The sequence below is a fragment of the Loxodonta africana genome, chromosome 3 (assembly GCF_030014295.1).
Source record: "Loxodonta africana isolate mLoxAfr1 chromosome 3, mLoxAfr1.hap2, whole genome shotgun sequence".
NCBI lineage: Eukaryota > Metazoa > Chordata > Mammalia > Proboscidea > Elephantidae > Loxodonta > Loxodonta africana.
In genome coordinates, this window is record NC_087344.1 from 103650739 (window position 1) to 103902113 (window position 251375).

A 251375-nucleotide genomic window follows, 5' to 3' on the forward strand; every position below is an offset into this window, starting at 1 on the left:
CTAGGACACAGTGAGCGAACATAAAATAAATTAACACAATAACTTCTAGATGGCTCGGAGACATTATTCGATATCAAATTGCGTAAAGAAGACCGTGATTACTTCAACAAACTCCCAAAACAAAGAATCAAGCACTCTTTTGGATGAAGATGTATTCCTGAAATTACCAGATATAGAATATAAAAGATTAATATACAGAACTCTTCAGGACATCAGGAAGATTAGGCAAAACACAGAACAAGCCAAGGAGCACACAGATAAAGCAGTCAGGGAAATTAAGAAGATTATTCAAAAACATAATGAAAAATTTAATAGGTTGCAAGATTCCATAGAGAGACAGCAATCAGAAATTCAAAAAGATTAACAATAAAATTTCAGAATTAGACAACTCAGTAGAAAGTCAACAGAGCAGAATTGAGGAAATGGAAGTCAGGATTAGCGAGCTTGAAGATAAAACACCTGGCAACAATATATTTGAAGAAAATCATATAAAATAATTTAAAAACATGAAGAAACTGTAAGAATCACAAGGGACTCTATCAAGAAGATCTGTTGGCAGAAAACATCCCTGACATTGTGAAAGATGAAAGGTATCTGTTCAAGATGTTCATTGAACCCCATACAAGGTAGATCTCAAAAGAAAGTTACCAAGACATATTATAATCAAACTTTCCAAAACCAAAGATGAAGAGAAAATTTTAAGAGCAGCCAGGGATAAGTGAAAAGTCACTTACAAAGGAGAATCAATAAGAATCAGCTTGGACTACTTGGCAGAAACTATGCAGGCAAGAAGGCTATGGGATGACATATACAAAGCATTGAAGGAGAAAAATTTCCAGTCAAGAATCATACATCCAGCAAAACTGTCTCTCAAATCTAAAGGCAAAATTAGGACCTTTCCAGATAAACAGAAGCTTAGGGAATTTGCAAAAACCAAACCAAAACTACAAGAAATACTAAAGGGAATTCTCTGGCTAGAAAATCAATAATATCAGATATGGAGGTGGAGCCAAGATGGCTGAATAGGCAGACACTTCCAGCGAGCCCTCTTTACCACAAAGACCAGAAAAAAACAAGTGAAACAAGTATATTTATGACAAATTGGGAGCCCCGAGCATCAAAGGCAAGCTTAGAAAACGAACTGAGGGGCAGGGAGACGAAGAGACGGTTCAGAAGTGGAGAGGAGTTACTGGACCTGAATTGCGGGGAGCCCTCAGGCTCCATTGCTGGGAGCGACGGCAGCGGGCTGGTACTAGCGTTCAGCCACAGATTCCTCAGGGTGAAGCAGTTAGCCACACAGCCTACTCACACCTCTGGAACCAGAGAAGAATGGTGCTCTCGGCAAAAGCTAAGTACTTGTGTATATTTTACCACACCCCCCCACCCCTAAGCTGGCTTCAGCACCTGTATTCCCTGGGCCTGAGATAGGCATGGTTAAATGCCTAGAGCCATCCTCCCGGCATTGGAGAAGGAAAAAATTTGCAATTGAGGGAAAAGAACATTTGCCAGCTCCACCAATGGGAGGAGCTCAGGACAGAAACGGCTCCTGTCCAGGCATAAACCATCTGTGGACTTTGAGCACCTTTCCCCTCTGCATAGACCTGTGCGGGCCTATTTCAGGAGAATAGGCCCTTGTTGGCAGACTCCAACTCTCAGCTGTGCAGTGGAGAGGTGGGTTTTTGAAGTTTGACATTGCTTTACCTATTAAACAGTGTCCTCACCTACCCACATCAGGGGCCTAAGGACTGGGAGCTCCACTCGGGTCACCCAGCCACCCACGACAGGGGTCCAAGGATAACTGGTACCTCCCAGTCCTTACAACCGAAAACATTGGGAGCCCATGGTCCGTCTACAGAAGCCACCCACCTGCATGCTCTAGGGAACAGGGACGTGCTTTCCTCAGAGACCCTAGGGGGTCGGTTCTCAGCCCCCTGCATTGTTCAGAGCGTGACCCCCTGCTGCAATCAGATACCAGTACATACACACCAATCGCCCCTGCCCCTCTAAGACTGTAGGAGAGAGCCTGTATCACACTCTTGATGATCAGCTACCTGGATAACAAACAAACAAAACCTGGATACCCGACCTGAATTCATACAAGGAAAGTGAATGGACTCCTAGACTGATATACCTGATAACAGCTCTAGCCACCTGGGGACAGGACGTCAGAGCACCAAAGGTGAAAATAATCAAGCTAGCTCACTCAGCAACCCATTCGAGCATATCAAAACAAAACAAAGCAAGAAGCTATGACACGGTAAGCAAGCATAAACTAATGCAATAACTTACAGATGGCTTGCAGACAACATTCGATATCAAGTCACATAAAGAAACAGACCATGATCACGTCAACAAGCTCTCAAAATAAAGAATCCAGGGATCTTCTAGATGAAAGTGCATTCCTGGAATTACCAGAGCCAGAATACAAAAGATTAATATACAGAACACTTCAAGACATCACGAAGGAAATGAGGCAATACGTGGAACAAGCCAAGGAACACAACTGAAGAAATTAGAAAGATTATTTAGGAACATGATGAAAAAATTTAATAAGCTGGAAAAATCCATAGACTGCAATCTGAAATTCAGAAGATTAACAATCAAATTACAGAAGTAGACAACTCAATAGAAAGTCAGAGGAGAAGAATTGAACAAGTAGAAGCCAGAATTTTTGAACTTGAAGATAAATCACTTGGCACTAATATATTTGAAGAAAAATCAGATAAACGAATTAAAAAAAAATGAAGAAACCTTAAGAATCATGTGGGACTCTATCAAGAGAAATAACCTACGAGTGATTGGAGTATCAGAACAGGGAGGGATAACAGAAAATACAGAGAGAATTATTGAAGATTTGTTGGCAGAAAACTTCCCTGATATCGTGGAAGATGAGAAGATACCTATCCGAGATGCTCATTGAACTCCACATAAGATAGATGTTAAAAGAAAGTCACCAAGACATATTATAATCAAACTTGCCAAAACCAAAGATAAAGAGAAAATTTTGAGAGCATCTAGGGTTAAATGAAAAGTCACCTACAAAGGACAGCCAATAAGAATAAGCTCACACTACTCGGCAGAAACCATGCACACAAGAAGGCAATGGGATGACTTCTTTAAAAAATTGCCTGCCAAGAATCATATATCCAGCAAAACTGTCTCTTAAATATGAAGGTGAAATTAGGACATTTTCAGATAAACAGAAGTTTAGGGAATTCGTAAAAACCAAACCAAAACTACACAAAATGCTAAAGGGAGTTCTTTGGTTAGAAAATCAATAATATCAGGTATCAACCCAAGACTAGAACACTGGGCAGAGCAATCAGAAGTCAACCCAGAAAGGGAAATAAAAAAACAAAGCGAGATTAAAAAAAAAGCTCCAAACAGTGACGTTTTTATATAAAAGAAGACAGCATTAAAACAATGAAGAGGGACCAAGAAATGTAATCACTGACCTTCCATATGGAGAGGGAGGCACGGCGATGTAAAGAAATAAAAGTTAGGTTTAAATTTAGAAAAATAGGGGTAAATAATAAGGTAACCACAAAGGAGACAAACTATCCTACACATCAAAATAAAATATGAGAAAAAAAATAGAGACTCAGCAGAAACAAAATCAACAACAACGAATATGAGGAAAGGACAATATATAAAGATAACCTACTCAGCACATAAAATCAAGTGGGAAAAAGAAACTGTCAAAAACACATAAAAAAACACATCAAAATGATAGCACTAAATTCATACCTATCCATTATTACACTGAATATAAGTGGACTAAACGCACCAATAAAGAGACCGAGAATGGCAGAATGCATTAAAAAACACGATCCATCTATATGCTGCCTAGACCTTAGACTTAGAGACACAAACAAACTAAAACTCAAAGGATGGAAAAAATACATCAATCAATCAACAATCAAAAAAGAGCAGGAGTGCAATATTAATTTCTGACAAAATGGACTTTAAAGTTAAGTCCATCATAAAGGATAAGGAAGGACACTATATAATGATAAAAAGGACAATATACTAAGGAGATATAACCATATTAAATATTTATGCACCCAATGACAGGGCTGCAAGATACATAAAACAAACTCTATCAGCATTGAAAAGTGAGATAGGCAGCTCCACAATAATTGTAGGAGACTTCAACACGCCACTTTCAGTGAAGGACAGGACATCCAGAGAGAAGGTCAACAAAGACACGGAAGATTTAAATTCCATAATCAATGAACTTGACCTCATAGACATATGCAGAATACTCCACCCAACAGCAACCAAGTATACTTTCTTTTCTAGTGCACATAGAGCATTCTCTAGAATAGACCACATATTAGGTCATAAAGCAAGCCTTAGCAGAATCTAAAACATCGAAATATTACAAAGCATCTTCTCTGACCATAAGGCCACAAAAGTGGAAATCAGTAACAGAAAAAGCAGGGAAAAGAAACCAAACACTTGGAAACTGAACAATACCCTGCTCAAAAAAGTCTGGGTTATAGAAGTCATTAAGGATGGAATAAAGAAATTCAGAGAACCCAAAGAGAATGAAAACACTTCCTATCAGAACCTTTGGGACACAGCAAAAGCAGTGCTCAGAGGTCAATTTATATCAATAAATTCACACATACAAAAAGAAGAAAGGGCCAAAATCAAAGAATTATCCCTACAACTTGAACAAATAGAAAGAGAGCAACAAAAGAAACCCTCAGGCACCAGAAGAAAACAAATCATAAAAATTAGAGAACTAAATGAAATAGAAACCAGAAAAACAATTGAAAGAATTAACAAGACCAAAAGCTGGTTCTTTGAAAAAATCAACAAAATTGCTAAACCATTGGCTAAACTGACAAAAGAAAAACAGGAGAGGAAACAAATCACTCAAATAAGAAATGAGACAGGCGATATTACAACAGATCCAACTGAAATTAAAAGAATCATATCAGATTAGTATGAAAAACTGTACTCTAACAAATTTGAAAACCTAGAAGAAATGGATGAATTCCTAGAAACACACGACCTACCTAAACTAACACAAACAGAAGTAGAACAACTAAATAGACCCATAACAAAACAAAAGATTGAAAAGGTAATCAAAAAACTCCCAAGAAAAAAAAGCCCTGGTCCTGATGGCTTCACTGCAGAATTCTACCAAACTTTCAGAAAAGAGTTAACACCACTACTACTAAAGGTATTTCAGAGTATAGAAAAGGACAGAATATTACCAAACTCATTCTGTGAAGCCACCATATCCCTGATACCAAAACCAGGTAAAGACACCTCAAAAAGAAAAGAAAATTACGGACCTATATCCCTTATGAACTTAGATGCAAAAATCCTCAACAAAATTCTAGCCAATAGAATTCAACAACATATCAAAAAAAAAAAAAAAATTCACTATGACCAAGTGGGATTCATACCAGGTATGCAAGCATGGTTCAACATTAGAAAAACAATTAATGTAATCCATCATATAAATAAAACAAAAGACAAGAATCACATGATTTTATCAATTGATGCAGAAAAGGCATTTCACAAAGTTCAACACCCATTCATGATAAAAACTCTCAGCAAAATAGGAATAGAAGGAAAATTCCTCAATACAATAAAGGGCATTTATACAAAGTCAATAGCCAACATCCTAAATGGAGAGAGCCTGAAAGCATTCCCCTTGAGATCGGGAACCAGACAAGGATGCCATTTATTACCCATCTTATTCAATATTGTGCTTGAGTTCCTAGCCAGAGCAATTAGTCTAGATAAAGAAGTAAAGGGCATCCAGATTGGCAAGGAAGAAGTAAAATTATTTCTATTTGCAGATGACATGATCTTATACACAGAAAACCCTAAGGAATCTTTAAGAAAACTACTGAAACTAATAGAAGAGTTCAGCAGAGTATCGGGATACAAGATAAACATACAAAAATCAACTGGATTCCTCTATACCAACAAAAAGAACATAGAAGAGGAAATCACCAAATCAATACCATTTACAGTAGCCCCCAAGAAGATACTTAGGAATAAATCCTACCAGAGATATAAATGACTTATACAAAGAAAACTACAAAACACTTCTGCAAGAAACCAGAAAAGACCAACATAAGCGGAAAAACATACCTTGCTCATGGATAGGAAGACTTAACATTGTAAAGATGTCTATTCTACCAAAAGAGGGGTATTCACTAATTAGGTAGTAGATAAGAACTACTTTATGTGATGGGAAAGACAGCATACAATACAGGAGAAGTCAGCACAACTTGACTAAACCAAAAGCAAAGCGGTTTCCTGAACAAACTGAATGCTTCGAAAACCAGCGTAGCAGGAGTGGGGGTTTGGGGACCATGGTTTCAGGGGACATCTAAGTCAATTGGCATAATAAAATCTATTAAGAAAACATTCTGCATCCCACTTTGGAGAGTGGCGTCTGGGGTCTTAAACGCTAGCAAGCAGCCATCTATGATGCATCATTGGTCTCAACCCACCAGGATCAAAGGAGAATGAAGAACACCAAGGTCACAAGGCAATTACAAGCCCAAGAGACAGAAAGGGCCACATAAACCAGAGACATCAGCCTGAGACCAGAAGAACTAGATCGTGCCCAGGTGCAACTGATGACTGCCCCTGACCGGGAACACAACAGAGAACCCCTGAGGGAGCAGGGCAGCAGTGGGACACAGACCCCAAATTCTCGTAAAAAGACCAGACTTAATGGTCTGACTGAGACTAGAAAGATGCCAGTGGTCATGGCCCCCAGACCTTCTCTTGGCCCAGGAAGGAACCATTCCCAAAGCCAACTCCTCAGAGATGGATTGGACTGGACACTGGGTTGGAGAGGGATGCTGGTGAGGAGTGAGCTTCTTGGATCAGGTGGATACTTGTGACTATGTTGGCATATCCTGCCTGGAGGGTAGATGAGAGGGTAGAGGGGGTTAGAAGCTAAAGAAATGGACATGAAAGAGACAGCTGGCTGTCTCATTAGGGAGAGAGCAATTAGGAGCATGTAGCAAGGTGTATTGGTTGTGTTTGTTGTAGCAAGGTGTATATAAGTTTTTGTGTGAGAGACTTGTATACTGTCACTTAAAGCACAACAGAATTAAAAAAAAAAAAATCAGATACCAACCCAACACTAGAACCAGGACAGAGCAACAAGATATCAACCCAGATAGGGAAATCACATACTGAGTTGGAATCAACTCGATGGCACTGGGTTTTGGGCTGGAGGGAAATCACAAAAATAAATGAAGTTAAAAAAAGATCAAAACAGGGAATCAGCGACGTCATTATATAAAAATGACAACATTAAATCAATAAAGAGGGACTAAATAAAATCAATAAAGGACTAAATAAAGTAGTCATAGACCTTCCGTATGGAGAGGAAATCAAGGCAATACAGGGTGATATAAGTCCAGTTTAAACTTAGAAAAATGGGGGTAAACATTAAGGTAACCACAAAGGAAACCAAGAATCCTACATATCAGAATAAAATCAAGAAAAACATAAAGACTCAGCAAAAACAAAATCAATAACAATAAAAAGAGGAATATACAATTTATAAAGAAAAACTACTCAGGACAAAAAAAAAAGTGGAAAAATCAAACTGTCAACAACACACAAAAAAAGACATCAAAATGACAGCACTAAACTCATACCTATCTATAATCATGCTGAATGTAAATAGAAATGCACCAATAAACAGACAGTTGCAGAATGGATAAAAGAACACAATCTGTCTATATGCTGTCTACAAGAGACACACATTCAGAGGTGAAAGACAGTGGAGGGAAAGAGCAGAAGTTATGTAGATGTAATGGTGGGGTATTTTCTCTATGAATTTGAGCCTTGCAAGTTCCTTCTAGTGTTTATTTATCCAAGGAACATCTTTGAGCACCAATTTTGTGCTTAATACTGTGCCAGAAGTTGTTGGGCTGGGAAGCAGGAGGGAGAGACTGATAGCAAATTTTAACATTTTCAGATGTATATTTTTTCACATATTAATATCTCTGAAATTACATATGTATTATAGTCATAACCACTTTAAATGGTAGCATTGCTTTATTTTTTGGTGGTACATATAATAATGGTGCGTCTTACAATTGATGGAGTCTTAGGTTCATTAACACATGACGAATACAAAATACGATTCTTGTTTGCAATACACTTAATTGTTTGCGATCTTCCATTATAGTAGCTTTCCCTCCCACCTTTTTAACAATGTAATGCCCTTCATCATCATCTTGCCACCTTCTTCTTGGCCTTAAATATGTGTTTACTCCAAGTATGGTCCTCTATTTTCCTTCATTCTTTAAGCAAATCAAAGACTTTTATATCTCTATCTTCAGCCTCAACTTCTTTCCTGGTCCCTGATTCATAACTGGTACCTGAATATTTCTACTTTGTTGGCCTAATGTCACCTCAAACACAATACAACTCACCCTCTCCCCCTCCAAGTCAGCTTCTCCTCTAGGCTTCCCAAGATCTATCAGATCTAGTAATTTAAACTTAAAACTTTGGGCGTCATCCTTGATACTTTCTTTTCCTTTGTTTCACTTCATTGGTACATTCTTCTTCTTACATGATTTCCTTTCCAGTTCTGTGGCTGCCATCTCAATCCAAGCCTTGTCTAATCACACATGGACTGCTATAATGATTTCTTCCTCTCCCTCCAATGCCTCTCATCCATGGTCACCACGTTAAATTTTCCCTAACATTGTACTGCACACTTGACTCCCTGCTAAAAGTAATTCAACAGCCCCTCACTGATCACTGAATAAATTCCAAACACCACAGCCTGGTATTCAAGGCTTTCCACAATTATTCCTTTCCAGCGACATCAGCCACCTTCTAAACTGGCGGAATATGTTCTACACTTCTCAGCCACCTCCAGTTTGGCTTAAATCATTTCCTTCGTCTAGATCACTACTGTCATCCTATTGACTTATCTAAGCCCAGACTTTCCTTCAAAGTTTAGCTTACTCCTCCAGGGAAAGCATTTCCTGAGAGATTTTAGTTTACAGTGAACCCCTTCTCTAACTCCTATATCACCTAGGGTATGTATCAACAGTCCTGACATTTCCCATGTGCTTTTCCCATGTATTGCTTTCTATCCTTCTATGCATGAAAATGTCTTTCCAATGAGAATTAAGAGCTTTGAGAGCAGAGACTTGGCCATACCTCTTCATATTTCCAGAACTGACAGTCTTTTAAATAGAATAAAATTTTAGACCAGCAGTTCACCTCGCCCTACAGATTCATTTCACAGATGAAGAAACGGAAGCTCAGAGAGAAGTTCTTAAGACCTTCTTAGTATAAAGCCATTGCCAAGTATCTGATATTTATAGATTACATATTAAGGGGTTGGCTTATACAGAATGGTAGAATTCAAAACGGGGAAATGAGGCCATTCTCTGCACAAAGGTCGGAATCCGTGATCCAAGCTTCCCTGCCGGGAACCTGTAGATAGGAGGAGCCCTGACAAGGGCAGGGCTGTTATTTTGCATATCTCGAAAATTACTGGACGCTCAATGATGGTTTTTTGCAAGAAGTGATCTCCCAATAAACTCTTCTCCGCATGTAGCTCAAAGACAGTGAAGTAGGTTCGCCTCCTGACTCCTGGAGGCCCAGTGGAAGAGCTACTGCCCGGTGATGACGACTAGCCAGGGGCTCTGCACTGTACGAAGTGAGCCAGGGCCCGCCCCTGAGAGGAATCTGTGGACTAAGCAGCCGCTCTGGCCTTGGCAAGGCTCCCGGGAAAGAAGAGTAAGGGGCTTTCCACCTGCCCCTAACCTAACCCGGCACTGGAAGCCTCTCAGATTCCAGCCATTCGCGCCCCGCCTCCTAAACCCGCGGACTCCTTTCCACGCCCAGTTCCCCGCCCGCCCCCTACGCTCTGCGGGCTCGCTCCCGCGCATGGCCTGGAGCGCGCGGAGGCAGAAGGCCGCGGGGTCGCTCTTCCGCGGGGACGAGCACGCGGCAGCCTTCTTGGAACCCGCTGCAGGCAGGAAGTCGAACGACCGGTGGGCGGCGGGGTAAGACGGCGGAAGCCTCGGGGTGCTGGCGCTCCTGGCCTGTATGGGGGAGAGACTAGGGTCTCCTGGAGCTTAGAGGCTGCTCGTCGCCGCGCCTCGAGCCGGCTAGGAGCTGGCGACCGGGCTCCCAGCTCCGCCGCACTCACGGGGACGCGTGGCGAGGCCTCCTCAGCGCAGTGTGCAGGGGTCGCTTGAGGGTCGGGTGAGAGGATTTGGTGATCGTGGGACCCCTTGGCTGGGGCGTCCTTGGCACTTTTGCTTCTGTGGTCCTGAGGATCTGGCCCTGTAGAGCCAGGGAGGAGAAATGTCAGGAGGAGTCTCTCTTGCCAGATGTGCAGGCTAGGATAGGTGCACTTCCCAGTTTTGTGTCCACTGTGGCCAGGGACACATTACCCCTTTAGCAAGGTTAGCACGTGCTTAGGGCATCAACGGAACAGGGGCACCAGTTGTCCAAAGCAAAGACCCATAGATGCCAGGCAGATAGGACACAAGGAAAAGTGAGCGCCACAGTGGAAGGGAACCAGTGGGGCACTAACTGAAACTGATACCAGCTCGAGTGCATGAGAATGTGCTGGCGGGAAATAAAGCTCATGCAAGGTCATGAGGGTGCCCACATGAAAGGTTGTTTAAGCTATGAGGCCCCTACCACTTCATCACCTTTGGTGAGATCTGCCTCCTGTGGTCCCCTCCTGTGTAATTGAAACTCCTTATCTTGGTGAGTATCTGGAGAGTATACTATTTCTTTCTAATAAAGGAGAGGTCGGGGTGGGCTGTTGAGTCTTTCTCTTCCTACATTCACCCATTGAAAATTTTATAATCCAGTTCATCTCACTCCACTAAAATGGTGTACTCTACTTATGCGTTCAATCTCTAATTTTTTAGTCACATTTAAAAAGAAGTTATATCATGGCTTGCTAAGACATACACGCACATTCACATAGACACATGTACGTATATATATAACTCACATATCCCGTTTGAATGTGTGAGTAAACAGAGGAGGAGGTACCACAGATTATCAGTGGTAGGGCCCTCACATGCCTTAATCTGGCCCTGACGGGGCGGAAAGACCTTCCAGACTGTAATGAACAAATTAGGCTACAAAAAGTGTATGGTAGACTTTGTTGTATTATATAGTGGTCTCATACAGTATTTGTCCTTTTCTGGTAGACTTAATTACGCTTAGCATAATACCCTCCAGATTCATCCATGTTGTAAGATGCTTCACAGATTCATCATTATTCTTTATCGTTGGGTAATACTCTACTGTGTGTGTGTACCATAATTTGTTTATCCGTTTATCCATTCATCTGTGTGGCCTAGGATGGGCATTTAGGTTGTTTCCATCTTTGTGCTGTTGCAAACAGTGCTGCAGTGAACATGGGTGTGAGCTGTGTATTTTTAAAAATAGTACTAATTATTATATTTGTTGTTGAGGATGTACGCAGCAAAACATACACCAGTTCAACAGTTTCTTATGTAAAATTCAGTGACATTGATTACATTCTTTGAATTATACATTCTTACTCTCCTTTTTTTGAGCTGTTCCTCCCCCATTAATGTAAACTCATTGCCCCCTAAGGTTCCTATCTAACCATTAGAGTTGCTGCTGATTTGTAATTTAATTTTTCTGGATATACTTAAAGTATACCCTGTGGTTAAAATGGCTGTTTTTCAGAGAGACAAAAATGTCACTTTGATTTTTACTTTCAAACCCCCAATATAAAGAAAAAAAAAAGAAATATATAACTGGTTAATTATGTTTTACTGCTTTTCTGTTTTCTCAAGATTTGAAGCTATTCTCGTTGATTTTTGCAAAGATTCTTTCTCTAAGGTGAAGGATTGGTGTGGTTAGTGCAAGCATATTTTGGAAGAAAAGAAGTTAAAACCCAAATTACAGAATGACTTTAAATCAAAAAACAAAAAACGACCAAATGCCTTGTCGTCGAGTCGATTCCAACTTACAGTGACCCTGTAGGACAGAGTAGAACTGCCCCATTGGTTTCCAAGGAGCAGCCGGTGGATTCAAATTGCCGACCTTTTGGTTAGCAGCCAAATGCTTAACCACTGTGCCACCAGGGCCGCAGAATGACTTTAGTGGAAGACTTTTCCCAAACTAAATACCGAGACACAAATGTTCTCTTTATGTTCCTACTGAAGGTAAAGTAAATCACCCCTTTGTCCACCTTTGTGGTGTAATTTTTACCTGTAGGTGAACTTGCTGTAGATAGACATGACTGTTCTGCTATCTATGGTATCTATTGTTTTTCTTTTCTTAGAAATATATCTTTCTGAGAGCAAATTCTTATTACTTCTTTAGACATATTGAGCACCATTTAACAGGGAGAGCTACTCTTTAGGTGTATTTCCCAAACTATCCCCTCTGTTTTGCATTCTTCCCTCTTTATCTCTATTTTTCTTTGGTTTAATGGGTTCACTATTACAGGAATTGTGCTCAATTAAATCTTGGTATCTTTTTTTTTTTTTTTCCCCAGGCTCCTACTTCATAGACTTAAACATCAGCTTTTAACTGTTTAAAAACGAGGAATCACTTAAAAGCCTCTCAAACTCCTAATTCCAAAGAAGTGATAATATTTCTCTAATCAAGGAAAGAAGACTTTGAATTAAAAGTATTCCGGCACTGATCCTGTTTTTTCCTTCTCTAAATCAGAAGAACAACAATGGAGAAATGGTACCTGATGCCTGTAGTGGTCTTAATAGGACTAACAGTACGGTGGACAGTTTCTCTTAATTCTTACTCAGGTAATATATTTTTACTGCTTAAAAGATAAGTAAATACTCCTTTGAATAAAGCTTTTTTTTTTTTTTTTGCAGGAGCGGTTTAAGCATTTACAGTATTTTGATTGGAACAGAGAAGAATTTTAGGCTTTATTTGTATGATCAAGTAAATACATGTAAATTTCTAATCCCAATAAAAAGACATGTGTAGGAGCTAAATAGAAGCATGAGCTTTGTGTTGTGAGAAAACAAAAATGTATTCTAGCTGAGAAAATGACAAATTGAGAAACAATTATGTATTAGGCAGTGAAGAGAGAGAAACGAGGTAGTACTTCAAGGGAGGAACAGAGTCAAAGGAGGCTTTTTTGCTTAGGGTAGAAAAGCAACCAAACCAAACCCGTCGTGGTCGAGTGGATTCCGACTCATAGTGACCCTATAGGACAGGGTAGAATTGCCCCATAGAATTTCCAAGGAGCGCCTGGTGGATTCGAACTACTGACCTTTTGGCTAGCAGATGTAGCTCTTAACCACTATGCCACCAGGGTTTCCTTGTTTAGGGTAGAGAAGGCATAGTACTAGATTAGACTGAAAGGAAGAGAGTATTAGCGAAGAAAAGATTAGGAATGTTATGAGAGAGAAAGGGGAAAATCAATGGTGTGTGGTTTAGGAGACTGTGGAGATGGGATTAAATTTAACACTGCAAGTATTTATTTAGTACTTTTTATATTCTAGGCTATAAGTTGGAATTGACTCCACAGCATCAGGTTTGGATTTTTGGTTTATATTCTAGGCAGGAGCTCTGGTGGTGCAGTGGTTAAAGCACTCAGCTGCTAATCAAAAGGTCGGTGGTTCAAACCCACCAGCTGTTCCTCTGGAGAAAGATGTTTCAGTCTGCTTCTGTAAAGATTTACAGCCTTGGAAGCCCTATGGGGCAGTTCTACTCCATCCTATAGGGTCGCTTGACGGCAACAGGTTTGTTCTTGTTTGTATATTCCAGGCACTGTGCTAGATGCTAGGTGAATACCCAATACTTAAGAAACCCACATTTTAGTGGGAAAGTGGTCATAATACAATGTAGAAGTATGTGTGAGGTACAAACATAACATAGAAAAGTGAATGATCTGGACACATTAGAGGAGGTTTTCCAGAGGAAGTAATGTTTGAGTTCATGTTTGAAGGATGGGTTGGAATTTGCAATGCAAATGAAATGGAGGAAGGTATTTTAGGCAGCAGGAATGTGCAGAGACAGTGGCATGAGAGGGCATGGTTATTATAAATATTCAGTATTGGGTTAGCATAAAAAGAACAAAAAGGGGGGAGGGAGTGGCTAGAGATTTGGCTTTACAGTTAGCTAGGTAGATAGTTTTGAGTTTTAGAAAAATGTGTGCTTTATGATAGTGAAAAAGAATTGTAGGGAAAAGAGGTTGGAAGTAAAGAAACCAAACAGGAGACAATAATAATAATAGACGTAATAGCTATTATTAGTGTTTATCATATCCTGGACACTAAGTATTTTTTTAAGTACTCACCACACAATTTAAGATAGGTAATATCTTTCATTTATAAATGAGAAATGAGACAGCCCATAAATGGCAACTGGGATTAAAATTTGACTTAAAAGTCAGTGCTCTTATGACTCTGCTCTGCTCTATGGCTTCTCAGAAAGAAGAAAACCTGAACTAAGGCAATTATAAGATGGAGAAATGAATTTGGAGAACGTTGAGGAAATGAAATCACTTGGAAGCAGCAGTAGACTTGGGTCAAATCTTAGTTTTTTCACCTGATCTTAGGGGAAGTTACTTAATCTCCCTGAGCCTCAGGTACCTTATCTACAAAGTTTAACAAATATTTTCACAGGGTAGTTGTGAGGATTAATTGAGATAATATGTATGAATTATGTTTTCTTCGTTTTTTTTTAATTTTATTGTGCTTTAAGTGAAAGTTTACAAATCAAGTCAGTCTCTCACATATAAACTTATGTACATCTTACTACATACTCCTGCTTACTCTCCCTCTAATGAGTCAGCCTGCTCCCTCCTTCCAGTCTCTCCTTTCATGACCATTTTGCCAGTTTCTAACCCTCTCTACCCTCCCATCTCCCCTCCAGACAGGAGATGCCAACATAGTCTCAAGTGTCCACCTGATACAAGTAGCTCACTCCTTGTCAGCATCTCTCTCCAACCCATTGTCCAGTCCAATTCATGTCTGATGAGTTGTCTTCTGGAATGGTTCCTGTCCTGGGCCAACAGAAGGTTTGGAGACCATGACCCCTGGGATTCTTCTAGTCTCAGTCAGACCATTAAGTCTGGTCTTTTTATGAGAATTTGGGGTCTGCATCCCACTGTTCTGCTCCCTCAGGGGTTCTCTGTTGTGTTCCCTGTCACGGCAGTCATTGGTTGTGGCCAGGTACCATCTAGTTCTTCTGGTCTCAGGATGATGTAAGTCTCTGGTTCATGTGGCCCTTTCTTATGTTTTCTTTTTAATAGTTTATGAATATAACCAGCATATTTATGGCTCGTAGCCATTATCTCATTTGATCCTCACATTAGATCATTTAATCTGAGTGTCTGAAGTATCATAGGCACTGGTTTTTAGGGTGACCAAGAATAATAAATGAGGCCTTCCCTAGAAAATTCACAGTCTGTTGGGTAGAGTGGACATATAATACTTACTACATACATACTGCATAAGTACATCAAACCCAAACCACTGCCGTCGAGTACATAAATACATACTACGTTAAAATACAGTGTGGTATGAACAAAGTAGGAACCCTAATACTGCGTGGTTAAGTGCTGAGCTACTAACCAAAAGGTTGGTGTCTTGAACCACCAGCTGCTCTGTGGGAGAAAGATGTGGCAGTTTGCTTCCATAAAGATTTACAGCCTTGGAAACCCTGTGGGGGCAGTTCTACTCTATCCTGTAGGGTCGCTAGGAGTCAGAATCAACTTGATGGCAATGGGCATGAACAAAGTAGACTGGGAACACAAGGGATGACTTCTAACTCAGATGGAGAAGACTTGGAGTATTACATTTCAGTTTGTTCTGAAAGGAAGAGAAGGATTTTACTAGGCAGAAAAGGGGAGTGAGGAGAGTATTCCAGTAAGAGGGAATCGTTGTTAGGTGCCGTCGAGTCAGTTCTGACTCACAGTGACCTTATGTACAACAGAACAACAGACTGCCCAGTCCTGTGCCATCCTCACAATCGCTGTTATGCTTAAGCCTGTTGTTGCAACCACTGTGTCAGTCCATCTCGTTGAGGCTCTTCTTCTTCGCTGACCGTCTGCCAAGCCTGATGTCCTTCAATGACTGATCCCTCCTGTAAGAGGGAAAAGCATGAACAAAGACCAAGAGCTGTTCTTTGTGGAAAAGTGAAGATTTAAGTGTGACTGGAATACAGAGCGCATGAAAAGATGCAGTGGTGGGAGATGACCAAAAAAAAAACCCTCTGCCTTTGAGTTGATTCCGACTCATAGCGATCCTATAGGACAGAGTAGAGCTGCCCCATAGGGTTTCCAAGGAGCAGTTGGTGGATTCGAATTGCTGATCTTTTGGTTAGCAGCCATAGCTCACTGTAGCTCTTAACCACTGCACTATCAGGGCTCTGGTGGGAAATGAGACAGTAAAAATAAATTGGGGCCACACTGTGAGCCAAACTAACGTGAGAGTTTTATCCTTCGGACAGTGGGGTTTTTTAAGGGGAGAGGTCACAGAGAGGCTTTATTTGTGTGATCAAGAAAATTTAAATTTCTAATCCCAAAAAAAGGACATGTATAAGAGCTAAATAGACATTTTTTAAGAAAGAGGACAGCTCTAGAGGCAGCATGACATTTAGAGAACTAGGAGAGTTTGATGGCTGGAAGACCACAGTGGCACATCTGTGTGCAGTGACTACTGTATTTTTATACGGATAACTCGTACCTTCTGCATTTGTGCTAATTTTTTTACAGCAGCATGTGGAGGAAGATTGGCATGGCGGTGCTTGTGAGGGTGCCTTGCAGGGGGTAGGGGAAGGAGGGGAGGACACGGCCAGCAAACAAGTGCAGAAGGTATGTGTTATTTTTATTAAAAAAAAAAAGGTATAGATAAATTTATAAATAAGGTTTATCTGAAGTGTTGTTAGCACATAGCTGATTGCAGCGGCCCTGGCAAGGGATATTGAAGGCTTGCACTAAGTGGCTAAATTTGAGAGCCATAATCGAGTTAAAATCAATGAGATGTAAGGGTGAATTGTATGTGAGGATAAATAAAAGGGAGGAGCTTGAGAATGATTCTCATTTCTAGTTCAGAGAGAACTAGAAGTAGAACAGAGTCACTGGGGAAGGTAATAAATTCCATTTTGGATGTGTTAAGATTTAGGCACATTTTAGTCATATAAAAAGGGGTAAGTTTGAAGAGATGGAGTTTGGTCAGGGAGGCACAGGAACACATAAATCCATCTTCAGCTATTCACAGAGAACACTTTACTGCTCGAGGCAGCCTCTGCCTTTATACTCCAGTGCAGCTGTCTGGTGACCTAGATTGGACCAACTGCAGAGCTCCTTTTTTGCATGTGAAATTAGCTCAGAGGCACCTAAAAACAACAGAACCCAAGGAGGCAGCCTCTACTTTGCCCAGTTCCCTTAATCTTACATCCAACCTCAGACAGAGTAAAGCAGGTGCAAGTGTTGAGCCCAAAAGTATTTCCTGCAATTCCTAGAGCAAACTGTATCTAGGTCACACCCATTTCAAGACTTTCTAGTGTTGCTGCATTTCCCAAGTGGGAGGGTTCTTGTGCGCCACATCCTTTGGGACATTTGGTAGTATTCAACAGGTCAGTTTTTGCCGGTCTGGAATGTGTGAAATGATACTTCATTGTGGTTTTCATTTGAATTTCCTTCATTATCGATAGGATCAAGTATATTTTCATATTTATTGGTCACTTGAATTTGCTTTTCTGTGAAATATTTACATCATTTATATATTTTCTATTGTTTTTTTCTTACGTATTCTCTATTTTGGATTTTTTTTCTTAGGTGTTCTGTATTCTGGAAACTAACCTATATCCAAGTTACACATATCTTTTGCCAGTTTGCGGCTTGTCCCTTTACACTCTAAGCTGTCTTGATGAACCGAAATTACTATTATAAAATAATCACCTTTGTCAATCTTTTTCCTTTATGATTTGTGCTTTCTCTATCTTTAAGAAACCCTTGCTCCATAGACACATCCAAACTCCCTGAGGGACCAAATTACTGGGCTGAGGTCTGTGGGAACCATGGTCTCGGGGAACATCTAGCTCAGTTGACAAATAAAGAAAATGTTCTACATTCTACTTTGGTGAGTAACATCTGTGGTACTAAAAGCTTTTGAGTGGACATCTAAGATACTCCACTGGTCTCACCCCATCTGGAGCAAGGGAGAATGAAGAAAATCAAAGACACAAGGGAAAGATTAGTCCAGAGGACTAATGGACCACAACTACCACAGCCTCCACCAGACTGAGTCCAGCACAACTAGACAGTGCCTGGCTACCACCACTGGCTGCTCTGACAGGGATCACAGTAGAGGGTCCTGGACAGAGCTGGAGAAAAATGTAGAACAAAACACTAACTCATGCACAAAAAGGAGACCAGACTTACTGGCCTGACAGAGACTGGAGAAACCCTGAGAGTATGGCCCTGGACACCCTTTCAGCTCAGTAGTGAAGTCACTCCTGAAGTTCATCCTTCAGCCAAAGATTAGATAAGCCCATAAAACAAAACAAGACTAAATGCGTGCACCAGCCCAAGGGCAAGGACAAGAAGGCAGGAGGAGATAGGAACGGTGGTAATGGGGAACCCAAGGTTGAGAAGGGGAGAGTGTTGACATATCATAGGGTTGGCAGCCAGTGTCACAAAGCAATATGTGTATTAATTGTTCAATGAGAAGTTGGTTTACTCTGTAAACCTTCATCTAACGTACAATAAAAAATATATATATATTAAAAAAAAAGAAAACCCTTTCCTACTCCTAGGTCACAAAGATTTTTCTAAACTTTTCTTTAAGTTTTAATGTTTGTTTTTCCTATTTAAGTTTTTATCTCCTTAGCATTGATTTTTGTGTATAGTGTGTGAGAGAGGGATCCATTTTAAGTTTTTTTCCATGTTGATAATCAGTTCCTTCAGTTCACTGATCTTTACTACATGCTGTCTATATCAGTTTTTCATATATATGTGGATTTTCTATTTTGATCTGTTTATCCAATACTGCTATATCTTATTAATACTGTAAGTTTACATTAAGGCAAGTTTTCCTACCTGATAGTTCTGCTTCAGGAGTGTCTTTGCTATCTTGGCTTTGCTGTTGCATATTATTTTAGGCATAATTTCTAAAATGCCCTCCCAAAGATGTCCCACCTTTGTCCTCTGATCCTGTGATTATGATGATATATCACACTCATGATTATGTTATATGACACAGTTGACTTTTAAATATAGGGAGATTGGGTTGGATTATCCAGATAAGCCCAGAGTAATCTGTGAGCCCTTAAAAGCAGAGAACTTTTCTCCAGCTGGTGGCAGAAGGGGAAACCTTTATGTTTTGAAGATGGAAGGGGCCACATGAGAAGAAATGCAGATGCCTTCTAGTTGTAGAGAAACCCTCGATTAGATGGATTGACACGATAGCCACAACAATGGACTCATATATACCAGTGATCATGAAGATGGTGCAAGACTGGGCAGTGTTTCGTTCTATTGTCGTAAGGTTGCCATGAGCCCAGCTGACAGCCAGCATGAAAATAAGAACCTCAGAATGATAGCTACAAGGAATCAAGTTCTTCCAGTAGCTTGAATGAACTTGGAAATAGATTCTTCCTCTGAGCCTCCAGATAAGAGTCCAGACTGGCTGACTTCTTGTTTTCGGCCTTGTGAGACACTGAGCAGAGAACTCAGTCAAGCCCACCTAGATTTCTGACTGACAACTGTGAGATAATAAATGGATGTTATCCTAACCTGCTAACCTGCTAAGTGTGTAGTAATTGTTATATAGCAATGGAAAAGAAAGGTAATCAAATGGCATGTGAAATTATTGAATAATATCATTAATATCACATGCTAGCAAAATTCTCTAAAGATAATTCAAAAATGACTGCAGCTGTACCTCAGCAGGAAACTGCCAGAAGTTCAAGCTGGATTCAGAGGAGAACTTGGAACGAGGGATGTCATTACTGTTGTCAGATGGATCTTGGCTGACAGAAGAGAATACCAGAAGATGTTTGCTTGTGTTTTATTGATTACATGAAGGCATTCGACCACGTGATCATAACAAATGTATAACATTGTGAAAGTGGGAATTTCAGAATACTTAATTATGCTTATGTGAAACTACATGGATCAGGAGCAGTCATTCAAACAGAACAAAGATCTGCTGGTTCAGTATTGGAACAGGCGTGTGGTGGGGTTGTATACTTTCACTGTACTTATTCAATCTGTACGCTGAACAGATCTGAGAAGTCAGACTATATGAAGAAGAAGATGGCATCAGGATTTAGAGAAGACTCATCAACAGCCTGTGATGTGCGGATGACACAACCTTGCCTGCCAAAAACAAAGATGACTTGAAGTACTTATTAAGTTAAAAGACAACCATATTTTTCGCAAATAACACGCACATTATAAATTTTTGCCAACTGCACAACACCTCTGCATGTTATTTTTGTAAGTATACTATGCCATTTTTTTTTGTTTACGATACTGACTTCAGTTGACACTAAGAAAACATAATTTAAACTATGAAATAAGCAGACCTCACATAACCTGATGGTTTCACTTAAGATGATATGATAAGGTTTTCACATTCAACTGTTGAGCTAGTATGCTATAATTATCAAATGAATAGAAACAAATGTACAGTTTAGATTGTTTATTTTCTGTTGACCAGGGGACAACCAGACTTGAACCGTGACTTCTTTAACATGGCTTATACCTTGACTCTACAATTATGATCAAAGGTAACATTTTGGACTATTTTTATACACGTAAGCAGGAGATTAAAGCAAATGAACAGAACAATATACTTCGCCTGTAATATGGGAAGATGAGTGAATGAGGCCGAAATTCACTTCTGAAAATGTTGGAAGACACGCGTGGTGTGTGCATGGGTGCACTGTGCCACAACTGTTTTACTTAATTTCATCTTTTCTGTGCATTGTATGTGAGGGTGCATTATTTACATGGGCACATTATTTGTGAAAAAATATGGTATAGCCTTCAGCATGAATTACACTAGAACGTGAAGAAAATGAAAATCCTCACAACTGGACCAGTAAACCACCTCATGATAAATGGAGAAAAATTGAAGTTGTCAACAATTTCATTCTACTTGGATCAACAATCAACACCCATGGAAGCAGCAGTCAAGAAATCAAATGACGTACTGCATTGAGCAAATCTGCGGCAATAGACTTCTTAAAAGTTTTAAAAAGCAAAGATGTCACTTTTATGACTAAGATGTGTCTGACCCAAGCCATGGCCTCTTCAGTTGTCTCATATGCATATGCAAGTTGGCTACTGAAAAAAGAAGACAGAAGAATTGATACACTTAAACTGTGGTGTTTGGCGAAGAATAATGAAAATACTATGGTCTGCAGAAGAATTAATGAATCAGGCTTAGAAGAAATACAGCTAGAATAATCCTTAGAAGCAATGATGGAGCAATTTCTTCTTACTTACTTTGGACACTTCTTCAAGAAAGACCAGTTGCTGGAAAAGGATATTATGTTTGGTAAAGTAGAGGACCAATGAAAATGAGAGAAACCCTCAGTGAGATGGATTGACACAATCGCACAACAGTGGACTCAAACATACCAGTAATCATGAAGATAGCACAAGACTGGGCAATGTTGTGTTATACATAAAGTTGCCCTGAGTTGGAGCTGACTTGACAGCAATTAACAACAGCAAATAGAAGAGCAATACATAAGTATGTATCTTTTTTGAAATGGATTCTCAAAGTCCATTGAAAAACCCTGTTGGGGTTTGATACTGTTGACCAATTTGGGGGAGAATTGGCAATCATTACCCTACTGGGGCTTCTAATTTATTATGATGTATTTCTCCATTTATTTAAGCCTTCCTTCATGCCTTTCAACAAAAGCTTATAATATTCTACCTAAGAGCCTTGTACGTCCTTTCTAAGATACATTCCTAGGTATCATGTATTTTTTTCTAATCAGTGTAAATGATAATCTTTTAAAAATTGTTTTTCTAGATGTTTGTTTTTGGGGTATACCAAGGTGGTTGGCTTTTTATTTTGTTTATTATATTTGGAAGTCTTTCTAATCTTATTATATTTTAATTTAAATTTTTTTTTGGTGCAAATATACACTGGAAAACACACCAATTCAACAATTTCTACATGTACAATTTAGTTACATTGATGGCATTCTTAAACCTTTCTGTCTTTTTCCAGATTATTCCACCACCACCAGTATACACTCACTGTCCCCTAAGTTTCTCATCTGACCTTTTGAGTTGCTGTTGTCAATTTGTTCTACAGAGATAGTTGTTTAAAAGAACTCTATGCTCAAGGCAGACATTCTTTAAGCTAATGAGTTTAATAATTTAACAGCTAAGCTAATTGTTTGGCTTAAAGATGACTTCAGAGGATAGTTTTGGTTTAAGGTTTAAAGATTATCTCTTAGGGGGTCATCCAGCCTCAGTTACTCCAGAAGTCTGGATTCCATGAGAATTGAAAACTGTGATCTATATTTCCCACTCCCACCTACCCCCCTTTCCCCCTGTTTTGATCAGGATTCTTCTGTAGAATCTTTGATTAAAACATTCTGTAATGGTAGCTGGGTACCATCCATTTCTTCTGGTCTAATGGCAAAGGACTTTCAAATCTTATTAATTTTAATAATTAAATATTGTTTAGGATTTTAGTTCCTTCATGATATTTGGCCCCATAAATTAGACATTAATGCTATTAGTTTATATAATTAATATTTATTTAGCTTACCCTCACATTAATCATTTTCTTTGCTCATTCTTCCTTCTTACATGTCACATCTTCTTTGGGATACTTTTCCTTCTTGCTGAAGTATATATATTAGAGTTTTTTTTGTTTTCTTTTGTTTTTTCAGTGAGGGTCGGTTGGTGCAAACAGTTTTTGTTTGTCTGAAAATGTCTTTATTTTACTTGCAGTCTTAAAGTTTTATTGGGTATAGAATTCTGTGTCGACAGTTATTTATTTATTTTTTTAATTAACTTTTATTGAGCTTCAAGTGAACGTTTACAAATGAAATCAGTCTGTCACATATAAGTTTACATACATCTTACTCCATACTCCCACTTGCTCTCCCCCTAATGAGTCAGCCCTTCCAGTCTCTCCTTTCGTGACAATTTTGCCAGCTTCCCACTTTCTCTATCCTCCCATCCCCTCTCCAGACAGGAGATGCCAACCCAATCTCAAGTGTCCACCTGATATAATTAGCTCACTCTTCATCAGCATCTCTCTCCCACCCACTGTCCAGTCCCTTTCATGTCTGATGAGTTGTCTTCGGGAATGGTTCCTGTCCTGTGCCAACAGAAGGTCTGGGGACCATGGCCGCCGGGATTCCTCTAGTCTCAGTCAGACCATTAATTATGGTCTTTTTATGCGAATTTGGGGTCTGCATCCCACTGATCTCCTGTTCCCTCAGGAGTTCTCTGTTGTGCTCCCTGTCAGGACAGTCATTGATTGTGGCCAGGCACCAACTAGTTCTTCTGGTCTCAGGATGATGTAGGTCTCTGGTTCATGTGGCCCTTTCTATCTCTTGGGCTCTTAGTTGTCGTGTGACCTTGGTGTTCTTCATTCTCCTTTGCTCCAGGTGGGTTGAGACCAATTGATGCATCTTAGATGGCTGCTTGTTAGTATTTAAGACCCCAGACGCCATATTTCAAAGTGGGATGTAGAATGTTTTCATAATAGAATTATTTTGCCAATTGACTTAGAAGTCCCCTTAAACCATGTTCCCCAAATCCCCGCCCTTGCTCCGCTGACCTTTGAAGCATTCATTTTATCCTGGAAACGTCTTTGCTTTTGGTCCAGTCCAACTGAGCTGACCTTCCATGTATGGAGTGTTGTCCTTTCCTACACCTAAAGCAGTTCTTATCTACTAATTAAATCAATAAAAAGCCCTCTCCCTTCCTCCCACCTTCCCCCCCTCGTAACCACAAAAGTATGTGTTCTTCTCAGTTTATACTATTTCTCAAGATCTTATAATAGTGGTCTTATACAATATTTGTCCTTTTGCCTCTGACTAATTTCGCTCAGCATAATGCCTTCCAGGTTCCTCATGTTATGAAATGTTTCGCAGATTCGTCACTGTTCTTTATCGATGCGTAGTATTCCACTGTGTGAATATACCACAATTTATTTACCCATTCATCCGTTGATGGGCACCTTGGTTGCTTCCAGCTTTTTGCTATTGTAAACAGAGCTGCAATAAACATGGGTGTGCATATATCTGTTTGTGTGAAGGCTCTTGTATCTCTAGGGTGTATTCCGAGGAGTGGGATTTCTGGGTTGTATGGTAGTTCTATTTCTAACTGTTTAAGATAACACCAGATAGATTTCCAAAGTGGTTGTACCATTTTACATTCCCACCAGCAGTGTATAAGAGTTGCAATCTCTCTGCAGCCTCTCCAACATTTATTATTTTGTGTTTTTTGGATTAATGCCAGCCTTGTTGGAGTGAGATGGAATCTCATCGTAGTTTTAATTTGCATTTCTCTAATGGCTAATGATCGAGAGCATTTTCTCATGTATCTGTTGGCTGCCTGAATATCTTCTTTAGTGAAATGTGTGTTCATATCCTTTGCCCACTTCTTGATTGGGTTGTTTGTCTTTTTGTGGTTGAGTTTTAACAGAATCATATAGATTTTAGAGATCAGGCGCTGGTCGGAGATGTCATAGCTGAAAATTCTTTCCCAGTCTGTAGGTGGTCTTTTTACTCTTTTGGTGAAGTCTTTAGATGAGCATAGGTGTTTGATTTTTAGGAGCTCCCAGTTATCTGGTTTCTCTTCGTCATTTTTGGTAATGTTTTGTATTCTGTTTATGCCTTGTATTAGGGCTCCTAGGGTTGTCCCTATTTTTTCTTCCATGATCTTTATCGTTTTAGTCTTTATGTTTAGGTCTTTGATCCACTTGGAGTTAGTTTTTGTGCATGGTGTGAGGTATGGGTCCTGTTTCATTTTTTTGCAAATGGATATCCAATTATGCCAGCACCATTTGTTAAAAAGACTATCTTTTCCCCAGTTAACTGACACTGGTCCTTTGTCAAATATCAGCTGCTCATACGTGGATGGATTTATATCTGGGTTCTCAATTCTGTTCCATTGGTCTATGTGCCTGTTGTTGTACCAGTACCAGGCTGTTTTGACTACTGTGGCTGTATAATAGCTTCTGAAATCAGGTAGAGTGAGGCCTCCCACTTTCTTCTTCTTTTTCAGTAATGCTTTGCTTATCCGAGGCTTCTTTCCCTTCCATATGAAATTGGTGATTTGTTTCTCTATCACCTTAAAAAATGACATTGGAATTTGGATCGGAAGTGCGTTATATGTATAGATGGCTTTTGGTAGAATAGACATTTTTACTATGTTAAGTCTTCCTATCCATGAGCAAGGTATGTTTTTCCACTTAAGTATGTCCTTTTGAATTTCTTGTAGTAGAGCTTTGTAGTTTTCTTTGTATAGGTCTTTTATATCCTTAGTAAGATTTATTCCTAAGTATTTTATCTTCTTGGGGGCTACTGTGAATGATATTGATTTGGTTATTTCCTCTTCGATGTTCTTTTTGTTGATGTAGAGGAATCTAAGTGATTTTTGTATGTTTATTTTATAACCTGAGACTCTGCCAAACTCTGCTATTAGTTTCAGTAGTTTTCTGGAGGATTCCTTAGGGTTTTCTGTGTATAAGATCATGTCATCTGCAAATAGAGATAATTTTACTTCCTCCTTGCAAATCTGGATGCCTTTTATTTCTTTGTCTAGCCTAATTGCCCTGGCTAGGACTTCTAGCACGATGTTGAATAAGAGCGGTGATAAAGGGCATCCTTGCCTGGTTCCCGTTCTCAAGGGAAATTCTTTCAGGTTCTCTCCATTTAGAGTGATATTGGCTGTTGGCTTTGCATAGATGCCCTTTATTATGTTGAGGAATTTTCCTTCAATTCCTATTTTGGTGAGAGTTTTTATCATAAATGGGTGTTGGACTTTGTCAAATGCCTTTTCTGCATCAATTGATAAGATCATGTGGTTTTTGTCTTTTGTTTTATTTATGTGGTGGATTACATTAATGGTTTTTCTGATATTAAACCAGCCTTGCATACCTGGTGTAAATCCCACTTGATCGTGGTGAATTATTTTTTTGATATGTTGTTGAATTCTATTGGCTAGAATTTTGTTGAGGGTTTTTGCATCTATGTTCATGAGGGATATAGGTCTGTAATTTTCTTTTTTTGTAATGTCTTTACCTGGTTTTGGTATCAGGGAGATGGTGGCTTCATAGAATGAGTTGGGTAGTATTCCGTCATTTTCTATGCTTTGAAATACCTTCAGTAGTAGTGGTGTTAACTCTTCTCTGAAAGTTTGGTAGAACTCTGCAGTGAAGCCGTCCGGGCCAGGGCTTTTTTTTGTTGGGAGTTTTTTGATTACCGTTTCAATCTCTTTTTTTTGTTATGGGTCTATTTAGTTGTTCTACTTCTGAATGTGTTAGTTTAGGTAGGTAGTGTTTTTCCAGGAATTCATCCATTTCTTCTAGGTTTGCAAATTTGTTAGAGTACAATTTTTCGTAATAATCTGATATGGTTCTTTTAATTTCAGTTGGTTCTGTTGTGATGTGGTCCTTCTCGTTTCTTATTCGGGTTATTTGTTTCCTTTCCTGTATTTCTTTAGTCAGTCTAGCCAATGGTTTATCAATTTAGTTAATTTTTTCAAAGAACCAGCTTTTGGCTTTGTTAATTCTTTCAATTTTTTTTCTGTTCTCTAATTCATTTAGTTCAGCTCTAATTTTTATTATTTGTTTTCTTCTGGTGCCTGATGGATTCTTTTGTTGCTCACTTTGTATTTGTTCAAGTTTTAGGGACAGCTCTCTGATTTTGGCTTTTTCTTCTTTTTGTATGTGTGCATTTATCGATATAAATTGGCCTCTGAGCACTCCTTTTGCTGTGTCCCAGAGGTTTTGATAGGAAGTATTTTCATTCTCGTTGCATTCTATGAATTTCTTTATTCCCTCCTTGATGTCTTCTATAGCCCAGTCTTTTTTCAGGAGGGTATTGTTCATTTTCCAAGTATTTGATTTCTTTTCCCTAGTTTTTCTGTTATTGATTTCTAGTTTCATTGCCTTGTGGTCTGAGAAGATGCTTTGTAATGTTTCGATGTTTTGGATTCTGCAAAGGTTTGTTTTATGACCTAATATGTGGTCTATTCTAGAGAATGTTCCATGTGCGCTAGAAAAAAAAGTATACTTTGCAGCAGTTGGGTGGAGAGTTCTGTATAAGTCAATGAGGTCAAGTTGGTTGATTGTTGTAATTAGGTCTTCCGTGTCTCTATTGAGCTTCTTACTGGATGTCCTGTCCTTCTCCGAAAGTGGTGTGTTGAAGTCTCCTACTATAATTGTGGAGGTGTCTATCTCACTTTTCAATTCTGTTAAAATTTGGTTTATGTATCTTGCAGCCCTGTCATTGGGTGCATAAATATTTAATATGGTTATGTCTTCCTGATCACTTGTCCCTTTTATCATTATATAGTGTCCTTCTTTATCCTTTGTGGTGGATTTAAGTCTAAAGTCTATTTTGTCAGAAATTAATATTGCTACTCCTCTTCTTTTTTGCTTATTGTTTGCTTGATATATTTTTTTCCATCCTTTGAGTTTTAGTTTGTTTGTGTCTCTAAGTCTAAGGTGTGTCTCTTGTAGGCAGCATACAGACGGATCGTGTTTCTTTATCCAGTCCGAGACTCTCTCTTTATTGGTGCATTTAGTCCATTTACATTCAGCGTAATTATAGATAAATAAGTGTTTATTGTTGTCATTTTGATGCCTTTTTATTTGTGTTGTTGACAATTTCATTTTTCCACATACTTTTTTGTGCTGAGACGTTTTTCTTAGTAGATTGTGAGATCCTCATTTTCGTAGTGTTTGACTTTATGTTTGTTGAGTCGTTACGTTTTTCTTGGCTTTTATCTTGAGTTATGGAGTTGTTATACCTCTTTGTGGTTACCTTATTATTTACCCCTATTTTTCTAAGTGAAAACCTAACTTGTATTGTTCTATATCGCCTTGTATCACTCTCCATATGGCAGTTCTATGCCTCCTGTATTTAGTCCCTCTTTTTGATTATTGTGATCTTTTACATATTGACTTCCGTGATTCCCTGTTATGTGTATTTTTTTTTTTAATTAATCTTAATTTGTTTTTGTGATTTCCCTATTTGAGTTGATATCAGGATGTTCTGTTTTGTGACCTTCTGTTGTGCTGGTATCTGATATTATTGGTTTTCTGACCAAACAATATCCTTTAGTATTTCTTGTAGCTTTGGTTTGGTTTTTGCAAATTCTCTAAACTTGTGTTCATCTGTAAATATCTTAATTTCGCCTTCATATTTCAGAGAGAGTTTTGCTGGATATATGATCCTTGGCTGGCAGTTTTTCTCCTTCAGTGCTCTGTATATGTCGTCCCATTCCCTTTTTGCCTGCATGGTTTCTGCTGAGTAGTCTGAACTTATTCTTATTGATTCTCCCTTGAAGGAAACCTTTCTTTTCTCCCTGGCTGCTTTTAAAATTTTCTGTTTATCTTTGGTTTTGGCGAGTTTGATGATAATATGTCTTGGTGTTTTTCTTTTTGGATCAATCTTAAATGGGGTTCGATGAGCATCTTGAATAGATATCCTTTCGTCTTTCATGATGTCAGGGAAGTTTTCTGTCAGGAGTTCTTCAACTACTTTCTCTGTGTTTTCTGTCCTCCCTCCCTGTTCTGGGACTCCAATCACCCGCAGGTTATCCTTCTTGATAGAGTCCCACATGATTCTTAGGGTCTCTTGATTTTTTTTAATTATTTTATCTGATTTTTTTTCAGCTATGGTGGTGTTAATTCCCTGGTCCTCCAGATGTCTCAGTCTGCATTCTAATTGCTCGAGTCTGCTCCTCTGACTTCCTATTGCTTTGTCTAATTCTGTAATTTTATTGTTAATCTTTTGGATTTCTACATGCTGTCTCTCTATGGATTCTTGCAACTTATTAATTTTTCCACTATGTTCTTGAATAATCTTTTTGAGTTCTTCAACAGTTTTATCAGTGTGTTCCTTGGCTTTTTCTGCAGTTTGCTTTATTTTGTTTCTGATGTCTTGAAGCATTCTGTAAATTAGTTTTTTATATTCTGTATCTGATAATTCCAGGATTGTATCTTCATCTGGGAAAGATTTTGATTCTTTTGTTTGGGGGGTTGGAGAAGCTGTCATGGTCTGCTTCTTCATGTGGTTCTATATGGACTGCTGTCTCCGAGCCATCACTGGGAAACTAGTTTTTCCAGAAAATCCGCTAAAAAAAAAATGCAGTCAGATCCCTATCAGAATTGCGTTTGGATTATAACCGCCACCTTGTTCCCTGTAAGGATGAAAGTCTGAGATTGGGATCATATGTGCTTGGCTGTAGCTGGTTCTGTGTTTTTAGTCTAATTAGGGGTGGATTTTTGGTCCCTGGGTTTTTTTTTTTGGTTCCTTCTCTCAGGCCGAAAGAGTGCGTTAGGAAAAGACGAAAAGAAAAAAAAAGAGGGGGGGGAAGCAAAGCTGCCGCGGAGCCAGAGCCGTTCTCCCTCTGGCTCAGGCAATTCCAATGTTAATGAAGCCGCCTGGGAAGGGTGGGGGAGGGATCAGAGAGATAGGAGAGTATCACCTCAGAATATAGCCAGAGTTGCTTGTCTTGCTTGGAATGACTATTTATATCTGAGATTCCCGCGGGCCGTGTCATCTATGTGTGCTGGCTGTGTGGAGATTGCTCCCGGGGGTCTGGCCCGCTGAAGCCATGGTCACATCCTCCGCTGCCAGTCCAAATCCTAGCGTCAAGGTTCCCCTGCTGGGACACTTTACTCCCGACTCCAAAATCAGTCGCTGCCTCCTGGGGACTTCGCGTCCCGCCAGCCACGTCACTGCGCCGCCTCCGCGAACTGGCTGGGCCCCCTCCCGGGGCTGGTTCAGGGGAGTGGAGCAGTTCCCTGTGCTTGTGCTGTGACAGCGCCTAGTCAAATGCCTGGTGGCACGATTCCCCGGCTGGTACACTGCTCTCCCAGCTCCAAGACCAGTCACTGCCTCCCGGGGACTTCTCCCACCAGCTGCGTTGCCACGCCGCCCGCGTGAACTGGCTGGGCCCCCTCCCAAACTGCTGGGCCCCCTCCCGGGGTGAGTTCAGGGGAGTAGGGCTGGGCCCCTTGTTTGCGCCGTCAGCTCCCCTGGGCCCTGCCCTAAATCAGGTGCCAAAGGTTACCTGACTGGGACGCTGGCTCCAGGCTCCGAAAACAATCGCTGCTTGCCCGTATTTGTTCGTTTTCTGTCTCTAAATCTGTGTTTTTTGTTCAGGGTTCGTAGATTATTATGTACGTGATCTATTCACTTGTTTTTCCGAGTCTTTGTTGCAAGAGGGATCCGAGGTAGCGCCTACCTAGTCCGCCATCTTGGCTCCGCCTCCTCTCAACAGTTATTTTTAATAATACTTTGACATTTTCATTTCATTGTCTTTTAGCTTCTATTGCTAAGGGTCAGACATCAGCTGCCATTTTAACTGTTATTCTTTTGTAGGTAATTTCGCTTTTTTGTCTGTCTGCATTTCAATGATGTATCTAGGTGTGAATTAAAAAAAAAATTATAATTTCCTTGGCTTTCTGACTCCCAGAAATGGTATCTTTCATCTGTTCTGGAAACCTCTCAGCAGCTGCTCTTTCTTCTCATTCTTTTTCTTCCTTGTAGAACTCAGGTTTGATATATGCTGGACCTTTTGTCATTTATTAATTGGATAGATGTGTATAGGGCTTACTATGTGCCAGGGACTGGTAATGTAGCAGAGAAAATGCAGATAAAAACCTTTGCCCTCATTGACTATGTAATTTTTTGTTGTTATTGCTTCAAATATTGCATCTACCATACTATTTCCATTCTTTCCTTGTGTAACTCTTCTTAGATGTATTTTGGGTCTTTTCATTCTATCCTCTATATTTCAAAATCTCTCGTATTTTCATGTCCTGGTTTCTTCTGCTTCTTCTCTTTGTAATCTTTAGGTTTGCCTTCCCATTCATTTTTTTTTTCCTCCATTTGTGTTTAGTCTGCTTTTTAATTGTCCTTTGAGTTTTTAAATTTCATTTATTGTATTTTTAATTTCCAGAAGTTCTGTTTGGTTCCTTTTCAGATCCTCTTGACTATTTTTGACAACCTCTTGTTCCTTCAGTGTACTTTCCATGTCTTCTTTAATAGCTTTAAATAAATTAACCATACTTATTTTATATTCCCTATCTGACAATTTTAATATCTGCAGTCTGATTTTATACTTTGTTGTTTCTGCTGATTTTAGCTCATGCTATTTTGTTTTCTCATGAGTTTACTGATTTTTTAAAAATCAGTAAACTCACGTTACTTGTAATTTTATCTGTGGGAATTCTTTGAGCCCTGAGTCTACTGTGCCTCCCTCTACATAGAGTTTGTATTGTCTTCTGCCAAGGACCTGGGACACTGTCCAAAAGTCAAATTAAATTCCTATCTTAACATTTTTGGGGGGCCATATACTTGGTGTGAATTCAGGCCCCAAACTGAGTACATGTAGGTTATGGTTAGGAATTTTTAGGGGAGGCTTTTTCTTTTTTCCTGTACTGCCAAGAACCAAGGCAGAGGTAAGTATTATATGCACCATCTCCCCAAAGACTTTTTTTTTTTTTTGATCTTAGTAGGGGGTTCTCTGACCTTGAACTTCTACCTGTTCAGTCCCCAGGCTTTTTTTTCTTACCCATTGCATAGGGCTTCTTAGTACCCAGGCTATAGGGGAAGTTGAAAATAACTAAAATCAGGGTATAGGGTAAAATAAGATAATTTAAAAAACATGTTATTTCAGTATTACCAGTGTATATAATCAAGTGTTTAATGGGAATTGAGTACGGGACAAGCATATATTACACTTTTTTATACATATTGTTTACATACATTACTTATTCTAATATCTGTGTCATAATGTTTGAGTTTACTCCGTTACTTCTCTCTTCTGGTAAACAGGACCCTTACTGCCTGTTTTAAACTTTGCTCTAAAATTACCCCATTAAGAAAGTCAACAAACTGAGACTATATTTGGAGTAGTACATTAGTATTGTTATCACACATCATTGTTATTAGGTACAGTTGAGTCAGTCCTGACTCTTAGTGACCCTATAGGACAGAGTACAACTTCCCCATAGGGTTTCCAAGGAGTGACTGGTGGATTTGAACTGCCGACCTTTTGGTTAGCAGCCATACTCTTAACCACTACGCCACCAGGGTAGAGTATTTATAGGTATTTTTTATGGATAGATATTATATTTTTGTCATTTTTCAGAGAGAAAAATAAAAATGCTAAACACTAACAAAAATGGTGATTCTATCAGAGTTCTTAACCCCATCATAAAGAATATAACATTTTTAGCATTTACACGTGAAGAACTTCTAGATTATGGAAATGCTGAAAGCATTAATGAATAAGCATAACATCTGTGATTCCTCTGAGAATTTTTTCCCCTTTATTAATTAAAATACTTTTTTTGTTATTTGTCTTTATCATGCTTATTTTAGTTTGTCTTTTTTAAGATTGTAATTAGGAAGCACTTAAGTGAGGAAGCTCAGGTTAGCTTGTTTGGTACTAATGTGTTATTTCTCCTTTAGAAATGCGTATGCAATATAGGCAAACTATGTTACTGTAACTTAAAATTTTCAAAAACTTTTACCCCTTCAATTTTTAGTGTTGCTCAGTAATTAACTTCTGTAGACCTAACAAATATTGGATAAATATTGCTCATTGCTTTTAAACAAGCCACGGGGAGGAGACAAACCTTGATTTTAGCTACTGGTTATTTATTGTCTCTTGTAGAGATTCATAATTCCTGTATGCTTGATCTAAAGTGTTACCAATGATTTTAGAGCGGATAGCAACATTTGAACTGAGGAAGGTTATTTTATTTTAATAATCTTTTTTTCTCTCCCCAAAGCTGTATTGATTGTGTAGGAGGAGAAAGTCATAGAGATTCAGTGTTTGTACTGTATTAAGCCTTTATGACTGTGTTCTATTAATTAGGTTAGTTTTTCTCTGTTAATTAGGTTAGTTTTTCTCATCTAACCAGTTGCTATTTGTAATGTTTCTTCTTACTTTCCAGGCACGTATAAAAGGGGGATGTTATTATGGAAAATTTTATCCAAATTCTCTCCTCATAGAATTTTTAAAATTTCAATATAAAGGCAATTAGTATGTATTGTTAAGAACGAAACTAGTTGTTTAAACTATACTATAATTCTGAATAGTTCAGCAATTAAAATAATAAGTAAAATTTTAAGTGGTGCTTAAGACCATCTCCCTGAAAATGAGACAGAATTGTGGCTCTGCATATATACATTAGCGTGTTTTCTTTGTGTAATTCTGAGTTTCATGTAAATGAATTTGTAGAATTAATCACTGTGGAAGGAATCCTTTTTGCCCTTCCCAAGTGAAGCTCCCATAGGTACAGTTGGGTTGTCCTTCTGGGTTGCTTTAAGGGCACTTTAGCAGTTTTAAAAAACTTAAGTACTAATTTCATAGCCAGTGTCAGCTGAATTTATTGAAGTAGGTCAGACTCTGGATAGAAACTTGTTTCTCAACCCTAAAGAGAGTCATTATCCATTCTTCTATTTGTTAGAGAATGGTAATAAATTCTTCCACAATGACCACAAGTCTAGGGCAATTGCAGAAAATCTAGATAGTTGGTTTTTTGGGTATAGGAAATTACTTAAGATCCTCTCTTTATCCTAAGTAGAACAAAAACAAACACCTAAAATCAAAACAAAATAATAACAACAACAAAATAATAAAAAGCAGTTCCTTTTTCTGCAAAAAAGAAACCATACAGTATGGTTGTATTCCTTAAAGTAGAAATACACACACACACACACACAGATCTCTAAACTACACATGTAAAAATAAAATTAATTCATTTTTCCATTATTTTCCTTTCCTTTTAAGAGGTTAGTTTCTCCTGTTCAGTTTAGTTAAGCATATTTTTAACGTAAGTATGTAGCATTTGCCTGGCAATATGTTTCCTTTTGTCGTAGTAGAAGCACCTGACTTAATACTCTTTAAAAGTGAAAGTTAGGAATTTTATTGAGGAATAGAGATATTCACGAATCAGAGACATTATTACACTCAGGCAGAGTACAATAATATTCTGAAGTGCGGAAGGGGAGTGAGGTTTTTTATAGGGTGGAGTAAACAAAGGCTATATGCTTGCAGGCACAAGGTGGGTGTAAGGCAAAAATCACAAAGAGGCAGTCAAAGCACAATCTTTCTTCACATTAGCAATTCTATTTGTTAACACCCTGGAACATTCTGAACAAATCATTCTTCCGAGAACAATTGCGAACAATTGAGTTAAACTTTCTATAACAACTGTATATCTGGTCCCTTCCTCTTAAGATAACAGGCTATGCTTCAACACTGTTACAAATAACCAAGAGCCATGTGAAAAGCAGGAGTGGAGCCAAGGTCTTAGTGAGTGAATCAAAATGGAGTCAGATTTAGGTCTGGGTCAGCTATTCTAGTTATGCCAGGTGCCTCAGGTTTTGGGGTCCACTAACACACTTTGAGCTATTGAAAATCAAATTCTTTGTCCATAGGAACTAAAATTCTTGTTGGGATTACAATTAGAGAATAGTAGTCATGTGACAAAATATATGATACTGAAAGTATAAGTATTATGAGAAGTTAATAATTAATGATGAAATATATTTATAATTTATATGGAGAATTTCATGGAAGATTTAGGATGGTTCTTGAAAGGTTGATATGAGCTGACAGAAGAGGTACGTGAATAGGGATCAAGCAGAGTTAGCAAAGGCTTAGGATTTCAGAGTAAGATAGTGACTTCAAGATGTTTTGGGGCAAGAACCTATTCATGGGCATTGTGTTAAAGCAGCCCTGGCATAAGTAGTTGATCTGTCATCACAACTTGCTTAATGTTGCACATCCAGTAAGTGGAAAATTAGGGGCTGACTCTTGAGTCTTTTGAACTAAAGTTTTTTGCTATATCACACTGATGATATCAGTATCCTTGCTATAGCAACATTAATTGAGAATCTACTAGGTGCCACTATATCCTGAGAATACAAAAATGAATAAGACATGGCACTTTCTGAGACAGAGGAGTGTGTGTTTGTTTGTATGCATACATGTGTGTAAGTACTGTGAGTAATTCCTTATGCCAGTCACTCCGTGAGTATCTGGAGATCGAATCTGATTTTCCCATGATTGTCTCATGGAATATTTGTATAATATAGTCACTAAATGCAAAAATCTACTTAATGTAGTATTCATTTGAAGAAATGATAGTTCTGAAATTGGAGAAAATCTGGGTTGGATTTAAGTGAGAGAGAATACTTGCCAATGTGGCACACCTTTCCGAGGGATTCATGAGTATATCTGTATCTGATTTTCACCTTACGTCCTGATTTTAAAACCTGTGGCTTCACTGTACCTCTTTGGGCCTTCTCACAATTTTGTAATGAATTGCTAACTAAATAGTAGGTGGTTACTATTTACTGAATGGAATTACGTTTATATAACTTTAAGTGAGTTAAGGTAATAGCCTATTTTACCAAGCTGTAAGGCAATACAAAATAGGATCTAAGAGCATGGATTATGGATCTAATCTCCCAGGGTTCAAATCCAGACTCTGCTACTTATTACCTAGGTAACCGTAGTACCTCTGGTTTTTCAATCTGTAAAGCGGGGATAATAACACCTGCTTCATAGAATTATAAAGTACATAGTACCTAGTTGGCTCTATGAAACATTAACTATTATAAGTGTTATCTCTTATTTGCAATTTTGAAATAAAAAAAACAGCTTTATAAACCAAACCTCCAACGTTTAGGTTAGCTGAACGTATTAACTATTTGCGCCAACCAGGGACTCCTAGAAATTGAAAGTTTTTTTATAACTAATTTGACAGCAAAGCCTCATCTAACTAGTGTCTTTGTAAAGTGTGCTAGTCTGTTTTTAGTTCTGTACTTGACCTTACATTATTTATATTTAGTTTGTAAAAGTCCTTTGTAACTTATAGATATTAATTATTGTTATACTTATTGGACCTTATAGTTGAAAGTTTCTCTCATGAACTAAAAATACTCAGACACCTTAGTATTATTAATATTAACAGTGGCTTCTATTAATTGAATGTTTAGTATGTGCCAGGTACTATATTGGCTATTTCATATCCATTGTCTTATTTATCCCAGTAGTCCTCTAGGTAGGTAGTATTGATATTGTTTTTAATGTGCTGAGGCTAAAGGATGTTCAGTAATTTGCCTCAGGTCACATGGTCACTAAGTAGCAGGTCTAGGACTCAGACCTCATCTCTCTAACTTCAAAGTTTTTAGTTCTTTTCTCTAAGCTATACTGCCTCTGTAATTTAGAAAAGTTCCATAAGGAAAAAAAAAAATCACTGACATGCTAAAGTATATTGGTGTCTTGTTCTTTTTACCTTTCATCTTAGGTGCTGGAAAACCCCCTATGTTTGGTGATTATGAAGCGCAGAGACACTGGCAAGAAATTACTTTTAATTTACCAGTCAGACAATGGTATGGATATTTCAACTTAATTCTGTTGTTTATCATAATCAGTTAATATAGATTATTTGAAGGTATTTTTAAATTTAAAAGGAAAGTATGTATTTTCTTCATCTTGAGCATCGTCATCTCCTGCATACTGATGCCACTTATATATTGCCTTGCATTTCCTAGGTCTGTTTGAAAGTTCATGATCCCAAAAGTTACCCGTATACTCAGTTACCAGCTGTGATGTGGTACTAAACTAGAACTTTTGTTGATAGAACACTATTGCATGCCTCAGAAGTTCCTCTGGACTTCTGTGGAACCATCATGGGCTAAAAGTATTTCTTCTTTCTCCGTTCATCCACCACTTTCCCCACTAAAAATCACTGTTATTATAGCCAGAGGTAAAAATAGAAGAGAGCCTTGGCAGTAGCAGATGGCTAAATTTGTGGAGCTGAAACAGGGCCAAGGGGAGAAGCCTACAATAACAGGATTTGTTTTGAACTCCAAAAAATTCAAATGTGTTCTTTTGGTTTGAACATCTTTGAATATCCTGCGTCTAGTATAAGGCATGGCACATTGGAGATCCTCAATAAGTATTTGTTGAATGAATGTTTAAATGTTCTTTTCCACACCATGTCATTTCCACAGCTTTCTCTGTGTGTTACAAAGGAGGAGGCCAGCTCTGCCCTTCACTGGTCTCATGGTACAGTATATATAGAACCTGCTGTTGTTCAGAACTCAGAGAATTTCATGGAAGTCTTTATTAATTGTTATTGCTCTTAATCTCATGAACAACGTTGATTAGCTTTAATTTTATGTCTAAGTCTACCTGGAAGTTTCCCAGTGTTGCACTGTTAGGAATGTATGAGGTGTAAAAAGCAATAGCTTAGTGGTGAGAAGTGTAGATACTAAGACTGCCTGAATTCAAATCCTAGCTCTACCATTTACTAGCTGCGTGACCTTTGACAAATATTTCTTTGCCTCAGCTTTATCACTTGTAAAGTAGAGACGATAAGAATACATATTTCACTGGGTTGTTGGGAGGCTTGAATAAAATGATACGTGTAAAACACTTAGAACAATGGCTGGTATATAGTGAGCTGTCAATAAATGTTGGCTGTGGCTGCAGCTTCTCAATAACTGCCTGTCATTTTTATTGAAAATGTTCTAGTAATGATATTGCTTACTGACTTTTTGGACGCTTAGTAGGTTATTCTCTTTTAGACTGGCTAACTGTTCGTACTGTTCTATTGATAGCTTTGGTCACTACTCTTATGTAACTCCTTCATCAGAGTTTCATGAAAAAACTTCGTACTGAACTTCATATTTAATTGGTTGGCAGCAACCCTAGTTAGAGTGTAGAGCATTTCAAATAGAGACCAGCTAAATATTTGGCACTGTTCTTTATTGTTCTGTTTTGAGCATCTTTCAGATCCTCAGACATCAATTTAAAGAGTATCAACTATTTAGATTATTGACACATTCTTAATGTTTTTTCTTTTGCTTGAAAGGTAGATTAAGGTGATAATTGCTGAGGCTATTTTTTATGCCCCCCCCATATGATTTTTTAAATTGGAAAATATATATTACGTAAAGTTTGTCATTTTAAACATTTTTAAGTATATAGTTCAGTGACATTAATTTATTTACAATGTTGTGCAACCATCGGTAGGTCTTTGGGCTGGTGAAGTGGTTCAGTGGTAGCTGTCAAGGTTTCAGGCTTTTCCTGTCTTTCCTCTCTGCCATTCTTTCTTCTTAGTATGTTGATTTTTCATCTTAAGTTTTTTACCCTGTGGATATGAGGTGACTTCCAGGGCTATGGGCATTGCAAATTTATACAACCATGCTGAAGGCAAGAAGACCTTCCTTCTACCTCTCTTTTTGTCCTGGAGCAAAATACTTCCACCTTTAAAACAATTATTAGCAAAAAAGAAATGCCTGGCTCAGTGCAGGCATGGTTTTGTATCTGGAGCTGGGGGAAGAGTCCAGCTTCCCTGAGCATATTGCTTTCTAAACAAAATTGAAATTTTGTAAATCAAGAGGGTTGGTGGGAATGACTGTTTATTTCAGCATTGTTTGTAATAATGAGAAATCTGAGACACTCTAAATGCCATTTTGTAGGTGTTATGAGTTCCATATTGTCCTCCTAAAATTCCCGTCTTTCTCGAACCTCAGAATGTGACCTTATTTGGAAATAGGGTCATTGCAAATGTAATTAGTTAAGATGGGGTCAAAGTGGAGTAGGGTGGGCCCTTAATCCAATATGACTGATGTCCTTATAAGAAGAAAAAAAGAGATATACAGGTAAAGAGGAAAGATGGAGGCAGAGATGGGAATTTTTCTGCCACAAGCCAGGGAACGCCTTCGCCTATCAGAAGCTGGAAGAGTCAAGAGAGGATTCTCCTTTAGAGGCTTTGGAAGGAGCATGGCCTCCTTAATTTTGGATTTCTAACCACCAGAACAGTGAGAGAATAAATTTATGATGTTTTAAGTCACCCAGTTTGTGGTAATTTGTTATGGTAGTCCTAGGAAACTAATACAGAAGGAAAATGATTAAATAAAGTATATTTCCCTTTATGAACATATACACGTTTTTTCTAGATGGAGTTCTACAAATGGAATCTCTGAAGGAGATAGTTTTAATGGATACCAACACCAGAGTATCTCTTTCCCCGTAACCTTACCAACACTTAATAATATCAGAATTTTAAAATTTGCATGTCCTTGAGTACTTGTGAGGCTAAGCATCTTTTCCTGTGCTTATTGATCATTTATATTTCTTCTCAAAATTGACTGTTTGTATCTTTTCCTTATGTTTATAATAGATGGCTTGCTTTTTCGTAATGATTTCTATGATTTTTAATAAACAGTTGTATTAGTTTTCTATGCTATAACAAATAACCAGAAATAGTAACTACTCATAAACGTTTATTATCACAGTTTCTTTAGGTCAGAAGTTTCAGCAAAGCTTAGCTTGGTCCTTCATTCAGGGCCTCAGAAGGCTGCAATTCAGTTATTGGCTGCAGTCTTACCAGAGGCTCAACTGGAGAAGGATCCTCTTCCACTTCTTTCAGGTTGTTGGCAGAATTAATTTTCTTGCAGCTGCAAGTCTCTGGGCTTTTCTGCTTTTTGGAGACCGTCTTCAGATTCTAGAGTCTGCTCTCAGGTTTTTATGATGTGGGCTTCTCCACTGGCAACTTACTCATGATAGCTTGCTTCTTCAAAGTCAGTGAGAGGAAGTTTCTTTAGTACAGCTTCTAGCAAGACAGAGTCTTATATATACATATAACATAATCATTGGAGTGAAATCACATCACCCTTGCCATATTCCGTTAGTTAAAAGCAAGTTGAAAGTCTTGTCCATACTCCAGGGGAGGGCATAAACACCAAGAGATGGGATTCATGGGGGCCACCTTAAAGTCTGTTGACCACACAGTTTTCTACGTATTAATTCCTTTCCTTATATAAGGGTCTGTGTATCTTCTTCCTCTCTGTTCTTGCCTTTGAATTTTTCGTATGGTGTCTTTTGTCATATAAAAATTTTACATTTTGATGTCTGTGTCATCAGATATATCCTTTTTTTTTTCTTTATGGGTATGATCCATTTTGAGTTAATTTTTGTGAAAACTTCAAGGTCTGTATCTAGATTTATTTTTTTGCATGTTGATGTTCAGTTGTTCGAGCACCATTTGCTGAAAAGACTATCCTTTCTTATCGAATTGCCTCTCCTCCTTTGTCAAAGATTAGTTGACCGTATTTTTGTGTGTCTCTTTCTGGGCTTCTGTTTTATTCATTGGATGGACTTGTCTATTCTTTTGCCATTACCACACTGTCTTGATTACTGTAGCTTTATAGTAAGTCTTAAAAGTTGGGTAATGCCAGTGTTCTGACTTTGTTCTTCTTCAATATTGAGTTGTCTATTCTGAATCTTTTGCTTTTCCATATAAGTTTTAGAATCAAGTTGACAATATCCACAAAATAACTTAGTTTCATTGGGATTGCATTGAATCTACAGATCAAGTTGGGAAGAACTGTTAGAGTAATAATATTGAGTCTTCCTATCTATGAACATGAACTATCTCTCCATTTATTTAGAGTTTCTTTGATTTATCTAATCAGAGGTTTGTAGTTTCTCTCATGTAGATCTTATATATGTTTTATGAGGTTTATACCCATGTATTTAATGCTTTTTATTGCTAATGTAAATGGCTGGTATATAGGAAAGCGATGGACTTTTGTTATTAACCTTGTTATCTGCAACCTTGCTATAACTGCTATTCTAGGAGGTTTGTTTGTTAATTCTTTGGGAGTTTTTACATAGACAGTCATGTTGTCTGTGAACAAAGACTGTTTTATTTTTTTCCTTACTTATCTGTGTATCTTGTATTTCCTTTTCTTATTGCATTAGCTAGGATTTTCAGTATAATGTAGAATACGAGTGGTGAGAGGGGGCATCTTTGTGTTGGTCCTGATCTTAGGGAAAAAGCATCTAGTTTCTCACCATTAAGTGTGTTAGCTGTGGGTTTTTTGTAGGCATTCTTTATCAAGTTGAGGAAGTTCTCCTCTATTCCTAGTTTGCTGACAGTTTTTATCATGAATGCACATTGGATTCTGTGAAATGGTTTTTCTGTATCTGTTGATATAATCGTATGATTTTTCTTTAGCCTGTTGATGTGATGGATTACATTAATTTATTTTCTAATATTGAACCATCCTTGCATACCTGGAATAAATCCTACTTGGTTATGGTGTATAATTCTTTTTATACATTTTTGGATTGAAATTGCTAATATTTTGTTGAGGATTTTTGCATCCATATTCATGAGACATTTTGGTTTGTAATTTTCCTTCCTAGTAATGTCTTTGTTTGGTTTTGGTATTTACGTCGTGCTGACCATCTAGAATGAGTTAGGAAGTGTTTCTTCTGCTTCTGTTTTCCAGAAGAAATTGAAGAGAAATGGTTTCATTTCTTCTTTAACTATTTGGTATAATCTGTCAGTGAAACCACCTGGGCCTGGTGCTTTCTGTTTTGGAAGGTTATTAATTGTTGCTTCAGTTTCTTTAATAGATATAGGCCTATTTAGATTATCTGTTTCTCCTTGTGTATTTTGGTAGATTGTATCTTTTAAAGAAATTGGTCCATTTCATCTAACCTATCAAATTTGTAGGCATAGAGTTGTTCAAAATATCCCTTTATTACTTTTTTAATGTCCATGTGGTCAGCAGTGATCCCCTTTATCATTTCTGATGAAAGTGTGTTCTTTCATTTTTTGTTGGTTAATCTGGCTAGAGGTTTATCAATTTTATTGATCTTTTTGAAGAACCAGCTATTGTTTTGTTGATTTTCTCTATGGATTTCCTGCTTTCAATTTCATTTATTTCTGCTCTAATTTTTATTATTTCTTCTGCTTACATTGGGTTTCATTTGTTCTTCTTTTTCTGGTTTCCTAAGGTAGAAGCTTAGATTACTGATTTTAGATCTTTCTTCTTTTCTAATATATACATTCAATGCTGTAAGTCTCCTCTAAGCCCTACTTTCACTGCATCCTTATGATAAGTGGTATTTTCATTTTCATTAGCTCAAAATATTTTTAAATTACTCTTCAGACTTTTTTTGACCCATGTGTTATTTGTGCCTTATTTAATCTCCAAATAATTTAAGATTTTCTAGCTTTCTGTTACTGATTTCTAGTTTAATTCCATTTTGGCCTGAGAGCATACGTTATATGAGTTCTTTTCTTTTAAATTTGTTAACCCCCATGCGTCTGTCAGTTTATTGTACTGTGGGGGTTTGCGTGTTGCTGTGAAAATGGAAGCCATGCCACTGGTATTCAGATACCAGCAGGGTCACCCATGGTGGACAGGTTTTAGCTGAACTTCCAGATTAAGACAGACTAGGAAGAAGACCTGGTAGTCTACTTCTGAAAAGAATTAGCCAGTGAAACCCTTATGAATAGCTGTGGAACATTGTCTGATATAGTGCTGGAAGATGAACCCCCAGGTGGGAACGCACTCAAAATACAACTGGGGAAGAGCTGCCTCCTCAAAGTAGAGTCAACCTTAATGACGTGGATGGAGTCAAGCTTTCGGGACTTTTCATTTGCTGATGTGGCACGACTCAAAATGAGAAGAAACAGCTGCAAACTTCCATTAATAATCAGAATGTGGAATGTGTGAAGTATGAATCTAGGAAAATTAGAAATTGTCAAAAATGAAATGGAACACAAAAACATTGATAACCCTAGGCATTAGTGAGCTGAAGTGGACTGTTATTGGCCATTTTGAATCAGACAGTCGTATAGTCTACTATGCCAGGAATGACAACTTGAAGAGGAATGGCATTGCATTCATCGTCAAAAAGAATATTTCAAGATCTATCCTAAAGTACAATGCTGTCAGTGATAGGATAATGTCCATATGCCTACAAGAAAGACCAGTTAATAGGATTATTCAAATTTACAAACCAACCACTAGGGCCAAAGATGAAGAAATTGAAGATTATTACCAACTTAGGCAGTCTGAAATTGATTGAACATGCAATCAGGATGCACTGATAATTACTGGTGATTGGAGTGCAAAAGTTGGAAACAAGAAGGATCGATATTTGGAAAATATGGCCTTGGTAATCAAAATGATGCCGGAGATCACATGAACGAGCTTTGTAAGATCAGTGACTCCTTCATTGCAGATACCTTTTTTCACCAACATAAATGGAAACTAAACACGTGGAGCTTGCAAGATGGACTACACAGGAATCAAATTGACTACATCTGTGGAAAGAGATGATGAAAAAGCTCAGTATCATCAGTCAGAACCAGGGGCTGACTGATGAACAGACCATCAGTTGCCCCTATGAGAGTTCAAGTTGAAGCTGAAGAATATTAGAACAAGTCTACCAGAGCCAAAATACAACCTTGAATATATCCCACCTGAATTCAGAGACCATCTCAAGAATAGATTTGACGCATTGAACGCTAATGACTGAAGATTAGGCAAGTTGTGGAATGACATTGAGGACATCATACATGCAGAAAGCAAGAGGCCATTAAAAAGACAGGAAAGAAAGAAAAGACCAAAGGATGTCAGAAGAGACTCTGAAATTTGCTCCTGAATATCGAATAGCTAAAGCAAATGGAAGAAATGGTGAAGTTAAAGAGCTGAACAGAAGATTTCAAAGGGCAGCGTGAAAAGACAAAATAAAGTATTATCATGACATATGCAATGATCTGGAGTTAGAAAACCAAAGGGGAAGAACACGCTCGGCATTTCTAAAGCTGAAAGAATTGAAGAAAAATTTCAAGCCTTGAGTTGTAACGTTGGAGGATTCTATGGGGAAAATATTAAACGATGCAGGAAGCATCAAAAGAAGATGGAAGGAGTACACAGAGTCACTATACCAAAAAGAACTGGTTGATGTTCAACCATTTCAGGAGGTAGTGTATGATCAGGAACTGATGGTACCGAAGCAAGAGGCCCAAGCTGCACTGAAGGCACCGGTGAGAAACAAGGCTCCAGGAATTGACAGAACACCAGTTGAGATGTTTCAACAAATGGATGCAGTGCTGGCAGTGCTCACTCGTCTGTGCCAAGAAATTTGGAAGACAAGCTACCTGGCCAGCAGACTGGAAGAGATCCATATTTATGCCTGTTCCAAGGAAAGGCGATCCAACTGAATGCAGAAATTATCAAACAATATCGTTAATAACACACACAAGGAAAATTTTGCTGAAGATCATTCAAAAGCGGTTGAAGCAAAATATCAACAGTGAACTGCCAGAAATTCAAGCCGGATTCAGAAGAAGACATGGAACCAGGGATATCGTTGCTGATGTCAGATGGATCTTGGCTGAAAGCAGAGAATACCAGGAAGATGTTTACCTGTGTTTACTGACTATGCAAAGGCATTCGATTGTGTGGATCATAACAAATTATTGATAACATTTTGAAGAATGGCGATTCCAAAACACTTAATTATGCTTATGAAGAACCTGTACCTAGATCAAGAGGCAGTCATTCAAACAGAACAAGGGGATACTGCGTGGTTTAAAGTCAGGAAAGGTGTGCATCAGGCTTGTGTCCTTTCACCATACCTGTTCAGTCTGTATGCCGAGCAAATAATCTGAGAAGCTGGACTGTATGAAGAAGAACGGGGCATCAGGATTGGAAGAAGACTCATTAACAACCTGCATTATACAGATGACACAACCTTCCTTGCTGAAAGAGAAGAGGATTTGAAGCACTTACTGATGAAGATCAAAGACCACAGTCTTCATTCAGTAGGGATTACACCTCAGCATAAAGAAAAAAAAGATCCTCACAACTGGACCAGTAAGCAACATGATGATAAATGGGGAAATGATTGAAGTTGTCAAGGATTTCATTTTACTTGGATCCACAATCAGCAACCATGGAAGCAGCAGTCAGTAAATCAAAAGATGCATTGCATTGGGCAAATCTGCTGCAAAAGACCTCTTTAAAGTGTTAAAAAGCAAAGCTGTCACCTTGGATACTAAGGTGTGCCTGACCCAAGCCATGGTGTTTTCAGTCATCTCATATGCATGGGAAAACTGGACAATGACTAGGGAAAACCGAAGAATGGACACCTTTGAGTTATGATGTTGGCAAAGAGTATTGAGTATACCATGGGCTGCCAAAAGAATGAACAAATCTGTCTGGGAAAAAGCATAGCCAGGATGCTCCTTAAAAGCAAATGTGGTGAGACTATGTCTCAAATACTTTGGATATATTATCAGGACGGCTCAGTCCTTGGAGAAGGACATCAAAGTAGAGGGTCAGCCAAAAAGAGGAAGACCCTGAATGAGATGAATTGACACAGTGGCTGCAACAACGGGATGAAGCATAACAATGATTTTGATGATGGCATAGGACCAGTTAGTTTTTCGTTCTGTTGTGCATAGGGTTGCTATGAGTCGGAACCTACTCGATGGCATCTAACAGCAACAACAATAAATTTGTTAAAGAGTGTTTTAAGGCCCAGAATGTGGTCTGTATTGGTGAATGCTCCATGTGACTTTGAGAATTTTTTTTCTGCTATTTTTGGATGAAGTATTTCATAAATGTCAGTTAAATCCAATTGATTAATGGTGCTGTTCAGTTCAACTGTATTCTTACTGATATTCTGCATGGTGGATCTGTCAATTACTAATAGAGTGGTATTGAATTCTCCAACTATAATAATGGATTAGTCTTATTTTTCCTTGCAGTGCTATAAACTTTTGCTTCACGTATTTTGACGCTCTCTTGCTAAGTGCGTACACATTAAGGATTGTTATGCATTCTTGGAGACTTGACCCCTTTATCATTATGTATTGCTCTTCTTCGTCTCTGATCATGTTCCTTGCTCTGAAGTACTTTGTTTGGAATTAATATAACTATCCAGCTTTCTTTTGATTAGTGTTATATGCTTTATCTTGTCTCCATCCCTTTGCTTTTAATCTATCAGTGCCTTTATATTTAAAGTGGGTTTCTTGTAGACAACATATGCTTGAGTTTGTTTTTTAATCCACTCTGATAGTCTCTTTTAACTGATGTATTTAGACCATTTACATTTAAAGCAATTATTGATAAAAGTTGGATTAATATAGACCGTATTTGTAACTGTTTTCTATTCATTGCCCTCTTCTTTCTTCTTTTTTTAAATCTTCCATTCTTTTCCTGCCTTCTCTGGTTTTAACTGAACACTTTATATGTGTTACGAAATCAGCTGCGTCTCCCAAAAATACATGTTGAAATCTGTTAGATCAATTAAAGATAAGAAAAATAAAAGATTTTATTTTATTTTCATTTATTCCTTCTCTAAGGAGTTTTTTTTTTTTCTTCATGTTGATCTGAGTTTCTTTTTCTTCTTTTAAATTAAATTTATTGAGGCATATTTTGCATGCAGTAAAAGTCATCAGTGTTAAGTGTTTAATTCAAGTAGCTCTGGCAACGTATGCGTTTGTGTTGTTGTTGTTGTTATGTGCCGTAGAATTGGTTCCGACTCATAGTGACCCTATGCACAACAGAACGAAACACTGCCCAGTCCTGAGCCATCCTTAAATCGTTGTTATGCTTGAGCTCGTCGTTGCAGCCACTGTGTCAATCCACCTCGTTGAGGGTCTTCCTCTTTTCTGCTGACCCTGTACTCTGCCAAGCATGATGTCCTTCTCCAGGGACTGATCCCTGCTGACAACATGTCCAAAGTATGTAAGACGCAGTCTCGCCATCCTTGCCTCTAAGGAGCATTCTGGCCGCACTTCTTCCAAGACAGATTTGTTCTTTCTTTTGGGAGTCCATGGTATATTCAATATTCTTTGCCAACACCACACACAATTCAAAGGCGTCAATTCTTCTTTAGTCTTCCTTACTCATTGTCCAGCTTTCACATGCATATGATGTGATTGAAAATACCATGGCCTGGGTCAGGCGCACCTTAGTCTTCAGGGTGGCATCTTTGCTCTTCAACACTCTGAAGAGGCCCTTTGCAGCAGATTTGCCCAATGCAGTACATCTTTTGATTTCTTGACTGCTGCTTCCATGGCTGTTGATTGTGGATCCAAGTAAAATGAAATCCTTGACAACTTTAATCTTTTCTCCGTTTATCATGATGTTGCTCATTGGTCTAGTTGTGAGGATTTTTGTTTTCTTTATATTGAGGTGCAATCCATACTGAATGCTGTGATCTTTGATCTTCATTAGTAAGTGCTTCAAGTCCTCTTCACTTTCAGCAAGCAAGATTATGTCATCTGCATAATGCATGTTGTTAATGAGTCCTCCTCCAATCCTGATGCCCGTTCTTCTTCATAGAGTCCAGCTTCTCAGATTGTTTGCTCAGCATACAGATTGAATAGGTCTGGTGAAAGAGTACAACCCCGATGCACACCTTTCCTGACTTTAAACCAATCAGTGTCCCCTTGTTCTGTCTGAACAACTGCCTCTTGATCTATGTAAAGATTCCTCATGAGCACAATTAAGAGTTCTGCAATTCCCATTCTTCATAGTGTTACCCATAATTTGTTATGGTCCACACAGTCGAATGCCTTTGCATAGTCAATGAAACATAGGTAAACATCCTCCTGGTATTCTCTGCTTTCAGCCAGGATCCATCTGACATCAGCAATGATATCCCTGGTTCCACATCCTCTTCTGAAACTGGCCTGAATTTCTGGCAGTTCCCTGTCGATACACTGCTGCAGCCTTTTTTGAATGATCTTTAGCAAAATTTTGCTTGTGTGTGATATTAATGATATTGTTCTATAATTTCCACATTCAGTTGGATCACCTTTCTTGGGAATAGGCATAAATATGTATCTCTTCCAGTCAGTTGGCCAGGAAGCTGTCTTCCATATTTCTTGGCATAGACGAGTGAGCACCTCCAGTGATGCATCTCTTTATCGAAACATCTCAATTGATATTCCATCAATTCCTGGAGTCTTGTTTTTCGCCAGTGCCTTCAGAGCAGATTGGACTTCTTTCTTCAGTACCATCGGTTCCTGATCATATGCCACCTCTTGAAATGGTTGAATATCGACTAATTCTTTTCGGTATAATGACTCTGTGTATTTCTTCCATCTTCTTTTGATGCTTCCCGTGTCATTTAATATTTTCCCCATGGAATCCTTCACTATTGCAACTCGAGGCTTGAATATTTTCTTCAGTTCTTTCAGCTTGAGAAACGCCGAGTGTGTTATTCCCTTTTGGTTTTCCATCTCCAGCTCTTTGCACATGTCATACATTTGTGTAGCTACCACCAAATAATGATATGGAACATTTTCCCCACCAAAGAAGCTTCCTCTTGGCCTCTTCCCCATCCCCTCAACTTAAAATAAAAAAAAAAAAATCATAATCAGTTAACCCACAGGTATTCAAAGAATGACTCATTTTTCCCCGTTCTTGTGTTAGACTCTGTGATATAAGGAAGAATTTTAAGACAAGTTTCCTGCCCTAAATGAACTAAAAATTCTAGTTGGGGAAGAGGAGCTAAGAGAGAAGGAAAACAAGAGGTGGGGAGGGAAGGAGAGCAGAAGAGAAGAGAAAGAGAAGAAGGAGAAAGGAGTAAGGAAGGGTAAAGAGGGCCAGATGTAAGTTCCACAGATGAGCTGGAATGCTGTCCTCGTCATCTGCCACCTTTCTGACCTAGAATGGAACAGATGTCCCTCATTTCCACCCCCACGTACGGTGACTGCCACTGTAGAGGAGCCCACCATTTCCATCTCCCTTCCTCTTTCTAGGCCTCTGCTCTCCTCCTACCTCTCTGTCTGAGTCCCAGATGCTCCCTTTCCTCCCACTTCCACCTGTGTGAGACATCCAGCCACTACTCAGACCAGCACCCTGGCCTTTCGTGCCCTCTTCTGGACTAATGGGACAACCAGTGAACAACCTGGCTTCATGTTTAAGGCTCAGGGGTAGCAAATGCTTTTGTCTTGATGATTGAGAGAGAATAATCAGTCTGTAGGCAGCTAGTATAAGGAACTCTGGTGATGCAGTGGTTAAGTGCCTGGTTGATAATCAGAAGGTTGGTGATTTGAACCCATCAGCTGTTCCATGGAAGAAAGATGTGGCAGTCTCCTTTTGTAAAAATTTATAGCCTTGGAAACCCTATGGGGCAGTTCTACCCTGTCCTTAGGGTCACTGTGAGTGGGAATCAGCTTGATGGCAATGGGTTTGTTTGTTTGTTTGTTTTGGTTAGGCTGTTAGCATAGTGAAAAAAATTTGGGCTTGCAAATTGGGAAGTCCAATTTTCTCAGGCTCCCCTGGCCTGTGAGTTTGAATAAAGTCACTGTAACAGTAATTACTCAAATTTAACTTTTGCTGCCCCCCTCCTACCACCTTCTTCCCACGTATAATGAGCAAGGAGGTTATAATCTGGGATTGGTGTCCTCTGGGCATGGGAGATATCCAAAGCTGATTCTTGTGGGGCACCAATGATGGACCCTTTTGAGGTTTTCCCATTGTAAACCTTTTTTACCTATGGTTCCTGTGATATGGGCTATGTCTCCTCTGTCTGCTTCTTACCACTTCCCCCTCAGCCCACTGGTTCCCTGTGTAGATCCAGATTTCTGACCTATATAAATTTTCTTTCTCTGACAAACGTCTTTTAACATTTCTTGCAAGGCCGATCTACTGATAACACATTCCTTCAATTTTTGTTTGTCTGAGAAAGAATTTTTCCTTCACTTTTGAAGGATAATTTCACTGGACAGAGAATTCTAGGTTGGTGGTTTTTTCCATTAACACTTAAAATATTTCATTCTACTTTTTCTTGCTTGCATGGTTTCTGAAGAATAAATTTAGTTTTCTTAAATTCACAGAATCTTGCATAGAGTAGATTCTTGTTACATGTCGGTTAAATTGTTTTCAAACAAGTTCTTATTAGAAGCGTACCTGTTCCATGAAGCATTTCTTTTTACATAAACCAAATTCTGTGTGCTTTCTGGTACTGATTTTTTTAGTTGTGATTTTTATATTGTTCCTGAATTTGTTAGACTACCTGAAGCAAATCGTCTACTTTGTTGCATATTTTTGGTTGCTTCAGTGTTAGTCATGGTTAGGTCTATAAGATAAGGTGACAGTATGTCCTGGTTTGCTTGGTAGTACTGGTTTGTGCCTGCTGTCCTGGCTTTATTATTAATAGTTTCCTCTTTCACTCTGAAGAGTGCCCTGGTTTGAATGATAAATTATTGGGTCGCTAATTAACGAAACCTTGTAATTGTGAGCTCAGAAAAAATTTTAAGTATATTTGTTGAATATTGGTTAATAGAATAGTGCTTTCTTTTTTCTTTTTCAGGTATTTTAACACCAGTGATAACAATTTACAGTATTGGGGGCTGGATTACCCACCTCTTACAGCTTATCATAGTCTCTTATGTGCATATGTGTAAGTTTTTCTTCCTTAATTTAACTTTAAATATTTGTGCCTTTAGTAAATATACTAAGAAACAGGGTGATCTGCCTTTGTTGAATAGAGGAGAGATCAGTTGTAGCTATTACTGTATTCTGCTTTGTAAAGCACTATGGCTTTATAAACAGGTTGTAAGAAAGGTAGCTATCAAAGTTTAAACATTCTATTCTTTGTAGGATAGGCTAGAAAGAAATGCAAAAATCCAGCTTCATTTTCAAAGTTTTGTATTTTTATGTGAATCATGTGTACTGTCTATGTTTGCCAACCTCACCCCTCCCCATTCGGAAGCACTTAATGAAAATAATTCAGGAGCAGGGGAGGATGTGGTTGGCAAACAGACATAGAGGGTGCACGTTATTTGCATAAAACCACAGTAGAGATGTTACCAATTATATGGGGACTACTGTGAAATATATTTAATATGGATTGGTTGTGCATGAATTGACTCGATGGCACTGGGTTTGGTTTTGGTTTTGGTTAGTTGTGCATAGGAACACTTTTTTCTGGAATGACCCACAGTAAGGTCCAGATACCATTCTGACTAAACTGTAGGTACAGATATCATTCTGACTAAACTAAAATTACTCTAGTGTTTTACTCTATGAGTAAGATGGGGACTAAAATTCCTACTTTTAAAGAAGTAGAATGGTTTAAAAAGATAAGGAACTTTATTTTGGTGGAAACTCATTTTTCCTGTTTAGTGGTATTCCATCTCAGACTTTAGTGTGTCAGGAGAAATTTGAGGAACTTCTTCACAATGTATCTCCTGAACTTATCTTACTTATTTTATTATTTCAACTTCAACTATTTCCTATTTTGTAAAAATTAGCTTCATAGATTCAAAATAAGACCCTGAACTTCATGACAGCCAGTTATACTTTATAGTGTTTGGGGCAATGTAATATGATTAAAATTTTTATTTATATTTAATGATTGTTTAATTTTATACAGTGGTTTATGATCAATAGCTGTTTATTGTAGCTGACTGTTATGATAACTGAAGATTATAAATGATAAAATATGATCCTCTGGCCAATACTAGTATATTGTTCTTTACAAAGAACGTGTTTTGTAAATGAAATGTAACAGCAGGTTGTTTTTACACTGGAACAACTGTGAAGGTAGGGCTTATAGTTCCGTGTTGTATGGTTTTGTTGAAAGATGAGCAAGGCAGACCCTGTTTGATAGCTTCAGTTAGTTTCACATGATTAAATAGGAAGCGCTAAGTTTAAGTGTTGACTTTATTGCTTTATAAGAGCAATAGCTAATTCTCAAGTTTGTATGTTCTCAGATGTCCTTATTGCTAAAAGTAATAGAAGAATAAAGCATGTGCGTATATGCTTTGGTTTGCAGGGCAGAGTTTATAAATCCAGACTGGATTGCTCTCCATACATCACGTGGATATGAGAGTCAGGCACATAAGCTCTTCATGCGTGCAACAGGTAAAAGAGCAATAGGTATGAGTGTGAAATTTGAATTTTTAGAAATTTTGGACCAACTAATAAAAGGTACTGTTGTTATTCTTACTGACTTTTTAAATTGTGTAACTATTAAGACCAAAAGTAGAGAGGGATAATTCTCGGTGTTTTACATTCATTATCTTACTTAATTCTTTGAATCCCCATATGCAGCAAATACTATTATTACCCTATTTTAAGCTGAGGAAGCTGAGGAGCAGTGAAGTGAGGCAACTAACTTACCTGAGATCAGACAACGATAAATTGAGCCTTTAGTTGTTGAGGCTACTGCTGTAATATCCTAATTACAAATCCCTTTCACCTTTTCCTTAAACCTTTCAGTTGTAATTTATACATTGTTGCTAAATTAAGTATTCTACTCAACAGATGTTTATTGAGCATCTACTGTGTGCTGTTCTAGGAACTTGAAAGTAATAAGCTTAGATTTTTTTAAAAGCTGTGCCTAACTTAGACTTTAGTGCTAGCCTGGGCCTTTGCCTTATTTAATCTAAATTTAGTCAGAATTTATTTCTGTACTAGTCGTCAAATCTCAGGCTGAAGAGATAATCCCCCTCTGCCACCAATGCTTAACCCTCTCTGAACTAACTGCATACTCACCACGTGATCAGTCAGCTTCTGGACCAATACCTGTGTTTGCAGGGAACTCACAACCTTTAGAGACAGCCTGCTCTGTTTTCAGAGAGCCCTAATCATTAAAAATGTCTTTCTTACAGTGAACGTCTACTAGTAATTTCCTTGGGTCACACAGAGTAAGTTCTATACCTAACACTCTACAGGTATTTGCGGTCCTCTCTTCTCCAGGTTAAGCAGTCCTAGATGTGTCAGTATCCCTGAGGTGATCAGTTTGTTGAATGTGATTGTGGCTTTGAAGCCTCTGGTTGTGCTCTGTTCTTTTGCATGTATTCCAGTTTGTCAGTGTCATCATAAATGTGGCGTCTGGAGCTGAGCATAGTGTTCCATGCATCTAACACAGAAAGTGGATCACTTCCCTTTTTCTGGACACTGTGTTTAATGCAGTACACTGAGAAAAAAGACGCTCATCGGACAGCTGTTACACTGTTAAAGAACTTAATGTATCTGCTTTTCTGTGTTCTAAAAGGACTGAACCATCAGAATTGTGAATTGCCTTTTTTAAAAACTTACTTTAGTTTCCTCTTTAAGCTCTTTATATGCATTAATTAGTAAAGATTTATATATTTTTTATAAACATTAACATTTTAAAAGATTACCCTATGCATTACCACATTTGAGTTTTCTTTATATCAGAAAATTTAGAGTATGCAGATAGTAAAAAAAATACTGAGAAAAAATTGTTATCTGCCCATGCTTGGAGTTTTCCTCATTTTTAAGTACAAGTCAGAGCAAAGAGAAAATTTAGTTTGGATTGTATCTAATTAATGTGTAAGCTTGCTAGAGAAAATTTAGAAAAGAGTCTCTTTAGTACTATATCAGTTGAAATCAGGCAGAGATGAAGAGAATAGAAGGGCTGGTTATGGAACAGACTTGTCCAGGGTGGGTAGGCACCTTGTATTAATAGAATTCCCAGTCAGGACTGGAGAGGGAGGCAGTTAACGGGCTACTGTAGATCCCGATGGACTCACACTTAAACTATTCGCTTGTTTTTTCAGTTTTTATTGCTGATGTGCTGATTTACATACCTGCAGTGATTTTGTACTGTTGCTGCTTAAAAGAAACTTCAACTAAGAGAAAGGTAAGTTTTAAACAACCTAACATTTTGTCTCTGAAATGGTTTCTTTATTAGCTTGACTATTAAGTATAGGTCTTAAGGAAGCCATGCTTTTAGGAATAGATAGAATAATGGGGGACAGAATATCTTCTATTAATTAATTTTTATTTGGAAAACATCAATTTATCTTACAGTAATTATCTCAGTGCCCTACCATAGTAATTATAAGATGGACTGAATTTTAGAGGTTATGTACTGCTAAATTACACAGCATGCTGAGTTTACTGCCTAACTGGTAAATCTGAATTTTGAGCTGGTTTATGAGAATGACTAAACTGAAAAGCATTTTTTGTTAAGTTGCTGTATCCTCATATTCACCGTTACCAAATACTCTTTTTGATTATTGCAGATAGTTTAATTATTAGATTAACTTTTCTGATGTGTGTTTCTAAAAGTACTTCCTCTGACAAATAACCTCTTAGTGATTTTTCCTTTTTTATTGAAATGTTCTATGTCACCCCTATGAAAAGTTCAGTGCCTAAAAGAACTATTTTATGAAAGCTGACAAATTTTGGTAGATAGAAAATACAGCACCTCAGCAAAGGGGGAACATTTGCTACTGTGTTAAATGAAACCACACTTTACCTTGTTTAATCTAAGTAACAGATTACTAATTTCACAGTGTTTTTCTTTACAGATTACTAATGTATTGTGCATATTGCTATATCCTGGCCTTATTCTTATCGACTATGGACATTTTCAGTATCCTTTACTAGTTGAGAAATGAAGTCATTATTTGCATATTATGAAATCTAGGCTCAAATGTGTATAATGTCATCCAATAATGTCTTATTTGCTGGGGTGCTTGCTTATATAAATTATTTTCACAAATATATAAAATAATCTGTTTACGAAGGTTTTACTTGAAGGGTAGAGTACAGATTTATTAAAAATAGAATTACTTTTCACACCTCTTTGGTCTGGGAATAAAATGTTAGTGACTGAGTAGCTCTTTCTGGGAAGTTGGAATACGAGTGCCGAGTATAGTTATGCCCTTTTCATTCTGAAAAGATGTAACATGTGTCCTGAGTGTTATCTGATACTTTAAAAAAGGGAAACAGTCTTATAGTTTATTGAGCTCTAAAACAAGATGATTCTCCAGTAAATGGTGGTAGCCAGGAAGCTTCGGGAAACTAAAACTGATAGAATAATTAAAACCTATTATGTGGATTTATGATTATATTTTTTCATACCTAAAATAAAGGACAATCAAAAACAAACAGGTCTCAGAGGATAAATTTGTAAAATCTGGACCTGGTTGTCCAATTTGTATTCTAGTTTATTGAATGTTACTCTCTGTCCCAAAGGAAAAAAAGGAACCGTAACACCCAGCAACGTGATGGCTTAATAAATCCTTTCAATGCTAACATGTTTTAGTTGTAATTAAATTAATTTGGGTATCTATCAAAGGGCTGGAAACCCTGATGGCATAGTGGCTAAGTGCTACGGCTGCTAACCAAAGGGTCGGCAGTTCAAATCTGCCAGGCGCTCCTTGGAAACTCTGTGGGGCAGTTCTACTCTGTCCTATGGGGTCGCTATGAATCGGAATCGACTTGACGGCACTAGGTTTGGTTTTTGGTTTTTAACAAACGGCTTGCAAAAGATAATCAAATCTATAGCTTTCACAATTTAGCTTGATTTTTTGAAGAGGGGGATAAAAGTAGCCTCTACTTTGTAAGCTTGTGGGATCACTGACTATGCCAATCAAATACTCTGGTAACATCAAGAGCATCTGATGTAAAAGAAAGAAAAAGTAAAAGCCAGTCACCAGATTTTTTAAACTATTTTTATTATGAAATGAAACATATACAGAAAAGTACTCAAAGTATAAATGTGCTTCTTGGTGAATTGGTATATGTTGTATAACCCGACAGATTATTTTAAAATCACGTAAGAAATATGTTCTGTAAAATGCAAGATCTCTTTTAATTATTGAACTAATTTCCTTGACACAGAAACATATATAACTCTGTGAGTCTTGGCTTTGCTTTGTGGGGTGTTCTTGGCGTATCTTGTGACTGGGACCTGCTAGGGTCACTGGCATTTTGTTTAGCTGTAAATTATAAACAGATGGAACTTTACCACTCCTTGCCATTTTTTTGCTTTTTACTTGGCAAGTGTTTTAAAAAAGGCCTGAAAGGAAAGGGGTGAGTGGTTTTTAAATATTGGAATAAAAAAAAAGTAGAATTTCACTTTGCCTCTTGGTGATTTCTTATTAATGTATTGGCTGTAGGATGAGAGGGAAGAGAGAGCTTAAGTCATGTTCTGTATTCTTTATTTTAAATCTCTTTTTTTAACTGGAGCGGTAACTTGATCAATGTACGCCTATTGGAGGTAATGTGGATTAGCTTGTTAGAGCGTTGCTATAGAATTTCATCCTTTTAGAGAATAAATATTATAACCTTACTAGAAATAAAATTCCAGTTTGATGTTTTTCTTTATGGCTGCATTCCCTAAGTCCTGTAGGAATGTCACCTAAGTAAATGTTCATTGGAATGTCAGTAGCAGTCTTTGAGTTGAAAAAGTGACATCTTAGCAATGGTGAGTTTCTTAACTCTGATTTGAGCAGACTACCATCTTAAACCTATACTGGTAACATAGATTTATCATTACTATGTATTTGCATTTATTATATTTAGTGAGACTCTGATTGATTTCTCAGAATTATTAGCCTGTCCCAGTCTTACTGTATGCATTTGTTTTTGTTCTAGGTTTGTGTTGTTAATTAAGCTAGCGTGTACTGTTGTGGCTTCCTTCCTTCTCTGCTGGCTGCCATTCTTTGCAGAAAGAGAACAAACCCTGCAGGTTCTAAGAAGACTTTTCCCCGTTGATCGTGGATTATTTGAGGCATGTTTAGAAACGTTGCTCTTCCTCCTTTCTGTTGTGATATGTTCCCTGTGACCTTTGGGGATTTCATGTAGAAGCCACACAAGGAATAGGAACTTCAGCTGCTCCCCTCCAGCAGTCATTCCTTGCTAGTTATTTAATCCAGTGTATAACCCCTCGTTCAGCTGGCATTTTCTAATACATTACTGTAATAGGTGATATTCATGCCATCATCAGATCCACAATTCAGTTATATGTTTCTCTAATGAAATAAATAGGGTCCATCGTGAAAGCATGAGAAGTTGTGGCTACAAAGTTAACAACTCTGTAATGTTTTGGTTTATGTTCTCTTTTTAGACTTAGGAAATTATTTGTGAAACTAATAATCATGGTTGCTTCAAAAAGATCTCATAATTCCTAATGAGATATATAACTCCCATCACAATAATTTTTAATGAGAATCTTTTATTTTATTTCATTTAATGTTAGTTTAATCACTCTTGTTTAACGTTTATTACGTGAGTAATTTGAAGATTAAATTTAGTAATTGGGCAAACCATTTTTCTGAAAAAAAGTCCTTCAATAAACTTAGACAGAGACAGTATATTTATAGATAATTTGCTTTTGAATAAACACTTAATGTAAAAAGAATTAGGAAAACATATATATGTTTCTAGTTTTGAATACATAAATTGCTATAGAATATCTTTTCTAGACCAAAAAGAGGATTGAACCAGTATTTTGAGGGAGACTAAGAAAGAATATGGTGTTATGAAGGAACAGGAATGTGTGTTGGTGGGATGATGATGATGATCTTACCGATAATAGTAGTAGTCACTATTATTATCATCACTTACTTACTAGGTCCAGACACTTTACTTGTAATTTCATTTGATCCTTACAGCGGCACTGTGAGGTAGATATTATTATTATCCCCACTTTATAGGTAAGGACTCTGAGGTCAGAGATTCACACAACAAGTATGTGAGAGAGCTGTGATTTGAACTTCCCAACCTGTGCTCCTAACCTTTTCTTTATATAACCCCCAAAAAACAAACTCATTGCCATCGAGTTGATTCCGACTCATAGGGACCCTTGAGGACAGAGTAGAGCTGCCCAGTAGGATTTCCAAGGCTTTAATCATTATGGAAGCAGACTGCCACACCCTTCTGCCATGGAGTGGCTGGTGGGTTTGAACTGTCAGTCTTTTTTTTGGTTAACAATCAAGTGCTTAACCACTGTATCGTCAGGGCTCCTTTTTTTTATATAACATCTAACTTTAACACCTATGTAAAGAAGAGTTTTAATTCTCCATGTAAGCTGCCTGGTTATTTGCCTTACCTTTCATTTCAGAAACGGTAATTTTCATGATAAATATAAAAATGAATATCTTACATGGTTGGTGATGTTGCCAGTGTCCTCTGTTCACTTGTTCTCAAAATCTGAAGACCATTTTCTTTGATCCGACATAGGGAAGTCGGGTGGTACCGTTGTCAGTGATAGTTGCTTCCTTGATGTTATGCCTACACAGCTGTGAGTCAAACAGCTGTGTAGAGGATGGGTTTCATGAGCATTAGAGCTGTAACAAATTTAATTTTGAAAGCGATCCTAGCACAACTGCTAATGTCTTTAAATTTCTTCATTTAGTAGCAGTTAACTCTTGTGATTTCTAGGTGCTAGTAGACTAAATAAATTCAGGTACATATATTACAATTAATATATGTACTACAAATTAGGAAAAAAAAAGATTTCTTAGAAAAATTTCCAAAGTTGAATAACTACAGTTTTTAGGGATGGTGTGCTGCTCTTTGAAAAATAGGAAGTATTTCTTGGGAATGTCTAGGCTAGGGTTGGTGAGTGAAAAGCCTGTTTTCTTAGAGATTATGAAGTGTACTTGGTGGGGTTTTATATTGCTTTTAATTACACCAGAATGTAAAATTAACAAATATCTTTTTAAGGATAAAGTAGCCAATATTTGGTGCAGCTTCAATGTCTTTCTGAAGATTAAGGATATTTTGCCACGTCACAGCCAGGTAATAATCAGGTAAGAGATGCAAAGTTTGTATACAGCGTTTTATAGTTTACTCTCTGAAACTATTATGGTAATATTTATCTGGCATCATTAAGGAATGAGGGTTAACTGTTAGTGACATCTCTATATAACTTAAACCTATCCCTCTAACAACAAAACTTTTTTATTTTAATTGTTTTATGTGAAAGTCTTTCTGAATAGTTACCTAATTGTCTTCTCCTTAAACAGAGAGTAAATTAAATATGATTTAACATTGTCTTCAGAGTGATGATCTCCAAAGGTATGTCAGTTAGGGTACAACCAGAGAATGAGTAGGAGATTATGTGTATTAGTGTGGATTTATTATGGGGAATTGGCTTATGCATTTGTGGTGGCTGGCTAAGTAAGCAGGAAGTCTACATGGCAGGCTACCAGGAAGGGACTTCTAGATGGGGGAGAGAGAGCAGTTTAGACCTAGCTCTTATTTGGAGCAACTGAGTTTAGGGAAGACCTAAGCCCTCTTTTAAAGGACTCCCAACTGATTAAGTCAGGCCCACCCAAGCTAATCTCCCCTTTAAAAAAAAAAAAAATTAACTTAAAATCATTTGAATAGGGACTTTAATTATGTCTGAAATTCCTTCACTGTAGCACCTAGATTAGAGTTTGAATAACTGAGAGAAGGTATGTATATGCTACAAAATGGGCACTGCCTCCTTATGCCCACCAACCCTTGTCAGAGAATATCCCTTGTAGTCCACCCTAATGGAAAGCATACTGGAGAGAGTTCTGGGGACTTTAGTTCAGCCCAGCCAAGTTGATACATCACAAAGCCAACACAAGTGGGAAAATCATTTACTGTGTTAGGTTATAATACTTACCTTTGGAGCTTTCAAGGGCTGCATGCCATCATACTAAATGGCTCCAGACAGCTCTACTTTGTTGAGTCTGTCTGCTTTCTCTAGTTCTTTTTCCTCCCACCCATCAATCACCAGTAGGCGAAGCTCTAGCTACTTGCCACTCCCTTTTTAACTTGTTTTTATCTGACTTAGAGAAGTTGAAAATCTGATAATCAACTTCTGTGAGTAAAGTTTATGAATGTTTGTGTTACAAATATAGCATTGTTTCTTTAAACTTGGCTGTGCTTTCTTATTTTGAGTGTTTGAGAATTGACCTTCAGTTATATCTTTTTTTTTTTTTTTATAAATGGTATTAAATGCTAAAATAACACAAGCAATATTTGGTACTACAGTGTTATGCTCTGTAGTATATCAGCTAATCATATATATATTAAAATCTGTACATAGACTATTTAAATGTTATTTGGTCATAAAATAAACTTTAATTCAAAATCAGTGTTTTGATACATAATATTATCTTTATACTTTTAAAATATTACTTTGTTTTAACTAGATTTAAACTCCTGCAAAGAAAACAATTATTTTATTTTTACTACTTTTTTTTAGCTTTTGTTTTACATTTTTGAGCCTGCTTCCTGCATGTATAAAATTAACACTTCAGCCCTCTCCCAAAGGATTCAGATTCACTCTGGTAAGTTTCTCATTATTTTAAATACTTAATTCTAGCTGCAGCTTGTTTTAACAATATAAATTATTATTTTCTTGCCCTGAACATTATTCACTGAATTAGGAAATAAGGCATTCATTCATTTGTTCGGCAAATATTCACTGACTGTGTATACCATTTGTAGGTGCTGTTTTGGGCACTAGGCAGAGCAATCAGGATCTTTCAGTTTAATTCAACAAATATTTACTCAGTTTCTTCTTTGTAATAATGAGGGAATACAAAGAAGAAAACTGTGGTGATAGACCTGTGCTTAAGGAATTATGCTGTATATAAAGGAGATAGTATTCAGTTTTGTCAGGTATAAATGAAGTGCTACGATAACGTGGAAAAGGGAGATATTACTTTTGGGGGGGAGATTTTAAGACAGCTTCTTAGACCAAGTGGGATTTGAGCCAGTTTTTGAAAGCTGGGCAAGATTTTGGAATAGGAGTTTATATAACAGAAGAGTATTCAAGACAGGAAGAAGAGCTTCAAGGTACAGAGGCGGGAAAGGACAGGGAATGTTCTGGTAACAATAAAATTTGTGTGACTTTTGTGTGTGTGTTGCTAGGAGAAGATACAACGAGAGAGAAGGGTTGAAAGGACCAGATATATTGGGTTGAAAATTTGGAGCTTGATTTGTGTGTGAGAGAAGTAAAAAAAAATTTTTTTCGATAAGGGGATGAGGCAGATCTCTGTTCAGGAAGATGATTTGTGTAAGTTTGAAGATGGATTGCGTATATTTCCTGTAGTTTAGGATTTCTCTCAGTAGGCTTACAAACCCTTCCTGGTTGTATTTCTGTGGTATTTAATCTGTTTTTCTGTACCTTGGTCTGTAAAATGACATTAAAAGAGTACCTTTTAAAAGATTGAGAAGATTTAGTTTATGGGAACAGGAAGTATTAGAGACAACACTTGGTAGAAACTTGGGTTCCAATTCTGGGACTGCCTCTTAGTATTAACATTATGTTCTAAAAACAAACCAGAACTGAACGATGCAACTTTGAGAAAGTCCATCTCAGTTCTACTATGCAAAAAGGATAGTTTCATGTTCCTGTTTCATTATTTTTAATTCCTTTTTCTTTATTACCTTTTGTTGCTGATTTCTGTTGTTTCACCTCTGTGAATGAACTCTGAGCGTGTAAAGTCACCCACTGTTAGTATTTTATGGGATGTTTAGAACAGGATGAATGTGGTCAGTAATGCCCTGATGTTTTTATTGGCCTAACTGGTAAAAGTTTTGAAATATGTGTGATTAAGTTATTTTTCTAGGAAATAACATGCTAAATAAAGGTCTATTTTAAAGATAATGGAATAGAATTTCAGAATTTGAGTAACTGTAGCAGTGTTAGAGATGATTACTTTTAGAGCTGGAGCCAGAAAAAATGTTTTATTATTTTATTTGTTAACTATGTTTGATACAAACCACTGTGTTTAAAACAAGTAAATTAATTATTTTTGTTGATAATGTTTTGAATTCTTATTGCATACTTCTGAGAGCTTTAAAAACATTTCACATTATAATTTTAGAAGTATTTTCCTTTAAATTATGTTCGGTTGAACTATTTCTCAATATAAATCTATAATTGAGATAATTGATAATATTAATGCTAATATATCTATAGCAGCAAAATGATTTATTTTGAATTTGTTAAGTAGTGTTTATACAGTGCCCTCTGATGTGCCAGGTCCACTCTTCCAGGTAGTGGGCATGTAAGTAAATGACAGATAATGCCCTTGCTCTCTTAACTGGGGCCTTTCACGGTTCGTGGCAGGAAATGGACAATGAACAAATCAGTTAGGAAAATATCTGGGAGTAATGAGTGCTATGAAGAAAATAGGATGATGTGAAAAGAGAGCCGATGGGATAGGGTTGACAAGTCACCATGATAGTTTGAGTCAGGGAAGTTCTTATTCTCCGGAAGTAACATTGGAACTGAGAATTTAATGACCAGTCAGAAGGAGCCAACCCCAAGAAGGAGGTTCTGACTTGATAAAAGCAAATGCAGAGGAACACTTTTGACATGTTTGAGGCGTAAAGGAACAGGTATGAAGTGGCTGGCATGAGGTGAGTGAAGGCGAGAGTAAGAGGTGAACTGGAAGAGGAAGGCAGGAGCTAGATCATGTAGCTCTTTGCAAGAGTTTGGATTTTATTCTAAGGGTGATGAGAAGCTGTTGGAGGACTTTAAACAGGGAAATTATATGATCTGAGATGGTGACTGTATGGAGAATGGGCTGACTGTAAGGGGCAAAAGTGTTACCAGTTATGAGGTTATTGCAGTAGTCCAGAAGAAAGATGGAAGTGGGTGGCTCAAGACTACTCTGCTCCACCATCAGCAGAGGAGGTGAAGAGAAGCGGATGGATATTTTATTTAGGAGGTTTTATAGACAGGGTTTACTGAAGGGTTGGATGTGTAGCATTCTACATGATGGTAATCCAGGCTTTTGGCTTGAGTAACTAGATGGATGTATGTATGTAGGCATGTCTAATACGTAGAAAATGAACTTCCGAAAATAGATCTAAGTCATTTTCATTTAAAACACCAAATAGAAAATGATGAATTTATAAAACATTTAAAATATTTTATTGAAGTATACATTTTAAGAACATGAAAATAGATTTTTTTTTGGCAGTTTTAGATTTTGACCTTCTTGGCCTTCATACTTATTAGTTCAAAGTGTTAGGGATTCCAAGGGAAGATGAAGGCATGATTCTTGTGTCTAAGGTACTTAGTAGTTTTGCTTATTATTGAGTCTCAATGAACTTGTTTTAGGTAGTTAAGCATAGCTTTATAATCATTGTTTATAAAAGAGTACTTTGATTATTGTATTTTATGCAAATAATGCTCACCTTTTGCTAACAGCATCCTTTTCCCATGAGGTATTTTCGTAATTGTGCTATGCTAAGTTTTTTATAACAATGTGTAAAATAGCACTTTTGAAAATACCTCATGGGGTGGGGGAAGGGTGTGGTAGGCAAACAAATGTAGAAGACTTGTGTTATTTGTATAAAAATACGGTATTAAATCTGATTTAAAATATACATGCTAGTGTTGCATATATATTTTGCTTCTAGTTAGAAGTCACATTATTCTTTAAAATTTCATTTGAAATGATTTTTAGATTTATAATTGCTATTCTATTTTTATTCTATTTTAAGTTATATCTCATTTTTCCTTTTTTTCCTTTAAGGTTAGCTGTGCTCTATCATTTTTTTTATTTTCTTTCCAAGTACATGAAAAATCCATTCTCTTGGTATCACTGTAAGTAAAAATGTTTGATGTATTTATTACTACTTGTATATAAACTATAAATAAATTTATAGTTTAATATAAATATCTGCTTAAATGTAAAACAAAACTACACAAGTGTTATATATTTGCATAAATTATTTTACAAAGTCATACTTTTCCAGATTATTTTTCCAAAATTTCCTTATGATTTTATTTCTTTATTAAATATAATATTTTAAACTTTAAAAAATTTGTAGGGATTACTGTACTTTTTATTTCTTCCTGTTTCATTATATCTATGCTTTTAAAAAGTGTGTCCTCCAAAGAGGCTTTTCTCAGACTGGAACCAGTTTGTATCTTTGCCTTTTTCATTTCATTCATTTCCATATCTATTTAGTAGCCTTGTTCTCTCTATTAACCTCCAAAGAGTCTTTCATATATTGCCTCCTTTCTCTTTCCTTTGCCATAACCTTTGATTAGACTCTATTGGAAGTCTCTAACCAGACTGCTTTGTTTTAGGAGCCTTAAGATTTTTTCTGGTTTCCAGTTATATGCTTTTCATAGAAATTTGGTGACAGTTGAGGGTGTATTTTCCTGATATTAAAATAGCATTTTCCCAGAACACCTTGGAATACTTGAATCCTGCCCTAAATAAATACCAAACCACTACCACCCAGTCCTGCCCATCTTTCACCCTGTTTGGTAGGTTCATGTAGAAGATACATGTACAGAATGACCAACGACAAATTCAAGGCAGTATCACTTTTATTAAGTGAAGTTTTGGACTAAAACCTCAGCACAAAAGTTTCTAGTAAGCTGGCCTAGCCTGTGTGGAAGGTTTCTTTGCCCTAAGCAAAATAGTCTCAATACCTTTGCATGATGAGAGGACTATTAAATTTCATCCCTCACAGCTCAAACCTGAGTTGAATCTTACCACGATTATATGAGACTAGACTAACCCTACACAAATTCCTAGTGCTAGGGGGAATGGAACTATAGCGAGATGTTACTTTCAAACATACACATTTTCCCCAGAATTTAAGTGGGGTCCAAACCTTGTAGGACCTTGTAGCTATATTTGGGACCTTAGCTTTTATTCTGAAAGAAATGGGGAGCCGTGGGAGGATTTTGAGGAAGAAACATCATCTGACTTGGTGTTTTTAAAGGATCACTCTAGCTGCAGGTTGAGAATAGATTGTTGGGGGCAAGGCTAGGAAACATGAACCATTTAGAAGGCTACTACTATAATCCAGGTGAGAGATGGCGGTGACTGGGACCAAGATAGCAATAGTGGAAGAAGTGAGAAGTGGTCAGTTTCTGAATATAATTATAGAACCAGAAGGTTTCCTAATGATTTGGATGTAGGATGTGAGAAAAACCAAGGATAAGCCCATGGTCTTTGGCCTGGAACTGGAAGGATAAAAGTGTCTACTGAAATGGGCAAGACTGCAAGTGGAGCAGGATTAGGCTAGGGTTGGGACAGCGTGGGAGGTTCAGGAGTTCAGTGCTGGGTATATCTTTAGACATCCAAGTGGAGACGTTGAGTCGACATTAGGATATGTGAGTCTGGAGTGGATATGTAAGTGGAGTTCCAGAAAGAAGTTGAGTTGGAGGTTGGAGACTTCAGTACACATGTTTGTTATTTACCGTCACGAGACTGAATGAGATAACCAAGGAAGTGAATAGATAGAGAAAGGATCAAGGACTGAGTCCTGGGCTACATAATGTTAAGAGATCTGGGAGAAGAGGCAAATAGGAATGACTAGTGAGGTAGGATGTATACCAGCAGAGCTGGTGTCCTGGACGCTGAGTGAAGAAGATGTTTTAAGAACATGAGGTGGTCAGTTGTATCAGATGCTGCTAATAGGTCAGATAAGATGAGGGCTGAGAGTAGATTATTGGCCTTAGCAATATGGAAGTCATTGGTGACCTTGACAAGGCCAGTGTTTGTGGAGTGGTAGTGGCAAAAGCCTGATTAGGATGGAGTTAAGTAATAATAATGAGAGGAAAAAATTGAAGACATAAGCATAGATAATTCTTTTTTTAAATGTGTGTATATATGTATTTTTTTATAGATATATATTTTAAATTGTAGTTAAAATACACATAACATAAAGCTTTACCATTAGTGACATTTAGTACATTTACAGTGTTGTGCAACTATCACCACCGTCTAGTTATAGAACATTTTTATCACACCAAAAGGAAACCTTGTACCCATTAAGCAGTCACTCCCCATTCCCCTTCCCTTCCAGCCCCTGGCAGCCATTAATTTACTTTCTGTTTTTGTTGATTTGACTATTCCCGACATTTCATAAATTGAATCATACAATATGTGACCTCTTGTGTCTGACTTCTTTCACTTAGAGTAATGTTTTCAAGGTTCATGCTGTAGCATGTATCAGTACTTTATTCTTTTTATGGCTGAATAATATTCCACTGTCTAGATATATTTTTTTGTTTATCCATTCATCAGTTGATGAACATCTGGGCTGTTTCTACCTTTTGGGTATTGTGAACAGTGCTGCTGTGAACATTCGTATACAAGTTTTTATTTGAACACTTGTTTTCAGTTCTCTTGGATATATACTCAAGGGGAACCCAGGTGGCGTAGTGGTTAAGAGCTCAGCTGCTAACCAAAAGGTTGGCAGTTTGAATCCACCAGGCACTCCTTGGAAACTCTATGGGGTAGTTCTACTCTGCCTTTTAGGGTCGCTATGAGTCGGAATGGACTTAATGGTGGGGGCGGGGGCAGGGGGTTTGGTTTATATACCTGAGTGGAATTACTAGCTCATATGATAATTCTATTTTTAATTTATTGAGGAACCAACAAACTGTTTTCTACAGCAGCTGTACCATTTTACATTCACATCAGCTGTGTGTTTCTCCACATTTCAGTTTCTCCACATTCTTGTCAACACTTGTTATTTTCTGATTTTTTGGTTATAGCCAGCTGAGTGGGTGTGAAGTGGTATCTCATTGTGGTTTTGATTTGCATTTCCCTAGTGCAAATACAATTGATGATACAAATAAATTTAACTCATGATGTCTAGCATTTCATGTGCTTGGCAATTTGTATATTTTCTTTAGAGACATATCTATTCAAGTCTTTTGCCCATTTTTTAATTGGGTTGTCTTTTTGTTGTTGAGTTGTAAGAGTTCTTTATATATTCTGGATACTAGAATCTCATCAGATACATAATTTGCAAATATTTTCTTTCATTCTGTAGGTTGTCTTTTCACTTTCTTATAGTGTTCTTAGGTGCTCAAAGTTTTTTAAGTTTGATGGAGTCTCATTTATTTTTTCTTTAGTTGCTTGTGCTTTGATGTCATATCTAAAAAAACTGTTGTCAAATCCAAGACCGTGAAGGCTTACCTCTATGCTTTCTTTTAAGAGTACTATGGATTTAGCTTTTATATTTAGGTCATTGATTGACCTTAATATTTTGTATATGGTGTGAGGTAGGTAGATAATTCTTTAGAGGAATTTTATTGAAACTGGTAGGAAAGATTTTGTTTGAGTCACATGTACACCAGTGTTCATTGTGGCACTATTCATAACAGCTAAAAGGTGGAAACAACTTAAGTGTCTATCAATGGGTGAATGAATAAACAAAACGTGCTACATGCATATGATGGAATACTACCCAGCTGTAAAGAGAAATGAAGTCCTGACCCATGCTGTAATGTGGATGAACCTCAAAAATCTTATACCCAGTGAAATAAGTCAGTCATAAAAACAAGTATTGTATGATCTCACTTACATGAAATAACAAGAACAGGAAAATGTATAGAGACCAAGGCTTATTAGTAGTTACCAGGGGTGGGAAGGAAGGAGAAAGGGAGAGTTTTTGTTTTGTGAGTGTTCGTTTATGGTGATTGGAAATTTGAAAACAGTTATGGGTGGTGGTTGCACAGCATGATTAATGTAATTGATATTGTTAAACAGTACACCTGAAAATGTTGAATTAACAAATGTTGTGTCTTTTACATATATATATATATATAAGGGAGAGAGAAGTTTGTTGTTTGTTTTGAGATAGAAGGTAGAAGAAATAATAGCATGGGAATGGTTGGTAGAGAGGGAAAATTGTTGATATAGGAGAGAGTTGAGGGGTGCTGGAGCAATGTTCTTCAGTGAGAGTGATGGGGAAGGAACTAGAACACAAACGGAAGAATCGGCTGTGGACAGAGGCATGAACTGTTCATCTTTAGCAAAAGAAGGGAAGCAGGCAATAAGGGTACAGATGCTGAGGAGGGAGTAGATGTGATGGCGGGCACCTGTAGAAAGTTCTCGTTTAACTGCTTCACTTTTCTTATTGAAGTGGGAAGCTAAGTCATTAGTTAAAAGTGGATTGGAAGTGTTAGGAGTATGAGAGCGGAGAAGGTGTGAAACATTTTTCTAAAGAGAATCAGGGTGAACAGACTAGGGAAATATATAGTAGTTGCTGAGCATTTGAATATCATGGTTGTATATTTAAATGGAGACCAATCAGTGTGGGTAAATGTTTTTCTCCAGGCCAGTTGCTCAGGTATAGTTGACGTAAGTGCAGGTGGAGAGTTGGGTGTTTCAAGGTTTACGGTTTTGTCTAGTGAAGATAACTACCTTCCTTGCATGGCACTTGAGAGTGCATGCATGGAAGTGAGTATAATGAGTGACCTTACAGGGTCGCTGTGAGTCAGAATCGACTTGATGACAACGGGTATGGTTTTTATTTATTTATTGGTAAGAAAAGGACATCAAAGGGGTAAAGAAAAGTGGAAAGGTGGTAGTAATAGTGGATCAAAGGTCTTGGTGGGGTCAGAAGATTGTTGGAGTGTTGAAAAGGTGGGAGATACAGTGGTCAGAGTAGAATGCATGAATTGTGATTACCAGGTGGTTGCAGTGTAGAGTATGACCTTAAGGGGTAGGGCTGAAAATGAGATTACTGGAAAAGAGAAGTTACAGCACATGAAAGACCAGGGTGTTGGGAGGTTCATCTACATATATATTAAAATGAGTCCAAGAATTAAGATGAGTAAGGTTTTAGAGAGCGATGATGAGGAAGGAGCTGAAGCTGTTGAGTAATGACCCTGGTAGTTTGGTGGATAACAAAGGTGGGAATAGTAGGGGATAAAGTCTGAAGACATGAGATTCAAAGCTGGGGCTTGTTAGGGTGCAGAGAGGGAGAACCAGTGTGGAAATGGCAATGAAGAGCCACTCCCAGGCTGTGAGTAGAAAACAGGCAACACTTGAGAGGGCAGAGGACCGAGCCAGGCATCATTTAGAACAAGGAGGTGAAGGAACTGTTCAGAAAAGAAGTTAAGGATATAGGCGATTTTACTGCTCGGCTATACATTTTAAGTACCTTGAGGTTAAGGGCTGAGTTATATTCATTTTTATCCTTTCAGAGCAGTGCCTGTGCATGAGTTTTTGATAAATGCTTGTGTTCAGTAAAATGATTATTGAATGAATAAATGGAAAATAATTAAGACCCTGAAGGAGAAAATAATATTGGGCACCTACTAAGAACTTGCTGTTAACATGAATTCATTTAGATTTTAAAATGAAATTGAAAGCCCTGTAGTGTTTTCTTTTAATATGTTGTTGTTAGTTGGCTCTGACTCATGGTGACTCCATGTGCAACAGAATGATACGTTGCCCAGTCCTGTGCCATCTTCATGATCATTGGTGTGTTTGAGTCCATTGTTGACCTCCATTCTGTCAGTCTGTCTCATTAACGGGTTCCCTTGGTTTCACTGGCCTTCCACTTTTCCAAACAGGATGCCCTTCTCTAGTGATCAGGCCCTCCTGATGATATGTCCAAAGTAAGCAAGTCACAGTCTCAGACAATATTCTGTGATCATAGGGTTTTAACTGGCTGATTTTCAGAAGTAAATCACCAGACCCTTCTTCCTAGTCTTTCTTAGTCTTAAAGCTCTACTGAAATCTGTCCACCATGGGTGACCCTTCTGATATTCAAAACACCAGTGCCATAGCTTCCAGCATCACAGTAAGAGGCAAGTCACCACAGTACAACAAACTGACAGATGGGTGGTGGCCTTTTAGTATAGTAGTTTACAATTGGTTTATAATCCCAGGCCTTAGATCTTATATGCTAGTTGACATGGGTAAAAGTTATCCTTCTAAGAAAAGGGGAGAATGCTCATACCTTTTTATATTATTTATTAAAATAAGGAGATAAAAAATGATTAATAATTCAATAACTACCAACATTAGAAAAAAGCTTTTATCGCCCATTTGTATGTGGCACCATGGCCAGGCAGTCTGATATCTATCACTGCAGTTTTGTGGTCTTTATATTTCACAAAGTGCTTTCATACGTAAATTATTTTTCCTAGACTGTGAGGGCAGAGGCATTGTTTGTATGCACATTTGTATGCCCAGCACCTGATAGTATCTAATATCTGACTTATTGGAGGTATTCAGTAAATTTGATAAACGGATGAGAAAATGAAGAAGTGTGTAAGTGAGTGAAGGAGCCCTGGTGGTGCAAAAGTGAAGTGCTCATCCGCAAACTCAAAGGATGGCTGAACCCACCCAGCAGCTCTGTGGGAGAAAGACCTGGCAATCTGCTTCAGTGAAGATTACAGCCTAGAAAACCCTAGAGGGAAGTTCTCTTCTGTCACAAGGAGTTGCTGTGAGTCAGAATCAACTCCACGGCCCTTAACAACAACTATATTGTGACTGAAGACTTCTAACTCTGAAGAAGGAAAGACAGGCTTAACAAGTAAACACTACAAGATACATGTAAAAGAGTTCTTTCAACCACTTAGCAATTCAAGGTATTACTTCCTTTTACACGTAAGAAAACAGGTAAATTAATCATTTTGCTCAAGGTCACACAGTAAGTGGCAGAGTTGGGACTAGGACCCAGGTCTTCTGGCTCCCCGCATCCTTCTCCTTGAGCATTATTATCACAGTTGAATCCAGAAGATAATGGACATGGGAAGGTGGTAAGGGGGCCACAGAGTTTGGAGCCCTGACACTAACAGCTCCTTGATGGAGGCAGTGGTTCCATCTGTTGCTATATTAATTGCCCTTTTCATGTAGCCTTTTCTTACTCATTTTTTTTCCCCTCTTTTACGCTGCCATTATCAACTTACTTGCCTTTATAACTCTTCTTTGCCTCTCTTGTGCTCTCTCCAGGGGCATGATGATGCTGCCTGTCGTAGCTTTAGTTTTTAACTTAGTGGAGTAATATCTAACCTGGAGGATGATAAAAAAGAAACGTTTGAAAACAAATATCTCTGGAGTTCACTTCATATTTATGTGAAGTAGAACAGAATATATGCAAAGGCTTTCTCTGAATGTTCAGATCTGTTTATCTGATTCTTAAGCTGCTGTTTACATGATAGAGACATGTTCCATTAATGGTGTACTGTTATTGTGAGGAATTCCTGCCCCTTCTGTGTCTAGACTCATTTAGTTTGGATTGATAGTTATAACAAAATGAATCAGTAGTCCATATGGAGACCTTGCTGGCTTTTCTTTCTTTCCTTTTAATGTGTTTGTATGTATTTTTTCAAGTAGGAATTAAGATTATATTCTTGAATATTAAAATATTTTTTCTTTACCATTTTAGACCAGTCTGCTTAGTTTTAAATGAAATTCCTTTTATATCGACTTGGTTTTTACTTGTGTCAACATTTAGGTGAGTCAAACCAATTTCCTATAGTTCTTATAGACTAATACTTTTTTACAAAGTGATTGTTTTGAATTGACAGTTCTCTTTTGATATTTTTTCTGCTTTCCTTTATAGTATGCTACCTCTTTTATTGAAAGATGAACTTTTGATGCCCTCGGTTGTGACAGTGATGGCATTTTTTATAGCTTGTGCTACCTCTTTTTCAATATTTGAAAAGATTTCTGAAGAAGAACTGCGGCTGCAATCCTTTTCTGTTTCTGTTAGGAAGTATCTTCCATGTTTTACATTTCTTCCCAGAATTATACAACATTTGGTAAGTGGTTCAGTTTTTAAGGAATGGTACATTTTTCCGCATGCCACTAATTTTTTAAATCATTGAAATTTCTTCTTTACATATTTTTTTTGAGGTATAATTCACATAAATTGACCCATAAAATTCATCACTTTAAGTTTATATTTCAGTGGTTTTTAGTATGTATACAGAGTTATGCAAACATCATCACAATCTAATTTCAGAATTTTTTCATTACTCCAAAAAGAAATGCTGTACCCCTTAGCAGTCACTCCCAATTCCCACCCTCACTCCTCACCCCCAGCCCTGGATAGCCGCTAATCTACTTTCTGTCTCTATAAATTTGCTTATTCTGGACATCTCATATAAATGAAATCCTATAATATGTGGTATTTTGTGACTGTCTTCTTAGGATAATGTTTTCAAGGCTCATCCGTTTTGTAGCCATGTATCAGTACTTCACTTGTTTTTATTGCTGAATAATATTCCCTCAGATGGACAGACCATATTTTCATCAGTCGATGGACATTTAGGTTATTTCCACTTGTTGGTATTATGAATAATGCTGCTGTGAACATCTGTGTACAAGTTTTTGTGTGCTCATTATGTTTTCATTTCTCTTGGGTATATACCTATGTGTGGGATTGCTGGTCATATGGTACCTCTATGCCTAACCTTTTGAGGAACTGCTAAACTGTTTTCCAAAGTAGCTGCAACATTTTATATTTCTGTCAGCAGTGTATGTGGGTTCGTTTCTCTACAAACTCGTCAGCACTTGTTATTCTGTCATTTTGATTATAGCCATCCTAGTGGGTATGAGGAGCTCTGGTGGCACAGTGGTTAAGAGCTTGGCTGCTAACCTAAAGGTCGGCAGTTCAAATCCATCGCCGTTCCTTGGAAACCCTGTGGGGCAGTTCTACTTTGTCCTGTAAGGTCACTATGTGTCAAAATTGACCTGACAGTAACGAGTTTGGTTTAGTGAGTATGAGGGACTCCCTGAATGGTACTAATGGTTAATGTGCTTGGCTCCTAAGTGAAAGCCTAGGAAGTAAGGACTGGCAGTCTACTTCAGAAAAATCAGCCATTGAAAACCCTATGGAGCACAGTTCTACTTTTTTGTGTTTATTGGTCAGTTGTGGATCTCTTTTGAAGGAATGCCAATTGAGATCCTTTGCCCATATATTTGTCTTTTTGTTGTTGAGTTGAAGAGTTCTTTATATATTCTGGATACAAGTTCCTTAGGAGGTATGTGATTTACAGACATTTTATCCCATTCTGTGGGTTGCCTCTTCACTTTCTTGATGGTGTTGTATGCAGCACAGAAATTTTGATTTTGATAAGTCCAGTTTATTTTTTTTGTTGTTGCTTGTGCTTTTGTTGTGTGTCTGAGATGGTAATAAAAGTCAGGACACTGGATGAACTCACCAAAGGCATGAATACAGATTGATAAGAGGAGAAAGTATTCAGCCCTGGGACACAGCAATGCATAGACGTAGGGGACATGGGAAGGAACTACAAAAGGAATCTGAGAAGGAGCAACTAGGGTGATGGCAGGAGAACAGGAGAGTATATTGTTGTTAGGTGCTGTCAAGTCAGTCCGGACTCATAGCAACCCTGTATACAGCAGAATGAAACACTGCCCAGTCCTGCACCACCCTCACAATCTTTGCTGTGTTTGAGCCCATTGTTGCAGACACTGTGTCAATCCATCTCATTGAGGGTCCTCCCCTTTTTCCCTGACTCTTTACCAAGCATGAAGTCCTTCTGCAGGGGCTAGTCCCTCCTGATAACATGCCTGAAGTATGTGAGACGAAGTCTCGCTATCATTTCTAAGGAGCATTCTGGCTGTACTTTTCTAAGACGGATTTGTTCGTTCTTCTGGCAGTCCACAGTTCATTCAGTATTCTTTACCAGCACCATAATTCAAAAGCATCAGTTCTTCTTCAGTCTTCCTTATCCATTGTCCAGCTTTTGCATGCATATGAGCCAACTGAAAACACCATGGCTTGAGTCAGGTGCACCTTAGTCCTCAAAGTGACATCTTTGCTTTTTAACACTTTAAAGAGGTCTTTTGCAGCAGATTTGCCCAAGGCAATGCATCCTTTGATTTCTTGACTGCTGCTTCCATGGGTGTTGATTGTGGATCCAAGTAAAACGAATTCCTTGACAACTTCAGTCTTTTCTCCATTTATCATGATGTTCCTTATTGGTCCAGTTGTAACGATTTTTGTTTTCTATATGTTGAGGTGTAATCAATGCTCAAGGTCAGTGCTTCAAGTTCTCTTCATTTTCAGCAAGCCAGGGTGTGTCATCTGCATATCACAGGTTGTTAGTGAGTCTTCCTCCAATCCTGATGCTGTGTTCTTCTTCATATAGTTCAGCTTCTCAGTGTACAGATTGAATAAGTATGGTGAAAGGATACAACTCTGACACACACCTTTCCTGACTTTAAACCTCACAGTATCCCCTTGTTCTGTTCAAACAACTGCATCTTGGTCTATGTACGGGTTCCACATGAGCACAATTAAGTGTTCTGCAGTTCCCATTCTTAGCAATGTTATCCATAATTTGTTATGATCCACACAGTTGAATGCCTTTGCACAGGTAAACATCTTTCTGGTATTCTCGCTTTCAGCCAAGATTCATCTGACATCAGCAGCGATACCCTGGTTCCACGTCCTCTCCTGAATCTGGCTTCAGTGTCTGGCAGTTCCCTGTTGATGTACTGCTGCAGCTGCTTTTGAGTGACCTTCAGCAAAATTTTACTTGCATGTGATATTAATAATATTGTTTGATAATTTTTACATTCTGTTGGATTGCCTTTCTTTGGAATGGGCATTTCTGGTCAGTTAGATCTTTTCCAGTTGGTTGGCCACGTAGCTGTCTTCCAAATTTCTTGGCATAGATGAGTGAGCACTTGCAGCATTACATCTGTTAGTTGAAACATCTCTATTCATATTCTGTGAGTTTCTGGAGACTTGTTTTTCACCATTCCCTTCAGTGCAGCATGGACCTCTTCCTTCAGTACCATTGGTTCCTGATCATATGCTACCCCCTGAAATGGTTGAATGTCGACCAGTTCTTTTTGGTACAGTGACTCTGTATTCCTTCCATCTTCTTTTGATGCTTCCTGTGTTGTTCCTAGAATCCTTCAGTGTTGTTCATAGACTCCTTCAGTATTGCAGCTCAAGGCTTGAACTTTTTCTTCAGTTCTTTCAACTTGAGAGATACTGAGAGTGTTCTTCCCTTTTGATTTTGTAACTCCAGGTCTTTGCACATTTCACTATAATACTTTGTCTTCTTAAATTGCTGCTTGAAATCTTCTGTTCAACTCTTTTATTTCATCATTTCTTCCATTCAGTTTAGTTACTCCGCATTCAAGAGCAAGTTTCAGAATCTCTTCTGACATCCATTTTGGACTTTTCTTTCTTTCTTGTCTTTTTAATGACCTTTTGCTTTCTTCATTTATGGTGTCCTTGCAGTTATTCCATAACTCATCTGGTCTGTGGTCGTTACTGTTCAGTACATCAGATCTGTTGCGATGGTCTCTAACTTCAGGTGGGATATACTCACTCACTTTGGCTATCATTAGAGTTGTTTTAATTTTCTTCAGGTTCAACTTGAACTTGCATATGAGCAATTAATGGTCTGTTCTGCAGTCAGACCCTGGCCTTGTTCTGACTGATGATTCAGAGTTACTCCATTGTCTCTTTACATAGACATAGTCTATTTGATTCTGTGTATCCCATATGGCGAGGTCCATGTGTATAGTTGCCATTTATGTTGTTGAAAAAAGGTATTCCCAATGAATAGGTCATGCGATCTCCAGTGTTTCTGTCATCAAGGCTATGTTTTCCAACTACCGATTCTTTTGTTTCCAACTTTCGTATTCCAATTACCAGTAATTACCAATGCATCTTGACTGCATTTTTTAAAATCAGTTTCAGACTACAGAAGCTGATGAAAATCTTCAATTTCTTCATCTTTGGCCTTAGTGGTTGGTGCGTAAATTTGAGTAATAGTTGTATTAACTGGTCTTCCTTGTAGGCATATGGATATTATCCTGTCACTCACAGTGTTGTACTTCAGGATAGATCTGGCAGTGTTCTTTTTGCTAATGAATGCAATGCCCTTCCTCTTCAACTCGTCATTCCCAGCATAGTGGACCATGTGATTGTCCGATTCAAAAGGTGAATACCCATCCATTTCAGCTCACTGATGTGTAGGAGGAAATCGACCTTCAAGCATTCCATTTCATTTTTGACAACTTCCAATTTTCCTAGATTCATACTTTGTACATTCCAAGTTCTGATTATTAATGGATGTTTGTAGCTGTATCTTCTTATTTTGAGTCATGCCACATCAGCAGATGAAGGTCCTGAAAGCTTTACTCCATCCATGTCATTAAGGTCGACTCTACTTTGGGTAGGCAGCTCTTCTCCCCAGTTGTATTTCGAGTGCCTTCCAACCTGAGGGGCTTATCTTTTGCGACTATATCAGACAGTGTTCTGCTGTTATTTATAAAGTTCCAAGTGGTTTTTTCAGGGGGTAGATTGCCAGGTCCTTCTTCCTAGTCTCTTTTAGTTTGGAAGCTCCACTGAATCCTGCCCACCATGGGTGATCCTCCTTGTATTTGAAATACTAGTGACACCACTTCCAGCATCACGGCAACATGTAAGCCACCACAGTACGACAAACTGATAAGCAGTGGCAGAGACTGTAGTGTCGTGGAAATCAAATGAAGAGTGTTTCAAGGAGATGGGACGATGCGTTATTTCAAGTGCTGCTGAGAGATACGTACGAATCGGCTATTTGATTTAACGCAGTGGAGAGATCATTGTAGATCTTTGACCAAAGTGGTTTCATAGGGTGGTTGGGATAGAAGCCTGATTGGTTCTGGTTCACTAGTGAGTGGGAGAATTGGACACAGCAAGTTATAGACAACTGTTTTGGAAAACTTGGCTGTAAATAGGACCAGACAAATGGGATTTTTGTTTAAAATGGGAGTAATTTCTAAATGTCTGTTAGCAGTTATTCAAGATCATGGTATCATCACATCTCAAACTGCCCCATATTTCTTGTTTGAAACATTTACTTTGATGATTTCACTTGAGATATTTTCACTCTTTTCTGAGGTTGCCTCAGGAATTTTTCCTTGGAGGTTATTTGCAGTCTTTGTTTACTTATTTGTAAACCTTTTTGGCTCTCATCCTTCCCACTCTTCCATCTGGAATGACCACCGCATTACTCTCTATTCAAGTCTTACCAATTTTTTTCATAATACAGCAATTAAAGCGTCCTTTCATTGCTGTTGGTGATGACCTTGTGTATAACAGAATGAAAGGCTGCCAGGTCCTGAACCATCTTAGTGATCACTGGTATGTTTGAATCCATTGTTGCAGCTATTTTGTCACACCATCTCGTTGAGGATTTCCCTGGTTTTTTCTGACTCTCTACCAAACATGATGTCCTTCTCTAGTGATTAGTGTTTCCTGATGACATGTACAAAGTAAGCGAGTCTAAATCTCACCATACTTGCTTTTAAGGAGCATTCTGGTTGTATTTCTTCTAAGACTGATTTATTTGTTTTTATGGCAGTCCATGGTATATTTGGAAGCTGTGGTGGTGTAGTGGTTAAGTGTTATGGCTGCTAACCAAGAGGTCAGCAGTTCGAATCCACCAGGCACTCCTGGGAAACTCTATCAATCAGGCAGTTCTACTCTGTCCTGTAGGGTCGCTATGAGTCGGAATCAACCCGACCGTAGTGGGTGGGTGGTGGCCATGGTATATTTAATATTCTTACTCACCACCACAGTTTGAACACATCAATTCTTCTGTCTTCCTTTTTTACAGTCCAACTTTCACATGCATATGAGGCGATTGAAAAGATCATGGTTTATGTCAGATGCACCACAGTTATCAAAGTGATACCTCTGCTTTTTAAAACTTCAAAGAGGTGGTTTGCAGCAGATTTGAGGGTTGCATTTATGTCCCACATCTTTCACGAAAGTCACTGATTTCCTCTTTCTGCTTGCTTTCTATATTTACTTGCAGCTTCTGTGTATGTACTATGTTGGAGTAGTAAAAATGCGTAAGATCTAGCTGGTCCTTGTCTTAGAAGAAGCTCACCATCTAGAGGTAGACTGTCCAATATGGTGGCCACTAAACACATGTGAAAGTCCAAGTTTAAATTTATTAAAATTAAATACAAAATTCAGGTCTTTGTTTGCAGAGGCGCATTTCAAATGCGCAGTAGCCACATGTGGCTAGTGGATACGGTACTGGAGTACACAGATGCAGACCGTTTCCTTTGTTGCAGAAAGTTCTTTTGGACAGCATACTGGGTAGAAGAAAACTGACTGCTACACAACCGTAATAAATGCAGTGTTTTTTTTTACTGCTCATTTTGGCATTTAATCAAATGTGGCCATGTGGTTTTATTTAACTAATTTGCACATCCTCCTAATTAATGGAAACTCCTTGAGGCCAGAGAACCATGTGTTCTGTCATATACCCCACCGTGCTTTACTATATGGTATTAGCTCATCAAAAGCATTCAGTGAATAAATATATGAAATTCAGTTTTCCACTTGTCATGGAAAAAAAATTTTCATAGGTGGGCTCTGAGGATTAGCTCAGAGTTTTATTTCCTATAGGGACCAGGGCCCTAGGGAATGCCATGAATTTAGCCCTGACTAGCTATGAGTTGGAATCTACTCGATGGCAACAGGCTTGTTTTTTTGTTCTTTAGCAGTAACATCTGTACCAGATACTTTCCTTCACTACCTGGGTGGTATGAAGACAGAGGTTCACAGGCTTTAACAGCACGTGGGAATCACTTGGAGAGTTTTAGAAAAATACTGATGCTACTCCCAGAAATCGTGATTTAATTAGTCTAGAGTGTGGCTTGATCATTGAGATTTTTAAAACTCCCCAGATGATTCTAACGTGCTGCCAAGGCTCAGACCCACTGGTAGAAGAGATCAGATCCTCAGTCCTCACCTTCAGTTCTGTTCATATACAGCTATAAATCAATGTTACCTGCACATTTAAATTTTCTCCTTTATACTACTCAGTGATACTTTTTCCCCCTTCTTATAGTTTCTGATCTCAGTAGTTGCTATCGTCCTTCTGACGCTGATGACTGTCACACTGGATCCTCCTGGGGAGTTACCGGACTTATTTTCCGTATTGGTGTGTTTTGTATCCTGCTTGCACTTCCTGTTCTTCTTGGTGTACTTTAACATTGTAATCATGTGGGATCGCAGAAATGGACGAAATCAGAAGAAAATCAATTAGCTGCATCCCCAACAAATGGGAAAATGTGAACAGTGCTGAAAGGTTTTGTGAACTTTTTATTATGTATACATGAAATTATCATTTTGAGATTAACAGAATTATAATCATGGAATGGTGAACCCACTGTTGTCTACACAAAATATATGTGTATGAAGACCAAAGTCCAGTGGAAGCTTTTGTTTTCTAACTATTGCTTGTCCATGGCAAAATAAGAATAAAAACATCCTTAATCCAGTGTTAAGAAGTGTACTCTATGAATTGTCACGTCTTAAAAAATCTGCAGATAGTGTGAGCTTAACGGGAGAATTTAGCCACTTCTTTTTAAAAGAAATCACTAATTTTGGTATCCAAGTTTAGTTTTCCTTATATTTTAGAATGCAAGTAATATGTACTTTAGGACAGGTTCAATTAGTTTCATTGTTTATCTCAGGGAATTAAATTTGGACTAATCTAAATTACTGTGAAAGGCAATTTAAGCTGCTTGAAGTTTGTCCATGTCTTATTACACGAACAAATTTGAATTTTTTTTTTACAAGGCAGATAAACTGTGTTCTTATTTATATCTAAGGATTCTGATTTGCTTGAATAAAATTGAAAAATGAATTTTCCTGAACTTAAATCTAAATTTTAAATATAAATAGTTTGAATGAAGTATTTTTAATTACTCATGATCACCAGTTCTAAACTTTTAAGAATCATTCTGTTTGATTACCTTATATAGGATTCCATCTTGTTCTTTTTCACTATGACATGGGTCATCAGGATCACCATGGCCATAACCATTGATTCATATCATGTTTCATGTTAACTTGACCCTGCTAATACTATGCACTCTGTATTAGCAGAAGTCCATTTTTACCGTCTATTCTATTGCTACAAATAATGTATTATATCCATGTAGTAGCTTCTCATATAAAGATGAGTTTTCCTTTGTCTTGTGATAAAAATAAAACCTATGTTTTCAATGAATACGTACACTCCACTCAACATACAGCCATTAAAATATACTAAGTGGCAGTGTACTTTAAAGCAATGCAAGTCAAACGAAATCACACATATAATTTGGTTCTGGACATGGACAGCCACAGGCTAGTGGAAGAAGGTACGTGTTTTTAAGTAGATAAGCCTGATAAAGGAAGTAAGTTTAGACAAAGCAAAAATCAAGTATTTCTTTCTCAAAGCAAACGTGTATTAAGACTCAAAGGGCAGGTCAGTACAGAAAAGCAGCCTTGAATCACTGCCGAATCAGCAGGAACACTGCTGTCCATGGTCACCATCTGTAATCACTGTGCCAAATGCCAGCATTTTGGCTGGCTGGTGTAGCCTTATTTTTTGTAATAGCATACTTACATTGGATACTTACATTTAGTACAGGATGTTGATTCAAATCAGGTTAATGATGAAGAAGTTCCAAGTTATATTTATAACTTCTAAATAATTGGGGTAGAGAAACTTTATTATTTGCAAATAAATGTATAAACATTAGTAAAATGGAATGCACCTGTATTCAAGGCATCTTATAGGTATATCCTATAAATAAAATTTCCAGATGACTTAATTGAATTGAGTTACACTGTAGCTTCTCTAGAGAACTGATGGAATTAAGTCAAGTCTGTCTCTTGTATTTATTAGAAACTTTGAACTTTGAGGGATTAATTTCCAAAAAAACCAAAAATGTCCAATGATGAATAAGGATCACGGAAATAGGCAAAACCTTTCTCCCAGCTAAACTCAGGATTATAGGGATGCTTTAACATGAAGATACTTAGGCTATGCAGAAATATTAAAGATAGATTTTTTTAACTTTCTTTACCAATATACCCGTTAAAAAAGTTTTAGAGGGAGGAACCATTTTGGAGAAATGGTTTTCTCAATTTCCAAAGAACTTAAGTTTGCTTCTTAAAATGAAGAAAAGAGAGTGTGTGTTCATGTATCATATATGAGGCATATAGAAGTCATTTTCCCTTGAGGCCTTAGGGAGGGGAAAAAATCCCCGATATAGCATTCTGTCCAAATGATGAACCACAACGAGTGAGTGAAACATTTACAAAAGCTAAGACAGTCAAAGGAGCCTCTTTGTTCAATGGAAAGAGAGTAAGAGATGGATAGGATATAACTAAATAATAGTTGGAGGAACACAATGGTTTCAAGTCTCAATTGGTCTCTTTTGTTATGTTCATTGGAACATCAGGGCCAAGTGTCCCCCCCCCGCCATATAAACATTAGTTTTGTGTGTGGATCTTTCTGCTTTGTCCTTCATGTGGCCTCCAAGGGTGATAAAGCGAGAGTCATCTGATCTACAATGAAGAGAACGGGGAAATGATTCTTAGCGGACCCAGCTGTTCTGAAAGGCAAAAGCTTAGTATATCAAGAGGTCAGACAGACAGTAACTTATTTAATAGCATTAAGCACATACCTACATAACTCGAATTACATGTGAAACCAATCTACTTCTTAACCCTTTATTTCCTGACTAATGTCTGGGTCTGGGTAGGTTGCTTTATATGTGTTTTGGCTGACATCCTAAGGTTAGCTTTTAATGCCAGAACAATCCTTTTGATATGTTTTACGTAACATTCTAATATAAATGTTATCTGTATCATAAAGTAGCCTTAGTATTTGGTAGATGTATTTTCTTTAAAAAATCTTATTTAAATGGTACAAAGAAACTCAATGAAGGCAACTAGGTTTAATCATTAATTGGGTTACTGTTCAATACCTATGTCATTTATATTACTAGTTTATAAAAAACAATGAGTTGTTATTTTAAGAGGTAAATTTGAAATTTCTCTAAATGGAAACATTTTCAACCTTAATTTTCAAAGTTTTGTTTCAGATTTTCATACAGATTTTTATTTCCATATTATACTGAATTAAATGACATGGTAATATCATATACTAGTTTTGTCAAAAATTAGGGCAAGAGCCAAGGGAATGGCATATTTTTCCCCCTATGGATATGGTCAAAGAAAAATACAGAATTTTTTACAAACTGTGTTATCAAGATATAGCATATTTGGTGATTTACAAAGACTGTCCACCCACATTTATTATGTCAGTGACAGCACACAGAGACCACCAGAGAAAAACAGAAATTTAAGTTAATCCTTCAAAATAATTTGGAGGGGATCACATACTGCCCCATAAGAAAGTTCTTTCTGTAAATTTAGTAGTGTATGTAGTTTAAAAATAACTTCATATTTAAATATTGTTTCTACTGAAAAATGCATTCTAATACTTTATAAGGTGTGAAATTTTAAAGCTTTATAAACATTTTTTCTTTACAAGTCTAGGAAAAATCAGAATATGAGAAAAACTTACGCTTTAGTGATACACAATAAACTGGATAAGCTAAATATTTTTAAAAAGGATCTATGAGTTAATTAGCAGCTGGGGCTTTAAATGGAAAACCCGGTACCTAATTCCACTCACCATTAGAGTTAATCTGAGTTTCAGGAAAATACATAGCTCTACCAAAGACGTTTTCATAAATGCTTTATTAAGTCGGACCACAAGCACTAAAAGTATAAACGGAGGTACGTGAAAGTCAAGATTCTCCTGTACATGTGGACTTACATTAAAGGGTCAAGAAATGTATTATTTACATTGAGATTATCTATTGGTGTGTGTAGAAAGTTTAAATTAGCTGCAAGAAATTTTATCTAGACATGCACCTGCCTTGTGCTATGATCTGGTATTTACTGGGCAGATTAATTACAAACATTTCTTCTGTTCCTTTAAATATGATCAGGGAGGTGCAGAAGTTGGTGTTCATAGTGTATTTCTTCTAAATGCCTGTGGGATATAAAAAATGATTATTAAATCATGAAGCGTTAGGTTCCAGTTAACATGCATCTAATTAAGAAATGATTTAAACACCCATTTGCTATGTTAACTGGTACCCATTTTAGTCACTGGTAACATCTCGTTTGCTTATTTTTCAGTCTTCTATGCAGGATTCACCTTCACAAATAATTGTCATATGATGACTTTGACACAACAGCCTTCACCTTATGTGAAGATTGATTTTGAAGGGGCTACTTCTGAGAGTTTTAAACTTAACATGACCTACTGAAAACACCAAATCTACATGCCTTTTGTCGGTAAGCCTAAAGGGCCTTTCAGCAGGTGTTTCCTCCAACAGCTGCCAAAAAAAGAAAAGGCAGCATTTACTATGACAGATTCCTATTTAGAACTGTGTTCCTCTGAGGACTCCTAGTGGTGGTAGAGGGTCTTGGCTGCTTGGCTTTAGGACCCTGCTCATTAGCAATGAGTTGGTTCCCATTCATAGCAACCCCATAGGACAGAGTAGAACTGCCCCATAGGGTTTCCAAGGCTGTAATCTTCACGGAAGGAGACTGCCACATCTTTCTCCCATGGAGTGGCTAGTGGGTCCGAGCTGCTACGTTTTGGTTAGCAGCAGAGCACTTTAACCACTGTGCCATCAGGGCTCCTTTTAGGACCTTAGCGTCCTAATAAGAAAGCTGCCATTGGCAACTGATGGCATACATTCTACTAGGGCATGTGGACCATTCGCGTCTGAGATACCCGTTCTTTGCTTACAGCAGCAGCTTTGAAGGATAGTTCCTGTTGGGCCCCTGTCTTTCCCTATTTGTAAGAATTCACATATATTCTTCTTCCTCCTAGGAGAAGAAACGTTGTCAACTTGACAACCAACTTTTGCCAACTCCTGTTTTAGTCCAGACTGTATCATTACACATTTTAAGCACTCTAGGGTTCAGTTAAGTGAACCTTAAGGAATCTTGGTGCTGCGACAGTTATGTGCTTGACTGCTAACTGAAAGGTTGGGGGTTTGAACCCAAAAGCCGTTCTGTGGGAGAAAAGACCTGGTGATCTGCTCCTGTAAAGATTACAACCTAGAAAACCCTATGAGGCAGTTCTACTCTGAGTTGAAATCAATTAGATGGCACACAGCAACAACAACAGGGTTCACTTAATATCCTTCTAAGTTACTGATACACAGTTACCAGAACTAATGACAATAAATAGGAAGGAAAGACTATGAGTAATTAAATACTGCAGGGTAGCTGAAGGAGCCCTGGTGGCACAGTGCTTAAAGTGCTCGGCTGCCAACCACAAGGTCAGTGGTTCAAACCCACCAATGTCTCCACAGGAGAAAGATGTGGCAGTTTGCTTCCATAAAGATAACAGCCCTGGAAACTTTGTGGGGTCAGTTCTACTCTGTCCTATAGGGTTGCTATGAGTCAGAATTGACCCAATGGCAATGGGTTTTTATGGGGCAGCTATTTTGTATAATCTCACCAGGTAAATATCAGTCCCATTTTAGAATCAAGGCTTAGGGGAATCAAGTACCTTGTTTAAGGTCACATAGCTAAATGGGTACTAGAGTTGGTGCTGGACATCTAATTCTAAATCCCATTCTCTTTTACAATGCCAGGCCCTGCAAAGATTATGGCTGCAAGGGAATTCTGTTAAAAAGGATCCTAAGGTCAAATTCAGGGTTTAGCAAAAAAGAAGAAATACTTTGATCGATGTGATGTATGTCACAGCACAAAGGAGGGAGTAGCAACCTGTTTTTTGTTGCCATGCTGTTCTTAAGAACATCCCACAAAACAAATTGGATGCAATTTAGATACAGTTATACAGTTCATAAACAGTTTGGTAGGCTTCATCCTTTGTATAGCAACAATATTATTTTCTAAAACACATTTTGGATTGTTACTTCCCTCATAATCTTCACTAGCCTACCTTTACCTAATGAATGTCCTGATCTACCTTTCTATTATCCTCCTTCTCTGCCTGTTTTGTCCCTATTGTCTACCTAGCATGTTTTACACAGCCCATCAAAATTACCCATATTTCAAATTCCAGCTTTCTAGAAAATAGTACAAGACTTCCATTTACTGGATGACTCCTTCAGAGCTCATGTACAGTTGAATAATTAGAACTGATGTTAAAATCATGAACCCTTAAATAATCACCTAACCTGGGGTTATCTATGCCTGCTGTGAATTCCTATAATACTGCTTATTTTTCATTTGGTACGTACAGTAATTTTTATACTTCTCAGTCCATAGGAGAACATTTCTGTCAATTCTTCCTCTCTTCAAACCCCACGGAAGAGTAACAAATTTGACTGGTCAAAGTCCAGAACATACACCGGTATACATCTTACTAGTAATATTACAGGCCACAACTCTTACACAGTACTCTTTGCATGCTATTTAGTTTCCCTTTCACTGCCTACTCTCAAGTGCAGTGTGCCGTGGTGCTTGCTAATTCCATGTGGTAAGGAGACCAGCCCATTCTACCTCTTTGCCCTGTAACCAGGCACATAAGGTCTGTGTCTTCATAGCTGTATAGGCACAGGGACTTGGGGTTTGTTTCAGAGATCAGCTTTCTCCTCAGGTTCAGGAGAACACACAAGATTCATGATTTAGGTTCATGGTGGGTGACAGGAGGTCCTATTTCTGCCTCCGGAACACTACATTAATTACCCAAACTTCTACCAGAGGTTTTGTCATGTTGAAGGTTATCAATTCCTCCAATAATCACTAATAAAGTTGATGTGCTGATCTTCATTGGACTCATAATCTTTGTTTGTATTCACTATTGGCCAGAATCCAGGTAAGAATAAGGGCCTGAACTTGCGTAACTTATCACAGCCTGCCTTATTTTGTATGTATATAATATAAACCTTGTGTCCTCAGATTATAAGATGTTAAAAGGTTGGCATTATCTATAGTGTTTTATTCATAGTAAACGTCATACTTTTGTTAACCAAGTGATTTGTCCCTATTGTTCCTAGATAAAGCATCCCAGACTTTTGCTATCCTGTTAACATTAGCCAAACTCATGCATTTTCTTTCCGCCCCTTTTGATGATCTTAACACACTGGGTTGCTGTCTATTCTGTCTTATCCTAACACTGTTTAGTGAAGGCTTTGCCTTTTAAAGGCTCTGGGAGTGAGTTTGTGTGGGCTGGTTCCCTCCACTGAACAATACATACAGGTCAGGAGGAATAATCACTGATGTGGGAGGGAGGGCAGGAGCTGGTGTGCAGATAGGGAAGTTGGTCACAGTGGTATCAGGAGTTCTATGTCACAGGTTTCTAGGGCTGAGGACAAAACCAGGGACTTAAATACCCTCCCTTATTCATACCAGGTGGGCAGCTATAACAGACACATACAAAAGCAGGGCAATGAGGGAACATGGAGGAGAGGGATTTGGGAGGCTAGTATGAGGTGGACTATAAGCAAGTTTTGAAGGATGGGTAAAATTGTCACAATTGACAATGGGGAGAAAGGCATGCCAGGCAGAGGAGACGAGCAAAGGTGAGGAAGTGGGAAAGGCAAGCTGTGTCTAGGGAATGGCAAGTAATCTGGAATGACTAAGGCACAACAGGGAGATAGTGGAAAGGTAAGCTGTGGTCAGATCAGGTAAAAGTACTGAATTTGTCTAAATTTCGGTTTTATTGTGAATATGATCAAGTCAAAGATTTCATTTTACTTGGATCCATAATCAACGTCCATGGAAGCAGCAGTCAGGAAATCAGACGACATACTGCACTGGGCAAATCTGCTGCGAAAGACCTCTTTAAAGTGTTAAAAAGCAAAAATATCACTTTGAGGACTAAGGTGCACCTGACCCAAGCCCTGGGTTGTCTCATATGCATGCGAAAGCTGGACAGTGAATAAGGAAGACTGAAGAATTGATGCCTTGTTGGCAAAGAGTATTGAATATACCATGGACCGCCAGAAAACGAACAAATCTGTCTTAAAAGAAGTACAAGCCAGACTGCTCCTAAGAAGTGAGAATGGTAAGACTTCATCTCACATACTTTGGACATGTTATCAGGAGGGACCAGTACCTGGAGAAAGACATCATTGCTTGGTAAAGTAGAGGGTCAGTGAAAAGAGGGAGACCTTCGGTGAGATGGACTGACGCAGTGGCTACAACAACAGGCTCAAACACAATGATTGTGAAGATGGCACAGGATAGGGCAGTGTTTGTTTTCTGCTGTTGTACATAGGGTTGATATGACTCAGAACCGACTGGACGGCACCTAACAACAACATGATGGAGTGATACCTTTGAAAGATTTGTCCAGAACTCTAGAGTTGGACAAGCTGTAGGGGAAAGGGACCAAAGGACAGAGAGGCAGGTTACAACAGGGATGATGATAATCTGGGTGAGAGGTAATGAAGGAAGAAATAGTGGAAAGTAGATTCCTACTGTGTGGTGGTTAAGAGCATGAGCTCTGGCACCAGACTACTCAGGTTAGTATCCTGGCTCTCTGGGGCAAGGTGCTTAACCTTTGTGCCTTAATTTTTTCACCTATAAAATATAGTACCTGTCTCTACCTCACATTGGGAAGCCCTGGTGGTGTACTGGTTAAGTGCTACGGCTGCTAACCAAAGGGTCAGCTGTTCGAATCCGCCAGGTGCTCCTTGGAAACTCTATGGGGCAGCTCTACTCCGTCCTTTAGGATCTCTATGAGTTGGAATCGACTCGATGGCACTGGGTTTGGTTTGGTTTTTTTCTACCTCACATAAGTTGGTGGGAAGATTAAACGGGATATGTATAAAGTGCTTCTAACAGTGCCTGGCACATCTAAAGTGCTAAAAAAAAAAGTTAGCTATTATAAGGTTATTATTTATGTGTACAACAGAATGAAGATTTTAATGCATAAAAGTGATAATTTTCTATATATTTTAAGATGCTTTGCAAATATTTTGAGTACATATAATTTGTTAGGAAGCTAATATTATTGAGATATTCCAAACAACTGTATTTTCAAGATAGAATATAATTCTTTCCTTTTGCTATAATTTTTTTCTAAGAGATAGTACACAGTATCTGGTTAGCTTCTAAGAATCTTAATTAATATTGATGTCACTAAGTATTCTTTGATAATGTGAACCTTCAGTTACAGGTATAAAACCCACAGCCGTCAAGTCAATTCTGATTCATAGTGATCCTATGGTACAGAGCAGAACTGCCCCATAGGGTTGCTAAGGCTGTAATCTTTATAGAAGCTGACTGCCACATCTTTCTCACACGGAACAACTGATGGGTTCGAACCGTCAACCTTATGCTTAGCAGCTGAGTGCTTAACCACTGTACCACCAGGGCTCCAGTTACAAGTATATGAAACACTAATCACATAAGATTAATGCTTCTAGCTAATATGTTTTTGGGTAATATGTTATAATAAGCTATTCATAAACATTGTTTTTATTTGTATTGTTGAGCCTATAGGAACTGTTTTGAAGGAAAGGTACAATTATTTAATTAAATTGTTTAATATTTTTTTACTTATCAATTTAGCGTATTTCCAAATTTAACAGACTTATATCTTGTTCAGTTAGATGTGTCCTAAAATTACTGAGCTTTATCTGTTTATACTAAAGGTGCTCTTTATACTCAGTTGGAGTTCTGGTGGCGCAGCTGTTAAGAGCCATGGCTACTAGCCAAAAGGCTGGCAGTTTGAATCCACCAGCCACTCCTTGGAAACCCCACAGGACAGTTCTAACTCTGTCCTATAGGGTCACTATGACTCAGAATTGACTCCACAGCAACGGGTTTAGTTTTTCTTTTTTTTATACTCAGTTAAAAATACGCCCTCTCTGACTTTTAAAGCTAGCCTGGTCAGCTCAATGGTGTGTTTTTCCTTTTTTTTGTTTTTGAACATTTTATTGTGTTTTAGGCAAAAGTTTACACAGCAAATGAGTTTCCTGTTCAACAATTCATACAGATTGTTCTGTGACGTTGGTTACAATCCCTGCAACGTGTCAGCACTCTTCACCACCCATTTCCATCCACCCAGTTTTCCCGCCCCTCCTTGCCTTCTCATCTTTGTTTTTGGGCAAATGCTGCCCATTTGGTCTCATATAGTTGACTGTTCTAAGGAGCACATTCCTCACGGGTGTTATTTTATAGGCCAATCTATTATTTGGCTAAAAGTGACCTCTAGGAGTAGCTTCAGTTCCAAATTAAAAGGGCAATAGTCTCGGGGATTCTCCAGTCTCTATCAGCCCAGTATAAGTCTGGTCTTTTTTTATGAATTTGAATTTTGTTCTACATTTTTATCTCATTCTAACCAGGACCTTCAATTGTGTCCCTGGTCAGAGTGGTCAGTAGCAGTAGCTAGGTACCACCTAACTCTTCTAGTCTCAGGCTAGGGGATGCTGTGGTTCATATGGGCCCTTAGTCCTGTGAACTAATTGTTTCTTTGAGTCTTTGGTTTCCTTCACTCTCCTTTATTCCAAATGGGAGGAGACCAATCTGTCTTAGATGGCCAATTGCAAGCTTTTAAGACCTAGACACTACTTACCAAATTAGGATGTAGAACATTACAAACTATGTTATGCCACTTAGTCTAGATGTCCCCTAAGACTATGGTCCTGGGCCTTCAAACCCAGTAACTCAGTCCTACGAGGTATTTGGATGTGTCTAAGAAGTTTCCTTAACTGTGCCCCCTATGTGCTCTATTATATATATGAATATATATGCAGCAATACAAATATGTATATACGAATGCCCACAACTATACCTATATATGCACACACATGTACTCCCATTCTCCCTCTTACACCTATATTGCATACATACCTACCTAAGTAATCACTCACAAATTTTTGGTTGTTATTACTGTTGTTGCAGAACTATATATGTTACAGCATTTACCGCGGTTCTTGCATACCACTCAGTATCTCATTTACCTTGGTCACGCTGTGCTGACTTCCCCCATACTGTGTCCTGCCTTTCCCTTCACCAGAATTAACACTCGTCTACTACTATGTAGTGATTCTCCTTCCTTCCCCCTCCTATCCCTGGTAACCATCAAAGAATGTTGCTTTCTGTGTGTAAACCTGTTCTTGACTTTTTACAAAATGGTATCATATATTTTTCCTTTTGTGATTGGCTTATTTCACTCAGCATAATGTCCTCCAGATTCATCCATGTTAGAAGATGTTTCACGGGCTCATCATTATTCTTTATCGTTTGGTGTTCTTTTTTAGTCAGACTCTAACTCATTGATTAGACAGATCCTGTCATTTTTTTTTTTTCTTGTCAGAGAGCCCTGCTATTTGTAAGAAGAGATTAAATTTCAACTAAAGCTCCAAAAGTCATGTCCCTATTTTGTTTTTGAAAAGACAGTACCAAATCTGATAACGTAAATAATGTTTTGCTCCCACCTGAACAAAAACAATGAAATTTAACAAAGCTAATTTTTTTTTTTTTAAACTTAATTAGAAAGGTGAAACAGTACCTCAGTTCAAACTGGCTTTAAGGAATTCATAGCTGTCAAAGTGACGTAATTCTATATGGAAGAAGAAAGGTTTTGTTTTACAAAACAGTTCAAATTGTCACAGTATATAATGCAGAATAACTGTTGAATCACAATGAAATTAAGATAACTTAAATGTAAAGGTATATTTTACATTGTAAATAGCAGCTTTGGGGCTATAAATTTTTGTTTCAAGATCCTACTATTTTGCCTGATGCCTGTTTCAGAACGCATACTTGTAAATTTAGTATGAAAACTGCCAAGAAATATATTATTATGATGTATGCCTACTGCCATATTAGTATACTCTTTATGCTTTATTACAATTATTTGTCTTTTGTGCTAGATTCTGTACTCCTAGGGCAAGACTGTATCTCTCTTACCAGTGTGTCCCCAATGTGAGAATACTGCCTAGATCATAGTAGATATTCAGTAAATATTAATGAACAAATAAATGAATAAACACACTTGAGATGTGTAACGAGATAGAAAATTTATAAGTATGTGAAAATATTTAGATAATTTCTTTAAAAAATTCTTGTACTGGCCATTTGTTTTCATTTATGCACTCATTCAATGAACACGCCTGTGGACCTTCCATCCTAGGCTTTGGGCTACAATATAGAGATGAATAAGACTTTTTTTTTTTCACCCACAAAGAAGCTCAGGAAGAGCTCTGTAAAAAGACAATTACAACACGCTCAATATTTATAAATATTCTGACAAATGTAGGAACCTACAAGATGAAGCAATTTAGCTTTGTCTAGGAGAGCTGGCCACCACCTTTCTGTTAGTTTGTCGTACTGTGATGGTTTATATGTTGCTATGATGCTGGAAGCTATGCCACCAGTATTTCAAATACCAGCAGGGTCACTTATGATGGACAGGTTGTGGCGGAGCTTCCACACTAAGACAGACTACCAAGAAGGGCCTTGTGATCTACTTCAGAAAAGTAGCCAATGAAAACATCGTGGATCACAAGACAGTGCCCAACTCTTTTGCTGTGGACACAACATTGGGAGGAATCAACTGCTGGAGAACAACATCATGTTTGGTGAAGTAGAGGGCCAGTGAGGGTGAGGGGGCACCTCAGTGACATGCACTGGCACAGCAGCTGCAATGACAATGACGGACTCACACATGGCAGCAATTGTGAGGATGCCATAGGACTGGGCAAAGTTTTGTCCTATTGTACGTAAGGTTACCATGAGTCAGAATCAACTTGATGAGCTAGGTAGAAGAGCTGGGGACAGGTTCACAGAAGATCTGACATTTCCCGTTGACCTGAAAGGGCCAGCAGGAGTTTGCTCGACAGAAAAAACAGCGATCTGCTATGAGTTGGAGGAATCGACTAGAGGGCACTGGGTAGATAGAGGAAAAAGCACTAGAGAGGCCTGGCATCCTGAAGGAGATTCCTGGGGGCTGAAGCCCAGTGTGAACAGTGTGAATAACAATGACCATCTTCCGCCTAACTGAGGTCTCAGCTGCAAGAAAAATCACCTAATACTCATTACAAAAGCCTTGCTTTTTAACTATATTTTTACATAATTATAAATATCTGCTTTATGATTATTTATGTCTTTAAAATATATAAACCACTTCCGTAAAGAATTTATTTAACCCTTTTTTGGGGGGCTTTTTTTTTTTGACTACTCAGTTAAAATGGGGGAAAAAAATGTTCACTTGTCAGGTGATAGAAAACCAATTGCTAGTAAATGTGCCAGAATAATTTTTCTCTACTTCCAGAACAGTTAGTCTTCAGTCTACTCATTACTGTCTTTTTATAGTATTTTTATGTAATAAAACCTATTAAGACTACCATACAAATCTCTTTACTTATGCTTTTATCTTTTAACTGATCAATTTTTATATTGCTGACATCCCTTCTTCACCATTTGCTCATTTAAAAATTCATAGTATGTGAGATATGTCTCTGGAGAAAATGTCTATAAAATTTGTTACAGCTGGCAAATGTGTATGAGTCAGTGATAGCACATGACTAAAAGCTTCACAGAAAATAAAATTTGTTTCTGTAGTAAGCAGAACTGTTTAAATGTTATTTATTTTTATGTTTCAAAGAAAATATATTGTGAAGTGCTGCATTGATTTAATACGCAACAATGTCTGTGTACACGCTGTAGAAGGAAAATTTATGAAACCTTTGCACAACTCCTTTAATTGAATTTTCCAAATCTCTCACCACACACAAATAATCAATATCTTCTGCAGAGAAAACCAGTCAGAATTATTACAGTCTTTCTTTTCAATTTTGTTGTCATCAGCACATACAGAGCACCTGGATATTTGTAATGCCTGATAGCAAGTTATTTACACCTCCTTAACACATAATTGCTATTCAGTGAGTTCGAATCTAGAGTTCTAAAATTTTTACTGATTGCTTAAAAGATAAAAATTACCGTATTTCTAGTCAAGTATTAAAAAAATTTAAATCATGGAAGAAATTATTTAAAAGGCTTTGAAAAGTAATAAACCAGTTTGTTTTTTCTGAAGTCCTAGACAAATCTCAAGTAAGCATTTTCAAACAGTGATGAACAGTGTAAAACAAGAACATTACCATTATTAATAGGAAAGGCATGACCCACATAGAGCACACGTGACAGCTAAATCCTTTCACAGAACTGAGCGCTACGGTTGTACATTAATGTATATTTGTGTCACCAAAATTAATAGCTCCATTTTTTAATCTCCAGGTAAACCCAGAATGTTAAAACATAAGGGAGACTTTTTGTTATTTCTCCTAAAACTCATCATGTCTAAACTTCAAACCTCAGTGCTTTTAAAATTGAAGCATCTATTTGAAAAAAGATATTGTTTAATGTTAAGATATAATAGAAAAAATAAAAGGGTAGTAGCCTTCTGGGAGTAAAATTATTTAGCTGATATGATGAATACTTTTTCAAGACTGAGTGGGGAAAGAACAATTTATTTTTAAGTTTAAAAAATACTTCAGTGGGTGGTTAGAATGAAAGGCTGTATCAAGCTATTTTATAGTCTTAGAACAGGAGAAGTTTGAAATTTGTCCTGTAGTCTAAGAATTTGATGTTTTTAAAATCCTATAACCAAGATGAATTTTACAATGTAAGGGCACAGCAAGTTAACTAAGGAAAACAGAACATTATACTTTGTACTTTGTTTAAGGCCAGAGCTAGAAATTCTGAAATATTTTCTATTACAAACAGCTGAAACAGTCAACTTTTTTAAACAATGTGAAGTTTAGATGGTTACATTTCCATTTAAAATATGCATACTACAACCTACACAATTATTCTCAAAACAGATAAAATATGTTTTGGACTGAAGCTAAATGTCTAGATTTCATTTCTTGGCAACCATTCTACAATTTGCTTACATTCTTTTCAAAAATATTTTGTTTACTGGAAGTACCAGTCACAGATGAACAATGATGGTATTTTTTAATATCTCTGGAAGAAATGAAAGAACTGAGCACTGTATAATGCTATCTATTGACTAAGGATATTTGTATGAAGTTGTTTTAAGTAGAGGCTGATTATGTAAAGCAAATAAATTTCATGCCTTACCATGTGATGATAATGTGACATTCCATCTGTATCAACCCAATGAATGGTCTTATGTTTTAAATCTTCAGCATAACAAATTAAAAATAATTATGAAAATTCACATCCAAATCTAACAATAAAAGAACCTTTCATTTTATTATTTTCCTAATGGTCATAAAGCCAATATTATTAAGGAAGGTGAAGTTAGGCTTACTTCCTAAGTAACTGAAGAAAGAAAGAAGCTTTCTTTAAGAAATTTGTATTTACTGAGGAGACCATCTCTTTTTCATACACTCTATCAAGGCATTCCTTGATTTAGAAGGTCCAGTTTTTCTGAAAACTATGAAAATCTCAATTATACCTTTTCACAGTATTGTACGTTTTAAATTTCCTTTCAATAAGTGATATATAGCCTTCAGAGTGTGTCAGATGTTTACTTATTTGAAACACTGGAGTGTTATTTTTACAATTATAATCCTCTTCCTGTAATAAAGACTGCAACTGATGTTAAACAAAAGGAACTAGCACTGAAATGAAAAAACAAACAATAGATTGAAAAGACCAATTTGAAGGGGTGATGACAGCATAAATACTGGAATTTTCCTGGTATTGCCTATTTTATAAGAATCCGAAGGACATTGTTTTGGTAGTCAAACAAGTAACCTGTTTAGTCTCATTTTCATAATTACCTATTAAATGGGACAAATTCAATACTCATTATAGGGCTAATTTTTATTTTATATACTTTCTAGTTATATAATTTCTAAATCTTGAGGATTCCAAAAACATTCTTAATTTAAACAATTCTGCATAATAGCACAGTAAAAGAAAAGTACAGCTACAAAAAAAGTCTCTATAAAGAGCTGAAGGCTAGATACCAAAATAAGGAACATATAAAACAAATAAGTTTGAGATGTTAGAAAAATTAGCAAAAGATCTGTTAAAATAAATATATGAACAGAAGGGGGTGAAAGCTGTTAGCTTAGTTAAAAAAAAATTATGTACCATATTTTTATGCAAATAACGTGCATGTTAAATGTTTTTTTGCCAACCGTGCCCTTACATGTTGCTGTAAAAAAATTAGCATAGCATGCTTAAGAAAATACCTCAAGGGGCAAGAGCATGGTTGGAAAAAAAAAGAATAACCTGCATGTTATTTGCATAAAATACAGTATATAGCTCAAACTCAAATTACAAATAAGCTTCAATCTGTTTTTCAGGTAATATTAATTTTCAAAATTTAATTTAAAAAGCCAATGAAGATTTTAATACCTCAAGGAATACAAAAAGCTAATGGTAGCTCTTGCTGAGAAACAAACTGAAGGTGACATATATACATATAATATGCATTATATAAATGCTATATATTATATCCTCATATCGGAATCAACTCGAGGGCAGTGGGTTTGGATTTTTTTGGTTTTTATATATTATATATATTTTAACTCAGTTTTCATTTAAATACAACAAATAATCAATGGTTATTAGAAATTTTAAAACATGATTTAGTGATACAATCTCCTCTATGCATGAAACAATTTAAATCTTCCAAACTTGGTAGTGAGAAAGTTTTAATGCCTAAAACACTATAAAATAGTTTTAAGGTTGATTGTGCATAAACAAAGAAAGAATTGGTGTATAGTAGATAACTTTAAAAAAGATGACAAATTGTCCTCTGGAAGAAAAAAATTCTTAATGTTTTAACAGGTTATAGTTTTAATAAATGTTTGGGGGAATGAAATAATACTTTTAGAATTTTTTTACATTAATTATTAGCAGTGATAATTCACTTACTGGTTTTATAACTTTTACCTTTCTCATTTCCCAAGACTGTTGGCAAATGCCAACTACGTGAAGCCTAATTTTAATTAGTTTTAGGAAATTAGAGATTTTAAAAACTATACTATTGGCATAGAATATATAGAAGAAATATTTCTTCTAGTTAGAAAATAATAAACATTCCAATTTCCCATTATGATCCTCTAAGGCTTGTCAAGTTAGGAGAAGCTTAAACCACTGAAACCCAGTTACACATTCTAATCAAGTTATACAGTTAAAGTAGGAAAGAAGAGCTTCCAAGCCTTCTTCAAGAAGGAGCTCCTGTCATGTTCTTAAATTCTTGGGATCACAGGGGACATTAGCTGCTCAACTGAAAGGCTCAGGAAGTCTTCTCCACATGAGCTGTGGAGAAGGAGTCTTGCCAGGCAGCTGTCCCACCCATGACCTGGTTTGCCTTTGTAACTGACCAGCTGGGAATCCCAGCACTTTCACTGAGAACTCATCACTGGCTTATTAAAGGTTCTAAACCCAGTCTAACATACTAGATAGGGTGAGCCAGTTTCAGCTGTCTCATGCTTGAATCTGAAAGTTGGGATAACTACATGATTTCATTTGCTTCAGGAAGAAGCAACACAGAATAGTGAAAAAACCATAGTTTTTGAGGTCCGACAGGCCTTTAGCTGGAATCCCTGATCTGTTAAGTAGCAGTGTCTTTGGGAAAGTTACTTAACGTTTTTTGTGTCTTTGTTTCCTTGTCTGATAACAGCTATCTTGCAGGGTTGCTGTAAAGATCTAATGATGCTAGTATCAAGAACATAATTATTGGTACTCAATAAACAAGGGGTACTCAATAAATGGTAGACTAAAATATGGCTACCCGTTTCAAGACCTAACTCCATTTGCAGAGAGTGTTAAATGGTATCCATGCCAATAGTATTAAAATGATCACTCTTAAGTTAGTCCAAAGGTTTTAATATTTTATAGTGCATGATTATTTTGTTTACTGAGCTGTGGAGAGATTCAGATATATGTCCTATGGGAACTTAAAAATGAAAATGAGAACATGTATTTCTATTATTTGGATGTCAAAAGGAAATCTCCTGAATGGCTGCTAGACTCCTTTTCTAACTAAAAATCAAAAGAATAAAATAAATTTACTAAAGACAACCTGATATCCATAATTAAGAGATGAATGTTTTTTTAACAATATAGGAAACAAACAAAAAAACTGTTAGTTTCCCATCCTAAGAAATGCTCTGAAGCATAAGAGTTCACAGTAAGTCAGATGTTACTCATGTGCCTCCTTCAGCACACTGGTTACAAAATACCTTTTTTAATTCTTTGTGTATTCTTCTAATGCACCCTTAAAAACTGCAGTATATTAAGGCACTGTTGCCCCAATTTGTCTGTATTCTCAAAAAAGAATTTTTAATAAAAAGATGAAATTTAAATCATAAACTGAATACTATATATATATTAAGGGACATTAAAAAAGCCCACTCATCAGGGAAGTTGGTCTCATCAGACTTGCTCTTCTGCTAAATGTAATATAAAAAGAAAACAAACAAACAAACAAAACCAAGCCCACTGCTGTCAAATTGATTCTGACTCATAGCGACCCTATATACCATTTTTCAAATAAGATTCATGGTCTTTTAAAAGAATACACTAAAAAGGAATCATGACGGTTAGTTTGATAGGGTCTCTTTATGTAATAAAACGATTCTTTACCTTTCTTAGAAAGTCCTGCACTTCTCTTTTCAAACAGTTTTTGTTTTGTTACTTTTGTCACTAAAAGAAAAAAAAAATCCCATGGTAAGAACATGGAATATGAATAATTTCTCATTACCTGGAAGAAACAACTTCATCAGAAAAAATAATTCAAAGAAATACATATTTATAGCTATCGGGTATAATATATAGTATTTTACACTTTATTTTAAAAATGAACACTAAATAAAGTCTACTACCAGTTGTCAAGGTACATTCTTTCCCTTCATGTTCAAGAAGTGTCCCCCAAGTAGTATATCCTGGTAAAAGACAGATATGTGACTTCTTATTAAATGAAGCAGTAGGATTTCTATCCCATGCCCATATTAGCATATATAAAGATGTCTATCAAATTTAAATTTGGGAAAAATTAAGTTCATTTCTAAAACCACTATTGAAAACTCAAATTCTTCTTACTTAGCTCTTTGGTTTTCTGCATTTCTCTTTTTAAGCAACTTGATGCACAGGAGATACCAATGAGGTTTTCAAGCTCTTTCCTGTCCTCCAAAGCCTAAAAGAAAGTCATCTTAAATGAGTTCTCTACAAATATAAAACTACTGACAAATCTAGAGAATATCTTAAATACAGTAAATTGTCTTCTTCATTTGAAAAACTTACACTGTATGTTAAAAAAAATTGTATGTTAGGAAACTTAATTTTTCTGGTAGGTTAACTATTACAAGCTTTAAAATGGCTGAGTAAAAACAATGTACTATTAACTAAAAAGACTAAAACATAACTTACTTGTAAATGTGAAAAAGCCAGATAGTACTAAAATATTATGGCTAAGTAATATTCACATAAGACATATTATTCTTTTCCAAAGAATGCATGAAAGTTAGATGTATAAAAAGTTACATGAAAAAGAAAAAGCAGACCTGTATGCTACTTAAATTTTGCATTATTTCCATGATTTTTTCTGATGATTTCTCAACTTTAGACAATAACATCATGAATCTGTAAATGAATAAAAAATAATATTTAGCAAGAATAGGCATTTAAACATGGCGAATCATTTTAAAGGATCTTAGATTCAGTTTTCTAATCCTTTTCCTACATTTTTCGAACTGGTAAAAGATGCAAATGCCCCTCCTCCGTCCTTTCATTCTTTTACAGACACAATATATTCTATCAACTATCCGCGCTCATTTCCAGTGAGCAGTGGGAGAGAGCACACAGCCGGCTTGCTCCCTTCTCCACAAGCCACTTTGAGAACACAAATCCACCACCTTCTCCTTCATTTACTTTGATCAGTGTTACCTACTGATTTTTCGTGTAAAAAAAAATTTTGTATGGCTTTAGTATATGTCAGTGTGAAAAAAAGATACAGACACATGCCTTTACATTTGAAAATAAAGAAAAGTAAAAAACCAAAAACTATCTCCAGTTGGCATTTTGGAAAAGTTTCTCCTACGTTTTTTTTTTTAAACATTACAATAACTTTATATTTTCTTTCACATCATGCTTTCTTTACTTAATTGTATCATCACACTTTTTTTTGACACACATAGTCCGTATACCTATAATTTTAGAGGTTTCATAATATTCTATCCAGTAAATGTATATGAAAGATGATTTAACTCTTCCCTTATTGTTGAAATTTTATTTTTCCCCCACATTTAAGGTCCTATATCTGCATATGATAATCTATACCAGCAGAAATATAATGCAAGCCACATATATAATTTAAAAGCTTCTAGTAGTCACATTAAAAAGCAAAAAGAAACAGGTGAACTTAATTTCAACACTGTATTTTCTTTAACCCAATGTATCTAAAGTGTTATCATTTCAACATTTAATTAACATAAACATTATTATTATATAATATTTAAAAGCCCAGAGCATATTTTATATTCATAGCACATTTCATTTCAGATCAGTCACATTTATCATTTACTTCAAGTACTTATTATTAGCCACAAGTCCTCTATTATTATGTCTTTTTTCAATTAAAACTCGTGTCTGGTGCCCCAATTGCTTAACATCAAAACTTCAGTTTGAGAGATGGTGTCAAAGGAGACTCCAAAAGTCTGAAATACTGTTGTTAGGTGCCATCGAGTTGGTTTCGACTCATAACGACCCTAAATACACCAGAACAAAACACTGCTCGGTCTTGTGCCATCCTCACAATTGTTCTTATGCTTGAGCCCATTGTTGCAGCCACTGTGTCAATCCATCTCGTTGAGGGTCTTCCTCTTTTTTGCTGACCCTCTACTTTACCAAGCATGATCTCCTTCTCCAGGGACTGATCTCTCCTGATAACATGTCCAAAGTACATGAGATGAAGTCTCACCATTCTCTCTTCCAAGAAGCACTCTGGCTATACTTCTTCCAAGACAGATTTGCTTGTTCTGAAGTAGTAAGAGGGCTTAAGTGACTCCTACCCAGGCTGAGAACATCTAGCTCCTCTACATGATGCCCAAGCCTACTAAGTGCCCCTCAGGAATGTAAAACTGAGTCAAGTAAGCTACTCTGCTCTTACAAGAAGGAATCCTAGGGCTTTTAACCTTGGGCCTCTTTGAGAGGACTGGAGTGGCTACATTGTCTTAACCCATACCTTAAAGGAACTGGTGGTGCTCCCTGTTGACCTTCCAGGAATTGTGTGTGTTGGGTTCTGCAAAGCTACCATTTTGAAAGACTCCAAGAGGTTCAGTCCACATGATACAATGCAAATGGTGCTCCCAGGAGTTGTGCAATGTAGCAGTCCCAAAGGACATACAGGAATCTCCCGCTTTGCACCACTTCGCTTTTACGAAAGACCTACATTAGTACCTGTTTTTGCTAATCGAGAGAAATCTGAAGATTTTCCCTGTAAGAAAAAAGGTTAAAAGTGGAAACGGTGTTCAGCATTTGTTTTGCAGTGAGCAGTTAAAGAGGCAGCGGGCACCTGGAGTAGTGTCACCAAGCTTCCTCTCTGGGAACTATTCAGGTATCTCAGCATCAAGCCACCATAGCTTTGAACTGTGTCTGTGAGCATCAGTGCTTTATCTAGATTTATTTTGTGCATCCATTAACAAGACGTGTTCTAAGGTATCAGAAAAGTCTAAGAGAGCACAAAAGGTTTTTAAGTGTTATTTGGAATGATTTGGTAGGTTATTTTTTGGGTCTGGGAATGCTCAAAAAATTTTCCCATATAAATTAATGGTAATTGCTTCTTTATGCCATTTTGGCTTACAAAAGGTTTCACAGGAATGCTCTATGTCTTGGTTATCTAGTGCTGTTTGCTATAACAGAGATACCACAAGTGGATGGCTTTAACAAAGAGAAGTTTATTTTCTCACAGTAAAGCAGGCTAAAAGTCCAAATTCAGGGCACTGGCTCCAGGGGAAGGCTTTTTCTCTGTCGGCTCTGGAGGAAAGTCCTTGTCCTCAGTCTTCCCATGGTCGAGGAGCTTCTCAGGTGAAGGGACCCTGGGTCCAAAGGACGTGTTCAGCTCCTGGTGCTTTCTTGGTGGTATAGGGTCCCCAGCTCTCTGCTTGCTTCCCTTTCATCTCTTGAGAGATAAAAGGTGGTGCAGTCCCCATTCCAGGGAAACCCTTTACCTGGGATCAGGGAAGTGACCTGAGTAAGGGTGGTGTTACAATCCCACCCTAATCCTCTTAACATAAAATTACGATCGCAAAATGGAGGACAACCACAGAATACTGGGAATCATGGCCTTACCAAGTTGACATACACATTTTTAGGGGGCTAATTCAATCCAGGACACTGTACTTTCAGGTAGTAGGAAAAACCTGTACTAGAAACCCTCTCTCCCAAATTAAGATAGTCACTGGGGGGCTCAGCTAGCAAAACAACTGCTTTGACATCCTTGGAAAGCTGTATGGACTGAGTGCCAATTATCTGGGGAAGATGTTTTCAAGACATCTTCACGTGCCTACGCTGCTTTTGCAGGGGAACTTGTAGTGTCCACTGCAGAATCAAGTACGGCACACTCTGTCACTCTTCTCATTTTTGCTTATTTTAATTTCCTTTTCTCTCCTCTTCCTCCTTCTTCTTCTTCCTAGATGAATACCCTTTCTCTCATTTCTACGGCAACCAAATTCATAAAATGGTTTTATAACTGCCATCCAACTGTTAAATCCTGAGTAATTCAGGACACGTTTTTCCATATCTTCTGACTCAGTGGAGACGCTTTTATAATCTTTGGAGATAAACTACTTGCTGAGCAGCTTTTGGGGAAAATGTGGCTGCCACTGTCTTCATCCTAGACAAACAAGCATCCTTCATGAACATTTAATCCCACTTGTGCTGGAGACTGGATTTTCATTGCTGCTGTTATCCTTTTTCTATATTTTCAATGTACAGTTCAAATTCTACTTTGTTACCCTAGCTAAGACAGCCTTATTGCTTGCTTAGAGTTACTTGTTCTTTAATAACATCTTGATGTTCCTTCACTAATTTACTTGTTTCTGAAAACCAACCATCTTTTATTTCCTTGAAGGTGCCTGCAGAATGCATTTCTCAAATTCATTATGGTACAAAATCTCACAATGACTGTTGCTTTAGAGCCTATTATACCACCACAGTAGTCAAAGCAGGCTGGTAGAACAATACATACACCAACGGGACAGAATTGAGAATCCAGATATAAATTCATCCACCTATGAGCAGCTGATACTTGACAAAGGCCCAAAGTCTGTTAAATGGGGAAAGATCCATACCTCACACCATGCACAAAAATTAACTCAAAGTGGATCAAAGACCTAAATATAAAATCTAAAACAGTAGAGATCATGGAAGAAAAAATAGGGGGAAAACACTAGGAGCCCTAATACACAGCATAAACAGTATACAAAACATTACTAACAATGCACAAACACCAGAAGAGAAACTAGATAACTGGGAGCTCCTAAAAATCAAACATTTATGCTCATTCAAAGACTTCACCAAAAGAGTAAAAAGTTTACCTACAGACTGGGAAAAAAATTTTGGCTATAACAAATTCAATCGGTGTCTAATCTCTAAAATCTATAAGATACTGCAAAATCTCAACAACAAAAAGACAAATAACCCAGATAAAAAAATGGGCAAAGGATATGAACAGGTACGTCACCAAAAAAGACATTCAGGCAGCTAACAGACACATGAGGAAATGCTCACAATCATTAGCCATTAGAGAAATGCAAATCAAAAGTACAATGAGATACCATCTCACCCCAACAAGGCTAGCATTAATCCAAAAAACACAAAATAATAAATGTCGGAGAGGTTGTGAAGGGACTGGAACACTTATACACTGGTGGTGGGAATATAAAATGGTACAACCACTTCGGAAATCAATTTGGCTCTTTCTTAAAAAGCTAGAAATAGAACTACCATAAAAAAAAACCCCAGTGCCGTCGAGTCAATTCCGACTCATAGCAACCCTATAGGACAGAGTATAACTACCATACGATCCAGAAATCCCACTCCTTCAAATATATCCTAGAGAATAAGAGCCTTCACACGAATAGATATATGCACACCATGTTCATTGCAGCACTGCTTACAATAGCAAGAAGATGGAAACAACCAAGGTGCCCATCAACGGATGAACGGATAAACAAATTATGGTATGCTCACACAATGGAATACTATGAAACAATAAAGAACAACGATGAATCCGTGAAACATCTCATAACATGGAGGAATCTGGAAGGCATTATGGTGAGTGAAATTAGTTACAAAAGGACAAATATTATATGAGACCAGTATTATAAGAACTTAAGAAAAGGTTTAAACACAGAAGAAAGCTTTCTTTGACAGTTACGAGGGTGGGGAGGGAGAGCGGTATTCACTAATTACATAGCAGACAAGAATTATTTTAGGTGAAGGGAAGGACAACACACAATACAGGGGAAGTCAGCACAACAGGACTAATCCAAAAGCTAAGAAGTTTCCTGAATACAACCAAACCCTTTGAGGGACAGAGTAGCAGGGGTGGGGGTCTGGGGACCATGGTTTCAGGGAACATCTAGGTCAAACGGCATAACAAAGTATATTAAGAAAATGTTCTGAATCCCACTTTGGTGAGTGGCGTCTGGAATCTTAAAACCTAGCAAGTGGCCATCTAAGATGCATCAATTGGCCTCAACCCACCTGGAGGAAAGGAGAATGAAGAACACCAAGGACACAAGGAAAATATGACCCCAAGATAAAGAAAGGGCCACATAAACCAGAGACTCCATCAGCCTGAGACCGGAACAACTAGATGGTGCCCAGCTACCACTGATGACTGCCCTGACAGGGAACACAACAGAGAATCCCTGACAGAGCAGGAGGAAAGTGGGACGCAGACCTCAAATTCTAGTAAAAAGGCCAGACTTAATGGTCTGACTGAGACTGAATGGATCCCAGAGGTCATGGCCCCCGACCCTCTGTTAGCCCAAAACTAATACTATTCCCGAAGTCAGCTCTTTAGACAAAGATTAGACTGGACAATAAGACATAAAATGATACTGGTGTGGAGTATGCTTCTTGGCTCAAACAGACACGTGAGACTATGTGGGCAGCTCCTGTCTGGAGGCAGGGATGAGAAGGCAGAGGGAAAGAGGAGCTGGTTGAATGGACATGGAAGATACAGGGTAGAGAGAAGGAGTGCATTGTCACATTGCAGGGAGATCAACTACGGTCACCTAACAATGTGTGCATAAGTTTTTACATGAGAAAGTGACTTGAACTGTAAACTTTCACTTAAAGCACACACACACACAAAAAAGATTGTTGCTCCCACTTTCAAGTCAGTTAGTGAACAAATCATCAACTTTATAGAATTTTTAAAACTGTAATACGGAGACAGGCCCTAATCAGTGGCTGTCATTACTGTCTTATAGAACATTACTCTTTTCTGGCTAGACAAAACTGGATCAACTCCTTCATCTTATAATGGCCATTGTATGAACCTTCTTGTTCAACAGTAAAGTAAAATTCCAGCATTATCATTTTTCAGCACCTAGTATTTTTTTTTTTTTAGTATTTAAAGTCTCCAAGTTGGTCCTCTAAGATACTTTCAAAAATTGTTGGCCTGGTACACCAAAGAGTTGTCTCAGTCTTGTTTCTTATGATATGTTAAATATAAATTATCTTTTCTCTTGGGAAAGCCACGTGCTAGAAATTCAGGATTTTCCATGCATTTTTCCAATTTGTTTAGAAAAATTTCATTGTAAAATTCAGGGTTCTTTAATTTCCTACAAAGACAAGGTTCATGTTATTTAAAAGAACTTCAGCGAAAATAAAATCCATAGGAGGGATGTATCTATTAGTTATGCTCTTAACTTCTTCAATATCAAGCAATGATGTGTAATATGACTTTCAAATCTATAATTCTGATCCAGTCCTGGGTTTTCCCTATCTTGACCACTTTCAATTATCTTCCATTCTTAACTTCAAATTTATCTTCATCATTTTCTCTATATAAAGTGCCTCAGGTGTATTCTGAGGGGAGCGCTAAAGGAACAAAAGAAACTGTCATTAAATTGTTGGTTCTAACTGACAATTATTGATACAGGTGGTTAGCAAATATTAACTCAGCTGCTACTGTGCCATTCTAGATCTGGAAGAAGGGGAAGTAAGGGAGAGAAGTGATTTCTTTCTTTTTTGTGAAAATACACACAGCAAAACGTAAACCAATTCAACAATTTCTACATGTACAATTTACTGATACTGATTACCATCTCCAAGTTGTACAACATTTTCACTATCCTTTTTCAAATTATTCCACTACCATTAACATAAACTCACTGCTTTCTAAGCTTCTCATCTAACCTTTTGAGTTCCTCTTGCCAATTTGATCACATATAGGTATTTCTTTAAAACAGCATGATGCTCAAGTCAAACACTCTTTACTAATTTTTTTTTTTTTTTAATTCTTTGGTTTAAAGATCATTTCAGGGGCTTTGTTTTGGTTTAAGGTTTAAAGATTACCTCAGATCATCCAGCCTTAATGGTTCCAGGAAGTGTGGATTCCATGAGAATTTGAAATTATGTTCCATATTTTTCCTCCTTTTGATCAGCATTCTTCTATAGAATTTTTGATCAAAACATTCAGTAATGGTAGCCAGAACCCAGTGATTTCTTAGAGATTCCTTGTCATGCAACCAATGGTGCCTACTGTACTGACTATGTAGACATTATGGGTATAAGTGGAAGAAGAGATGAAACCCCCTAAAAACCATGATCATGGCCTCTAAAGATCCTGACTTCCTTCCTTTTTGTAACTTCCAATTATTTATCATTTGTCTACCACAGTAAATTACAAATTCCATGGAGACAAAGATGATGTCCATTGTTTACTCTTATAATCCAAGTTGTCTAGCATGGTGCCTCTAGTATGGGAGGTGCCCCCCAAATATTCGATGGATCAATGAATAAACCAAAAAGACTTGGTCCCGTGACCATATATCCCTGGATGTATATGAAATATACCCATCTTTTAGTTCTCCCTTTCACTTCCTCCATGGTTCAAGTTGGTTACATTGCTGAAAAAGTTAATTACCCCAGCCCCTTAACCTTCTGCCACATGTTCTCTATACATTTGTTTTCTTCGCTCCCGGCCTAAGCTGCCAACGCCACAGAAAATAAATGTTACAGCAATACTGAGGGTCAATATTGCAAATGTATGAATTTTCTGGGCCCCTGATGTTTAACCTTTTATGTGTTTCACAAACCATTGCTCAAAATAATGATCTAACCCAATCTCCACTTCCTCCATACTAAAATGAAATTCTTAAACTCAGATTTCTGCTTCACTATCCTAACACCATATACTCAAAGGCCACAGATGAGCTCTTAATTCCTTTCCTAAAAACGGTTACCTGAAAGTTACCTCTAAGAGACTGTGTTTTTATAAAATCTCAATAAACCTGAGGGTTACATGTATATAACAGGGATAAAATCCTCAGGTTTTTCTTTATTTTCACTATAGTTCAACTCATACACAAAAAGGTAAATAGGTCACTGAACCTCTGTTTATCTAAGCTGAGTATTTTGGATGATGTTAACAATAAAATATATTACTAGCTTTTTTTTGAGTGCTTTCTAAGTTCAAGGCACTGCATTTATTACAAACTGTATCTTTAGTCTCCAAAACAACTCTCTGTGGTAAATATAATCTTCATTTTATAGATCACGAAACCTGAAGCACAATAAATAATATAATTTTCCAGGGCTATATAACAAGGGGCACAGTCACAACTTAAACCCAGGTGTGTTTGACTTGTGCTCTTAAACATTACATAATATTTCTCAAAGTGTAATTCACTTACCACTGGCATCAGAATTCCTTGGTGAGACTGTTAAAAATGCAAATTCCTGGACTGCATGCAATGTCTAGTAATCAGAATGTCTCTGGATAGGGCCTAGAAATATGCATTTCCAGGTAATTTTTATGTACATCAAAGGCAATTAAAGAAATTTTCTCCAAAGAAAAAGTGGCCAAGTTAAAAAAAGAAACTGAACAAAATGAAAAAATTGACACTGTCAAAAATTTTAAACAGCTGAAAATCAGTCTCTTTTAAATATTGATTCTCTTTGGTTTCCCTCTTAGCTTTTGCTCACCTACAGGATATAACTATACCTTCATCCTAAGTATCTGATAAAAATTTTCAACTAACTCAACTTTAGAGACCCTCATTTTAGGCAGAAAGTGATCCATAAGTCAATATTCTTGTTGTATGATTGAATACTTAAAATATGGTAAAGAGAAATTTGGACTCACAAAACTGTAATGGAAGCATGCAACCTGAGAATTCTGACCAGTGGTTGTCACAATTATAAACGGTATAGTGTCTTAGTTATCTAGTGCTGCTGTAACAGAAATAATACAAGTAAATGGCTTTAACAAAGAAAAGTTTATTCTCTTATAATCCAGAAGTCCAAATTCAGGGCGTGACCTCCGGGGGAAGGCTTTCTCTGTGGAGTCTGGGGGGAAGGTCCTTGTCATCAATCTTCCCCCGGTCTAGGAGCTTCTCAGCACAGGGACCCTGGGTCCAAAGGACGCATTCTGCTCCTGGCACTGCTTACTTGGTGGTAAGAGGTCCCCTCTAACTCTCTGCTCGCTTCTCTCTTTTATATCTCAAAAGAGCTTAACTTAAGATACAACCTAATTTTGTAGACTGAGTGCTGCCTCATTAACATAACTGCCACTAATCCCACCTCATTAACATCACAGAGGTAGGCTTTACAACACATAGGAAAATCACATCAGATGACAAAATGGTGGACAGTCACACAATACCGGGAATCATGGACTAGCCAAGTTGACACACACTTTTTGGAGGGACACAATTCAATCCATAACATATACATTAAAAAATAAGAAAGAAAAGAAAAACCAACCAACCAACCCAGTTCTAGCATAACTATGATTTTTATTTGGATTAGTACTGAAATCAAAGTTTCACATCTAAAAAAGTTACTTTTCTGACTGTAAAGGAATAAAACGAGTGATTAAAAATAAGCCTTATGTAACAGTAGAGACACTTGTAGAGATGGAACTGTTTTGTATTTTGACCATGCTGGTGGATATGTGAACTTACACGTGTGGTAAAATTGCACAGAACACACACACATGCGCGCGCACACACACACACACGCAAATGAGTACACAGAAAACTGAGGAAGCCTGAGTAATATCAGTAGACTGTGTCAATGCCAATCTCCTGGCTGTGATATTAGACTACAGTTTTGCTAGATGTTACCATGAGAGGAAACTGGGAAAAAGTGATACATGTGATCTCTCTGTATTACTTCTTATAACAGCATGTGAATATACAATTATCTCAAAATAAAAAGTTGAAAGAAAATAAACCTTATAGAAGACAGTCACTATTATTACATTTTCATAGCAGTGCCAGAAGCAGTAGCAAATTACCAAGAGCAAGGAAGGCCAACAGCAGTGAATTATATATTTGCCTTTCACAACATAAAGGATATGGAAGTTCATATAAAGTATTAATATGTACGTGTCTGTTTATAAATGAGCTTTATTGACATGTCATTAACTGCTGTTTTCTGGGGGGGGGGGGGGTGGTGGTGGAATTAAACCTAGAACATGGAGCTGTGTTTTCCTGCTGGGAGAATTTTTATAATATTCTCCAAGTGGATTAACAGGGAGTGATTTCAGGACATATTCATAAGCCAAAAAAACAAAGTGCAAGTGAGTACACACTGTATGACACACACACTAAAAGAGTGCATATTGTAGGAAATACACACTAAAGTAGTTAATGGTAAAGGGGGATGTCATCTGCAACTTCTCAAATAAATAGAAATAAGATAATATAAATGAAACTGCTCATTCTTATAAAAATAAACTTAGGAAAGGTAAACCAGAAACGAATAAATTTGGTTACCTACAGAGAACAGGTAGAAGGAATGGTGGAGGGAGCAACACTTCTCAGTATATACTTTTGAGGTAAAGATTTTAGAACCATGTTAATGTTTGACATAGTAAAAAAAAGAAAAATCAATAACGATAAAGGAAAAAATTAAAATAAAATACAAGCAGAAACCAGAGAATGAAATTTCAAAATAATATAACCATGCAGAAGGGGGTGGGGGAACCAGCAATTTTTGAACACAGTAATTTGTCTACATACCTTCAATCGAAAGACAAAAAGACTGCAAACAAATCTTGAACTCTCAGAATGTTTTTTTTTTTTTACAGTGTATAGAGTGCAGTAATTCTGAAACTATTTTGTGTATGTTGCTTATTCCTTAAGCAAATGTGTAAATACACTGGTGTTAGGAACCAGAGATCTACTGCTTGAGAAGAGATAAAAAATGCAAAGGGGGAAGGCAAGGAAAAACCCTGTATCAGTATGAGCTCACAAATCAAAAAAAAGGCCAACAAGCAGAAGGCCAACTTAATAAACATAGAAGGAAAGGTAGGGTTAGAAAATCACCACTGTGTAACTATGAGAGTAATAATTGACCCAGGCAAGAATCACCAATGTATGCTAAAGCTATTGGATAAAATAGTCTCAAACTACTTCCCAACAAAGTATTAGTTACAAAGGGAAAACTATTAACTTTACAATGGATATACCTGGTAGGCACCACCTTAATCAAATGATTAAAGTATCATCAAGAATACGACAAAATGCCTCCTGATGTAATACACTGAAAAAATGATTTATCTGAATGTCATCTTGAAGAAATATCAGACAAACCTAAGTTGAGGAACATTCTACAACAACAACAACAACAACAAAAACAGCCTGTATTCTTTAAAAAATATCACTGTCATGGAAGACAATGAAAGATTAAAGAACTGTTCCAGATTAAAGGAAACTTAAAACCTATCATGCAATGTGTGATCTGGGACTGTATCCTGGATCAAGGGTAAAAAACTTCAATAAAGGACACTATTAGGAAAATTTGAATAGAGACTGCATATTAGATGATAGTAACTATATCAATGTTAAATTTCCTGGTTTTGATACTTGAATTGTGGCTATATTACAGAATATTCTTGTTCTTAGGAAATGCACACTAAAGTAGTTAGTGGTAAGGGGGGATGTCATCTGTAACTTCTCAAATATTCAGAAAGAAATGTGTATGTGTGTGGGTATACATGTGTGACACAGAGAATGAGAGAAGCACATGTGACAAAATGTTAACAATTCATGAATCTCGGGGAAGGGCCCAGGAGTTCTTCGTAATATTCTAGCAAATTTTCTGTAAATTCAGAATATTTCAAAATCATAAGTTTTAATAAATATTCCAAGTTGTTATCTGTTTAGGGAAGACATCTGAAGATATTTTACCAGTGAGAAATCTTGTTTGCAGTTTTAAAATGTTTTCTCTGTGGACTTGTCCATCTACTTCATAAATTTGTGTTTTTAAGGCTCTCAAAATTTTTGTTTAAATAAATAAAAATTACTTGTAAAAAGAATTTGAGGCATGTTTCTATTTAATTTGTATTTTTACCTCATTTAAAATTTTTTATCAAAATAAGAAAAGGGTATGAGATTCAACTTTTAAATGAACTTTACAATAGAAATAAATTTAAAAAGTAAATAAAATGATATACTGATTATTTCAAGAGAAAACATTTTGCTGAGATTCTTAAAATAATTTATTTTTATTGTTAGACAATATACTTACATTGAAATATTGTGATTAATTATTCACTAGCCTTTACAAACATAGAAATTTATTTAGAAACTTGTTTTATACTCATTTTTACTTTACTTTGATAATTAACATTCAGTTTTTCTACATAAAACAGCAGACTCCATTTGTTCTTCTGGTCTGCTAAGAACGTATTTTAAAGGCATCCTACTTTCTATACCACAGTAACCTTACAGTTTTGTCATAGAAGCTAGCTATTAGATACATGTATAAGTCACGCTGTTAATCATAACACCACAATGTATTCAAATCATTTATTTATGTGTCTGCCTTCCATTCTAGACCATAACCTCCTTGTTATAGACTGAATGGTATCTCCCCAAAATGTGTGCCAAATTGGCTAGGCCATGATTCCCAATATTGTGTGACTGTCCACCATTCAGTCATCTGATGTGATTTTCCTGTGTTGTAAATCCTACTGCTGTGATGTTAAGGAGACAGGATTAGAGGCAGTTATGTTAATGAGGCAGAACTCAATCTACAAGATTATGTTGTATCTTAAGTCAATCTCTTTTGAGATATAAAAGAGAAGACAGCAGAGAGATGGAGGAACTTTCTATTGCCAAGAATGAAGAACCAGGAGAAGAGCCTGTCCTTTGGACCCAGGGTCCCTTCAATGAAAAGCTCCTAGACCAGGGGAAGATTGATGACAAGGACCTTCTCCCAGAGCTGACAGAGAGAGAAAGCCTTCCCCTGGAGCTGGCACCCTGAATTCAGATTTCTAGCCTCCTAGACTATGACAGAATAAATTTCTCTTTGTTAAAGCCATCCACTTGTGGTATTTCTGTTGTAGCAGCACTAGATAACTAAGACAGGGTACAACAATTGCTGAAGGGATATCAAATGAGATCTCTTTGAGAAACTCTTCCCTACATCCTGATTATACTCTAAATGGCATTCAGTTTCTGTATCTTTTAACCCAGACTACTCATTACTGATTTAATACTATTACATGGCAACTGATTTAATACTACTTCATGGCAACTAGCAACACTAATACTACAGCTACATTATGAAATCAATAGACTTGTACCTTGACCTGGGGTTATACTCACAATTAACACTACATAGGGAAAAATGCATTGGGAGTTCTGCACAAATGATTTAAAAAACTTTTGAAACATAACCCATCTCTAAGTTGGGGAAGGTATATGACAACATAAGACCATAAGCTCCTAGTGGGTAGAAACTTCCTGATGGCATAGTACGTGTACACAGAAAATACAGCTAGAATGGTAAATACGCTGAACATATGAACTACTAGGAATATTCAACCTTCTTTTCTGCTTAATTCAATCCTTCTGGATAATCACGCAATACTTAATTCAATTCCTATCTACCTTCTGGTAGACACTAACGTTCTTTCCAGAATGCATGTGTAGTAGCTTTCTGCAGATAATGCTTCACTCAAAGGCACCATTGGCAGGCCAATATGAAAATGCTTTGTTGCTGGACAGGTAAGCCTTTCAAGTTCCCCCAGCATCCTTACTCGACTAGCTTCTCTGTGCTCCCAGCTCTGCCTTGAACCAGCTATTTGTTAGCCATTAAGTCCCCATAAAACGCACTTCTCTATCCATGTAAATCTGAAAAGGGTATTTTCCTCAGCTTCACCTTAAGATGATCACAGAACACCGTCGGAGACTTTGACTTGCTTACATTGGCTGTGTTGTTAGGAGGGACTGATTGCTGGAGAAGAATATCATGTTTGGTAAAGTGGAGGGTCAGCAAAGGCAAGAAAAACCCTCAATGAAATGGACTGACACAATGGCCACAACAAGGGACTCAAACACCAACAGTCATGAAGATAGCGCTAGACTGGGGCACCATCTCGTTCTGTTATACATGGGGTCTCCGCGTGTCAGAGCTGACTTCATGGCAACTAGCAACAACATATTACCATTATATGAGCGCTACAAAACACATTACAAAATAAGGTATTTTACTTCTTTAAGAAGGACTACAACTCAGGTGTATATTATTTATTATATCTATAGAGAAATGATTTCTCCAAGTTGTCATATTTCACAACCATGAACCTTTTCTTGCAAGACACACATGTGTATTATTTCAAAATGAATAAACTTACTCATCATTGTTGTTTGTTGTAGATTCCTTTCTTTTAGTCATTCTGGAATTGAGGTTATTCAATTTTTCCCTCTTTCCTATACATTGTATAATAAAGAGAAGAACACAAAGTTAAGAAGAAATTCTCAAATTTTAAACAGAATTTAGATTGCCAAATTTTAAATAGAAAGTAAGAGTGACCAAATGAAAGGAAGGTAGGAAAAGAAAAAGTGTCCTGAAATTTCAAATGGGAAAAACTTTTTCCCTATTCTGACAAACTTTTCAATAGCTGTTTTTTTTCTAATACCCATTTTCCTAATTTTTACGTAAAATGACATAACACAGAAAAAACAATTTTTTGGTTAGAATTACCATTGGAATTTGGCATATTAAAGAGAAAATTAGAGAAACCAATTTGATAATATAATTAGTTTAAAATGCATTAACTAGATAAAAAAATTTTTTTTAGATAAAAATATTTTAAGGAAAGATTATCATATGAAAGCTTTTACTTTTCATTATTTTATCCTATTTTTTTTCTCAAAGCAGCAACAATGGATTGCTGATACTAATACCTAGAAAATGGTGAGTTTCTAATGATATCACAGTAAAATAAAGCTGATTTTAGGAGAAAAAGAATCTGACTCTTTAAATGCCTATTTCTTTAGTAGATCCTTGGAGAGATGTTTAGTGTCTACCAAAATACATAATTCATTAAAGTATTTATTTAAGGTAGTAATATGAGAAATAAATTGTTAGATTCCATTTAAAATGCTGTAGAGTTATTTCAGGCCATGGTTTATATAAACTTTCATAAGTTTCACAGATCCACAGAGGCACAAGTGAAGACACGATGTAACTTAATCATAACCCCTCTCAAATGTCTGCTGGTGAAATGTAAGTTTGATTTTACAGCTCCAGTAGCATATTACGCTTTCACCTACTAGTGCTCAAATAGATAATTGTTTATGAGCTTTTATGACTACTTAGTTGGTTGTTCTATACTTTAAACATGTTCGACATTTAGTAAGCAGGTTGTTACAGACTGAATTGTGTCCCCCGCAAAATATGTGCTGTAAATCCTAACCTCTATACCTGTGATTATAATCCCATTTGGAATGGGCTTCTTTGTTATGTTAATGACATAGTATTAGTGTAGGATATGTCTTCAGTCAATCCCTTTTGAGATATAAAAAGAGCAGATTAAGTAAGGAAGCACATTTGGGGGTTGATGCCAAGCCACATGCAGATCTCCAAGAAATCATGAAACAGAAGCTGAAAGAACAAGGACCTTCTCCCAGACCTGACAGAGAGAAAAAACCTTCCCCTAGAGTTGCCCTGAATTCGGACTTCTAGTCTCCTAAAAAAAAAGAAACCAGTGCCGTCAAGTCGATTCCGCTCCTAGACTGTGAGAAAATACGTTTCTGTTTTCCCACTTGTAGTATTTCTGTTATAGCAACACAAGATAACTAAGACACAAGTATTTGAAGACACGTATTAGTACAGATAGAGACTCTCAGTGGCTTACCTATACTGGCTCTTGAAGAATAAACAAGCAAATAAGTAAATAATCTAAACTCTTTACTACTAATGAAAACCAGCAGGGAGAGACCATTTTTTAAAAAGTACTTATGGTAACACTCTCCTACAGTAAAAATTTTTATATAGTTCTACCTGTTTAACAACTGACACAAGAAATATTATTCACTTAATGTTCTCATTGTTTTTCTAAAATTTTTTTTGATACAAATGGATTTATTGATTTTAGAGAGCTTTGGGGAAAAATCATGAAATGCTAGCTCAGCACTCTATTTTCCAATAGAAATATGTGAGCCACTTATATAGTTTTAAATTTTCTAGTAGCGAGATTAAAAAGGAAAAAACAAACAGGTAAGCTAAATTTTAATAATATATTATTTAGCCCAATATAAAAACACTATCATTTAATTTAAACATGTAATCAGTATGTCATTGATTGAATTGTATCCCCCAAAAATGTGTGTTACAAATCTTAAACTTTATGCCTATGGTTATAATCGCATTCGGGAATGGGTTGTCTTTGTTATGTGAATGAGGCAGGATTAGCATCAAACTCTTTTGAGATATAAAAAGAGATTAAACAATTGAGCAGAAGGAGAGATGGGGTAAAACAGATGCCAAGACACATGGAGAATTCCAAGCATCTGGGAAGCAGAAGCTGAAGACACAATGACCTTGCTACAGAGCCGAGAAAGAAAAAGCCTTCCCCTAGAGTTGGTGCTCTGAATTCAAACTTCTAGCCTCCTAAACTGTGAGAAAATAAATTTCTGTTTGTTAAAGCCATCCACTGTGGTACTTCTGTTATAGCAGCACTTGATAACTAATACACAATATAATGAGATAAATTACATTCTTTTTTTCATACTAAGTCTTTGAAATACGGTGTATTTTATACTTACAGTATATCTCAATTTGGACTAGTCACATTTCAAATGCTTAATGGCCACATGTATTGGAGAATATGGAAACCCTGGTGGCGTAGTGGTTAAGTGCTACGGCTGCTAACCCAAGGGTCGGCAGTTCGAATCTACCAGGCGCTCCTTGGAAACTCCATGGGGCAGTTCTACTCTGTCCTATAGGGTTGCTATGAGTTGGAATCGACTTGACGGCACTGGGTTTGGTTTTTGGTTTACTGGAGAATATAGCTCTAGATGATAATGCAGGGGGTCCAATACTTTCAGATGAAACTAAATACACAGGCAACATTAAGGCAATTTAATTAAAAAAAAAATGTAACTTATGAACATACTAAGAAATATATCATTGTCTGGAACAGACTTTCCAATGCCAGTTTACCTTTTTCCCTTCATTTAATTTTTATTCCTTTACTTTTACTTGCTTCTATAACTAGAGGATGGAGCCCTGGTGGCGCAGTGGTTAAGCGTTCATCTGCTAACCAGAAGGTCAGCAATTCAAATCCACCAGCTGCTCCTTGGAAATCCTATGCTGCGGTTACTCTGTCCTCTAGGGTCGCTATATTGGAATATACTTGACAGCAACAGGCTTGTCTATTACTAGAGGAAAATCTTATTTGAAAGCACATTTTCTATTCTCTGATAGTTAAAATTTCACTGAGTAAATTGGTTCAGAAATTAATAATGATTTCCCTCATTGCTACACTTTACATTATATCTTTCTTCCTCAAAAAAATTGTATCACAATTAAAATGTCACCTCAAAATACAATTTAATGCCAGAAAGAAAAACTCAAGATTTAAAAATTTTGTTAAAGCACTCATAATTGCTCTTGTTTGTTAACTTTTCATTATTTTTCTGCATCCTTAAGTTCCAAACAAATAAATTAATATGGCTAAAAGTTTATTTAATAAAGGACAGAGGAGAAAAAGAGCAATATTTTATTTATTGATTTTAGAGAACTCTGGGGAAAAAATTCTATTAAAAGCTGTCTCTAAAAAAAAATCAAGTTGAAATGCATCTGTTTTGTAGAAAACCACAAATGAAAACTAAAGTCACACAGTATGCCTGTATATCTGAGAATCTCTGTCTAAAGGTTAATAATAATCTCCTGTATCTTGACAATGCTATCTACTTTCAATAAAGCTCCAAAATTAAATAATAAAGTTATTTTGTTCCTTTAATTTGTTAGTCATTTTTGCATTTCGGCACTAGCAGTCAGCAATATCAGGTTACAAACAGCTCATGATGCTTTATGTGAATTTTCACCAGGCATTCGAGGCTTTTCTAAACATTTTATTATTCTAAGAGTACTCATCAAATATCTCACCCTGCAAAATGTGAACATTAATCTCAATCTTATCACAGAGAAACCTACACTTTTATACACTTTTCAGTTGTTAGATAAGAGGAGTTTTAATGTCTCTAAGACATCTAAGACTTTTTTTTTTGAAGAGTAACACTTGGATCAGTTATCAAAGACTGTTGAATAGTTTAATATATCACTGAAAGAATCTTCTAGCCACTTAATAATTACTTTCTTTCATTTTATTCTACTCCACTATAAAAAAGTAAATAGAGTTATTATATATTAGAGGACTGAGGGGTCTATATGGCCTTTGTCTTGCTAGGTTGTATGTAAGTTAACAAACAGTTATATACTCGACTTCCTTTAAGTATAGTTTCACAAAACATTCAGAATTTGAACTTTCTGGTAAGGCTCCAGGGACCCTCTTCCCTAACTACGGAAGATAGCTTTCAACAGATCATAATGTTTGGAAGCACAATCAATAAGTATGATAATGGCTAACATTTACATAGTATTTATTAGGGCCAGGCACTGTTTTAAACGTGTTATATATATTAACTAATCAATATGTACAACTCTATGAAGTAGTCATTCATTTTCCCATTTTGCAGATGAGAAAATAGAGGCACAGAATGGTTAAGTAACTTGTCCAAGGCCCTAAAGCTAGTAGTGGCAGAGTCAGGATTGAAACCCAGCCAGAGCACAGCCTGGCTACAAAGACTGTGCTCTTAATTATGATGCTATGCTGCTTATTTATTAATAGATGAATGAATTAATATATATTGAACACTTACTACATGTTGGACATTGTTCTGGGTGCTTTTTGTGTATTAATTCATTTAATTATCACAACAACTCTGAGGTAGATATTATTATTTTCCCCATTTTATAGGCAAGGGAATAAAAACACACAATAAAAAAAATCGATTTATAGATATCCTATCTTCTGCCTGAAAAATACAAGGACTATAACACTTTCACACCTATCCGCCCCCCTCATCTAACTTCCATGTTAGGATAGTCCATTTTTTGTTTTTAACTCTGTCAAATTGTCTTTTGCTTTAGAGTTAGTTTGTAATTAGATTTACTAACATGTTTGCTAATTTAGTTTTTCACCATTGCTCTTTTCATTCCACTCCTTTATCTGAAGTTTAATTACCTTCTAACAGAAGTGCCTTCTTTAGTAGTCCTTTCGGTGAGGGCCTATGAATGGTAAACTCCCAGACTTTATCAGAAAGCATTTTTCTTTCATCCTTACTTCCCGAATGAAAAGTCAGCTGTCATTCTTAGTTGGGATTTATTACTTCACTTCCTTCTTGAGTCTATTGATACTGATGAAAAGTCTACTATCAGTCTGTCATTCCTTGTAGATAATAGGTCTTATCTCTGATTGCTTAAGAATTTTTCTCTTAGTCTTTGATGTTTTGCAGTTTTACCATGATATAACTAGGTGTAGATTTGTTTTAATTCATTCTGCTCAGAATAAGCATGCTACTTTAATCTGGAAATACATGCCTCTATTTAATCATGGAAAGCTTATAGTCCTTGTATCTTCGATAATTGCCTCTGTCTCATTCTATTTCCTTCTTGTAGAACTTCTACCTGACATAGTTTGACCTTCTTATTCTATCCATTATTTCTCTTTACTGTTTTATACATTCTCTCTCTCTTTAACTCTCTGTGCTACATTGCTACAGTCTGGGTGGTTTCCTCACAGGTACTGTCCAGTGTATAAGTACTGTATTTAATTATGCCAAATTTGTTGTTTAACCTTCTACTCTCATTGTTAAATAATAACTCTGATGTGTTCTTGGAAGAAGGAGTGGAAAAGATTTACCATTCTTCCTCTTCTCTCAGAAGCATAAGAGTTTGGAGAAATTTGTTAGGGAGTAGGGAAGGGCATCAGTATAATACATAAGTCTCAGTTCTCTTAAAAGTAGAAAGTGAAGAGCTGGAGCCAATCACTCTGTGTTAAGTTAGCTATTTCTGGCCCATTTAGAGTCTAAGTAGAGGGAAGAAGCAGAACCAGATTTCTCTTCCTTTTTATAACCACAAATGAATTTAAATTTAAGAGTAAGCTTCTGTTCATAAAGTTCAAATGTATATAGTACACATAAAAACCTGAGGGAAGGGTATTCCCGATGGAGAGAACTACAAGTGCACCTAAGGCAGGGAGAGCTCAGAATAACTGAATTATAGCAAGAAGGTCAACGTGGCTAAAGACCATAAATATGGGGAAGAGGAGGAGACAATGAGGTAGATGAGGTGATCAAGTATTAGATCATGCATGGCCTTAAAAGTCATGATAAGGTTCTGGGATTTTATTCTAAATATGATAGAAAGTGAGTAGCAAATAATATGCCATTAAAATAAAAATGCTTATTTAAACTATACCTTATATTTTGTACAAAATTTAAGAAGTGGAAATTGTTAATATAGGTTATGACCTCATTTGAAACTTAAATTCCTTCATAAGTCATGTTTTCTTACTTATTTGGAACTTAAGTTACTTTAGAAGAATCAGGCTTTCTTAGTTTTAATATATGTACAAGATGAAGTATTAGGATAAGCAATGTAATGATCACAAAAGACTTCATCTCATACAGAATTCTAGACACTATTCTCCTATTTTGAGACTCTGTATGTGAAGTATACATATTGAAGACTGCATAAAACATATATGTACAGTTTAATAAATAATTATAGAGTAAACCAGTGTAACCATCATGTAGGTCAAGAAGTAGAATACTGTCAGCACCTCAAAAACCCCTGCTGTATGGCTTTTTTAAAAAGAGCTTACTTAGTACTATAATCTGTAATAATTATCCACCTAAATGTCAACTGTGATCACGTGACCAATCTTTTTATGGGCAAAAGGAATATTCCATTTAGTTTATATTTAATTTCCATATGGAAATTGAGCACATATCCACTTAAAATCTATTCACATTTCAGTATAGAGATGTGCAATCTCTATGACATTAATTTTTAATTGTAAAAAAAAGATATCAGGTGCACATAAAACAGAATTATGAACTTGAAAAAATTATATACACCTTCATATGTTTTTGTGAAAGCAAACCTAATAGTAGTAGTTTTAAGATAAAAAGTATTAATTAGATAAAATCAAACCATTCAAAAGTTTAAGATCTCATTATGTGTTTCATTTAAAGAAAATTTGGTAAAGTGAGGAGACTTCTCTGTTTCTCTGTGGTTTATTGTATATCTTTAGCACTCAATAAGTGTTAAAAAATAAAATATGAATTAGCCTAATCACAGCATATTTAAATTACATTTTATTGAATTTGTGCATACTCAAAATTCTGTATGATAAAAACTCATATCACTGATTTATGACCTTTTCAAATATTAATCAAATCTATAAGATCTAGATTATGGTATTTTTAAAAATAGGTATTTTGGCAATAAACTACCAGAGAACAACAAATATGTATGGTCAAAATTAAACTAACAATACTTTAAAATAAAGACTTTTATATTAAATTAGTCTTTCCTCTAATGGAAAATTCCAAAAACCTTTTATCAACACATTCATAATAGTATATAATAAAGAAGGGAATGAAATATAATAAATAAAGCAAGTTATATAAAGATACAGTAAATGTGGATAAAACTAAAATGGACAACATGGCTAAAAATAACATTTAGAACTATCACTCTTAAACTGTAGTGCAGCAGTACCTGAATTATGTGCTCTTTAATTTATGCACATGATGGATAGCTTGTTAAGAGGCATATCTGTAACCATTATAATTGATAGTAGCTGAAGGCAGTCAGGCTATAATTTCTATTTAATAGACAGGATTGCAAAGGAACAAAGTCTGCAGTAGCATTTTTAAAATAAGTGCCTAAAAACTTTACATTTACACCTAAAATATTACCAGCTTTCTAGCTTTTTCTATGTTGAATTCTTTGGGAAGAAAAAATCAGCTGTAGCAACATCTCTATATTATTAAATCAAAATCTTGATTTAACCGATAACTAGAAAAATCTTAAAATAAGTGGAAAAGAATGTTTAACTAACCATTTGATGGTCCATTTCTGCGCTCCTGTTCTTTAGAGCTTATGGGAGAAACACATGGGCTCATCTGACAAGTTCCCGTTATTGGTGAATAAGTTGCAACATTTTTCTTCCTCTGGATTTTTGAAAGACCTAATGACTGGAAATAGACAAAAATTTTGAACAGAAATACCTGTTTAGTTATAGATCTTTAAAAACACTTTTGAGAACTCAGCAAAATCTAAACCAATTTTATTTTCCTTGTTCTTTCTTTTCAGGTTTCAAATATATTCAAATATAACCTTCAAAGCTAACAATATCAAACTATGTAGATAGTTCAGATCTCCACGACAATTAAAGCATCTCAATTTGATAGTTACAAAATTTTAACACTAAAAAAGATATTGTCCAACCACATCCTGACTCTTGCTTTCAACTGAATTTGAAGTATCATTATGAGGCTGGGCCAGGGAACTCTCAGGGGGGCCTATTAACTACGACCCACAAGGAAATTCTAGGATCAGTGCTATCATAAGCCTTTCGAAGTCACCGTGACACAATGTTGTTGCTGTTGTTAGAAACACCAGAAGTGGATACCACAAGAAATACTACAAGTGGATAGCTTTAAGAAAGAAATTTATTTTCTTACAGTCTAGTAGGCTACAAGTCCAAATTCAAGGCATCAGCTCCAGGGGAAGTCTCTCTCTGTGGGTTCTGGAGGAAGGTTCTTGTCATTAATCTTCCCCGGTCGAGAAGCTTCTCTGAGCAGGAACCCTGGGTCCAAGGGATGCGCTTTACTCCTGCCACTGCTTTCTTGGTGGTATGAGGTTCCCCCCTCTCTGCTTGCTTCCCTTTCCTTTTATATCTTTAGAGATATAAGGTGGTGCAGGCCACACCCCAGGGAAACTCCCTTTACATTGGATCACGGATATGACCTGGGTAAGGGTGTTACATCCCACTGTAGTCCTCTTTAATATAATCTAATCTTGCCCCATCAACCACAGGCAGAGATTAGAATTTATAACATATGGGAAAATCACATCAATCACAAAATGGAGGACGACCACACAATACTGGGAATCACGACCTAACCAAGTTGACACACATTTTGGGGGGACACAATTCAATCCATGACAGGAGCCGTTCAGTAGGTACTGACTCATAGAGACCCTGTTTACAACAGAACGAAATACCGCCCAGTCCTGCGCCATCCTTACAATTGTTTTTATGCCTGTGCCCATTGTTGCAGCCGCTGTGTCAATCCATCTCATTGAGGGTCTTCCTTGTTTTTGCTGACCCTCTACTCTACCAAGCACGATGTCTTTCTCCAGGGACTGGTCCCTCCCAATAACATGTCCAAAGTATGTGAGACCAAGTCTTACCATCCTTGCTTCTAATGAGCATTCTGGCTGTACTTCTTCCAAGACAGGTTTGTCTGTTCTTCTGGTAGTCCATGGCTTATTCAGTATTCTTCTCCAACACCATAATTCAAAGGCATCAATTCTTCAGTCTTCCTTATCCACTGTTCACCTTTCACATGCTTATGAGGTGAATGAAAACACCATGGCTTGGGTCAGGCACACCTTAGTCTTCAAGGTGACTTTTGCTTTTCAACACTTCAAAGAGGTCTTTTGCAGCAGACTTGACCATTACAATGCATAGTTTCATTTCTTGACAGCTGCTTCCATGGGTGTTGATTGTGGATCCAAGTAAAATGAAATGCTTGACAACTTCAATCTTTTCTCCATTTACCATGATGCTGCTTTTTGGTCCACTTGTGAGGATTTTTATTTTCTTTATGTTGAGTTGTAATCCATACCGAAGGCTGCAGTCTTTGATCTTCATCAGTAAATGCTTCAAGTCCTCTTCACTTTCAGCAAGCAAGGTTGTTTCATCTGCATATCGCAGGTTGTTATTAAGTCTTCCTCCAATCCTGATGTCCCATTCTTCTTCATATAGTCCAGCTTCTTAGATTATCTGCTTAGCATACAGACTAAGTATGGTGAAAGGATACAACCCTGGCACACATCTTTCCTGACTTTAAACCACGCAGTACCCCCTTGTTCTGTGTTAACTGCCTCTTGGTCTATGTACAGCTTCCTTTTGAGCACAATGAAGTGTTCTGGGATTCCCATTCTTCACAATGTTATCCATAATTTTTTAAGATCCACACAGTCGAATGCCTTTGCACAGTCAATAAAACACAGGTAAACATCCTTCTGGTATTCTCTGCTTTCAGCCAGGATCCATCTCACATCAGCAATGATATCCCTGGTTCCACATCTTCTTCTGAATTTCTGGCAGTTGCCTGTCGATATACTGCTGCATCTGCTTTTGAGTGATCTTCAGCAAAACTTCGCTTGCGTGTGATATTAATGATTTTGTTCAGTAATTTCCGCATTCGGTTGGATCGCCTTTCTTGGGAATAGGCAAAAATACGGACCTCTTCCAGTCAGCTGGCCAGGTACCTGTCTTCCAAACTTTTTGGCATAGACAAGTGAGCACTTCCAGTGCTGCATCCGCTTGTTGAAACGTTTTAGTTGGTATTCCGTCAACTCCTGGAGCCTTGTTTTTCACCAATGCTTTCAGCGCAGCTTGGACCTCTTCCTTCAGAAGCATAGGTTCTTGATCATATGCTGCTTCCTGAAATGGTTGAATGTCGCCAACAGCTTACCTTAATGATACACAATAGCTTATCTTAAATGACAACCAAAATAATGTACAAATAACTGAGCCTGGTATTTAATAAGGCCTTTGAGAACTTGGCCTATCCTATAAAAATCTTCTCTGCAGCTTCCTTCTCCTTGCTCCTGTAAACCTTACGTATAACTTTTATTGCAGTTAACATATTTCAATAATTTTATACATTTCTGTCTGCCTCACTAGATTCTGAATACCTTAAAATAAATATAAGTTCTCCATCTTTGTAACCAGAACTAAGAAATGTTTGATGAATGAATGACTTAAAAGGAACAGTACAGTAAACTTGGCAAAGTCACTCTGTTCAGAATATATTCATTTGTTCATTAGTTTATTCATCCAATATTAACTGGCACCTAGTGTCTAAGTCACCAGGCTATGCATATTTGTGCCTCAGCTCATGTTGTGATGCAGTGGAACGCACTCCTTATCTTCCCAGAGACCTGGTCTTTCTTTAGGTTAGGCCTCCTTCTTGATGTGCTGACTCCAAACGACTGTTATCACACTGTTCATTGCTCTCTCTTCTGAATTCCTCCAAAACTTATTTTCCATGCTTATTGGTCACCCAGCATTTGTTAACTACCATGCATGAAGAAATATAACAAAATGTCCTAGTCTCAGGGAGCTTAAAAGTTAAATAGGAGAGAGGAGGTCTTAAGGAACTCCACATGTAACAGAAATTCAAAGCAGAGAGAAAAATCAAAGCAGGCTACGGTTATCTGTTATAGAGAGAGGATGCTTGTAAGGGAGGGGGTGACAGATGAAATCTAGAGGTAGAACAGAGAGCATAGGTTGGATCTGGGTGATTAAGGAAAGGTCTGGAGGCTCATGATATATTGCTTTAGCTTAGGTGTTAGGTGCTGTCAAGTAGATTTTTGACTCATAGTGACCACATGTGATCGAGCAGAACTGCCCCATAGGGTTTTCTAGGCTGTAATCTTTATGGGATCAGATAGCCAGGTCTTTCTCCTATGGAGCTGCTAGGTGGGTTTGAACTGTGAACCCTTCAGTTAGCAGCTGAGTACTTAACCATTGTGCGACCGGGACTCCTTTTTAGCCTGGAAGTAAACTTGAAATAGCTACATAATTTTGCATGGTCAACCATCCTTTATTTTTAAGACACTCATGAAAGAAATAGTGACTTTGTCACCTTTTTCAATAATTTTGGTATTAGTTTCAGAAACTATAGCATCAAAAACATATAAGTAAAATCTTTTACAGGTAAGATTTTAAATGATAAATACTTCTTTGTATTGGGGAACAAAAGACATTCACTCTTTATTTTATGTGTCCATAGTAGCCATAAATATAACCAATATATTATTAAAAAATCAAACTATAATACCAAGTTATAGCTCTAAAGCAATGTCTTTTTTGTAGGGTGAAAGGGTTTTAAGTCTCTTTATCAGGTGGTTACTATTACCTCTCCATCTTGAGTTTTCACCTGTTTATATGTATTCGGTCATAAACCATGACATTTATCCAATCCCTACCCTACTTTTCCAAGAATTTATTGCTTAGAACTCTCACTGTGTATGTACATGAAAGTCACTACCCTAATGTACATTTATGTCGATCTGTTTTGCTATTTTCACGAAAAAATTATTTTATCCAATTGCCAAATGTCTAAACACTGCAACTGCAGATCATACATTTCTCCTTGAAAACAATTTTCTAGCTTTCCTTAAAAAAAAAAAAAAAACAACCAAAAACCCTGTGTGTGTGTGTGTGTGTATTTTATTTGCCTCACCTTAAATATCCTGAGGCTTCTCTTTTTCTTCTTTTTTTGGTTTTTGGTATTACTTCAAAAGAAAAATGTCTGTCTATAGCTATTATACATATATGGGAAAATTAAAATATACCTTTGCCTATATAAATGACCTCAGAAACAAGCTACCTGGGGGGAAAAAACCCCAAAACCAAACCAGGTACCATGGAGTCAATATGATTCACGGTGACTGCTGTATTTCAGAGCAGAACTGCCCTCCATAGGGTTTTCATGGCTGTGACCTTTCTGAAGCAGATCACCAGGGCTTTCTTTCAAGGCGCCTCTGAGTGAGTCTGAACTGCCTGGAGTTAGGCTAGGGGCACAGTCCTCTACTGCCATCACTTCAGACACCAACAGCAAGTTCAGAGGTCCCCAGGCCACCTTCACTTCTGACAAGCTAGCAAAAAATTCTAACTACCTCCTCAGGACACCAGCTGCAAGCTTGGGGGTGCCTATGCCATGCTCACTTCTGACCAGCTGCCTCCAAATTCAGGGATTCCCACTACTCCCTTAGGTTCAATAATTGCTAGAACAATTCACAGGACTCAAGAAAGCCCTATACTTCTTATTAGTTTTATTATAGCAAAAGGATACAAATTAGAACCAGCCAAAGGGAGAGATGCAAAGGGTAAGGTCTAGGAAGGTCCCAAATGCAAAGGTTCTGTGTCCCTGGAGATGCATCACCCTCCTAGTACCTTGATGAATGCAGAGTATTATCAATCACATGAACTCCCCCAAAACTCACTGAGGCTTCATTACACAAACATGACTGACTGAACCACTGGTTATGATTCACTGGTCAAATGTCCAGCACTCCTCTACTCCCTAGAAGTCAGGCTGATATCATATGGCTCAAAGTTTCAAACCTCTAATTACATGGTCTTTCGGGCATGGCCAGTCCCATCTTGAGTGATCTCGTTAGTATACACACATTTTTATATATTTGCCTAGCTGTATACACAAAGGCATAATCTTACTTTCCTAAATTTTCTTTCCTCTTAAAGTTTTACCATGGTCCTTTAACTTTAATCCCTGAAGATGCCAGAAATGATTCTAAATTAGTTTTAAAGCCATCTAGGAATTTCCAATCTTCCATCTCCCAAACTTTGAAGGACCTAACCCACTTATTAGACTCCCACAATAGAAAGAGTTTAGAAGACTGGGATTTGAGAAAAGACTGAGCTACTAATTGAGAAATTGAGCACTCAACAAAGATGAGTGCCACTTACCAGGCCCTTTAGAAAAAGAGAGGGAGAAAAAAGTGAGATGAACAGATTTGCCTAGGAGTTAGAGAGGGACTCGGGATGCAAACAAAACGTATAAGGAAACAGAAATCAGAAAATAAGTCACAACTACTTGGTGATCTACTTCTAAATAATCAGTCATGAAAAACCCTATGGAGCTTACTTCTACCCTGACACACATGGGGTTGCCATGAACTGGAATTGACTTGATGGCAACTGGTTGGCTGGTTACTTCTGTAATAAGTTACAACTGCTTGTAATATTTACTGACTCCTTAGAGATATTTAACACCACTACTAAACAGAAAAATGCCATGCCCTAAGATTCTGTCTATGATCACTGAAATGCCACTGTACTTTTTGTAAAGGAGGTCAAACATTGTACATTAGCAAAACTGAAATTTGGGCATTGATTTTTCTGCCTTAAAAAAAAAAAATCAATGTTCTCTTCATAATTTGAAATAGATATGACATTCTCCTCCGATATCTCTCACAAATTGTAGCTTGCTTCTTCACCTTGTTTAAAGCACAGTCTACCAAAACGGTGCCTGCATTTTATTGATTTTTACCTATTATGAACAGTCTAGAAAGTACTAACTAAGGGTTCTTTCAGGATGACATATGGGATGTAAAGGATCTGTTATTATTATTATGAATTCTAGCCTATGCTGTCACCGAAATATTTAAAACACAGGTACTGGACAAGCAGAAACAAAAGAAAAAAAGAATTATGACATCTAAAGGTGTTGCTGAAAACTCTGTTCATGGCCAAAAGGACAGAGATCAAGCTGGGGAGAACCAAATGAGACAGATAGGGTTAACTGTGCTGGCAGAACAAAAGAACTGTTAAAAGATTACCATCTAAAAAAAAAAAAAAAAAAATTTTTTTTTTTTTTTTTTTTTAGAAGTTGGATAAACAGGAACCACACCCTGTCAACATCAGATAAGGTTGAAATAAGATTTCAGATAAGGTTGAATTACTATCTTAGTGTTTTCCTAGTCCCTTTCCCCTTTACAGGCTCCAGCATATGGCAGAACAAAGTGTGACCCCTGTTTAACCTTCCTTAGCCCTCTAAAGACGGCTTTAGTGCCGAAGATCAGTAGGCTTGGCTATATCCCATAAGTGATGCCTAGGGCTGCCGAGAGGACTCCACCTTGAATATCAGCAGGTTCCATTTCGGATTCCAGATGCCCTCAAAACCTAATTTGCATGCACTGCCATTCTGAGAAGTACCAGCCCCTTGAAAAGAGCCCATTAAATATTCATTACTCTATTGTCTCTACCAATCCATATAAGCCCTAGCCTTGCTTCCCTTTTTGAGTTAGTCTTTTGGAAAGGCTTAGACCCCCACTGACTCCTTTTGCTTGACTCAAGCAAAATAAAGATTGCTGAAGATAAAATTTTTCTTTCTCATGTATTCTTACTCGGGAAAAGACAAGGACCCTTTGTGTCAGATTGGTGATTGGTAACACAAAGGCAACTTTATTGGTTGGCCAAGCAAGGAGACAGATGGGGCTGCGGGCCATCCAAGACTGCCTCGCAGGCGCTGGGCCTCTTAGAATGAGTAAGCATTTTCTAAGGCCCTGGTTCGATTCCCCGCCAGGAGGAACTTAGTCATCTTTGTTCATTAGAACATCAGCTCTCCACCCAGGGGCAGAGAATTTACCATGCATGAAGCAGTTAAGAGCTAAAGGTCATCTGGAATGTCAGGATGGAGAGCAGGACCTGTTTCAGCTGATTCTGGCTAGTCTTTGGCTGTTTCTTTTCAAAGAATTCCTGAGGAGAAAAAGAACTTCAGGAAAATAGCTGTCCTGAGAAGAACATAATTTAAAGAAAATGGCTCTAGCCCTGTCTTAAAGGGAAATAATTCTTTATAATTTTACACCAATTAATAAGGTCATTAGTACTGATCATGAAATTTACATTAGAAAATGAAACACTATAGCTACCTTAGGGTCTTTGCACAATTTGGGCATAGAGCTCCTAGAAGAGTCCTAAGCATAAGCAGCCACAGTGACCATCCTTAATGTTGCAAGAGGGCTTGGCGGAGGTGGGGTGACAAGTGAGAAGCAAGGTTACCATCACAATAGTATCAATCACCATTTCAAAAGCGTAAGTAGAAGTTGTTAGTTCCCTCCCTTTTACCTTGTCTCCTAACTTGATAAAAACTGAATCTACCTGGAACAGGATAGCATTCAAAACATAAATTATGACTGATAAAGAGTACTGAGTCTTAACTGCATCAATTGAGACCAGAGGACTCCCTGAAACTATTGCCATGACATGCTCTTTAAATCTCAGACCAAAGCTATACCCTGAGACCACCTTCTGGCTAAATAGCAGAGTCGTACACAAGATAAAGGATACTGCCTGTAAGAACAGTGCTCTACTAAAAAACTACCTGTATGAGACAAAAAGGTCAACACTCACTTTAAAGCAAAGATCTAGGAATTGATGGAATATCAACTGAGCTGTTTCAAAAATGGATGCAACAGTGGAAGCGCTCACTTTCTATGCCAAGAAATCTGGAAGACAGCTACCTGGCTGTCTTAGTCATCTAGTGCTGCTATAACAGAAATACCACAAGTAGATGACTTTAACAAAGAGAAATTTATTTTTTCACAATAAAGTAGGCTAAAAGTTCAAATTCAGGGCATCAGCTCCAGGGGAAGGCTTTTTCTCTTTTGTTGGCTATCTCATCAATCTTCCCCCGGACTAGGAGCTTCTTTGTACAGGGACCCCACGTCCAAAGGATGTGCTCTGCTCCTGGCACTGCTTTCTTGGTGGTATGAGCTCCCCGCTCTCTGCTCACTTCCCTTTCCTTTTTATCTCTTGAGAGATAAAAGGTGGCACAGGCCACACCCCAGGGAAACTCCCTTTACATTGGATCAGGAACGTGACCTAGGTAAGGGTGTTACAATCCCACCCTAATCCTCTTCAACATAAAATTACAATCACAAAATGGAGGACAACCACACAATACTGGGAATCACAGCGTAATCAAGTTGACACATATTTTTGGGGGCACATAATTCAACCCATGACACTGGCCAGCCAACTGGAAGAGATCCATATTTGGGCCCATTCCAAAGAAAGGTGATCCAACGGAATGCAGAAATTATCGCACTCAAAGGAAATTAAAGAAATTATCAAGCTGAAAGGAAACTAAAGAAAATGTAAAGAAATGGAGACATACACATGTTAATGCACATATAATGTAGTGTTAAGCTCTCTTCATATAGCTTCCAGAGATCAAAAGATTTAGCATTTTTGGGATGCCAATTCTCTCTACACTGATTTATAGATTAAATGTGATTTAAATCTAAATCCTAGGTATTTGTTTGCATTTTAATAGAAAATGTGATTCTAAAATTTACATGGAAACACAAAGGATAAACAATTTTGAAAATGAAAGAACATGAGTAACAATAAAAACAGGAGAGTGAGCAACTCCATATTCCACCTATACAGAAAAGAAATAAAAAGGGAAAAAACTGTCAGAATCAACATTTTTGGAACTTTGGAAATTAACCAAACCTGCGGCAACCCAGGTAATGGTTATTCAAGGAAAATGCTTGATTATCAGTAAGTGCAAACTTTGTGGCATTTTAACTTACTCTAGTCCCATCCCCTGCACCTCAGTTCAGTTGTAGCCATGAAAATAACACCCCACACTCCTGGTACCCAAGGAAGCCAAGCAGATTTCATTAGCAAAGAGCTGTAATTATTTTTCTGATCTGTCTGGTGGCTCCCTGAAGGTCCAGCTCAAAAGGTTTGTCTTTATCTCACTTCACTTGGAATTGACCCAAGCTGAACTGTTTCCCATAGAGCATTTGTTGAAAACATTTACAGGCTGGTGTATTAGCTACTGTTCCCTGAGGTAATAGATGGCAGTTTGGACAAACAATAGAGCAGCTAAGGAGCTTAGCAGAAAAGAATGGGGAAGGGATGTCTATAAGGGATTTGAAAATCTCCAATATATTCCTGGGACTCTAGAAGGCACACATACTCAGGACTACGTGCTTACTCAGTAAAGACTTGAGAAGACCCTGAACTCTCACTTCCTGCTGACCTTGAGGCTCTGTGGAAGCAGGAAGTGAATGTTAAGGACAGAGTTGTAATTTGCCTGGCTGAGTGCTGAAGGTTTCCTCAAGACTTAGAGAGCCCCTCAGCAAAGATTGGAAGATTTTTTGGTTAAAGATGTTTAAGTAAATCTCTATCCAATCACTGGCTGACCACAAAGCTAATGGGACAGAGACTTCAGGGGCCATACATGACAAAGAATACAGACTTTATATAATTAGTTCAGAAAATCAAACAAACAATGGCTATAAGCAGAAGCTACAACAATAAATGAGGAGAGAGAATCTGATTTCCAGAGCTGCTCTATTATACTAAGAAATGTCTAACTTTCAACAAAAAATTATAATTATATTGGACTTTCTAGGGAAAGACTTTAATTCAGCTATTTAAATACGTCCAACAAGATAAAGGAAATCATGTCTGAAGAACCACAGGAAAGTACGAGAATGATGCCTAGAGAATATAATAAATAAAATATAAAAAGAGACCAAACAAAAATTTTGGAGTCAAAAAGTAAAATCACTGACATAAAAATTTACTAGAGAGATTCAACAGCAGATTTAAGCAGGCAGAAAAAAGAATCAATGGATGTTATGACAGGTCAATTGAAATGATACTCAGTCTCAAAAACAGGAAGGAAAAAGAATGAAGAAAAATGAATAAAACCTTAGAGATCTGTGGGAAACCATCAAGCGTACTAATATCTGAATGATGGGAGTCCCCAAAGAAAAGGAGACAAGAGGAGAGGGGGAAAGGAGCAGAAAGAATATAAGAAGAAATAACAGCCAACAACTTTCAAAACTTGATGGAAAACATGAATCTACTGCTTTAATCCAAGAAGCTCAACAACAAAATCAAAGAGATCCACACCAAGACAGAGCATAATCAAACAGTTCAAAGCCAAATACCAAGAAAGAATTTTGAAGGCACCAAGAGAGAAGTGAGTCATCGTGTACAGGATACGCAGTATGATTAACAGCTGATTTATCATCTGAAAGTATGGAGGCCAGAAGCCAATGGGATGACATATTCAAAATGCAAGACAAAAAAACTTAACCAAGAATTCTATATCTGGCAAAACTATCCTTAAAAACTGAAGGAACAGGGGAGGAAGAACCAACACGGTGTTATAGGCAGAAGCACCATGGCATCCCTCTGCAGCAAAGACCCAAAAAACTAAGTAAAACAGATACAAATGTCAGTCCTGGAACCTTGACCATCAAATGAAGAGATAAAGAACTAGATCAAACACCGAACAGCATCACTCAAACACCAACCTAGGTAATGAACTCTCAAGGATAAAACAAAACTAAAAGATTTACAACAGGGAACCAGAAAGGTTAATCTGCAAAGGACAACAATGTCAGAACAATAAAAGGGGAATAAATGGTGTAGGTATAGAGCTTTCAAACGGAGAGGAGGTCAAGGCGAAATCAAGTAGTAAAAGAACGGTTCAAACTTAGGAAGACAGGAATACATTTCAAGGTAACCACAAAGAAAGTTAACAAACCTACTCATCAAAATAAAGAAGAAAACATAGTCTCAATAAACAGAAAATCTCCAAAAATGAAAGAAATTAAAAGAAAATCCACAAACAAAAGGAACTCGGCACAGGAGAGTAAGAACAAAGAAAATGTCAGCACTACAAAAAAAAAAAAAAAAAAGAGGTGCCACAAAATAACAGCAATAAAGTCACATCTATTGATAATCACATTGAACATAAATGGCTTAAATGCACCTGTAAAGAGACAGAAAGTGACAGAATGGGTTAAAAAAAAAAAAAAAGACCCATCAATATGCTGTCTACAAGAGACCTACCTTAAAACGAAGACATAAAAAAGATGCAAAAATATATCCAGAAAACAGCAACCAAAAAAGACCAGGACTGGCAATATTAATCTCTCATAAAAATAGACTTTAAGGCAAAATCCACCATTAAAGACAAGAGGGCATTACAGAGTGATTAAAGGGACAATCCACTAGGATGATATAACTATAATGAATATCTATGCATCCAATGACAGGGCTCCAAAATAAATTCTAACAGCACTCAAAAGAGAAACTGACAGTTCCGAAATAATAGCAGGGATTTCAACCCAGCTTTCTTGGTAAAAGACAGAACATCTAGAAAGAAACCCAAAAAAGATACAGAAGATCTAAAGGCCACTATCAACCAACTTGACCTCATAGACACATACAGAACACTCCACCCAACAGCAGCAAAGTAAACATTCTTTTCCAACATATACGGAACGTTCTCCAGAACAGACCACATCATAGGTCAACAAAAAACCCTCACCAAAATCAAAAACACTGAGATAATACAAAGCATCTTCTCAAATCATAATGCCATAAAAGTAGAAATTAATAACAGAAAGAGCAAGAGGAAAAAACAAACAAACAAACAAACAAACATGGAAACTGAAAAATACCCTGCTCGTAACTCAAATAAGAAATGAAATGGGGGACATTACAACAGACTCAACTGAAATAAAAAGGATCATAACAGTTTTATGAAAAACTGTACTCCAACAAATTTGAAAACCTAGAAGAAATGGAAAAATTTCTGGAAACACACTACCTACCTATACTAACACAAACTGAGGTAGAAATTCTGAATAGACCCATAGCAAGAGGGACTGAAAAGGTAATAAAAACACCCCAACAACAACAACAAAAAGTCCTGGCCCAGATGGCTTCACTGGAAAATTCTAACAAACATTCAGAGAAGAACTCGCATCAGCACTACTCAAATTATTTCAGAACACAGAAAAGGAAGGGCTACTTCTGAATTTATTCCATGAAACCAGCATAACCTTGACACCAGAGCCAGGCAAAGGTACCACAAAAAAAGAAAATTACAGACCTATATCTCTTGTGAATATAGATGCAAAAATTCTCAATAAAATTTTAGCCAATAGAATTCAGCATATTAAAAAAAAAAAAAGTACACCACAACCCAGTAGGATTCATATCAGGTATGCAAGAATGGTTCAACATTAGAAAATCAATCAACATAATCCACCAATAAATAAAACAAAAGAATCACCTGATCATCTCAATTGACACAGAAGAGGCATATGATAAAGTTCAACACCCATTCCTGATAAAAAACCTTCAGTAAAACAGGAAGAGAAGGAAAATTCCTCAACATAATAAAGGGCATCTATACAAAATCAACATCCAACATCATACTCAAAAGAGAGAGGCTGAAAACATTCTCCCTGAGAACGGGAACAAGACAAAGGATGCCCTTTATCACCATTCCTATTTAACATTGTGCTAGAAGTCCTAGTTGGAACAATAAGGCAAGAAAAAGAAATAAAGGGCATCCAAGTTGATAAGGAAGAAGTAAAACTATCCCTATTTGTGGATGATATGATAATACACATAGAGAACTCTAAAGATTCCACAAGAAAAATACTAGAATTAACAGATCCAGCAGAGTAGCGGGATACAAGATAAACATGAGAAGATCTGTTGTATTGCTGTACACTAATAAAGAACCCGTTGCCATCGAGTCGACTCCAACTCAGCAACCCTAGAGGACAGAGTAGAACTGTCCCATAACGTTTCCAAGGAGCACCTGGTGGATTCAAACTGCCAATCTTTTACTTAGCAGTCAAGCTCCTAACTACTATGCCACCAGGGCTCCCCATTTGTAATAGCCCCTAAAAACTTAAAATACTTAGGAATAAATCTAACCAGGGATGTAAAAGACCAATACAAAGAAAACTACAAAACACTACTGCAAGAAAGCAAAAGAGACCCTGCATGAATGGAAAAACATACCATGCTCATGGATAGGCAGATTTAACATTGTGAAAACGTCAATTCTACCCAAAGCAATCTACAAATACAATGAAATCTGAATCCAAATGCTAACATTCTTCACTGAGATGGAAAAACTAATCGTTAACTTTATATGGAAAGGAATGAGGCCCTGGGTAAGTAAAGCATTATCAAAGAAGAACAAAGTAGGAGGCCTCGCACTACCTGACCTCAGAACCTACTATACAGCTACGGTAGCCAAAACAGCCTGGTACTGATACAATGACAGACACTGTGACCAATGGAACAGAATCGAGAACCTAGATGTAAATCCATCTACCTACAGACACCTGATCTTTGACAAAGGCCTAAAGTACATTGAAAGGGAAAAAGACAGTCTTATCAACAAATGGTACTGGCAAAACTGGATGTCCATCTGCAAAAAAAATGAAATAGGGCCCATACCTCACACCATACACAAAAACTAATTCAAAATAGATCAAAGACCAAAATACAAAACCAAAAACTATAAAGATTATTATGGAAGAAAAAATAGGGTCAACACTAGGGGCCTTAATATATGGCATAAATAGGATAAAAACCGTAACTAACAATACACAAATACCAGAAGATAAGCTAGATAACTGTTATCTTCTAAAAATTAAACACTTACACTCATCAAAAGAATTCACCAAAAGAGAACCTACAGACATGGATTCAGTTGGTAATCCAACTGAACACAGAAATTATGGAACAATGTCATTAATATCACATACAAACAAAATTTTGCTGAAGATCAATCAAAAGTGGCTGCAGTAGTACATCGACAGAGAACTACCAGAAATTCAAGCTGGATTCAGAAGAGGTCATGGAAAAACGGATATCAGTGCTGATGTCAAATGGATCCTGGCTGAAAGTAGAGAATACCTGTGTTTCATTGACTATGCAAAGGCATCTGACTGTGGAGATCATAGCAAATTATGGATAACATTACGAAGAATGGGAATTTCAAAACACTTAATTTTGCTCATGAAGACCTGTACATGGGTCAATAAGCAGTTGTTTGAATGGAACAAGGGTACGCTGCGTGGTTTAAAGTCAGGAAATGTGTGTGTCTGGGTTGTATCCTTTCACCATGCCTATTCAATTGGTATGCTGAGCAAATAATCCAAGATTATGAAGAAGAAAGAACAGGGCATCAGGACAGAAGACTCATTAACAGGCTGCATCATGCAGATGACACAACCTTGCTTGCTGAAAGTGAAGAGGACTTGGAACACTGATAAAGATCAAAAACCACAGGCTTCAATGTGGATTACACCTCAGCATAAAGAAAACAAAAATCCTCACAAGAGAACCAATAAGCAACATCATGATAAATGGAGAAAAGTTTGAAGTTGTCAAGGATTTCATTTTATTTGGATCCACAATCAACACCCATGGAGGCAGCAGTGAAGAATTCAAAAGACACATTGCATTAGGCAAATCTGCTGCAAAAGACCTCTTTAATGTGTTGGAAAGCAAAGACATCACCTTGAAGACTAAGGTGCGCCTGACCCAAGCCATGGTATTTTCAATTGCATCATATGCACATGAATAAGGAAGACTGAAGAATTGATGCCTTTGAATTGTGGTGATGGCGAAGAATATTGAATATACCATGGACTGCCAAAAGAATGAAAATAATCTGTCTAGAAAGAAGTACAACTAGATGCTTCTTAGAAGCAAGGATGGTGAGACTACATCTCATACTTTGGACATGTTATCAGCAGGGATCATTCCCTGGAGAAGGGCATCATGCCTGGTAAAGTAGAGGGTCAGTGAAAAAGAGGAAGACACTCGACAAGATGGATTGACACGGTCACTGCAACAACGGGCTCAAGCATAACAAGAACTATGAGGATGGACTGGGGAGTGTTTTGTTCTATTGTATGTGGGGTTGTTATGAGTTGGAATTGACTCGACAGTACCTAACAACAAACAACACAGACACGTAAAAAAATTTTGGCTATGACATATCCAACAAAGGTCTAATCTCTAAAATCTGTAGGAAAATCCAACACTTCCACAACAAAAAAGACAAATAATCCAATTAGTAAATGGGCAAAGAATACAGACACTTCAAAGAAGATATTCAGACAGCTAACAGACACATGAGGAAATGCTCATGATCACCAGTCATTAGAGAAATGCAAATGAAAACTACAGTGAGATACCATCTCACCCCAAACATTACGAATCAAACAAACAAAAAAAAAAGACAATAACAAGTATGGGAGAGGCTGCAGGAAGAAGACTGGAACTCTTACACACTGCTGGTGGGAATGCAAAATGGTACAAATTGAGTACAACTTCCTATTTACAATAGCCCACATTGAAGTTGTGATGGATGTCTTTGTACATCAAAAAAAGCTGCACATGAGAGCTTCCAGAGCCTGAAGAAGGGTGAGGCAGTGGAGTTTACCTTTAAGAAGTTCACCAAGGGCCTGGAATCTACCTGTGTCTCCAGACTTGGTGGGGTACTTTGTACTGGGAGTGAGAAGTGGTCAAAGGGGAAGAATATAGAGAATATACAGAAGTGCAGATCAACTACTGCTAAAATTGTGGAGGTCTGTACTGAAATAACAGATCTAGGAAATGATCACCAGTGGACACTAATATCTGTTAGGTGAAAAATGGACAAGGAATTTTATAATGGATGGATCAGGCTGACACCTGAACCTAAGGATTAGTAATGAGACTATTTTGTGCTTCTTCAGGTGACACAATAGGAAGTACACCTATGAAGCATTCTTGCCAAAAATGTTACACCATAATATAATTAAGCCTGTAGCTCTACCTACCAGTTTATAGAAAATATGAATAGTGGAATAATTTAAACAACGTTACAAGAAAATAATCAACCAAATATTCAGAACACAGAATATGCTTATAGAACAAATGTCCCACTTTTTTCAACAAATAAAATACAAGAAAAAGAGTGAGACAGGGAGACAGTGGGTACCTACAGATCTAAAAAGATATAAGAACCAATGCAATGTGAAAATCTTGTTTGGATCCTGATTTTAATTAAGCTAACTATAAAGACATTTTGAAATAACCATGGAAATGTGAATTTTAACTGGGTAAAAGATAACCTTAAGGAATTACTATTCATTTTGTTAGGTATGATTATAGCACTGTGGTTTTGAAAAAAGAAGTCATTATCTGTTAGAGGTGCACTTAGAAGTATATACTGATAAGGTGATATATGTCTGGGACTTGCTATAAAATATTCCAGGAGAAAAAAATACACCACATACATACATATATTGTGTTTGTGTATATGTATATATATGTATGTGTGTAGATAGATAAAGAAAAATTAGCAAACTGTTAAAAACTGCTGAAGATGGGTGATGCATATATAAGAGCTCATTATCTATTCTATCTTCTTTTATGTACGTTTGAAAATTTCATTGCTACAAAAGGAAGGAAGGGAGGTAAGAAAGGAGGGAGAGAGGAAGGAAGGAGGGAAGAAAGGAAAGGAAGGAGAGGCTAGCAAATGAGGGAAGGGAAGGAATAACAGAATGGTAAGAAAGAGGGAAGGAGCCCTGGTGGTGCAATGGTTAAGTGCTTGGCTGCTAACCAGAAGGTTGGTGGTTCAAACTCACCTGGTGCCTCTGCGGAAAAAAAGACGTGGCAATCTGCTCTCATAAAGATTATAGCCTAGAAAACCCTATGGGGCAGTCCAACTGTCACATGGGGTTGCTATGAATTGATATTTATTCAACAGCACCTAACAACAACAACAGGAAGGCGGGAGGGAGGGAAGGAAGAAGTAAATTTGAGTCAGGTCAGTAAGTAGGCCTGCAGGGTGTGTGCTATAAAAGTTCCTAATGCCCTGGTGTCCAAAGTCCCAGAAGCCCTCTGTCTCTAAGATAAGACAAGGTTAGACCATGGGAATAATCTGATTTATGTGTCCTATCAATAGTAATGGAGTAATCTGGACTAAGAATTTATACACAAATTAGAAACACATGCACCATTATACCTTCTGGCAGCATGCCTACTAAGCTGGCCTTAGTAGGAAGTATGCTCCTTCTCTTCCCATTTGTACTATCTGCTTCTTCTAGTCCCTCTCTCAGGTGGTCTGGAAGAAACAGGGTTAAACTGGCTAGGTATACGGCCAGGTAGCCATTTGTATCTATAAATTCACTTGGGCTACCATCATTAGCAGTTGGGAATAAATAATTCATCTCAGTTCTTGAAAATCCATATAGAAACTATGCTTAGAGGGCAACAACTTGTGGAGCTCCAATTTTGTAGGAAATAATAAATGAAAACCCCTTCATTCCTTACTGTCTCCCCAACAATTTGGAAGGTTCAAGAAACAGTGGTACTGGCAGTATATACTCTGTAAGTGGGACATAGGAGATGATCCGTATCTCTACTTTCCCCATCAGGGGAAAAAAAAAACAAACCACTTTTGCAGCCTTGCCCTAACATCATGGAGCATTAATCTCTATGAATGTAGCTGCATTTGGAATACTGGGAGTCAGAAGTTCAAAACATCTCTGGAAGAGAAAATAACAGTGGTTTAGGATGAACAGGCTCTAGTTCAAGCAGTTTGCATATAAGGGCCATCTTCTTTCTTGGACACCAGAGTCTTCTTCCTTCAGCATTCGATTAAAAAACCCAAACCAGTTACCATTGAGTCAATTCCGACTCATGGCGACCCTATAGGACAGAGCAGAACGGCCGCTTAGAGTTTCCAAGGAGTGCCTGGTGGATTCAAACTGCCAACCTTTTGGTTAGCAGCCATAGCACTTAACCACTATGCCACCAGGGTTTCCAGCATTCTATTAGTAAGTCGAAATGACTGATTACTACTAGTTCCTTTGTAGCTTTGCAGTTAAGCATTCCTATAAATAAACAAGTATGTCTTGAAAACCTGATTTCCTTTTGTATGGGCTAAAGCAGCTTCAATGGGATTAATGGCCATGTGGTAGATTCTTCGGAGCCAGGCTACTTTAAGTCTAAGCTATTACTAAAGTGGCTGAAAGCATAAATGTAGTCAAGGAGAGAAACACAGATTTAGCACTGGAATAAAACAGAAGTTGTCTGAATATAAAGTTGTAGACAAATGATGAGGCAAGGGTACAAAAGCTGACAATATTAGGAATAGGTCAGGAAATAGAAATGTTCAAGAAAGGCCCTGGCTAGTATGCTAGAAACTTGCTTTTAGCAGTTGGTGGTCATGTGGTAAGAAGCTAAGTCAACTGGTTTAAAGGTACAGAACTGGGCCAAACAAAAGTATTTTTCTAATACAGGATTATTAGCTGTGGTATTGGATACCTCAACACATCCTCATCTCAATAAAAAACAGATAGAAAGCCTGCCATGACAATAATTTTACTTCATGAAGAGGATAAGTTCTGAAGTAGTCATTCTTTTTTGTTCAAATAATGTCACCATCTCCCAAAGAACAGCTTGGGGCAGGAAAGAACCGTAATACATTTCATGCTGGACTACTCACCTACCAAAATACCATTTTGACCAAAGAAACAGATGCAGAATTACAGTCACAGCTGCATTCTATACAGAACAAGTTGGATAATGGTACTCTAAATTGCTAATTACAGCGCTAATGATTTTTTTAGTGTCATTGCAGTATTCTGCCACCTTCATTTAAATTTTTTAAAAAAGCATCTAGGAAATTTTTTTAAATGGTAAATTTCTGTTTTGTTAAATACCAGTGTGTCTTCCAAAGAGAAATTCTATCTAAAACTCATTTCTTGAAAAGGCATTATCATACAGGATTTCATAGGAGCTCATTTACTGACTAGCTATTTGTTTTAATTTACTTTCTCACCAATTTATGTCCATTTGAGATACTGGAGCCATAAGTATCTCAGTATTAGAATCTGCACCTATACCCACAGTTCATATGAAAAGATAATAAACTAACATATGTCATGATGGCTGGCATTGGTACATGCTGTGACTAGGTTTATTAAAAAGTAATATCAACAGCACAGTTTCATTTCTATTGTGATAATCATGGTGAAATTTATTAGATTGTTAGTATCTTATCGTTTAATCATGCCAGCATAGCTGAGAGATTTATGTTTTTTATATAAAAATGCTGTCAGTGTTTTTATTTCAATTTAGCAGATTATAGTATACAGGTTAAAGCATTATCATTATTCTATGTTGCTTGCTCTACATTTAAGTGGCAGAATATTTTTTTCTACCAAGAGTAAACTAATTTCTACTAAATTATTTCACTTAAGTTTCTAAATAACTAGCCTCTTATGAATGCCTAAAGCTGGACAAATACTTATACACATTCCATTTGTTTAAAAAAAAGTATACCTAGAAAAATGATGTCCCTATCACAATTACGCCATATGTGTTTTTTTTTTTTTTTGGATAATTTTTACATTTAGTAAGGTAAATCAGTAGTTAAAAATTAAAAATACATAATCTTATCAGGTAATTACAAACTCATAAGTACTTACATTTTCTTCTAACAGACCTTCTAATCTTAGTGATCTTTTAGCACTGCAAAAAACATTTAAAGAACTCTTAGATTTGACATGCTTTAAGTAACCAAATATTTAAGAGTAAGATATATAAACAAAAATTCTGTTACTTTTACCAACTAATTTTTATATAACTTATTAAAGAATACCATACAAAGAAAGCAATTATTCATGATAATTAAATTGAGTTTATTTTTAGTGATATATTTCAAAATGGAATCGTAACTAAATATTTAAATAGAACACTTTTTTTATATATGTGACTTTGTAAACACGGACTACCATACAATTCAAAGATTAAAGTCATAAGAAATCTTAGCAAAAAATTACTTCATATTTTTAAATACCACTAATAAAAAATCATACCTTAGAGCAAAATAATTTACATACCTTCAATGGAGAAGTTAAAAGTGTATTATTTGCAGATATAAATGCACTAGGTGTTAAAAAAAGGAATGAGCAAGGTGAAAAAAGTTTTGTGCATTATTCTACCTTTAAACATGATTCAGTGCTACCAGACTATGACTTAACTGAGGAACAGATGCTCTGACTTTATAAGTCCCCAATCCGTAAGAAACTATTTTTTGTCACCTTCACTAAACTGATTCAGGAACGTGCCAGGCTCTCTGTGTGCAAAATCTGTTCTGCTAAACTGGATACCCAGCTGTTGGTGACACTGCTTAGAAAGGAAAGCTGAATATTTATAATACTTTATTTCGTACAGCTGTCTTCTAAAGAGCAGTCATCAACATTCTACTGAATTCAGACTACATGCTCAAAGGAAAGGTCAATATGAATTAAAACTAGTTTTCTCAGTGACAAACGCAGCATTAAAAGTACTTTCATGATCCCTGAGACATAGAAATTAAGTTATTTAAATTATCAGAGAATAACACACAAAAAAGATTGTTATTTAAAAAAAACTATAAATCATAGAAAACGACTACAAATAAAGCAAAAAAAGATTGTATTATAAAGTTGTATTATAGAAAACATTGTATAGATCATAGAAAATGACTACAAATAACTGACTTGATTTACAAACAACTGGTAAAAGCAAGAAAAGAGATGGACAACCTATGAAAATTACTGAGCAGTCAATACTAAATACAAAAATTTAATCTCTCCAAAAAAGGTTCACTAATTCTGCTATCATATGTATGTTAGCCTATCATAAAACACTTTTTTGTGAAAAACTGGTTTAAAGAACTACTTTAATATCTTAGAAACCCACTGGAAATCAATTTAATGTAAATTCTCAATGAAGCAAAAAGAGAAGAAAGGTATGAACAAACAGTGGCAGATGATCTAAAAATGTATATTTACATTTAGCTTTGGAAGATATATTTCCCTATTCCAGTTATGGGAACCCCTGGTGGCGTAGTGGTTAAGGGTTTGGCTGCTAACCAAAAGTTCAGCAGTTTGAATCCACCGCTTGTTCCTTGGAAATCCTATGGGGCAGTTCTACTCTGTCCTACAGGGTTGCTATGAGTCGGAATCAACTTGATGGAACGGGTTTGGTTTTGGTTTTTGGATTTCAGTTTTGAGATGTTCTGGTATTTCACAGCAATTCAAAAAGAGATATAAAACTAAAGTTGCACAGTAGAGCATCTTTTATCTTTTGTTTCTAAAGTCTTGATGCAATACTATATTTTAGGACACAAACCCCAGCCTGATACTAAGTGTTCAAAATATTACTGCTTTATTATCAATGATTAATTTTTAGAGAAAGTACCTAAATGCTTAGATTTAAAAGGTTTCAAGGTTAGGTTCTAGGTTGATCTAAAAAGTCCCAGGAAATATGTAAAAGTAAACATGAAAGTAAGCTGGGTTAAAAGAGGCTGTTATCTCCCACTTTAACTATGCTGGTAAGAATCTAAAACACGATCTGTTGTATGTAATGTGATATTCAGATAATCCAGGTACCTAACAAGCAAAAGCTGATAATATTTACAGGAATCCAAAAAAAAAATTAATAGACAAGGCTAGAAGAAATCTATTAGTTCAGCCAATAAGGGAGAGTTTGTGAGATTTTCTAATGTCATACGGCTTGAGGGAAAGAAATTCAGATCTCAGGTCTGTGTGCAGTAAATCTTTGTTGAACTGAGGGGGAAGAAGATAAAGGAGAGGTAAAGAAGAGTAAACCTACTAAAGTAATTTATGACCATCTCTTCTTACCATGGAAAACCTGGTAGCACAGTGGTTAAGTGCTACAGCTGCTAACCAAAGGGTTGGCAGCTTGAATCCGACAGGCGCTCCTTGGAAACTCTATGAGGCAGTTCTACTCTGTCCTATAGGGTCGCTATGAGTCGGAGACGACTCATTGGCACTGGGTTTGGTTTGGTTTTTTTGTATTCTTTCCATTCTATTAGAACTGGGCTCACTCTCAATCACGTTATCAGTCATTAAATTAAGTACCTATCAAAAGGTCAGCGGTTTGAACTCGTCAGCTGTTCCATGGGCAAAAGATGTGGCAGTCTGCTTCCATAAAGATTACAGCCTTGGAAACCCTATGGAGCAGTTCTACTCTGTCCTACAGGGTCATTATGAGTTGGAATGGTCTCTACGGCAGTGGGTCTGGTTTTGTATATGCAAGGCACTCTTTTACTCATGAACTGTGTAATGTAAAGAGGATTAGGATGATGTTAGCAGGACTAAAGAGGAAGAGATGTATGAAACACACTATAAAAAAAGAAGAGACAAAACTTGATTAGATATACAGAATGAATATTTTCCTAATATATTTAATCATTTACTAACAGTATTAGTTAGCAATTAAAAGTAATACACTTCTGGTAGTTCCGTAAAGTTATACTCAGTTCATGTGGCTACTGTTTTAGTTCGTGACAAAGTGAACACCTACCTATTATGTCCTAATTACCTTCCTCTCCTGGGTAACCATATAACCCCTGTAGTGACTTCTCACTTCCAACTTACCCAAATTTTTACCCATTCCCATAATTTAAATACTATATTCCATCTTTCAGTGTACTAGGTTTAGGTCCACTGGCATCAAAATTCTGGCTGCTGAGAATTAAAAAAAATTTGACAGGCAATTTTATATCAACAGGAATAGAAAGTTAACTGTTCTTTATATATACATTTATTCTCTAAGATTATCCTTCTCTGTTTTATTTAGCTTAACATGTGGTAGTATTCTGAAGAGGACTCTGATTCATCAGAGCAGAACAAGTAGATGAATTTGATTACATAACATTATTAAATAATTCTACCAAAAAAGAACTATCATTGGATTCCCAACTAAAAACTAGGAATGACAACTCAAAAGCTCAAGAAATTATGTGATTTGAGGTTCTCTATAATAGGACTTTTAAAACGTTAGATAAAATATGATTTGAATAGCAGAACTGAGGTTGAAAGTGGGAGAGGGGTGAAGAACAAAGTAAAGCAGATAAGACTTCAGGAGCCTTGATGCTATGCCAAATACTTCCCCTAAGGTTGGGCAAATCACATAATCTCACTAAGCTTCATAAAGTTGGTAATAATACTGGCCTGTAAAGTAGTAAGAAACCTCTGAATGGAAGATAAAAATATCACTTAGTATTTCAGTGCTTCCATTTACTCCTCACTCTAATGGAATGATAATATTGCTAGCTACCAAATTCCCAAGAATGTTTAGAGAATTACTGAGTATGCTTATGAGATGCTTAGAAATCCTTTGACGAAAGGCAATGGCCAAATTTATACCCCATATGACTCCTTAAATGTAAATTGAGATATCTAAAATGATTTATTTTCCATTCTACGCATGGGAATGAGCAGAGATCGGAGAAAATTCTCCTATATCCTTTTTACATTTTCCCTTTCATTCAAGCCCATTCTCCTTTGTGTTCAACATTTTTTTGTGGCACATAAAAATTCCCTACCACAACATGGATGAATGGGAACACCACTCCATCACATGTAGACGTATTGTCACTGTGTGACAGCATCTAAATAATTGATTAATCCTCTTACTCTTGCTCTTCATGAAAACACTGGCCAAAAACTTTTAACAATTATTACGAAACATATTTATGGTGTCAAAAACTTCCTTATCAAAAGATTAATGAATTAGTCAAAAATTCTTACAGAAGTCTAATGGATATATTTTGGAATAATGATCCCAGGAGGTAAAGGATGGAGGTAGGGTTGTTCTTTGGGTTGAATAAAATGAGAAATGCCTTAAGATCATTTCACTTCTGCTAGAAGGGCCCAAATAGGTCTATCAGAATTAAATATGACAGAAGGTTGATGTTTTATTCACATTTCTGTATGTATTAAATTTTACAACACTAAAAAAAAAAAAAAAAAAAACTAACATTGATGTCTATCCTTCCACAGAGATTCCAGCACAATCATCTCTAAGAAGTATTTCCTGACCCTGTCCAGTTTGCACTAAGGATTCTTCCACTCTAATTCCTTAGCATCCTGGGCATGTCCTTCTCATGAAATTTATGTTGAAATAACTTATTTATATGTTTATTTTTCCTCCCTAGATTAAGATATTTATAACATTAGCACCTTGTCTGATAACTGGCACTATAGGAGGTTATGAGTTCTAAAAATGCTTGTTGAACCATCTCTCCCACAAAATGAAAACTCCTAAAAAGAATAGCATCTGTTTGTTGAATATTTGAATCCCCAGAGCCAACACAGTGACTGGCACATAGCCGTTACATAAATGATTTGTTTAATTGATTATACTTATTTTTAATTGAAGTAATATATATAACATAAAAATTACATTTTTAACCATCTTTGACTGTACAACTCAATGGCATCAAGTACATCCACAACGCTGTACATTCACTACTATTCCCAGATTTTTTTTTTTTTTAATCATTCCCAACAGAAACTCTATAGCCATTAAACAATAACTCTCTATTACCCCCACCCCCAGCCCCTGATAACCTCTATTCAACTTTGTCTCTATGAACTGGCCTATTTCAGATACCTTACATAAGTGGAATCATACAATATTTGTCCTTTTGCATCTGGCTTATTTTACTTTTTTTTTTTTTATTTTACTTAGCATAATGTCTTCAAGGTTCATCCACGTTGTAGCATGTATCAGAACTTCATTCCTTTTTATGTCTATCTTTCGGCTATTGTGAGTATGCTGCTATGAACACTGGCATACAAATATCTGTTTAAGTACCTGTTTTTAATTCTTTTGGGTATATACTCAGGAGTGGAATTGTTGGGTCTGAAGGTAATTCTGTTTTTAACTTTTTAAGAATTATACTTATTTTTAACTTAAAGCTTCAGTTTCAAATCCAAGAATATATTTAATACCTTCAATTTTCTATGATTTATAATTTTTGCGTATTTAAGATAAAGATATGATTCTTTAAAAGATTATTTTCACCAGCCCTACTTAAGATACTTTAAAAACCTTTTCGAAGGTTCCTGAAGAATGTCGTATTACCACAGTTTTATCTTGAAGGTAGTACCTCATATTGATTTGTATCATAACACTTCTGGAAAAATCTAAGCCATAATCTCTTCAAATATTGCCTCTACTCCATTCTATCTTACAGAGACTCCATTTAGAAATAATTTTAAACTAAGACTTTCTCATTCTGTCTTCTATAATTCTAAACAACTCTCTCATATCATTGTTCTCTATTCTGTATGTTGGGCAATTTCTTTAGATTTACTTTCCAGTTCTCTAATTCCTTCTTCAGTACCGTCTAACCTGTTACTTAATCCACCAATTAATTTTTTTTAACAATTCGATGAGGTTTTGCGTAATTTTATTTTTATATAAATCTAAACTCAAAGAATTTCCAAGAACAGTATGAGAATTTATCTTATCCTTAATCCAGATTTACCACTTATTTATACCTCATCCTATTTTTCATTCTCTCTCTACACACACGTACACACATCTTATATATGCATATTTTTTCTAAACCATCTGAGAATAAGTTGGGAGGCATCATACACCTTTACCTCTAAATATTTCTGTGTTTTTCTAATTAAATAACTAAAATACAATTATAAAAATCATAAAATTTATCACTGATATGGTGTTGTTATCAATAATTCATATTCATATTTCATCACTTATCCCAGTTTGTTCTTTATAGTTAATCTTCCTTACCTCCAGGCCAGGATCCAATCCAGGATCAGACACAGCATTTAGCTGACCTATCTCTTCAGTCTCCCTTAATCTGAAACATTTCCTCAACCTTTATCCTTTGACCTTGATATTTTTCAAGGAGCCTTGGTGGCGCAGTGGTTAAAGTGCCTGCCTGCTAACCGAAAGGTAGGCAATTCGAATCCACTAGCTGCTCCGCAGGAGAAAAGATGTGGCAGTTTGCTTCTGTAAAGATTTACAGCCTTGGAAACCCTATGGGGCAGTTCTACTCTGTACTATAGAGTCGCTATGAGTTGGGATTGACTCGACAGCAGTGGTTTTTTTTTTTTTTTAATAGTTATTCTGTAGATTATTCCTCAATTTGGGTTTTCTGATATTTCCCCACAATCAGGTGATTTTTTTTTTAAATTAATACAGAAATGATGCCATCATGCTTTTGAGAGCATAACAACTTCAGGCACACGACATTGGTTTGTCACAATATCATTGATCTCAATTTTGTTCATTCATAGGTTTTCTAATGTAATAAATAAAAAATCTTGGATGTAAACATCTTGTTTCATATTAAACTTTCAAAGAACAGTTTAAAGTAGTCATTGATGATTTCCTAATTCCATCACTCCTTTTGTTAATTATTAATTGGCATTCTATTCCAAGGAAGAGCTTCCCCTTCTCCTTCCTTTATTTTTGGCTCAGTAGTTAAGAGCTACAGCTGCTAACAAAAAGGCTGGCAGTTCAAATCCACCAGCCACCCCTTGGAAGCCTAAAGGGACAGTTCTACTCTGTTCTATAGGGTCCCTATAAGTTGGAATCCACTTGACAGCAATGGGTTTGGTTTTGGTGGGGTTTGACAAATATATACTATATCCTTGCAACCCACAGCCTTATCAAGATAAAGAACATTTGAACCACCTGAGGTTACTTCAGGTCCCTTCTTAGTCCAACACTTCTCCCAGATGCAATGATTTCTCTGATTTTTCTTCCGTCATAGTTTTGTCTATTCCAGAATTTTATAGAAATGGAATAAACTAGTGCCCAGGCATGGACCAATAATGTGAAATTTGTCTCCAAAAAGGGAAGGCGCTGAGAGACCAAAGAAAGAGGCAGGCAACTCCAGTGTGGCAGCAAAGGAGTATACTAGGGAGACTTACATACGAGGACAAGTCTTGGGTGGAAGCAGGACCAAAGCAGATCTCCACACCCTGGAGTAGACCAGAGGTTTTATATTGGTGGTAGACAATAGCGGCTCATGCCAGGGGCTTACATAAGAATGCAAATTGTAGTAAACTAGCAGACCACATGGGAGTGCCCATGTTTAGCCTCACAAAAGCCTGTTTCCCCTTCAGTCCACCCCCTGAGGCCGGCTCTTATAATCTGGCACATTTTCTCTCTTATATCATAGTACAAGAGACCCCATTGCCTCTCTACTGGGAACAGATATAGAACTGTGGTTGACCAGGTGCCATATGGTGCCTGCACATGTACAAGAGACAGAGAAAGTTACTGTGTGCCCCGAACAGGGGAAAGGCTTCTCTGATAAGGAGAAGCAACTAGGAGAGAGAAAGGCAACCCAATTCCCAGCCTCCTTATCAGAAAATGCTCTGAGCCCAAGGCCTTTACTTAGGCAGCCTGGGTGGTAGGCATAGAAACAGACCATTCCCCCAATATCTACTATATACTCTTGTATCTGGCTGTTTTTTGTTCAGGATAATTACTAGAAATTCATCCATGTTGTTGCTCTTTATTCATTCTCCTGTTCATAGACATTTGATTTTAGTTTTTAGCTATTCTGAGCAAATCTTCTATGAACATTCTTTTACAAGTTTTATTTTTTCTTTAGCTATACCATATCCACTTCTTTTGAATAAATAAATACCTGTGAGTGGAAACACTGGATCACAGGTGTATATTTAATTTATAAAAAATTGCCAAACTTTTTTTTTACAAAGTGATTTACCATTTAATACAACCACCAGCAATGTAAAAAAGTTCCAATTACTTCCACATCCTAGCCAATACTTGGTGTTACCAATTAAAAAAAAATTTTTTTATTTTAGCCATTCTATTGATTGTTGTTCAGTGCTGCCGAGTTGGTTCCAACTAATAGCCACCCTACGTATAACAGAACAAAACACTGCCTGCCCCTTCCTCACAATCATTGCTATGGTTGAGCACATCACTGCAGCCAGTGTGTAAATCCATCTCGTTGAGGGTCTTCCTCTCTTTTGCTGACCCTCTACTTTATCAAACATGATGTTCTTTTCTGGGGACTGGTCTCTCCTGATAACATTCATCTCCATACTGTCATTCCTGGCATGGTAGACCACATAAGTGTCCACTTAAAAATGGCCAATACCAGTCCATTTCAGCCACTAACACCTAGGATATTAATCTTTATGTGTTCCATTTCATTTTTGATGACTCCCAATTTCCCTAGACTCATACTTTGTATATTCTACACTCACATTACTAATGGATGTTTGCAGCTTTCTTCTCATTTTAAGTCACGCCACATCAGCAAATGAAGGCTCCAAACTTTACTCCATCCACGTCATTAAGGTCGACGCTACTTCAAGGAGGCAGCTCTTCCTCTTTGGTGTTTTGAGTGTGTTCCAACCTGAGGAGCTCATCTTCCAGCACTATATCAGACATTGTTCTGTTGCTATCCAGAATGTATTTACTGGTCAATTTTTTCAGAAGTAGATTGCCTGATAGTTTAACACAGTCTCTTAGTTTGGACGCTCCACTGAAATCTGTCCACCATGGGTGACCCTGCTGGTAATTGAAATACTTTCAGCATCACAGCAACATGCAAGCCACCACCATAGGACAAACTGACAGATAAGTGGTGGGTAGTTGGTGTATGTCTTAGTCATCTAGTGCTGCTATAACAGAAATACCACAAGTGGATGGCTTTAATAAAGAGAAGTTTATTCTCTCACAGTCCAGTAAGCTAGTAGTCTGTGTTCAGGGCACCACTTCCAGGGGAAGACTTTCTCTGTCAGCTCTGAAGGAAGGTCCTTGTGATGCATCAGTCTTTCCTTGGTCCGGGAGCATCTCAGTGCAGGAACCCCAGGTCCAAAGGACATGCTCTGCTCCCGGCACTGCTTTCTTGGTGGTATGAAGTCCCCACGTCTTTCTGTTTGCTTCTCTCTTCTATATCTCAAAAGAAATTGGCTTATGACACTACCTAATCTTGTAGACCTCATCAATACAGCTGCCGCTAATCCATTTTATTACATCATAGTGACAGGATTTATAACATATACGAAAATCACATAAAATGATGGACAGACAGTCACATAAAATGGTGGACAATTACACAATACTGAGAATCATGGCCCAGCTAAGTTGACAAATATTTTTGGGGTACACAATTCAATCCATGATATTCCACACTTTGGCCCCCTAAAATTCATGTCCTTGCCCCATGTAAAACATATTCATCCCATCATATCATAGCAAAAGTCTTAATTCAATTCTAAGTCCAAAATCCAAAAATTCTTCCTCTGTGAAATCTAGAATGCAAGTTATCTGCTTCCAAAGGTACAATGGCAGAACAGGTACAAGCTAGACATTTCCATTACAAACAGGAGAAACTGGAGGGAAAGAGGGGATAACAGGCACCAAGCAAGTCAGCTAACACTTTACATTAGCCCTCCAGGTTTTCGAAATAATCCTCTGTCCTCTGAGACCATTTACACAATGGCCCTGCCCTCCAGACTCTAGGTATTGGCCACACTCTCCAGATTCTGAGTGGAGGCCCCTCAGCTCTGGGCTTCAGCTCCAACTTCCAGGCCCACTGGGACAGCAATTCTGCTCCCTCAGCCTTAGGCACACCATTCTCCTAGTCTATTCGAGTGGCAACTCCACCCTTAGAAACACCAGAGGCCATGGCTCTACCGTTTGAAATCCCAGAGGTCTGGGCTATATCTTTTGAGACTAAGGCAGCTCGGCTTCTTGTGTTCCTTGTCTTTTTAGCTTGTTTCCTGGTTTCATGGCCTCTGAGCTCTTTGAGCCTCATGCCTACATCTGCCCTGCTGGCGCAAGTGTTCCAAAGCTCTGTAGCTCCACTAATAAGTGCCTGGAGGCACCCCACTCTGCCAGAAAGCCTCCTGTGGACAGGCACTCAGCTCTCTTGCTCTGTGGTTCGGCAAACCTAGCTCTACCGTAAGTGCCTGGAGGCACCCCACTCCACCATGAAGCCTCCTGGGCACAGGCGCTCAGCTCTCTTACTTTGTGGGTTGGCTCCAGTGCTGTCTGGTGCTGGTCTCCTGGTTCTGCTGCTAACGCTTCTCCGCTGCTGCTAGTCCTCTATCCATTCAGTTTCAAAACTGCTTCCACATTTTAGGTATCTGTTAGAGCAGCACCCCACTCCTGGTACCAAAATTCTGTCTTAGTCATCTAGTGCTGCTATAACAGAAATAGCAGAAGTGGATGGCTTTAATAAAGAGAAGTTTATTCTCTCACAGTCCAATAACCTAGAAGTCCAAATTCAGGGCACTAGGTCCAGGGGAAGGCTTTCTCTCTCTGTTGGCTCTGAAGGAAGGTCCTCGTGATGCATCAGTCTTCCCTTGGTCTGGGAGCATCTCAGCACAAGAACCTCAGGTCCAAAGGACACCCTCTTCTCCCATCACTGCTTTCTTGGTGGTATGAGGTCCCCATGTCTCTGCTCGCTTCTCTCTTTTATATCTCAAAAGAGGTTGGTTTAAGACACTACCTAATTTTGTAGACCTCATCAACATAGCTGCCGCTAATCCATCTTATTACATCACAGTGACAGGATTTACAACATATAGGAAAATAACATAAAATGATGCACAGTCACATAAAATGGTGGACAATAACACAATACTGAAAATCATGGCCCAGCTAAGTTGACAGATATTTTTGGGAGGCACAATTCAATCCATGACAGTGTACATACTACAAATTTGTTCTTCTCTTTCAAGATTGTTTTGACTACTATACATCCTTAGTCTTTTCATGTAAGTTTTGAAATAAATTTTTTGAATTCTATAAAAAGTTTGCTGGTATTATGACAAGAATTTCCTTGAATCTAAAGATCAACTGGAGAGAATTAACATCGTAACCATAAACATGCCCCCATTTATTTAAATCTTCCTTAATTTTTTCTAAGCAATACTTTGTAATTTACATTGTAGAGATATTGCATGTCTTACATTAAATGTATTATAAGCATCTTACTTTTTAAAATGTAATCATAAATGCAAAATTTTAAATTTCAATTTCCAGGTGTTCATTGCTAAAATATAGCATGTGTTTTACATCCTTGCTGAATAGTTCTACTAACTGTTCTGTAGCTTCCTTGGGATTTTCAATATACATAATTGTGTCATTAGCTTATTTTTAAGGTTTATAAATCTTATTGCTTTTCTGTGCTTTATTGAACAAAGGTAGCAAGAGTACTCACGCTTGCCTTGTTCTCAATCTTGGAAAATGTGTTCAGGACTGCATATGATGTTAGTGTTAGTTTTTTTTAGAGGATTGAGAAGTTTTCTCCCATTACTAGGCTGCTGAGTTTTCTTTCTTTCTCTCTTTTAAATCATGAATGAGTGTGTTATCTATAAAATCACTGAGATGAAGGAAAGGAAGAAAGTCCTGGTGATCTCCTTCAATAAGGTTACAGCTACTGAAAACCCAATGGAGTACAGTTCTATGCTGAAACATGTGAGCTCGCCATGAGTTGGAATCATTTTGACAAAAATGGGCACAGGTCTTAGTCGTAAGATAAATGTGGATCAAAACCACAATGAGATACCACCTCCCTCCCACTACATTGGCTATGATTTATAAGAAAAAAAGAAAGGAAAATAACAGGGGTTGTTGAGGATGTGGAGAAATTGGTCCCCTCAACCATTGCTGGGGGGAACGCAAAGCAGTACAACTGCTGCAGACAACAGTTTGGCAGTTTCTCAAAAAGTTGAACATTGAACTACCATACGACCCAGCAATCCCAATCCAAGGTATATACCCCAAAGAATTTAAAGCAGGAATGGAAACAGAAACTTGTACACCAGAGTTCACTGCAGCACTGTTTAGAATAGCCAAAAGGTGGAAACAACCTAAACACTCATTAACGGATGAATGCGTAACCAAAATGCGGCATATAAATACATAAAATGTAATATTACTCAGCCATAAAGAGAAACGAAATCCTGATATATGTCACAACATGGATGAACCTTGAAAACAGTCTAAGTGAAATAAGTCAGTTGCAAAAGGATAAATACTGCATGATTTTTATCACTTATATGAAATAGGCAAATAGAAAACAAAACTTATTGGTTACCAGGAGTGGAAGGCAGGGAGAAAGAGAGAATTATTTCATAGGTGGCACTGAGTTTATGTTAATGGTGGCAGAACAATTCAAAAAAGGATGGCGATAATAGTTGCACAAGATGGAGAATGTAACCAATGTCACTGAATAATACACATAATAATTGTTGAATTTGTAAATGTTTTGTTATATATATTTTTACCACAAATTTTTAAAAAAGGCAAGATGCTTTTAAAAGAATATACAAGAACTTTGGAAATCTACTATGATCAAAGGGTATTTATTAAAAAGGGAGTTTTTACTTGGTCCAATATGCCATGTCGCTCCCCTCTGTTCCTTTATAATTAGTCCACAACAATAAAAATCACTGTACTTGGCATTAGTATCAGAATGACTGCAAACCCAAAGAGATGCAATAAAATAGCTTAGCAGAAGTGCGTACAAGATCCAGAATATGCTTATATTCATTTCCCTTTACCACTGAAAAGAAAACATATTTTAAAGTTCTCTCAGAAAATTCTCAGTCTTGTATGAGCAGAATGGATCGCTTTGAGAAATACTGTTACAAATAGTTTTCTCCAACAATAATGGTATTCCAACTTTATAATTTCAATGCAGTCTATAGCTTGGAACATAATAAAATTAGCTTTCACAGGAATACAGCAAATGTCCTTGGCCTAACTAGTATGATGATCTATACTAATCAGGAAGACTAAGCAAATGGTACTAGAAAGCTTTATAAAAGATATAAGAGAAAAAAAAGGCATCAGAGTGGGATTTGATTACTTACAGTAAGAGCTATTATAAATATATGTTTGACTTCAATATTACACAAATATAAATATGGTGTGAAATTTGTTTATATAGGATGAAATCTTTTCAAAGTTGTAACTTTACCATTCATTTAATAAATATTTACTGAGCAACTATATTAGCAATGAGGACACTGTGAGTAACAATCTAGAACACACAACTGCTCAAACAGCAAAACCAAGATTCAAACCCTAGTCTGTCTCACTCCAAAGTCCTTGATCTTTGCACTTGAAATCTTAAAAAAAAAAAAAAAAAGTCAAAGTTTCAACCTAGATAGTGGTGGTGCCACTAAGAGAATAAGGCACAGTAAGAGGAACAAGTTGGGAAGGGAAGATGATTATCCTAATGAAATCAGAAGCAGCAATTATCTAATTGATCTTTTTTTTTCCAGTTCCAAGAGAGTATCTGCCTGATAGGACCAAAGAGAGGGGGAGAAAACTATACTACTTATTGAGAACTTAAGATAGGCAATTTCCAAATCCTTTAAAAAGCATTTTAAGTAGTATTTGATGTATGGATGCTGCAGGACCTGGCATTCTTTCATTCTGTTGCATACAGGGTGGGAACCAGCTGGATGGCATCTGACAACAACAATAAAGGATACACAGAAGCAGTGATGTTTCAGTGGTAGAATTTTTGCCTTTCACACGGGAGACTCATTGGTTCGATTCTGGGCCAGCCACCACCAGCCTGTCAGCGGAGGCTTGTGTGTTGCTATGATGTTAAAAAAGACTAGAAAAAAGGCCATGTGGATGACACACAACTGGGCAGTGTTTTGTTCCACTGAGCATGGGGTCACCATGAGTCAAGAGGCCGGCTCCACGGCAACTAACAGCAACAACAAAGAATACATGCAAGACATGCAAATTAACCACACAATATAAGAGCTAACATGTGCACCTTCTTTATCGCATCTGCTTCCCGCAAAAATCAAACTCGAATCACTACCTTGCTTTTTAATAATCTTATCACATACACATGTATTCCTAAATAGTTGATTTGTTTGTTCTTAAGCTTTATAAAAATCGTATACTGAGGGCAAAGGATATGAACGCGCACTTCACTAAAGAAGATATTCAGGCAGCTAACAGATACATGAGTAAATGCTCTCGATCATTAGCCATTAGAAAAATGCAAATGAAAACTACGATGAGATTCCATCTCACTCCAACAAGGCTGGCATTAATCCAAAAAACACAAAATAATAAATGTTGGAGAGGCTGCGGAGAGATTGGAACTCTTATACACTGCTGGTGGGAACGTAAAATGGTACAACCACTTTGGCAATCTATCTGGCGTTTTCTTAAAAAGTTAGGAATAGAACTACCATACAACCCAGAAATCCCACTCCTCGGAATATATCCTAGAGAAGTAAGAGCCTTTACACGAACAGATATATGCACACCCGTGTTTATTGCAGCTCTGTTTACAATAGCAAAAAGCTGGAAGCAACCAAGGTGCCCATCAACGGATGAATGGTTAAATAAATTATGGTATATTCACACAATGGAATACTACGCATCGATAAAGAACAGTGACCAATCTGTGAAACATTTCATAACATGGAGGAACCTGGAAGGCATTATGCTGAGTGAAATTAGTCAGATGCAAAAGGACTAATATTGTATAAGACCACTATCATAAGATCTTGAGAAATAGTATAAACTGAGAAGAACACATACTTTTGTGGTTACGAGATGGGGAGGGAGGGAGGGTGGGAGAGGGTTATTTACTGATTAGTTAGTAGATAAGAACTACTTTAGGTGAAGGGAAGGACAATACTCAATACACGGAAGGTCAGCTCAACTGGACTGGACCAAAAGCAAAGAAGTTTCCGGGATAAACTGAATGCTTCAAAGGTCAGCGGAGCAAGGGCGGGGGTTTGGGGACTATGGCTTAAGGGGACTTCTAAGTCAATTGGCAAAATAATTCTATTATGAAAACATTCTGCACCCCACTTTGAAGTGTGGCATCTGGGGTCTTAAATGCTAACAAGCAGCCATCTAAGATGCATCAATTGGTCTCAACCCACCTGGATCAAAGGAGAATGAAGAACACCAAGGTCACACGATAACTATGAGCCCAAGAGACAGAAAAGGCCACATGAACTAGAGACTTACATCATCCTGGAACTAGAAGAACTAGATGGTGCCTGGCCACAATCGATGACTGCCCTGACAGGGAGCATAACAGAGAACCCCTGAGGGAGCAGAACAGTGAGATGCAGACCCCAAATTCTCATAAAAAGACCAGACTTAATGGTCTGACCGAGACTAGAAGAATCCTGGTGGTCATGGTTCCCAAACCTTCTGTTGGCCCAGGACAGGAACCATTCCCGAAGGCAATTCATCAGACATGGAAGGGACTAGACAATGGATTGGAGAGAGATGCTGATGAAGAGTGAGCTACTTGTATCAGGTGGACACTTGAGACTGTGTTGGCATCTCCTGTCTGGAGGGGAGATGGGAGGGTAGAGAGGATTAGAAACCGGCAAAATGGTCAGGAAAGGAGAGACTGGAAGGGCTGACTCATTAGGGGGAGAGTAAGTGGGAGTATGGAGTAAGGTGTATATAAGCTTATATGTGACAGACTGACTTGATTTGTAAACTTTCACTTAAAGCACAATAAAAATTATTTAAAAAAAAATTGTATACTGATGTAGTCATCTACATATTGCTTTTTCACTCATTACGTTTTTAATATTCGCCAGTCCATTCTCTTGTCACTGGTTATTTGCTTTTTCTTATTTATTTTAGATTCATTTAGTCCACATGTAGTTCCACAATTACCCATTACCATACTGATGTTTTTCCTGGCAATGTTCAAAGAAATTAGAAATGAAATACATCACATCCTTCATAATAAATTATATTACACATTTTGCACAACAAAAAGTCAACATCTCAACACCACTTCAAAACTATTTCATATGTTTATTCAAGGGCAGAGCCAACATGGCTCTGTAGACAGAAGCACCGTGTTGTCCCTCCACAGCAAAGACCCAAAAAACTAAAACAGAGATGAATATCAATCCTGGAACCCTAAGTATCAAATGAAGGGATAAAGAACTCAACCAAGCACCAAATCGAATAAGAAACTGACGGAGCACACAGAGCTATGGAGTGGCATGGATTTGTCACCTTGGACCCCTCAGCCACCAAGAATGGTGGACATGGAGTATGGGAAGGCAACTTCACAGAGATCTCAGCAGGAGACAGAGCACCCAGTAACCAGTGGTACACGCTTTCTTGTCCCCCACCTTTCTTCCTCCTGCTATGTGTCCACTGCTTTCCAGAGGGACACAGTCGCTCGCCTGGGGAGACACTCCTTGCTTCTTGGATTTGCCCCACCCGTACAAGCCAGCTCCTTCAGTACCATTTTTATGTTGCTTTTTTTAACATCTTTTGGTTTCTTCTCTCTCATCTCCTTCCTTTCCTTTCTCTCAAATGCCTGGCTCTGTGTGCCATCTTCACTCCTTCTTGACGAACTGTGCAGCACCACTCACCTGGGCAGCCACTTCCCCGATCCATGCCACCATGCCAGTGCCTGGGGACATTTTTTTTTTCTATTTGTCTTTCTTCATTTCTCAGTTTCTTATCTCTCTCTACCTTCATTCTTTTCCTTTCTTCTGAATACCTGACGCTGCGTGCCATCTCCACTCCTTCCAGACAGGCTGTCCAGTGCTACTCAGCTGGGGAGCACCTTCCTTGGTCCAAGTTGCCAAGCCAGGGGGCTCCCTTGGGACATGTTTTTCTTTTCTCAGTTTGTTATCTCTCTCTATGTCCCTTACTTTCCTTCCTCCCAGATACCCAGCACTACGCGCCATCTCCACTCCTTCTTGACAGGCTATGCGGAGCCACTGGGCTAGGGAGCACCTTCCCTGGACCATGCCACCATGCCAGTGGGCTCCCTTGGGACTTTTTCTTTTCTTTTCTCGGTTTCTTGTCTCTCTCTACCATCCTTCTTTCTTTTTTCCTGATGCCGTGTGCCATCTCTGCTCCTTCTAGACAAGCTGTGCAGCACCGCTCAGCTGGGAAGCCCCTTCCCTGGTCTGTGCCGCCAAGCCAGAGGGCTCCCTCAGAGAATATTTCTTCTTTTCTCAGTTTCTTGTCTCCACCTCCCTTACTTTCCTTTCTCCTAGACACCGCACCATGTACCACCTACGTTCCTTCTTGATGAGCTGTGTAGTGCCATTTGGCTAGGGAGCCCCTTCCCCGGTCCACACCAGTGGGCTCCCTTGTTTTTTTTTTTTTTTTCTTTCTTTTTTTGATTTCTTGTCTCTCTCAACGTTTCTTCCTTTCCATTCTCCCAACCACTTGGCTGAGTGTGCCCTTCTCTCTCTTTTTTTAAATCTAGTTTCTTATCTCTCCCTTCCTTCTTTTCCTTTCTCCCACCCAGCTAGCTGTGCGTGCTCTTTCTATCCCTTCTTGATGGGCTCTGCCATACTTCCCAGCTAGAAAGCCACTGGCACATGGCTTCCCCAGGTCTGCGCCACTCCAATGACAGGCTCCCTCAGCAGTTTTTTACTTTTATTTTTTGGCTTTTGTTTCTCTCTCTTCTTTCTCTCCCAAACCCACTTAGCTCCACACATCACATCCTCCCCCTCCCTCCTGCCTATCTTCACCGTGCACTAAGCATTGCGGCACAGGCAGAGTATATTGGAAATTACCCTGAACTGCCCCCCAATCCCCACCCTGTCAGCCCCAGTACATGCTGCAAATGAACCATTCAAGCTCCTGCCCTTCCACTGGACCTGCGCTGCTGCATCATAGCTGAGAACGTGGCCCAGCCCATTAGACAAGGTAGTGAGAAGTATCGTGCCCACAGACACCCAAACAACAAAAAACACCCAGCCTGTCTGCTCAGATGTAAGCAAATAAACCAAAAAAGCAGGATAAAACAAACAAATCTACAAATCAATAAAGAAAATAATTATTAAATGTCCCAAAGACAGCAGACAATATCAACACATATTTAAAAAAAAAAACAGGACAGGATGGTTCCAGTAGACATCCCCCCCACAAAAAAAAAAAAAAAAAAAAAAACCAGGTAACTTTCCAGTAGAAGAAAAGGCACTAGAACTACCTGATCCCAAACCAAAACCAAACTTGTTGCTGTCAAGTCAATTCCAAATCTTAGCGGCCCTACAGGTCAGAAAAGAACTGAAATCTCTGATACTCAGGGTTGTCCAGGAGATGAAGAAAAACGCAGACAAAAATGAGAAAAAAAAGACAAAATCATGGAAAAGACAAACAATGGAAGAATTCAGGAAAATAATACATGAACAAAATGTCAAAAAAAAACCTCACAATTAGAAATCATACAAAAACAGCAATTAGAAATACAAAAGATTTCAGAAACGGACAGTGTCATAGAAGGGCTGAGGCGCAGGTGTGAAACAATGGAAGACAGTACAATGAAAGTGAAAATCCTTGGATACCACTTTGAGGAAAAATCTGAGGAATGATGCAGGATATATCAAAGGCAAAAATCTGCGAGTGATCAGGGTTCCAGAATGGGGGAGAAAACAGAAAACAGACAGAATCATTGAAGATTTGCTGACTGAAACCTTCCCTAATATCATGAAAGATGAAAAGTTGACTATCCAAGAAATTCAATGAAACCCATATAGGATAGACCCAAAAAGGAAATCACCAAGGCATATCATAATCACACTCACTAAAACCAAAGACAAAGAAAGAATCCTGAGAGCAGCTCGAGAAAAATGAAAAGTCACATACAAAGGGGAAACAATAAGACTAAGCTCTGATTACTCGACAGAAACCATGCAGGCAAGGAAGCACTACAAAACCTAAAAAACTGGAACGACATAAATAAAACCTTGAAAAAAAAAATTCCAACCGAGAATAATATATCCTGCAAAACTCTCACTCAAATGTGATGGTGAAAATATGGACATTTCCAGATAAACAAATTAAGGGACTATGTAAAAACCAAGCCAAACTTACAAAAATTATTAGAGGGAGTCCTTCAGTTGGAGAAAAAACATCAGATGACAGCCTGAATCTAGGATGCAAGATCGCATCAGCCAGATACCAACCTAGGCAATGAACTTTCAAGGATTAATCAACACTAGAAGATTTACAACAGGGAACCACAGGGGTTAATCTGTAAAGGACAACAACATCAGGACAACAAAAGAGAGAATAAATGGTGTAGTTATAGAACTTTCAAATGGAGAGGAAGGCAAGGTGATACCAAGTAATAAAAGACCAGTTCAAAGTTGGGATATAAGGTTAAATTTCAAGGTAACCACAAAGAAAGTTAACAAACCTACTCATCAAAATAAAGAAGAAAAACTTAAAGTCTCAGTATACACAAAAGGTACAAAAATGAAAGAAATGAAAAAAAAAATCCACAAGCAAAAGGATTTCAGCATAGGAGATTAAGAGTAACAAAAAAATATCGTCACCACAAACAAACAAAAAAACACTACAAGATGACAGCAATAAACTCACACCTATCAATAATTAAACTGAATGCAAATGGCCTAAATGCACCCATAAAGAGAAAGAGAGTGATAGAATAGATTAAAAAAAAAAAAAAAGGACAAATCAGTTGGATTCCTCCATGCCAACAAAAAGAACATCAAAGAGGAAATCACCAAATCAATACCATCCACAGTAGCCCCCAAGAAGATAAAATACTTAGGAATAAATCTTACCAGAGATGTAAAAGGCCTATACAAACAAAACTACAAGACAGTACTGCAAGAAATTAAAAAGAGACTTACATAAGTGGAAAAACATACTTTGCTCATGGATAGGAAGATTTAACATTGTAAAAATGTCTACTCTACCAAAAGCGATCTACAGGTACAATGCAATTTCAATCCAAATTCCGACATTTTTTAATGAGATGGAGAAACAAATCACCAACTTTATATGGAAGGGAAAGAGGTCCCAGATAAGTAAAGCATTACTGAAAAAGAAAAACAAAGTGGGAGGCCTCACTCTACCTGATTTTAGAACCTATTATACCGCCATAGTAGTCAAAACAGCTGGTACTGGTATAAAAACAGATACGTAGACCAAGGAAACAGAATTGAGAATCCGGACATAAATCCATCCACATATGAGCAGCTGAAATTTGACAAAGGCCCCAAATCTGTTAAATGGGGAAAAGACAGTCTTTTTAACAAATGGTGCTGGCATAACTGGATATCCATCTGCAAAAAAATGAAACAAGACCCATACCTCATACCATGCACAAAAACAAATTCAAAATGGATCAAAGACCTAAATATAAAATCTAAAACAATAAAGATCATGGAAGAAAAAACAGGGACAACGTTAGGAGCCCTAACACATGGCATAAACAGTATACAAAACATTACTAACAATGCAGAAGAAAAACTAGATAGCTAGGAGTTCCTAAAAATCAAACACCTATGCTCATCCAGCTACCTACAGACTGGGAAAAAGTTTTTAGCTATGACATTTCTGATCAGTGGCTAATCTCTAAAATCTACACGATATGGCAAAAACTCAACTACAAAAAGACAAATAACCCAATTAAAAAATGGGCAAAGGATACGAACAGGCACTTCACTAAAGAAGACATTCAGGTAGCTAACAGCTATATGAGGAAATGTTCACGATCATCAGCCATTAGAGAAATGCAAATCAAAACTACAATGAGATTCCACCTCATTCCAAGAACACTGGCATTAATCCAAAAAACACAAAATAATATACGTTGGAGAGGTTGTGGAGAGACTGGAACACTTACACACTGCTGGTGGGAATGTAAAATAGTACATCCACTTTGGAAATCGATTTGGCGTTTCCTTAAAAAGCTAGAAATAGAACTACCGTATGATCCAGCAATCCCACTCCTTGGAGTAGATCCTAGACAAATAAGAGCCGTCACACGAACAGATACATGCACACCCATTATTACTGCAGCACTGCTTACAACAGCAAAAAGATGGAAGCAACCAAGGTGCCCATCCACGGATGAATGGATAAAGAAATTACGGTATATTCACACAATGGAATACTACGCATTGATAAAGAACAAGGATCAATCTCTGAAATATTTCATAACATGGAGGAATCTGGAAGGCATTATGCTGAGTGAAATTAGTTGCAAAACTGCAAATACTGTATAAGACCACTATTATAAGAACTCAAGAAATAGTTTAAACAAAGAAAATATTCTTTGATGTTTATGAGAAGGGGGAGGGAGAGAGGGAGGGAGGGAGGGACAGGGTAGTCACTAATTAGATAGTAGGTAAGAACTACTTTAAAAAAAAAAAAACCCAAACTACTTTAGGTGAAGGAAAAGACAACACACAATACAGGAGAGGACAGCACAACTGGACTAAACCAAAAGCAAAGAAGTTTCCTGAATAAACTAAATGCTTCAAAGGCCAGCGTAGCAGGGGCAGGGGTTTGGGGACCATGGTTTCAGGGGATATCTAAGTCAATTGGCATAATCAAATCTATTAAGAGAACATTCTGCATCCCACTTTGGAGAGTGGTATCTGGGGTCTTAAACACTAGCAAGCAGCCATCTAAGATGTATCAACTGGTCTCATCCCACCTGGACCAAAGGAGAATGAACATCAAGGACACAAGGTAATTACGAGCCCAGGAGACAGAAAGGGCCACATAAACCAGAGACTCCATCACCCTGAGATCAGAAGAACTAGAAGGCGCCTGGCTACGACCAATGAGTGCCCTGAAAGGGAACACAACAGAGAACCCCTGAGGGAGCAGGAGAGCAGTGGGATGCAGGCCCCAAATTCTCATAAGAAGACCAGACTTAATGGTCTGACTGAGACTAGAGGGGCCCCGGTGGTTATGGCTCCCAGACCTTCTGTTAGCCCAGGACAGGAACCATTCCCAAAGCCAAATCTTCGGACAAGGACTGGACTGGACAATAGGATAGAAAAAGATGCTGGTGAAGCATAAGCTTCTTGGATCAAGTAGGCGCACGAGACTACATTGGCATCTCCTATCTGAAGAGAAGATGAGAGAGGAGAGGGGGTTAGAAGCTGGCGGAACGCATGCAAAGAGAGTGGAGTGAAGGAGCGGGCTGTCTCATTAGGGTGAGAGCAAGTAGGGCTATATAGTAATGTGTATATAAATTTTTATATGAGAGACTGACTTGATTTGTAAACTTTCACTTAAAGCAAAAAAAAAAAAAACCGAGATCCAATCCCAGAGGTCACGATTGCTGGACCCTCTGTTAGCCCAAGACTGGAACCACTCCTGAAGCCAACTCCTCAGACAGGGACTGGACTGGACTATAAGACAGAAAATGATACTGGTGAGGAGTGAGTTTCCTGGCTCAAGTAGACACATGAGAATCTTCAGGCAGCTCCTGTCTGGAGGCAAGATGAGAAGCTAGATGAGGACAGGTGCTGGCTGAATGCACATGGGGAATACAGGATAGTGAGGAGGAGTGTGCTGTCTTATTAGGGGAAGTACAGCTAGGAGAACACAGCAAGGTTTGTATAAGTTTTTATAAGAGAGTCACTTGATTTGTAAATGTTCACTTAAAGCACGATAAATTAAAAAAAAAAAAAACAGGATCCATCAATATGCAGTCTACAAGAGATACACCTTGGAAACAAAGACATAAATTTATTAATCAAAAGATGGAAAAAAATATATCAAGCAAACAGCTACTGAAAATGCAGGAGTGGCAATACTAACTACAGATAAAATGGACTTTAAAACAAAATCCACCATAATAGAAAAAGAAGGGCATCATGTAATGATTAAAGGGACAATCCATCATGAAAACATAACCATAATAAATATCTACACACCCAATGACAGGGCTCCAAAATACATAAAACAAACTCTAACAGCACTGAAAAGAGAACTGAAGTTTGAACAATAATAGTAGGAGACCTCAACACACCATTCTCTGTAAACTGCAGGATATCCAGAAAGAAACTCAACAGAGATACAGAAGATCTAAAGGCCGCAAACAGCCAAACTGATCTCACGGACATATATAGAACACTCCACCCAACAGCTGCAAATTACACATTCTTTTCCAACGCACATGAATGTTCTTCAGAACATACCACATAGTAGGCCACAAAGCAACCCTCGACAAAATCCAAAACACTGAGATAATACAAAGTATCTTCTCTGATCACAACACCATCAAAGTAGAAATTAACAACAGGAAGAGCAAGGAAAAAAATCAATTACATGGAAACTGAATAACATCCTGCTTAAAAACTATTGGGCATTAGAAGATATCAAAGATGGAATAAAAAAATTCCTAGAAACAAACAAGAATGAAAACATATCATACCAAAACCTCTGGGGACATAGCAAAGGCAGTCCTAAGTCAATTATAGCAATGAATGCACACATTAAAAAAGAAAAAAGGGACAAAATCAAAACATTAGCTACACAACTCGAACAAATAGAAAGAGAACAGCAAAGGAAGCCCACAGCCCCCCCCCAAAAAAACCCCAGAAGAAAGTAAATAATAAAGATCAGAGCAAAAAAAAAAGAAATAGACAATAAAAACAATCAACAAAACCAAAAGTTGGTTCTTTGAAAGGATTGACAAAATCGACAAACCACTGGCCAAACTGACAAAAGAAAAATGGGAGAGGACACAAATAACCCAAATAAGAAATGAAATGGGGGACAACATTACAACAGACCCAACTGAAATAAAAAGGATCATAACAGAGTACTATGAAAAAATACACTCCAACAAATTTGAAAGCCTAGAGGAAATGGACAAGTTTCTAGAAACGCACTATCTACCCAAACTAACACAAAATGATGTTAGAAATCTGAACAGACCCATAACAATGAAAAGGTAATTAAAAAAAAAAAAAAAAACTCTCAACAACAACAACAACAAAAAACCCTGGCGCAGATGGCTTCACTGGAGAATTCTACCAAACATTCAAAAAAGAACTTACACCAGTACTACTTAGATTATTTCAGAACACGGAAAAGGAAGGGATACCTCCAAATACATTCTATGAAGCCAGTATAATCCAGATACCAAAACCAGGCAAAGACACCACAAAAAAGGAAAATTACAGACGAGTATCCTTCGTGAGTATAGATGCGAAAATTCTCAACAAAATTCTAGCCAACAGAACTCTGCATCGTATCAAAAAATAATACACCATGACCAAGTGAGATTCATGCCAGGTATGCAAGGATGGTCAATGCTAGAAAATCAATCAACATAATCCACCACATAAAGGCATTTGACAAAATCCAACACCCATTCCAAACTCTCAATAAAATAGGTATAAAAGGGAAATTCCTCAACACAATAAAGGGCATCTATTGGAAACCCTGGTGGCGTAGCGGTCAAGTGCTACAGCTGCTAACCAAAGGGTCGGTAGTTCGAATCTGCCAGGCGCCCCTTGGAAACTCTATGGGGCAGTTCTACTCTGTCCTACAGGGTCACTGTGAGTCGGAATTGACTCGACGGCACTGGGTTTTGTTTTTTGTTTTTATACAAAACCAACAGCCAACATCATTCTTAATGGAGAGAGGCTGAAAACATTCCCCTTGAAAACAGAAAGAAGACAAGGATGCCCTTTATCACCACTCCTATTTAACATTGTGCTGGAAGTCCTAGCTAGAGCAATGAGGCAAGAAAAAGAAATACAGGGCATATAAATTGGTAAAAAAGAAGTAAAACTGTCCCTAACCAAGACAAGCATACAAAAATCAATTGGGTTCCTATACACCAAAAAAGAGAACTTCGAGAAGAAAATCAAGAAAACAATACCATTTATAATAGCCTTCAAAAAATAAAATACTTAAATAAATCTAACCAAGGACATAAAAGACCAATACAAAGAAAACTATAAAACACTACTGCAAGATATGAAGACAGACCTACATAAATGGAAAAACATACCATGCTTACAGATAGGTAGGTTCAACATTGTGAAGATGTCGATTCTACCCAAAGCAGTTTACAAATACAACACGATCCTGATCCAAATACCAACAGTATTCAACGAGATAGAAAAATGAATCATTAACTTTATATGGAAAGGAAAGAGGCCCTGGATAAGTAAAGCACTACTGAAAAAGAAGAACGAAGTAGAGGGCCTCGCACTACCTGACCTCAGTAACTACTATACAGCTACGGTAGTCAAATCAGCCTGGTACTGGTACAACAACAGACCAATGGAACAGAATCAAGAACCCAGATACAAATGTATCTACCTATGGACATGTGATATTTGACAAAGGCCCAAAGTCCATTAAATGGGGAAAAGACAGTCTTTTTAACAAATGGTCCTGGCAAAACTGGATGTCTATCTGTAAAAAAATGAAATAGGGCCCATATTTATACCACATACAAAAATTAGTTTAAAATGGATCAAATAAAAAAACAAACCAAATTCAGTGCAGTTGAGTCAATTCCGACTCATAGCAACCCTATAGGACAGAGTATAACTGCCCCATAGAGTTTCCAAGGAGCAGCTGGCAGATTCGAGCTGCCAACCCTTTGGTTAGCACCTATAGCGCTTAACCACTATGCCACCAGGGTTTCCTAATGGATCAAATACCTAAATATAAAACCAAAAACTGTAAAGATCATGGAAGAAAAATAGGGTCAATGCTACAGGTCCTAATACACAGCATAAATAGGATACAAGCCATAACTAACAATATTCAAACACCAGAATATCAGCTAGGTAACTGGGATCTTCTAAAAATTAAATATTTACGTTCATCAAGATTTCACCAAAAGAGTAAAAAGAGAACCTACAGACTGGGAAAAAAATTTTGGCTATGGCATATCCGACAAAGGTGTAATCTCTAAAATCTACAGGAAAATCCAACACCTCCCCAACAAAAAGACAAATAATTAAAAAGGGGACAAAGAAAATGAACTGATACTTCACCACAGAAGACATTCAAGGACCTAAAAGACAGGTGAGGAAATGATCATGATCACTAGCCATTAGAGAAATGCAAATCAAAACTGCAATGAGATATCATCCTACCCTGACATTACTGGCACAAATCAAAAAACACACAATAACAACTGTTGGAGAGGCTGTGGAAAGAAGATTGGAACGCTTATGCACTAATGGTGGGAATGCAAAATGGTACAACCATTTTGGAAAATGATATGGCACTTCCTTAAAAAGATAGAAATAGAAATATCATATGATCCACGAATCCCACTCCTAGGAATGTATCCTAGAGAAATAAGAGCCATCACATGAATAGACATATGCACACCCATGTTCACTGCAACATTATTCTCAATAGCAAAAAGATAGTAACTAAGTGCCCATCAACAGATGAATGGATAGACAAGCTATATTACACACACACAATGGAATACTATGCAACAATAAAGAACAATGATGAATTTTCAAAACATCTCACAACATGAATGAATCTGGAAGGCATTACGCTGGGTAAAATAAGTCAATCACAAAAGAACAAATACTAAATGAGACCACTATTATAAAAACCCAAGAAAAGGTTTACATACGGAAAGACAAAATCTTTGATGGTTATGAGGGAAGAAAGGGAAAAACACTAACGAGACAGTAGATAAGTGGAAACTTTAGTGAAGGGTAAGACGGTATACAATACAGGGGAAGTCACCACAACTTGACCAAAGCAAAGTCACTGAAGCTTCACAGACACATCCAAACTCCCTAAGGGACCGAGTTACTGTGCTGAGGTCTGGAGACCATGGTCCCAGGGGACATCTAGCTCATGTAGCATTACATGGTTTATAAAGAAAATGTTCTATATCCTACCTTGGTGAGTAGCATCTGGGGTCTTAAAAACTTGTGAGCAGCCATCTAAGATACATCCACTGATCCCACTTCACCTGGAGCAAAGGAGAATGAAGAAAACCAAAAATACAAGGGAAAGATTAGTCCAAAGGACTAATGGTCCACAACTCCACAGCCTCCACCAGACTGAGTTCAGCACAACTAGATGGTGCCAAGCTACCACCACTGACTGCTCTGACAGGGATCACAATACAGGGTCCTGGGCAGAACAGGAGAAAAATGTAGAACAAAATTCAAACTCACAAAAAAGCCCTCACTTAATGGTCTGTCAGATACAGGAGAAACCCAAAGAGTATGGGCCCCAGACACCATTTTCACTCAGTACTGAGGTCACTCTTGAGGTTTGCCCTTCAGCCCAAGATTAGACAGGCCTATAAAACAAATAGCACACGTAGTTCAACCACGTATACTAAACAGGCACACCAGCCCAGGGTCAAGGATGAAAAGGCAGGAAGAGACAGGAAAGCTGGACAAATGGAAACAGGGAACCCAAGGTCGAGAAGGGAGTGTTGACATGCTGCAGAGTTGGCAAATCAAGTTGTAAAATGGTATCAAACAACAGAGAGCCATTTTCAGGCCAAATTTCCTCATCCCCCAGCTTGTACTGGGTCCAGGCTGTGTCACAGAAGAAAATTAACTTCTTTTTCTTTAGTTCCTCCAATTTAGATTTAGATCAGTTCTGAAGAAGGCATTCCTTAGGAATGCTAGGCTGATTCCCCATGTCCTCACTTCTTCTTCCTGAGCCTATACTTCTTATCTCCTATAATAATTGGCCCAGGGGAAGGGTAAGCGTGCTGACTTCTGGTCTTTAATGAGGTTATTCTCCCAATCAGCCTGGTACTTAACCTCTCTGTAGGTCTGGCCTAGGGCTGTTAAGACTCCTACTAGAGCCAAGTCCTGAAGGTCAGGGATATGGCCTGGCTTCAAATTTCAAATGCTTGGGGCCCGGTCCAAGCTCCATGATATGAAGTGAAAAAGATGAAAGAGAAGAGAGTGGGTCTGGCTGAAGACAGGGTGAGAGGCCTCCAACAGGCGATGGATAAGATGATCAGAGACACATTGGTAGAGCAAAGGTCCAGGGTGCTCCCAACAATCTTCCCACCACTCGTTAAGGTCTACAAAAAGGCAGACGTCAGCCAGTATTAAATTTAGCCACTGCTAGATGGTACTTGAACACCAACAGAGTGGAAAAGTGAGAATATACAGGGGTCAAAAGTAGCGGATTTAGGGAAAAAGAACTCAGTGTTTCTTGAGGACTTGAACCTCTCACCATCTGCCTAGGCCTAGGGAAAGGTTCACACCGTTCCCACAGGTGGCTAAATTGGGTCCGGAGGATAAATCTTGAGGTCTCAAAACTCAGGTGTTTCTTGAGGACTCAAACCACTCACCACCTGCTCAGGCCTAGGGACAAAGTTCGCACCGTTCCTGTAGGCAGCCAAAAACCCCTCACTATCCTAACCCTACCAGCCCTAAGGCTCCCAGGCTGATTAGGCCCAGTGGGGTGAAGTCTTAACTCCTCTCTCAGGAGAGATCTATTATCTTCAACCCCACCCACAAACCCAAATGCTTTTAAGAAAAGTACTAAAGACAAAAGGTGAAGACTAGGAAGCAAAAGTGGGGAGATCATAGAGAAAAGAAACCTATGTCAGAGTGGAGCACAAGCAAAGAGTCGAGTCCAAGAAAAACTGACCGCTTCGAAGAGGCACCGAACAAGGAGGTCCAGGTGGCTATTTGCCTTCCTAAGGGTCTGGATTCCATGGGCTGTGTCCACTTGTATCCTCGAAGCCAGGACTAAATCTGTCCCACCTGGGGTGCCAAAACTGTTACCACCGAGGGCACGGAAGCCCTCTAGACTCAATGGGTCCTTGTCTTTTTCTTGTAAGGATACACAGAGGAGACAATTTTGGGTTCAGCTCTAACAGGTTTATTTTACTTGCGACAAGTAAAAGGAGTCACTTGGGGCTCATGCTGCTCCAAAAGACTGACTCAAAAGGGAAAGCAAGGCTAGGGCTTATATGGGTTCGGTGGAGACAACAGAGCAATGAGTATTCAGCGGTTTCTTTGAAGGGGCGGGTACTTCTCAGAATGGCGGTGCATACTAATCAGGTTGTGCGCAAATCTGGAATCCAAGATGGAACCTGCTGATGTTCAAGATGAAGACCCCTCGGCAGCCCTTGGCATCACTTATTATGGGATATAGCACAGGCGCACTGGTCATCTGCACTGCTTTGCCCCCTTCAGTGGGCCAAGGGAGGTCAAACAGTGGTCACACATTGTTCTGCGCATGCAGAGCCTGTAAGAAGGGTACAGGGACTAGAAAAACACTAAGGAGGAGGCAGTAACTCATGGGTTGTTTTAACTTTATGTTGACAGGATGTGGTTCCTGTTTACCCAACTTCTAGGTGGTAATCTTTTAACAGCTCTTTTATTCTGCCAGCAGAGTTAGCCCTATCTGTCCCACAAGATCAAATAACTTATCCTTTCTAAACTTCAATTTCTTATTTGTAAAGTAGTGGTAATAGCAGCCTCTACACCTTCAAAAAATCCTTTTTAGGATGCAATGAGAAAATAAAGGTGAACTGCTAAATGCAGTACCTAACTCATAATTAAATATTTAATAAATGTGGATTTTTATTACTTCTACACATCTTTTCACTTTCATGTCAATTTCTGGTTGATACAAATATTTTCCCCAATGTGTTGCCTTCTTTGCATTTTGATCAAACACGAAAATAAAGGTGGAATAAATAAATAAACATCAATCCCGCTGCCATGGAGTGGATTCTGACTCATAGTGACCCTACAGTACAGAGTAGAACTGCCCCAAACAGTTTCCAAGGAGTGGCTGGCATATTCAAACTGCCAAACTTTTGGTTAGCAGCCCAGCTGTTAACCACTGTGTCACCAGGGCTCCAAAGAAGGAATAGCTTACTCTAGAAGCGCACAAGTAGAGGTACCTAAGCAGTTCTGGGGAGAAAGTGAAGCCTCTGCCAAGGCTACCCCCTGCTCCACCGCAGATCCCCCCACCTCACAGCCCACCAAGCCACGGCTTCTAACTGCAGTTTGGCCTGACCATGCTGTGGCCCTAACTGCAGCTTGAATTTGGTGCCAAAATTTTGTGCATGCACAAGCCAGGATTTTGGTATGCACGCAGGACCTGAAGAGCTGTGTCCTCAATCTGTCCTTGCACCTGAACATCACTGACATGATTCAACATCCAGACCTCCAAATGTGCACATGGGAGAGCTAAGGGCAGAGAGTTCAGGGCACCAAACCCAACCCCCAGATGCCACTGGAAATAAAAAGCTCCCCAACCCCCTCAAACAGGGAGGGTGTGGTCTTTTGGCTGCTAGGCCCCAGGCTGCTCCTTGTTTGTGCAAACAATAAATTGCCACTTTCTGTTTCCCTTGCAACTGGTGGTGTGGAGTCCGTCTTATTTCAATCAGCTAATAGAACAGGACAAGAACCTTTGTTCAGTTACAAAAGGGCACTGAGAGAAGAATTTCACGTGTTAGATATGACACTCCACCCCTCCATCTTAGTTCTTTACTGAACTTTTAAAAAGTTTCCATAAGGCAGTACCCTGCCCCCCCCCCCCAAAAAATTCTTGCTGTTGGATCAGTTCTGACTCATAGCAACCCTACAGGACAGAGTAGAACTGCCTTCATAGGGTTTCCAGGGAGCAGCTGGTGGATTTGAACTGCAGACCTTTTAGTTAGCAGCTGAGCTCTTAGCCACTAGGCCACCATGGCTCCCCATAGGGAAGTAGCTGTCTTATTCATCTAAATATAGAATAAACAGTGGGGGGAACAAATGAATGACATTATCTACCACAACGCTAATTTCCACTATGATCATTCTCAATAATCAGATTACTGACCCTGAATGGAAATTTAGACCTCATGCAGTACAAATTTATTTTCAAAAGTTTATAAGAAACTGAAGCCCAGAGTTGATGAGTGACTTGCCCAACGCTGGACAGTGAAGGAGCTCAACTGGATGCTTGAAACAAAATCCATAAGTTCTTCAACGAGTTTATATAAACTCACCACGTTAATTAGACACTAGAAGACGTTATGAAATTATACGACGTGTTTTCAATCCACTTTCCCATTTTCAGTGTGTTAACCGTATTTAAACTTATTTCCACATTTCCACATACGTAAATACTGCTAAATACATCACCTAAATACAGCTCGCAACCTGTGAAATCTGTCACATGCCTTGGCAAATCACAAAGTGGACAGTGGCTAACGGATGAATCCTGCTGGAAAAAGGGTACCAAGCAAGGGAAATTATTCAGGGAAGAGACAAGTTTATATCCAGAAAAAAAAGGAAAACATAAAAGGTCCTTGGGTCACATAACATCGACTCTTCTTGCTCACAGAGGGTCCTAGTAAACAGTAATACCTGGGAAGGAGATACCTACGGCATTTCGTGATTCAAGGGAGATTGCTGCCGCTGGATAAGACGAATTTCAGCAACCGAACTTCAGCAACCTCTTCTGAGGCCAGAGAACCCGCAGGGGGAAACCTTGGCGGATGAAAAGCGCGGGCCAGCGAGCGCTCGTCGCTGCGTCACAGCCAAGGCGGACCGCTGGAAACATCGTCCCAGCAATGAAGGATCCAGGGACGGTGGTGGAGAGAATCTTCGTCCAAAATCGCATCCAGTCGCTCCGTGTGCAACACAGGAACCTGTGTACTATCTGGCCGTAATAGCCCTCATTCTCTCCGATGCAGAATCGACAGAGCCGTTTCTGTTTGCTCTCGATAGAAGGTTCCCTAGGTTTCTAGCCGGACCGTTTAGGGATGTGCTCTGTATCTTATTTCCGGTAGTGGGGAGGAGCAGTTGCCATGGTAATCAGAGAAAGGCCGAAATCGGTCCCGTGGCGGTGAGAGGATTGCCGAATCGCTGAAGTAAATTGGCTGCGCTTCCTTGTTTGACAGCTGTAATTAGGTAGCAAATGACTAGCAGTCTCAGTCTCTTCGCTCTTCTTACTGCCGTCAGTGTTTTGCTTCCTCTTCTACCTGCTTCTTTTACTTCTCTCTCAGTAATACTAACAGTTGGTGTGTGTATGTACCAACAATGTACATATAAATGCAGTTTTATGCCAGGGAAAGACCAAAGTAGGTATTCTCCGAGATTAGCTGTGAACGTATTTCACTGTGTGGAGACGGTGACTGGATGGCTGGCTGTTTTCGCTTGGCCTTTTAGAAGCCTCAGGCGCTTGTTAACAGTTTATTTTTCTTGCTATTGTGTGGCTGGTTATTTATGGAGCCGTTTGCTGCAATGTGCTCTCTAGGCCCCTGTCTCGGTCTCGGGCTGAAGTTGTAAACGAAGGAGGTTTCCAAGCCTGAGGGGTGCAATTATATATTTATTTAAGCTTCGGTTTAGTCTCTCGTTAGAGAAAAGAGAAGAATAGAATTCTGGAACATTTCTGTCGTGGGATTTCCACGTGAGAGAGTCACCTTATTTCGAAAGAGTATTCCAGGACAATCCTAAAAAACATCGAACAGTTTTCCTTCATGTTTGTGAGGAGACGTGTGCACGCATATGTGTTTAAAACACTGATGCTTAATTATAGTGATACCAATTTGCAGTAACCAGACTGTGACACCACATCCCTGTGGGGTCCTTCTGAATCTGGTGTAATATGAAAGTGTCAGGCAGGCGGTCTGTGTATTATAAATAGGGTACTTCATCCATGATAAGCGATTATTATCTTTCTTTCCCAAGTGTAAAAGACCTATATAATTCAAGAAGGTGCAAGTGATTTAGGCCTCCTGAGTAAGAATCCAATGAGTCCTGAAGGAGACCCTACCTGTGTCGTCTTATTGCTGAACTTGAAATATTCAATTTATTAGGTTGGAATGTATTTTTAGAAGTCAAAGCTGGGTAATGTTGGAAGCTGTTAGACCACCAGCACAATCTAGTGACCCATAGTAAGCATTGTCCAAAAAGCCTTAATCCAGTTTAATGAAAAAGAAACTGTTCTCAGAATTTACTGCCTGTGCCACTTACTACTAACTGGGTAGCATCTCTGTCTCTCAATTTCCTCATCTGTAAAAGGGACAAAAAAAAATCTGACCACTGTAGTAGGGTAAAACAAGATGTATGACATTTCTGTAAGCTCTGATAAGCAGAGACCAAACCAAAACCAAACCTGGTGCCATCTAGTCAATTCTGACTCAACAGCGACCCTATAGGACAGAGTAGACCTGCCCCATAGAGTTTCCAAGGAGTGCCTGGCAGATATGAACTGCTGACCCTTTGGTTGGCAGCCATAGCACTTAACCACTATGTCACCAGGGTTTCCAATAAGCAGAGGTGCTATATAAATCCAGCTATACTATTATTAATAACGGAGCACAGTAAAATTTTATTATGATAATGTTATAAATAGAATTTTTAAAATTTAAATCATTTAATATGTGAGGATTATTGAGATGCTAGTGAAATGATGTGGTTGATCCTGCTTTGGAGGATAGGTATGTACTGTCAATCACATTATATCAACGTCTCGTTACTGTGGAGTTTCACTCTTATCTATGGTTTATTTAGCATCTATATGCCGGGCACTGTTCTAGGTGATTAATTTATTTAATCTTCATAACAACCTATGAAGAATCTCATCTGACTGTTCACTTATTTTGAGAAAACAGATGTGTGCTTTTCCTTTGTTCTATGATTCTTTTTTGGTATTATATCTTTGTTCTTTTGGCTGTTATCACATACTTGATATATAGATGGATATAAAAAATATCACTAGAAATCAACTGATAAGGGCTTATTCTAATTGGAAATATTGTAATACTTTTTTCATTCTTTTATTTATAATATTCTTTTTCTTTGTTTTTTAAGTAAAAAATTTTAATGCCTTAATTTTTCCTCCATTTGAAAGGCAAGGTGACATTTGCACTTTAGAAGATTAACATCGACTAAAACAGGGTCCTGATGGTGCACTGGTTAAGAACTTGGCTGCTAACCAAAAGATCAGCAGTTCGAATCCACCAGCCACTCGTTGGAAACCCTGTGGGGCATTTCTACTCTGTCCTATAGGGTCGCTGTAAGTTGGAATCAACTCAACGACAATGGTTTGGTTTTTTTTAAAAAACAAATTTTTAAATTATTTTCTAGCAGAATGGCCAGCAGTCCAGGAAGTGATGCAGCTCTCTCCAGTCAGAAATCTACGCTTTCAGAGAGTTCTCGAACAAAAAAGTTCCCATTAACTGAAGAGGAGATATTTTCTATGAATTGTAGAGCTGCCTACCTAACTGTTTTCAAAAGCAGCTTAGAAAACATTATTTCAAAAGATCAACTTTATTTAGGTAATTTTTTTAAATTTATGTATTTTGCATTGTTTATTGAAAGTTAGTAGATAGGAAGACTTCAATTAGAATTACATTGCTGAATCATCTCAATTTCTTAGTGAAGCTTGAGCAATGCAACTACATTAAGCTATTGTGCCATCAAAATGAAACTTCCAGTGTTTATACAGACTAGATCAGTCTTTTTAATGCTTCCATCAATTACTTGCTTTAAAAATTTTTTTACTTCCATTTTGATACTTTAAGTTCATAATAATAGAATTAAAGTACTTTCTGATTCTGAGTCACTAGTCTGAATTTGACCTATACTGGGGAAAATGTAAATGATACAAAAGAACGGGTTGCATGATTATAAAAGAGAAGTATTAGGAGATAAGTGAAATTTTGAGAGTTAGAAGTTGTAGGGTTTGTTGTTTTTATTTGGTCCGTTGTTGCATCTCTCTATTATCACATCTTAAAATTCCTTTGTTTGCCAAGTCCCCCAAACCCCTGGATTTGATACATATAAAATAATTTAGAGGCCTTTGTAGTCCCGTAAAAGAACAATACTGGATAACCCTGACTACTTAAAGCCAGTTTCATCAAGGCTAATAACTTTATGAACAGAGAAACTTATTTGCCAACTTTAGAATCAGTGTCCTTAAATCTCTGACATGTTCTTGCCAACAGTGTCTTCGGTTTATACTCGTAAGAAGATCTATATTTGATGAAATCCATTTTGGGTCCTATGGGAAGTGAAAAGATTAACTAAAATGTATTTATTGCCTAAATAAAGTCTTATTTGTAAAATAGTTTTAATGCAAATGCACATGACTAGTTAAAGTGATATTTTGAGTTATGTTTATTATCTTGATTTATGTAATTTTAAATTAATAAAATATCCTGTCTCAGTTTTTAAGTATTAGTGTTTAATAGAAATTAAATCGTATAGAGAGAATTTCAGTTAATTAAAATTACTTCTGAGTAATTTGCCGTTATTTCTGAAATTTCTGAAGTTTTTCTCTATTCTGGTGAAGATAGGCTGAGATTGCTAACAGGTTTCAAAATTTCACTTGCCCTCCCCTGCTATGGCATTTAGTTTGTAAATCAGTAAGTGTGTATTGCAAAGGTGCTGTCAGTCTTAACAGAATTTTCTGAGAGGATAATACAGTGCTTATCTCTGTAGTGTTATATACACTTTAGGTTTTATGATAGAATGCTATTTGTAACATTGTAATGACTGTTGATTTGATGATGTACAGACTTTGTGATATCCCACCTAAGTTTGTTGGCAATATCCAATAACCTACTCCTCACTTATCAATTATCTCATCTGACATTTCACATTTACAACAGTAGTGAAAAATTTACTATAGAACTATTTTGTGCATTAATGACGTACGACTGGAAGTAACAAACACCGATGTGCAAGACGAGAGTAACGCTGGCTATGATGGTTAAGGTTTTGTGTCAGGTTGTCTGGGCTGTGATTCCCAGTGGTTTGGCAGTTATGTGTAGATGTAATTTGGTAGTTATGTAATGATGTAATTTGGCAGTTATGTAATCATCCTCCATTTTGTGATCGGATGTGGTCATCCTCCATTTTCACATTGTACCAATTTTTGTGTAACGACCTGGCCTTTGGAACCTAACCATGTCAATGAGTGAGGAGTGAGTGTGTAAGATTTTACAACAGAAGTTGATAGCACAATGCAGTACGGCTATACCTTTTAAAATTCTGCTAATTCCTGCTATGGTACTTAGGAATTATCATTCATTGATTTTAGATAGCGTTAAGTCTTGTTTTTCTTTATAAATGTTATGATTAATATGCAGAGATTTGCTTATTTGTAAATTACCATATTACTGCTATTCAACTGTACAAAATATTTACAGTTGTTTAAAACCATTATGTTTTTAGTATGATGTGACATATGCAAATATACAAAGCCTTTCTTGCGTTGTAATTCTTTGCCTTCCATATATGTAAGGACATGATTTTCAAAGTAGGACTGTGTCTTAGTCATTTAGTGCTGCTATACAGAAATACCACAAATGGATGGCTTTAACAAAGAGAAATTTATTTCTTCACAGTAAAGTAGGCTCAAAGTCCAAATTCAAGGCATCAGCTTCAGGGAGAGGCTTTCTCTCTCTGTTGGCCTTCTCATCAATCTTCCCCCAAACTAGGAGCTTCTCTGCTCAGGGACTCCAGATCCAAAGGACGCGCTCTATTCCCAGCACTGCTTTCTTGGTGGTATGAGACCCTCCCTCTCTGCTTGCTTCCCTTTCCTTTTTACCTTTTGATAAAACTCCCTTTGCATTAGATTAGGGATGTGACCTGGGTAAGGTGTTACAATCCCACCCTAATCCTCTCTAACATAAAATTATGATCACAAAATGGAGGACAACTACACAATACTGGGAATCATGGCCTAACCAAGTTGACACATATTTTTGGGGGACACACTTTGATCTATGACAGAATGTATTATAAATACTGGCTGTAAGTTTATTTTTTAAAAGTTCTGGTTAAAATGAAAATAATTGGACCTTTTCATCTCTATAATAGTCTGCTTTCATAGTATTATTGACATTCTTGATTTTTAGCAGGACCCTAAATGCAAATGGGTACTTTCTGTGCATATATTTGATGTTTGAAGCATGATTAATATTCTGGAAGGTCTACTACATAATAGAGATGAACATTTTAGATATCATGCCCTATTGACTTAATATTCTCAAACTAATAATTTCTTTATTTGAGCCTTCATTAAATGTTTGTTGCGTCAGAAAAAGTAACAATTGAGGCTTTCATCCTCAAAATAATTAAGTGACTCATCCGGAACAAAAGAGAAAAAAGGAAACCAAAGACTCAGAGAAGAAAGTAGTCTTTAGGACAATAGTCTACACAAACGATGGCCTCATCTACCCTGAGACCAGAAGAACTAAATGGTGCCTGGCTATCGCTACCGACCGTTCTGATCCGAGCCACAGTAGATGGATCATGACAGAATGGGAGAAAAATGTGGAACAGAACTCAAATTCTTAAGGACTCCAGACTTCCTGGACTAGTTGAGACTAGAGAATTCGCAAGACTATCACCCTGAGATATAGTCTAAACCTTAAACCGAAATTATCCCTTGAGGTCACCTTTTAGATAAACAGCAGATTGGCTCATAAAATAAAGAATACTACCTGTGAGTAATGAATTTCTTTTTTAAAAAATAAAAATCAATTACAGGAGACTAAATGGTCAAAAATTACTGTAAAGCAAAGGTAAGGGGGCAGGGAAACTAGAGTACTGGAAATGGTACAACCAGAATGGAATGAATGAGAATGATGACACATTGTGAAAAATCTAACCAATATCACTGAATAATTTGTGTAGAAATTGTTAAATGGAAACCTAATTTGCTGTTTAAATTTTCACCTTAAACAATAGAATATTATTCAAAATAATAAAAATTAGGCAAATGGTTGTTTTTAACCTTTTTTTTTCCTCCAAGAGCTCTCAAGAAATAAAATAGATATTATCAGTTTAACCGTGTAGGCTGAGAACAAAACTGTCAGAATACAAAAAGTCTATTTAATTCTTTTATTATTGCTGCCATTAATAAAGCAAGAATCTTTAGCTGGTGACTCATAGGTATATTTTTGTTTTTGAAAGTTAGGAATACATTGATGTCACCAAAGATATTGTATTCATATGGGTATGCATTTATTTAATATCATCATATATAATGATTTAAAGAAAAAGATAAACTTAACAATTCCAAATGTTTCTATAACAAATAATACTTGTTTATTGGGCAGCTCTTCAGCATGCAGGAAGAAATCCATCCCAAAAGACCATTAATAAATATTGGACTCCTCAAACTGCCAAACTGAATTTTGATGATTTTTGTATAATTTTAAGGAAGGAAAAACCTACTTCAAAAGCAGAACTCCTAAAATCATTTAAGAAGTTAGATGTAAATGATGATGGCTATATTTTACACACTGATCTTTATAAAATTCTAACAAAGGTAAGATCTGGGAAACAGTTTGTAATACACATATTCTGTAAAACAACTTGGAATCTAGCTTTTGCTATTTCCAAAGTCCACATTAAAAATAACTATTTTGTTGGCAGATGAAATAAATCACATATATGTTGTTTATAAAGTACTTAGGGATCCTCCTGGATGAAAGGTGCTTTATAAAGAAAAGGTATGAAACTGGGCCCATGTTGTAGTTCCCTTGTGCTCCTATGTAGTTCTTTCCTGCCCACAATTCTTTGTATGTCAGTGATAGGTCCATATGTCATAAGTAAAAGAGAAACAGTATAAACGGGGTTAGAAACCCATTCTGTTTCTTGGTACGGTGTTATTAAATATCAAAGCAGTTATTACTGGATCTACAATATACAATTCTAGAAATTTAGCAAATTGAATTTTAGTGCACTTTCAGAAAGTTTAATAAAACTGTAAATTTTTATTTTATGTAAAGCCTCATTCTTCCTGACGTAATACTCTTCTGAGGTTTATGATGAAACCATATATTCAAACTTAATTGTTGAAAAGATTAAAAATGTATTTACGCTATCCCCATGAATAACAAAGTGGTAGTCATTCATGTTGCTTTAAAATGAATCTTGTTTTTTCAGAGAGGTGAGAAGATGACTCAAGAAGAAGTAAATGCCATTATAACTTTGGCTGACGTAAATACTGATGGCAAGTTCGATTACCTCAAGGTACGTAAGTTCGTATTGATGTAGATTTGTGTACTGTGTAGGAAAAATATTTTTAAAGAGATACATCATTTTAATACTGGCAATGACCTACTTACATTTTTTTTTTAAAAACTGTGTACTAATTGTACCTGAAATTCAATCTCTCCAGTCCCAGAATTGTAACCCAATATAACTACATTAAAAACAGCATAACAAAGTTAAAACACACACACACACACACACACACACACACACACAGAGTCTTCTCAAAAATGTACTTTTTCTGGGATGGACGAATCATAAAAATTATTTAGAACAACCACAAGTCTACACATCTTATAAAAAAAATAATAAATCACTTCTCCTTGTGTAACATTTTATTTTTACTCAGAGTGTGACCTCCTCATTGAATCATGGCTGCATTTCACTAGGTCACTTGAGAGTGGTCAATCTGATTCAAGAAAATAAAATGAGCAACCTAGTTCAATAGGAAATATATTCTGTCAGTCTTTCCCTTGCCTACTAATATGCGTTTGTCTTTTCCTCCTCCCAAATGTATGATTTAATGTTTTACCCACTGGACTACTTTTTTATTTCCTATAGTTTTGTAAATTATATATGACAACCAGTGAGCAATGTCTGAAGACTACACTAGAAAAACTGGAGGTTGACAGTAAACTGAGGCGTCAACAGTTTGGAAGCCACATTGAAGGGTCCCCTGAAAGGGACCCATCACCAATACCCAAATCTTCGCCTAGAATCATAAGAAAAACTGATCAGGAAACATTCTCAACTAAAGGTATTTACTTTTAACGCTAAGGATTTCTTGATCTGAAATGAAAGATCATATTCAGATAAATCTTCCTTTCCATCTTAGCTTATTAGTAATAAAACAGATGAGAATCCACCGTTTGTTAGCTACTGATTCTAGACTCTTAGCTGTAAAAGTCAATGAAGTAAAATTTTATTATGGAATTTGACTTGGCTACTCGACGGCAACGGGGTATGCTGATTATATTTTATTTAAAACTAAAATTTCAGACTAAAAGGTGACATATTGAAGTGGTCTTAGTAGCTCATAAATTAGAAACTATTAAAGACTGATAGATATAAAACTTCTTTATTTCAGTAAGAAGAACGAGAAGAACAAAATTAATACATAGACCTTTCATACTGTACTATGTTTAGAAGCAAACTTCCTCTTGACAGCCTTTCATAATGTGAGACCAAGTAACTATTGATTGTTACAGGTGATGCCAGGAGTTCTTTACTGTCAGCAACTAGAAAGTTCAAAACATCTGTTTCCTTCACAATTGCCATGGGCGTTAATAGTAACCGAAACTCAAAGTTAACTGAGCCAAACTCACTAAAGGTATAGTATTTGAAATTAAGGTAACAGATGCGACCTTTTCTGAAAAAAAAGAAATTGACATTATTAATAGCTATACAGTGTCTACCAAGAACCAATGAAGTTTGTGAACTGATTCTTTGAGATTTTTCTGTGGGTTGCAGCATTTATAAATGTAAGCCAGTTGTAATACTTTTAAAGTAAAAGCAGTAACTATTATTATAAGGTTTTCAGCTTAAAAATGATAACTTAAATTTTTAAACTTGGTGACAATTATATACTTTGACCAGCGTATTTATTTTGTTGCTTATGAAGAAATCATTCATTGAATATCAATTCCTATGAGAGAAAGACAACAAAGTCACTTTGCTAAGTCAATATTTATAGTGTTAATATTGATCTTCTTCCTTTGTTTTTACTTTCTAGACTCAACCTTTACTAGTTTTCTTTCAACAGAAAATAATAGCTACAGAAATATAAAACATTAACTGGAAACTGCTAGGATACATTAAAAATGTGCACCTAGAGACCTCTGTAAAAGGGGGAAAAATGGTTATGACCACATACTATAACTGCTGTTAGAAAACTGAACTGATTGTCCTCAAGAGCTACATTTTTGTTTCAAATAACAACTCTGTATTTGTTATTGAACTCTGAAGTCCCTTATATCTTTAAATTGCTAGACAGTGACATTTGTTCTATATTAAAATTTTAAAACATTATCTCCAAGGAATTTTGTTCAGACTGTTTAGGAATCTATATACCCTAAGCAATTTGGTGTGCATGTCCAACGTGTTCATACACAATATTTAGTGTCCCAACAATATTATTCTCCACCAGTGGAACCTTTTTTTGTGTTTTGCAACTTCTTAGGCACCTTAAAACTCTTCCAGCCTCTACCCATTACCAATTCCAAAACCACTTCCACATTTTAGGTAACTGTTAGAACAGCACCCCATTCTTCCGGTACCAAAACTCTGTCTTAGTTATCTAGTGCTGCTGTAACAGAAACACCACAAGTGGATGGCTTTAACAAACAGCAATTTATTTTCTCCAAGTTTGTTGTTGTTAGGTGCCATCAAGTCAATTCCGACTCATAGCGACCCTGTGTACAACAGAATGAAACACTGCTTGGTCCTACACCATCCTCACAAGCACTGTTACGTTTGAGCCCGTTGTTGCAGCCACTGTGTCAATCCATTTCATCGAGGGTCTTCCTCTTTTCCACTGACCCTGTATTTTACCAAGCATGATGCCCTTCTCCAGGGACTGGTCCCTCCTGATGACATGTCCAAAGTATGTAAGACCAAGTCTCACCATCCTTACTTCTAATGAGCATTCTGACTGTACTTCTTCCAAGATACATTTGTTTGCTCTTCCAGCAGTCCATGGTATATTCAATATTCTTTGCCAACACCGGAATTCAAAGGCATCAATTCTTCTTCAGTCTTCCTTGGTCATTGTCCAGCTTTCACATGCACATGAGGCGACTGAAAACACCATAGTTTGGGTCGGGTGCACCTTAGTCCTTAAAAGTGACATCTTTGTTTTTCAACACTTTAAGGAGATCTTTTGCAGCAGATTTGTCCAATGCAATACATCTTTTGATTTTTGACTGCCGCTTCCATGGGTGTTGATTATGGATTGAAGTAAAATGAAATCCTCGACGATTTCAGTCTTTTCTCTATTTATCATGATGGTGCTTCTTGGTCCAGCTGTGAGGATTTGTTTTCTTTATGTTGAGGTGTAATCCATACTGAAGACTGTGTTCTTCATCAGTAAGTGCTTCAAGTCCTCTTCACTTTGAGCAAGCAAGCTTGTGTCATCTACATATTATAGATTGTTAATGAGTCTTCCTCCAATTCTGATGCCCCATTTTTCTTCATATAGTCCAGCTTCTTGGATTATTTGCTCAGTGTACAGATTGAATAGTATAGTGAAAAGATACAATCCTGAAGCACACCTTTCTTGACTTTAAACCACAGAGTATCCCCTTGTTAGGTTTGAACAACTGTCTCTTGGTCTATGTACAGTTTCCTCATGAGCACAATTAAGTGTCTGGAATTCCCATTCTTTGTAATGTTATCCATAATTTGTTATGATCCACACAGTCAAATGCCTTTGCATAGTCAATAAAACACAGTTTAGGAGGCTAGAAGTCTGAATTCGGAGCGTCAGCTCTAGGGGAAGGCTTTCTCTCTCTATCTGCTCTGGAGGAATGCTGTTGTTTCTTCAGCTTCTGCTGTCTGGTTCCTTGGAGATCTCCATGTGTCTTGGCATCTGTCTTACCCCGTTTCTCCTCTGTTTGTTTGTTTAATCTCTTCTATATCTCAAAAGAGATTAATTCAAGATACACCTTATACTAATCCTGCCTTATTGACATAACAAAGACAACCCATTCCCAAATGGGATTATAACCACAGGCATACCAAAAACCAAACCGGCTGCCATCAAGTTCATTCCAACTCATAGTGACCCTACAGGACAGAGTAGAACTGCCCCATAGGGTTTCCAAGGAGCGGCTGGTGGGCTCGAACTGCCAACCTTTTGGTTAGTAGCCATAGCTCTTAACCATTATGCCACCAGGGCTCTACCACAGGTACAGAGGTTAGTATTTAACACATATTTTAGGGGGGCATAATTCAATCCATATACCAATCATGTCTAGAATTAGGAAAAGCCCAAAACCATGTGTTATAAACTCTAGAGATGCAATACTTCCATTATCCAGACTCCTATTTAGAATATGCCTACTTACATGTTCTGTATGTGAATGTATATGTATGTTGTATCGTATTTGTTACATAACCCAAACTATTCCGACTCATGGTAGTGGGTTGTAGACATATATATAAATAGAAGTATATATTTTTAAACTCAAAATGGTTAACAGTATTAAGTTACTATTAATTTTTGTGACAGCTCCAAAGAATTTTGTTACAAAAGTTTCTTGCATGTTCAAACTATTGATCAATTCAGTCTGTCAATTAAATTATACTTTTATAAATCTAACCTCTTATTTTTAAGATGTACAGCTTATAATTTTATAGCAAAAGGTTCAATAATGGTCTCTTTACCTCTTTGACTTAGCAACATACAGAACAGCAAATAACTATCTAATAAGTATGTGACCTAGGGTATCGTTATAAAAAAATGACAGTAGTGATGATGATGAAGATGATAATATATAAGCTCCTCCTGTGACTAATCTATGGCATGTATACTGCTTAATAATTCTACTTCACCTTAAATTTTAGTAGTAATACAGAATTCATTATGTCAGAACAAATCATATTCACTTTGGTGCTCTAAGATTTAACTTTACTGATACACTTAAGCATTTTGATAGAATTGTATACTTTATTATCTATTTGTAATTGTGCTTTTCGGCATTTCCTTATATATTATGAGTGAAAATAAATAAAATTTGTATATAACAAATAAATGAATTAACACTTCTGTTCGAGTTTATATGAATTGACCTGAATTGGTAGAGTATAGCACCACCTCATGCCCTATATAAATATTACAAGCTACTATTTTCTTCTTCACTATTTAATATCTATATTGTCAAAAGATTATATCATACATGGAATTTCTTACTCTGTTATTCTAAAAGTTAAAAAAATAACCTCAGCCTTATTTCATTTTACTCATAATACTCAAACTATCAATATAATCTATAATCCTTTCAAACTGATTTATTTGAATGAGGCAGCCAAATTGTCAGTACTTTTTTCCTTTAGCTCATAACGTTTTAGTCCAGGTCCTAGAGAAAAAGCATCGTGTGACTGAAAGTCTGTTTGCTTTAAAAAGAAATTTTAAGTTGAATAAGCACTGCGTGTTTGATAACTGGTGAATCTTAAGAAACTGAATTCTTTTTTGGATAGCAGAGTTACAAATTCTCCTAGAATTTAGTATTCAAAATAATTTGATTGTTACATTGAAGTTTGGTTAATTATAAAGAATGTGGACTTTGTGTTCTATTTTATGATAACTGTTGTTCTATCATTTTCCAACCTTACTAATCCATGCATAACATTGTAGCATGTGGGTTGGCTGTCTTTCAAAAGAAACTTAGAAATTCCCCTCTACCTGTAGCATTGTTTTCTAGAATGGAAATTAGGAAAGACTTAGAATAAACATGTTTATTTACCTTGCTCCCCAACTGAATTTTATAAAAATGTCTGTCAGCCCATGGCACTGCCCCTAGAAATACTATCAGCACATGGAAAAAGTCTTCCATTCTTGAGTCTTTAAATACTACAAATTATGTTCACTACCAGTGTATCAGGCAAAGTACATTAGTTTTTAAGAGTTTCATTTGTACATCTTTTAAACTAGGGGACTGCTGCGCCCATGATTGCAATACAAATTTAAGAAATTTTCCAGCTACTAAAATCTGTATTTCTTTTTAATAAGAAGACCAGTAGTTATGTTTGTCATAACACTTCAATATATGGATAATTCACAGTGATAATGATTTATGATATTTTATTATAATAATATAATAAAAATACAGTTTCTTTTAAAAACCGACTTTTTAAAAGACCTTAGCAGATGTTTAAATGTGAAATAGAACAGAACTTAGAACACTGTAACTGGTAGGCTGGAAAATAAGGAGACCTGGGTTCTAGCTCTAGTTCTGTAATCTGCAAGAATTATGATATTAAGCATATGGCCCTTTTTTTTTTGTTTCTTTCCTCATCAATCAAAAGAGAAGTATTTTTAGATTCCTTCTACCTTTAATCTGTAATTCTAAACTAGTTTCCCTCACCAATACAGATGGGTAAATAGAAAATATATATTCATAAAGTGTTTTAGATGAAATTCCATCTGATAATGTTATAATCAGAATTAATTAAAAGGAAAACATTTTAAGTATTATATCAGAATCATAGTTCAAGCTGTCTCAAAGGGTAACTTGTCCAAATACTATGTGAGTGTATCTTTCTTTTAGCAGTCATCATGGTCCAAAGTCATGTTGATTATGTGAGGACCAATTGCCTCTGAGGTAATGTCAGCATCTATTGTTAGTCCATATTTTTTCCCAGCCAAGAGATTTACAGGGAAGCTAAATGAAGTTCAGCGCATACTTTTACTCAGCATTAGTAGTTAAACTTTTGACACAAGCCCAAGTTTGAACCTCATTGTGTTATACAGACTTAATAAAAATTTTCAATTTGGTTCCCTGAGTTTTCTTTTGGAAACACAATCTAATGGTAAAAGCATTAATCTGAGAGTCTTCGACTTTAAATCTAATAATTTCTACAAATTCTTCATAAAACCTGTGAACCCATGTAATCTTTGGGTACTTTAATTTCTCTGTTTATTAAAGTGACTAATTTTCACTTGCCCTATATTGCCTTATAGAGATATTACTGAAGTATCATATATAATGAATTGCTTCTGTTGTAGGCAGTATACTTAGGAAGAAGAATTTCAATAATTTATGGTCACACCTTAATTTCTCAGAATTAAAAATACACATTTTTTATAGCCCAAAGGTATGGCAGTGTATGTAATTAATGACTAACTGAATGCTAGTATAATTGCCCTGCAGTAATGGTAAAATCTTAAAATTCAGTTAAAGAAATCTTCAAAGAAAAGATGAATGGAAAACAAGTTGATAAAAACCAAAACTAAAGTAAAAGGAAATACAGAAAATACACATATCAAATTCTACAAAAGTCCTTAATATCTAAAATAGTCAAGTTTATTAAAATGCGTAAGAAAAATTCCAAGTTTTCAATAGAGTTATGAGGATAGGAGATGAATAGGCTGTTCACAGAAAAGGAAATAAAAATGATAAACACATGGGGAAATGTTCAACCTTGCTAATAATCAGAGAAGCTCAAATTAGTGTAAAATTTATTGTTCTTGTTTTTAGATGCTGTCAAGTTGGTTCCTACCCATGGTGACCCTGTGTACAACAGACCAAAACACTGTCTGGTCCTGTGCCTTCTTCACAATGTTTGCTATGCTTGAGCCCATTGTTACAGCCACTGTGTCAATCCTGCCCATTGAGGGTCTTCCTCTTTTTTGCTACCCTCTCTTTACCAAGCATGATGTCCTCTGCCAGTACATGAGATGAAGTCTCTCCATCTTTGCTTATAACGAGCATTCTGGCTGTACTTCTTCCAAGACAGACTTGCTTGTTCTTCTGGCAGTCCATGGTATATTCAGTATTCTTCTCCCACACCATAACTGAAAGGCATCAATTCTTCTTCAGTCTTCCTTATTCATTGTCCAGCATTCCCTTGCATATGAGGCAATTGAAAATACCACGGTCTGGGTCAGGCTTACCCTAGTCCTTAAAGTTACATCCTTGCTTTCAACACTTTAATGAGGTCTTTTGCAGCAGATTTGTGCAACATACTACATCATCTGATTTCTTGAATGCTGTTTCCATAGGCATTGATTATGGATCCAAGTAAAATGAAATCCTTGACTTCAATATTTTCTCCATTTATCATAATGTTAAAAATTGTTACAATACCATTTTTTATTATGAAATACTTCAGGTATACAAAAATATATTGAATACTGTAATGAATGTTTCATGTGCCCACCCCTTGCTTAAGAAATTACCCCACCCCCACCACCTAATTTATTTCGTGATAACAACACTGACTAATTAATGGCAAGGATAAAATTGTTACATTCATGTGCCATTGGTATTGTAAAATTGGCACAACTGTTTTATAAAGCAATATGAAAACGCATGCCAGTAGTCTGGAGCCCTGGTGGCGCAGTGGCCAAGAGGTCAGCTGCTAACCAAAAAGTCGGCAGTTCGAATCCACCAGCTGCTCCTTGGAACCTCTATGGGGCTGTTCTACTCTCTCCTGTGGGGTTGCTGTGGGTCAGAATTGATTCGATGGCAACAGTTAGTAGTCTTAAAAATATACAAATTCTTTGCCTGGAAGTTTTCTCAAGAAAATATTTTATCAGAAAATACCCCATTGCCAATGTATAGACAAAATAATATTCATTTTAGCATTATAATGATGAGAATTGGAAATGACCTAAATGTATAACAAAAGAGTTTGATATAACATTAAATGAAAAAGTAGAATATAAAATGGTGGTCTTCATTAAAACGTAAAAATCGGTTTCTATATAAGGCCAGTGTTAAAAGTATTACATAAAAACAAATTAGAGTGGTAGAATTATAGCAACTGTTTTCTGTTTTTAAATTTCTAACTTTAAATGTATTTTGGTCTTAGGAAACTAACATAAAACATTAAAATAATTCTGGCATATATAATAGAAAAATGATGAGTTAGCACATTTTAGGAGAATTTAGCCTTAAAAAAAGTGTAAATACCTCAATATAAATTATGTTTGGCCTTGTCTTTTCAGCTCCCTAGTAATTCTTTCTATAATGGATTAATAATATTTTTGATTTGTTGTGATACAGCTAATGCACGCCTTTTCTCAGTAGTTATCTTAATATTACTAAAGCCTTGAGTTCAGTATCTAACTATCCTTATACGTAATTTTTCAAAATCATCCTTTATAAAATCACATCAAAGCCTCATTAGTATGCTATTTTTGGAAGTCATTAGAACTTTTGTTACAGGTAGGCAGGCCTACTAGTATTAGAGAGGAAAGCATTTTTGTATACATCTATGTTAATTTCCCCTAACTTCAATAAAGAATCCTTTACTATCTACCCAAGGTACCATCTTCAAGTTCTTCTTAATTCTGGTCCTGAGCCCCCACATAAACATGTTAATTTGGACTAGGAGAAGGGCTTTGGCTAGACTGAGAGATGGAGAACCAATCTCATAGAACGGTCTTTCTCAAAACTGGTATTTTATATTTATTAACATATTGTTGTAGTGTGAAACTTTTATTCATCACAGTGTTTTTTTAGTTACCTAGATTTGAAACAATTATTTTGGTTGCCATATACTTTATCTTTTAAACACAAAGCCCTGTCTCTTGTTCTTTCCATCTATTTCCGTCAGTCTTAGTGGTGTTTACCTCTCCATTCTTACTATGCTCCAAGCACCAATCTCATCCTGATTATTACAGGACATTATTTATTATCTTGCTTTTAGACTTCTCATCATCATGAACTTTATTTTTCTTGTTTTTCTCTCTCCATTATGTCTTTTCTTATCTTTTCTTATGGAAATGCTATCCGTCCTTGAAGGAACAGTTCACGAATTGCCCACTCAGTTTATATCAGTGTCACCTTTCCCCATTAGTCAGACAACAAACATTTCTTGATCACCTACAATGTGTAGGGCACTATTTTAGGATCTGGGATTATAGCACTTTTTGAATATATAACTGTATACTACCACCAGTTATAAAATTGTATTGTGTCATCTGTTTTTACCTCCTGTGTTGCAAATACCTGGAGGACAATGGCTATACTTGACATTTCTTTCATGTTCTCCTCTGGTTTCTTCTTATTGCTAAACATGCTGGAAACATTTAATAAGCACTGTTTGAAAAAAATGTTTTCCTTCTTTTCAGGAGTGGCAATGTGCACAATCAAAAGGTTGCTTTTTCTTAGAAGAAGACAGTGAAGTCATCAGCCATCAATACAGGATGCAAATACCTCAGAGATCCATGGTTTATCTAACAATTAAGCCATTAAACCTGAGTCAAGTTGAAGGCAAGTTTAAAGTTTCTGTGTATTTTTTAAAATGCCATAGTGTGTCATCTATGAAAATACCTATGTAATTATTTGATAGTCCTACTTAGTGAAGAAATTAATCTGCCTAAGTAAGAAATGTGGTTACATCTTAAATAAGGTGTTAGTTTATAGGTAACTGTGTATCATATTATGCAAAACAAGTAAATTGCTTTGTGTTTATGTTTAAAGCATGTTTTATTTCAATTCATTTAAAAGCAAGAACATATTGTTTCCTGGTTTCCTCATGGTATAGAATTAACATTTTGTTAATTAATCCTTAACCTTTTCCCTTTATCAATTTTTTAAAAATAATGCATTTAGGAGAAATTCTATAGAAGCATAATTTGGAACAATATGAAACTGAAAGTATTTTTGAATACCTTCCAAGTCCTATGTTATACAACTTAGACATTCCTTAATGATCTTTGCATTCATGATAATATTCTTTCTTTTGTACAGAGTTGCTAGAGAAAATTTAGTAATTTTTTTAGTGTCTAAAATGATTTTTTAATCAGCGGAAGATCTCTATAAGGGGGTTTTTCCTATTATTCCTTTAATGTTGTTATAAATTGATCTTTATTTTTCTTGTGTTTATGTATAAATATTTTCTATTAGAGTGTTTTTCTCCCACCCCATTCTTTTTCCCCTTTAGAAATTCTGAAAGTTTTCACTGGATGTCTTGTAGGATGCTTACAACATTTGGTAGCTGACAGTTTTAAATGATGATTACAGTAGTCATTTTTCAGAGAAAGGAATGAAGATAGCCCTAAAAATTCAATGTAATTGTTAATTCTTCATATTTTTATGAATAAGATTCCTTTATTCATTTAATTAACAAATATTTACTGAGATCCTGTTACCTGACAAGCATCATTGTGGTGCAGTGGTTAAGAGCTCAGCTGCTAACCAAAAGGTTGGCAGTTTGAATCCACCAGCTGCTCCTTTGAACCCCATGGGACAGTTCTGCTCTGTCCTGTGGGGTCACTATGAGTCAGAATTGACTCGACAGCAATGGGTAAGATACATTAGAGTATAAAAAGTACAAAACCCCTGCTCTTATGGAACTTACATTCTAGTGGGAGAAACAGACAATAAATAATAGACATAATAAATAGTAAATGGCATGGTATGTTGGAAAGTCATAAATGCCATGGGAAAAACAAAGAGGGTAAGAGGGATTGTGAATGCTGAGAGGATGTGGTTTGCCATTTAAATGGAGTGTTTAGTGCATGCTTTATGAAGAAGGTGACATTTGAAAGAGTCTTTGAGCAAACTTCGAGAGAGGTGTGTTATCAGTTGCTGGATAAGAAACTATCCCAAATCTCAGCGGCATACAACAGTTAAATATTTATTCAGTCATGAGTCTGTAGGTCAGCTGGCGACTTTTGGTCTTTGCCAGGCTTGGCTTTTTCTGAGGAGCTCACACATGCGTCTAAGGTCAGCTGCAGGTTATGCTGCAGGTTATACAGCTTTGCTGATCTTGGCTATACTCTCACATGCATGGCATCTCAGTTGAGACAGCTTGACTTTGCCTCATGTGATCTCTCACCCTCCAGTAAGCTAGCCTGGACTTGTTCTCATGGCATAATAGGAACCTGAGAGAGAAAACAGATACACAATAGGACCTCCTGAGGTCTGGGCTCAAAACTGGCACAGTGTCACTTCTGTTACATTCTGTTGTTCATAAAAAGTCACAAGGCAAGCCCAGACTGGTAGAGTGGAAAAATAGACTTGCTGTATTGATGGAAGTAGCTGCAGAGTCATATGGCGAAGGGCTGTGTTTACAGGGAGGGAAATAGTTGTGGCCATGTTTTTAGTCTTCTGTTGAAGGCAAGAGAGTAGGCTTTGCGGATGTAGGGATGACACAGGAGATGGACAAAGAGCAGAGAAAGTGGAAGAGCATTCCAGGTAGTGGAAATACTCTGTGCAGAGGCTCTGAGGTGAGAGTGTACCTGGTGTTAGAAGACGACCGAAGAGGCTAGAGAGGAGTAAGTAAGGGGAAAGTAGGAGGAGATGAAGACAGGAAGGAACAGGGGTCAAAATTGGGTAGAGATTTTTTGCCATAATAAGGACTTGAGTGCAGAGAAATGAGGAACCCTTTTGAGTTTTTTCTCATGGCTACTGTCAAGATTTTCTCTTTATCTTTGATTTTCAACAGTTTGAATATGTGTCTAGATTTTTTTTTATGTTTTGTTGATGCCATTTTGTTTTATTCTGCTTGGGGTTCTCTGAAATTCTTGGATTTGTGGCTTGATATCTTTCATTATTTTTAGAAAATTCTCTGCCGTTATTTCTTAAATATTTCTTCTGCCCTCTCTCTTCTTCTTGTATGGTACCTGACATCTCATCTTCCTGTGCTCCACCACAGTTAAGTCGTGCTCACATCTGTTCAATCCTTGGAAGAATCTGTCTCCTTGGATTTCAGACTACTTACTTTCCCTGTGACCTCAACTATCTGATGGATTCAAGGAAAGTTATCATTTTTTAGTTGATCCACTTTTTCTTGTTGATAGGTTAAGAGCAATCTTCTTCCAACTCTCTACTCCCTTAGGGGATTTTGAGTACATGCAGGATGTAATCTGATTTACATTTTTACAAGAGCAGTCAGGTTGCTGTGTTAAAAATAGACCAAAGGGTATGTGGGTAAAAGCAGGGAGTCCAGCTAGGATGCTACCGCAGAATTCCAGGAGAGGACTGATAATGCTTTGACCAGGGCGTAGGTAATAGAGAGATAAAAAGTGGAGATTTTTGATGTTTCTTGAAGGTAGAACCACAGGATTTCTTGAGGATTGGTTATATGTGAGAGAAGAAAAGAGTTAAAGATGATCGTAAGATTTTTGACCTACGCAACTGAAAGGATTCAGTTACCATTAACTGAGATGGAAAAAGTATAGATGGGCAGTTGGTTGTTTTTGTTTGTTTGTTTTTAGGCGCTAGGTGAGGAATCCAGTTTTGGACACAGAAATCCAAGTGGAAATGTCAAATAGGCATTTGGAAATTCAGGTCTAACATTCAGAAGAAAGGTCCTAACTGAAGATACAAGTTTTGCAGGTGTCAGCATGTAGATAGTGCTTGACATCTCTTCCTCCCATGTTCCACCACAGCTAAGCCAGTGCTTCCATCCCATCTGTCCTTGGAAGGGCCTGTCTTTCCTTCAGTTTCAGACTACTTGGTTGGCTTGTGTCATCAGCTGTCTGATAGGTTCAAGAAAAGTTCTGATTTTTAGAAAGTGAGTATGTAGAGAATGTCTCTCAGAAGATCGTTGTATATAGGTATATACCTTATTGCAAATGCTATGATGATTACATATAAAAATTGAATGTGTGTTTCTAAAAAATATCCAAGGGGGGAAGAAACCACTAGCTTCTTTCTTAGATAGGAAAGAGAAAGTTATGATTGCTTACTTTAAGGTGCTTGGGTTTTTTGTTTTATAGGAAAACCATCCCCTTGGTTATCAGTTGATACTGCCTTATATATTCTTAAAGAGAATGAGAGTCACGCAAATCTACAGCTCGTGTGTTTTACTGAACTGCGAAATAGAGAAGTATACATATTTATCTTCTAATATTTAATTTTTAAATATAATATTTAATTTTAAAATATAATATGAATTCAAGTTTGGAGAAAAGTAATATTTTTTCTATATTTTCTTTGTTTTTTAAACTTTTGTGTCCTCCCTTCCAATTAAGGTATATACAGTTCCTAAACCCTATACATATTATTTGTTTTATTAATTGTGAGGGATTTTTTCTTGCTTAAGGAGCCTTGGTGGCTCAGTGGTTAAGCACTCGGCTGCCAACCGAAGGGTCAGCAGTCAAACCTATCAGCTGCTCCATGGAAGAAAGATGTGGCAGTCTGCTTCCTTAGTGATTACAGCCTTGGAAACCCAAAAGGCAGTTCTACTTTTTCCTGTAGGGTTATTATGGGCTGAAATTGACTCTACGGCAATGGGTTTTTTTCTTGCTTGCTGAGATTGGTTAAGAATTGAGGCTTGATTGACAGTCTTGCCTTTATAAGTAGGCGACATTGGGCAAATCACTTATAACTTCTTAGTATTTCACTCTCCTCTTCTCTAAATGCCCTGATGCTTCACATGTGAACTTTTTTTTTGTTGTTGTTGTTATGCTTAATAAAAATGACTCGTGGCAGTGGATTTTTGCCTCTAAATACAAGCAATTCAAGACTTTGGAAAAGTTGTTTCAGATGTTTATCTTAGTTATACTACTGCTGCACAAAGAAAAACTTTAAGATTACTGTCCTCAGGCTTGACTGATACTATGGTTTAAAAATAGTTTGATATGAAGAAATGCTTTTAAATGATTTTATATGTTGCCTGTGGGGTTGTTCTGATCTTTTCTAATTGTATATTTACTCAGAGGCCAGATATGTGAGGTAGATACATAAACGTGACTATTTATTTTATGAGGACTACAAAATACATCTCCTGCACAACAACAGGAATAAAACTATTCAAGGGCTTACTGCAATATCATATTTAATCTTTATATAGGCCCACTGACAAACATTTCCCTGATGGAATGTTATATAAAAGTCTTTATTGTAGCCTTCCTAACAGACAAGAATAGTTATAGGCAAGAAACAAATAAAATGACAAAAGCTAATGTTTTGACTAAACTCTTCTTCAGAACTGACTACGAAGTTAAGTTCAAGATAAAGCATTGTTGAAAACAATAGCTTTTCCCATTTCATTTTGGGTAAAATGTCTTTCTTATAAGATTACATGTGTAAAAATGTTAGTCTGTAGTAAGCCAGTAATAAAGTTTGAATGAGTTCTACTTACCTCTTTACTATATAGGCTTCTGTTTATCTGTAATATGTCATATTTACAAAGGATTTTTTATTTTTAGTTTTACAGTTACTTTCTTTAAGAGTTTTGTGCACATGAAAGACTTTTTGCCATCCACAGTGGCAAATTCAAGGTTATATGTGGAGATGACAGGTTGATGGAATAACATATATTAAGAAGCACAGAGATCTGATTTTTCATTCCTGGATATCAGTCTGCATCTGGCCAGTCTAAAAGATACAGTTTCCAGAAAGTGGATTTGGTCAACCTTCAGTCTTTGAAATGACTCTCAGTTATATTGGATTACTTCTTGTATCAAAATAGACGTGCTCACTTTGGGATTGGTGTGATTCCTCTGACGTGTCAGGGTAGAAATGGGTCTAAACCTAGAATTCAGAGGAGCAACTTTATTTTGTGCATGAGTCCCTAGGATGATCTAAATGTACCTGGGTTTTGAAAGGAATTTTTTGTACACAAGATTCCCTAGAACCATTCTGTGCTGAAAAGCAAATTGCTGTTTGCATGCCTATTATATTTCTAGCAGTAGCCTAACTACTGCTAGAAAATACCTTGATTTAATATATTTGGCAGAGATAACCCCTAGGTTTTATAGGAAGCCACTGGGCTCCAGCAAGCTCTAAGGAGGTCAGTAGAGGGATACCATTTTGCCTTCTTTTTTAGAACAAAAGAATAAAATGTTTCCATATACAAATGTCCTGGTACTCATTATAAATATTCAATATTTGATAGAAAACTGTGTTTTGTATAAGACATGTCTATCTGGGATTCTGCCATCTTGTTTTATAGTCTTTATTATCATAAATAATAGTGAAATTCCAGTGCTTTAGTCCATATAAATTGTTTTTTACAAAAAGATAGGCTCTTAAAAATACAGTTATTATGTACAAATAATGAACTCTTTACAAATATTGTGTCATTGAAATCTGATTTAAAAATTGTATTACTATTTGAATGAAATTAGAGAAATGTAATCTAGAAATTATCACTCTTTTAAAAAGAAGCTCAGTGTTTTCATTAAAAAAAAAAAAAATCATCCTAAGGTTTTTCTCTTTGTTTCCTGTTAAAGATATTTGCATCACAACCATTTTTGAAAATTTTGGGAGAAGATTTAGAAGATATATAGCTTCTTACCTGTTATTATTTTAGGTATTTATTTTTTAAATATATGAAAAACTACATCTAATGGGCTTATTCTGGTGTTGTCATTAACAAAAAGAATAAGGTCTATAAAAGATTGATAAAACTATAAATGTTATTGTTGGTAGTTATCATCAAGTCAGCACCAACTCATGGTGACCTTATGTATGACAGAACGAAATATTGCCGGGTCCTGGGCCGCCTTCATGATGGTTGGTACATTTGGGTCCATCAAGGCCATTGTGTCAGTCCATCTCATTGAGGATTTCCCTCATTTTCTTTGGCCTTCCGCTTTATCATTCCTGATGACGTGTGCAAAGTTAGCGAGTTGAAGTCTTGCCATACTTGCTTCAAATTTCTCCTATTAGTAGTTTGTTCATTCTTTTGGCAGTCCTTGGTATATTCAATATTCTTCACCAACAGCACAGTTCAAATGCTTCTTCTGTCTCCTTTTTCATTATCCAAATTTCCCATGTATATGAGGCAATTGAAAAGACCACCCTAGTCATCAAAGTGGCATCTTTACTTTTGAGAATTTTAAAGAGACCTTTTGCAGTAGATTTGCCCAATGCAATAAGTCATTTGATTTCTTGACTGCTGCTTCCATGGACATTGTTGATTCAAGTAGAATGAAATTCTTAACAACTTCAATTTTTTCTCCATTTATCATGATGTTGTTTATTGGTCCAGTTGTGAGGATTTTTGTTTTCTTCACGTTCAGACATCATACTGAAGGCTGTAGTTTTTTTCTTCAATTTGTTGCTGTTGTTGTTGAAAATATACACAGCAGAACATAACACCAATTCAAAAGTTTCTACATGTACAATTCAATGATATTGATTACATTCTTCAAGTTGTACAACCATTTTCATCCTCCTTTACCAAATTTTTCCTCCCCATTAACATAAACTCATTGCCCATAAGTATCTATCTAATCTTTTGAGTTGCTGTTGTGAATTTGTTCCCATATGTGTAGATAGTTTTTAGAAGAGTCCAATGCTCAAGGCAGACATTCTTTACAAGTTAAGCTATCATTTTGTTTAAAGATGACCTCAGGATAGTTTTGGTTTAAGGTTAAAAGATTATCTCAGGTCAGTAGTTTCAGGGGGTCCTCCAGCTTCAATGGCTCCAGAAAATCTAGACTCCATGAGTATTTGAAATTCTGTTCCACATTTTTCCTCCTTTTGATCAGGATTCTTCTGTAGAATCTTTGAACAAAACATTCGTAATGGTAGCCAGGAACCATTTAGTTCTTCTGGTCTCATGGCAAAGGAGGTAATTAGCCACACTGAAAGCTGTAGTCTTTGACCTTCATCAGTAAGTTCTTCAAGTCACCTTCATTTTCAGCAAGCAAGGTTGTGTCCTTTACTTATTGCAGATTGTTAATGAATCTTCCACCAATCCTGATGCCATAATCATCTTTATATAGCCCAGCTTCTCAGATTATTTGTTCAGCATACAGATGAAAGAAATAAAGTGAAAGAATACAACCCAGCCACACACCTTTTCCAATTTTGAACCATGCAGTATCCCCTTATTCTGTTCAAACAACTGCCTCTTGATCCATGTATAGGTTCCCCATGAGTACAATTAAGTGTTCTGGAATTCCCATTCTTCATAATGTTGTTTATAATTTGTTATGATGCACACAGTCAAATGGCTTTGCATAGTTGATAAAACTTAAGTAAACATCTTTCTAGTATTTATTCTCTGCTTTCAGCCAGTATCCATCTGACAGCAGCAATGATATCCTTTGTTCCAGGTCTTCTGAAGCCAGCTTGAAATTCTGGCAGCTCCCTGTCGCTGTATGGCTGTAGTCGTTACTGAATTATCTTCAACAGAATTTTGCTAGCATGTGATATTAATTGTTTGATAATTTCTATATTTCATTTAAACTATAATAGAATTGGTCAATATTGCTTTTAAAAATTGTTTCTAATGTGTCCCTTTCAAAAGAAAGATTAAGAGTCACACATAGTTATTTTTTTGTTTTTATTTGTTTGATTTATTTTGTTTTGAATTCTTTTGAGAAAAGGTGTTTGGGTGGACTGGTGAACTAGGACCTGGAATGTACTGGTTAATTCCTTTCACTACTGGCTGTAAGCTGAAGAAAGAAATAAAGCCAATAACAGAAGAAGCTCAACTTGTTTATAGAGATGAAATGGGGGAATTATTTCTTACAAAGGAATTTAGGTAAGTTTTAAGAACCATAACATCTAGACTGGATATATATCAGGAGCCTATCTCCCCCTTCTTTCCTTTGGCCAACCTCCACACCTATCCGCTGATTCTAATTCAGTAACTCAACTCATTCACTAGGCGTCTGAAATCAGTATTCCATTCACAGGCCTGGGGGTTGTCTTTCATTTCTAGGTTCCACACATCTGGCAAGTCAACTTTAGTTACACATCTACCAACTTCTCCCCCACTAGACACTGCTGTAGAAATAGACACTGTTAGTTGCACTATTGATTTAGATAACTGTCAGATATGAAATCCAAAAACTTAGGTAGTTCTCCCAGATATGGACAATTAGATTTGACTGTGAGTAGAGAGGAAGAAGAAAGTAGGTTAGAGAAAGTAAAAAAGAAGGGGACTAGTATTCATTGATTTCCTACTATGTGTTGATATACTATGATTGCTTTAGAAGCAGCTTTATCTCATGTACTACTAGACTGAGCCAAAATATGTTTGAATTTGCTAACTTACAGTTCATAAAGTTGTGTAATGTCTTTGATATAACTTGCTTTTCAATATTATCCTCATGGAAACTTTATTCAGTCTAGTTGCCTTAGAGATAAGAAATAATTTGCATTCTGTAATTTTAGGTCAACTTTATCAGATATATTTGAAATTATTGATTTAGATGGAAATGGTCTTCTTAGCATTGAAGAATATAATTTTTTTGAATTGAGAACAAGTGGTGAGAAATGTGATGAAGATGCTTGGGCTGTCTGCAGAGGTAAGCACTTTTCTTCTTAATGGATTTGTAATAAAGTCAGTATATAGCACGTTTTTATCCCTAAGAAATAAGATGTCAAACTTTTCCTCTGTGGAATATTATTATAGTGTTTAGAACAGTTTAAAATGTACTATCATTAATTAATTATCCTTTAGCGGATAAGTGATGTATGTAGCACTCAAGTTAAAAGAAAATATGAATTATTTAAATGTAATTTCGAATTTTGGCCTACGCTTTTTGAGGCTTAACCTATGCTCGTGGCCGTCGAGTTGATTCCAACTCATATAGGACAGAGAGTACTGTCCCATAGGGTTTCCAAGGAGCGCCTGGTGGATTCAAACTGCCAACCTGTTGGTTAGCAGCCAACTCTTAACCACTACACCACCAGGGTTTCCTTGTGGGGCTTAGAAGGTAAAAAAAAATTCACCCTAGCTCTTGATATCACTGGGACTATAATGGTCAACTATGAGTCAGTCAACTCCTAGGCAATGGTTTTTTTTTTTTTTTTTTTAATGGGTGGTGGTCAGGAGACAAAAACTGGCCAGGGGAGGGCAGCAAAGAGCTAAGTGGTTTCAGTAAAGCATAGATTTCCAGGAAGTTTATGCATGTTAAGAATTCTTTAATGCTTGTTGTATTTGAGTTGAATTAAGAAAGTTTGTCCCCTGAGGTATGGAAGCCAAAAATACCAAGATGGGCAAAGAATAACATTGACAATGAGGCAAACACAATTGTCACCCAGGAGGAGTCTGGGAAGAGGGTGAGGCTTGTATTTATTTAACCCAAAGACTGGAAGGTCAAAGGGGGAAACTAGAAAGGCATAGCCAATTATAGATCACAGAACAAAAAGTATGAGGAGGCCAGATTACAATCAGAAGAGAGATGAACTCATCTTCAGTGTGGTGTCCCCTGGATAGTAACCTATCTTACTACTCTAGCTGTGAAAACTGTTTAAACGTGGCAACATCATTAAGCCAGGTGGGGCTCTGATAAATCTGTTTATCTAAACACCAAGTAGGGTAGAAAAATAATATTGTAAAGGTTTTTTCTGAATATATCTATTTTTAACTTAAAGTTTAAATAGTATAATCAATAACAAGAAATATTGATTTATAATATTAAAGTTTGATTAATAAGATTGATAATACACATAAAAGAGTATTATTTATAGGAAGATACAATAATCTTATAACTTTAATGATATAATCTTTTAATTCTGTATTTGTTGACACCAAAGCACATTCCATGAGAGTGAATCGTACTTAGGATTTTCTCATGATAAAGTTGTTGGTGAATAAAATTATAGTTTAATAAATTAATTAGATTATCAGAATCAATAGTTAACATTTTTTGAGAGCTTACCATATACCAGGTGCTATAAGGATTGTCAAGGATTTCATTTTACTTGGAACCACAATCAACAGCCATGGAAGCAGTAGTCAAGAAATCAAAAGATGCATTGCATTGGGTAAATCTGCTGCAAAGGGCCTCTTTAAAGTGTTGAAGAGCAAAGATGTCACCTTGAAGACTAAGGTGCACCTGACCCAAGCCATGGTATTTTCAATCACATCATATGCATGTGAAAGCTGGACAATGAATAAGGAAGACCGAAGAAGAGCCTTTGAATTGTGGTGTTGGCGAAGAATGTTGAATATACCATGGACTGCCAAAAGAATGAACAAATCTGTCTTGGAGGAAGTACAACCAGAATGCTCCTTAGAAGCAAAGATGGCAAGACTGCGTCTTACATACTTTGGACATGTTGTCAGGAGGGATCAGTCCCTGGAGAAGGACATCATACTTGGCAGAGTACAGGGTCAGCGGAAAAGAGGAAGACCCTCAACGAGGTGGACTGACACAGTGGCTGCAACAGTGAGCTCAAGCATAACAACGATTGTAAGGATGGCTCAGCACTGGGCAGTGTTTCGTTCTGTTGTGCATAGGATCGCTATGAGTTGGAACCAACTCAACGGCACCTAACAACAACAACAACATGAGATAAGTACTGTTATTATTCTTATTTTACAAATAAGGAAACAGAATCAAAAAGTTAAGTAATTTGACCAATGTTACACAAAAAAGTTTCACAACTGGATTTCACACCAGAACTTTAACCTCCACGCTATCAAAAGCTCTAAGAATGATTGATTTAAAAAGTGATTTAGGGGAAATGTCTCTGTCACCAACGTTAATAACACTGCTAAAGAAACGGGGCCTTTTTAGGTTCTGAAATATTTATCTTTGTTGTCATATGTAATATTCATTTTACTCTTTCTTTCCTGGTATCATTTGTCTGTAAAATAGTTTTAATAAACTTTTTAAAAATTAATGAAGACTGTGAATTTAAAATTTTAAAAGTAGATTAGTTATTGTGAGTCTCTATACTACAGTATCTAAATACATTTTTCTTTAAAATGATACTTTATTTTTATCAAATATTAATTTTTAATCTTCTGTTGCTACATACCACTGCCATCGAGTTGATTCTGACTCAAAATGACCCTATAGGACAGAGTAGAACTGCCCTGTAGAGTTTCTAAGGCTGTAATCTTTATGGAAGCAGGCTGCCACCTCTTTCTCCCATGGAGCAGCTGGTGAGTTCGAACTGCCAACGTTTAGTGCTTGAACCACTGCACTTCCAGAGTTCCTTGTTTTACTACGTAGTAGCTCCAATTTCCATTTTAGTAGCTACCATCTCTCTCTATGATCTAATTTAATCTACATTTAGTTTTTTTTCCTGCAAAAGTCAGGAGTCACTTTCCAAATATTTTAAACTATTACTCAGCCGATTTTAAACAGTTATATGTTCCTGCTGCTTTCCTCCCAATAAAGCTTACAAAAGAGATGTTTTTTCAAATAAGAGTATCCATTTCCTTTGGCTATATTACAGATGGGAACTGGAAAATAAAATTTTTTTGTTCTAGGGCAGTTAAAAGAATATAATTAGTAACAAATAGCTGTTTATTATCTATAGATAAATTCAGGAATTAGACATAGCTTGCTATTTCTAGGCAGATTTAGTCTTCTTTACAAATATTGTTAAAATGAGCATACTTAGATTTACACAGGAAAATGTAAGTTAATTCATGGACAGTCTTTCAGGGACCAGGGGACAATTCGATTAAAATTGATGGAATAAGGCACCATCTTTATCTCCCTTTCTGAAAAACTGGTAGTTTGGGGCTTATATCAAATTCAGTCAGATTCTGCTGGGTTTAAATGGCAAATATACATGAAACATTTTTATGTTTTAAAATATACCTTAATATGTACTCTAAATGAGCTGGTAGGCTGGAATTTGCCCAGAAAAATTGCATTTTTCTCTAATTTTGGAATATATTTGCACTGTTTATAACTTCAGAATTTGTTGAAAAACTGAGTCATGTACTGTGACACTGCCTGTGCTGAGTTTTGGGAAATTAGAAGGATATTCTTCAAGCATTCATCATCAGAAAGAACATTTCAAAAATCTGTCCTAAAGTGCAGTGCTGTCAGTGGTAGGAATATATACGCACGCCTACAAGGAGGACCAGTTAATACGGCTATTATTCAAATTTATGCACCAACCACTAAAGCCAAAGATGAAGAAATTGAAGATTTTTACAAACTTCTGCAGTATGAAATTGATTGAACATGCAACCAGGATGCGTTGATAATTACTGGTGATTGTAATGTAAAAGTTGGAAACAAAGAAAAAGGATTGGTTGTTGGAAAATACGGCCTCGGTGATAGAAATGATGCCAGAGATCATATGGTAGAATTTTACCACACCAAAGACTTCTTCACTGCAAACAGCAACTATACACATGGACATCGCCAGATGGAATACATAGGAATCAAATCGACTACATGAGTGCAAAGAGACGATGGAAAAGCTCAATATCATCAGTCAAAACAAGGCCAGGGGCTGGCTGCGGAACAGGCTATCAATTGTCTCTATGAAACTTCAGGTTGAAACTGAAGAAAGTTAGAATAAATCCACAAGGGCCAAAGTATGACCTTGAGTATATCCCACCTGAATTTAGAGACCATCTCAAGAGTAGATTTGACGTGTTGACCGCTAATGACCGAAGACCAGATGAGTTTTGGAATGACATCATACATGAAGAAAGCAAGAGGTTATTAAAAAGACAGGAAAGGAAGAAAAGACCAAAATGGATGTCAGAAGAGACTCTGAAACTTGCTCTTGAACATCAAGTAGCATAACAAATGGAAGAAATGATGAAGTAAAAGAGCTGAACAGAAGATTTCAAAGGGTGGCTTGAGAAGACAGAGTATTATAATGAAATGTGTGAAGACCTGGAGATAGAAAATCAAAAAGGAAGAACACACTTGGCATTTCTTAAGCTGAACGAACTGAAGAAAAATTCAAGCCTCAAGTTGCAATATTGAAGGATTCTACGGGGAAAATACTAAACGATGCAGGAAATGTCAAACAAAAATGGAAGGAATACACAGAGTGACTATACCAAAAAGAATTGGTTGATATTCAGCCATTTCAGGAGGTAACATATGATCAGGAACTAATGGTACTAAGGAAGGCAGTCGAAGCTGCACTGAAGGCATTGACAAAAACACAAGGCTCCAGGAATTGACGGAATACCAGTTGAGATATTTCAACAAACGGATGCAGCGCTGGAAGTGCTAACTATCCATGCCAAGAAATTTGGAAGACAGCTACCTGGCCAACCGACTGGAAGAGATCCATATTTATGCCTGGTCCCAAGAAAGGTGATCCAACTGAACGTGGAAATTATTGAACATTATCATTAATATCACACATGAGCAAAATTTTGCTGAAGATCATTCAAAAGCCACTGCAACAGTGTATGGACAGGGAACTGCCAGAAATTGAAGCCAGTTTCAAAAGAGGACATGGAACCAGGGATATCATTGGTGATGTCAGATGGATCCTAGCTGTAAGCAGAGAATACCAGAAAGATGTTTACCTGTGTTTTATTGACTACGCAAAGGCATTTGACTAAGTGGATCATAACAAATTATGGATAACGTTGCGAAGAATGGGAATTCCAGAACACTTAGTTGTGCTCTTGAGGAACCTGTACATAGATCAGGAGGTAGTCGTTTGAACAGAACAAGGGGATACTATGTAGTTTAAAGTCAGGAAAGGTGTGTGTTAGGGTTGTATCCTTTCACCATACATACTCAATACGAGAAGCTGAACTATATGAAGAAGAATGGGGCATCAGGATTGAAGGAAGACTTATTAACAACCTGCATTATGCAGATGACACAACCTTCCTTGCTGAAAGTGAAGAGGACTTGAAACATTTACTGATGAAGATCAAAGACCATAGCCTTCAGTATGGATTACACCTCAACATAAAGGCACCAAAAATCCTCACAACTGGACCAATAAGTAACACTAGCATAAAGTGAAAAAACATTGAAGTTGCCAAGGATTTCATTTTACTTGGATCCCCAGTCAATACCCATGGAAACAGCAGTCAAGAAATCAAAAGATGCATTGCATTGGGCAGATCTGCTGCTAAAGACCTCTTTAATGTGTTGAAAAGGAAAGATGTCGCCTTGAATACTAAGGTGCCCCTGACCCAAGCCATGGTGTTTTCAATCGCCTCATAGGCATGCAAACCCTGAACAATGAATAAGGAAGACTGAAGAAGAATTCAGGTCTTTGAATTGTGGTGTTGGTGAAGAACACTGAATATACCATGGACTGCCAAAAGAATGAACAAATCTGTCTTGGAAGAAGTACAACCAGAATGCTGCTTAGAAGCAAAGCTCACATACTTTGGACATGTTATCAGGAGGGATCACGTCCTGGAAAAGAACATCATGCTCAGTAAGTTAGAGGGTCAGCAAAAAAGAAGAAGACCCTTAATGAGATGGATTGACACAGTGGCTGCAACAGTGGGCTCAAGCATAACAATGATTATAAGGTTGGCACATGGCTGGGCAGTGTTTCGTTCTGTTGCACATAGGGTTGCTATGAGTCGAAACCAACTCAACGGCACCTAACAACAATAATCCCTCAAGCATGGTTTGATCTATTCTTATTCTACTTTTAAACTATTCAGATTAATATTTATGAATAATAATATATAATAAGAATTTTATTAAATGTTTGAATTTTTTTAATTGTGTAAGAAAGAAAATTTCGGTTGTTTTAACAGAATTTTTTTCTTTTTTTTTTTTAATTGAACTTTAGATGAAGGTTTACAGAACAAACTTCTCATCAAGCAGTAGTACACACATTGTTGTATGACATTGGTTAACAACCCCATGACATGTCAACAGTCTCCCTTCTCAGCCCGGGGTTCCCTATTCTCAGCTTTCCTGTTCCCTCCTGCCTTCCAGTCCCCACGCCAGGGCTGGTGTGCCTCTTTAGTCTTGTTTTGTTCCATGGGCCTGCTCAATCTTTAGCTGAAGGATGAACCTCAGGAGTGGCCTCATTATTGAGCTGAAAGGGTGTCCCGGGTCCATACTCTCAGGGTTTCTCCAGTCTCTGTCAAGCCAGCAAGTCTGGTCTTTCTTTTTGAGTTAGAATTTTGTACTACATTTTCTCCAGCTCTGTCCAGAACCCTCTATTGTGATCCCTGTCAGAGCAGTCAGTGGTGGTAGCTGAGCACCATCTCGTTGTACTGCATTCAGTCTGGTGGAGGCCATGGTAGATGTGGTCCATTAGTCCTTTGGACTAATCTTTCCATTGTGTCTTTAGTTTTCTTCATTCTTCCTTGTTTCCAAACGGATGAGACCAGCGGAGTGTCCTAGATGGCTGCTCACTGGCTTTTAAGACCGCAGACTCTACCCACCAAAGTAGAATGTAGAACATTTTCTTTATAAACTGTTTTGCCAGTTGAGCTAGATATTCCCTGAGACCATGGCCCCACAGCCCTCAGCCCAACATTTTGGTCCCTCAGGGACTTTGGATGTGTCTATGGAGCTACTATGGCCCTGCCTTTTACAGGCTGTGCTGGCTTCTCCAGTGTTGTATACTGTCTTACCCTTCACCAAAGTTATCGCTTATCTATTGTCTATTAAGTGTCTTTCCATCCCCACCCCTCCCCACTCTCATAATCATCAAAGATTATTTCTTTTGTATGTAAACCTTTTCATGAGTTTTTACAGTAGTGGTCTCATACAATATTTGTCCTTTTTTAACAGAGAATTTTGATACAAAGAAGAATGAACTAACAAGACAGGGATTTATGGATCTGAATCTCATGGAAGCCAATGATCGAGAAGGAGATCCTAGTGATCTTTGGGTAACTCTACACTCGATGGGCTACAATAAAGCTCTGGAGTTGACAGAGGTAAAATAATCTTAAAATTTTGCCCTTGGGTTTAATTTACATGATTTTTTACCCCATAAATATTTTCCTGATGCATAACTTTTGAATTGGACACCCAAATCTTTGAACTTCGGTAAATGCATGAATCCTGGGTCCAGCAGTGTGTTTCTACTACTTTATGCAAGTTCATATTCTTACCAGAAATTTAGTTACTGCTAACGTTGAAATAATTCAGGGGCAAGGGAGTTTGAGCATATGACATACAGGGAAAAAAAAAAAGGTAATTTAAAATATTATACTCTTTAATTGGAGATGGCTCTTTGAGCTGCTAAAATCTAATTTCTGTGGGAAACTCCTTGCCCTAACACCATAGGGCTCTCTTGGAATAAGGGCAATAAGTCTGTATAAGAACTTGAAATTTTGATTTTTTTAAAGGATACTTCTTAGGTTAATATTTGTAAAACAGTTGGAACTGGCTTACAGAAAGTATTATGTATGTGTTAGCTGTCGTTATTATTATTAACATGATAGGCATAGAAGTTGAATAAGATTTGCAGTAAATGAGAAGGATAATAAAAATTAGGTCTTATCTCTTAAATTCTATTTTTCTGTTAGGGTTAAAATACAGAATTTAAGAGTTTCAGTTTCAGGCCATACTTAGATAACAGTCAATTCGTTTACAGTCTTAAAAATAGAATCTGGCCTTTTCCATAAATGAATCAACTTACCAAGGTGTCTTAGTCATCTAGTACTGCTGTAACAGAAATACCACAAATGGACAACTTTAAGAAACAGAAGTTTATTCTCTCACAGCCTAGTAGGCTAGAAGTCCAAATTCAGGGCGTCAGCTTCAGGCTTTCTCTGTTGGCTCCAGAGGAAGGTCCTTGCCAATAGTCTTCCCCTGGACTAAGAGCTTCTCTGCACAGGAACCCTGGGTGCAAAGGACACGCTCTGCTTCTGGGGCCGCTTTCTTGGTGATATGAGGTTCCCAACTCTCTGCTTGCTTCCCTTAACTTTTATCTCTTATAAGATAAAAGGTGGTACAGGCCACACCCCAGGGAAACTCCCTTTACATTGGATCAGGGATGTGACCTGAACAAGGCTGTTATATCCCACCGTAATCCTCTTTTAACATAATCTAATCTTACCTCATTAACCACAGGCAGAGATTAGAATTGTATCAATCCAAAATGGAGGACAACCACACAATACTGGGAATCATGGCCTAACCAAGTTGACAGATATTTTGGGGGAACACAATTCAATCTATGACATTCTACCTTTTGGCCCTCCAAAATTCATGTCCTTGCCACATGTAAAACACGTTCACCCCATCACAGCATAGAAGAAATCTTAAGTCAATTCCAAGTCCAAAATCCAAAAATTCCTTTTCATCCGTGAAATCTAGAATACAGGTTATCTGCTTCCAAAGTACAATGGTAGAACAAGCACAAGCTAGACATTTCCACTACAAATGGAAGAAATTGGCAGGAAAGAAGGGATAGCAGGCACAAAGCAAGTTAGGAGAGCACATTACATTAGCCCTCAAGGCTTTGAAAATAATCCTCTGTTCTCTGAGACCATAGTGGCCCTGCCCTCCAGACTCAAGGAGTTGACTACCTTCTCTGGATTCTTCTGAGTGGAGGCCCCTTGGCCTGGGCTTCAACACTGCCATCCAGGCCCACTGGAATGGCAACTCTGCTCCCTTGGCTTTAGGTGCACCATTCTCCTAGTCCATCTGAGTAGTGACTCTGCCCTTAGAAACTCCAGAGGCCATGGCTCCACCCTTTGAGACCTCAGAGGTCATGGTCATTCGCTCTGAGACTGAGGCAGCTCGGCTTCTTTTGTTCCTTGTCTCTTTACCTTCTGGTTTCTAGTTTCCCGGCCTCTTGGACCTTTTGGCCTTACCATCCACATCTGCCTTGCTGAGACAAGTGTTCCAAAGCTCTGTAGCTCCACTGATGAGTGCCTTGAGGCACCCCCTCCTGCCAGTAAACTTCAGCCAGAAGGCACTCAGCTCTCTTGCTCTGTGGGTCAGCAAGCCTAGCTCCACTGTTAAGTGCCTGGAGGCACCCACTCTACCAGGAAGTCTCCTGTGAACAGACACTCAGCTCTCTTGCTCCATGGGTCAGCTCCAGTGCTGTCTTGTGCTGGTCTCCTGGTTCTACTGCTGCCAGTCCTCAGCTACTGTTGGTTCTCTGCCGCTCCTGGTCCTCTGCTGCTGCTTGTTCTCTGCCACTGCTGGTTCTCACTGTCTGGGTCATCTCCAGTGTAATGGCTCTCCTCATTTCCTTTGAGTCCTCTATCCATTCACAGTTTCAAAACAACTTCCACATTTTAGGTATCTCTTAGAGCAGCACCCCACTCTCAGTACCAAATTCTGTCTTCGTCATCTAGTACTGCTGTAGGAGGAATACTGTAAGCTTTAACAAACAGAAGTTTATTCCCTCACAGTCTAGTAGGCTAGAAGTCTAAATTCAGGGAGTCCCCTCCTGGGGAAGGCTTTCTCTGTTGGTTCCAAAGGAAGGTCCTTGTCATCAGTCTTCCCCTGGACTAGGAGCTTCTCCACACAGGAACCCTGGCTCCAAAGGACATACTCTGCTCCTGGCACTGTTTCCTTGGTGAAAACATTGCAAGGTGAAAACCCCAGGTTTTGCTTGGCATGACTTGTTACAGCCAGTAAACAAAAGGCCAAGGTGGGAGGTTAGAAAGATGCCTTTATTTCATTGTACGAGGAAAGGAGCAGTCTGGGCTGTTGCTTCCAAGACTGCTTGCAAGCAGCTTGGGGAGTTGAGCTTTTACAGAGAATAGACAAGGAAATGTAAATTAACCATGAATATTCAGGATTGACCTTCACACTGGTGGTCAGGGCTTGGGTATCGCTATGCATTTTTTTTAGGCAAGGGTTTGATCAGCCAGGATGGAGGAAGAGGTTGATTTTCTTTCATTAAGATGTTAAGTCTCCACCCAGAGGCAAGTTGAGGCCATTTATGGCCCATTTTGTGATTATCTTGTCAAGGACAATGTCAGAAGAAAGTGTAACTTATTCTGCTCAGTGTAAGAGGATAAGCCAGAGCAGGTGTCTCTCAGAAGCGCTGGGCTCTGAGGCCATCTGTCTCACTCCCTCCTTTTCTTTGGACATTGATCACTTATGACCAATGCCTGTTTTAAACTATTGGGCAATTATGAACCAAGTCTGGTGCATCTTATAAGGGAATAGGGTACATGAGTTTTGAGAGAATGAAAATCTTTTTATGAGGGATGTATAGCCATCCACCTGCACACCTTTATTTAGGGTGCCTTCCCCCCCGCCACCCCCCACTTCTTAGCAGTGCTTTTATCTTATTGGGAATTGTCCAGGTCGAAGTCAGATGTCAGGTAGTGGTAACTATAAATGGGGAATTAGTGGGGCTACTACAATAGGTTTTTGTTGGATTGTAGTTTTTTTTTTTTTCTTTGCTGTTGCATCTGTTTTATAATTACTGTTCACCACTGTGGTGTTCCTTTTCTAATGCTCTTTGCAGTGTACTACTGCTGCTTGGGTGGGTAGGAGAATGACTTGTAAAAGTTGTAAGATCTTTTGAGAATATTTAATGTCTTTACCTCCTGTTGTTAGGAGTCCTCTTTCCTTTTAGATTGCCTTATGTGCATGTAATACCTCAAATATACATTTGAAAGTAATATAAATAGTTGCTTGCTTACCTTTGGCAATTCTAAGAGCCTGCGACATGGCAATGAGCTCAGCCTTCTAGGCGGAGATACCTGGGGAAAGTGTGTTAGCCTCTAAAACCTCTTTTAAAGTGACCTCTGCATATCTAGCTTTTCTTTTTCCTCGTTCCATGTAACTGCTTTCATCAGTGAGCAGCTAAAGGCTGCAACTGGTGATGAGTAGTTCATCCATATATTGGAGGAGGACATCATTCGTTAGGGTCATTTGTCTCAGTTCCTGAGCCAAAGCTGACCTGAAAAGAGTAGAACTATCTTTTTTTTTAATTGTGCTTTAAGTGAAAGTTTACAAATCAAGTCAGTCTCTCATACAAAACCTTATATATGCCTTGCTATATATTCCTAGTTGCTCTCCCCTTAAAGCAACAGCGCACTCCTTCTCTCCACCCTGTATTTCTGTGTCCATTTAGCCAGCTTCTGTCCCCCTAAGCCTTCCCGTCTCCACTCCAGATAGGAGCTGCACACATTGTCTCACGTGTCTACTTGATCCAGGAAGCTCACTCCTCACCAGTATCATTTTCTGTCTTATAGTCTAGTCCAATCCCTGTCTGAAGAGTTGGCTTTGGGCATGGTCCCTGTCTTGGGCTAACAGAAGGCCTGCCCATGACCTCCGGGGTCCTTGTAGACTCAGTCAGACCATTAAGTCTGGTCTTTTTATAAGAATTTGAGGTCTTCATCCCACTGCTCTCCTCCTTCAGGGATTTTCTGTTGTATTCTCTGTTGTGGCAGTCATCGGTTGTAGCCAGGCACTATCTAGTTGTTCTGGTCTCAGGCCGATCTACTCTCTGATTCATATGGCCTGTTCTTACTCTTGGGCTCATACTTTGTATCTTTGGTGTTCTTCATTCTCCTTTGCTCCAGGTGGGTTGAGACCAATTGATGGCCGTTTGCTTGTGTTTAAGACCCCAGACTCCACTCTCCACTCTCCAAAATGGGATGCAGATTGTTTTCTTAATAGATTTTATTATGCAAGTTGACCTAGATGTCCCCTGAAACCATGGTCCCCAAACCCCCATCCCTACTACGCTGGCCTTCGAAGCGTTCAGTTTTTTCAGGAAACTTCTTTGCTTTTGGTTTAGTCCAATTGTGCTGACCTCTCCTGTATTGTGTGTTGTCCTTCCCTTCACCTAAATTAGTTCTTGTCTACTGTGTAATTAGTGAATCCCCCTCTTGCTCCCTCCCTCGCTCACCTCTCTCATAACCATCAAAGAATATTTTCATCTCTGTTTAAACTGTTTCTTGAGTTCTTATAATAGTGGTCTCATACAATATTTGTCCTTTTGCAGCTGACTAATTTCACTTAGCATAATGCCTTCCAGATTCCTCTGTGTTATGAAATGTTTCACAGATTCATTGTTGTTCTTTATCAATGCATAGTATTCCATTTTGTGAATATACCATAATTTATTTATCCATTCACCCGTTGATGGGCACCTTGGTTGCTTCCATCTTTTTGCTATTGTAAACAGTGCTGCAATAATAATGGGTGTGCATATATCTGTTCGTGTGACGGCTCTTACTTCTCTAGGATATATTCCAAGGGGTGGGATTGCTAGATCCTATGGTAGTTCTATTTCTAGCTTTTTAAGGAAGTGCCAAATCGATTTCCAAAGTGGTTATACCATTTTACATTCCCACCAGCAGGGTGTAAGTGTTCCAGTCTCTCCACAACCTCTCTAACATTTATTATTTTGTGTTTTTTGGATTAATGCCAGCCTTGTTGGAATGAGGTGGAATCTCATTGTACTTTTGATTTGCATTTCTCTAATGGCTGATGATCGTGAGCATTTCCTCATGTATCTGTTAGCTACCTGAATATCTTCTTTAGTGAAGTGCCTGTTCATATCCTTTGCCTGTTTTTTAATTGGGTTGTCTTTTTGTAGTTCAGTTTTTGCAGTAACATGTAGATTTTAGAGATCAAACGCTGATGGGAAATGTCATAGCTAAAAACTTTTTCCTAATCTGTAGATAATCTTTTTACTCTTTTGGCGAAGTCTTTGGATGACCATAGGTGTTTGACTTTTAGGAGCTCCTGGTTATCTAATTTCTCTTTTGCTGTTTGTACAGTTCTAGTAATGTTTTGTATATTGTTTATGCCGTGTATTAGGGCTCCTATCATTGTTCCTATTTTTTCTTCCATGATCTTTATTATTTTAGTTTTCATATTTAGGTCTTTGATCCATTTTGAGGTGGTTTTTGTGCATGGTGTGAGGTATGGGTCTTGTTTCATTTTTTTGCAGATGAATACCCAGTTATGCCAACTCCATTTATTAAAGAGACTGTTGTTTCCCCATTTGACTGACTTTGGGCCTTTGTCAAATATCAGCTGTTCATATGTGGATGGATTTATGTCTGGATTCTCAATTCTGTTTCTACTACAGTAGTAGGCTGTTTTAAGCACCGTGGTGGTATAATATGTTCTAAAATCAGGTAGTGTGAGGCCTCCCACTTTGTTCTTCTTTTTCAGTAATACTTTACTCATCTGGGACCTCTTTCCCTTCCATATAAAGTTGGTGATTTGTTTCTCCATGTCATTAAAAAATGTCACTTGTATTTGGATCGGATTGCATTGTATCTGTAGATCACTTTGGGCAGAATAGACATTTTTACAATGCTGAGTCTTCCTATCCATGAGCAAGGTATGTTTTTCCACTTATGTAGGTCTCTTTTGGTTTTTTGCAGTAGTATCTTATCGTTTTCTTTGTATAGGTCTTTTACATCTCTGTTTAGATTTATTCCTATGTATTTTATCTTCTTAGGGCTATTCTAAATGGTATTGATTTGATGATTTCCTCTTTGTCACTCTCTTTGTTGCTGTAGAGGAGTCCAACTGATTTATGCATGTTTATCTTGTGTTCTGATACTCTGCTGAACTCTTCTATTAGTTTCAGTAGTTTTCTTGAGGATTCTTTAGGTTTTTCTGTGTATAAGATCATGTCATCTGCAAATAAAGATACTTTTACTTCTTCTTTGCCAATTTGGATGCCCTTTGTTTCTTTATCTAGCCTAATAGTTCTGGCTTGGACCTCCAGCACAATGTTGAATAAGAGTAGTGATAAAGGGCATCTTTGTCTGGTTCCTGTTCTCAGTGGGAATGGTTTCGGTCTCTCTCCATTTAGGATGATGTTGGCTGTTGGCTTTGTATAAGTGCTCTTCATTATGTTGAGGAATTTTCCTTCTATTCCTATTTTGCTGAGAGTTTTTATCATGAACGTGTGTTGGACTTTGTCAAATGCCTTTTGTGCATCAATTGATAAGATCATGTGGTTCTTGTCTTTTGTTTGATTTATGTGATGGATTACGTTGATTGTTTTTCTAATGATGAACCATCCCTGCATACCTGGTATGAATCCCACTTGGTTATGGTGAATTGTTTTTTTGATATGTTGTTGAATTCTATTGGCTAGAATTTTGTTTAGGATTTTTACATCTAAGTCCATGAGGGATATAGGTCTGTAATTTTCTTTTTTTGTGGTGTCTTTACCTGGTTTTGGTATCAGGGTTATGCTAGCTTCATAGAATGAGTTTGGGAGTATTCTATCCTTTTCTATGCTCTGAAATACCTTTAGTAGTAGTGGTGTTAACTCTTCTCTGAAAGTTGGGTAGAATTCTCCAGTGAAGTCATCAGGGCCAGGGATTTTCTTTGTTGGGAGTTTTTAAATTACTTTTTCAATCTCTTCTTTTGTTACAGGTTTATTTAGTTGTTCTGCCTCTGTTTGTGTTAGTTTAGGTAGATAGTGTGTTTCTAGAAATTTGTCCGTTTCCTCTAGGTTTTCAAATTTGTTAGAGTACAACTTTTCATAGTACTCTATTATGATTCTTTTAATTTCAGTTGGGTCTGTTGTGATATCGCCCATCTCATTTCTTATTTGAGTTATTTGCTTCGTCTCCTGTTTTTCTTTCATCAGTCTGGCCGGTGGTTTATCGATTTTGCTAATCTTTTCAAAGAACCAGCTTTCAGTCTTGTTGACTCTTTCAATTGTTTGTCTCTTTTCTATTTCATTTACTTCTGCTCTAATTTTTGTTATTTGCTTTCTTTTGGTGCCTGAAGGTTTCTTCTGTTCCTCTGTTTCTATTTGTTCAAGTTGTAGGGATAATTCTTTGATTTTGGCCCTTTCTTCTCTTTGTATGTGTGTGCATTTATTGATATAAATTGACCTCTGAGCACTGTTTTCACTGTGTCCCAAATGTTCTGATAGAAGTGTTTTTATTCTCATTGGATTCTATGAATTTCTTTATTACATCCTTAATTTGTCCTGTAAACCAATCATTTTTGAGCAAAGTGTTGTTCAGTTTCCATGTGTTTGGTTTCTTTTCCCTGATTTTTCTGTTATTGTCTGCTAGTTATATGGCTTTATGGCCAGAGAAGATGCTTTGTAGTATTTTGATGTTTTGGATTTTGTTAAGGCTTGCTTTATGGCCTAATATGTGGTCTATTCTAGAGAATGTTCCATGTGCATTGGAAAAGAAAGTATACTTGGATGTTGTTGGGTGGACGGCTCTGTATATGTCTTTGAGGTCAAGTTGGTTAATTTTGGCATTTAGCTCTTCTGTGTCTTTATTGAGCTTCTTTCTGACTGTTCTGTCCTTCACTGAAAGTGGTGTGTTGACGTCTCCTACTATTATTGTGGAGCTGTCTATCTCACTTTTCAATGCTTTTAGAGTTTGTTTTATATATCTTGAATCCCTGTCATTAGATGCATAAATATTTAATATGGTACTGTTGTCCTGGTATATTGTCAATTTAATCATTATGTCGTGTCCTTCCTTATCCTTCATGGTAAATTTATGTTTGACGCCTGTTTTGTCAGAAATTAGTATGGTCACTCTTGCTCTTTTTTAATTGTTGTTTCCTTGATATATTTTTTTCCATCCTTTGAGTTTTAGTTTCTTTGTGTCTTTAAGTCTAAGGTGTGTCTCTTGTAGGGAGCATATAGACAGGTCGTGTTTTTTTATCCATTCTGCAACTCTCTGTCTCTTTATTGGTGCATTGAGTCTATTTACATTCAGTGTGATTATAGATAGGTATGAGTTAAATGCTGTCATTTTGATGGCTTTTTTTGTGTTGTTAACAGTTTTGTGCTGAGAAGTTTTTCTTTCTAAATTGTGCTTTCCACTTTTTCATTGTAGTTGAGCTTGTTTTTGCTGAGTCTTTATGTTTTTCTTGTTTTTTATTTTGAAGTGTAGGATTGTTAGTCTTCTTTGTGGTTACCTTAATATTTACCCATATTTTGCTAAGTTTAAACCTAACTTGTATCTCCCCATATCACCTTGATTTCCTCTCCATATGGAAGATCTGTGCCTACTTTATTTAGTCCCTCTTTATTGATTTAATGTCATCTTTTACATAGTGACATCACGGATTCCCTGTTTTGAGTGTTTTTTCTATCTTGACTTATTTTTGTGATTTCCCTATCTGAGTTGATATCTGGTTGCTCTGCTTTGTGTTCCAGTGTTGGGTCGATATCTGATATTATTGATTTTCTAAGCGGAGAATTTCCTTTAGTATTTCTTGTAGTTTTGGTTTGGTTTTTGCAGATGCCCTAAGCTTCTGTTTATCTGTAAATGTCTTAATTTTGCCTTCGGTCGGAATCGACTCCACGGCACTGGTTTTTTTTTTTTTTTTTTGAGACATTTTTGCTGGATTTATGATTCTTGGCTGGCAATTTTTCTCCTTCAACACTTTATATATGTCATCCCATTGCCTTCTTGCCTGCATGGTTTCTGCCAAGTAGTCAGAACTTATTCTTATTGATTCTCCTTTGTAGGTGACTTTTTGCTTATCCCTGGCTGCTCTTAAAATTTTCTCTTTATCTTTGGTTTTGGAAAGTTTGATTATAATATGTCTTGGTGACCTTGTTTTGGGATCTACCTTGTATGGAGTTCGATGAGTATCTTGGATAGAAACCTTTCAAATTTCATGTCAGGGAAGTTTTCTGCCAAGAAGTCTTCAACAATCCTATTTTCTGTTATCCCTCCCTATTCTGGTATTCCAATCACTTGCAAGTTATTCTTCTTGATAAAGTCCCACATGTTTCTTAGGGTTTCTTCATTTTTTTTAATTCTTTTGTCTGATTTTTCTTCGAGTACATTGTTGCCAAGTGTTTTATCTTCATTCTCACTAATTCTGCATTCCAGTTTCTCAATTCTGATCCACTGACTATTCAGTAGTCTAATTCTCTAATTTTATTGTTAATCTTCTGAATTTCTGATTGCTGTCTCTATGGATTCTTGCAGTTTATTAAGTTGTTCATTATATTCTTGAATAGTCTTTTTAATTTCTTCAGCTGCTTTATCTGTATGTTCCTTGGCTTTTCCTGCATGTTGCCTGATCTTGTTTCTGATGTCTTGAAGAGTTCTGTGTATTAATCTTTTGTATTCTACATCTGGTAATTCCAGAAATACATCTTCATCCGGGAGAGTCCTTGATTCTTTGTTTTGGGAGTTTTTTGAAGCAATCATGGTCTGCTTCTTTATGTGATTTGATAGTCACTGTTGTCTCCAAGCCATCTATAAGTTATTGTATTAATTTATTTCATGTTTGCTCACTGTGTTCTAGTTTCTTGCTTTGTTATGTTTTGATATACCCAAATAGGCTACTAGAGTGAGCTAACTTAATTACTGGAGCCTTCAAAGCACTAATGTCCTGTTACCAGATGGCTAGAGCTTTTACCAGGTATATGAACCTAGGAGTCCATTCACTATTCTTGTATAGATTCAGCTCAGGTGTCCTGATAGTTGAACACCTAGTGTGTGGCATAGGCTCTCACCTACTATCTTAGAGGAGCAGTGGTGATGGGTGTATGCACAGCTTTCTGGTAGTGGCAGGGGGACACACTCCGAGGGAGGCAGGGGACTGACAGCCTTCCCCCAAGTGTCAGTGAGGAAGGAGCATCCCTGTTCTCTAAAGTGCTCTGGTGGGCGGGCTTTGCAGCTGTACCTTAGGCACCCAATGCTTATACCTGTAAGGACTATCCTTGGACCCCTTTCGCAGGTGACTAGGTGGTGTGGATGGAGCCTCCAGTCCTCAGGCCCCTGCTATGGGTAGGTGGAGGCCCTATTTAATAGGTGGAGTGGTATCAAACCTCCAAAATCTGCCTGTCCACGGCACAGCTGAAACAGTTACAGTCAGGCCTCAGACAGATTCACCCTTGCAATATAATAGCATCCTGGATCCATGCAAGGGTGAAAGACAAAGACCGTGGATCACTTGTGCCTGGACTGGACCTGCTTCTGCTCTGAGCTTTCACATTTGGGGAGTCGACATAGTATTTTTCCTGCGTTTGTTAATTCTTTCCTTTTCAAGGCCAGGAGAATGACTCAGGGAGCACAGCAAGGCCCATCTCAGGCCCAGGGAAATCAACTGTTAATGAAGCCTGCTGGGGCAGAGGGAGGAGGGATCAGATAGATAGGAGAGCGTTCTTTTGAAAGAAGCTATTTGATCTGTGTGCTGGTAAATTAGACAAAATCACTTATCTTGTGCCGAGAGCGCTGTGTTATCTCAGATTTCAGAAGCGTGTGTAGCCTGTGTCCGCTGGCTGGGTTCCTGCGGAGATCGCCCCAGGGGATTAGGGCTGCATCCTAATCCCCTTGCCTAATTGCACTTGCCTTCTTTCTCTGAAGCAGCTACGTCCTAAACTCCATTGCCAGTCCTGCAGCCATCACACCAGGGGGTCAGGGTGCTGGCACTTCTGTTACCTTCTTTCACTGAAGCAGCAGCTCCCTAAACACTGCAGCCAGCCCCACTGTAGACATGGCACAGGGTCAGGTGTGCGTCACTCTGCTTGCCTTCTTTCACTGAAGCTGCTGTGTCCCAGGAACCTACCATCAGCCCCCACCACAGTTGCACTAAGGAACGCACCAAGGAATCGGAGCTGAGGCACTGCCGTGGGCTCAGCAACTCCTCGCTGCTTCTGCACTATCTCTCCCTCCCCCGTCACTCAGTCTAATTCCTTAACTTTGCCTTTGATGCTTAGGGTTCCTATCTTGTCATATATATAATCAATTCACTTGTTTGTTCGGGTCTTTGTCATAAGAGGGATCACCGGAAGTGTCTGAGTACTTCACCAACTTGGCACCGTCTCTGTATTTGTGTATTATTAATACTTTTACAATTAACAATTTATAGTTAATAGTTTTCTTGCTTTTTGTATGCTTCCTATATTACTTTAGTAGACTAAAGAGAATAAGTAAATAAAAGTCGAGCCCATGAACAAAAAAAAAATAAAACTTAAAAGTAACTTTATTAGAGTAGATAGGGTTTTATTTTTTAATTTTTAGAGAACATGTCTTTAACAGGGATCTATTAAGATATTTTCCTTTCAGTGAACCTTTAAATATTGATACTCTTTGGTTGAATAAAACTGATAACCTGAAAATTGGCAAAATATGAGCAGAATCTTTATTCAGTCCTAAAAAACTAAACCTTCAAAATTGCCACAGTCATTATTATAATCATTACAAATAATCATTTTTTTTAGAGTTCTACATTGTAAAATATTTTCACACACATTAGTTTATTAGATATTACCAGCAACCTTTGACAGAATATATATTGTTGATATCCATCTTCTCAGACTACAGCAGCTGATAAAAATCTTCTGTCTCTTCATCTTTGACCTGAGTGGTTGGTGCATAAATTTGAGTAATAGTCATATTAACTGGCCTCCCTTGTAGGCGTATGGAGATCATCCTATCACTGAAGCATTGTACTTCAAGATAGATCGTGAAATGTTCTTTTTGACGATGAACGCAACACCATTCTTCTTAAAGCTGTCATTCCCAGCACAGTAGTCTACATGATTGTCTGATTCAAAATGGCTAATCCAGTCCATTTCACCTCACTAATGCCTCGAATATTCATGTTTTTGCAATCCATTTCATTTTTGACAATTTCTAATTTTCCTAGATTCATACTTTGTACATTCCAGGTTCCGATTATTAATGGATGTTTCTTCTCATTTTGAGTCGTGCCACATCAGCAAATGAAGGTCCCGAAAGGTTGACTCCATCCACGTCATTAAGGTCAACTCTACTTTGAGGAGGCAGCTCTTCCCCAGTTGCCTTTTGGGTGACTTCCAACCTGGGGGCCTCATCTTCCAGCACTATATCAGACAATGTTCCACTGCTATTCATAAGGTTTTCACTGGCTAATGCTTTTCAGAAGTAGACTCCCATGTCCTTCTTCCTAGTCTGTCTTAGTTTGGAAGCTCAGCTGAAACCTGTCCTCCATGGGTGACTCTGCTGGTATCTGAATACCTGTGGTATAGCTTCCAGCATCACAGCAACACACAAGCCCTCACAGTACGACAAACTGACAGACACGTGGGGGCATCAACCACTAAGGCCAAAGATGAAGAAATAGAACATTTTTATCAGCTGCTGCAGTCTGAAATTGATCAAACATGGTGATTGGAATGCGAAAGTTTGAAACAAAGAAGGATCGGTAGTTGGGACATATGGCCTTGGTGATAGAAACAATGCCAGAGATCAAATGATAGAATTTTGCAAGACCAATGACTTCTTCATTGCAAATACCTTCTTTCACCAATATAGACGGTGACTATACACATGGACCTCACCAGATGGAACACACAGGAATCAAATTGCCTACATCTGTGGAACAAGATGGTGGAAAAACTCAATATTGTCAGTCAGAACAAGGCCAGGGGCAGACTGTGCAACAGACCATCAATTGCTCATATGCAATTCAAGCTGAAACTGAAGAAAATCAGAGCAAGTCCACGAGAGCCAAAATTTGACCTTGAGTATAAACCACCTGAATTTAGAGGCCATCTCAAGAATAGATTTGATGCACTGAACACTAATGACTGAAGACCAGGCAAGTTTTGAAATGACATCAAAGACATCATCTGTGAAGAAAGCAAGAGGTCATTGAAAAGACAGGAAAGAAAGAAAAGACCAAGATGGATGTCAGAGGAGACTCTGGAACTTGCTCACAAATGCCGAGCAGCTAAAGCAAAAGGAAGAAATGATGAAGTAAAAGAGCTGAACAGAAGATTTCAAAGGGTGGCTCAAGAAGACAAAGTAAAGTATTATAATGACATGTGCAAAGAGCTGGAGATAGAAAACCAAAGGGGAAGAACATGCTCAGCATTTCTCAAGCTGAAAGAACAGAGAAAAAATTTCAAGCCTCGAGTTGCAATAGTGAAGGATTCTGTGGGGAAAATACTAAACAACGCAGGAAGCATCAAAAGAAGGTGGAAGGAATACACAGAGTCATTATACCAAAAAGAATCGGCCAATGTTCAACAATTTCAAGAGGTAGCGTATGATCAGGAACCGATGGTACTAAAGGAAGAAGGCCGAGCTGCTCTGAAGGCATTGGTGAAAAACAAGGCTCCAGGAATTGATGCAATATCAACTGAGATGTTTCAACAAATGGATGCAACGCTGGAGGTGCTCACTCATCTATGCCCACCGACTGGAAGAGATCCGTATTAATGCCTAACTGAATATGGAAATTATAGAACAATATCATTAATATCACACATAAGCAAAATTTTACTGAAGATCATTCAAAAACGGCTGCAGCAGTATATCAACAGGGAATTGCCAGAAATTCAGGCTGGTTTCAGAAGAGGACGTGGAACCAGGGATATCACTGCTGATGTTAGGTGTATCCTAGCTGAAAGCAGAGAATACGAGAAGGATGTTTACCTGTGTTTTATTGACTATTCAAAAGCATTTGACTGTGTGGGTTGTAACAAATTGTGGATAACATTGTGAAGAATGGGAATTCCAGAACACTTAATTGTGCCATGATTTTTCTTTACATAGATCAAGAGGCAGTTGTTCGGACAGAACAAGGGGATACTTACTGATTGGTTCAATGTCAGGAAAGGTGTGTGTTAGGGTTGTAGCCTTTCACCATGTCTATTCAATCTGTATGCTGAGCAAATAATGCGAGAAGCTGGATTGTATGAAGAAGAACAGGTTGTCAGGATTGGAGGAAGACTCATTAACAACTTGGGTTATGCAGATGACACAACCTTGCTTGCTGAAAGTGAAGAGGAGTTGAAGCACTTACTAATGAAGATCAAAGACCACAGCCTTCAGTATGGATTACACCTCAACATAAAGAGAACAAAAATCCTCACAACTGGACCAATGAGCAACATCATGATAAACGGAGAAAAGATTGAAGTTGCCAAGGATTTCATTTTACTTGTATCCTCAATCAACAGCCATGGAAGCACCAGTCAAGAAATCAAAGTTACATTGCATTGGGTAAATCTGCTGCAAAGGGCCTCTTTAAAGTGTTGAAAAGCAAAGATGTCACCTTGAAGACTAAGGTGCACCTGACCCAAGCCACGGTATTTTCAATTCCATCATGGGCGCGTGAAAGCTGGACAATGAGTAAGGAAGACCGAAGAAGAATCGACACCTTTGAATTGTGGTGTTGGCGCAGAATATTGAATATACCATGGACTGCCAAAAGAAAAACAAATCTGTCTTGGAAGAAGTGCAACCAGAATGCTCCTTAGAAGCAAGGATGGCGAGACGGTGTCTTACATACTTTGGACATGTTGTCAGGAGGGATCAGTCCCTGGAGAAGGACATCATGCTTGGCAAAGTACAGAGTCAGCAGAAAAGAGGAAGACCCTCCAAGAGGTGGTTTGAGAGTGGCTGCGACAGTGAGCTCAAGCATAACAACGATTGTAAGGATGGCTCAGGACTGGGCAGTGTTTCGTTCTGTTGTGCATAGGGTCACTGAGAGTTAGAACCAACTCGACAGCATCTAACAACAACAACAACAACACATCAACCTTCTCAGTGAAGAAACTAAGTTTCATTGAAGTTAAGTGGCTTTCCCTGGGTCACAAAACTATTAAATGGCAAAATGCAATTAACAAACCTAGGTCTTCTGCTATCTAGTCCAATGATTTTTCACTTTGCTATCTCTCTTAAAAAGATGACTTTATTATTGCCAAAGGTTGGAGTTATTAAAATATTTTAAAACTTAAAAAAAAAAAAAAAGTCGATGTTCTGCTAAATTAAGGTTTTTACCTTTTGTCCCCCAAATAAAAAGATGAACATCAATGTTTGTGAATTCATTCATTTATTCAACAGATACTTGTTGAGTGCATACTATGTGGTGGGCCTGTAAGAGGCACTGAGGATATAAAGGTGAAGAAAGTTTTCGAAATTCTTGCCCTTGTGGAATTTACGTTCCATAAAGGAGAATGAATAAAAAATAATTAAGTAGAAAGCAAATAATATCACTTCAAAATTGTTTGGAAGGAAACAAACCAGGGGCTGAAGTAGAGAACAGTGGGTAGTAAGGGAGACTGGGAGGCTAGAGCAGGTCTCTCTGCAGAGGTGACACATAAGCTTTAACCTGAAGGAGGAGGAGGTAGCCACGTGACAAGCATCTTCCAAGGAGAGAGAACACTACATACGAAGGCCCTGGTGTAAGAAAGAACTTCATTTGTTCTAGGATCCAAAAGCTCAGTTTAGCTGGGACATAGCGAGATAGGAGCTTGAGTTGAATAGAGAAGCAAAGGCCACAGGCTGTGGTAAAGACTAAAAGGTAGACAGTAAGAAAAAAAAAAAAAAAACCCAAACCCGTTGCTGTTGAGTCGATTCTGACTCAGAAAGATCTATTTCCAGATGTTAAAAATCTTTTTAGATCACAGATTTTAAAAGTATTTTTACACTAACTTTGAATTGTGAATTTCTCTTTCTCTGTTTAGTTCTTTTTAGTGCTCTATATACACTCATTAAGTTTCAGTTATTAACATAATTATGCTCTTTAGAGCACTTTGATGCTTTCTGTAGCCTTAAAGTCAGAAAAGGAAATTAAATAACTAACAAGGCATTAGTTAGTTTTGACCCAAATGAAGGGATGGTACAGTGTTATTAAAGGAGATATTAGTTTTCTTCCCTTTTCTATGAATATAATCAGTTAATCTGTAGCCAAAAGTCAAAATTTCATTGTTTTGTAATTTATTTTATTTTGTTGTTGTTATTGAGAATATACATAGCAAAACATACACCAATTTACTACTTCTACAAGTGCAATTCAGTGACGTTGATTACGTTCCAGTTGTATAACCATTTTCACCTTCCTTTTTTGTGTTGTTCTTCCCCCATTAACATAAATTCACTGTGCCCTAAGGTTCTTATCTAATCCTTTGAGTTGCTGTTGTCGATTTGATCCCATATAGATAATTTTTAAAAGAGCATGATACTTAAGGTAAATATTCATCAGTAGTTAAGCCAAACCATTGTTTGGTTTTATGAAGACTTCAGAGGATATTTTTGGTGTAAGGTTTAAAGATTATCTTAGGGCAATAGTTGTGAGGAGTTCATCCAGCCTCCATGGCTCCAGAAAACCTGGATTCCATGAGGATTAGAAATAGAATTTCATGTTTTTTATTACTTAATTCATAGTACTAAAATTTTCCTCCAAAAGTTTATCAGAAGGACAAGCCAGAAGGCAGAGCGCATCTTCTTAAATCATATGATAATCATCGTAATAAATAATAAATTATTTTAAATTCTACTAAAAGGCTTAAATAAGGTTTGCTTTTTCTTCCATATCAGGCATGCCCATTTGTCATCAGTGCCTACGCAGAAAAATGCAAGCCAAGAATTAAAGCTGCCCATATGGAGGGATGCAGTGGTCAACTTGAGAAGACCATTTGTAAATCTGTCCTTAATAAAGGTGATGCCAAAGTAATGGATGTCTCTGAAAATATAACTGTACTTACTTACAAATGTGACACCTGGATAACATCAGTTATTGAAAACAAGGTATCAATTTTGAGTTTCTCCATATTTCTCTATGATGTTTACCATTGTGTTCCATCTTCTTTCTTACTCTATTATTGCCTAGTAATTTAATATCCTATTTCATTAATGATGTTTATAATAGGAAATTATTCTTTCTCCTCAGGTTTCTAATTCAAACTACACGTGATAATTTTACATATGATTTTTAGAGACTTGTGATAATTATTTTTCTCTTAAAATTTTTTGAAGATAGAGTATAATCTGGATACAAAGTATTTTAGTTAGTTATTAAAATATTCACATGTATAGCTCTTTCAAATAATAGACATTGTGTTTTAAAGAAATATTTTATAAACAAAAGAAAGAAAAAAATTTAAGCCCAACTTTTTCCACTAGCTTTGCAGTATCAGAAATCCTATAGACTACCACATTTTATGTAGTTAAATATGTTCCACTGTCCAGAACCTACTTTTTTCAAGTCAATCATTTCTCACTTTGGCCATCTTCTCTGCTACTATTGATATTACAAGTCAAGAGAATACATGCTTAAATATTTAAAGTAGGAGATATCCAGTTCTCTAGAAATTACGAATTTTAATAAAACCTTACACGAGATGACTGGGGCTTCAGGACTGGTGGCTTGTTTCTTTTAGTTCCTGGGTGAGACTTACTATATTCACGTATGCCCTGAACTTAAGGTTTAGTTGAGTATTGTGTCAATTTGAGTTATATATTATGGAACGAACTCTTCTAGTCGTAATAGGGTCTACCAGAAAGTGTAAAACATGGCTTCTGATTTCAAGGAGCTTATGGGCTAGTTGGAAAGACAAATTTAATATTCTTGAAAGAGGTCAGAGAATGATTAAATGTTGAATTATATATTACTGTTTGCATGTATAGTCAAAGTTTTATTGTATTTCTACCTCTTATAGTTGACATTAGTTTGAACTATAGAAGTTGGAGAACGATATGTAACAAGGCGGAAGAGGACTGTGGTGTGGGATTTGAGCATTGAAGGATGACAAGGATTTAAATATGCAGAAAGACAGTCCGTAGAAGGAGGGGAAACAGTATAAGAAAAGACATGGGGAAGAGTTGATATGAAGTATAGCGGAAAGAGTGAGACTATCTGCTTTGCAGAGGCAGAGAGCTTTATTTGGAGGAGTATTAGGAAGGTAAAATAACATAGATCCAGATTGCATGTTATCCTGAAAATGAGATAGAGGAGTTTGGACTTGATGGGATGGGCTAGGGTCCACAAGTCGATTGCAATCTTCAAATGAATCATAAAGCCTAGGCTGAGCAAGTTGCCCAAGGTCCAGTATGTTCCCCTTTCTGCTCTCTATATGTATTAGGATTTAAAGGGTGAAAGGGAGTCACTACCTTATCCCAACTCTTCTGCGCTTTTATTACCTATCATTTCTCAGCCCTCCATTTTCCTACTCCCTCTCAAGGTTACAAGAAAATTAAACTTTCCTTCACCAAAATGTGGTAATAATACTAACACTTTACAGCTCACTATGTGCCAGGCACTTTACATATATTAACCTATTTATTTCTCACAACAACCCTAGGAGCTACATTTGTTGTTGTTGTTGTTATGTGCCATCAAGTTAGTTCTGACTCATAGGGACCCTATAGGACAGAATAAACTGCCGCATAGGGTTTCCAAGTAGGAGCTAGTGGATTTGAGCTGCCAACCTTTTCATTAGCAGACGTAGCTCTTAACCACTGCACCACTAGGGCTCCTATCCCATTTTACAGACAAGGAGACTGAAACACAGGAAGATTAAATGGCTTCCAAAAGGTCACACAGCTAAGTAGTACCTGAGAAATGAGTCCATGTAGTCTAACATTATACTACTCCTTTGTAGTCATTAGCGAGTAATTACAGGTTCTTAAAAAAAAAAAAAAAAAAGGTTCTTTAACAGGGGAATATTTTGATAGCTCTATTTCTCCCATTTACTAGCTTCCTTCTGATTTATCTTGCTTCCCATCTATCCTGTCATCTCAAGTGTCACCTCTTCCATAAAGTCTTCTTTTATACCCCATTCTGAGTTAATGAACTTCTTCTGTGCTTCTATGGAACCCTGGGAATGCTTCTATCACAGGACTTCGCAAAGTATTTTGTAATTGTCATTTTATTTGTCTGCCCCCCCTAGACTGTGAGCTAGCTAGCTCCTTGTGAACAGGAATTGTGTCTTTTATCTCAGTGTCCCTAGAGCTTAGGACAGTGTCTGTTATATATGTTTAAAGAATGAATGAATAAATGAGTAACACAATTAAAGGGATTTTTAGGCATATTAAAGGGATTTTGAAGAGTAGTATGCAGGATGATTGGAGGGTAGAAAAACTAGAGATACATTAAAAGAAATAGAGGCTGTTTCTGTAGTGAGCCAGGGATGAGATGATATGGTCATAGTAACAATAATGGCCTGGAAATAAATATTAAGGGGTGAATTCAAGTCACATATACAAGAAAAAAATTACATAATTGGTAACAGATTGGAAAGAGGATGAATGAGAAAAATTACAGATACAAAGTTGAGAAGAGCCAGTTTGTGTGTACAAATTTGTAGAGGACTCTGTGCTATTAAAGTAGAATTTCAGGGTTTATTCTGAGGTTTCTATCTGTCTGTATTAAAGTAAGGACTAGCAACTTATGAAAAATTTTTTTTTCTAGTCAGAAAGTAAAGTGATTATTCACGTCAACAATGAGCTAAGTAAAAACTGCATAAACAGCAGAGGACTCAACATATTTGCAGTAGAAGTGGCACCAAAATCTACAATGGTAATGCATTGTTTTCTAATTAAAGCCTTTTGTTTTTGTCTCTGAACAAATATTTTTGCTATTATCCTATGAATAAATATGTAGATTTGAAATGAAGTAGAAAACTTTTAAGTGTAATTATCTGCACCACTAATAATATTCATGTTAGTATCATCCTCTATTAGCAGACAGGAGATTTTGGTTCTAATCCAGTTCTGCCGTGATTAGATTGGGTGACTATGAAAAATTCACTAAACCTCTCTGGTCCAGTTTCTTTAAATGTAAAATTAAGATACTATCACTAGCTTTATGTACTTTACAAGGTTAATGTAAAGATAAAAATAAGATGATGTACATGAAAGCATTTTGAACATCATACAGAAATGCAAAGAAGTGTTAATAGTAGTAGGAATTTTGATAATTCAAAATATTTTCATCTACATTATTAAGAGGAGCCCTGGTGGTGCAATGGTTAAGTACTCGGTTGCTCTAGGTATAAAGGTCGGAGGTTCGAATCCATCAGCTGCTCCACAGGAGAAAAGACTTGGCAATCTGCTCCCATAAAGCTTACAGCCTAGGAAACCCTATGGGGCAGTTCTACTCTGTCATATAAGGTTGTTATGAGTCAGAATGGCTCGACAGCACACAACAAGAACAATGTTATTAAGATTTTCTTAGGTAACCCAAGAGAGAAAATGCTTCTGAGTTTTAGATAACCAACTAGGTCAAGAGCCAGGAATTTAGCTAGGAATTCAAAGGCAGGGACCCTGAATCTGGTCTAGAGAAGGGAAAAAGGAAAAAAGCTTTCCGTTCTTACCCTTTTTTTTCCTACTGCTCATGAAATTCAAAATATTCTAGAACAGGATAAAGAGAGATTATCTTTTATATCTTCCCCACTGGGGTGTTAGAAAATACTTTAGCAAGGAGGAAAGGATATTTACTCCCTTTTTCACCACTCATCTTTACACACATTCACACATGCCAATTATCAACTAGTAAATCAAGGTAGAATCTGATTTAAAGTGGATTATCCTCTTAGAAATCAGGTCTTAGATTGCCAATTCCTGCTAAGAACAAATATTACAGAATTTTATGTGCATAAGGTCATTTTTTATATAGGGTCTAGAAATGACCTATTGAAAAATTAGCCTAAAATAACAATATATGAAAAAAAAGTAAAAGCTTTCTATTTTTATATGCAGGTTTGTCAGCATGTAATGCCTCTGAATGAACGACAAGAATGGATATATAATTGTGTATTTTCTCTTTTATCTTAAATACTATAATTAGGAAATAATTCTTCTTGGGATTATCAAACTAAGAAAGTTATTTTAGGTTTATTCTGTTACTTATTTATCAATTAAATACTAATCAACTTAACTGATTTACATAAATAATAATCTAATTTATATGCATTTTTTTCATATTGTATAATTATTAAAATATAGTTACTGTTTCTAATGTGTGGCCTTCTTATTAATTGAACTGGAAAAATTCAAACACATTTTATTTATGAATAGTAATTCCAAATAAAATTACAGATAGGCATTCAAAAACTAGTACTCAATGAACTTGGCAAAATCCTACACATTCTTGGCTTATCTTACTCATTAAAAAAAAAAAACTAAAAGAAAATGTAAATTTTAAAATAGCCATTTGAGTATATATTTAATTTTCCAGCCAGAGAAATAATAAAACAAGATTTGGAGAAATTGCACCCACTCCTCATTTATCAGTATGGTTAAGTTCCAAAGACCAGGTCGTTATGTGAGAATCAGCATTATGCAAAAATGGAGGATGACCATATCAGATCACAAGATGGAGGATGACTACATCATTACATAACTGCCAAAGAACTGAGACTCATAGCCCAGCCAAGTTGACATATAACTATCACAGCCAGCCTTACCCTTGCCTCGCACCTTGGCATCGTTAATGTGCAAAATAGTTGGAGTAGATTTTTTTACTATTGTCGTAAATGTGAAATATCAGATGAGATAGTCGATAAGTGAGGAATAGGTGTAATTTTCTTATTGAAGTAGCCAAAATTTAATGACACCAGTAAGACTATTTTGTTCTAACAGTAATTTTTTTTATAAATGTACTTGTGGGTTGTTTTTAAGTAAATGTATTTTAAACTAATAGGAATTAATATAATCTTTAATAGAACAATACAAGGGCATGAAAAATTATTTTGAGTAATTAGGAATTACATGACAGTATCAGTAACAATACTTGGCCAGTAAATATCAGCTTTTGAAATTTGAATACCATTATAGCAGTATATTATTTTTATGCCCAGTATATGCTAACACATAGTTTAAATGTCATTTGAATTTTTGGCCCTTGATTTAGATATCTGTAAAATGGGTTGTCATTATCTAGCAATTTAAATTCTTCAGAGGATGTGTCTTAAAAAGTAACAAAATGCGAAGACTTTTTATTGATTGCCGAAAGTTTTATAAATCTACTAAATGTGACCATGTATTCTATTTCACTAGATATTGATTTGCAGGAATAAATTATCTGACTGTCATACAAAAAGCATATGATAAAGTTACCTCTGCTTCAAGTCGTAAAGGGATTTTTATAATAGGATGGTAGGTGACATAAAGCAGCCTGAGCGGGTCTATATTCTGACACTTCCCACACATATGCCAAGAAATACAGCTAGAAATCTGTGCTTGACCCTGTGGGACTTTGAATCAATGGGCAGAGGATAGCACCAGGGATGTGCAGAAGCACGTAAATCAATTAGCTAATGATGAGTCTTATATGGTAGGAATACCATTTTTCCCGCTGTCCTTGCCCCTCCTCCGAGAGCCATAAGCTTTTGGCTGCTGCAGACTACAGAGGTGGCACCTGCAGCAGAACCCACTCCCCCAGCCAACACGCTGACTGCCTGTGCATGGGGAAAGATGCCCACCTCCGTCTCTGAAATCAACAAGACAGACCTCCCTAGGACTTTGTTCACGGCGTACCTGCCCCTCCCCCTCTTATGTTGGAAAGCCTGCTGACCCATAGTTAGCTTGTACTCATTCCAATCTCTGGCTCAGAGATAAGTGGGCCCTCACAAGTGGAGAATGGAAGCTCCAGCAAGAACGGAGGGCAGCATCCACGCCCCCGCCCCCAGAGGTTCATTTTGTGTGGGCTTTCTGACTGAAAACATGGTCACTGAAATGCAGCCCAGCAGGGGAGGGAAAAATAACCAAAGAAAGAAAACTGCACCTCCTGGTAAATGGATTGATTCATTCGTGTTCTCTGTTCTGTTTAGCTGTGCCCTAAGTGGACAAATTGATTAGTGTGTTTGGGTGAAACAAAAGAATACACAGTCTAGACTTTTTGAATCCTGCTTAAAACAGAGAGGGTGAGGGAGCTATCATAAAGAAGGATAGGGAGTGGTAAGCAAGGTCTGAAGCCTCTACCGCCTAAGAGTTTCTTGCAAAAAGTGTCAAAAATATTGAATATGGGGAGAATTGGGAAAGGTAACACACTATAAAATATTAATGTCTCAACTTCAACAAAAGTCAAATCACAAGACAAAATAAAAATGGAAACAATGGTTCAATCATATGAGCAAAGCAAAGAGAGAAGAATCATATTTGTGGCAGCCCAAATAATGAACAGAATATAATACAATGATATTAAATGAGCTTAGAGAACTAAAGGAAAACACAAAGAACTAAAGGAAATCAAGAAAACAATGCGTGAACAAAATGAGAATTTAAAAAAGATAAAAAGAAACCAAACAAATATTGGAACTGAAAGAGAGAGTAACTGAAATTAGAAACACAATGGAAGAATTTAACAACAGTTTTGATCAGTCAGAAGAAAGAATCAGTGAACTAGAAGGTAAGGTAGTTGAAATTATGGAGGCTGAAGGAGCCTCAGCACTGTGGAGCTCGGCATACGCATACACATCATGGGAATCCCAAAGGAGATGAGAAAGAAAGGGACAGAATATTTGAAGAAATAATGGAAAAAATTTCCAAATCTGATGAAGGACATGAACCTACAAATTCAAGAAACTCAATGAACTCCAAGTAGGATAAACCCCCCAAAAGACCCACAACAGACACATGTAATCAGGCTTCAAAAACTAAAGATAGAGAATCCTGAAAGCAATGAGAGAGAAATGAACAGGCACTGTCTGAGTTCTCTAGAGGAGCAAAACCAGTGAAATGTATAGATATATATAAATATAGAGAGAAAAATTTAATTCAAGGAAATGGCTCATGCAGTTGTGAAGGCTGGCAAGTCGCAAAATCCAGGGGTCTCAGGCATGAGGCTGGAGGTTTCTCCTGACTCACAAGGCTGCAGGGGCTGATGAACCCAAAACTGGCAGGTCAGACGGCAGGCTGCTGGCTCATGTCCCAAGAACTAGAGGTCAGATGATGATGAGTCAGATGCAGGATCCAGAGCAAGGATGAGCTTTGCTGGAACATCCATTTATATGCTGGAGGTAGGCACACCCCCAAGGAAACTCCCTTTTCAACATATTGGCTGCTCATAACAAATCTCATCATGGAAGCGATTACATTATGTCAGATCTCATCATGGAGGTGATTATATTACATTATAGAAGAGCAATCAGTCCAATGTCTGCCAAACCACTGAGAATCATAGCCTAACCAAGCTGACATAACAGTAACCATTACAGGTACATATAAAGGATCCCTAGTAAGATAAAGTGCCAATTTCTCCTCAGAAAACTTGGAGGCCAGAAGGCAATGGAATGCTTAAAATTTTGAAAAAAAAAGATCTGTCAACCAGGAATACTAAACCCAGCAAAACTGTCCTTCAAGAATTAGGGCAAAATTATGATATTCTTAGATAAACAAAAGCTGGAAAAGTTTATATCCACCAGACAGGCACTACAAGAAATGCTAAAGTCAGTCCTTCAGATGGAAAAGAAAGGACACGAGAAAGTAACTTAAAACCATGCATAGAAAGAAAGATCTCCATTAAAGGTAACTGCATGGGCAAGTATAAATGCAAGCTTTAAGGTATTTTCGCTTAATAATGCTAATTGTTATGTCCTTAATGCTTTATAACAGTAAATGCATAAAAATAAGTATAGATTTCTGTTACAGGCAATATGATGTATAAAGATGTAACTGGTGATAAGAACAACATAAACGGGGAAGGGAAGAACAATACAGGTATAGAGATTTTGTGTATTACTGAAGTTAAGTCTTTAACAATTTAATCCAGGGTGTTATAAATATTAACATGTTAAATATATCATTCATGCTAACCACAAAGAAAATATCTGGAACAATACAAAGGCAATAGAGAAGAAAGTCAAAGAGGCTCACTACCAGAAAAAAAAAAAAGGCAAGAAAACACTAAGGTTGACGGTATTAGAGGAAATAAAGAACAAAGAAGGAAAATTTTAGCTGTAGATGCCTACTTTAAAAAACACCAATCTCAAATCAATAGTCTAACTACAGCTTGAGGAATTATAAAACGAGCAAACCAAAAAAAGCTGCAGAAGGAAGGAGATAACAAAGATCAGAGCAGAGATAAATAAAATAGAGAATAGAAAACAATAGAATCGGTGAAACCAGATTTTTTTTTAAAGATCAACAAAATCAACGAACCTTTAGCTAGAATGACAAAAAAAGAAGATGGAACTATCTAAAATCAGAAATGAAAGTGGAGATATTACAACCGACTGCAGAAATAAAAAGAATCATAAAAGAATGCTATGAACAATTGTATGCCAACAAATTAAAGAATTTAGATGAACTGCAAAAATTCCTAGAAACACATAAACTTCCTACATTGACTTAAGAGAAAATACCAGATCTTAATGTTGTTGTTGTTAGGTGCCGTCAGGTTGGCACCAACTCATAGCGACCCTGTGCACAACAGAACGAAACACTGCCCGGTCCTGAGCCATCCCTACAATCCTTATGCTTGAGCTCATTGTTGCAGCCACTGTGTCAATCCACCTCGTTGAGGGTCTTCCTCTTTTCCGCTGACCCTGTACTCTGCCAAGCATGATGTCCTTCTCCAGGGACTGATTCCTCCTGACAACATGTCCAAAGTATGTAAGACGCAGTCTCACCATCCTTGCTTCTAAGGAGCATTCTGGTTTTACTTCTTCTAAGACAGATGTGTTCATTCTTTTGGCAGTCCATGGTATATTCAATATTCTTCGCCAACACCACAATTCAAAGGCGTCAATTCTTCGGTCTTCCTTATTCATTCTCCAGCTTTCATATGCATATGATGCAATTGAAAATACCATGGCTTAGATCAGGCACACCTTAGTCTTCAAGGTGACAACTTTGCTTTTCGAAGAGGTCCTTTGCAGCAGATTTACCCAATGCAATGCATCTTTTGTTTTCTTGACTGCTGCTTCCATGGCTGTTGATTGTGGATCCAAGTAAAACGAAACCCTTGACAACTTCCATCTTTTCACTGTTTATCATGATGTTGCTCATTGGTCCAGTTAGGAGGATTTTTGTTTTCTTTGTGTTGAGGTGCAATCCATACTGAAGGCTGTGGTCTTTGATCTTCATTAGTAAGTGCTTCCAGTCCTCTTCACTTTCAGCAAGCAAGGTTGTGTCATCTGCATACTGCAGGTTGTTAATGAGTCTTCCTCCAATCCTGATGCCCCGTTCTTCTTCACACAGTCCAACTTCTCCTATTATTTGCTCAGCATACAGTTTGAATTGGTGTGGTGCAAGAATACAACCCTGACACACACCTTTCCTGACTTTAAACCAATCAGTATCCCCTTGTTCTGTCTGAACAACTGCCTCTTGATCTATGTAAAGGTTCCTCATGAGCACAATTAAGTGTTCTGGAATTCCCATTCTTCGCAACGTTATCCATAGTTTGTTATGATCCACACAGTCGAATGCCTTTGCATAGTCAATAAAACACAGGTAAACATCCTTCTGGTATTTTCTGCTTTCAGCCAGGATCCATCTGACATCAGCAATGATATCCTTGGTTCCACGTCCTCTTCTGAAACCGGCCTGAATTTCTGGCTGTTACCTGTCGATATACTGCTGCAGCCTTTTTTGATTGATCTTTAGCAAAATTTTGCTTGCGTGTGATATTAATGATATTGTTCTATACTTTCCATATTCGGTTGGATCACCCCTCTTGGGAATAGGCATAAATATGGATCTCTTCCAGTCAGTTGGCCAGGAAGCTGTCTTCCTATTTCTTGGCGTAGGCGAGTGAGCACCTCCAGCGCTGCATCTGTTTGTTGAAACATCTCAGTTGATATTCCATCAATTCCTGGAGCCTTGTTTTTCACCAATGCCTTCAGAGCAGCGCAGCCTTCTTCCTTTAGTACCATTGGTTCCTGATCATATGCCACCTCTTAATATGGTTGAACATTGACTAATTCTTTTTGGTATAATGACTCTGTGTACTCCTTCCATCTTCTTTTGACGCTTCCTGCGTTGTTTAATGTTTTCCCCATACAATTCTTCACTATTGCAACTCCAGGCTTGAATTTTTTCTTCAATTCTTTCAGCTTGAGAAATGCTGAAGTGTTCTTGCCTTTTGGGTTTCCATCTCTAGCTCTTTGCACAAGTCATTATAATACTCTACTTTGTCTTCTCAGGAGACCCTTTGAAATCTTCTGTTCAGTTCTCTTACTTCATCAATTCTTCCTTTTGCTTTAGCTGCTCGACATTCGAGAGCAAGTTTCAGAGTCTCCTCTGACATCCATCTTGGTATTTTCTTTCTTTCCTGTCTTTTCAGTGACCTCTTGCTTTCTTCACGTGTGATATCTTTGATGTCATTCCACAACTTGTCTCGTCTCCGGTCACTAGTGTTCAATATGTCAAATCTATTCTTGAGATGGTCTCTAAATTCAGTTGGGATGTACTGAAGGTCATATTTTGGCTCTCATGGACTTGCTGTGATTTTCTTCAGTTTCAGCTTGAACTTGCATGTGAACAATTGATGGCCTGTTTCACAGTTGGCCCCTGGCCTTGTTCTGACTGATGATATCGAGCTTTTCCATCATCTCTTTCCACAGATGTAGTCAATTTGATTTCTGTGCATTCCATCTGGCAAGGTCCATGTGTATAGTCACTGTTTATGTTGGTGAAAGAAGGTATTTGCAATGAAGATGTCATTCTTGCTAAATTCTATCATTCGATCTCCAGCATTGTTTCTATCACCAAGGCCATATTTTCCAACTACTGATCCTTCTTCTTTGTTTCCAACTTTTGCATTCCAATCGCCAGTAATTATCAATGCATCTTGATTGCATGTTTGATCAATTTCAGACTGCAGCAGCTGATAAAAATCTTCTATTTCTTCATCTTTGGCTCTAGTAGCTGATGTGTAAATTTGAATAATAGTCGTATTAACTGGTCTTCCTTGTAGGCGTATGGATATTATCCTATCACTGACAGCATTGTACTTCAGGATAGATCTTGAAACGTTCTTTTTGATGATGAATGCAACACCATTCCTCTTCAAGTTGTCATTCCCAGCATAGTAGACTATATGACTATGTGATTCAAAATGGTCAATACCAGTCCATTTCAGCTCACTAATGCCTAGGATATCAATGTTTATGCATTCCATCTCATTTTTGATGATTTCCAATTTTCCTAGATTCATATTTCATATATTCTGGGTTCCGATTATTAATGGATGTTTGCAGCTGTTTCTTCTCATTTTGAGTCATGCCACATCAGCAAATGAAGGTCCTGAAAGCTTTACTCTATCCACGTCATTAAGGTCGACTCTACTTTGAGGAGGCAGCTCTTCCTCAGTCATCTTTTGAGTGCCTTCCAACCTGGGGGGGGGCTCATCTTCCAGCACTATATCAGACAATGTTCCACTGCTATTCATAAGGTTTTCACTGGCTAATGCTTTTCAGAAGTAGACTGCTGGGTCCTTCTTCCTAGTCTGTCTTAGTCTGGAAGCTCAGCTGAAACCTGTCCTGCATAGGTGACCCTGCTGGTATCTGAATACCGGTGGCATAGCTTCCAACATCACAGCAACACGCAAGCCCCCACAGTATGACAAACTGACAGATCTTAAAAAAAAATAATAGACCCCCAATAAGTGAAGAAATTGAATCAGTCACCAAAAACCTCCCAACAAAGAGAAGTCCTGAACCAGATTGCTTTACATAGGAATTCTACCAAACATTTCTAGAAGCAGTAACCCCAATTCCTCTTAAACTTTTCCAAAAAATAGAAGAGGAGGGAATACTTTCTAACTCATTCTATGAGGCCAGCATTTCTCTAATACCAAAACCAGACAAAGACACCACAAGAAAATAAAACTACATGCAAAAATTCTTAACAAAATACTAGAAAACCAAATCCAAAAAGCTTATTTAATGGATTATATGCCATGATCAGGTGGGATTTATTCCAGGAATGCAAGGATGATTCAACAGTACAAAATAATGTAATACACCAAAGTAATAAAGGAAAAGAACCACATGATCATTTCAATCAGAACAGGAAAGGCATTTGATAAAATCCAACACATTTCATGATAAAAAACACTCTAAAACTAGGAATAGAAGGGAAATTCCTCAATCTGATAAAAGGCATTTATGAAAAGCTCAGAGCTAATGCCATCCTGTGAGAATGGCACAGGACCAGGCAGGGTTTCCTTCTGTTGTAGCCAGGGTCTCTATGAGTCGAAACTGACTTGATGGCACCTAACAGCAACATTATACTCAATGGAGAAAGACTGAGAGCAGCCCCTTAAGATGAGGAACAAGACAAGGCTGCCTACTCTCACCACTGCTATTTAATATTGTACTGTACGTTAGTCTTAACCAGAGCAATTAAGCAAGAAAAAGAAATAAAAGGTATCCAAATCTGGCAGGAAAAAGTAAAACTATCCCTCTTCACTTATTACATGATCCTATTTATTGAAAACCCCAAAGAATCCACAAGAAAACCCAAAAAAATCCATTAGAGCTAATACATGAATTCAGCAAAATGGCAGGATATAAAATCAACACACAAAAACCAGTTGGGTTTTTATACATCAGCAATGAGTAATCAAAAAGGAAATTAAGGAAACAATTCCATTTACAATAGCATCTAAAAGAATAAAATACCCAGGATAAATTTAACCAAGGAAGTGGAATTATGTATACCAATGACTATAAAACAATACTGAAAAAATTAAAGAAGACCTAAATGAATGGAAGGATATTCCATGTTCAAGGATTGGAAGACTAAATATTGTTAAGATCTCAGTACTACCTAAAGCAATCTATAGATTCAATGTAATACCCATCAAATTTCCAATAGCCTTCTTTGCAGAAATAGAAAAGCCAATCCTCAAATATATAAAAAGGGCAAGGGACCCCAAATAGCCAAGGCAATCTTGAACAGAGTAGAAAGACTCACACTTCCTGACCTCAAAACATATTATAAAGCTGTAGTAATCAAAACAGTCTGGTGGTGGTATAATGAAAGTCATAAACCAATGGAATGGAATAGAGAGTCCAGAAATAAACCTGTACCTCTTTGGTCAATTGATTTTCAACAAGGGCGCTAAGTCAATCCAATGGAGGAAAGAATAGTCTCTGTAATAAACGGTACTGGGACACCTGGATTTTCGCAAAGCAAAGGAATGAGCCCAGACCCATACCTCACATCATATATGAAAACTAACTTAGATGGCAGACCTGAATGTAAGAACTGAAACAGTAAAAGTCTTAGTAGAAAACATAAGGGTTATGCTTTGGGACCTAGTTTTTAACAATGGACTCTTAGATTTGACACCAAGAACATGAGCAACAAAAGATAAAATAGATAAATGAGGCATCATAAAAATAAAAATTTCGTTCATCAAAGGACTTTGTCATGGATTGAATTGCATCCCCCAAAAATATCTGTCAACTTGGCTAGGTCATGATTCCCTTGTATGATTGTCTACCATTTTATCTTCTGACGTGATTGCCCTATGTGTTGTAAATCCTATCACTATGATGTAATAAAATGGATTAGTGGCAGTTATATTGATGAGGTCTACAAGATTAGATGGTGTCTTAAGCCAATCTCTTTTGAGATACAAGAGAGAGAAGTGAGTAGAGAGACATAGTGAACTCATGCCACAAGGAAGACATTGCCAGGAGCAGAGTGTGTCCTTTGGACCTGGAGTTCCTGTGCTGAGATGCTCCCAGAGCAGGGAATGTCTGATGACTGGGACCTTCCTCTGGAGCTGACAGAGAGAGGGCCTTCCCTGGAGCTGGCGCCCTGAGTTTGGACTTATGACCTACTAGACTGTGGGAGAAAAATTTCTCTTTGTTGAAGCCGTCCACTTGTGGTATTTTTGTTATAGTAGCACAAGATGACTAAGACAGACTTCATCAAAAAAGTGAAGAGACAGCCTACAGATTGGGAGAAAAAATTTAAAAACAATATATCGGATAAGGGTTTAATATCCAGAATATATACGGAACTCTTATAATTAGCAAAAAAGACAGCCCAATCAAAAAATAGGCTAAGGACTTGAATAGGCATTTCACCACAGTTATAAACGGCCAACAAGCACATAAAAGCACATGCTCAACAACATTAGTCTTTAGAGAAATGCAAATCAAAACCATATTGAGATATCACTTCACACCCACTAGGATGGCTATGATGTAAAAAAAAAAAAAAGTAAACGGAAAATAACAGGTTCTGGTGGGGATGTGGAGAAATTGAAACCCACATCCATTGCTAATGAAAATGCAAAATCGCACAGCCGCTGTGGAAGCAGTTTGGTGGTTCCTCGGAAAGTTAGACGTAGAAGTACTATATGATCCAGTATTCCACTCCTGGGTATATACCCGGAAGAAGTGAAAGCAGGGACACAAACAGATACTTGCGTACCAGTGTTCATCGCAGCACTAGTCACAATAACCAAAAGCTGGCAATAATCAAAAGTTGGAAACAGCCTAAATGTCCATCAATTGGATAAACGAAAAATGTGGTACATAGGTACAATGGAATATTACTTAGCCATAAAGCAAAATGAAGCCCTGAAACGTGCTACAACATGTATGAAGCTTGCAAATATGCTGAGTGAAGTAAGCCAGTCACAAAAGGACAAACACTGTATGATCCCACTTCTATGAAATATCTAGAATAGGCACGTGTATAGAGACCAAAGCTTATTAGTGATTACCAGTGGTGGGCAGGAGGAAGGGGAAAGGGAACTCAATGCTTAGGGACACTGAAAGCTTTTGTTAAAGGTGATGGAAAAATTAGGGCTGAACAACGTGAACAGAATGTCACTAAACTGTACATGTGAAGAGTGTTTGAAATGGCAAATATTTCGTTACACGTATACCATAACAGGAGCCCTGGTGGCACTGTGGCTAAGAGCTCTAACCAAGAGGTCAGCAGTTCTAATCCACCAGTCGCTCCTTGGAAACCCTATGGGGCAGTTCTACTCTGTCCTATAGGGTTGCTATGAGTCAGAACTTACTCGACGGCAATGGGTTTGGCTTTTTTGGGTTTTACCAAGTAAGAGAGAGAGAATATTGAGCACTTGTGTGTTAGCTTTCACCCCTGTCACCACTTAAACATACCAAACTTTTTTTTTTCCTTCCCCATTACTCACTTGTTAACAGGGAAGGAAAAAAGCCTCTATGTTAAAAGTCCTATTTTCTAATTGTTTTTGTTGGTAGGTGCCATGAAGTTGGTTCAGACTCATAGCGACCCTATGTACAACAGAACAAAATACTGCCTGGACCTGTGCCATCCTCACAGCTATGTTTGAGCCCATTATTGCAGCCACTGTGTCAGTCCATCTCATTGAGGGTCTTCCTCTTTTTTCACTGACCCTCTGCTTTACCAAGCATGATGTCCTTCTCCAGGGAGTAGTCCCTCCTGATAATATGTCCAAAGTACATGAAACGAAGTATTGTCATCCTCCCTTCTAAGGAGCATTCTGGCTGTACTTCTTCCAAGACAGATTTGTTCCTTCTTCTGGCAGTCCATGGTATATTCAATACTCTTTGCCAACACCATAATTCAACTGCATCAATTCTTCTTCAGTCTTCCTTATTCATTAATGGTCCAGATTTCGCATGCATATGAGGGGATTGAAAATAGCATGGCTTGGATCAGGTGCACCTTAGTCCTCAAAGTGACATCTTAGCTTTTTTACACTTTAAAGAGGTCTTTTGCTGCAGATTTACCCAATGCAATACGTCGTTTTATTTCTTGACTGCTGCTTCCATGGCCATTGATTGTGGATCCACTAAAGTGAAATCCATGACAACATATGTAAATAATAATAGGAAAAAGCTAATTAGTCAGTAGGAAAAAGCTAATTAGTCAGTAGAAAAAAGACAAAGGTGTTTTCTTTCAAGTGAATGAAAACCCAAGGGAGTCGACTATGTAACAAATATAAAGTAACTTACATTTTTGGACCTTTAAGTAAATAACTTTTGAAGCATTACTTTAGAACCAAGGTACTGGAATATCCAAAACAACTCAATTTATGTCCTGAAATGCCTGACTCATAGGTTGATAGTAATTCTTTATCCAACCAAATATAGTTGATTAACATGTAGAATGTCCTCTTTGTATTTGAGAGGTACTTCTTTTTTTTCCGTTTTTCAGGGGAGTTTTGCAGTTTGATTGTACTATTTTCAAAGTTAACTTCTCATGTGGTTTAATTTAAAAGGCACAAGGATCCAGGTTACTAGAAAAACATCGAGATGTCCCATGTCTCTCCTGTGCTCTGGATTCCATCCCTTCCTGTTTTCTGAGGGTTCCCATTAAAACTCCCTTGAAGGAGTTTTATCTGCAAACACTCTGTCAATACTGGCTTTCTCCCGTTATTATTTACACACGTTCTAGACTTTTTCATTTTTAAGAAACCTCTCATTCCCCATCTCTATCATATTTCTGTCCTCCCCTTCTCAGAGAAAGGACTTGAAAAGATTGACCACAGCTGCTATGCCCAGTTTCTTGACACCAATTCAATTCTTTCCAGTTAATTCAACTAGTGTTTGTTCCCCTAAGGACTTGAATAACCTCCTTGTTACTAAATCCAGTGGATATTTTTAAGTCTTCTCTCCAGTGCTGAGCCACCATATTCTTCAGATTTTCTTCCCACCTCTGACCACTTCTTTTCAGGTTTCTTTTCAACTATACTCCTGTAGCTTCTCCCAATTTCCACATTCTCTCTCATCTCAGGACCTTTGTAGATGACATTTCCTCCTGCCTGTAGGATAATCCCCCACCCCTTTCCTCTTCTTCCTCCAGGTCTCAGCAAATTTATAATTTTTTCCAAGAATCCTTTTCTAATTACTCCCCTACCAAGACTGGTTTGATGGCCCTACCACTTTGTTTTAGCACTCAACGTACTGTACTAGAGTTGCTGATTGTTTGTATCTTTCACTAGGGTGAAAGCAGAGACAGTGGTAACCCCGGCATATGTCACAGAAACTATAATAGACATGCAATAAGTATTTGTTGAATGGTTGAACAAAATTTAAATAAACTTATATGCAGTATGACTTTTTCTAATCTTAAGGATATTTAGAAATTAAAAAAGAACATAAGAATAAAAAGTCTCATTACTATCCAATTCCATTTACCCAGACTTTGTTTTTCATTTCCTTAACTATCAGATTAAAAAAACAACACGAAATAAAAATTTAATTTTTTCACTAATTACCTAAGATGCAGTTTTAAACAGGAGGCGAATAGACTATATTTTCACCGTAATCCCTTCCAATTCTAAAATTCTACAGTTCTGAGATTTTGAAATCAGTTTACATGCTGTCAGAAGGAATTTTTAAATTACTGTATTTAATAATTTTATTGAGTTCCATTAGCTGTTGGAACAGACCTGTAAAAAAAATCCAGTGGCCTTCCTTTAGATCTATTTTTGGTATAGGTTAAATATTAAACAGAAATTTAATACACCACACTAATCATAGTTTGGATATAATCCAGGAAAATAGAAATGTATTTCTGATTTTGGTCACCAGAGGGTGAGCATATTATTTTATTATTCATTAGAGAGAGAGACTGAGACTCTGGATACCAAATCATCTGTTCTTAAAAAGGTACCGACTTTCACTTTTTATGAGGTTACAAATATAAGGGCATATAGGGATAGCCCTGCTAGCTTTATATAGTATTATAAAGCCTATTTTTGCTACATTTTCTCAGCCCCACTTGATTTCTGAAAAATCAAAACAAACAAAAAAACTACATAATGATTTGGGGAAATACAGCAAATAGCAAAACTGATTTAGGGGCAGTAGATGAGATTTATGTGGATAGATCATTTGGGGGCTAAGAACAAGGAATAGTTGCTGAAGGTCTAAGGGGGTAAAGGATTGGTTGCTTTCAAGTGTCTTGTTAACTGTAGCTAGTACTGCCTAGTCCTTGAGTAGTGCAAACAATGTGTTTGGCTGCAAACTGAAAGGTTGGAGGTTCAAATTCAACCAGAGGTGCCTCAGAAGAAAGGCCTGGTGATCTACTTTTGAAAAATCTGCCATTGAAAACCCTATAGAGCACATTTCTACTCTGGCACACATGGGGTCGCCATGAGTCAGAATCAGCTTGACAGCAACTAGTTAATATTGCCTAAGGAAGACGAAGAATAGATGTCTTATGAACAATTCACGAGCTGCCTGTATTTGTGATATTTGACTAAGGTAAGTTCGTATTTTAAAAATAGGTACCCTCCTTTTTTTTTCTTTTTTTACATAATACACTCCTGAAAGTATATACGAATATTAAAAAGAAGACCTATACGTCAGGTCTATGTTCAATTTCTCTTAGAAACATTTGATAACTATCCAACCAAAAAAAAAAAAAAAAAAACGAAATCTGTTGCTGTTGAGTCGATTTCAACTCATAGCGACCCCATAGGACAGAATAGAATTGCCCCATAGTGTTTCCAGAGGGTGGTCGGTGGATTAGAACTGCCGACCTTTTTGGTCAGCAGCCGTAGCACTTAACCGCTATCCAACATTTTGTACATATTCTTTTTTTTTTATTTTATTGTGCTATAGGTGAAACTTTACAGAGCAAATTAGTTTCTCATTCAACAATTCATACACAAATTGTTTTGTGACACTGGTTGCAATTCCTGTATCAACACTCTCCCCTTTCACACTCCAATTCCCCGTTTCCATCTGTCCATTTTTCTTGTCCTTTCCTGCCTTCTCATAGCTTTTGGGAAGGTGTTGCCGTTTGGTCTTGTCTACATGATTGAACTAAGAAGCACGTTCCTTAGCTGTGTTATTGTTTTATAGACTTGTCTAATCTTTGGGTGAAGGATAAACTTTGGGAGTGGCTTCAGTTCTGAGTTAAAAGGGTGTCAGTCATAGTCTCAGGGGTTCTTCCAGTCTCTGTCAGGCGAGTAAGTCTGTTTTTTTGTTTTTTGCTTTATTGTGTGAGTTTGAATTTTGTTCTACATTTTTCTGCCATTCTTTCTGGGATCCTGTATTATGATCTCTGTCAGAGTGGTTGGTGGTGGTAGCTAGGTACTATCTAGTTCTCTTGGGCTCAGGCTGGTGGAGGCTGTGGTACTTCTGGTCCATTAGTTCTTTGGACTATTATTTCCCTTGTGTCTTTGGCTTTCTTCATTTTTCTTTGCTCCAGGTAGGACGGGACTAGTAGAGGTATCTTAGATGGCAGCTCCAAGCTTTTAAGACCCCAGACACTACTCATAGGAGTTTTATTTATGAGCTGTGTTGTGCCAGTTGACGTGGATGACCCCTGCGACCATGGTCCCCAGCCCTCAACCCCAGTAACTCAGTCCCTCGGGGTGTTTGGATGTGTCTATGAAGCTTCTATGATTTTGTTTTGGTCAGGTTGTGCTGACTTCCCAATATTGTGCACTGTCTTTCCCTTCACCAAAGTTAACACTCATCTACTATCTAGTTAATGATTCTTCCTGCCCAACACTCATCTCCCTTACAACCATCAGAGATTGTTTCTTTTTGTGTGTAAACCTTTTCATTAGCTTTTATAATAACGGTTTCATACGGTATTTGTCCTTTTGTGGTTGATTTATTTCACTCAGCATAATGCCCTCCAGATTCATCCATGTTGTGAGATGTTTCACAGATTCATCATTGTTCTTCACCATTGTGTAGTATTCCATTTTGTGTACCATAATTTGTTTATCCATTTTTCTGTTGATGGGCACTTAAGTTGTTTCCACGTTTTTGCTACTGTGAATAATGCTGCAATGAACATGGGTGTGCATGTGTCTATTGGTGTAATGGCTCTTGTTTCTCTAGGATATATTCCTAGGACTGGGATCGCTGGATTGTATGGTATTTCTATTTCTAGCTTTTTAAGGAAATGCTATATTATTTTCCATAGTGGTTGTAGCATTTTACATTCCCACCAGCAGTGCATTAGAGTTTCAATCTCCCTGAAACCTCTCCAACACTTGTTATTTTATCTTTTTTTTGATTAGTGCCAGTAATGTCGGGGTGAGATGATATCTCAATGTAGTTTTGATTTACATTTCTCTCATGGCTAATGATTGTGAGCATTTCCTCATGTGTCTGTTAACCACCTGAATGTCTTCTTTGGGGAGGTGTCTATTCATATTCATATCTTTTACCCATTTTTTAATTGGATTATTTATCTTTTTGTTGTTGAGGTGTTGCAGTATCTTGTCAATTTTGGAGACTAGACCCTTGTCGGATATGTCATAGCCAAAAATTTTTTCCCAGTCTGTATGTTGTCTTTTTACTCTTTTGGTGAAGTCTTTTAATGAACATAATTGTTTAATTTTAGGAGCTCCCAGTTATCTAGTTTATCTTCTGGCAATTGTGCATTGTTAGTTATAGCTTGTATTATATTTTTCCACATATTAGGGCCCCTAGTATTGTCCTTATTTTTTCTTTCATGATCTTTATTGTTTTTGGTTTTATATTTAGGTCTTTGATTCATTTTGAATTAGTTTTTGTGTGTGGTATGAGGTATGGGTCCTAGTTCAGTTTTTTACAGATGGACATTCAGTTTTGCCTGCACTGTTTGTTAAAGAGACTGTCTTTTCCCCTTTTAATGGACTTTGGATGTTTGTAAAAGATCAGCTGACCATAGGTGGTTTTATGCCTGGGTTTTCAATTCTGTTCCATTGGTCTATGTGTCTGTCATTGTACCAGTACCAGGCTGTTTTGACTATTGTGGCTGTATAGTAGGTTCTGAGATCAGGTGGTGTGAGACCTCCTACTTTGTTCTTCTCAATAATGCTCTACTTATCTAGGGCCTCTTTTCTTTCCATATAAAGTTAGTGATTAGTTTTTCTGTCAGCGTAGTATCCTTTCAGCACACTTGTTCAATCTGTATGCTGAGCAAATAATCTGAGAATCTGGACTATATGAAGAAGAACATGGTATCAGGATTGGAGAAAGATACATTTATTAATTTGTTACCTGCTATATGCAGATAACACAACCTTGTTTGCCAAAAATAAAGATGACTTGAAGTGCTTACTTATGATGAAGGTGAAAAACTAATACCTTTCAGTATGGATTACGTCTAGATGTGAAGAAAACAAAAATCCTGGCAACTAGACAAATAAATAACATCATGATAAATGGAGAAAAAGTTGTCGTCAATGATTTTATTCTACTTGGATCAACAATGAATGTCCATGGAAGCAACAGTCAAGAAATCAAACAGCATATTGCGTTGGAAAAATTGCTGCAAAAGGCCTCTTTAAAGTCTTAAAAAGCAAAGATGTCACTGTGATGACTAAGATGGCTCTGATCCAAGGCATGGTCTTTTCAATCGCCTCATATGCATTTGAAAACTGGACAATGAAAAACGAAGATGGAAGAATTGATGCATTCGAATTGTAGTGTTGCCAAAGAATATTGAATATACTGTGAACTGCCCAGAGAGCGAACAAATCAGTCTTAGAATAAATACAAGCGAATGCTACTTAGAAGCCAGGATGATGAGACTTTGGCCCATTTACTTTGGACATGTTATGAAGAAAGATCAATCTCTAGAAAAGGACATCATGGTTAAGTAGAGGTTCAGTAAAAATGAGGAAACCCTCAGTGAGATGGATTGACACAACAGCCACAACAATGGGCTCAAACATACCAACAATCATGACGACAGCACAGGACAGGGCAACGTTTTGTTCTGTTATACATAACGTCACACCATGAGTCACTGCGGACTCAATGGTGACTAACAACAATAACAAGGCTGGGGAATGGTACACAGGGACATCCAATTAACAAGTATTTAATGAGCACCTATTATACATTGTATTAGTTACAATAGATAAGTAGTAGACATGACCTCTAAGGAGCCTTGGTGGTGCAGTGGTTAACATGATCAGCTGCTAACTGAAAGGTCAGCGGTTCAAAACCACCAGTGGCTCTGAGGGAGAAAGATGTGGCAGTGTGCTTCCATAGATATTTACAGGCTTGGAAACCCTATGGGGTCACTGTGAGTCGGAATCGGCTCGACAGCAGTGGGTAAACAAGATCTCTATCCTCAGGAAAAGAAAACACTGAGGATGCCTGAGATCCGCCGACCTTTTGATTAACAGCCAAGCTCTTAACTACTCCTGATCAGGGCTCCTGATATACTGCTGTTTTTTCATTGGCAGAATCTTAAGATAGCTTGTTTTTCTTATTCTGTCTCTTGTTGACCACTGGAAGTCATGCTTTAGGCATCCAGAGAATCAGGCCATGAGTTTCCTAACTTATAATCCTCCATGAAATTAAAGCATCTTTATCAGTTTCCTGTAGCTGTTATAACAAATTCCCACAAACTTGGTGGCTTAAAACAACAGAAATTTATCTTCTCACCATTTTTAGAGACCAGAAGTCCAAAATTAGTATCACTGAAATCAAGCTATGGGTAGGGCCACACTCCCTCTGAAGGTTCTAAAGGAGAATCTTTTTCTTACCTCTTCCAGCCTCTGGTGGCTGCTGGAATTTCTTGGCTTGTGATCACATCACTGCAGTCCCTGCCCCCACAGTCACATTGCCTTCTTCTCTTTAGTGGTCAAATTTCCTTCTGCCTCCCTCAGTTAGGGCCCACCTGGATAATCCAGCATGATTTCTCCATCTCAAGATACTAACTTTAACCATATCTGCAAAGTCCTTTTTTTCTCATAGAGGGTAACATTCACAGTTCTCCGAGATTCAGACGTGGATATTTTTGGGGGGTCATTATTCAGCCTACTATAGCATCTAACAAAGAATCAAGAACATTGATGAAAGGGGATAACAGAGACATTCATTACCTCTTGAAAAACGTCCTTCACAATCTGTATTTTACAAAATCTTATCTTTTTGCCATTTAAAATATTAATATTTTACATATCAAATATTCATATAAATTAATTCAGACTGATATCCTTTATGGAAGATTCCAAAAACGAATTCTAAAGAAAAAGTCCGATTTATCATAGATCAGTCCTTTTTACATATAGCCTCATGAATAACCACTGGACACTGAAACATGAGTTCAGAAACTATTATTATTTTGGCACAGGAACAAACTTAATTTCAAAATCATAGCCTCCAAATGTGCATTAATTTTTATTCAAATAAAAGTTTTAAACATCTGAATAACTTATAGATACAAATGGAATGGACATTGAATGGTTTCATAGTGCTTTCATATGTACAAACTAGTCATTTCAGCAAATTACAAATAAATTGAAATATAATGTAATGAACTCAATCTGCAGCCAGGAAGAACCTATGATTTAGGCTTAACGAATGGACTAAAATGACATTTGCAGTATTGGTCAGCACTATTTTGTATGGATTCATCAAGTAGTTATTTGCCAGCCACAAATAATTGAAAATTCTTGTAGATTATCCATAACTGACCTCTTCTATCAGAGTTATTTTAACTGAACAACTGCCTTTCAGGCCTAGTAGAATCCTTGGGGTAGGCGAGGGGTTTGATGGGGCATTCTGATCCTAAATTGAGGACTATTCAAATATTGCTCAGTATAAATAATACCGCTATCAGTTGACACCACCAAACAGAAAGTTGAGTGTATCCAAATGTAGAGTTGTTTCTTTAACAATAATGTGATTAAAAAAAAAAAAAAAACCCGTTGCCGTAGAGTGGATCCCGATTCTTAGCGACCCTGTATATGGTTTTATTGTATGCTATATAAGTGCTTTTTAAGGCTTTGTCTACATGTTAATGAATTACTTTTCAATTTTTTTTAATTTTGACAGTTTTTGTATGAGCCATGTAACTCATTTATTGTGACTATTAAGAGGGCTAATGCCACTAGATCACCCACTGCATCATCTAGCGTTTTTATATAAACTCCGTATATATCAGTCTATACCATTTATTATTTATTGCAGTCATCAAAGATTAATATACTGTGGTAAACACGTTCCTTTAAATCATTACAGTTAGCACGCAAATGATGATTTTTGAAGGGGGAAAGTAAAGCCAGCCTTAATGAACATTGTATTTGGAAATGGAATTTGTCCAAGCATCTTACATTTATCTGGCCAGGATTCAACCCACCTTGTATTTATACACACTTGTAAATGTAGGCAGAGAAATCATTCAAGCCTTACACAGAACCACCGACTGCTTTTTCCTCGACCTAGATCAAACCTAACCAAATTCTAGGTAATTTTACTTGTAGGAAGGCTTCTAAATGGCATTGTTAATAACTTGCTCAAGAAGTGGATCTGCCTTGCCTTTGAATGTAACCTAACAGATTCGAGCTCAGGTGTTATGGAAGGCTGGGTGGCATATAGAAAAACCCAAACCGCATTGCCATCGGGTCGATTCCGACTCTTAGCAACCTTATAGGACAGAGTAGAACTGCCCCATAGGGTTTCCAAGGAGCGGCTGATGGATTCGAACTGCCAACCTTTTGGTTAGCAGCCAAGCTCTTAACCACTGTGCCACCAGAGCTCCAGCATATAGAAGAGACACATTTAAAACTTCTTGCTGGGTTGATGTTCCTAGAGACGCTCTCTTTCAGAGGTAGAAAAACCTAACATTTTCACACTGCAGATCCTGGCCTTCAAATGCTGGAGTTTCTCAGAGCTCTGTGTCAGACTCCTTTTTTTATGTTTCTCCATACTCTATATTTTCTCTCCAGGTGATCTCATCTACTCCCATGTCTTCAAAAGCTATCTGTATGCCTATATGCTAATGGTTATAAATTCATATCACTTGGCCAGTCCTCTTTTTTAAGCTCTAGACCTGTCTATTCAACAACCTATTCTGTACCTCCTCTTGGATGCATGGCAGGAACTTCAAACTTCCCACACCTAAAACAGAATTCCTGGTCATACTTTACCACCCCCAGACTCATACTTCTTACAATATTCTTATAACATCTCAGGCTGCTGGAATTTTAACTCCTTTCAACTCACCTATAATCTATCACCAAGTCCTGTTAACTCTACTTTCTGAAAATATCTTTTGAGTCTGCTCACTTCTAGCCATCTCCATTGTCTTCAATCTAGTATAAGGCACCAGTTTTCCACCTGCCTACCTGATTTCACTTTATCCATTTTTTCCTTTTATTCATTCACATAGCATCAAAAGTGATCTCTTAAAAATACTAGTATGATCACAATATTCCTTAGCTTAAAATCCTTTTGGTTGCTTATTGCTCTTATAATAAATATCCCAATACTTGACACCATCCAGAAGGCCCCATATCATCAGGCCCACTACTCTACCCCTCAGTCTTTGTACTCCAATTATACTGGTTGCCTCTCAAGTCCTTGATGACACTAAATTCTTCCCTCTTACCTCAGACCTTCCCCCATGATGTTTCCTTTTCCTGGAATGAAATGCTCTTACTTCCTTTTCACCGGGCCAATTACTTTTCATCCTTCCAGGCTGCAACTTATTTTCCCTGACTCCCTCCAGTGATTGTTGTTGTGTGCCATGGAGAGGATTCTGACTCAGAGCAACCCTATAGGACAGGGTAGAACTGCCCCACAGGGTTTCCAAGGCTGTAATCTTTATGGAAGCAGACTGCCACATCTTTCTGCCATGGAACGGCTGGTGGGTGCAAACTGCTGACCTTTTGGTTAGCAGTAGAGTGCTTAACCATTGCACCTACAGGGCTCCTCCTCTAATAATAGATCCTCCTGCTTATGCTCCTACAGCACCTACATTTATTTGTAGCATTCATCGTAAGTTATTACTCAGTATCTGCCACTTTCAACACATTGCAAGCTCTGTGAGAACAGGGTCCATTCTGATTCGTTCACCTAACACTTTTCAAAGAACTAGCGCTTAGTAGGAATTCAAAATATATTTGTAGAGTGAATGAATCAATATGTGAATGATGAATACCATCTAAAGGGTACAAGCTTCCTCATTAATGAAATAACATGAGGATTGCCACTTAAAAATACTTCAAAGAAAAAATCAATATATATATATTATTGTGCTTTAGGTGAAAGTTTACAGCTCAAGTTAATGTCTCATTCAAAATGTATATACATATTGTTTTGTGACATTGATTGCGATCCCCACAATGATAGTGCACTGTCCCTTTCCACCCTGAGCTCCCTGTGTCCATTCATCCAGTTCCTGTCCCTTCCTGCATTCTTGTCTTGCTTTTGGGCAGGAGTTGTCCATTTGGTCTCGTATGTTCGATTGAACTAAGGACGTTCCTCACGTGTGTTGTTGTTTTATAGGCCTGTCTAATCTTTGCCTGAAAAGTGGGCTTCAGGGCTGGTTTCAGTTCTGAGTTAGCAGAGTGTCTGGGGGCCATAGTCTCAGGGGTTCCTCTGGTTTCTGTTAGACCAGTAAGTCTGGTCTTTTTTTGTGAATTTCAATTCTGTTCTCCATTTTTCTCCCATTCTGTCCAGGACTCTCTGTTGTGATCCCTGTCAGAGTGGTCAGTGGTGGCAGCCAGGAAAAATTAATATATTTTTATGATCATAAAAATAATACAAATTCCTTATAGAAAACCTGAGAAATTCAGAGAAAGTGTAAAGAAAAAAACTAAAAATTACCCTGTGGCAACCCATAGGTAATCATTGTTACATATCTTGGTGTATTTCCTTCCTGTCTTTTGTGTGTGCATATATTTTCTTAAATGAAAAAACACAGGTGGGATAGTATTGTATATATAATTTTGAGTTAGAGTATCTTTTCATAAATCTTTGATTGCATCTTAGATTTTCATTAGGATTAATTAATAAAGTAGATATTCTGTATAACCATAAAAAAAGTTAGAAAACAGTTGGAAAAGGTACCAATCTCACCATAATCTAATTGTGCAAGAGAGACAACTTATTTTTCTATGACAACTTAATGCTTTCAAATCTCTATTCTGCTAGGGTGGCAGAGATTCAGATTTCTATTAGCAAATGCTAATAGAATCAGAGTTAGGTGTTCAGGAAATAAAATTTATTTTTCTAGAATTCATCTTGACTTCTATTTCATTCCACTGAGATGACCCATCTGGGGCCATATTTAAATACTAGTTGGCTTTAAAATGCTGAAGTATTGAAGAACATCTGGCCTTTGATACCAAATGTGTATTCAGGCACACAATTATCCTGTGTTGTCCCTGGTCATTTGTCCACACTGCCAAGAATTCCCTCATTTCTGTCTGCATGGCCTCTTCAGATCCAATGACTTCTTTCCCTACTTTGATGCCAACTTTGGGGGAACAGAAATCATTCTGCTTCTCTCAACACTTCAATTTGGAAATCTCTGCAAGTCAGTTTTTGCTTGTGACTAGAACCTGTGAATATGATATCACATCGTGATTATGTTACATTATATGGCCAAAAGGAGATTATTCAGGTAGGCCTAACTAATCACATGAGCCCTTTAAAAGCAGAGTTCTTTCCAGCTGATGGCAGAAAAAGTTAGAGAGATTAAAGCATGAGAAGGACTCAATGTGGGTAGAGTTGTCTCTAGCAGCAGAGTGGACCCTAGCTGATAGCCAGCAAGGAAATGGAGACATCGGACCTACAACTACAAAGGACTGGATTCTGCCAACAACCTGATTGAGCTTGAAGCTTCCCAGAACCTTCAGATAAGGGCCCAGCCTGGCCAACACCTTGATTTTAGCCTTGTTACATAACCTAAGCATAGAACCCACTCAAACCTGCCCAGACTTTTAACCTACAGAGCTGTGAGACTAAAATAATAAATGGGTGTTGTTTTAAGCCACTAAATTTGTAGTCATTTGATGCACAGCAATAAAAAACTAATACAAGGGGATTATTACCTCATACCACCAAGAAACAAGAGGCAGGAGAAGAGTCTGTCCTTTGGACGCAGGGTCTCTGCGCTGAGAAGCTCTTTGACCAAGGGAAGATTGATGACAAGGACCCTCCTCCAGAGCCAACATAGAAAGCAAGCTTTCCCCTGGAGCTGACGCCCTGAATTTGGACTTGTAGCCTACTAGACTGTGACAGAATAAGTTTCTCTTTGTTAAAGCCATCCACCTGTGGTATTTCTGTTATAGCAGCACTAGATGACGAAGACAGAATTATGTAAAGGCATGATTTTTAGGAGTTGGGAATCATGGAAGCTACCTTAGAGTCTGCCACAGGAGCCTAGCCAAGATCAACAGTCTTGCCCAAATCAGTAGAGCCACCTAGCTAACTCATAGAATCACAACCAATAATAAATGGTGGTTGTCTAAGCCACTAAATTTTAGAGTGGTTATGCATTAAGGCTAACTGTTACAACTTCTGAGGTAAGAGAAATACAGAACAATTCCTATTAAATGAAAAGACCCACCCTAGATTCAAAGATAAAGAAGGATATAGGAAGAGTATGAGATTGGAGTTTGAGTCCACCACTTAAAATAATGAGTTACCATTACTTATTAGCACTCTGTAGGAGCTCTATATTCAGTATCTAATTTAATCCATGTAACTCTATGAGATAGGTATTTCTAAGATTCAGTGATTCTATGCTATATTTTCATTTTCTGGAGA

The 251375-nt window shown here is 37.5% G+C and overlaps 3 protein-coding genes across 24 annotated transcripts; 2 read left to right on the plus strand and 1 right to left on the minus strand.

The window, feature by feature from the left end:
• The first annotated feature begins 9922 nt into the window (after positions 1 to 9922).
• Positions 9923 to 96895, plus strand: ALG6 (ALG6 alpha-1,3-glucosyltransferase). 15 transcript variants are annotated; one of them, XM_064282082.1, is made up of 17 exons: positions 10040 to 10743; positions 12524 to 12757; positions 12864 to 13739; positions 14430 to 14587; positions 36507 to 36591; positions 50354 to 50443; positions 51821 to 51909; positions 53574 to 53656; positions 54330 to 54394; positions 55654 to 55839; positions 56404 to 56539; positions 58477 to 58562; positions 59993 to 60077; positions 63285 to 63355; positions 70912 to 70980; positions 71089 to 71287; positions 78368 to 82052. In XM_064282082.1, exons 5-17 carry the CDS (start codon positions 36524 to 36526, stop codon positions 78563 to 78565), a joined length of 1425 nt encoding a protein of 474 aa, XP_064138152.1. In that variant the 5' UTR covers positions 10040 to 10743; positions 12524 to 12757; positions 12864 to 13739; positions 14430 to 14587; positions 36507 to 36523; the 3' UTR covers positions 78566 to 82052. The 15 variants fall into 15 exon arrangements, with proteins under 15 accessions (XP_023405275.1, XP_023405276.1, XP_064138151.1 ...); XM_064282086.1 differs by having other exon boundaries at positions 12864 to 12933; XM_064282081.1 differs by lacking the exon at positions 10040 to 10743 and adding an exon at positions 9990 to 10028 and having other exon boundaries at positions 12700 to 12757; positions 12864 to 14587.
• ITGB3BP (integrin subunit beta 3 binding protein) lies at positions 82044 to 171976 on the minus strand. 4 transcript variants are annotated; one of them, XM_064282091.1, is made up of 10 exons: positions 171440 to 171976; positions 166972 to 167045; positions 119915 to 120050; positions 112130 to 112205; positions 97806 to 97884; positions 97345 to 97438; positions 96889 to 96948; positions 93400 to 93461; positions 89822 to 89872; positions 82044 to 82360 (listed from the first exon to the last, which is right to left on the minus strand). In XM_064282091.1, the coding sequence occupies exons 2-9, from the start codon at positions 167014 to 167016 to the stop codon at positions 89828 to 89830; spliced, it is 597 nt and encodes a 198-aa protein (XP_064138161.1). In that variant the 5' UTR covers positions 167017 to 167045; positions 171440 to 171976; the 3' UTR covers positions 82044 to 82360; positions 89822 to 89827. The 4 variants fall into 4 exon arrangements, with proteins under 4 accessions (XP_064138161.1, XP_064138159.1, XP_010589518.1 ...); XM_064282089.1 differs by lacking the exon at positions 166972 to 167045 and adding an exon at positions 139960 to 140002 and having other exon boundaries at positions 171440 to 171641; XM_010591216.3 differs by lacking the exons at positions 93400 to 93461; positions 166972 to 167045 and adding an exon at positions 139960 to 140002 and having other exon boundaries at positions 171440 to 171619.
• Positions 171648 to 228130, plus strand: EFCAB7 (EF-hand calcium binding domain 7). Of its 5 annotated transcripts, XM_023549505.2 has the most exons (13): positions 171648 to 174338; positions 178131 to 178342; positions 178963 to 179049; positions 179632 to 179827; positions 180279 to 180400; positions 188867 to 189008; positions 192464 to 192573; positions 197030 to 197187; positions 197823 to 197956; positions 205100 to 205248; positions 222523 to 222732; positions 225395 to 225502; positions 226684 to 228130. In XM_023549505.2, exons 1-13 carry the CDS (start codon positions 174152 to 174154, stop codon positions 226756 to 226758), a joined length of 1890 nt encoding a protein of 629 aa, XP_023405273.2. In that variant the 5' UTR covers positions 171648 to 174151; the 3' UTR covers positions 226759 to 228130. The 5 variants fall into 5 exon arrangements, with proteins under 5 accessions (XP_023405273.2, XP_064138148.1, XP_064138147.1 ...); XM_064282078.1 differs by lacking the exons at positions 205100 to 205248; positions 222523 to 222732; positions 225395 to 225502; positions 226684 to 228130 and adding an exon at positions 199326 to 205087 and having other exon boundaries at positions 171648 to 171966; positions 174148 to 174338; XM_064282077.1 differs by lacking the exons at positions 205100 to 205248; positions 222523 to 222732; positions 225395 to 225502; positions 226684 to 228130 and adding an exon at positions 199326 to 205087 and having other exon boundaries at positions 171648 to 171966; positions 174151 to 174338.
• The last annotated feature ends 23245 nt before the right edge of the window (positions 228131 to 251375 follow it).

Excerpts from the sequence above, each read along its gene's own strand:
- ALG6 (XM_023549507.2), top strand. The coding sequence starts at position 12,710 with ATGGAGAAATGGTACCTGATGCCTGTAGTGGTCTTAATAGGACTAACA. Across the intron at positions 50,444-51,820 it reads AGTCTCTTATGTGCATATGT|GGCAGAGTTTATAAATCCAG; the intron begins GTAAGTTTTTCT and ends TTTGGTTTGCAG. Across the intron at positions 51,910-53,573 it reads GCTCTTCATGCGTGCAACAG|TTTTTATTGCTGATGTGCTG; the intron begins GTAAAAGAGCAA and ends TTGTTTTTTCAG.
- ITGB3BP (XM_064282089.1), bottom strand. Across the intron at positions 96,949-97,344 it reads GCAGAAAACCAAAGAGCTAA|TGACAAAAGTAACAAAACAA; the intron begins GTAAGAAGAATT and ends TTTTTCTTTTAG. Across the intron at positions 89,873-93,399 it reads TGTCACATTATCATCACATG|AATTACGTCACTTTGACAGC; the intron begins GTAAGGCATGAA and ends TCTTCCATATAG.
- EFCAB7 (XM_064282076.1), top strand. The coding sequence starts at position 174,152 with ATGGCCAGCAGTCCAGGAAGTGATGCAGCTCTCTCCAGTCAGAAATCT. Across the intron at positions 179,050-179,631 it reads GCAAGTTCGATTACCTCAAG|TTTTGTAAATTATATATGAC; the intron begins GTACGTAAGTTC and ends TATTTCCTATAG. Across the intron at positions 179,828-180,278 it reads GGAAACATTCTCAACTAAAG|GTGATGCCAGGAGTTCTTTA; the intron begins GTATTTACTTTT and ends TGATTGTTACAG.